Source organism: Vicugna pacos, chromosome 15 (genome assembly GCF_048564905.1).
Source record: "Vicugna pacos chromosome 15, VicPac4, whole genome shotgun sequence".
Classification (NCBI taxonomy): Eukaryota; Metazoa; Chordata; class Mammalia; order Artiodactyla; family Camelidae; genus Vicugna; species Vicugna pacos.
In genome coordinates this window covers 18858344-19146701 of record NC_133001.1, presented here as the reverse complement: position 1 = coordinate 19146701, position 288358 = coordinate 18858344, and the positions used below count along the sequence as shown (strand labels likewise).

Below are 288358 nucleotides of genomic sequence, written 5' to 3'. Positions count from 1 at the left end.
AGTGCATTCACTTAAATGGATTATATCTACTTGTATTCCCATTCCCATTCACATTAGCTACATTTTTTAATTTGTATCATTTCAATTAATTCATATACAAGTATTTTGCTAGGTTCATATCTATGGTCATTAGTGAGAGTTCATGGTGTTCAGGTTCCAGAACAGTGAACTCCTGCGCGGTGGCAGAGCGGATAGATGTTGTCTCCCTTCTGCTGGCTCATTTCCATTTATGATCCAAAGCAAAGTAAATTGAAGTGGAAGAAATAAAATTAAATACAGATTAAATGTGCATAGGATGGTGGTATATTTTATGCCAGGATCCAATTATGATCTTTTAAAAATAACTTATAGCAAATACAACACACACAGAGTAAAAACAATCATATTAGATGAGAGGCGAGGGTCCTGTACTCTTTGCCAATCACCAGTCTTTGTCCTCAGAGTGGCAACATGTTACCACTTCTGTTTTGGAGCTTCTATTGGTACCAGCACGTATTTATTCAACAAGTGCACAATGAACAATTACTATGTGCCAGGCAACTTTTTAGACCTAGGTGGAAGGAGAAAGGAAGGAAGGAAGGAAAGGAGGAAGGGAAAGAGAGAGGGAGGGAGAGAGAGAAAGAAAGAGAGAGACAGAAGAAGGAAGGGAGGGAGGGAGAGAGAGAAGGGAAGAAAGAAAGAAAAGAGAGAAAGAGAAAAGAAGGAAGAAACAGGGACTACACCAAAAGTTTATTTAGTAATGTGGGTAGACAAAAGACAACCAAATAAAAACATGTATGTAATATTTCAGGAAGTGAGTATAAAGAAACTTTGAGCAGGGTAAGAATATAGAGTTGAGTTGTTATCATTATCATTCCTTCTAGCATAGTCAGGGAAGGTTTCTCAAAAAAGTGACATTTGAGGAAAATTTGAAAGAAAAGAGTAGCATTCATGTAGCTATCTGGAGGAAGAGCTGTCCAGACAAAAGCAGCATGTGCAGAGGCCCTGAGGTTGGGGCATGTTGTCCTGACCACAGGTGAACAAGGAGGGCTTTGTAGTTGAAGTAAATTGTACATGGGAGAACAAAGCAGGATGTTAAGTCACAGATAAATTCAGGGCAAGGCCTGACAGGTTTTTCCAAGGGTCACATAGCTAGTAAGTGCAGAGCTGGGATTTGAACACAAGAATCACTGCATGTTTCTTAACACCATGCTATACTGACCCCCACAAACTATAGTTTTGTTTTACACGTGATATGCAGTCATCTGAGCTCTCTCCCTGCTGTACACCCCGCTGTTCTGATTAATCAAGAGTTGACTGTAACTCCAAATTAATAGACGTACTAATGGATCAGCAAAGATGGTCTTATCTCCACCTGAAAACAGACATCAGTGCTTTCCAGTTGCATGTAGAGAGTAGTGACAGTCTTCATCAAGAATTAAATATATATCTTCTAATAAAACTTCCAAAAGGCTTGTTCATAGCAGCACTATTTACAATAGCCAAGACATGGAAACAGCCTAAATCAACAGATGACTGGATAAAGATGATGTGGTATATTTATACAGTGGAATACTATTCAGCCATAAAAATGACAACATAATGCCATTTGCAGCAACATGGATGTTCCTGGAGAATGTCATTCTAAGTGAAGTAAGCCAGAAAGAGAAAGAAAAATACCATATGAGGTAGCTCATGTGTGGAATCTAAAAAAATAAAGAAAGAAAGAAGGAACATAAATACAAAACAGAAACAGACTCATATACATAGAATACAAACTTGTGATTGCCAAGGGAGTGGGGGGTGGGAAGGGATAGACTGGGAGTTCAAAATTTGTAGATACTGACTGGCATATGTAGAATAAATAAACAAGATTATACTATATAGCACAGGGAAATATATACAAGATCTTGGGGGAAAAAAACTCCCAAAAGGCTGAATACTGACCCAGCCCTTGACCAGTGATACTGGAAAGGACCTCAGAGATTAACTAATCAACCCCCTTCATTCTATAGACAAAAAGAAAAAAAGATCTAAGTTGGTTAATAGTTTCCTTTTCAAACTCAGAAAAGTAAACCAGGAAGGAGGTGATCACTGATTTAGGAAAGTCTCCTTTACACCTTCTCTTTCTGACTAACTCTGCGCCAATCCTCCCCTTCAACCTCCATTTCTGATATTATTTTAGTCTCATTATGAATTTTTAAGATTTCTTATGGCAGGATATAAGTAAAAGAGAATAGATGACATCCCTAAACCTTATTTTCATTTCACTGTCATTCTTTTCTTCAAAGTATTTCACTGGTGCGTCTAGCAAACAAAAGGATAATTTACACACATGAACTTCACTTCCTTTCTAAGCCCTTCTGCCATGAAGTTCAACAAAATGGCTGAGCAGTGAGGGGGAGGGAAGGGCAGGCAGTGCAGGGCTGGAGGCATATCACTAGCTCACCAGTCAAGTGACCTATTTGCCGTGTGAAGTGATTTTTGAACAAGTTGCTTACCCAGGCTAAGCCCTAGATTCCTCATGTGCAAATTGAGAGTTTGAATAGATGATCTCGAAGTCTCTGTCAGCATTAAAGGTTTTAAAGTCATGCCATCAAAGGACCAGCACCTAGCTGTCACAACTCGTCCCCAAAAGCCATGTACCATTCCCCTACTGCTGAGATTTCTGTGCATTTCAAACAACCACCATTCAGATCGTGGCATGCACTCCTAATTAGCACTTTATTAAAGCTCAGCTCATGTGTCTGTAGTCCGTTCTTCAAGACAACTTAAAAGGAATCAGAATTTGTGGGCTCTTCATTCCCTCTCAAAAGCGCATTTTCAAGGTGGATTTAGGCAATAGTGCTTTTCCAAACCATAATTGTATCCTAATGTAAAAACTGCAAATACATTTCGTTCTCCATGTTTGGCAAATCCTTAAATGACCTCATATTTTAGCACCATTATATAATACACAAAGGAAGATGCATTTTCTGTGAACTTATACACATAAATAGGATTTTAAAAAATTCTTGACACATTACCGTATGCTGCATGCTTTTTATGGATTACAAAAGAACAGAAGACTAATATACTAACTGAAGTTTAAGAATTTCTCAACATCATCTGAGTTTCTATGGCATCTACTCCATTTCATCACACATTCAAATGTCAGTCCTTTAACAGCGTCCTCAAAGTATTTATATATTGACTGCATTTGAACAAGATTTTTTAATATTTTGTTTTTACAACCAATCAATGCTAATATGTCTGAATTACAAAGATGAGAGAATGTCAGATTTATTGAGAGCTGTTGCATATCCACATTACAGTTACTGCAATGTTTTTATGATCAAACTGGAAGTAACAGAATTAGCAAATACATCTGTTTGTTTAATGACATTCCCAATATAGATTTGTGCTCTAAGAACTATTTAAAGTATGACAATACTATCTAAAATATCACCCATATCTTTCTTCAGTTTTTACCTGGCTTCATTTTTCTTCATAGGCTTACTACTATCTGAAATTGTGCTATAAATATACATCTATACTTGTTAACTGTCACTAGTATGTGAGTTCCATGAATGTGGAAAGCTTGACTCTAATCACTGTATCTCCATATATACAAAAGTGCTCAGCACATAGTAGGTACAAAGTACATATTTGTTGAATAAATAAATAAATTTTGGATAATGTTTATGTTTTTGTAAACACATGTATGTATAACATTAAGTTGATACGTTAGGCATATGCCCAATTATAGGTATATAGTATATTTTTTAAATTAAAATGTCTCTTAAGGCTGATAATTATACCAATATAATAAACACACATAGATGAGATTGAATATTTGCAAAGTCATCTTAAAGAGACAAAAAGTCTGTCTTCAAAGCTATATGTAAGTCCTGGAGATCTTCATTTGCCCAGTCTCGTTCCAAAAATATTTATTGGGGAAATAGCTAAATCTTTCATAATAACACATTCAAGAAAATGGTGTATTAAAAGAACTGGAATAAAAAGAAGTAAAAGTATAGAAAAAAAAGAGTCAGAAATTTCAGAGTTGGTAATGTGCCAGTCAGCCATGCATAGGAACCAGAACAACTGGGACACCAGTAAGTAAGACAGGTGTTTTCCCAAGCCTCACTCACTACCATGGTACTTTTCTCTCATTCCAACCTTACAGAGCAGTCCTTTGACTTCCAATTGGCTTCTTGATGAGGAGCGGGGGCCTTCTCTTTTCAGCAAATACTAGCATTACCCTCTCCAGAAAGGGGATCTCTGATAATAGATTAGTGAACTGTGTTTCTGATTTAGACATGATCTTTATTAGTGTAAGTTCATCATGAGAGAGTACCCCACTCTCAGTATATTATAGGATCCCTTCCATGAGATTCTAAGGCTGAGATCCAGACTCCAGATTAAGGTGGTTAATTTCATATAATCTTATAATCTACCCTCTGTAGCCAAAGTCAGAGGGAAGATGGAATAATTACATATGATAAAAGATATATAAAATGTATATACACACATATGCAAATTATGTTTATATATGTATATGTGTGTATACATGTATACATTTATACCAAAATATGTTAATTACACGACTATATTATGTGTTTCTCTAAAATCAGAATTTTTTGAAATGAATTTTTTCTATTAATATAGGAAACATGATATAGTTGCAAAAGAAGTGTCAAGTAAAAACCACAATGAAAAAATATATACACAGATATTAAAGAATTATTTAATTAAATAGGACCCTGGCTTGAATGCTTTATGAATTAATGTTTTAATCTTCAAGGAATACATTTTTCTTTTAATATAGACATGTCTTTGAGCATAGAGAAAATATGAAGTAGACATAAATTTAACATTAAAAACAGTTGAAATGATAAAAGAGGGAAATTAAAGAAAGTCTCACATATAAACATACAAAAATGCTCAAAATATTAGCAATTTCAAATCTTTAGTTTTTAATTATTATTAAACTTAACTTTAATTAAAATGTTATTATATAATAAATGCCTTAAAATTTTATCATAAAATATGATACATCTATTTAAATACCACTCTGTGCTTTCTTCTACTACCATGACTGAATTACCCTGAAGCCATTCCCAGCATTGGTTTATTTCATCTCTAAATGTTTCACAAGTCTTTTTTAATTAGTAGATGTTTCTCTTCCTCTTTGTTTTTCTTGCAATTTATTTGTTAAAAAGACTCTAGAGCTTTCCACATTCTGTACTCTGCTGATTGTGTCCCTGTGGTATCATTTATATGTTCCTCTATTCCACTTTTCTGTAGGCTGGTGGTAAGGTGTAGAGTCTTTGCGTTGGGGTCCCCAAGACCACCTTCAGATTCAATGATTCACTAGACAAATTCACAGGACTCAGCAAGATCATCACCCTCACAGCTATGATTTATTACAGAAAAAGGATACAAAGAAAAGTCGACAAAGGGAAAAGGTACATGGGGCTAGGTCCAAAGAAATCCAGGTGCAAGCTTACAAGAGCTCTCCCCGTGGAATCATACAGTACTCACACAGCAACAAGTGACAATGCACATAAAATGTCCCACATAGGGAAGCCCACTAGAAACTCAGTGTTTAAGGTTTTTATTGGGGGCTGGTCATATGGGCACCCTCTAAGGTACATAACACAATTCAAGACTCCCAAAAAGAAAGGATGTTAAGCATAAACCACATTGTTCAAACCACATTGTTTAGGGACAGTGAGGCATTCTAATGAGGGAATGGTATTAACTCTCTTGAAATTCAAGTTTCCAGATACTGGTCCAAGGACCAACCTTACAAGGAGGACTTTCCGAGGATAAGGAAACTTGGGCCTCCGAATTTAATTATTCTCTATGCAGTTTTGATATAATTCATATATGTATATATATATTTTTGCAATACTACAGTATAAGTAGAATCTTCCTCCAGAAAGCTCATAATTCCTGCTTCTGTTCATTTTTTATGGTGTTAGCATCCATTTATAATCAATGCTTAAATTCATTATTTCACTTGGTATTGAAAAACTATGACATTCTAATTCTATTCTTTATTTTCTCATTTATTATTTGGAACATTTATGTTAAGAGAAGCCTTTTCCTAAAAAAAGAAAGGCACAGAGTTCATTTCACATAGAAACGGCAAAATGAATGCTTAAATTCGTTCTTTAGCAATCTCAAAGGTGATCAGTGAGATTTTTAAAAAAATTATTATTATATACTTACGTATTTAAACATATTGCATCTGTTCCAACTCATTTCAGTTATTCTTATTGCTGCTTAAATTGAATTGTTTTTGACCAATAAGAGATTCTTCAGGTTGGCTCTTGAGTTCTGCAGTTTATTTTTTATTTTTATTTTTTAAGTTTCCCTTACTTTCTTGTTTAGACACAGTTTTCCAGGATTATTTTTTATTTTTCCTGCCTCAGACGTGAATTCAGCCATTTCTTTAAGGAGCCTTGCTTTGTTTACTGAGAATTGATACTTAGAGACTACACTTTGGGCGTGTGGGTACTTATTACTGTTGGGCTATTTCGTTGCTTCTAGGCTTTTCAGTGGACAAATCTAGAAAATATGCTTTTTTGTTTGCCTTTTTGTTTTGTTTTAAGATAAAAAACATGTAACATAATATCAATATGTAACTCAAATGTAGAATTTGAGTCTTTAATTCCCATAATCTTATGTCTATTTCTCTTCTCTCTTATATCAAAACTTATAGTTCCTATTGACTTTAATGTACTTAATTGTTTTATCCTATTACACACATCCTACCAACTTACTACATACAGAGCAACAACACCATGAGTTCATTACCAAAAACAGTTTAATTTTTTTCTGTTGTGTTGGTTTGTAGGATATAATCCATTAAGAAAGTTCAGTTGATGTACTGTATTTCAAAGTGTCTTGCATTAATTCTTCCCTGGGTGGTTATACCGTCAATTTAATACAGAGGTAGTTTCATTTATTTCAATTTAATTTTGTTTTTAACTGAATTTTTTCATTTTGGTTTCGTTTTGATATTTATGTAAAATACATTTATGATTACAAAGTCAAATCTATAAAAGAAGGTATATAACTTTTTCATCTTCAATATTTATGATCTTATTCCCTTTCTCTGACCTATAGATAGTTATACACAGTTTTCTCCACTTATTTTTCTTTTTTATTTGAAAACATATACTGGGAATTATTCCATTTATATATGTAAAAATATTCCTCATTTCTTTTTACAGCTACATATTTCCATTGTATAAATGCACACTAGTTCACATTCAATCAGGTACCAATTGATGAGTGCTTGGGTTCTTTCAAGTTTTACCTCTATAAATAACTCTAGTGAATAGCCTTGTACATATGTCTTTCATATTTTTCCAGAGTATCTTTGGGATACAATCTTAGAAATGAGCTTTCTAGGTCAAAGCATAAATGCTTATGTAGTTTTGCCAGATACTGACAAATGTTACTCCTCGGGGGCTGTACCATTTTGTACTACCCCAAGCAAATATAAGAATGCCTTTTTTCCCATAGCCTTGCCAACAATTGTCAAACTTTTGGATTTTTGCCAAGACGACAGGGGAAAATTTATAACTCAGTGTAATTTTAGTTGGCATTTCTCCTGCTATTAATAGATTTGAACATCTTTTCATATCTTTAAGGACCAAGCAAATATAAGTGCAAAATATATTTAAAAAATAACATCCTATTAACAAGTAAATTTATCCCACATTAACAAATATTGATTAATAAGAAACAAATTACTATAGTATATAATACAAATGTATCAAATTTAAATGTATTTACTCAAAATAGGTTGAAGAGCATTTGTGCATATGTCATTCAATACCCATTTCCTAAAGGGTTTTTTAGCTTTTAAAATTTGAATTTCCATTTAACAATTCTCCTCACATATCTACTTCTCTTACCTCCTCACTTCTCAATAAAATAAAAGGAAGAGACATACAAAATAATAATTGTCTAGTAGTACTGTAAAACTATAACTAGACCATCAAAGAAGTAGTAAATTTTAGGATTTTCTGGAAGACATCATGCAGATATGATTAATATTTCAAAGGAGCATGTCGGTTCCAAGGGCTAAAATTCCAAAATAAAGTAAGAAAGAATTTAACTCTCAGAGAAGTTCTCATTTCTCGGCAAATACATTTCCCTAAGAGTCACAGAGGATCCTCTATATTCAGACTAGCTGCAGTCAAGAGGTAGTGAAGGGAAAAAAATAATGTCACTATGAAAACTGTTCTTCCTCAAGGAAGAACCCATTTTTAGATCTGATAGGGATTTATGAGGAAGAAATATTTAAGTACCTGAAACTGTATGATGAGAGGGAGCCAGACAAGCAAAGATGCCAAGAAAAAGATATAGAGGTGGAGGGGAGGAGGTGGAGAGGCAATGTAGTCCAGAAAATCAAAGTATCATATGCAAAGGCTCTGAGGAACAAAGTAACTAAGTGTGTTCTACAGAATAAAAGGACACTGGGTAAGGTAAAAGCAACAAGTTTATATTTTATTCAAGTGTGATAAAAAGCCATATAAAAATTTTAAATTTATTTAAAACTATTTTTTTCTACTATGAAGAAAATGGGATCAGAGGAGGAACTGATAGAACTTTGATGATAAAGAAATATTTTATAATACCTTTCTTTCAGAAATTATCAGATCAAATATATACAGAACATTTAATTAATCATAAAATTCTTTTAATTAATTAATATACTGATAATTCTATAACCAACTAACATAGAATAAACATACTTTTCAAATTTCCGTGGGATTTTTTTTTACCAGTTGTCTATAAACTAAGACCTGTAACAAAATACCATTAAAGTGAAGAAAGCAGATGGGCCATATTTCTTATTACATTTAAAAGAACAAGGAATTAAATACAAAATATAAATTGAATCTTTTGGAAATAGAAAAGAATTACTTATAAAAATCACTTAAAAGTACGGACTCTTTAGAACTCAATGAAAAATGACTATCATATCAAATTCTGTGGGATAAAGGCAAAAACCACCTTAGAGAAAATTCATAGCTCTATATTCTTTATTGTCAAATAAGAAACAGTGAAATTTTTAAAGGAAACAGCCACCTATGAAACTAGAAAACAAATAACAAAATGAATGAAAAAGTAGGTAGTTATAGGAATTAATAAAGATAAAGGCAGAAAATAATGAATTGCAATCCACACTGAAAGATATAACAGTAAACCCTTACTTGGTGAACAATGGCACCAAAGAATATAAAGCAAACGCTATTACATGTACCAGAAAAAACTAAGAAATTAAATACTTTTAGTGAAAAAATTGAACATCCATCAGATTTGAGATATCAAAATTAAGACACTGATAAAGAAATTTTAAATAACATAATTTATAAGACTTATTTACCCGAATTACACAAAATGTCATAAATTATAGAGAATGTATGTTATTTATATATTATGTTCCACAAATTATTTGCAAAATATGTTATATTTTAGGCCAAACTGCTAAGATTTTGAAAAGTGGAATTTGTGCAAGCAATAATCTCTAATCACAATAAGAAAAATGCACTGTTATCAAGAAATTAATAATAGCAAAGTTGTATTTTTTAAACCAAGGTATTCTAGATAAGATCAGTAGCTGAGCTGAAGCTTTAGCTCATTCTCAAAATTAACCATGCTCCAAATACATAAAAGTGTTGAGCAAAATCAGTGATAGTACATTTCTTAGAAGCAACAATAAGTGCAGAAAGATAATGAAGCAGTGCCTTTTCGTTCTAAGATTAAAAAAAAAAAGGCCAAGCTAGATTTTTATATGCTCTGTTTATTAGTGTTCTACTGCAGCCATAACAAGTTGCCACCAACTCTGAGGCTTAAATCAACACAAATTTATTACCTTACAGTTCTTGGCTCATAAAGTCCTTCCTGCATCTTTAAGACAGTAGTATTACATCTCTTTAACCTTTCTTTCATATTTGCTTCTTCTAACCACCTTGTAAGGACTCATTTGATTGGATTGAGCCCACATGGATAATCCAGGTACTTTTCCAATCTCAAGATCTTCAGCCTTAATCACATCTGCAAAGTCCCTTTTTCCACATAATATATTCATAAATTCCAGGGATTGGGACATAGCAGTCTTTGGAAAGCCATTTTGCTGACTACCACACACCCTGCCAAGCGATCATATAAGTATAAAGAAATTTAAAAAAAACCCAAAAAACAAAAAACAAAACCACATAGAGGAAAACCTCTAATAATATAGGATTCTAGATTGACAGTATTTGCCCCCCCCTTTAATCCTTTCTGTTTTGGCATTCCTTGCTGCTGCTGTAAAGTTTACTGTCAAGAAGAAAGTAGAACTGGAGAGGAAAGTATATGTAATACTATACAAAATCATGTTGGGCAGTCAGAAAAGTCTTGACTGAAATAATTATTGTGATAATAACCATCATGATGAAAATTTGGAAGGTCAAATGGAGTGACACTATGATAATAATATAAAAGAAGAAAAGGTGAATTTTTAAGAAAAACTATTCTAAAGTTCTGGGTTTGTTTTTTTTTTTTTTTTTGGAATATGTTAAATCCTATATTCCTCCATTAGCTGGTAGTTGACGTGACAATCAGCAGTCCCTTACTTCTCTGATCATAAGGTAATACACAATCAGCCAAAGATAAAGTCATGAGTCTTAATATCATAGCTTAGGTGGAGCTGAATTAGGTCATGGGGAGATGAAGACCGTTAAAACATGGACTAAGGTATGTTTAAAATTTCAAGAGTTTATTTGAGCAAAATTCTATTCAAATGGGGCAGCACTAAGTGAGAAGTTGGTTTGGAGCATTCTGCGAACAGGAGCTGGGCATACAGAGAAGGCGTGGAAGCAGACAGAGGAAATTATTTGATTGGCTACAGCTTAAAGCCTAGGTGGCTGTGATTGGTTGTCCTTAGTGTTTAGGTTTCTTCCTTAACCTTGAGGCAGTTATAGGCTTAGATTCTGGTTTGCTTACAAAACCCTCCACAGCATTAGAGCCATCTCAGTCTAGTGGCCTCCTTGTTTAATTAATTTAACAGGGAACATCAGAAGAGATCACTGGGGTTGCCACGGGACTCCTGCTTGGATGATACTCTAAGGTAGGAGCTGGCTAAATTTTTCTTTAAAATGTGTAAATATTATCCACACAGTCCACACTGTTTTGGTCAAAGCTACTCATTCTGCAGCGATAGCACTAAAGCAGCCGCAGACAAGGTGTCAATGCGTTGTCTAAATGTATTCTTTAGAGCCTTTTATTAAAAGTGTAAATGAACATAATTGTTCCACATGTATCGTTGAAGAATAGGGAGGAGTCTCTAGGCTACATACATATGTACATAAGAGCAAGAACAACTTGATATCACAACCTAACAAAAAGAAAATAAACAAACAAATCTGCATTACAGCCCCATGGATCACTATAAGTACAAAACAAAACAAAACTTTCCTAAATAAAATGTTAACAAAGCGGTTTAAGTGTATTAGGAGAAAATTACTCAGTGACCAAGTATATCATTTCTAGAATATAGCAGTGAGAAATATGACAATATAATTTATCTCTGGTAAAATAATAAAAATCACATAATTGCGTTAAGTGCTAAAAGGCATTATATTAATAGTCAACCACGCCAAGCATTTTTTTAAAGTTTGATTAAACTTTCTTACTAAACTAGAAAAGGAAGGATCCTTGTTTAACATAATAAATTCTATTTAAACCCAGTATACCTCAGGAGTGACACACTGAATTAAATCTCTTTAATGTCAGGGAAGGATACAGATGGCTCCGGACAATATTTAACATTGTCCTTAAAGTCAGTCAGTCCGACTGGATGAGGACGATAATGACACATACATTTTAAAAAAGAGATCTTTTCGTTTTTAGTTAACAGTATTATTTATCATAAAAACTCCAAGGAAAACAACTAAAAGCCATTCATATTATTAAAAGAAATCATTATAAAATAAACATCTAAAATTTAATAGCTTTCCTGCCTGTCAACAAAAGTAAGCTGGAAGATACAATTTAAAGTCAGAAAAAAGGCATAACATTTAGGAACACTTTTAAAAGATAAAAATACATGGGACATATATAAAGAAAACTAAAACATTTTATTACATTTTCTCAAAGTTAATCAAGAAGTCATTTTTAAGTCATTAAAATGTCACATTAAGTCACATGTGTGTTATTTTATGTTCTTACTTTCTGTATATTTGAAGCATATAAAATAAGAAATCTCTGTGGATAGCGAGCTAGCTAGGCAAAGACTGAGCAAAACTCTATCTCTGATAGAGGAAATCACTTAAAAATGATTTTACATCTATCCAATAAAATATTATACAGAAAATCAAATTCACATTATCAAATAACATTTAATAACATAGAAATAATATGGAAAATTAAAGTAATATCTTCTTCTTACTTACATAATCAGGGAAAAAGACAATACATTTTCATTAGGAAATATATCAATGCAAAAAAAGATGATTTAGTCAGCCAGTGGGATTGGAGCAATTGCCTGTTTTCAAAAAGTCAATTTCAAATTTCACTTTATACCTCACTTTAAGATAAATTGTATATTCAGCAAATTATAAAATCTGGGAGGTGAAACTATCATAAAAGTTTTGAAAACATGTAAAATTATCAGAAAGGAAAGGATTATATAAGCTTAAAGGTGAGGGAAAATAATCACAGAAAAGTGAACAAATTGACTATGTAAAATATTTTAAGTATCACATGATTTAACCAAAATAAAAACTGGAAAAACCATGCAGTGAACATAACAAGGGTTAATAACTTTGTAACAGAAAAGAAAAATCATACAGTTGTTAGTTAAACACTAAGACCTGCTTAATCCTTCAGGCAAAGCAAGTAGGTAACACAGTAAGTAGCAAATTCACAAAATTGAGTGAACTATTTAATAAATACATGGAAATGATCAACTTGCTATCAATTAAGCAAATGAAAATTTAAATAGTAAAAATATAGTTTATTAAATTATCAGGTAGTTTTCAAATATGAATATTCTGTCAGGCAATTGTATAATGATATTAATAGCATCCATCATTTGAGATAGATATGTAAATTAGAATTTTTCAGTTAGAAAGCTATTTGAGTGTGCAAATAAAGAGTTTCAAGAATATTCAACACTTAGAGTCAAAAAATCCACTTTTGAGAAGTATCTAAGGCAGTACTCCTAAATGCAGAAAACATATTAAAAAATATGTTTATTTCAGAGTTATTCACAAAACACTAGAAGCAACCCAAAGGTCAACTAAAATCACAATACCGGACAAATTGGCAGAACTGGAAATGTAGGCCCAATTTTTAAAGGAAAAAAAAAAACAGTTGAAAATATATATCAAAACACGGTCAACATAACACTGCTTCTTATCTAAATTCCAACTTAGTAAAGAAGCATATATTAACAATGATTTGTGCTGCAGTGATAGCAAATAGATGTAGCAAATAAGGAAGGGAAACTTAATTACTCTTGGATCTCTCATTTAATCCTGGAAGAATCGGTGGAAAGAGAAATTTCATTGATGCATAACAGACCCCCAAATGGTCACATTTAAGAGTTAAATTTTGATTTGTATTAAAAGATGGATTTCTGCAATTCAGTTATGTAACCCAGAAGTTTCAAGGTTAATAGAATTTTTATTGATATCTATACATAGCAGCCAGGATTCCTTTTTTTATGACATATTTCAAATATCCAGAAAAGGAGAATGAGTACTATTACAAACATGTGTAAACTCAGCACTTGAAATGAATAAACGTATTTTGACACATTGTCTATAGATATTTTTAAAAGAAAATATGACAGACACAGCTGGAATTTCACACTATTCTTCAATTCTGTTCTCCCTCCCCAGAGTCAATGACTATCCTGATGTTGGGTTTTCTTTCCAAATTTGTTGTAATATTTTCCTGCAGATCTAGTATATCAAATAACCATGAACTTCCAAGAGATTTTTAGATTTGACTAATTAAGATCCACAAAATAGGGCTTCAGAGGTTTTATTTAAATTATGTTCAATTTATTGCTTAATTGGAGAAGAATTAACTATTTTTCACATCTTTTCATTCATGAATACAGCTGATTTCATCATTTATTTGTCTCCTTTTGTGTACTTTAAAATAATCTGGTATTCTTTTATAATTTTTACCGTTATAATCATAGATATTTTTATTACATTTGATGTTAGATTACTTTTAGGCTTTCTTCTTGTTATGGAACTGCTTTTTCTTAATATTTTCCTGTGGGCCTATTACTAGTTCATAGAATAATTTTAATGTTTTTGTAATTGGTCTCATAAACAATTACCCTGCTGATCTTTCTTACTAGTTTAACTGATTTGTCTAGATTCTCTTAGATTTTATATCTTTCTAGAAATTATACCAGTTACTTCTTTTTCTTCTATTTCATTGTTTAAAACCTTCAGTAAACCAGTGAACAGAGATTGTAAACATAGGCACATTAGTGAGAATTTAAGTTCAACAAATATAGCAGAGATTGTTTTTAAAATTAGAACAAAATTTGAAATGTAAATAAAATAGAATACCTGCAGGAACTGGTATAGACACTGTGGAGTCAGAGACCAACGTGATTGTGTCTAGTTGCTCTGCCATTTTTAGGATGTTTTTCTCATCCAGATGTTCTGGGATGCTTCACAGCTACGTGTCCAGCTCAGTAGGCAGGAAAGCTTGAGTCAAAAATGAGATGTGCTCACTTCCTTTAAAGACACATCCTAAAAGTTATACACATTACTTCCCAAACACTTCTGACATGGACATACTTATATCATTTACCAGCAAGATTGGGCCATATAGGCAGTCATAAGCCCACTTCAGAAATGAGTGGTTTGCATGAGAACAGATACCAGAGGCATCCTAGTCTTGTGGGCTTCAAAGAAACTGCTTCTAACATTTTACCCTCTTAATTATATTTAAAGAAGTTACGTACTACAACTAGTTATTTTACCTGTTGCTAAGTGCTTCTGATGTACCTATTGAGATGATCACATTTTTATAATTTGCTAATGTGGGAGATTTCATTGATAAATATAATGTTACATATTTCTTGCATTCCTATAATAAGCCATACTTAGCCAAAGTAAATTATTTTAAAAATTCCTGAATTTGACTTGCAAGCATTTTGTTTATGATTTAGCTTCTGTTTTAAGTGTAATGAATCGTTAGTTTTATTTCTGTGTGTTCCCTTTATCTGGTTTTAGTGTCGAACTTATGCTAATATCAAAACTTAGGTTAAGTAGCCTATGTCTCTTAATTTGCTTTCTGAAATTCTGTGAGTTATGCATTACCGATTACTTGAAAATTTAGTAAAATTTACAGAAAAATTTCAACTTGTTTCCTGCGGCACTAGGAGGTAGGAGGGGAGGACATTTTACCAGTTCAGTTTCTTGTTTTCTGTTGTGCCTTAAGAAACGTTGGAATTTATATTTTTTTCTAAAGTAGTCTCCATTTATTTTAGGTTTTAAAATGCATTGGCTGTTAAGTTGTTCCAGTATTTTCATATGCTTTTTTTCCAATTCTGCGGAAACTGTGTTTATGCTGCTCTTTCATTCTATATAATCCATTTGTACCTTCTCTCTCTCTTTTTTTCCTTCATCAGTTTTGTCAGTAGTTTTGAATTATTTTCTAAAATAATCTATTTAACATAATAAATTACCCTCCGGGTATCTCACACAAATTTTAACATGGGGTGCTTTCATTGTTGTTTGCTTCTAAATATTTTATAAGGTAAATTATAAAGCTATGTTTAACCTTTGAATTATTTAGAGGTTTTTTTTTGGTTTTTTTTTTTTTTGGTTTGCTTTTGGATATCTCTTTATATTTGATTTCTAATTATATTGCATTAAGATTAGGCCATGTGATTCATATGGTATCATGTCTTTGAAAGTTATTGAGACTTTTCAGTAGCTTAATATATTGCCAATATTTATACTTTTTAACGTACATGTGAATAGAATGTACATTCTTTGAGGGGGTAGTATCTGTAGATGTCGACAAGATTGAACTTTTAATAATATTTAAAATCTTCTATACAAAAATTATTGTAGATTTTTGGTATCTAACAATTTTTTAGATCGAACTGGCAGAAATATCCTCTGTAACAGTGGAGAAACTGGGCAGACACTATCTTAACCAACTTATCAAAGTTAACATCATTTGTGATGAAACATACCACATCGTATGTCTGCTGAAATGAAGCACTGAGAAGAACACAAGATCACTTCTGTGATATTCTTGCTGAAATACGTTGTAAAAGCTCAATCTAATCATGAGAAAACATCAGACAAATCTAAACTGAGAGGTATTCTACATGTAATTGAACAGTATTCTTTGAAACTGTCAAAGTCATAAAAGACAAAGAAAGACTGAAGAATTATCTCAAATTGGAGGAGACCAAGACATGGGATCTTTGATTGGATCCTGGACCAGAAATGGACAATAGTGGAATAACTGAAAAATTTTACCTAATATATTAGGTAGTAGTATTTATCACTGCTAATTACCAGTTTGATCATTGTACTATGGTTAAATAAGGTGTTAACATTTGAGGAAGATGAATAAAGATTATATAGGAAATCTGAAATATTTTTGTTAATCAAAAATTACTCCAACAAAAAAGGTTAGCAATCTTTTCACTACAATTATGGACTTTTGCATTGTACCTCATAATTATATAGGCCTTTGCTTTATGTATCTTCAGATATAATGGTTAACTAAATATAGGATATTGACCTGTATCTTTCAGGTGGATAATCACTGCATAGTCTCTTTATTTTTATTCTGTCCTCATCTGTCTAGTCAGGATTTCATCAGGAAGGAAAAACCACACTATATAGAGACTATGTTGCACAAATGTTGGAGGGAGGGTTGAAAGAGTTTGAGGTAGCCCAGAGATAATAATTGTGAGAAGCAAGTACTATCTTTAGAACGAGGGTGCAAAAGGGGGGGGGTGATGGGCTTCCTAGGACCTATAAGCTCAGAGAAGCTACTGCATGCAGATGATGCTCTGACCACTAACAAGACTGGTTCTGGGGGCACTGAAAGGAGCTGAAAGCTGAAGCTGATGATGGAGCAAGGACAGAAAAAAGAATAGAAAGTCCCTTATCCTTTTCACGCTCTAGTGCCATTTGTTGGCACAACTTAATGACAATCAGCTGTAAAAACAACTGGGAAATTTAGCTTGTAGAATCCAGGTCCCAGCATCACAGAGCAAAGTATGCAAGAACAGGTTTGGAGTTCAGAGATGATAGACAAATACTTGATACACCCACTAATGCTTTCCTTCAAATCTAGGTTTACCAGTTAAACTTACAACACCAGCTTTCTTTTAATACTTGCCAGATATACCTTTATCTGTAATATTTTTTTTTCATTTTCTACCATCTGAATACATTTCTCTTTTAGAAGGAAAGTTTATTTTATAAACATTTAATGTTATTTCTGATATGTGTCCAATCTTTTTAAAATTTTACTTTTCATCTTTTTATTTACCATATCTTTTACTATAGCTAACTTTTTCTTCCCACCTTCTGTTAGATTTATCAGATTTTATTTATGCCCTCAATATTGCTCCAGGGCTCTGGAAAGTTTACCTTTTGTTTCTGTTAGTCACCTTCTCCACTTCTAAAATGCATACTTATTCTAAGCCTACTCTACCTGTCTATAGTTCTATCCTCTTAAATCACAGAAGAAATTTAGAGTATTCTAGCTCCGTACACTTTTTCCAATAGTCCATATGATCACTATTTTCTCCTTTTTTCAGAAATTCTTTCCTCAAATGAGTCTTTCATTTTTACAAAGTAATACAGTTATCAGTTTCTCTGCTTCTTATTTCCTCATGTCCCCATGACATGTTTCTGTTCTGGATTCAATTTCCGCCTTGTAATTGTTCTTTCTTTGATTTTTATTTGTTATCTTCTCAGTGATTTTTCCCCATATCTCATATCTTCTAATTCACTAAGTTTCTTTTCATCTGTATTTAATTTGTTTAACCTTTTAATTTCAACTATCATATTTTTACTTTCTAGAATTTCTATTTGGCAGATTGTTAAGATTACCCATTTTAAATAAAGGGATACCACTACAAACATTAAACATAGAGTAAGGAGATACTATGAACAACTCTGCCGATAAATTTGGCAACCTAGATCAAATGGACAAATAATTTTAAACATACACATTGCCAAAGCTCACTCAAGAAGAAATGGAAAAGCTACAAGCTGGTATATGTATTAAAGATATTAATTTGTAGCTACAAATCTTCTAAGAAAATTGCAGGCTCAGATGGCTCCACTGACAAATTCTACCAAACAATTAAGAAATAAATAATATCAACTCTGCACAAACTCTTCCATGATACAGAAGAGAACATTTACTCACTTATTTTATGAGGCCAGCCAAGTCATACAAATAGATTACGAGAAAATTACAAACCAGTGTTCCCCATGAACATACATACAAATATCCTCAACAAAATACTAGTGAATTAAATCTAGCAATGTAGAGAAAAGACCAAACATCACAATCAAATGAGACTTATCCCAGGAGTGCAAGTCTGGCTGAATATTATAAATCAATCATTGTAATTCACCATATCAATAGAGTAAAAATGAAAAAAAAAAAAGATACTAACATCTCAGTAGCTGCAGAAAAAGAAATCACTGAAATTCAACATTCAAAGTGATTAAATAACAATAACAACAAAAACAACAAACTCTCTCCAAATTCGTAACTGAAGGGAATTTCCTTATTTCCTTAATCAGATAATGGACACCTACAAAAAAAATCTACACCTAACATCACATGTACTAGTGAAACAATGAATGATTTCCCCCTAAGATCAGAAATAAAGTGAGGATGTTCTACTTCATCCCCCCTATTCAAAGTCATACTGAAGGTATGGGAATCCCTCATTTGTTATTGGTAGGAATGCAAATTATCACAGCCTCTTTGGAAGATGTTTGGAAGTTTCTTACAAAGTTAAACATGCACTTATCATATGTCCCAGCTCTTTTAGATGACCCAACAGCCCAACCTCTAGGTATCTATCCAAGTGAAATGGCAATTTATGTTCACACCAAAACCTATATGTAAATACTTAAAACATCTATATTCATAATTGCAAAACCTGGAAGAAATTCATCTGTCCTTCAGCCGGGGAATGGACAAAAATAATGTGGCATCTCCATAAAATGGAAAAATATTTAGTAATAAAAACGAACTCCTGACATATGCAACAACATGAATGAATCTCAGATGCATCAGGCTGAGCAAAAGAAACTACACTCAAAGGCTATACACACCATATAACTTCATTTACATGACAGTCTGGAAAAACCAAAACTGCTGGGTCAAAAAACAGATCAGTTGTTATCAGGGCCTGGGGTTGAAATGAGGGGCTAACTACAAAGGAGGATCTGGAAAATATTTGGAGGCAAAGGAACTATTTTATATCTTGCTTATGTTAGTGGTGGCTACACAGCTGTACATATTTGCCAAAACTTGTAGAACTGTATGCCAAAAAGAGTGAATTTTACTGCCCGACAACTATAATTTACTTTTTAGAATTCCCACTCTCTTGTCATACTGTCTTACTTAAACTTTATGTTTTCTCTTCTTTCTGTTATGTCCTTTACATTTTTGACATACTTATATTAAAATCTCTTTATGTTATGATTTCTACTTCTTGAGATATTTTATCTTCAGCAGTGGTTCAATTTTTCTTAATGACTTTACCTATGGTTCTACCACCTAATGTAATGTAATGTAGTCAGTGTGAATTTGGACCCCATAGTTATTCAAAACACAGACAGGGGTTGTATTTTCTAGCTCTTGACTTTTCCCACCAAAGGCACTAGAAAATGCTGGTTTATCATTGCTTCTCAGCTAGCAGATTTTTCCTGTGTTCAACTTCCTGAACACAGCAACCCTTTGTAGCTCAGTTTCAGTATCCCAATTTGCACAGATTCAATTTCTCATCACCTTTCCCTATAGATATTAAAACCCAGGTCCTGAGACCTCCCGTGAGATATTCAGTTTCAGTAACCACTTACTATTCTACCTGATTTCAGTCTTTGTTTCTGACAGCTAAGTTTTCCATTTCTTGGATTCACATTGAAATATGCTTTTAAATTATTTTATTTTTTTCCTAACATTGTCTGTGCTTGGAATAGAAAGTGATTGGGTGGTATGTCACATCACTTACGGCTGCCATCTTGACTGAAAGTCTTACAGGAATATTTCCTAACATACAATCCTAGCATCACCTTTTTTTTTCTTTTTCATACACAAAAAAAATGAGTTGGAACACTGAGTTAGTTGTACATTTTGAAAAAGAAATATTCACCTTGATTTTAGATATTTTATATTTTAATTACCTGTTACATGACCTGAATTTTCTACTAAATACTTCATGTTTTAGTAAAAGTTTTATTGTTGTTTACATAGTGAATGTTATATTATCTGTAATATATTAGTAACCCACTCAGGTAGATTCATGAGTTAACCAATAGGGTCACTGGTTTAATCAATAAACAGCTAAGATGGCTTTATAACCCAGCCTCAGAGCTCAAGAAAACCTGAAAGTTGAGATGTATGAAGTATCCACATAATGAATGCATTCTTATTTCTTTCAGAGAGTTCAGATTTGTAAATAAAATTATCCAATTTTAAATAGAAAGCAGTTTAAAACAATGTTTATCTCCTGTTTGTTTTAAGAAAAATGTTATACTTCTGAAATAATTTATAGAGCTGCCAAAGGATAGGTAAGTTAATAATACTGTATAATAGATCACTGGATTTAGAACATCTAACTGGAAAAGCTGGAAATGAGAAGTTTAAAGTTCAAGGAGGTCTGAAATCTAACAAGCTTAATCAAAGGAAAAGATGTGAAATGTTCACAAAAAGGAGTCTGCAAAGCCACACACACAGAAAGACTCTGCCAGTGTGGGAAAAGAATGGCAACTTTTTCCTATTAAGAAAAAATAAAAATAGGTCACATTGTTGACCTTGGCCATCCTCTAGCATAGTCATGTCACAGTCACAACACAGAGCATAACATAAATGGCCAAGGGGCTCTCAACATGTGAGAACAATTTCTGAAAAGGGGGTAGGAAATCAATTCATACTAATTTTAACTCCCTCTTGTTTCTGCAAAGCCTCATCTTGATTTCTTGGTGAACTTTAACACTCTTAGACTCCTTGACACAGTTCAGTTTTCACACAGTTCCCCTTAGACTACAAAAGAGATCACTGGACCATAGACAGTGCAACAGATAAACATGACCTATCTTGTACTAAAGATGAGTATCTCATACTGAGCTGAAAAGAGAGAATTATACAGGGTAAATATGTGCCAGGTGATAGGACTAGAGCACAGGCAGAAGAGCGTTAAGATTTACCTTTCAAAATGGCACAGCAACTCTTTATACTCATCATCAAAATCTTCCATCAGAAGACATCTCTAAGTCTAATATTAAAGTAAACTTCACTCCAATATATCATATATCACTGACTAGTGTTGCACAATAGCTCACACATCAACCACTCAGTCAGTCAAAGAAAAAACACTCATTAAGTATAAAATCTTATCTGTATTTTACTAAGCACTATTGTGAAAATAAGAAATGTATGGAGAATATCTTACATTTCAATAACACTTTGTTATTTATAAAATACTTTGATTGCTGTTAGCATGGGAGAAACTCACAGTATCTAATATCTTCCTCGCATTTTTTCCTCATTGTAATAGATACACGCACACCAGAGTAAACAAAAGAGAAGTGGAGAACACAAACCATATGCTAAGTGTATGAAGAGGGAAGAGTTGGAAAGAGGAATTTTATGAACTTTTCTGTTTGTAGGGATGGATGGAAAGAAAAATACATGCTTGGCTATCCCAAAATCCACTTCCTGAAACAGCATAGCATAGATTACCTGAAAAAAGACTTTACCTCCTATTCTCAGATTCTAACATAAAGACACAGAGCCTGTATTTACCAGTAAACTGGTGAACATTCTTCAACTGTAAGAGGCAAACCTTCTGAGTTCGACAAATTTCACCAGTAACCCTCCCCTTCACCAGTGCCTCTGTTTACACATTCATTTAGGCACTTGAGTTTTTTAATATTCGCTGTATTTCTACATTTTTATTGTAGTGGTAGTTACGTTACTATATGCATTTGCCAAATAAAGAACCATACCTTTTTTTTTAAAGGGTGAATTTTAATCTATGTATATTATATCTTAGTAAAAAAATAAAATATGTACAATATGATAAGGAGTGACGGGAGGTGGGGCACTGATATGTAAAATCTGGATATACTTACCTGAGAAAAAGCACTATAAATAAGTATAGAGACAGATGAATGCTGGGGAGCCAACAAAGTCTACGGAAGTAGACTTTATTCATCCCATAGCATTTACCAAAGTAGTGCCCAAAGAGTGTGAATAGACATATAAAAATAACATATTCCTTGAAAGTAAGTTTAGCAAAGTCTGATTTTAAGAAGAGAGATTAACAAGCTTCTTTGTTACAGAACCTTTCCAGATGCTTCATAGTGCACTTCCAGGCGGAGGAAGTAGTACATTTTTTTTTCCAAAATTATTTAACCTTTGAACACTTTTAACACGTGTGAAATTCTCTGGCAGTCCAATGGCCACCAGAGATTAATTTGACCCTCCAAAATAGTTAAAGGCCCTGAAATTAAAACTGCTCTGGAACAACAGACCGATTTAGAGACTGTAAAATACTGACTTTCAAATCATGGACAGATCTAGGTGCAAATTTTCTCAGAGCTAAAATATCCAGTTAAGAGGACTAAAGATACTGATGTGTGTAGGCGTGCACACCTGTCTAGATGTCCCTGAGTTCAAGGATAGACAACAAATATATATGTAAATATATGTTACATTAAAATACATAAATATTTATATGTATAAAAAATACTGAAACATAAGAAAAAACTTGGAATAAAAGCATATCACTGAAATTGCTTCCTACACAAAACATGAGAATACTTTTTTAAACATTTATTTGATGTTGCAAAAAAAAATCTAAGCTGAGTTCTATGAAGCAGAACCAGGGAGTCATGAGAGGGTGATATTGTGAGGCAGAACTGGGCAAAAGAATGGGCAGGCTACAAAATAAGCAAAGAAACAAATAACTTTAAAAAGTGACAACAGAATAAAAGTTAATGATTGTATCAGGAAAGCCAAGATTGTCATAAGAGAAAACCAAATCAATAAAATGAGGACAAACTCAAAAGGTTCTCTAAGCATTAGGAGGAATGGATAATGAGACGTATTGGCATAGCATCCGAAATTCATTACAAGCTGACCTCTGCCTGACTCCTCCTTTTACCACCATCTCAACCCCTTCACTTACCACAGCCCACACTTTAGCCTTAAATAATTACTTACAACTCCCTGAGTGTGATGCCACCCTTTCATTACCCTAATTTAAGAACTACGGAGTGAAAATGCCAACTCGAATTTCAGTTCTTCTAATTACTAGCCTTATGATCTTGAAAAAATTATTTTTCTATGCCTCAGGTATAGAGTCGGAATAGAAAATTTTCCGACTCTAAAATAGGGATCATTCCTCAGCTTTTAATGTTTGTCCTCTTCTGTTCCAAATAGCTAAATCATACTCTTTCTTTAAATCTCGACTCAGGGTTTACTGTTATTCCCTGGTCTTCAAGTCTGCATTACTAAAAGGCACCTGGTTTTCTAAAACAAGGTCTATGTCGCTACTATTTTATCTTCTAGCATCTAAAAGAGAGTACATGAAAAGCTCCAATAAATATCTATTGAAAGTGCAAATATATGAATAAATGAGATTAACAAAATAGCAGAAGAATGCTAAATTTCAGTCAAAACAACAAGACATTAGTCTAGCTTAAGACAGTAAGAATTACTAGCTAAGGAGAAGTTTATGAAGAAAAGATATTGGACACCCTTTAAGAGCCTGTTTTCAATCAAAAGCTAATGGTCTCAGGGTTGCTCAGTAATTTCTTGGTTTAGATAAAAATTGTACTAGAAATCCTCCGTGTTCCATTCCACCTCTTAAATTTTGGGAGACTCTGGTTTTTAACAGATTTGGTTTTATGGAGAAAATGAAATTTGAAATGAGCATTAGAGAATGGGTTGCATTTGAATAGTAAAAGGAGGAAGGGCCTTCCAGCTTAGGGAACAACACGCACGGAGGCACGACTATGTCAGTTGTCTTACAGTGAAAGGGAGATGAGTCAGTGAAGTTAAATACAAAAAATAGTGAAAATTCCATAGCTGCTGACAGAATTCACTACTGTTTATTTATGATCTGCTATGTTTTGACTACCTGGAGAGACATCACAGTGTGATAGTTAAATTCATATTCTCTGAAGCCAGTCTGCCTGCTTTCTGATCTCACTTCTGACACTTATACAAATAGTCTTGGACAAAGTTTTAAGACTCTTAGTGCCTTAATTTACTCATCTACAAAATGAGTACAGTAAAAGTACTGACCTCACAAAGTGATTCTAATAGTTAATTTAGTACACGCAAGTCACTTGGAACAGTGACTAGCACATTTAGTGCTTGATAAATATTATCATTTAATTTAAGAACATGAGACATTCCCATGAAAGTTAGATACATGTCTTTCAACATTTAGCATAATTAAACTCAATCTTTTCTAATTCAGAATGATAGTGGCTCACTGTCATTTTAAGACAGGTTCCAGCAATAACAACACAATCTTATTTAGGATAGCATGGTGCTTAACATCATAAAAGTCAAAGGAAGACTAATTCCTCTGAGAACACCCCATTTGTTCTCATCGACAGCATTCAGAAATCCCCAAGACCATTGCATTAGAATTAGATTGTGTTAATCAATGGATTATTCCTGAAAGCAATAAATCCCTAGAAAAAGTGAAAAGGAAGGAAGGGAGGGAGGATGCGAGGAAGAGGAAAAAGAAAACAGAAAGAGGAAAAGGAGTTTAGACCCTATCCCTACTCAACCTGGAAATAAACATGAAGCAGGAACTGTTTAAACAGTCTAAAAACTTCTCTCTAAATCACACTGCACATGAGTCATTGCTTTTGTTTGTTGCCTTAGACCAGACTCATTCAGCGAAGTTACTGAAATATTAATCTGATCTGTGATTTGGAAAATGTTTCTCAATAAAAATATTCAAAAGCCTGACTGCTTCTCAGCTCTCAGATGAATTAAGATTTAACTCTGACATGAATTGAACCTCTCTCTGGGGATGCTTCTCTTGACGGGGGCTGAGATCACAGAGTTCATCCTTCCCGCACTGGCGGCTCTTTGATTTTTGTCGGGGAGGCCTGACACCAGAGCGCAATGCATAGCAACGTGAGGGTACGTCTCCCATGTTCCCTAATGAAAAGCTAGCCTGGAGAGTGGGGGTAGGTTGGAGGGTAAATTTCAAAGAGGGGAAAGGTCAGTTCTTGGTCAAAGTCTGAAGAGCTTATGGAAGAAAGAAAACTTCGAAAATAAAGCATTAACATAAATTACTGAGCACAGGCTTTCAAGTTCTATAGAAAGAGATGAAGCAATGCTACCACGATAAAGGCTCTCCGTTTTAAAGGATGTGTCCATCTTTGTCCTCTTCTTATTGCTTCAGAAAATTATCAGGAATGTCGGTAGATGATTCTGTTTGAGTTTCTTAAAGATAACTTTACAGGCATTGAAATTTAAAGAGATCCCACCTCTCTAAATCAGAAAGGTGTTAAGGTCATGGTTAGCTTTCTGGAAAGAAAATAAAATCTAACTTTCCCAGGAGAGTAGCTTTTACTAATTGAGGGGGAAATAGTTAAATTGACATAACGTAAAATGCCTCAGTTCAAAGATACAAGGACAAAAGTCAGTGTCAGTTATCTGGTAAATTTAATAATCTGTAAGTAAACTAGATAATTATTTTCCCAAAATAAATACTGGGGGAGGGGCTGTAGTCTACATAGTTTGAAGGAATGAAATAAATGGCCAGTCTCCATTTTCTACTATTGTCCTACCAGGATGTGTGATAGAAGGCCAAAAATACTCAGAAGGATCAGAAACAAAAACTCAGCTAAGCAGAAAAGATGTGGCAAATACTTCAGATCTTTGCAGGCGAGAAGTCAGGGGTAGTGGCTTTGGTCTCCAGACCCCTTTTGAAGACCCCTTCCAAAGACCATGTATATGGATTACGTATTTCAATATTTGTTCTTTCAGAAATTAAACCTGAAAAATGTCTGTATAGTTATTCATTTAAAAACAATAGCAGTAAACTTATCTATGTTAATATAACATGCATTTTTACCAAAAATCCCTATATTTTCCCACACACAAAAAAAAATTTTGAGAAGAGTGACATTATCTTACACTTCTGCAAATCTCTTTTAATATCTGGCTTAATAAAGACAGCTGAATTCTCTCTGCTTCTGTATTCCATCTGTTGTGATATCTTAATTTTAATTAAAAATATCAAGAAAATCTGGTCTCACACAGAAATGTAGTAGGAAAAGGGTGAAGCATTTTAACAACCTTTTCAGATAAATTTGAGTACTCTTCTCTGATACTAGACTAATATCTGACAAGTCATAGCTTCTCAAAGTTAAGCTGCAATGTAAGATCTGAGACCACATCAATGGACTTTCCACACCCTGCTACACTGATATGCATAGGTCACTATGAAACTTCGAATGGGTCTTTCATCCATGTATGATTTGTAACATCATGCATTTGTCATTTGGAAAATATTAATTTGCTGAGTTATGTAGATCTTCCATTACAAACTACATTTTAACAGTCACATTCATTAATATCACCCCTAATCTCAGCAAAAAAATACTTCAACTATTGAGAAGCTGTCAAGCTCACAGTAGTGGAAAGGAGTTTTCCAAAAACTTAATTTGTGCTTGAAAGTTTAAATTTTATTATTGGCGACAAATACTAGAAGTGGTTTCCTTAAAGAGATACTTTCACTCCATTCATTATCGAGAAAATAATTGCCAAATACCCAAGTCTAAATAATCATGGTTTTTCTGTTAATCATTCTTTCAAATAAAAATGAAGCTCCATGAAAAATAAGTGTCTAGTTCAGCTCATTCAAATACTCACATAAGTTCTTTTGCCCAAGAGAAATCTCAGTATGTAGCAAAAATGCTTTATGCATACTTCCTGGCTTGTCATACAATATTAAAAAGAGGTGTCCTCAAGGGTCAAGATTTAATACTGTAGTAAGTTTTATTTTTCATCAGTAACATGCTATGTGAAATTAGCTTTTTTAAAAACTGTGAGTCTAGCTTGGCACTACTGCCTGGATTCATGCTAAGGTACCAGCAGTTTTATCCACCGTCTTTGCTTTTTCACCCTCAGTGCAAATGCCAGTACGAGGAAACAAGCAAAGTAATGTCTTAGTGTTGTTACAAAATATTTTCTTTTATTATATGTTTCAGGTATAGAGCATTAAAATTCGACATCTGTACACACTACAAAGTGATCATCAGCACAAGTCTAGTTACCATTCATCACCAGACAGCTGACCCCCTTCATCCATTTTGACCAGCCCCCAACTCCTTTCCTCTCTAGTGAACATTAATCTTATTCTCTGAATCTGTGAGTTTGTTTTTGTTTTATTTGTTTGGTTGGTTTATTGGTTTTTTTGGTTCCACATATGGGTGAAATCATAAGGTATTTGTCATTCTCTGACTGATTTATTTCATTTAGCATAATAAACTTCAAGTTCCATGCATGTTGTTGCAAGTGAAGGATTTTATTCTTTTTTATGGCTGGGTAATATTCTATTGCATACACACACACACACACACACACACACACACACACACACACACACACACACATATCATATCTTCTTTATCCATTCATCTATCAATGGATACTTAGGTTGTTTCCATCTCTTGGCTATTACCTCACAAAGCATCTAAAATGTCTTGTGGACTCTAAAAGGTCCAGAAATCATACTTTAAAAACTGATGAAATAAAAGTTGGCTAAAGCCCAGAGAATAAGCAAGTACTATGAGAGGCTGTAATAAGAGCAGGGGGAAAATCTCCTGACTTTCTGCTTTTAATACAGATCAATTAGGGAGGGAAATTGGGGGACGATAGGAGTTTGTCACATCCTACGGGAAGGCAAACATGTGCAGCCAACCTTTTTAAATCTGTGTCTTAAGTGGAAAGAGGAAGAATTGGCTACAACTGATTGGATATAACTATATCCACAAGGTCTAGGAAGAATTTAAGCCCAAATTAGAACAGGAAATCTCTGAACTCTAGGAGGAATGTCTTTTAAAAAAGAGAGAGAAATTTTAAGCAACAGACAGAATGAAAAACAAGCTAGTAATATGATAAAGATGGCTAGCATGTTCTTGACTCAATAAGAAAAGAAAGACAACTCCAGGCTTTAGACAACAAACAAACAAATAAACGATACAGGAAATCCTGATCCAAATAAGATGCAAACAAAGTAAGATATGATTTGAGCAATCGATGGAAGGAAAGGAGAAAGAAGCCATTTTATTGATGCCAGGAAATTCCTCTTTCAAGTTGCTCAGAGATTTTGACTTTGGATTTGTAGAGAAGGAAATATTTGCATAGCTATAATGATATAAATACTGTTTACTCATTATAATATATGTATATAACTATATATAATTTTGTCTTTAGGTTAATTATACATATATATTTCACCTAAATATATAATTATATATATGTTATTTACATACATAAGTGATTATATATATCTATATATGTATGACTGAAAGACAAAACACAGATTTCAATATGGTTGCAGAACAAGATGTAAATGTTATCAATACTATAGAGGGAGGGCAGAAGAATGGTAGAAGCCTTAAGAATATCTTCAATAATGGGGAGTCAAGAGATGCAATTGAACATTAACAGAATGAGAAATACAGGGAAACTTTAAGTATCTAAGTAAAGTATTATTCAACATTATAAAATTAAAGTTAAGAGATTTAGAAAATCATACAACTATCCCAAGTTGGGAAAAGTAGGAGAGACAGGTATTGTCAATGAGCTAAATTTTCTTTGGTAGTGCTGACTCAAGAGATAATGACTGGGACATTGTGCTATAAACCAGAAATTGACATATTGTAATTGACTATACTTCAATAATAAAAAAAGATAATATTTAACTATGACAAATCCAAAAATAGGATATAAATTATATTTAGACAACCTTACTATTAAAAATATTTGATAATTAATATGGCATGGACACATAATGATCAGATCAGAATTCTATATATTCACAGTGGAGGCTGACTAGGACACACTGACTATGTATCGTCTCTGTTTTTAAAAAAGAATTAAGGAAGTAACAACTGGAAGAAATAAAGATAGCAGCAGGCCAGGTAGGAAATTATTGCTTTTTATTAAAAGCCTTTCTGTGCTATTTTAATTTTTACTGTATGCATGTATTACTTTGATGAGAAATAATATTAATATATAAAAAAGATTTTTTCATCCTATTACTAGTTAGGACCATTTAAATATTGTGTTATTCTCTTTAAAGTCTATCAGTAGTTGATATCCAGTAGAAATAAATTTAATAAAACATAATGGTAAACATTTCTGTGGTTTGGTAACGGATTTTTTAATGTATCCTCATATATTTTCTCAAGGATATATAATGGAGTTACTTCAAGTTTTAATTTAGGAGATAATTCATAATTTTATTTCTTTTTCATGATGACGGGGAAGCAATGGCAAGTATCCTAAAACATACAGCTTATCTCTAGGGCACATTCCTTTAAAAGTTATCAATGCTTTTAAACAGTAGGAGATTCCCCTTACCAAAATTAAAGATGATGTTGGGAATTTTACTTTACTTTAATGAATGGGCCTCAAAGAACCATAACTTATATCTATATGGCACAATTAACTACTCTTTCTGTTCTTTAGATCACCACAGAGAACAGGAGGCCTACAATAATTACTAGAAGATGTATTTCGAGGACATTGCTTTACTTGAATTTATGAGTAGTACAATTAGTCACAGATATTGTTGGCTACAAGAAATAAGTCCATGAAAAATAGTCTCCCAAATAACATAGATGCCTGTGCTAAGAATTATTTGCATGTTGGACTAATTCAGTCTTCAGGTATATAAAGTCAGTAAAGGAAATTATGTAGGTAAAAGTTATCAAAAAAAAATTACCTGCAATTTCCATGCTTCAAAACTTAGAATTTTGTAAACTTTTGTGTACATCAAACAATATGAAAGAATGTTTATATTATTGGTCAGTTGTTACATTACAAGGCATGAGAGATGTGGGAAGTGGACAAGTCAGGGTCCCAGAATGCTTGGGTTCATTGGAGGAGAATCTGACACAGAACAGTTTTGAAGTTATAGTCCATTTAACCAACACCTCCATCTTAAATCAACTTCCTCACTGTAATATAGCAATATCTTTATGTAGTATTTTGGATCTCCAGGGTCAAATAAAATAGCATTTCGGGTCACATGGCATTCTCCTTTTGTATGTTTCAAGCATTCAAGTTGTAGTTCCTTCTTTACTTTTGTTTATTATTTAATGTTTATAGATCCTATGCAATATAAATGTAATATTTATCCACAGTTTAGTCATACATATCAGAAATAGTGGAATTTCTGCATGTATGCATGTAATGTAACTCTGTCAGAAATGGAAACGAAGTCTTACTAAAGTGAACAATGTTGAATTATTCAAAACAAATGCTTCCTGTTTGTACACATATGTCTACAACAATCTAATCAACAGCACAGATACAAAGTTAATAATTCAAAGCTTTGGTTATCTTTAATCAAATAGGTGGACTTTGGAGGCTATAAATGTCATATATACGTAAATGTATAAAGTATATAGATATATAAAAAGTCTGAGGGAATATTAGTAGAGGCCTGTATGTTATTTAAAGTACTGATTAAGTACTTGTTGTATGTTAAAACCATGAGTTCTAGCAAGCATCTGGAGGAAGGTACCAAAATTAGTCTTTAAATTTAGTTTAAGTTTATTAGTTAAAGCAACGAGGTTACATGAGTCATCTGTACTGAAGCATTTGTTTCTCTCCTATAGTATTAAAGTATTTGAAGCAGAGTTCTTAATGGTCTTAGGACATAACAAATGAACGTGTATTAAAAACTGTTTTAAGCCGTATTATTTCTACCTAAGAAAGCAAATTTAATGCACTAACTTCTTCCCCATTCATTCAATTATTTATTCATCCTTCATCTTATAAATATTTATTGAGCTCCCTGCTCTTAAACTACTGTAGAGAAGGCAGAGACATAAAACCTACGGCCATAATACTGGGTGGTAAGTGCTCTGGGTTATTTACCAAGTTAGGCCACTCATGAGAACAAATAAGTTAATTACAAAAAGTCCCTCAATAATGTTACTTCCAAAGTAACTGGGTTTGAAAATAAAAAGTTGCCTACATTAGGCTTCATTATACCGTAAAAGAACTGGCGAGTGGAAAACTCTAGAATTATTATATTTACATTAACGAAAATTAGGCAAGATGCCTATCTTCTTAACTTTATATTCTTTTAATGGACACCCATTCTTCATCTTTTCTCTTCAGTTATAGAAATACTTGAAAGGCATTATAACAGGTTCATTTTAATAAGAGAGAGGACAATCATACAGAAAATGACTAAATTATTCTCAGTTTAGGATTTCGCTCTTTATTTATTTATTTATTTATTTATTTTTGCCTCAGGCTTTGGGGACATTAAGGCCATGTTATAAATCCTGGTCACTGCTTTTTCTAAAGAGCAAAAATGAGAGTTTATTAGCATCTCAGTGGTTGCCTCAATAATGACAAAACAGTTGCTCATTACTGCTCATTAGTTTCATATTAGATTCATTTGCAATAGCAATACATCTTCTATTCATAGTCGATTGCAAAACACCCGATATGATTTGACACCTGCTGTACAATAGAATTCATTAGATAGTAATAATACAAATAGAAATTCAGGAGCTGGACTTCTATTGCCTCTCTGATGGCTCTGTACAGGAAAGGGCCTCTGAAATCATCTCGGCTAGAGTAAGATAAATATGCACAGCAGATAATCAAGGTTTTCAAATACTGAATTCTCTGTTTTTCTGCTACAACAACGTTCCATATACACAACGTAATATATTAATGAGTGGCATAATTTCCAAAATAATAAAGCACCTCCTATTATACAGATGAAATGAATTGTTATTCTAAAGAGCCATATTGAATAAGAAACAAGCCTGAAATCTCTGTTTTAAAGCTGCAAGATAAACTAAATTTGTTTTTATATATTTCATATTTTTCATACATTTATGCCTTAATCCATGAAAGGAATCAAGTTTCAAAACGTACCTAATCATTATTTCTGATATTCAATTATATCTGTTTACTTGAACTCCTGTGGCTATTGCTATGTCACTGCATATAGTAAAGGAAGGGACTTTCAAATATTATTCTTTTGTTTAGATACATGTCACCTAAATCACCTGAATGCAGCACACAAATTAGAAATGAAATGACTGCTCCTGCTTACCAAAAGTGCTTCAGGGAAATCTAAAGTGCTTTGCTTCAGGTAAGAAAGTCAATTGTTAATTTTGTTATATTTCCATAGAAAAAAATTTTAAAAAGCTACATTAACCAATTCCTAAAATATGTAAATCATGAGAGATCTTATTCTGTTCCATTTCACAACCATTTTGAGATATCCACAATATTCCAGGGGTTATGAGGCCATGATATGCATACTTTTTTGCAACTAGAATTTAACAATGCTTTGCAAATTTCCATCAGATTATAAACTCCGAAGAATCTCAATAATGGCTGAATTGCTACCACATGGCATAGACCTGGAATGTGGTGGGAACCCAATAAATATTTGTTGAATGAGTTAATAAATGAGTACTGTGAGAAATATAACAGAGGACAAGAATATTTAATTGCCTCTTAGTTGCTTATAATTCTGGTAGAGAACCAAGAGAATTGAGACATTTTTAAGTAAAATAAATCAGTAGTTTACAATGTGTGAGAATGGATTATGGGGACCATACCTACTTAGAGAAGACAAAAAAAATGAGAGATCAACATAGGTCGATATCACAGGGGAATTCTTTTGTTAGTTAATTATAGCTTCCAAGATCTGAAGGATGAGCTGAATTTGGATAGGTGAAAGCTGGGAAGCAAATACTTTAGGGCAGGGAAAAAAATTGGCCTAAGTTTAGAGGTAGAAGTGAGCATAGGAAAAAATATTGATTCTACAATAGCTATTTTACAATCTATTTAAAGTTTGTATTTTTTTCTATTTATAAGGTATTTTGACATATGCGCTGCCTCTTCAGACATCAGAATACAATGGTCCCCCTTATTCAAGGTTTTGCTTTCCATAGTTTTAGTTACCTGCTGATCTGAAAATATTAAGATGGAAAATTTCATAAATAAACAATTCATAGGTTTTAAATTGCATGTCATTCTGTGTAGCATAATGAAATCTCACACTGTCCCACTCCATCCAGCCCAGGCTGTGAATCATACCTCTGTCCAGTGTATCCCACCAGTTAGTCTCTTAGTAACTACCTGGATTAGCAGATTGACTGTCAAGATATCACAGTGCCTGTGTTGAAGTAACCCTTATTTTATTAAATAATGGCCCCAACGTGCAAGATTAGTGATACTGGCAATCCCAATTGCCAAAGAGAAGCCTGTAAAAGTGCTTCCTTTAAGTGAAAACATGAAAGTTCTTGACTTAATGAGGAGAGAAAAATGATTTTATGCTGAGATTGATAAAATCTACAGTAAAAACGAATCTTCTATCTGTTAAATTATAAGAAGAAAAAAGAAATGTGTGCCAGTTTCGCTATAATATCTCAAAATGCAAGTTACAGGCACAGTGCATGATAAGTGCTTGGTAAAGATGGAAAAGGCATGGAATTTCTACAGTAAGATTTCTTGAGAGAGGGAGAGGGAGATGCCACATTCGCATAACTTTTATTACAGTATATTATTATAATTGTTTTCTTTTCTTATTAGTTATTGTGTTAATCTCTTGCTGTGCCTAATTTATGAATTATTTATGTAGGGGTCAGTACTATCCGTGGTTTCAAGGCATCCACAGTGGGTCTTAGAACATATCCCCTGTGGATAAGGGGGTTCTACTGTAAGGTTGTTTCAGTTGTTGAATCCTGAAATGAGTCTACTAGAATCACAAAATAGAAGGTTTTCAAGCATACCTGTAGGAAGAAAGCCAAGTCAAAGAGTCATAATGCAAGTAAACTCACACCACTTAAATACAATAGCCTTAGAGATTAAGTAAATTAGAATGCATAAGATGAGTTAATAATCATAGTTCTTGTAACATGTTTACAATTTTCCATAGCAAATGTATGTAAACAAATTTTATAATAATCAAAGCCTTGAGCATTACTTCTTATAAAAGACAATACAGTTCTTTTACAATAAAGAGCAGTAGATCACGGAAGACCTTGTTTTGTAAAAAGCAAAAACTACTCAGAAATTCACTTTAAAAATGACTAAATACAGACTGTGTATAACTACTAGTTATGTAACCTCACTGTCTAATAACTATTTATACTTTATGTCTTAATTCTAACTGATTAGAAACTATATTTCAACTTTTTCTGATCTGGCCTTCACACGACCTGGCTAATTCTTTTTTTTTTTAATTCATGGATATCTTTCAATATTCTCCATTATTCTTTAAAATATTAGTTATAGAAATATAGAGATTCCAGATTTAGCAAATACAAATATAGGATCCCCACTCTAATTTGAATTTCAGATAAACAACAAATAATTTTAGCATAACTACAATTTGGTGTAAGTATAACAATAATTTTATAGTGTTAAATGTGTTAATAGTGTTAATTTTATAGTGTTGAATATATGTCCCAGATATTGCATGGGACATTCTTATGCTAAAAATTATTTGTTGTTTACCTGAAATTCAAATTTAACTGAATGATAGAGATGCTAGTCTAAATCAGTCTAAATCATCAAAATCAATTGTTTCAACAAACTTCTTTTCTTCTCATCAAATACCATGTTGTCTTGTGGTTTGTGATTTCAGCTATAATTCTAATCCAGGCTAAATCAAGATAATTGGGAATTACACGTTTCTATTTGCACAAAATTATGTTACACAATAAATTGTTAACTTTAACAGGTTAGATCATGTCACTGCCTCCTTTTTTATAGATTGGATTCTTAGGGCTACTTTTATCTTTGCCCTATTTGGACCAGATATTCAACATTCCTAATTCTAGACTGCCATCTTTCATACGTGTGAAAAGACATTTTCTCTTCATGTTACTTCAAAGATTAAAAGCTTTTGTAACCTACTCAGAAGTGTATGTTTAATAGTCAAAAAATTAACTGTCCTCTTTTCTTTCTGTTCATTTTCAGTCTCTCTTTCTGTCTCGCTCGCTCTCTTTTTCTTTCACACACACATGAACACACACATTTCCTGACCCACCACATATCTATGGGAATACAATAAACTTGTGACAATTTCAACCATGTTAGTGTTTGAAGCCACAGAAGTATTAAGTTACTGTGTATATTATCTGAAGATAAGATATGATTTTATAAATTGATTTTAAAAAATTTTATTACTCAGTAGATCAATGGAAAATGAGTGGATCTGTTTTTCAAGATTTGCAAATGAATCCCTTACCAAAGATTTTATTAGGATGGCAATTGACTCTTTTCAAACTTGGAATTGTAATGATTTTGGCCTGTGAAACAAAAGTGAGTGACATTTGAAGTAAAGAAGTTAGAACATGAGTTTCACAAACAACCAGAGAGATATACCCTTGATTGGGCATGTGTCATTTGTACTGAATTTTATTCATAAAAAATATTTTATTCCTTTAATATTCCTCAATAATAGTTGATTGCCTTTAATTTTGTCTTCTATCCAAAAAAAAGTAATATTCAAAGCAAAGAATGTAAATGTTTCTAACTCTTTTATATATGTGATTGTGATAGGCTAAATTTTAATAGGCTACACAAAGTTTCTTTTACCTAAACATTTATCTGGGTGCTTTCACTGAATCAAACAAGTAAAACAAATGTTTTACTTTGGGAAATATCAAAATTTCTGAAGCTGATCAGGGATTGTTGGGACATAGACTAGTTCTTCCAGTCCAGTGGAAGACTGTTTCAAAACCGTGTTAAATAATCGCCTGTCAAGTTCTCAGCAGTTACAGTGAATGTAAAGACTTAAAGACTAGTTAGCTGGTCACTATTCTAATTCTGGAGACCAGTTAGTTGGCCATTTAGTCTCATTTCACAGTTGAAAGGCAAAGAAACGTATAAACATTCAAGCATTAACATTCATTCCGTGAATAAAAGGTTTGCAGTTTTACTGGTCATCTAGAAAATATTCATCAAGAACTGTCTAATATATTGTATTATGTTTGAGATGTCTTTATAATTAGCCAGATCAGTGTATAGGGATTTAGATGCAAAAACTATTTTGACAGAAAATCGGGCTTACATAGGGATTAATTTAATTAGAGAAACAATATCTAAGAAGATAAAGATATTAATGTATTCATAATGGATTGCTTTTCATTAAAATATGGATTTTTTTCCTTACAAAGGTAATAAAAACCCATGGTAGGAAATTTGAAAAACATAGAAAATGTACAGATTAAAATTAAAATAATTTCTTACTCAACATTTTTTTAGAAAGCTTTTACCTTTTGATATATTTGTTACTAGTCTTTGAAACAATTTTTTTGCGAAATTGAGGTCATATTGGATGTTGTTTTTCATAATAGGATAATTAAATGTAAAAATCAATAGGTGAAATTAAAAGCAAATTAACTGAATAAAAGTTAAGATGCAAAATAATCTAGTGAAATGATATAAACATCTAGTAAGAATAAAAAATATAAAACATACAAAAGAGGAACTTAAAAACATGGAAGAACAACTGAAAAGGTCAATAACAACATTCAAAAAGATAGAAGGCAAACATTATTCCAGAGTTGTTGCAAACATCAAAACTCAGTTTAAGAATGCCAGTCAATCTTAAACAGAATTAAAATTCATACTCACAACCCTATATATCATAGGTAAACAAAAGAAAAACATATTTTAAGAGAAGATTTCAAAATTATCTGGGGATGGTACTGAAAAAATTGATTAGGGAGTTCCATTTCCAGTAATTGGGAAGTTGGATTTTTTGACCAGTCTTCCTCTGAGGACAACTAGGAAAGTTGAACAAAAGGAAAAATCTGTTTCAAATCATTAGAAGCTAGCAGGCATTGAAAATTTATGTGACAAAGATAGAAAACTAAAAAGAAATTCAGAGAGCGGAACCAGGCATTTGGGGTTGCTTTCCCCTGAGACGTTTATACTGATTCTAGAAAAACTGATCCAGCTGAGTAACTGAGCAGAGCTTTCATTGGACTTGTGAAGACGTAGAGAAAAATTGGTGCGTGTGGTCTGCAAGAATAGGGAAGCTGGGGAACTGGAAAGTTTATTGGGCCACAAACAAGGAGTAGGATGAGTCAGATCAACCTTCCTTTATAGAAACTGAAGCTCAGTTTTGAATAAGCCTAACATTTGACTGATGTGAGGTAATCCAAGATTGTTACTTATTTCTGTTAGCTTCCTACCAGAAGCAAATATAAATCATCTGCAGAATATAGCAACATTTTGTCCTAGATCTCAAATTATCTTAATATTTGTCACTCAATCAATAACAGGTATATATATGAAGAAATAGGTAGGATTGGACAGAGAAGGGGATTTTCACTTCAGTCGCAGCAAAGCCTCTAGGACTGGTGCAGCGCATGGAAGTTGTGCACACTGAGGCAAAGGGGCCAGGTCTTTGTGTTCCCACATAAGCTGGTTATGTGATGTAGGCTGTCCCCAAAAGGGAGCATGGTCTTAGGTGAGACTGCATCCTTTGACTGAGAAATTCCAGGAGTTGTGAGCCATCATCAACCAAAAGTCCCAGCAACTGGTGAACTGCGTCCCTCTCTCCTAAAGGAAAGATATAGAGAGTCTCCCATAGCATCCATTACACCCAGTCCCTAGACTGTCCTTTGTTGAAACTGACCTAGAATTTTAGCTTTAAAGTTTATATAAAATTGACCTCATATGACCTTTAGCTCACAAGATGGATTGTAATTAGACTAAACCTGTCAGCAGAATCCCAACAAACTTCCTTGCCACTATATTTAGTCATAGGATGGACATATCAGCAAATAGTATTACCTGGCCAAAATAATTTCTTTGAGGTGACCAAAGTCACCACAGATGGTTCAATCAGAGCAAAGACCAAAACTATCTTTCAATCCGTCTCTCTCCTTCTCTCAACATAAACAAGGAAACACGTATCCCTCTGAGCTGCTGGCAGCCATAGAGATAGATAGATAGATAGATAGATAGATAGATAGATAGATAGATAGATAGATAGATTTGGATTAAGAAAACTAGCCATGGGATTGCAGGCACTAAAGTATATAAGCTTTAGTTAGTTAGCAGTAGAGAGCAGGGATCAGGATAAAACTGACACCTCAGAAAGAAACAGAGATGTGGAAAAAGTCAGGTTCTGAGGTGCCGGTGGACTTCTGGATAAAAACAATACTCTCACTGTGAAGACTATTTCTGCACTTAGGTGAGCTAAAAATTTCTCATATTGTTTAAGCCAGTTTGAACTGTTCTTTGATCACTTGGAAAGTAAAGGGTTACTGAGACACCTGACATGGAGACACCTATTCATACTTCTTGATAAAGTTTCTGTTAATGTGCAACTATGTCTTTCTGTAAAAATACTTTTTCAGCTCGTTCTTGTAAACTTCTGTAGAGTCAAATATTTCCTTGTTTTCATTTGTCTTGTCCTCTATTCTAATGCTATCCACACTTACACATTATACTCCTTAGTAAAAAAAAAAAAAAAAAGAGCTAACAGCTTACTGAGTGGATTGAACTGTCAAAGTGGACTCTGGCTAATAATGGATATTAACCAAGTTATAACCAAACTTTACTAATGCTTCAAAGGATACAGGCAAGAGCTGGCACAGAGGTAGCACATCTTTCTAAAAAAGGCCGAATCCTTTAGCTTACAGTTTTCAAAAGTATCACTTTTTCCTGAATTAGCAACATTTGGGTTAAGATAACAAATTCTGAAGAATGCATATGGAAACATCTTTCTCAAAGAAGCCATTTTAATTTTGTTGTTCTCCAGTTTTATACTCAGTTGCACAGATAAAGCGTATCTGTGTTGCCATATCCCATTTTCTGGCAAGCCAAATTACAGGTTGATTATAGTAAATAGTCTGCACAGATATAGCATTTTCCAGATAGGCATTCTCCAGTATCTTTCCCCTAATAAATATCATGAGCAGGTTTTACAAGGAGTTCTGGCCAAAGTGGTCAGAGTAGGTTAGGAGTAGGTCACAGCTGGGCTTGCTTTACATCACAAAATACCTCTATTTATTTATTAAAATCATGTATATGTACTATATCATAAGTGTATGCAAAGGCAAAAAATTAGAAGGCACAAATAAGGATATAATAAACATTTAAAATACTATTTTTACAAATTTAGAGCAAAAGTTTTTATGCCCAGTCTAAAATATTATTTATAAAATTTACAAAAATGAGACATTTTTAGTGCAGCAATATCATTGATTATGTCTCACTGATTTGGAAATTCTTGATTTAGGACTTTCTGATACAGTGTTTCTAAGATCTAAGTTTTGAATACTTGCTGTCAATGGCTAACATAACTAAAAATAATTATATTCAAAGATAGACGATCCAAGTGGGTAAGTGCTGAATTAGCTGTGCTTACTGCTCTGTAATATTCACTTTCAAACTCCCGTCAACTAACAGTTTTTCTTTTGTTAAAATTTGGTTTCGGTTAAAATGTTAACAGATTTCAAAATGCACTGAAACTCCTCAGATGGAAGATTTTTAACTAGGATAGAAAATTTTGTTTCCAAGTTTTTTGAGTATGAAGACATGTGAGTTTTTATCAATAATACGTTTACATCTTTATCAACCACACACAAACACACAACACATCATGATGGAAATATTTCCATATATTCATATTCAAAATCTTTTCTCCTTATCACAAGTTTAAAAAAAAACCTTACTTTTTCACTTGTTGAGAGAAGTCACTTCCATGAAGGAACAAGTTAAGAGGATTATTTTTTCTGGAATATATACCAACTAGCAGTCCTCTGACAGCCATTTGTCTTCATAGAAAATCTGGAATGCTTGTCTTTTTATAAAAGAAAAATCTCTAGCTCGTGTTCAAAACCAACAGTTCTCTTCAGTATTCTGTCAGAAGGTAACCAGTACGAAAGTTTATCATAGCGACTTCTCAAGTCCTGAAAAAAATAGCCTATGATTTAGGAAAATGCAATCTGTGAGTCTATTTAACTGGGCACGTAATACATTGTGTGGGCACATATACACATTGCTATATGCAAAAATAAAAACAAAAACAAAAAACCTGCCAATCTCTCAGGCTGTACATGGAGCTTTCTCTCCTCCTTTCTCTTTGTACCACTTGTACTGAATGTCATCCATGACTGTGTGCTATACTAACAAATAGAAGCCGCCAGTGTCATCTGTACAGTAACTATTGGTAATGATTGATTTATTACTTATTTTTAGTTTAAAAATAACATAATTAATAGATCTACTATGTCTTCTTACACCTCAGTTGATCGTTTTGTTTTCACATCGCCTGTGATGTTCCCACCTTGAGTTATATGCACGTCTTATATAATTGCTAATTTGATTTCCTGCAGGGTCAGTTTTGATCACTGCTGCTCTTTGTATGTCATCTGACAGACTACTCCATTTTCATCTCATTCCTGTAGGCCATAGTTTATTGAAATTGTAAAGACTACAACAGAGATACTTACTGAAATATTTTTCCTTAAGTAAGTAGTGTTTAGATATGCTTTGCCCATTGTGTTTAGGTTCATGTTTTACTTACACTATATGAGAGAGTATGTTCATTGATTCCTCATGTTGATTTTTTTTTCTTTCTGATTCACGCCTCCGTTAATGAGGAGCAACCAGTCTATCCAGGACTACAGGTTGTTGACAATGTGACTACATATAGTAAATTTTCTCCTACTTAGTGTCCACTGGGATGCTGCCAAAATTCTCCTCTCATACCTTAATCTGGAGAACAATAGATATATGCAGAGTACCCTAAAATTTGTGGTTTCTAGCAAATGCTTATCTGGTCCAACTGAGACAGGACTGTTTTGTTTACCTCCACTAGCTTGTTCTTTTACAATAAGGAGGCAACCTGGTGGGTTGTGTAATAGCGGACTGTCTTAAATAATACTGCCTGGGTTCAAATCCAGCTTTACAACCTATCAGAGGTGTGACCTTGGCCAAATCACTTTACTCGTCTCTGCCTTAGTGTCTCTAAAATAGAGATGATAATCTTTACCTCAGTGTTGCAATTCTGTGGCAAATGCGTGAGTGAGTGTTCATTTATGTTTGGATCTACTTTTTTACTAAAAATGCCAGATGAAAATAAAAATCCCTATAGAGTACCAATTCCCTGTTTTTCCTATGTCTGCTCTTACAACTGACTTAATATCCAGGCATTATGGGCCCCACCTATCCCTGTTCATCCCTGGGCTAATTTACATTAGTCTGTAACTTTCAGACACTCAATGCATAATGGAATTTAGAGTGTTGGTCAACTTTGCTTGCCCCAGCAGGGGAATAACGACCACTCTTTGATTGAACATAGACCTGTGTTTCTGATACGGGGATAGGGGACACGGGTAGGAGGCCCTCTCCCATCTCCTACCTGCCTGTCCAAGCAGTCCTTCTGGAGGCCCAGATGTGGTGCCCATCTTTCTCAGTCTGAGACTTTTGCATAATTAATACTTTCAGAGTTTGCCAACTCTATGTATCCCTCCCATTCACACCTTCCAACATACTGTGTTAATTGTGTCCTGTCTGCCTCTGCCCTAGCTAGAATATCTCTAAAAAGGCAGGGCATTTTCTCTGTATGTTTACCTAAACAGTGCCTGGCCCAGAATAGGCCCTCAAGGGGCCTATTTAACACATTAATCACTTTATTTGCAGTATAATGGTGACTCTACAAGTCTTCCTTTGTTTTCAGTGGCTTTTCAGTGGGGAACTCCATCACACAAAGCTTAGCTGACCATCATAACTTGGAAGTCAAGTGCATTATTTTAAGAGCCAATCATGTGGTCTTTCTCCAATGCATATCAGTGTTTTAAAAAAATGTATTTAACAGCCCAGGGCATTTCTTTGGTAATGTCAGAGGAGACAATTGAAGTCACTGAATTTGCTTTAAGAGCGGCAACTTTCTGTCAAACAACAGCTGCCTTAGGGCAAGGGCAAGCCTTCAGCAAATGTTGGCTAGACCGGGATGAAAAACCTGATTGGGCTCAGACCTTGCTCTACGTGTATCATCCAATGAAATTGGCTTTGGTTAGTAGTAGTCAGGGCGTTCCTTTTTTGGATTTCTTCCAACTCCTTTCAGTTCTAAAGTTCTGCCTCTATTTATTGATTCCAACTGCCAGTCAAAAAGCTTCTATCTAAAGCTGCTAGCTGAGAAGATACCTGAGCTTGAATTTCTTTTAATAAGTTTCATAAACAATGATTTAATGTCATTCATCTAATACGTCATATTAAATATGGAAGAAAGGCACAATGTGCTTTTCCCTCTTGATAGATTTTTTTTCCTTCCTAATACTAGCCCTTAAATTGCTAAGATAGTAAGAGAGGTGTTCATGGCATTCATGCCTCCTGATATTTCACTTTTGGGCCTTGTTCCTATACTGGGAGATTAAAACCAGTTCAACAAAATGAAGTTGTAATAGTTGAAATCCAGAGGTTCTCATTGCTATGCCACAGATTCAAATCCACAATGTCATTTGCTGTTACATAAATGCTATTACGTGAACTAAATATTGCTTGCTACATGGAGAAGAATATTTGTCTGTCATTTTCCAACAGCAATTTTCTAATTCTCTGATACCAGCTGGGTGTCATACAATTCAATCCTATTCTGACACTAACTACCCAGAGTTAGCATCAGACTTCATAGGTTTAAGGGCTGCACTCACTGCAGACACCAGTCACAATTCCTGGGTCCCAGGGTTACCTGCACTTCTGTCAGACTTGGCTAAAAATCAAGAGCTCTCACAACCCACCCCCACCCTCATCTTCAATAATTATTAGAACGATTTATAGAACTCAGGAAATCAGTGTTCTTGGGAATACTAGTTTATTCTAAAGGATACAACTCAGCCAGATGGATGAGCTGCACAGGACAAGGTATGAGGAGGCAGAGCTTTCATGCCTTCCCCAGGAGTGCCACCCTCCCAGCACACTGATGCATTTACCAACACGAAGCTCCCTGAATCTCCTGTTTGTGAGTTTTTTAAGGTCTCATTCCTTAGACCTGTTTGATTAAATCATAGGTCATTGGTGATTTAGCTCTATTCTCAGCCACTCTCCCCTCCAACATGGTGGCCAGTCTCTCCCTTAAAACTCTCTATGGGCCACCTTGAGTCACCTCATTAGCATAAACTCATAGTGGAAAGGAACTCATTATTATCAATAAAAAAAGACACTCTAGTCACCTAGAAAATTCAAAGGGTTTTAGGAGGCCTGTACCAGGAACTAGGGATAAAAACCAAATATATTTTCATTATACAATACTGGGTAAGTCATATTTACTGAGAAAGATATTTTGCATATTATCTAAGTAATATGAAGTATTGTAGCTAACATTAGGTATCCAGGTACTTTTAATGAAAAAAATAAGGTTTAAGTCTTCTGGTATGTTTTAAAGGGCAATAACTTTGTTAAACATTCCTGATCTAAAAATTCAAACCGTGAAAGGTTTTCAAATCATTATTAGGAGGACATAGGCTTATGGAGAAGAATAATCTTTCAAAAAAAAAAAGTAAATTTTTTATTTTAGAAAGTGTCTGTTTTCTATTTTTTAAAATAAATTACTTTAATTCCAGTTTTAGATGAGTAAAATTAACACCCCCCCCAAAATCAAGAAGCAAAAAAATTATTTAAAAAAAATTTTTTTTGGTGGTGGAGGTAATTAGGTTTATTTATTCATTTTTAGAGGAAGTACTGGGGATTGAACCTAGGACCTCATGCATGCTAAGCACGTGCTATACTACTGAGCAAAACCCTCCCTTCTCCCCTCAAAATTAGAATCCCTGTTCTTTAAATGTCAACACATTTTAATGGTGAAATATAAAAATAGACATAGTATAAAAAAATCTTTAAATATAATAATCAAAGTTTGATTATCACCACAAGATAACCTGTGTAAATGCACTTGCAGAAGGCATTTATGTAACTTCCAGCCACATTTACTTGTGTCTGTTCTTTGCACATTTACTAAGGCATCAAAGATGCATAATGAGAGAGCAGGGGCAGAATACTTGGTTTGGACAATATATTTACATATTATGGTTGCTAATACACTATGTGATGTGAAATAAACAAATAGGTTAAAATGTTCTTCCAGTCGTAAACTTGTAAAGAATTTAATTCCAATTATCTAAACATTTTTTAATATGTAATTCCCTTCCTATATTCTAAAAATAAGTAATGGTTGCTAAAGAGGTTTTTTTTTTTAATTCTTATTTTGTACGAAAGTGTAGTCCATTTACAATGTTAGTATCAGGTAGACAGCAAAGTGATTCAGTTATATATATACATACATATGTATATATTTTTTCATTTTCTTTTCCATTATGGCTCAGTACAAGAAATTGAACATAGTTCCCTGTGCTACACAGTAGGTCCTTGTTGTTTATCTATTTTATATATAGTAATGTGTATCTGTTAACCCAAACTCCTAACATGTCCCTCCCCTGCCCCTTCTCCCTTGATAATTATAGTTTTTTTTTTCCTATGTCCATGAGTCTATTTCTGGTTTACAGCTAAAATTTGTATCTTTTTTTTTTCAGATTCCACATGTAAGTGACATCATGTGATATTTGTCTTTCTCTGTCTGATTTATTTCACTTGATATGATAATGTCTAGGTCCATCCATGTAACTGAAAATGGCACTATTTCATTCTTTTTTATGGCTGAGTAATATTCCATTGTGTATATATACCCCATCTTCTTTATCCATTCATCTGTCAATGGACATTTAAGTTGTGTCCACATCTTGGCTATTGTAAATAGTGCTGCTGTGAACATTGGGGTGAATGTATTTTTTTGAATTATATGCCCAGAGTGAGATTGCTGGATCCTATGGTAAGTATATTTTTAGTTTTTTTAAAGAACCTCCATACTGTCCTCCATAGTGGCTGCACCAATTTACATTCCCACCAACAGTGTAGGAGAGATCTTTTTTTCCACACCTTCTCCAGCATTTATTATTTGTAGACTTTTAAGTGATGGCCTTTCTGACTGGTGTGAGGTGATACTTCATTTGTAGTTTTGATTTGCATTTCTCTAATACTTAGCAATATTGAACATCTTTTCATGTGCCTTTTGGCCATCTGTATGTCATCTTTGAAGAAATGTCTATTTAGGTCTACCCAATTTTTTATTAGGTTGCTTTTTTTTTGATATTAAGCTGTATGAGCTGTTTGTATATTTTGGATTATTAGTCCCTTGTTGGTTGCATCGTTTGCAAATATTTTCTCCCATTCTGTAGGTTGTCTTTCTGTTTTGTTGATGGTATCCTTAGCTGTGCAAAAGCTTTTAAGTTTAATTAGGTCCCATTTGTTTATTTTTGCTTTTATTCCCGTTACTCTAGAGGCTGGACAACTACATGTAAAAGAATGAAATTAGAACATTCTCTAACACCATACACAAAAATAAACTCAAAATGGATTAAAGACCTAAATATAAGACAGGATACTATAAAGTTCCTAGAGGAAAACACAGGCAGAACATTCTTTGACATAAATCACAGCAATATTTTTTTTTCAAACCAGTACCTAGAATAATGGACACTGTTTTGTAAAAAGAGACAGGAACAATACTTTGCTCAGTACAAACTGATAAAATTTTTCATATTATTTTTATGTTGAACTGCAGTATTTTCTCAAATTACTCAAATTTCGCACATATTATAGGTTAATCCTTTATTAATACTTTCAGAAGTTAGTAGAAATATCATCTAGAAAATAATATCACAATGTTTCTGTTTTCTCATAGCAGGGATTTAATAGCAGCTCTTCTTAGCAGAGATAATTCTTTGCTAATTGGTTCATTTTATCAGTTTTAAAATTGATACATTTACTAAAAATTTGTGAACAAACTTGGGAACATACTACTTTGCAGTTGCTCTAACCAGTGTCCTTTTCTAGCTACTTAAAGAGATAAACCATCAAATCTATACAACATATATTGGACAACAGCCATTCAAATTATCAATACTACATGGTCAAGGATAATTCCAATTAATATGATGTCCTTTCTGCTGTATTTAAATATCTATCTCAATTCCTGTTATGAGATTTTCTTTGATTACTGGTTCTGTTTACTCATTTTTCCTTTTCTAGAATTACTCTGTGGATTCTTGGGTTACATTGCCTAGCTCTCCCATTTACAAATCTTGGATCTTTGGGCAAGTTGCTTAAATGTTTTGTACCTCTGTTTCCTCAGCTGTAAAATGGACAGCATACTGGCATTCATCTTACAGTGTTGTTGTTAGGATACCATCTCTTATTGCATATAAAGGATTAAAACTCTGGCACATAATGAGTTCAACTAACATTAATTATTATTAATAGTATTTTAATCATTGTCCTGTAGAACTTCTTACAGATTCTCCATTGGGTTTTAATTTTGAGTAGAGTTTGCACCTAAATGCAATCTTTTTAAAATTTCTCAATTGCTGCATTTGTAGAGATGCCACGTTTTCTAGACTCTTGTAGGGAGTACAAATTAGAGAGTTTTAAAAATTTGCTCCTGTTTCTTGGAAAAAGTCTGTTTTATTTCCCCCAGAGGACATTTGTTTTATCTCCTCACAATAGTTTTCCTCCCCTGAACTACTAAATATTTCCTTTCACCTGGTGATTTTTTTGTTTGTTCAACTTTATAGAGTGAGACACTTTCAGTTGGGGAAGTTGATATGGGATCAGCCAGCAATCATGTGGGTTTCATTTCTAAGTTTTAATTCTAGTCAAAGGAGAAAAGAAAACCTCTTCATTTCCTGTAGTTTTATTTTGCTGGACCTGAGAGTCCCAAGTGCCTGCTGTGAGCAGTGCAAGAGCTTCTGGGGAGGCAGGCACCTGACAGAAGATTTTCTGGTTTGGTAAGAGGTTTTCTTTTCCAAGGTTGTTGAACGACCCCAAATTAGCTGAGCACCCGTCCCTGCCTTCTCCACCTGGCATAACGGATCTCGCTGGTGGTCTGTTGTGTCAGTGCCAACCCCAGCCAGCTCTGTTGGTGCCCTCTAGTTTTTGCCCTCCGTTCACTACCAGAGGGGACTCAATCCCCAGCTTCTGTTCAGAGATTGGATTTTGCAGAAGAGGCATAAGGCAATCCTGTTTTCCGATTTCACAGGTGGACTTTTTTTTGTCATAAGTGCCTTAGCAGAGACTAGTTTTTCTGGCTCTCTGTTTGCTCCCATCTGCAAGAGATTTGTTGGGTCATTCCTTTAGCATGGGTCTCTTACTGGCCTTCTTTCCTGTTATACAACACTGTTAATGATTTTTTTTAAAAAATTATCCCATCATTTACATTTCTTTGATCAATTCCTTGGAATTTAGGGAAATGTTAAATATATGTGCTCACATTACTGTCCTGAAATGCAAATCTCCTGGTTTTTTTTTTGAAGTATATGATTAAATACGTAATACACCTCCTCGAAAAAAATCAGTTACTTTATTTCTTGTTAATTAAAGTAAAGCCACTCTCTTGGGTTTGTTGTTGAATTTCTGTTAAACAAATAAATAAGCCAGATAACATGAAATTTTAAAGCTGCTACTTGATAATTATATGAAAATATTCATAGAACATGTTTCCTCAGAGTAGATAAGAGACAACAAATATGTAGAAGAAGAAAATCTCCCTTGAATATTAGAAAATATATTTTTAAGACTAAAAGCTTTAAACTCATTAAGTCCAGTTCTTCAATGAGAAAAAAATTTTACTTGGCCCATCTTACCTTGTAAATTCTAAAAGATTCTCATTTTATAAATCATGTATATTAGTGTTTTTCTTCTGTCTAAAATTCATGTTCCATTTTAGAGCAAATATTTGTCAGGATCTTATGTTTCTAAAATTTACATTTCAAAAGGTTTTTTTTCATTTATAAATATAACACAATATTGTAATGTTGAACTATACTTTTTTCCCCCCAAATCATAATACTCCTGCAGAAATTCTGATATGCCCTCCAGGCTACTTAAGTGTATACAACTGACTTCTTTCTAATTCCTCTGAATAAAAATCCTGGTCTATGTGGAGACACTGCATCTAAACCTTTGTTGTGTTTATTTATTTTTATAGCAGAAATATGGTCTGGCTAAGAATCAAACTCTGATATTTCCTTTTAATTCTCCTCTGTGTGATCTAGGCTCGCTGACCACTTCCAGACCTGAGGGTACAGATGAGAGGTCCTCCCTATTCTGCAGGTTTTATTCCACCTGCCTGAAATGTAGGACTTCAGCCCTGCCTAGTCTACACACTCATTCAATCCCAATAACCTCTACTTATCCATAGGTTATGTGCCCCCTTGGGTGGGAAGCTTTCCTGAACCACCAAGCTTGGCTTCTATTACCTGTATATGCTCATATATGCTCGTCACTGTTACAGTCCTTTTCACACAGTATTGAAAATGCCCCTTTAAATGCCTTTCCTACCAAATAAATAAACTCCGAAGACAAGAGCTATGCCTTCCTCAAATTGTATTTAAAATACCAAGCATAACATCCACGCTCAAGAATATTTGTGGAATTAATGACTAGATAATGTTACCGTGTTAAACATGAGGACACTAAAGAGAAAATTTGAACACTGCTATCATAAAGCTGGCAAAATGAAGAATATCACTATTAGTTCTTTAAATGTGGGAGTCATATATGCTTTAAGGCTAATCAGTAAGTATCTCTGAGTTTATTTTCTAAGACTTCAGCAGTCGTCATGTAAATGACAACTTTATGTAATGATGACATGAGTTAAAATTTAGCCATGACTCCTATTCATACCAGGTTTTCACAGCAAATGTGCCAAAGAGAAATGAGACAATTATCCAGGAAATTGAGGTGTGTGATGGGGATGGAAAGCTTTGACCTAAATGACAATGAGTATATGATTTAATCCAGCTTTGATTTTTTCAATTGTGACAGAAAAAAGAAGTAGCATTCTTGTTATTCCAGAATCTTCAGGCTTCCTAGCCTCCCAGTTCTAGTGCAGACTCTCCTTTTAAACAAGTGCTTTGCAGTCTTGGCAGCAGATGAGCATGACCTGTGGGATTCTGTTCATAAGGCCACACCTCTGAAGAGGACCGGGCATCTAACGGCTCCTCAAAAGTACACTAATTCCTGTAATACTTAAAGAGATAGAAAACTGAGTGTATTATACAAAATTATAGTTACAGAGGAATAACCAGAGGAACTGGCAAAACTATATGCCTTCAACTGTTCAAACAGCTCAGACTTTCAGAATGAAAAGACAAATATACATGCAAAACAAAGAAACACAGCTCACTAGGGATGGATTAAAAAGAAACATTAAAAATAAACCAAACAAGCATAAAACAAGGTGACATAACTAAGAGTAAACATGTCAAAACATGTGGAAGGTCTATACACAGAAAATACTAAAACGCTACTTAAGGGCATTGTTTGAAATAGTAAAACACAGAAGGCTAATTAAGTAATGATCAACAAAGACCTGATCAAATTAGGTGAGGTACTTCCATATAACTGAATGCTACATAGCCATTACAAATAGCAAATACACCTTTTTCTTTGTACTGATATGGAGCAATTGCCAGGATATACTGTTAAGTGACAAAGCTAAGGTACAGAGTATTGTGCAAAGTATACTATTATTGGTGTGATAAGCAGAAAAGTTAACGTCCTATGTAAATATATGTTTGTAAAGTACAATATAAATATATTACATATATTATATGCTTAAATTTGAATAGAATATTTTGGGAAACGCTCATAGGAACTGGTGGTTGCTTCTAAGGAGTAGAGTTTGGGGCAAGAGTTAAGAGTGGCTTTCCTTTGTATAATTTGTTGTACACCTGAATAATTTTTTAATGTGCATGTATTATCTTTTCAGTTTTTTTAAATAATAAGGTAAAATCTCTGAAGTAATTCTGCTACTTAAAGTTAAAAACCACTGGTCTAGTATAAACCTTTTAGACCTTAAAAATCCACTGTGTAGCAGAAGTTCTTAACCTTTTCTGTGCCATAGGCCTCTTTGACAGTCCAGAAGAGTTTTGGACCCATTCCTCATAAATTTTTTATATTTTTAAGTAGATAAAATAAAATAAAGCACATAGGATCAGAAAGGAAATAAGATCTATTAAAAGTAGTTATCAAATATTTTTAAACTTAGAGCTCACAGTGGATCAGACTTTTGTAGGCGTGATGAACATAAATGGTATTTTGAGATGTCTATAACTGCTCTATTATGATATGAAAACATCTTAAATTTCTTTTGGTGGAAAAATTGTAAGTAATGCTAATACTACATAGTTTGTTATATAATTACAGGATATGCTAGATTCCAGTGAAAATAAAGATGTGATTTTTTCCCCTCCCTTCCAAGTTCTCGGATTGCTCCTAAGGTCTATCCAGGAATTCACTGAGTGTCTATGGACTCCAAATTAGGAACCTTTTCTTTATAAATATTCCCTGGGCTTACATTCTTTCAGATTCAAAAAAACCTTAATATAGATCTTTGTCATAGGGGTTTCAGATGAGTAGCTAATGTGTTAACTGTAACATTTTTCTTAATTCCAACTTATAAATATGCTTGGAATAGTAATTTTTCCCTAAGATATTGCAGTCAACAAGTTAGAGATATTGCAACAATTTTGAGTTTATGCTAATGTATGAAATGAAAAATACATTGATCAGATACCCAGTGACTCCTTTACATGTAGACATCTGTTAATATTGATTCTAGCCTTTTTTTTTTAAATAATTGAACTTCTTCTCTTTTCTCTAACCTATCCTAAAATTAGTGAGTTAAAGTTTTTAACATTTACTTTACTTTTAAGCACAGGACTCAGCCAGTAACAGCTTGTATACCTCTCCACACCATGACGGATGGCTACTGAAACCTACATTTTCATTTGACTTTATGTAGCGTCACATTTTTCAGCCTGGGGTATGTTATTGAAAGAAATTGCTCGAATTTCAATGCCTGTGCCTTTTAAACGATCGTTGCTTCTTCCTTTTGTCTCGGCTGTCAAAGCTATTAATACTTTGAAGCCTCTTTAAGTTGCAATTGTCCACTTGAAAACCTTAATCAGTCAGAAAGTTGGTAAATTATACCTTCTTGCTATCCATATTGAGTACCCATTACTCCTGGACATAGCACATTAACTGACTCATTAGCTATTGCAAACCATATGGACGTGGGTTTGGGTGGGTCATTTCAATAATATCCTGAGGTGAGTTTCCTAATTATTGCAATTATGTGATCTCAATCATGAGGCCAGGCTCACAAAATAGTGTCAGTGCCTTTAGAATGAGTGTCAGTGCACCCAGACAATGACTGAGAGGAGCAACAAGCTCTTTGGTTGTTATAAGTCCCTTGATACCCAAAAAGTAATTACTTGAAAAGTTCTGAGAAAATGCCAGAAACTGTCTGAGAATCAAGTAAGCATGGAATGTTGCAGTGGGCTTGACAATCATGACTAGATGGGCCACAGCCAGAAGTGGGAAAACTTGAATAGCTTAATGTTGATGCTGTTTAGACATTATGTTCCTAATACAAATCTCAAATAGTATTTTAAGCAATGTAGATTTTTTTTTTTAAAAAAGGAGTGAGAAAAGAGCAAGTGTAAAAATTATGTTGTCCGTGAGAAATTCTGTGATGATATGAGAAACCAAATGTAGGATGTTAGAAGTTCACATACTGGAGGTGGAGGGAGAGAGCAAGAGTTTTTTTTTCAAATAACTGAAAGATTTTTTTGCAAAATATACATGAGTTATTATTTTAAAGTGTACAGTTTTGTGGCACTTAAGTGCATTCACGTTGTTCTGCAACCATCACCACCATCCACCTCCAGAACTTTTCATCTTGCAAAACTGAAACTTTGTACCCATTAAGCAATGACTCCCCATTCCCTCCTCTGGGCCTCTGGCAACTCCCCTTCTACTTTCTGCCTCTGTGAATTTGACTATGCTAGGTACCTCATGTAAGTGTAATCATACAATAATCTTCATTTGTGACTGGCCTATGTCACTTGGCATATCTTCAAGGTTCATTTGTGTCAAAATTTTCATCCTTTTTTAAGGCTGAATAATATTCCTGTATATATATATATGTAATATTCCTGTGATATATATATTATCACAGGAGATATATATATATCACATTGTTTATTCATTCATCTGTTAATGGAAACTTGGATTGCTTCCACCTTTTAGCTATTAAATATGAAACAGAGGAAATCCCCAAAGCTTACCACTTCCTTTCATCTTTTTGGTTTCTTTACATAGCAGCCAAACATTAGAAGTCAGAAGTCTCTGTTCCTAGGGCTCTAAGCTATATATGAAAAAATGAGCACAATCAGAGCTGCTCAGGTGGGTCACCTGGGGACAATACCTCAACACTGCAACAAAATCAGCACAGAAGCTTTGGAGGGGAGTGGTCATGCTCAGGTGGATATAAATAACCAAACTGTTGAAATATGGAGGTTTACTGGCAAAAGGAAAGAAGTCTGTAATCCCACAGTTGAATACAAATGATGAACAGATAACTAGCTAGTAAGAAATATTTTAAATACTTAAAATCTAGAGACACAAGAGCAATTTCTGAAATAAATATACATTTAGGCTGGAAGTGTGGTCAGTGTGAGGAAGGCTTAGATTTGGCAAGCACCACTGATACCTGTGAGTAGTTTAACAATTCTGGACAGATATTTCCAGTTTAGAGGTTGAAATAACAGGCTTAGAAGTCAGAATAAATCAGAGGAGTCAGAGCTGAGTATAGCTCAGTAGCAGAGTGCATGCTTAGCATGAATGAGGTTCTAGGTTCAATCCCCAGGACCTCCATTAAAACAAACAAACCGAATTACCTCTCCCCCCAAAAAAATTAAAAAAAAGAAATTAGAATAAGTCAGGAATTAGTAGTAATTTCTGTGTGTGTGTGTTTCGTTTTTCATTCTGTTAGAAGAATTAAAGCACTTGATAGAGTGTAATATCACTTGGCAATGGGAATCTCAATTCAGTGGATGTATGTTTTCAACAGTTGGTACATGGAGAAGACTCTCCCATTGGCATTAACCATTCTAAGTTTATTTTGGTCAGGAAGATAATCATGGCCTTCTTAATATTTTATTTGGGATTGTTTGTTCTTCTAAAATTACATCTGTCCAACTTTATTCCTAGCTAGCCTATTCATAGATCCCACTGAAGCAATTTATTACCTAAGTAAGGGCCAAATACCCTGAAGACGTTTTATTTCAAGGTTTTGATGCTCTCATAAAGACCTGACTCATAAAATACTAACTAAGCTCTGATGATGTTACACAGTATTTGAGTAATGATGCATGCTGACAGTGCTGAATTTAGTTGCTTAATATGACAGTAATTCCATGAAAAGGATCAATAATTTTTGGAAATATGGGTTATCTAAAGAGCTTCAAATATAAGGGAAAAAACCTTTACTAGGAACTAAATGTAAGGTGATGGACCTTGTTTTATCTACCAAAGAGTTAGTTTGTAGAATAAAAGCAGAAAGACTGGGTAGCCCTCTCTTCTGGACAAAGGTCACCTCATATGGCCACAGTCTAACTGAGCCACCCTTGTCCTTAACCCCATGTTACACAGAACATTGTATGAAGTGTGGTTTTGTAGTGAAGAGTACAGTGCAGCTAGACTGCCTGGGTTTAAATTCTGTCTCTGCTGCTTTCAAGTTCTGTGATCTTAGGCAAGTAACTAAACTGCTCAGATCCTCAGGTCCACTTACTGTAAAATAGGAACAATAATATACATAATCTCATTTTTTAAACTAGTAAATGAGTTAATACCTATAAAGCAATTAGAAGAGGGTCCAGGGCATATTAATAGCTCAGTATGTGGTTAAGCCATTACTATTGCTCTCACTGTGGCTTCCTTCATTCATTTGACTTTCCAACAAGAATTCAAAAACCAGTTTTTAGAGAAAGCCCACACTGAAGAATCAGACAAAGGAAGAAAATCAGAGGCTAATTTTTTAATTAAAATATTTGTATATTTCAATCACTTCTAAATCTTTTATCTAACTTCACGTTCATTGCTCAGGGCTGTTACGTGAATTCTGCTCATGCGTAAGTCATGCTTTTATCTTATTACCTGTCTTAGAGCAGAGGGACAGCCAGGAACAGTGGCATGAGCTTTTCTTCCAGGGACAGAATGAATCCTCTAACTGGACTAAAGATGCCCTTCTACTTTGGAATGCTTTATTGTGGCGTTTTTCGAGGTTGGTTCAGTTTACCAGAGCAGGGATGCCAGTTGGGTGCTTTTATGGAAAAGGTAAGCTTCTGGTGGAGACACTCAAAAATCTTTCACCTGACCTTTGCAGATCACTGGTTCCTGTATTAGCCTTTCCAAGTAGTGCCTTCTTTATCTAGCTTTTGCTCCCATACTCCTAGTCCCTTTTCATCTAATTTATAAGGGGTACAAAGCATTCATCAGTTTGTAATGGTCCCTGTGATTTCAGCATAGATGACTACTTTTCATGCATTAAATAGTGTTCTGTAAAACTATGTGTAAATGAAATAAAATGTGACTCTGCTGGGGGATTTTAATACTTCAGCTATTGCAAGTCTTCCTTCTTTCAATGTACTCTGTCTCACTTGTTCCATTACATCATGGAGATGTGCTTAGCACGTTTTCGCTTCCAAGAGAATAATGGAAAGTCTTTCAATTAATTGCTGAGAGTATTGGAGTGTCTATTACCTAAAAGTGAGTGTTGCCAGTGAGACCAGTGGCATGTATGTGAAAGAGAAAGGGGGTGGGGAGGGGAGGAGGGGGACAGTTTAATATGTAATTTAATATGTAATTAATTTCCGTAGCATGAAAATGTTTTATATATTTAGCTCAGGAAAGTTGATATGACTGCTGAACACTACAGATGATCCACAGCACTCTTTCTATGGATATGAAACCATGAAAAATAGATTTTTAAAGTATTTGAAGGTCATGAATGAAGCTTGTCAGTATTGTCATGTGCTGTATGTAGAAGAGTGAGTATGGTTCTGTTTAATTTGTAGAATGCATTGACCTTAATTGAATAAAAAAGACCACTTAGTAATTTTTTATAGACTTGTGACAAAAGGGAAATATTTCTTTGTTGACTGCTGAAGAAATATAAATATAAAAATTTTAGTGGATTTCAGCTAACCTATGGCTGATAGTTTTAAACTTTTATTTAAATAAAGTTATAATTAGATAATAACATTCTGTTCAGATTAAAGGTGCCTTCCCCTTTTTCATCTTTTCCCTTCCTAACTGTCTAGTACCTCTATCGCATTATATTCCAAAATTAAGGACACCAGTTCAGAATGCCCAGTAAGGCAGCAGAATGAGAAAAACCTACTAGAGGCCAGTGAGAACCCAGGGTATGATATAAAGAAGGACAAATACCTCCCCATCCAGCTCCATGAACGTAAATCAAATCCCACAGGATTTAAATTGCACCCAGGGAAAGACAACAGGAATGGGTAGTGGTGAGACAACTTCTATACAGTGAGAACAGCAGCTATGGTTGATAGTGTCACCTCCAAAATGACAGAATGTAAATCCAAAGGAGTCTTTTAAACAGCAGGAGACTAGGTTTCCCCTACTTAACACACTTACGGTTTTTGTTTGGGTCACGTGTTAGTTATTAGTGGCAGTGATGGAAGGATTGGTAGAGAAGGTACAAAAGGGATCGGTGGATTTGTACATCTGAGTCAATGTGTACAAATATTGATTCTAATATAGACAGAAATATTGACAGAATTTTCTTACCAGTGTTTCAGATTAGAAAAATTATATTGGCTCCACCTACAAAATTGATAGATACAAGTATCCAACATGAGACCAAAAGAGAGGATAGTAGAAATAGTCACCTAAATAAAGAGGGAAAAACCCACGCTGTCTGTCCTCTGAACAAAAAAAATGTGCTTGTATTTCCATGATTTTGGCCAGTATTTTAAGAGAAGTCAGGGGCTGGGGGAGGGTATAGGTCAGTGGTAGAGCACATGCTTAGCATGCATGAGGTCCTGGGTTCAATCCCCAGTACCTCCATTAAAACAAACAAACAAACAAACCTAATTACCCTCTCCTCAAAAAATAAATAAATACAAAGTAAAAGAGAAGTCTTATGAAGAAGAATTTGATTTGGCTAACTGACATAGTTTTAGTAAAATGTGATCAATACTACAGTATTCGTCTGTCTGGAAGAGGAGGGAAATCCCATGGCTGGGGTTTGGTTCAAATGAAGAACTGCCCAGTAAGGAAGACACTGACTGTCTGTTATTAAGCGGAGCTCGAACAGTCTCATAATCTGGGTCTTTAATCTAGGTGCAAAATGTCTCAGTACTGCATCTGGACTCACCAATTATTTTTAAAATTCAGAGCAGAGGAAATTGTTTTTATCTTGGGACTTTTATTGATTTGGGTTTAGTGCTTTGTACTCCAGGGTTCCCAGAAAGAGGGGACTCTTTTAAGAGCAACAACCAGTAACATCATTTCCTGGTCTTGTCTGTAGTTCCTGTTTACCATAGCTCTATAACGAGGATTAGGAATATACAAAAAGAGAAGCAGTTTCTTCCAAATAGTAATCCAATAGAATAGTTTCTGGGTTCTTGAAACTCTTGACAGTTACACTGAAACACTTAGCAATTTGATCTCTTTTGAAAAATACCTGAAGACCTTCTGGAAGATGAAAGCCCTAACTGCAGTTTAGTCATTCAGTAATTCCAAACATGCTAGCTGAGAAGTCTATTCAGTAAATTCCCTTAAAAGCCTAAAGAGCTCTATGGAAACGGATTAACTATTTTTTCTATTTCTTTTACAAACCAAATAGAGGGAAAAAATACAAGGCAAACCTCCAGACATGAAGTGATCTGCGTAATGTGCATCTCCAACTTTCCTCCACCTTCAGTATTTTTTTAACCTGTTTTGCCCACTTCTACCATTATTCTCTGTCTTAGACCAGTTTCCTCACCATTGGACTTAAGCTCTCAGAGGTCTCTGATTTTCCCCTCTGATGTTGCATTTTGTTTTGCATTGATTCAAGTAGAAACTCACTTTTACAAAACAAACTTGTACTAACCCTTAAGGGAAAGTTAAATGATTGTATATTAACCAATGGAGACTTAACCAAGAGCTAGTAGTATGGCGGGCACAACTTGCAAGATCTTCACCTATTTTCTTTTCTTAGCCACAATCTTTTCTCATGACCAGATTTAATTATTCAGATTGCTAGCCTAAGGCAGACATAGGCTGCTTCCCTTGTCATATTGATGTTCTTACGAGGTTTTGTTTGTTTATTTGTTTTTGATTTTGTATCAGAATGGCCACTTTGGCTCTGGGCTCTGTTGATCTCTTGATCTATAGTTATCTTTGACTGTTGACTGTTACCTTTTATAGTCATCTGACTTTTCTTGAGTATCTGGATGAAGAAGTCATCTTCCTATGTGGCCCCTAACAATGCTTCTGATGTTCTGAAAAAAACATCCCACATAGCACTTTTCATTGTTGTTTGCCCTTATTTGAATATTATTTGAGCTGCAGAGTCATTAGTCTGGTCCTCTAGTCCAAACATGTGAGTGATCAGACCTTCAGATGGTTCTAGCCCTCAGGCTGTCAGTCACCCCCAGTCTGCAAATCATCCTAGCAGGGTCAGGCCATCCTCTCTAAGCTCCTGACACACAGAATATATAAGCCTAAATCTTTAGCCATGGTTTTCTGCCCTGACGTTTGGAGTGTTTGTCATTCTAAATGATAACTGAGGCAACTGGGGTTATAAATTTTGTAGTTCACAACACATACATTGCATTTAAAAGTTTGGGACCAGGCGGAATAAAAGATGTCTGCGCCCTGAGTAGAGGCTTAGCTGAGACAGATTAAGCAAAGTAGATTTAGGAGAAATAGCCAGTGGTCTAGAAGAAGCACCAGGAGAGTGTTGGTGTCATGAAAGTCCAAGGAAGAGGACTGAGATTGGAAAGGAAACATTTTTTGGTGATGCAACCAAGAGTATGGTTGTTGATTTGCTCTCTTTCCTCAGAGTGACTGACTTCAGCTGATTTGACTTCAACAATGGACTTCAGTAGGAATGGAGGAAAAAAAAAAACATTGAAATTGAGACATCAAATAAAGAAAAATTTTAAATACATTTTGAAATGATATTTAAAACAATTATTTAGACTTCATATCATTAATGGTTACCACCAGTATCTTCCTAACTGTAATTCCATAATTTACATGCAATCCAAATGGTAACCAGGTGCTTCTGACTCTTTCAAGAAAACAAAAAGAACTCGAGGCCCTTTCCTAAAATTTCTATGGATTTTCAGGGGCTTGTGTTCTCATGGCTGCATCTGGTCTGTTGTTTCTTCATTTGCCATTTCAGATTTGAGTCACATCTACTCAGGTATGGAACATGGACTCTTCAGTTTACATACTCGCTCAAACTAGAAAAAAAATGGGAAGAAGGTAGAAGAGGAGTTGAAATCATAGCAACCCAAGCAACATTGAGTGAAACGGTGGACATTATCATTCTTGAGTGGTCCATGGTCCATCCTACAACCAGTGTCCCACAGTGATCTCTACCCCATCCAACATCTAGCTTCATACCATTTCTCTGGTTGATCTCTTTTCCATATTTTGTCTTGCTTCTCCTCTTTTACTCTTGGAAAACTCCAAGAACTTCACATTTTTCTTAATTCTATAGAGCAATTTTTCCCTTCAAGTTGTCCAGCAAATGAAGTTCTCTTCCAAAGGGGGTGGTATGGTTATGAATAGATGGAAACGAAACTCTGTTGTTACTTTTGACTTATTTTTAATGTTTTTTTTTCCAGGTTTTTAGTTACTTTATTCAAGAAGGTTTGTTGGTGTATGTTCTGACTTTTACGTAGTTGAAGATATCTCTATTCTTGTCATCGTACATAAGAATAACTTGGCTGTGTTTAGCATTCTTAAGTCACAGTCATTTTATTTACAACTCTGTGGTTGACACTCTTTTTTCTTCTTTTATTTAGTGTCTTAGAGAAGAATCTTTGAGGCCCATTTAATTTTTCAGATAAGTAGATTTTTGTCCTGCTATATTAGACTGGTTTCTCCTGTCTTTAAATTTTTTAATGTTTGTTTTGAATTCTAAAATATTTATGTTTATCTTCTACATATCTAATGTCGCCTTTTCTCATGTAACAAATTGGGTTACTTTCATCTTTGGTTTATAACTTAGAATTATGTTATTTATTTCTTTCTCTTTGGTCCAAAATAAAATTTTTCTTTATTCTCAGAATGCTTTGTGGTAATCAGACTAAGGACACACCACCCCCACATCTCACCTAAGATGTTCCCATTCTCATCCCTGGAAACTGGGAATATGTTACTTTATATGCAAAAGGAACTTTGCATATGTGATGATGTTAAGGATCCTGAGAAGGGATCATCTTGGATTGTCTGGGTGAGCTCAGTGTATAACCAAGGGTCTCTATGAAAGTGATAGAAGGGTCAGAGCCAGAGAGAGATACTGGAAGATGCTCCACTACTCGCTTTGAAGATGGAGCATGGGACCACAAGCCAAAGAGTGCAGGCAGCCTGTAGAAGCTAGAAAAGTCAAGAAATGGATTCTCCCCTACAGTGTCTAGAGGAGCACACCCAACTGTCATCTTGATTTTAGGATTCTAATCTCCAGCCCTGTTGGAGAATAAATTTGTATTGTTTAAGTCACAATTTTGTGGTTCTGTATTAAACAGTAACAGGAAATTAATACACACTGTCCTTAGCTTTGTAATTTAAAATGTCCTCTTTAATTTTTATCTTACATATGAATCAAAATTTTTAGAATGGTTTTCTGTTTATTGTAGTAATTTCATTTTTTAAAAAAAGGTAGTTTTGATTTGGCAAAAAAAGGGATATAGTCTAAAGTATAGGCTCTTTCCTTAAGGATGGTAATTTTTCTTAGTTTGTCATCCACAGAGGGCTAGTTTTGTTTTATGGCTAAATCGAAATAAATATGGTTCTGTTAACTGGATAGGATTTTCTTACTAGTATCTCTCCTGTCTAGATCAAGTGATAAATGGAAAAAGTTAAAATCTAATAGTGTAACTCTGATGTCTTCCCAAATCTCAAGATTTTTGAAACAATTCTTACCTGTATCATAGAAATGAAGTAACTCAGGCTCCTATCCAATGCAAGTGAAGATAGTGTAGTTGTTTCCCAAATAATTTCTGATGTCTAGGTAAGTGCTTACAGATTTTAGTAACTGTTTGCCATTTCCCACCAGGAATCATTTAGAGAATGATTACTTAGTATCAAGAGTAATTTTAAAATGTAGATAATATCATGTCATTCCCTTGTTTAAATTCTGCAGTGGCTCCTCATTTCACTTAGGGAAAAGACAAAAATCTTTAAACTCACAAACTTTGGCTTTATCTGTCCTGTGCCTACCTCTCTAGGATCATCTGTTGCTGTCATCTCTCACTGTCCTTTTGGGACCTTAAATACATCAAGTTTTTTTCCTACCTCAGGACTTTGCATAAATCCTTTCCTCCATGAAATGTTTTTTTTTTCCCCACCCCTTCTGCCTACTAACAACGCTTCATCCTTCAGGTCTCATTTAAAGTGTCATTCCCGCAAAGGTTTCCCGTGACCTTGCCTGCCAGTTAAAATTAGCTCCTACTGTTACAGCTTCTAATAGAATCCTATAAATTTTCTCAGTGATTATTTAATGCCTGTCCCTCCAAAAGGCTATAAGTTTGGAGAAGGCAAAGACTATGTCTTTTGTTACAGTCTGTCTCCAGAGCCAAGCCCGAGTCATATTTGAGTAAGTGAATGAATCTGAATTGCTGTTTCTGGCTTCTCCATGGTGATTTCTGGCCATTTCATTTCACTCTCTGTTCTATTCCATTAATCTGTCTTAGCCTCAGAGCATGAACAGCATCTCTCATTCTTGTTTTTCAGTCCCTGAGTCAGTGCTAAAGGAAGGCTGATGGCAGGTTTGTTTTTATTTTTAAACTTCATTTATTCATTCAAAATATTTGTGCTAGGCACTGTTCTAAATGTTTAGCAGTTCTTTCTTGGTGTGGGGAACATGATGCCAGCTCATTGCTCCATGAGGCTTGTGGTACGCTTAATATACTCCAGATTTTTTGGTCCATATACTTGAGGTTATGCTCCTGATGATGTAATGCCTGGGTTTCAAGTTTAACCCTAATACCTCCAAAGTCCAGAGGGTGGTGGTATTCATTGGCCAGTGTTTGCTTTACTGTATCGTGGGTATACTGCCCTTTGCCTTCCTTTAATACAATTCTACCTGTACTACTTTTAACAGAAAGGCATCAATGTTTCTTGCATATGGCCAGTATTCACCTTTGCTTTCTGGTGCTAAAGTGGATTTTTTTTCCTTCTTTCCCATTTAAAAAATATTGCATTGGGCATTGCAGTCAGAATTGGAATGCCAGGAGATAAAAGTCTGCCTTTGTCATTATCTTGTGCAGAAGCTGCCAATGATTTCTTCACCAGACTATGGTCTCCTTACTTTCTATCCTGTCTGTTGTATATTTATCAGTTTATTTTTGTTATGGGTAGGAGCTTCATTCTAGGAAATTATTATGTATATTAAAAACTCAGGAGTATTCATATAGTATGAAATATCCTGTAATAGATTGTCCAGATAGCTTCAGAGGAAGGATTTCATGACTCCACTCACATTTGCATTTCATAGTTGATTGAGTACCTTGTGAAATGAATGAGCACTGTCATGAATACTTCACACTGCTGATTCACTCCAGTATATTGGCATTTGAATGTTCATCACCCCTATCAAATCAATTCAGCATTACTAACTTCACTTCTAAGGAATAGGTTTTTGCAGGCTCCTTCTCTGTAACTTGGGGGAAGAGAAGAGAGAAAGCTCCATGAGGTATGAAAGTGTGCTAGAATCCCTCCATTGTATAAGTGAATTCCAGTGGTATCAGATGAAGCCCAACCGCATACGTGTGCAAATATGAAACACTAAGGTGTGGATAACATTCAGATATAAAATGAGATCACTGTCCTCACACAGAGTTTTTTTGAACTATATCATTGGAGAATAATCTTGGAAAGAAGAACTTCGAACACTAGTTATGGCTGTAATCCATTAGAATGACTTTGTAAGAGTGGCTTATAAATATCCTCTTAAACATACTTGAATAAGAATAATTTTTCTCTTATATGCCTGAGACAGCTATATAAATAAAGCATAGTCTTTCCAGAGCTGAGGCAACACAATATATCATTAATTTTATCCAATTGTTTCCTGAAGAGGCCCCAATTATATGAGTTTTTTTCACCTAATATTTTTATTAACAGAACGTAGAATATAAGCAACATTATAGTTCATCTTCCACCAAGAAAATGGAGTTTATTTTATATAATAGTATTATGTTGGACCCTTTATATTTAAAAAAAGAGAATATATATCCCTTAAAACTATAGTCTCTACATTCAACTGGGTGTCTAATTACCTTCCCTTAGGACTTTTTTTAAAAGAACAAATGTGATCAGGCAATGAATGTATCATTAGTTTCATTTTATAGAAGTAACACTTATGCATTTTTCTTTGTCATAGAAAGTAAAACATTTCAGAGGTCTAAAACAAAATATTAATCTACTCCCACCTTTCTTAGTCTACATCCTGAGATAACCCAGTGTAATCAGTATCAGGGTGATGTCTATCTTTTACATCATTTTCTATGTTTATACAAATAAAATTAATATAACAATATATTGTGATGTGAAAATATCCAAGACAGTATTAAAATAAATTAAATCTATTATAAGATTACTGTAATCAAAAGAATATGGTATTGGCTGAGGAAAAGACCTTTTACATACACACTACCTATATTCTGTGAGGCTATCATACATGGGCAGTTAGTGTTAGCCAGGTCTCCAGTGAGTGTCCACTGTCTATAGCAGTGCTGTCCAACATAAAAACTGTCTATGGTAATGGAAATATTCTGTAACCTGTTCTATCCAATAGCGTAGCTACTAGTTACCTGTAGCTATTGGGCACTTGAAACATGGCTTATGAAACTAAGGGACTGAATTGTTAATTGTACTTAATTTCAATTAATTAAAGTGTAAATGGTCACAAGTGGTTTGTGGCTACCATACGGAACATGCACAGCTCTCTAATGTAAAATCCAAACTCCTTATCAAGCATTTAAGATCCTCCATAATTTTATCTCAGACAACCTGAGATCAAGGCCTCTAGGGCCTTAGAATAAAAACTGGAAGAGTTGGGGCTGGGAATACTTGAAAGGAACGCCTAAAAGCATGGCCCATGCGACACAGGGGAAAACCATTCTTATCTCTGCTTTCAATACGTCATCAGTTCCCTTCTTCCTGAAAGCACAGCTTCTGCTTAAAAATCATTGGACCAGTTCCTCTTCCTCCTTTTCCAGCTCATATTTTTGATTATTGCAGGCATGTCAGTTAGGGAGGAAGAGGATGTAAAATGTGAATATAGTCTTATAATTAATTAACCTTTTATGTTGCTTGTGTTAGGGAACGGACAGGGTAGGACTAACACCACTTTTGGCTAACTAGTATTAGATTTTACCATGCTCAGTTGTTTGGGGGATAATTTGATACATATTTACTGCCAATTGTTTGGCCTCAGGGCCAATTATTATCTCTGGGAAAGATTTTATGGAGCCTGTTGACATACTGACAAATGAAATAAAAAAATTTTTTTTGTATCCTTGTCTTTCATTTATATGGACAATCAAGAATTAGGTCTTTTAGACAAATAAGTTCATACTGGGTAATGGTCTTGTATGTAAAGAATGCAAAGAGCATAGCTATTTCCTCTGATTGTTTATCTGATAGCTTTGAGATTCCATTTATTTGAATACTATTATTTTCAAAATTTCTATGTCAGTAACTGCTTAGCTCTCCAGGGATTGTGCGTTTATGAGTGCAAATGGCCTCCTGATTTTTATAAAACAAAACCAGCTTCTTTGGCAGGGAAAATGTTTCCAATGAAGTGATCTCCCTTTCTCACATTAAATAACAAAGATTGGATTTTTCTGAATGTTTTTTCTATGCAACATCTTTAACACTTTAATTGATTTGAAATGATCTTGGCCTTGCGAAGTATGCTCACTCAATGGTTAGGTTTTTTTCTCTTTCCTTTGAACCAGCATAAGCATTTCTACAGCACCTGTTTCTTTGAAAAGCAGAACCCATACCATACCTACAAGTTGGTACACGGCCAAGAAAGTCCTTTTGTGTGTGTGTGTGTTTGTGGTGTATCATTCATGGTTTGTAAGATCTATCAAAATAGTGTTGTTTGAAAATCTTGTTTTCCCTATTTTTTTTTCTTTTGATGCCTCATACTTCAGTGCTTTCATGTCTAGATTCTCTTTTCTTTCTTGTTTCTTATCCTGTTCATTCAGAAGTTGTTCTTTCACTAGTTCCAAAATTTGTATTTCTATATTCTGTCAGTTTTCATCTTGAAACATACACACAGCAATATGCTCTGAATCATAAAATTCTGCATTAAATCCCAACCCTTAAGAAAACCCATGTATGCTCAATACAGATTTATCTGTACTTCTGTTGCCATTTTTATTTATTACAAATTTATTAACATTTTAAATTCATTAGTGCTTGAAACTTTATCTGTTAGGAACATTTTGGCTGTAAGAAACATAAAAACTGATGCTAAATGGCGTAAACAATAAGGATACCTGACACCCCATGGATGACTATGAAAGGTAAGGTGGCTGAATGAATAGTTCAATAAGGGTCTCAAGGCTCAGGTTCCTATCTTTCTCTTCAGCCATTCTTTTCTTTTAAGTCAGTTTTATTGAGGCATAACTTACAAATAATACAATTCATAAATTTTAAGTGTATAATTAAATGAGTTTTTACAAATGTATAATCATGTAATCACTGCCACAGTTGAAGAATGAAACATTTCTGTCATTCTGAAAAGTTCCATTAATATCTTTGTAGCCAATCCCATCCTCCCAGCCCAGTCCCTGGCAATTTCAATGGAATTATACAGTATGTACTCTTTTGTGTCTTCTTTCCTTCAAGAAGCATCATGCTTTTGAGATTCATCAAGGTTGTTGCTTGTATCAATACTTTGTTCCTTTTTATTGCTGAGTGGTAGTCCATTGCATAGGAGATATGTTGCATACCACAATGTGTACACCCATGTCTACAAGTCCTTATGTAGACATAGGTTTACATTTCTCTTGGGTAAATACTTAGAACATGAATACTGGGTCATATGCTAATTATATGTTCAACATTATAATTATATGCTTAACATTATAAGAAACTGACAGTTTTCCAAAGTAGCTGTACCATTTTGGATCCCCATCAGCAGTGTAAGAGAGTTCCAGTTACTCCACATACTTACTAAAACTTGATATGCAACTGCTTTGTGAAGAGCAAAAAATTTTACTTTTTATGAAATTAATTACCAATTTTTTATTTTGGGCTTTCAGCTCCTCCCCTCCCCCAGGTACATTCTAATTACACAAACTCAAAGATTACCAAGACTTGCCAAATCCAAGATCATAAAGACTTTATTCTAGATTTTCTTCCAAAAATTTTATATTTTAAACTCTTATATTTAGATTTAGGTTTATGATCAATTTTAAGTTAATTTTTATGTGGGTATGAGTTAAGGGTTGAGGTTCTGTTCTTTCTTTCTACATATATATAATAGACAGACAGACAGATAAATAGATTGATAGTCTAAGTGTTCTAACTTTATTTGTTGGATGTTCTGCAGTTTCTGGTGTATTAGATTCGTACTTTGTTCTATATTCATGATCACAAGATGACTGAGGAAATTCTAGGCAGAAGAGACCATCTCTTTATAGAAGTGTACAGGAAACTTTTTTCACCTCTTATTACCTACACTTCATACATGCCTACTTCATACATCTAAACCAATCACTGGAAAAGGGAATGGTACCACCATGATTCATTTATTCTTTTAAAAAGAAAATGGTATGTTTTCTATATGCATTCTAGGGGCTGGGACTACAGTAGTGATTAAAACAGTAAAATATGTTGCCTGCTCTCATGGAGCATACAATTTACTGAGGAATACTGTGTGTCTATTTTCAGAATAAATAAGTAATCTATATAATATGTTGTTTTACAGTATTAAGCACTAGGAGGAAAAAAGGAAAAGGGGCTATGAAATATTGTAGGTATAAAATTTTAGATAGGATAAGGAAAGGTCTCACTGACTTGACTTTTGAATAGAGACCTGAAGAAGGTGATAAAGCAGGCGATACAGATATGGGATTGAAGAGTGGTCCAGGCAGAATGAAAAGTGCTAAAGTCCTGAGAACAGCAAGGAGGCCCCAGTGGTTGGAAAGAATAATAGGAATGGGGGAGGTGAAGAACATTTGGATTATTGTAGGCAAGTCAGTCTCAACCAGCAACGATTTTTAGCAAAATTTACAAATTTTAGTAATGTCTGGGGGACATTTCTGATTGTCATAACTTGGGAGGAGTGGTACTGCAGAGGCCCAGGGTTCTGGTAAATAACCTATAATGCACAGGAGAATCCACCTTTTGACCAACCCTCCCTTCTCAACAAGGAATTATCTGGCCCAAATATTAATAGTGCCAAGGTTGAAAAACACTGTTTTAGGTTATAGTAAAGACTGGCTAACAGTGAGTGAATTAGAATGACACTGAAGTATTTTGAGCAGAGGAGAGATCTAAGCTTTTAAAAAAGGTCATGTGGCTATTTTTTACAGATAGACTGAAGGGGCAGAAGGGTAGGAAATAGGATAGCATTTAGGAGGGTACTATGAGTATCTGGAAAAGATGTGGGTTTTAGACCAGGATGATAGCAGTAGGGGTGGTAGAAAGTGATGGATTCTGGATATATTTTGAAGGTTGACCTAACAGGATTTACCAGATTCCATGGACTAAATATTTGTGGCCTCCTAAAATGTGTATGTTGAAATGTAATCCCCAATGTGACGGTATTTGGAGGTAGGGCCATTGGGAGGTAACTGATTCATGAACTTCCCAGCCTCAGAACTGTGTGAAATACACTTCTGCTGTTGATAAATGACCTGGCCTATGGTATTCTGGTATAGCAGCCAGAAAGGGCTATGACGCTAACATATTGGTATAGGTATGAAAGAGAGGAGCCACATATGACCCTTCAAAAGTAATCTGTTGTGCCTGATGCTGGAGCTGCATCTTCCCAAAGAAAGTAACCTGCGGAGGTGGGTAGAAACCTAAACCAATTTGGTATGGGAGATTTAATGCCCGTATAAATGTTTGGATAGGCAATCAATAGCGTTTATTATACACACACACACACCCTATGGAAATAAGAATGAATGTTGTTAGGTTAGTAAATGACAACCTTAAGGGTGGGATTATTCTATATATAGACTGTTGAGTTTCTTTAAAATGCTTTTATATCCACAGCATAAGTGCTTTTTAAGAAATGTCTTCTCATGCCATCTTTCATTTGGTGACATTTTGATAGATGTAGGAAGTCCTAAAACCTTATTCTGTCAAAGTCATTACAGGATTTTGATTTTCCTCTCAGCGTTTGCATCCCAAGCAATTACTGACTTCCTATATAAGATGTTGATGTATTGTTTAATAATTGCTTTCTGAACATTTGTTTTCTCTACCCTGAAATATTATAAGCTCATTACGAGTCCTTATTATATATTTGAAAACTACTTATTTCTTTCAGTTATCATAGTATTCTTATAACTAATAACTTGATGGAGACGCCTCCCCTTGACCGAACTCTACTTAGGCTCCCCTGAACTCTTTTTAAACAGGCCTTGACTTTTGGACTTCCATGTTCTCTCTACATTGTCCAGTTTTAGCAAATATCCTGCTAAGTTTAGCCAGAGTTCACCATCCTCCATCTCTAATCCAGTTCCTCATCCTCCACCTCCCCTCGTATGACATCTGATTAGCCTGGCCTGCCTTCAACAAGAATTCTGTTAGCTCAATTTAGCCAGAATTCTCTCCTCACCCCTGATATTTCTTCTTAGTAATTTTCCATCTACTGGCCCCCAATCTACTCCTTGAGTATAAACTCCTACTTTTCTTTGTTGTCTTTGGAGTTGAGCATAGCTCTTTTTCCTATTAAGTTTGTAATAAAGTCTTCCCTACCATTTTGAAAAATGTCACAATAATGTTTTTCCTCAACAGAGCTTATAACCTAAATAACTAGGGTTATTTCCGTTTCACAAACAAAAATTTGAAGTTTTGTAAAGTAATTAGCGTTTAGTCAAGATTATCAGACTAATAAATGTGTTTTGAGTCAGTGTGCCTCTGAGAACGTAAACGCTGGGTCACAGGCCTCCCTATTCACACCAGGCTTCTGGCTCTAGAGGTCTGGCTAGATGACTAGTTGCCGGGTAAGTGCTCAGCAAGGGCCGGCCATTGATTTGCAAACTCTAGGTACTGAGATCATGGTACCAGAGACCTGGAATTTCTTCTACGCTAATGCACCCGACACTGATCTGATGGCTCATCCTCCAGGCTCCGGCGGGCCAGGGTGGATGGTAAAAACACAGCTCCCATTCCAGATGTAGACCCGCCGCTGCCTCTCCTCGGCGTCCGCGAGCGCAGACAGCGAGCTGGGAGGAGAGAGCCGGCTGCGGCCTGTGCGAGGCTCCGCGGGCCCCGAGGCCGGCGTCTCCGCCCTCAGCGAGCGGGGCCGGGCGCACCCTGCGCTGCGGGCCCAGGTGCAGACAGTTAGTGTAGCCTCTTCCGAGGGCCGGCTCGGCTCCGGGCCCGCCTCCCCGCGGGATTGGAGGCCCGCCGCCCCGCCCGGCCCAGTGAAGGCCCGGGAGGCAGCGCGCGCGGCCTGGCGGCCGGGACGCCGAGGGTCTGGTCAGCCTTCTCTCGCTCCCGAGCCCCGGGCGTCGCGGCGGGCCTCCGCACTTCCTCGCCCGGCTCTCCGCCTGCCCGGCCCGCGCGGCGCCCCAAGCCCTGGGAGGAGCTGCCGTCGGAGACAGACGCCCGGGCCTCCGGGCAGCGCCCCAGCCCCCCGCCGGCGGGGTCCCGTCTTCCGCGGTTGGTTCTGACTTTTTCCTAACTCGGAGCGAGAGCCCGGCGCCCCTTTGCCTCGCGTTCGCCCGAAGCGCCGGGCGGAGGAGGTAGGCGGGGAAGGGGGTCGGGTTTCTCTCCGCCGGTCCGGGGAGAGTGGGGCGGGAAGTGAGTCCCAGACGCCGGCGGGCTTCTCGGTGTTACGGGCCGGCCTGGCGGGGGTCCCGGGACGCCGAGGGGGATCGGGCGGGCGGTCGGCTGCGCGGTCCCCGCCCCTGCCTCCGCCCTCACGGTCCGTCGCCGCGGCCACTCCAAGCCCGGGCGTGGCTCGTTCAGGCCTCTGGGTACCAGTTTGTTCCCGGAAACTCGAGTTGAGCGGTTTTCATCGTAGCTCTGGGAAGGAACCCCGGAGCGGCAGGGCAGGGACGCTCAAGTCGGGCTGGCGCTTCCTTCTGTGAACTTAAAACTCGGTACCAGTGCCCAGGATGTGCGTTTTATAGTTAGAGTCGCCTTTCAGGGCTCAAGTTCTGATAATGCTATGGACTTGACCCCAAACTAACTTTATCTTCCTTATACTGATTAAGAATTTAGACTCCACTGCGAAGTTGAAGACTTAAGGTTTTAAATCAGCAAATATGTGTTGGATACCAGTTTATATAAAGTACTGGTCAAGGTACCGGTCGGTATATATAAAGTAGTGGTCAAAACTTCCTATTTTAGGCGTCGTTCATCTAAATTCCTGGCCTCCCTTGTGTTCTCATTAGGAGGAGGACAGGTGAATACTGTTGAAGATTTCAGCTGTGTTCCTTTGCTCTATCACGGGTGGTGCTAAGTAAAAACAGGGCGTTGGATTAAAGTAAGTGAAGGAGGGAAAACCTGATAAAGGAACCGAAACCTTCTCATTCAAAATAGGTAGCTTACACAATGAACACTAACTTTCATTTCAAAAGTACTCATCAGTTTTTAAAATGGGACAGGCTATAGAGAAACAGAAAGAAGCTGAAAGAGTAATGTGCCAGCCCTGAAACTGCCCAGTGCTCTGATTAGTTACACATCTGTGAAAATCCTGGGCTAATTTACGAAGTACTTACTGAGTACCTACTCTATGTCAGCTGCTGAGCTTGGTAATGATGTATATTGTTATCATCCATGTTTTGCCAATCCAAAGCTGGATTTTTTCTAGTGACTGAAGACCACACTTTTGACACTTAGCATTCTCAATGAAAGTATTTTCATATACATGAAATTTATTTTCTCTTTGTAATTGGGAATTGTTAACTCATTTCTTAAGGTGTATTCTGCACTGTTAATAGGTATTTTGACCTCCTAATTGAATTTTGCAATGTTAAGTGAGGTTCAACAGGATCATTGTTTTGTTTTTTGACATCAGTGACTCTTAGATTTCAATATTGTATTGTCGGTGAATCTCCAGTTTGAATGTAGTGTGTGAGTTTTCCCAAACCCAGTTGACTTTAGAATTCTAATATCTGGAAACCCGGGAAAGTGCCCCACAGAAGACATTTTGAGAAATGTGTTTTAGCTGGAATTTTCTTTCTTGGTTTGTTTCTAATCACCATCTCATCCCTTCTGCCCGCAGAAGTGATGCCACCAAGAAAAAATGAGAAATACAAGCTTCCTGTTCCACTTCCAGAAGGCCAGGTTCTAGATGATACCGAAGGAAAACGGTGGATACTGGGCAAGATGATTGGCTCTGGAGGATTTGGTTTGATATATTTAGGTAAAGTATAACTATAAATTACCAAATATTCTCATATATGTGTCTGTGATTACTTAATTTAAAAATTAAAACTTTGAAATAAAATAGAATTCATAAATGTATGTTATTAAGTACTGTGAAGATAGTTAGGTAGAATGTCCAGGTTCAAGACATGACTGACCTCAGTCCCTGTTGTTCAGGTCTTTCTTAAGGACTCTTAGAAGTGTTCTCAGAGCATAATTAGTTTCAGCCAGGCAGAATGTTAATGTTCTTTCTTGAGAGTGTATTTTCCTGGAAACACTGCTTTTTACAGCTCAGAGGACACAATTGTATGAATATAAACACTTTCCATTTGTGAATCTTAATCATTAATGTTTAAGTAGTACAGGGTTCTGGTCATTTCTTGACTAGGCACCACTAGAGAATTTAGTCTTGAATACCTCAGTGCATTTATTGCATGGAGTGAATTCACTTCTCTCCTGTACATTTAGAGTGGTACTAGTTATGTATCATCCTTGGGATAATTAAGAAAATAGACACTCAGATTTGTTTTCTGTGTTCTTTGGTTCAGGGAAGGAACCTGACCTGAGTATACTTTCACAGTACATTTAAAAATTTAAAAATTATCCTTCATTTAAAAGGATAATTCAGAGCTACCTTAAAAAATCTGTAGTTTAATGACCAGGGCATATCCATTATAAGACTAGATTTAATAAATAAAATAAGCTAAATATTAGTGATTTTAAAAAAAGTTTCCTCCAGGTTAAGTTCCGCCAAATGTATTGGCTCATTGCATCTGTTAATGTAGCAGTTTAAGAAGTTGGTAAAAGACTTTCATTGGGGGAATCTTGATTTCCTTACTAAACATTTCAAACTGTAGGGGAGGAAAGACTTTCCTTCTACCCTCCTAAATTTCAAAGCTGAGTTTATGAAATAAACTGCCAACAAGCAGATTCACAGGAGAAAAGGTATATAAATTTATTAATTTTTTAATGTTACTTGCACAGTGATATCACAGGGAGAAAAGTGAATGCTCCAAAACATGGTGAGATTTGGGAGCTTATATACCTTCTTAGCAGGGAAAGGGGAAAGCGGATATAGGCCACTTAAGGGACAGTAAATGATTTTTAGGGAAGATGAACGGGCCTTTGGAAGGATAGATGTCGGATGATAGTTTGTGACAGAGTTTGTCTGGGAGTGGTGTCAACCTCTAACGGCTTCTTCTGCGATGACTCAGTCTTTCCTGGTTAATGAAATTCCCCTAGAGGGGATTTATAACAATTGAGGGTTTTTTTTTTTTTTTTTTGGTGGGGGAAGGGCAATCTGTCTTTAGGCAAATAAAGGGATTTCAGAGAAGGCCTGTCCCTGCATTTGCTATTTTTCTAGTGCCTTTAGTTCAAAATAATCCTTATGTCAAAGAGGCATATTTAGGGTGGCATGTTTTGCCACCCTTCTCAAACAAACATGGATCATGGAGGATAAAGCTCCTTTTCTGATACAATTAAGATTGTAGTTTTGAACAAATGGATGAAATTCAGTCAATAAGTGACTTCTTTTTAATCACCTCAGTGTCTAATCTAGTTGGAAAGATAAGACCAACATAAAAAATTTAATGTGTTAAATAAAGAACAACTTCTCTATTTAAAAAGTTTGAAATGCTGTGATTCTGAGGGCTAGTTTGAATGACATAGGCAGCACTTTCAGTAGAAATGTAATGCAAGCCACATGTGTAATTTAAAATTTTCTAGGAGCTGCATTAAGATAAAAAGAAAGGTGAAATTTAAATAATATGTATTATTTAATCCAATATATCTGAAGTATTATAATTCTAACATGTTATCAATATAAAAAAGGGAATATTTCATTTTTTTAGTTTTTAAAATCTGGGTTGTATCTAGTGAGATTTCAGGGGCTCAATAGCTACATATAGGCAGTGGCTACCATATTGGATAATGCAGATAAAGACCTTGAGAGTACTTAGAATCCATAGACAGTAGAATTCTTTGTAGAATAAGTGTTGGTTGAGACTCTGAATTAGTGCTTTCTCTAATATAGCAAAGAGCTGAGATCTGTAGTATATTGTCTTGACTCAAGGTCAGGGAACTGAGGTTGAATAAATTATGTCTGATATGGCTGAGCTACAGCTTTGGATCCCACAGCTTATTAGTTATATTTTAGTTTTCTGATGTTTGAACTATTTGAGTAATGTCAAAGATTATAATGATCTTACTGCTTTTCTCTTTTCAAATGTAAATAGTATATGTGTTAATATGTATTTAAATTTAAGTGCATGTTTAAATGCATGTCTATACACATATACATATATGTATATACACATATATGTGTGCACATACCTACTACTTGTGTGGTTCCTTTTGTGAAAAAGGAATTTATTTGCTTAGGTGTGTGATTTATTTGTGCCTATTCAAATACAGAAAAATCTCCTTTCAGTCTAAGTACTACACATATTTTTTTACTTATTTCTTCTCATTACCAAAATAATATTTATTTTACAACAATTTTCAACATTTCATATATTATGCAGTCCCCCTACTATCTGAATTTTAGCAAGTGTACACCATTGAGGAAGGACTTTAAAAAAATGTTCAGCTGTTTTGAGGAAAAGTCTCCATGCTTCAGAATATATGATAAAGCTGTGTGTTCTAAATGTTGTCATTGTTCCACCGAAAGTGACATTCATAAATCATAAAATCAGCTCTCTAGTGAGATGCCATCAGCAATAACTTCTTTAAACTTGGTTTTTACTTATTATTTTCAAAGCTAAGCAAATCTGTATGAAATTATATCATGTTGTTACATTTTACCATAGTTCTCATCACTTCCTGTATGTAAATGAAGTAGGTAAAGTCAAGTTTCCTTAATACCTTTATATCCAGCCCTTTTAAGCATGATTTTTTCCAGATAGGCTCACTCTTTCAGCAGACACTTGAGCATTTGCTACTTAAGGCTAGGAAGAAACCAGCCGCTGTGTGGAACTCATTGTGCGTGTACAGCTATCTTCTAGCTCTGAGACCTATGGCCAGGGCCTTTCAGTAATCAGCGAAATATAAAGGGGAAGAGGCAGAGACGTTTTGTATTTACTCTTGACCTGGAGAAATAATGTGCCTGTGGCATTAATAGGAATAGTTAGGAGAGGGAAAAGAAAAGGCTGAATACAAAATAAAGTTCTTTCTTTGATTATGAAAAGAGCGGGAAGAAAAGGATGAAAGGAAACTGGTTTAGGGAGTGGAAAAAGTTGCTGTCGTATTAGTATCAATTGAGTGAAAAACTTTCTAAAACTCCAGGAAATGAGAGAGAACTAAGAGTTTGAGTTCTGTGTGCTAGGTGTAACATAGGACCAAGCAAACTAGGGGAGAAATGCATAAATAAAAGCATGGGTTTTGGTGTTAGGCAAATCTGAGTTGAATTCTTACCTAAACCATTTACAAATGGAGTGACTTTCACCTAGTCATGAGTTGCTTCTATTGGTGTAATTGGGACAGTAATTGTGAGGATTAAATGAGATATGTTTTTAAAGAACTTGAAACTTGGTAAGCATTTCAGTGTGATTTATTTATTTAGAGCTCACCATCCTCAGTGTTAGCTGAGTTCAGTGTCTGGTGCTGCAGGGGATTAGGATGGTAACAAGGACATTTATTGGAGGGTTTTTCTGTTTGTCTTGCCGTGGACTGTGATGGATTTAGCTAATGTGGTAAAACTAAGAACAAAGAGAATGTCAGTGGAAGACTATGACATTTTACTTACCAACCTATATTTGTATTTCCCACTAAAATTTGCAATAGTGGCCATGATGACAGTGAAAACTTCTCATTTAAGCAGTATGTATCTTATCTACTACAGACATAAAAGATATCGTGTTTCAGAAATTACTCAAAAATCTAGAAAAACAGAATTATAGGTAATAAACTTCAGCAAAATTCCTTTGAAGGCTTATTATATGAATACAAATATAAATGATTAATCTGTGGAAGTTTTAGTTTTTTGAAGTTGGGCATAGCTATGATCATTTATCATCTTTGAAATATCAAGCACAGACTAGATGTTCCACAGTTATTTGCCTGAGAGATTGAGGCTGAAGTTGGGATTCTTAACCCACACAAGCCAGGTTGCTTTATTCTCTTCCATAATTGTGGATGTTACCCTTAATCCCAGTTTGAAATCTTAGAGATATACTCTTAGTCACAGGAAAAACTGAGACAAATTAACTATTATGATGTCATCTAAAAGCATCCATATATGCTTTATTGACAATAAATCAATAACATTATCTTTTCTAAAGAATAATATGTTGTTTAAGTAAAATGAACTCTGGTGAAGCCTTAAAATCAATCATTTATCCATGGATAAATGTTTAGACTTCATCCAAGCTACTGCCATGCATTTTTTGGATCATGTTCTCAGATTAGCTCAGTTTTGCTCTTTAGAAACTGAAGAACTATGTGTGTGTGTGTATATGTATATATACATATATATACAGAAAAATGTATGTACTTTTTTTTTTTTGGCAAGGGCCAGAGGAAGAGGATAGAATAACTAGGAGTTTTAGAAATCATCAAAGTTTAGCTCACTTATTTCATTAATGAAGGAACAGACTTCTGTTTATGAAGAAATAGAAAAGATTATTTAAACATTTGAGATTTTTACTTATTTTACTTTCTGTTCAGCTGTACTGGATTAATACTTTAAGGTATGCAGAATAATGTTCAGAAGAGCCTAAGGATAATGCTAGCAACAAAGTGGAGTTATTTGAACATTTATTGCTTCATTACCTATTGCTGTGTTAAATGTTGTTTTGACAATGTTTTACAGAGAAGGCTTTGAGATAAGCAGTTACTCTTATCTGACAAAATACACCATTATGGTGCCACCACACTTGTTACTAGTAAAGTTTGCAGATAATACTGTAGGGGTGAAAAGAAGAAGGGAATAAATGTGAAGTAAGAATAACTTGTGCTAGAAACTGTAGCATATAGGATAAGTTAGTTCTCAGTTGAAGATGTTAAAGAGATAATAGATGGTATAAACTCAACAGAGGAAGGGATCACTTGGGATTTTTGTGAATTTGATACACTTGTACCTTTCACAAGAATTAAAAGCCCCTAGAAGTTGTATTTTAATTTTGTATGTGCTGTCCATAGGCTATTAATTTTGAATTTTTAAAGAGAGAGCAGTGTTTATTTACTTATCAGTTAAGAAATCTAAGTATCTACCAAAGTTTGAATTATTTGTATAAAAAAGAAGAGTTCTTCTAAGGCTGACTTAGCCTTTGCTTGTCTTTTTCATTTTTTTAAGTGTCTGATCTTCTTTTCAACATATATTATGATCTTCATTTTCCACATTTTTACTGTCAAACTCTCATGCCTTAAGGGAAGATTTACAAATGGCTCTGTTCTTCAATGATTTATATGTTGTGTCTCTTCTATTGCACCTGTTACTATCTTGTAACTGTTTACGGTGGTCAAGGTTTTTAAATTTGAAACCTATCGCTATAGGGAAATTTCATCTTCATGAAATGAGCTCACCTCTACTGCCACACAATAAAAGAATTCTCAGCTTTGAGAGCTTCTGGCTTCCTTATGAAATATGGATAGACTTTTGCTTCTGAAGTGTCTTTTTTTTCTTTAGATATGGAAGAAGGGGAATAAATAGGAGGAGGTATGGTCCTCCTTTTAAGGAACAGGACTATTTATCTTTGTAAAATAAATGAAATGAAAATTAAGAAACTCTAAAGCTCTAAGTGGGAGAATTCATTAGAAATTAGCTATTTGGATGATGAAAATTTGCCCACCATCCACAATTAACAATGATTCAAAAGTTTGTGGATCTTATGCTGCTTTGGTACTTGGTTTTGCAGTTAGTGCTTCTTCGGAACATTTGTCCTTTGTAACTCCATTACATGAACAGAGTACACTATATAGTATTCTATGCGAAAGTGTATTATAGGAGAAAAGACACAAAACTCAGCAATTATTTGAAGAAAATTGCTGAAGATTTCCATTGTTTGTTTTAAAAGGATGTACTTCAGTAAGTCAGGTAGACTTTTCTTAAGCTTCTCCAATCAAGTAATATTTGGAGAAAAAGATTCTGTAGAAAGACATCCATTGAAGGCCAGAAACATCTACAGATGCAATGTGATCCCAGGCAATGAAGCATGTGGCCCTTCATTGGCATTATATGATAACAGGAGGATCTTCTGGCAGAAGAGCTGACTTTTGCTGCGTTCTGCATGCTGCCCCTCCAAACCCATCTTTGATTGGCACCTATGCCCTATTGAAACTGGCATCACACCTTCTAAATGGGCACTGTGCCAGGCTAGCAGATGGGTATGGGCAAAAGCATGCCAGAAACCCAGTATGTGCATCAAGTTTAAGTATCAGGGGCCCAAACTCCCATCCAGGGATATAAAAATTGCAGTCTGTTGAGAGCTTTTTGTGCTTTAAGGTTAAAGGACATGCCATTTCTACTCCAGCGTAGAGGCTGATTAATTTTGAAAGTCAAACAGGAGCTCCTGTGGCTGTGTCAGGCAAAACTCTATCTTTGGTGAATGAGAATTACTACTTCATGTAGGGAAGAGAAAGTATTGTAATGAAGTTTCCAATGAGAGTTACTCTCCTGCAAGTGCCTCCAGCACTTAAGCAGCATGCATTCAGTGGAGATGAATATTTCTATTCTCCAGCAGAGCCAGGTGCACTCAAAGCCAGATCTTCAACCTGCTGCAGTAAAGAACCCTAAATTTAGAAAGGGCAGGCAAAGTTTGGAAGAACTCCTTGGTGGCAGCACTCACCATGAGCTGATGAGGCTCTACAAAAGTGGATAAAGGAGATGAAGGAAAAACTCCAAACCAAAAACCTTCCAAATACTTCAGCCTAAAACAGAAAGATCTTTAACAAACCAAAGGAAAAGTTTAGTCCTTTCTCGTCACTGCAGAAATTCTTCTGAATTTTATATCAATAAAAAGTTAGTTTACCAAAATGTTAGAACCAACTTAATGCATAAGTAACAAAGCTTCCTATTCTAACATTTATTTCATTGCATGTCTATCATGTATATAAACTTCACTTCTTGAATAATGGATTTTGCATAAAATTGAGTTCTAAATATCATATTCCTTATGATCGTCTCACACCAACTACAGCACTGGCCAAAAAAGAAAAAAACAGAGGGCATCATTCCTTGTGATCACTTTAATCATATCCCCTAAATGCTCTTAAATTTACAGGAATGCCTGTAAGACCAGCTGTGGCCAAGAGAAGCTTTTCGTAATCGCCTTATAGCCATTGCTTTTTCTTTTCCACTGTGTAAACTTTATCTATGGAGCAGATTCCATGAGACCATTGTGAATACTTCAACGTATTCAAAACATATAACTGCCACAAATTAAACTACTAAAACTAAAGCTGGTGCATTGTAACTGCCAAGTAAAACTGGCACGTCCCTCTGTCAGACTGCGGGAGAGTATGCCATGCAGTCCTCAGAAAACACAATTCATCCAGAAGCACTCTTGTCACTTGCTCTGATATTAAACCAGAGAAAGTGACATTAATTAAAGAAGTGACATGAGCCAACAAAGGCAATGAAATTCTAAGCTTTGGCTCATGTGCAGACCTTACTCCAACTTGCTCTGCTTAGGTACTGTGGCCATTTCTGAAGAGCAGTGTGGCTACTTCCACCCCTTCCTCCTCATCTCTCCACTCTGAAACATCATTTTCAAGCAACTAAAATTTCATATGTAGGTTTGGACTAGCCAATTGGTACGCTAGTGGTTGTTGCAAGGTTTCCGAAAATAGTCGTGTGATGGCATGTGATGCATTTACTGCACTTGGTAACTGCAAGACATGGACAACTAGAGGCCGAGGAGTGTGGGTCTTACTGAAAGGCAGGCGACAGCCAGATGGAGCCGAGTACCTAGATTTGGGAGGCTGGGAGCTAGGGTAGTCTCTTGCTAGGATCTCTGGTGGAAACATGGTGGCTGGTAGGCCTTATGAAAATTTGGACATGCTAATGAGGCAAGCGGGGAGTATCCACAACTTTGCTCGCGCTCTCCTTGTTCCTGCCCGTGGTGTGCTCTCAGCAAGCGCTTACCTTGTGCACAATCGGTGTTTGTATCCTACTCACCCCCTACCAACACTAGATTATAAACTCCTTGTGGGCATTCTCTCAGAGGGCTTCAGCAAGGCCTTGCATGTGATAGCTTTTAAAGAAAAAATGATTGGTTAAATTAACTCAGAAACTAGTCTATTAGGGAAAAATAATTTTCCTAGCAACTAGGTTACTGAGATGAAATTTTGTGCCCCATATACTATAACATGTGGTATGTGTGTAAGGCGCTGTCCTTTTAGACTTAGAGACATTATTTTGTATATTTGGGGGAGTTTGGGAGGGGAGAGAAGTATCTGTTCATTCTCTTTTCAAGTACATTTTTAAATACAGGAAGCCCTGAACTTAATCCACAGATGACAGAATTCATGGAAAAAGTCTACTTTGCTAATACATAGTGCAGGGAGGGTTAAAAAATGGACATTATATTAAGACTAACCAGTTTTGTATTTAGAATAAAACATTTCTACTGAGTAGCACTTCATTTAAGTAGGCTTAACAGCAAGTATAAACTTCTGTGGAGGAAATAGATGGGGTTTAACCTTAAGTGGATTGGCTTGTAGGCATGTAACATGCATAGGAAATCTACTTTTTGAAGACTTGTAAACACAACTTTAACAGAAAATAAATTATTGGAATTTCTTTTAATCCAAGTGAATGAGAGGCTTGATTAAGAGTTTTATACTTAGTCTGAAGCTTTTGTTATGGTTTCTAGGCATGAGTATTTTATATTTGAGATCAGGAATTTTCTATCTGTGTAATTAGTCGTGAGGTTTAATGTACATTTTTCATATCGGGCAGAAACAATGGCTTCAAAGAGACAGCAGCACTGCAAAGGAGCAAGAAAAGAAGGCCAAAGTTGACACACACAGAGGCAAAACAGTGTAGGAAAAATCAACACGTTTTGCAAAATCAATCATGGAAAATGTGTCAGTGTTCAGGAGACTGTCTTTAATTTGCAATCCAAGTGAAAAAGAGTATTTAAATATGAGAGGCAGTATTATTGAGCCCAGCATGCCTGCTACCACTTGTTTGACTAGCTCAGAATAGAACACTGAGAGGCAAGGGCTCAAAGTTAAATGAACATTTATACATTTTAAAATCAGATGAAAGATTCAGAGTATATTCATGAATTAAATTTTTTTCCAGAACCCTAAATTTAATCAGCTGGAATTACTTTTAAAGTGTCATTCTATTTAACTTTTGGGAATGATGAATTTGCCTTTTAATAGGGATGCTGTATTTTATCATGAAGATGAAACAAACTGTCTTTTGTTAATTATTCCCCAGAGACACTGGCCATTTTTCTCTCCTATGCTTAGTTTGGAGAAAAGGCAGCTTCCCGCAAATTTGTATCAAGAAAGAGCAATCAGAAGCTACAACATGTGTGAAAGAGGCTCATGGAGGGCATAGCTTCCATTGTAGGTGTTCTGAGTGCCACCTAATGAAATTCTTAGAGGTAATGTTCCCAAAGCCTCACTGTGGAGGCCATGAACATGGGACATAGAAAAGCAAAAAGGAATGAAAGGGAGCCTCTCCGGTAAAGGGTAAGTGTCTATCTGGGGCACACTGCTAGGGACAGTTCTTGAAATGTTTTTTAGGAAATCATCATCAACTACTACTAAAATCTTTCCCTTAGTGTGTGCCAAGCTTCGTGTTAAATGCGTTATATGCATTATTTCATTTAAACCTAGGCCTAGGGATGTTAAGTAATTTGCCTCCATCCCGCAGTTTTAATAATCTTCTCCACCTACATTTCGACTCAGGTCTCTTTGCTCTCCTGATTGATGTCCTTTGTCAAAGAACACTTTGAATTTATTGCTTGCCAGAGAAAATAGTGGCAAATGACATGCTAATGACACGCTCATTTCTAAAATAACAGTGAAATGTCTAATTGATGGTATTGGCAGCTAATTTAAGAAATATGTTAGTGATGATGCTGGTAGTGGTGTCATTTTCATTTAAATTGACAACTCGAGGTGTGGAGCATCCATGATATGTTTTTAATGTTAAGTTCACAAAATCTGTGAAAGAACATCTGATATTTATAGTAAATCTAATGTTAAGAACTGGAAAAAATACATTAAAAATGTACTATACCTAGATTAAACAATATTTTTATGGGAAAAAAGTGAGAATAGTCAGTAGTGCATACAAACTGTTGAGAAAGATTTGGTAGATTTTTCTGCCTTTTAATAAAATGAATAAATCTGCCTCATCTATACGGATTTTATGCATTTGTTTTGAGGCTAATAACCAACAGGAGGATTAAAAGAAGCCTCTTTAAATCCCTATGATACAATTTTGATGAACATCATATAAAAATAAATATTTTTACAAATATTGAATTATTTTTGACCATGTCTTTTTCTCATTGGATAGTAATTTAAAGATGCTCTATTAAGAAAACTAGATCTTTTAAGAATAAAACAAAAATAAATACTTGGGTTAGTAGAATCTTGATAAAGAATATGTTTCCTTAGAGAATTTGTTCAGATACCAAACTATTTTATTAATAATAGAGATACAGTTTTTGAAAAAATTATTCAGGTTTATCAACTTATTATTACATAATAGTCATTATTATGTACCCATAGATGATTTTATGAAAAATAATAACATTTCATATAAAGATAATTCTTTAGGTATTTTTGTTGGAGAAGAGATTTGTCTGACATTGCGTGCTAGTTTTTATGCTATGATACTTTTTTCTTTGGAGTATATACATAGCAAGGAAAAGAGTGAATAAAATATAATAATATATTAGAATACCTGTTTTTGAGCACTTATGGTGATACAAAGTTATTAATTGCAATTTCTGGAGAATGTGAAGAAAAGCTATTATACTATACTTGATCTTGCTTCTATTCAAAGATCATATGTTACAATTCTAACATAGATCTCCAGTGTCAAATGTGAGTATTACAGTTGACAATTGAATATTAGTTATGTAAACCTTCTATGGTACAAAGTGTTAGGAGGGTTGTAGAAGAAAAAGTAATAACATCCACTCAAAAATCCCCACACAATAAAACATTTCAAGAAAAGTGAAAAGAAAGCAAAACAAAATTGCATATATAAAAAACAATTATTCCTGTGTGATGAAAAGGAGAAGAAAACAATTGTAAATCTTCTATAATATCAGAGTTTCTACTCCGGCAGAAAACTTTTGAACAAATACAAATGTTCTGAAATTAACTAGTTTAATGTAAATTGAATGCATTATGAATCAAAACTACAATGAGGTATCACTTCACACCAGTCAGAATGGCTCTTAGACAGTCTACACATAAACGTTGGAGAGAATGTGGAGAAAAGTGAACCCTTCTACATTGTTGGTGGAAATATAAATTGGTGCAGCCACTATGGAGAACATTATGGAGGTATCTTACAGAACTAAAAATAGAGTTACCAGATGACCCAGCAATCCCACTCATGGGTATATATCTGGAGAAAACTCTTAATTCGAAAAGTACATGCAATTCAATGTTCATAGCAGCACTATTTACAATAGCCAAGACATGGAAACAACCTAAGTGTCCATCAACAGGTGAGTAGATAAAGAAGATGTGGTATGTATATGCAATGGACTATCACTCAGCCATAAAAAATAATGAAGTAATGCCATTTGCAGCAATGTGGATGGACCTAGAGATTATCGTGCTAAGTGAAGTAAGGCAGACAAAGAAAAATACCATATGATATCACTTATATGTGGAATCTAAAAAAAATGATACAAATGAACTTATTTACAAAATAGAAACAGACTCACAGACATAGAAAACAAACTTATGGTTACCAAAGGGGGAAGGAGAGTGAGGGATAGATTAGGAATTTAGGATTAACAGATACACACTACTATATATAAAATAGATAAACAAGGTCTTACTGTATAGCAAAGAGAACTGTATTCAATATCTGTAATAACTCATAATGGAAAAGAATCTGAAAAAGAATATATATATATATATATATAAAATAATTATTATATATAATATATATATAAAACTGAATTACTTTCCTGTAAACCAGAAACTAACACAACATTGTAAATCAACTATACTTCAATTAAAAAAAATAAACCGAATGCACTATGGAATCTCTTAAAAATAGAGGCTTTTATTGTGGGAAGCGTTTTTAAGTTCCATCGGACCCTGAAAATCTGTGAGATCCAGACTATGAGAGATAGTGAAACATGGATAGAGGCTTTAAGGAAAGAATTGACCCAGCTGAACAAAGAATTAGTTATATTAGTAATGAGTAAGCAAAACAAGTCTAAATCACAGGAAAATGACATAAAGAGGCCATCAAGAAGAAAAAATAATGGTTCTATTATCTGTTTATATAGTATATTTTTGGATAATAGGAATAGTACGTGAAAAGGTAAAAACTTGCAAAATAGACACCATAATGAAAGATGTAAGAAAGATTTATATTATGTTTTTTATTTTTTAGATTCTTAATATGGTAGATGACACTGATTTTTTTTTTTTATCAATATCATGAGGGGAGCATATTGGTCTTTATCATTCTTTTTTTTTTTTTTTCTCCATACTGTCTTTGTCTGGTTCTGGTTTCAGGGTAATGCTGGCTTCATAAAATGAGTTGCAAGGTATTCCCTCTTTTTCTGCTTTCTTGAAGTGATTACATAGAATTGGTATTTTGTCTTTTCAATATATTTTGTAGAATTCTACAGTGAAGCCATCTGGGCTTAGAGAAACCTTTTTCAGAAGAGTGTGTGTTTGTTTAGAACTTGATTTCACCTTCTTTAGTAGTTATGGGACGTATCTGGTTAGTTGTTTCATCTTAGTTAACTTTCAGTTTGTAGTTTTTAAGGAGTTGGCTGCATTCCATTTGAGTTGTCAAATTTACATGTATAGAGTTGTTAATTGTATTAGTTTATTATATTTTTAGTGTTAGCAGGTTCTATAGTTATATTCCTTTTTCATTCTTGATTTTTTTTATCCTTTTTTTGTCAGTCTTGACATGGGTTTATCAATTTTATTGATAGTTTTGAGGAAATAGCTCTTGGTTTTGCAGATTTACTATATTTTTCTGTTTTCAATTTCACTGATTTCTGCTTTGGGTTTAGTTTGCTCCTTTTCCTTTAGTTTCTTTAGGTGGAGATTTATTTGAACCTTTCTTCTTGGTAGTTTAAGTATTCAATGCTGAAATTTCTAAGATTTTCTTTGGAAGCCTACACATTTTGTTGTAGTTGTCTTATATAGTACATCTATATTAAAGTGTCTCAAAACATGTTGTAATTTTTACTTTCACTATTAAATACATTTTAACTGAAAAAGAAAAGCATAATACATTACATTTTCCCATATATTTACCATTTTTTCTCTCCTTTTATTACTGATAGTTCATATTCCCTTGTATGATTTTTTTCTTTTTGGAATATCTTTCTTTAGCAATTCTTATATAGCAGCTCTGCTGGCTGTGGATTCTCTTAGGTTTGTATTTTTTTTTTTTCCACTTGAGAATGTCTTAATTCAGCTTTAATTCCAGAAGGATATTTTCGCTGGATATTGGATTGATAGTTCTTTTTTTCAGCACTTCAGACATGACTCTTCCCTCTGGTCTTCTTGGTTTCTGTTGAGAAATCCACAGTCATTTGAGTCATGTTCCCTTTTAGTTAATTTATTGTTTTACTCAGGCTCCTTTCAAGATTTTTCTGTGTTTTTAGCCTTCAGCAGTTTATATGTGTCTGGGCATTGAATTCTTTGGGCTTATTCATTGGGGATTCACTGAACTGTAGGCTTATGTGTATATAAAATTTGGGACCTTCTAGCCATTACTTCATCAAATATTTTTTTTTCAGTACCACACTCTTACTTCTCTACTTCTAGAACTCCAACATCATGAGTGTTAAATGTCTCATTATTGCCTACAGGATCCTGAGGCTCTGTTCAGTTTTTTCATATTCTCTTGCTGGTTTTCAGGTTAGATACATTTTTATAGATCCATCATCAAGTTCAGTGACTCTTTCAGATGTCATCTCCCATAATCCTGAGCCCAAGCATGGATTTTTAAGAAAAAATTTTGTCATTGTATTTTTCACTTTCAAAAGTGTCATTTGATTTTTTTTTTGTATCTTCTATGTCTTTGCTGCATTGGTCTATCTGTTTGTTATAAAAGTATTTGTCTTTTCTTGCAGGAGCATTTTTATAATAGTTGGTTTAATGTCTTAATCAGTTTCAAATCTGTATAATTTTGGCACTGGTGTCTTGAATTAGTATGGTGCATTTGTTACAATTTATTATCTGAAGTCCATAGTTTACATTAGTGTTCACTTATATAGTACAGTTTCATGGGTTTTTACAAATGCATGATGTCATGTATCCACCATTATAGCATCATACAGAGTAGTTTCACTGCCCTGAATTTCCCCTGTGTTCCATCTATTTATCTCTCTGCCCTCTGTCCTTAAACCCCTGGCAACTACTGGTCTTTTTACTGTTTCTATAGTTTTACTTTTTCCAGAATGGCATAGAGTTGGCATCATACATTATGTAGCCATTTCAAACTGGCTCCTTTCATTGAGTAACATGCATTTAAGTTTCTTCTATGTCTTTTCATGGCTTAATGTCGTATTTCTTTTTATTGTTGAATAATGTTTTATTGTGTGATTAGACCATGGATTGCTTATTCACTCACCTGTTGAAGGGCATCTGCATTTTTCTAGTTTTTGACAATTATGAATAAAGCTGATATAAACATCCATGTGTAGATTATTGTGTGGACATAGAACCTAGGAGTGTGAATCCTGGGTCATATGGTAAGGCTGTATTTAGCTTTTTAAGAAACTGCTAAACTGTCTTCCAAAGTGGCCGTACCATTTTGCATTTCCACCAGCAATTAATGAGTTTCTATTGCTCCACATCCTTGTCAGCATTTGGTTTTGTCAGGGTTTTGGATTTTAGCCATTGTAATAAATATGTAATTGTATCTTGTTTTAATTTGCAATTCCTTGATGACATATGATGTTGAGCATGTTTTCATATGCTTATTTGCCATCTGTATATCATCTTTGAGGAGGAGTCTGTTTAGATCTTTTGCTTGTTTTTAAGTAGGTTAATTTTCTTACGATTGAATTTTAAGAATTCTTTGTATATTTAGTATACAAGTCTTATTTATCAGGTATGTGTTTTGCAAATATTTTCCCCCAGAGTGGGGGAAAATGACTGGAGTCATTTTTTTCATTCTCTATATGGTATCTTTTGCAAAACAGAAATATTTAATTTTAATGAAGTCCAGTTTTCTTTTTCATAGTTTATGCTTTTGATGTTGTATTTAGAAACACATCACATCTAGGTTACCTAGATTTTCACCTATGTTATATTCTAGAAGTTCTATAATTTTGTGTTTTACATTTAGGTCTGTGAACCATTTTGAATTAATATTTACTAAGCTCAGTGTCAACTTTCATTTTTTGCATATGGATTTTCAATTCCAGTACTGTTTGCTAAGGAGACTATCCTTGTGTTGAATTGCCTTTACTCCTTCGTAAAGATCAGTTGACTGTATTTTTGCAGGTCTGTTTCTGGACTCTATTCTGATCCAGTGATCTACTTATCTATTCTTTTGAAACTGCTACACTTTCTTAATTATTGTATCTTTGTAGAACGTGTTGAACTTGGGTGATGTCAGTCCTCTGAATTTGTTCTCCTTCAGTATTGTGTTGACTGTTTTGGTCTTTTGCCTTTCCACATAAACTTTAGGATCAGTATAGTATGTTGATATCCACAAAATAAACTTACTGGTATTTTGACTAGAATTGTGTTGAGTCTATAGAAGCTGGGAAGAACTGACATCTTAAGAATATGAGTCTTCTTTCCATGAATGGGATATATCTATCAACATATTTAGATCTTTGATTTCTTTCACAAAACTTTTATAGTTTTAGTCATATAGATACTGGACATATTTTGTTATACCTATTTTTTGCTGCTTTTTTCCATCTTTGTTGGTGTACAGTTAACAGAAAATTGTAGTATATAGAAAGTGGAGAATGTAATGATTTGATATAATTTGAAATTGTGAAAGGGTTCCTGCAATTTAGTTAATTAACACAGCCATCACTTCAAATATTTACTTTGTCCTTTTTTGTGTGAGAACACTCAAGTTCAACTCTCTTAATACATTTCAATTATACAGCACGGTATTATCAACCTTAGTCACTATGTTATACATTAGATCCTCAGACCTTATTCATCTTATAACTGAAAGGTTATATCCTTTTACCAACCCATCCCTATTTCTTCTACTTTCTAGCAGCCCCTGGTAACAACCACCATGTTACTTTGTTTCTATGAGTTCAACTTTTTTTTTTTTTTTAAGATTCCATATATCAGTGATACCATGTAGTATTTATCTTACTCTGACTTATTTCACTTAGCATAATGCTCTCCAGGTTCATCCATGTTGTCACAATGGCAGAGTTTCCTTCTTTTTAAAGACTAAATAGTATTCCACAGTGTGTGTGTATCATTCATCCATTTACACTTACGTTGTTTCCATATGTTGGCTATTGTTAAAAATGCTGTAAGAAACATGGAAGTGCAGATGTCTCTTCAGGATAATGATTTTGTTTCTTTGAATATATACCAAGAAGTGGGATTGCTAGATCATTTGGTAGTTCTATTTTTATTTCTTGAGGAACCTCTACATTGTTTTCCATCATGTTTATACCAGTTTACATTCCTACTTGAGAGTGTACAAAGGGTTCCCGTTTGTTACCTCTTGTCTTTTTGATAATAGCCTTGCTAACAGGTGTGAGGTAGTAGGTCATTGTGGCTTAATTTGCATTGCCTGGTGATAGGTGATGGTGAGTGCTGTTTCACGCCCCTTTTGGCCATTTGGATGTCTTTGGAAAAAAAAAATCTCAGATCCTTTGCCCATTTAAAATTTTGGTTATTTATTCTGCTGTTAGGCTGTATGATCCTTGAATATATTGATATTGGATATGTGGTTTGCAAATGTTTTCTCTCATTGCATAGGCTGCCTTCTCAGTTTATTGATGGTGTTCCTTTGCTGTGTAGAAGTTTTTTAGTTTGATATAGTCTCAGTTACGTATTTTTTGCTTTTATTGCCTTTGCTTTTTGGCGTTAAATCCAAAAGAAATTTATGAGGAAAAATATGAAGGATCTTACCTGCTATGTTTTCTGTATGTATTTTATGGTTTTAGGTCTTATCCTCAAGTCTTTAAATCCATTCTGGGTTGATTTTTCTGTACAGTATAATGCAGTGGTCCAATTATACAATACAATTAATTATTTTTTATGTGGCTATCTAGTGTTCCCAGCACCATTTGTTGAAGAGCCTGTCCTTTCCCTATTGTATATTCTTGGCTCCTTTGTCAAAACTTAATTGACCATGAAATGGATGGGTTTGTTTCTGGGCTGTCTATTTTGTACCGTTCATTTATGTGTCTGTTTTTATGCCAATATCACACTATTTTGATTATTATAGCTTTGTAGTACAGTTTGAAATTGGAAAGTATGATGCCTCCAGCTTGGTTCTTCTTTCTCAGTATACTTTGGCTGTTCAGGGTTTTTTGTGGTTCCATACAAACTTTAGGATTTTTTTTTTTTCTGTGAAAGATGCTGTTGGAATTTTGATAGGGATTACATTGAATCCATAGATTGCTTTGGGTAGTATGAACATTTTAACATTGTTAATTTTTCTGATCCACGAGCACATACTATCTTTCTATTTACTGTGTCTTCTTCCATTTCTTTCATCAATGTTTTAAGGTTTCCAGTGTACAGATCTTTCACATCCTTGGTTAAATTAATTCCTAAATAATGAATTTTTGATACTATTGTAAATGATACTGTTTTCTAAATTTTTTTCTAATGCCTCATTGCTATTGTATAGAAACATATTGATTCTTTGTATATTGATTTTGTATCCTGGAGTCTTAAGGGTTTTCTCTATAGAATGTCATTGACAAACAGAGATAATTTTACTTTCTTCCCAATTTGGATGTCTTATTTCTTTTTATTGCCTAATTTTTCTGGCTAGGACTTCAATACTATATTGAATAAAAGTGGCGAGAATGGACATCCTTGTCTTGTTCTTGATCTTAAAGGAAAAGCTTTCCACTTTTCACTACTGGGTATGATGTTGGATGGGGGCTTCTCATAATTAGTCTTTATTATGTTGAGATATGTTCCTTTTATACAGTTTTTTTGAGTCCTTGATCATAGAAGGATTTTTGAATTTTGTTGAATGCTTTTTCTGCATCTATTGAGATGATTTTATGATTTTTATTCACTTTGTTAATGTAGTTTATCATATTGATTGATTTACATATGTTGAACCAGCTTTGCATCCCCAAGATAAATCCCACTTGATCATACTGTATGATCCTTTAATGTGCTGTGGAATTTAATTTGCTAAATAATCTGTTCAGTATGTTTATTATTAGTCTGTAATTTTCTCGTAGTGTCTTTGTCTGGCTTGATCTTTTCTGTTGTCTGTCTAGTCTGTTTCATTTATTTCTGCTCTGATCTTTATTTACTTTTTCTAATAATTTTGAGTTTCCTTTGTTCTTCTTTTTCTTGTTCCTTAAATTGTAAAGTTAGGATATACTGAATTTTTTCTTTTTTCTTAGTGTAGAAGTTTATTATTATGAACTTCCTTCTTGAAACTACTTTTGTTGAAACTCATAAGTATTGATATGTTGTGTTTCCATTTTCATTTGTTTCAAGTTACTTTTTGGCTTTTAAAAATTTTCTTCTTTGAGCCATTGGCTGTTCAGGAGTATGTTCAATCTCTACATACTTGTGAATTTTACAATTTTCTTTTGTAATTGATATTTCATACCATTGTGGTCAGAAAGGATACTTGATATGATTTCAGTTTCTTAAATTTTTTAAGACTTGTCACCTAACATGATCTGTCCTAAAGAATGTTCTATGTGTGGTTGAGAAGAATGTGTATTCTGCTGCTTTTGATGGACTGTTCTGTGTATGTCTGTTTGGTCCCTCTTGTATAACATATAATGTAAATCCAATATTTCCTCATTGATTTTCTATGTGAATGATCTATCCGTTGTTGAAAGTAAGGCATTGAAACCCCCTACTATTATTGTATTGCTGACTATTTCCTCCTTTAGATCTGTTAATATTTACCTTATATATTTAGGTGCACCTATGGATGTATAGATATTTACAATTGTTACATACTCTTAGTGAACTGATCCCTTTATCATTATATAATTATCTTCATTGTCTCTTGTTACAATTTTTGGTGTAAAGTATATTTTGTCTGAGATGAATGTAGCTTCCCCTGCTTTCTTTTGGTTCCCATTTATGTAGAACATCTTTTTCCGCTCCTTCACTTTCAATCTTGTGTGTCCTTGAAGCAGACGCAAATCTCTTGTAGACATCATATGGTTGGGTCTTATTTTTTCATCCATTCAACCGTTCTGTCTTTTGATTGAAGATTTTAATGCATTTACATTTAAAGTAAATTGATAGATATGAAAGTTTTTGGTAATTGTTTTCTGGTTGTTTTGTAGTTCCTTTGTTGCTTTCTTCTCTTGCTATCCTCCCTTGTGATTTGATGATTTTTTCATAGTTATGTGCTTTAATTTCTTTATCTTTTGTGTTTTTGCTTTGGAGTTATCATAGAGCTTACATGAAGCATCTTAATGCTTGTAACAGGCTATTTTAAGCTGATAACTTAATGTTGAAAACAAAGACTCTGCATTTTTACACTTCCCTTCTACACATTTTATGTTTTTGTCAAAATTTACGTGTTTTTGTCTCAGATATTCATTAACAAGTTATGTTATAGTTTTTAATACTTTTGACTTTTAACTTTTATACTAGAGTTATAAGTGATTTATCCAGTGCTATTGCAATATTAGGATATTCTGAATTTAACTATATATTTACCTTTACCTGCTAGTTTTATACTTTTATATATTTCCATTTAATTTTATTTTCATATTTCATTTAATTTATTTTCATATAATTTTCATTTAATAATTAGCATTCTTTTGTTTTTGCTTAAGAACTCCCTACCTTAGCTAGTTTCTGAATCTCTTTCAGAAGGAATTACTCTGTGCGGCTGTACACTTGGTGGATCCTTGAGTGGAGGGGAGTGCAGGAATTTCCTATGTCATCTTGGGTACTCCCTTGGTTTCTTAAAATAAAAATTTTAATACTATAATTTTTTTCATGTACTACTTCATTATTCATTTGTCAAATTTTTAATGACTGCCTACTAGGCCCTATTATAGGTGCTTGGGATATATCTAAATAAAATATTTCTGTCTTTGTGAAGATTACATTCTATCAGAGAAAAATGAGCAATAAATATGCACTTTAACTGCATCCTAACTAATTTAAATACTATATTTTAAATATTTAGTCCTTTGTATTTTCTACTTTCCATTGTGATTTCTTCTTTGACATAGGGACAAGGCATTAAGGTCACAGAATGTAGCCTTAATAACCCTAATTCCTTGATAGTTGATGAAACTTGCTTTCTAGGTAAAACTATGGGTAGTTAAAAAATGTTTTATGTTAGTTTGAAAAGAATGTATATTCTTTCATTGTTATTTTTAATGTGGCCTTTAGATAAAAACTGTATTGTTTCGATTTGTTTTTGTCTGTTTGCCTATACATTATGGAGTTGCATTTAAAGTCTTTCATAATTTTTATTACTCTGCCATTTTTTTCTTGGAATTCTGCTGGTTTGGGACATATATTATGAAGGTACATTATCAGATGCTTTAAAGTTCATAATTTTTGTTTTTCTTTTGAATCATTTCTTTTATGATTGTGCTAGACAAACTATATCTAATTCTTCTTTCTTAGATTTACATAATTTTGAAAATATATATTACAGTCTTCTTTCAGCTAATTTTGGGTAGTTTTAAATTTTTATCTTTTTATTTTGTTTCTTTTCACCACCAAGTTTTAGTTGCCTTATAGTTTACATTTATTTATTTATTTATTTTAACAGCCTTACAGTTTTTTCCTTAGCTGGTGAGCTTAGTCTACTCAAATTTATTATGATTACTGGCATATTTTTTCAAATTTAAGATGCTACTGATTATAAGGTATATCATTTTATATACGTATATTAAGTTTCCATTAGATGCTTGAAAGTTCAAAATTATCTTTCCCTTGAACTATTCCTTTTATGTTTATGTAAGACCTGCTTTATATGTAATACCTAATACTAGCCATTACACTATGACACTATACCTGTAAAATAGTCTTACATATGGAACACCTAGTTTCATCTCATTCATATCTAATGAATATTTTTTCCACTAATAGCTAATTTATACTCCATTCCTCTGTTTTGGGCTGGTTAATTAGTTAATTTTTCTATATATACAAATCATTATATGACAATTAAACTTAACATGTAATACTACCAGCAGTGTACATGGTTCAGTTGAAGTGAAGGAAAATAGACACCTGGAACTGAGTTTGTATCTGCACAGGCAGTGTCAACTGTCGTAACTATTAACAGCAACTGTAAGATGTCTTCAGTTATAAGATGCATTGAAATTTCACAGATATTAAAATATGAAAAAATATAAATAAAATTGATATATTCAAGTATTTTATTTCTATTGTATTTTCTGTTTTCGATTTATTCTGCCTTTTTTTTTGAATCTGTTCTTTCCATTTTCTATTAGATTTTTGGGATTTTCTTTTTTCTTTTTAACATTTTTTATTGATTTATAATCATTTTACAATGTTGTGTCAAATTCCAGTGTTCAGCACAATTTTTCAGTCATTCATGGACATATACACACTCATTGTCACATTTTTTTTCTCTGTGATTTATCATAACATTTTGTGTATATTTCCCTGTGCTATACAGTGTAATCTTGTTTATCTATTCTACAATTTTGAAATCCCAGTCTATCCCTTCCCACCCTCTACGCCCCTGGTAACCACAAGTGTGTATTCTCTATCCATGACTCTATTACTGTCCTGTATTTATGCTTTGTTTTTGTTTGTTTGTTTTTGTTTTTTAGATTCCACATATGAGCGATCTCATATGGTATTTTTATTTCTCTTTCTGGCTTACTTCACTTAGAATGACATTCTCTAGGAGCATCCATGTTGCTGCAAATGGCATTATGTTGTCGGTTTTTATGGCTGAGTAGTATTCCATTGTATAAATATACCACCTCTTCTTTATCCAGTCACCTGTTGATGGACATTTAGGCTTTTTCCATGTTTTGGCTATTGTAAATAGTGCTGCTATGAACATTGGGGTGCAGGTGTCATCCTGAAGTAGATTTCCTTCTGGATACAAGCCCAGGAGTGGGATTCCTGGGTCATATGGTAAGTCTATTCCTAGTCTTTTGAGGAATCTCCACACTGTTTTCCACAGTGGATGCACCAAACTACATTCCCACCAGCAGTGTAGGAGGGTTCCCCTTTCTCCACAGCCTCTCCAGCACTTGTCATTTTTGGATTTTTGAATGACGGCCATTCTGACTGGTGTGAGGTGATACCTCATTGTAGTTTTGATTTGCATTTCTCTGATAATTAGTGATACTGAGCATTTTTTCATGTGCTTTTTGATCATTTGTATGTCTTCCTTGGAGAATTGCTTGTTTAGGTCTTCTGCCCATTTTTGGATTGGGTTGTTTATTTTTTTTCTTATTGAGTTGTATGAGCTGCTTATATATTCTGGAGATCAAGCCTTTGTCGGTTTCACTTGCAAAAATTTTCTCCCATTCCGTAGGTTTTCTTCTTGTTTTACTTCTGGTTTCCTTTGCTGTGCAGAAGCTTGTAAGTTTCATTAGGTCCCATTTGTTTATTCTTGCTTTTATTTCTTCTAGGAGAAAATTTTTGAAATGTATGTCAGATAATGTTTTGCCTATGTTTTCCTCTAGAAGGTTTATTGTATCTTGTCTTATGTTTAAGTCTTTGATCCATTTGGAGTTGATTTTTGTATATGGTGTAAGGGAGTGTTCTAGCTTCATTGTTTTACATGCTGCTGTCCAGTTTTCCCAACACCATTTGCTGAAGAGACTGTCTTCATTCCATTGTATATTCTTGCCTCCTTTGTCAAAGATGAGTTGACCAAAAGTTTGTGGGTTCATTTCTGGGCTCTCTATTCTGTTCCATTGGTCTATATGTCTGTTTTGGTACCAATACCATGCTGTCTTGATGACTGTAGCTCTATAGTATTGTCTGAAGTCTGGGAGAGTTATTCCTCCAGCCTCTTTCTTTCTCTTCAGTAATGCTTTGGCAATTCTAGGTCTTTGATGGTTCCATATAAATTTTATTATGATTTGTTCTAGTTCTGTGAAATATGTCCTGGGTAATTGGATAGGAATTGCATTAAATCTGTAGATTGCCTGGGCAGTGTGACCATTTTAACAATATTGATTCTTCCAATCCAGGAGCATGGAATATCTTTCCATTTTTTAAAGTCTTCTTTAATTTCCTTCATCAGTGGTTTATAGTTTTCTGTGTATAATTCTTTCACCTCCTTGGTTAGATTTATTCCCAGATATTTTATTACTTTGGGTGCTATTTTAAAGGGGATTGTTTCTTTACTTTCTTTTTCTGTTGATTTATCGTTAGTGTAAAGAAATGCAACTGATTTTTGAACGTTAATTTTGTAACCTGCTACCTTGCTGAATTCTTCAATCAGCTCTAGTAGCTTTTGTGTGGACCTTTTAGGGTTTTCTATATATAGTAGCATGTCATCAGCATATAATGACACTTTTACCTCTTCTTTTCCAATTCGGATCCCTTTTATTTCTTTCTCTTGCCTAACTGCTGTGGCTAGGACTTCCAGGACTATGTTGAATAGGAGGGGTGATAGTGGGCATCCTTGTCTTGTCCCAGATTTTAGTGGGAAGCTTTTGAGTTTTTCACCGTTGAGTACTATGCTGGCTGTAGGTTTGTCATATATAGCTTTTATTATGTTGAGATAGGTTCCCTCTATACCCACTTTGGCGAGAGTTTTTATCATAAATGGGTGTTGAATTTTATCAAATGCTTTTTCTGCATCGATTGAGATGATCATGTGGTTTTGGTCCTTTCTCTTGTTGATGTGATGTATTACATTGATTGATTTGCGTTATGTTGAACCAGCCTTGTGTCCCTGGGATGAACCCCACTTGGTCATGATGTATAATCTTTTTTATGTGTTGTTGGATTCTATTTGCTAAAATTTTGGTGAGGATTTTGGCGTCTATGTTCATCAGTGATATTGGCCTATAATTCTCTTTTTTTGTAGTGTCTTTGCCTGGTTTTGGTATCAGGGTGATGGTGGCTTCATAGAATGAGTTTGGGAGTATTCCCTCCTTTTCAATCGTCTGGAAGAGTTTGAGAAGGACTGGTATGAGTTCTTCTTTGTATGGTTGGTTGAATTCCCCGGTGAAGCCATCCGGTCCTGGACTTTTATTTGGAGGGAGGTTTTTAATTGCTGTTTCTATTTCCTTTCTAGTGATCGGATTGTTCAAGTGTTCAGTTTCTTCTTGATTCAGTTTTGGTGGACAGTATGTTTCCAGAAACTTGTCCATCTCCTCTAGGTTATCCAGTTTTTTGGTTCCATATAGTTTTTCATAATATTCTCATATGATATTCTGTATTTCTATTTTGTTTGTTGTAATTTCTCCATTTTCCTTTCTTATTTTGCTAATTTGTGCTCTCTCTTTTTTCTTCTTTGTGAGTTTGGCCAGAGGTTTGTCGATTTTATTTACTTTTTCAAAAAACCAGCTTTTGGTTCGGTTGATTTTTTTCTATGGTCTTGTTAATCTCTATTGTATTTAATTCCTCTCTGATCTTTATTATTTCCTTCCTTCTGCTGCTTTTTGGGGCTTTTTGTTCTTCTTTTTCTAATTCATTCAGGTGGTGGGTTAACTTGTTTATTTGAGATTGTTCTTCTTTTTTGAGGAAGGCCTGTATCGCTATAAACTTCCCTCTTAGCACTGCCATTGCTGTGTCCCATAGGTTTTGAGTGGTTGTGCTTTCATTATCATTTGTCTCAAGGTATTTTTTAATTTCAGCTTTGATTTCCTCATTGATCCATTGTTTTTTCAATAACATATTGTTTAATCTCCATGCTTTCCTTTTTTTCTCCTTTGTTTCTCTGTTGTTGATTTCCAGTTTCATGGCACTGTGGTCAGTAAAGATGCTTGAGATAATTTCTATCTTCTTAAAATTGTTGAGGTTTCTTTTGTGCCCAAGTACATGATCGATCCTGGAAAATGTTCCATGTGCACTTGAAAAGAATGTATATCCTATTTTTGGGGGGTGTAATGCTCTGAAAATATCCACCAAATCTAGTTTTTCTATTGTAGTATTTAATTTCTCTGTTGCCTTGTTTATTTTCTGTCTGGAAGATCTGTCTAGTGATGTTAGTGCAGTGTTAAAATCTCCAACTATGATTGTATTCCCATCAATATTCCCCTTTATCTCTGTTAGTAATTCTTGTATGTACTTAGGTGCTCCTATATTGGGTGCATATATATTAACGAGTGTAATATCGTCATCTTGTATCACTCCTTTAATCATTATAGAATGTCCCTCTTTGTCTTTCTTTATGGCCTTTGTTTTAAAGTCTATTTTGTCTGAAATCAGTACTGCAACACCTGCTTTTTTGGCTTTTCCATTTGCATGGAATATCCTTTTCCATCCTTTCACTCTCAATCTATATGTGTCCTTCTCCCTAAAGTGGGTCTCTTGTATGCAGCATATTGAAGGTTCTTGCTTTATTATCCAGTCTGCCACTCTATGTCTTTTGACTGGAGCATTTAGTCCATTAACATTTACAGTAATTAATGATAGATGTGTGTTTATTGCCATTTTGAACTTATCTTTGCAGTTGAATTGGTATATCCTCTTTGTTCCTTTCTTCGTCCTTTTGTGGTTTGGTAATTTTCCTTTGTATTATCATGGATTTTATTTAATTTTTGTGACTCCCTTGTAAATTTTTGACTTGTGGTTACCCTTTTTTGTAAATCTATTAACCCATTACTATAACTGTTTTTATTAAACTGATAGTAACATGATTTCAAATCCATCCTACTGTTAAAAAAATTGAAAAAAGAAAGAAAAAAATATTCTATATTTCCCTTCCTCCCTCTCCCACTCTCAATGATTTGTATGTTTTCTTTATTTGTAATTCATGAGTTATCACCTTTCCAGTTGTGAGTTTCTCATTTCTGTAGCATCCTGCTGCTTTTCTATTTAGAATAGCCCTTTCAATATTTCTTTTAGCATGGGTTTAGTGTTGCTAAACTCCTGCAGCTTTTTTTTGTCTGTGAAACTCTTTATTTCTCCTTCTATCCTAAAGGATAGCCTTGCTGGATAAAGTATCCTAGGCTGCATCTTTTTTTCATTCAGGGCTTTGAATATATCTTGCCACTCCCTTCTGGCCTGTAGTGTTTGTGTAGAGAAATCAGCTGAGAGCCTTATGGGGGTTCCCTTGTAGTTCACTCTTTGCTTTTCTCTTGCTGCCTTTAGAATCATTTCTTTATCCTTGACTCTGGCCATCTTGATTATGATATGTCTTGGTGTGGGTCTATTTGGGTTCTTCCTGTTTGGGACCCTCTGAGCTTCCTGTACTTGTATATCTGATTCCTTCTTTAAGTTTGGGAAGTTTTCAGTCATGATTCCTTCAAAAACCTTTTCAATTCCCTTTGATTCTTCTTCCCCTTCTGGGACCCCTATTATGCGAAGATTGGGACGCTTTATATTATCCCATAGGTCCCTTATGCTATTATCATTATTTTTTATTTGCTTATCTTGTAGTTCTTCTGAATGGGTGCTTTCTGTTGCCCTGTCTTCTAGATCACTAATTCGTTCCTCTGCATTAACTAGTCGGCTTTGCACAGCTATTAGATTATTCCTTATCTCTGTCAATGAGTTTACCCATTCTACTTGGCTCTTCTTTATAGCTTCAATTTCATTTTTGACAGATTTTATATCTCTAAACACTATCTCTTTTAATTCCTTCAGCAATTTGATCACTCCTTTTTTGAAATCTTGATCTAGTAGGCTATCGATGTCTATTTCATTGATCTTTCTTTCAGGGGATTCCTCTTGTTCTTTTAATTGGGAAAGGTTTCTCTGCTTCTTCATCTTGCTCATACCTCTCTGGCACTGTGGTTTATGGAGTATCAGTTTATTTCGATCTTAAGGATTTTATCTATCTAATGCCTATTTAGGAATAGAACTTAGGAAAAAAAAAGAAAGAAAAAAAGAGAGAGAGAAAGATTTTTAAAAGAAGGGAGAAAGAGGGTTTGAAAACAGTGTATAATGAATAATAGAAGAGCGAGTTGAAGCAGAGTATTAATCGGGTTGAGACGTCCTTTTAAAACCTTTAAAAAAAAAACAGGGGGTGGGGAGATGAATAGATGTATTTGAAACCTGTTGTCTAATCAATAACAGGACATCAAAACCCAAGAGAAATAGAAATGAATTAAGAAGTAAAAATTAAGAGAGTAATTGAAAATAGAACAGGTAAAAACAGATTTAAAAAAAAAAGGGGGGTTGTCGGTGTTCTCCTGGAGTCTGTGTGCTTTTTTAATGTGCAGTCCTTCTGTCTTGTCCTGTTTTGGAAGCTCAGCTTGTTTTCATAGGCCCTCCGTTGGCGCCCTCTTCTGTGCTGCTCCCAGCACCCATTGGCAAGCAGATCGCACTTCCTCCTAACACGGGGTCAGATGCAGCTCTCCTCTGCTGTGGGCGGGCGGGTCACTGCCCCTCTGGATGCAGCAGTCAGATGTTGCAGGCTGGCCAGGCAGGAGGGCGGGTCGTGCCCTCTCCCAGCACCTCGGTCAGGGGCTGTGTTCCTGCCCGACAAGCGGGGGGCCGCTCTCCCTCTGCCTGCGCCGCTGGTAGCTCTGCTGCTCTGTGCGGCTGCGCGCTCCGCCCTGGTGGGCGCTCCGCGGGTGGGCTCCGGGAAGACCGAGGGGCAGCCTCGTCCCTGCTCCGAGCCAAGACCCAGCTCCCTGTTTGTCTTTATGGAGCAAGCTCTCCGAGGAACCAGGATGGAAGGATCCTATCTGCTCCAGGCTGCAGGCCCGTCTCAGTCTGGCCCTTGAGGCTGCTAAGCCCCTCGGTGCAGAGGCAGGTTTCGCCCCCGCCCCCGCCTGGGTGCTCAGCGCCGGAGGATATGGCGGCTGTGCCTGGGCCCCGCCTCTCTTCCCCTGAAAAGTTTCCGCGGGTTTTGAGAGATGGGGGCATGCACCCCTCCCCCGAGAGCACATCAACCTCGCTGTTTTATGGAGGGCCCAGGCTGTTCTGTCCCGTACACCCACAGCCACGGTGCCCAGCCCCTTGCATTCCCCGTAGCTGCCTCCTTGCAGCCGCCCCCGTCCTCCGCCCGGCTTGTGCAGCCTGGCCCTGCCCGCCGCTGCCGGCCCGCGTCTCAGGCTGGGTGTGGGGGGGGGGGGACGCTCTGTGCCCGTTTAACTTAGTTCTGTCAGACAAGGGCTGCTCTGCACAGATCTGAGCCTCGGAGGCTCCCCCTCCGTCCCGCTGGCCTCTCGGTTGGAGAGGGGAGACCCAGCGAGCCAGCGCCAGTCCTCCTTTGCCGCTCCCTCCCCGCGGGACCTGTCCCGCACTGCTTTGCCTTTTGTTCTTTCTTTTTTCCTTTTCTCCTACCAGATTTTTGGCGTCTTTATCTTTTGAAGAGGCCGATGATCTGTTGGAGTTCCGCAGGTGCTCTGGTTGGCTGAGTGGGTCTGTAGATGTGGGTCTTGGTGTATTTGTGGGAGACGGTGACTTAAGAGCGTCCTTCTACTCCGCCATCTTCTCCGTCCTCTTTTTGGATTTTCTTTTTTCTCTACTGATTTTGAATTTTATGTCTATTATTTTAGCAGTTACTTTTAACCTATCAATACACTCTCTTGGTTTAACCAACTGTGAAACTAATTGAGGTCTTTCCTTTTCTCCTGGATAAATACTTGGGCATTGCAACACTTTTAACTCTAGTCGCTGTACTCCTATCTCATACATTATTTTTGTCAGTGTTTTCCATGCACCTTCTAGATTGTTCTAGATTGATAATTGTTTTCTCTCAACATATGAACATAATAGCATTCAATTGTTTTCTGATTCCCTTGTTGCTGTTGAGAAATCTGTTGTCACTTCATCTATCTTTTGTATGTAATCTAATCTTTTCTATTGAGTTCCTTCTTAAAACTTTGTCATTAATGGTCTTTGACTGTGGTGGGCTGAAGTTCAGATTTATTACTTACCTTGTTGGGGGCTTGAAATTCTTAAATCTGAAAATTCATGACTTCCAATTCATGATTTGAAAGTTATCAGACATTTATTCAAAAGTACCTGTACTTCATTCTTTCTGTTCTCTAGCCCTGGAACTTTTGTTAGGAAATTGTTTTTCTGTCACATATTCCCTTCGTGTTTCAGTCTTCATATTTTATGTTTCTTTATTTCTGTGTGCTGAATTCTGGATTATTTCCTCAGGTCTAATCTGGTTCCCTAATTCTCTTTATAGCTTTATCTAATCTCTTTTTTTTTTCTGTTCATTAGGTTTTAAATGTTAATTATTATATATGTATTGCATATATTAATATAAAGAAAAGTGCATATAACATATATGTGTTTGGTCAAAAAGGTATAACTGATAACAAAACACTCAATCCCATCCAGGTCAAACATATAATAAATCATAACATAACCAGCACTCCAGTATTTCCAGTACCTCTTTGCTCCTTTGTGGTAGTAACACACTATCTAGACTATTTATGGTTTTTATTTTATTATTTTTCATTATAGTATATATATGTATCTATAAATGAGTATAATTTGTGAGTTTTAAATTTATATAGATAGAATCGTAAGTATGCCTTCTGTTTTATATGGTTCCTTTCACTCAACAATATGTCTTCAAAATATATTTATGTTACTATAGTGTCTGTAGTTTATTCATTTTCTTTGCTGCAAAGTATTCCATACTGTGACTGTAATACAATTTGTTAAACATTCTGCTGGAGATAGATATTTGGTTAGTTTCCATTATTTGGCTGTTCCAAATTCAAGTTTACTCCCAGATTTGCACTTGAAGTTCTTAACGTATTCCCTGTTCTTGGTCAATATCTCTTAGATCTCTGATGCTTTTTGAATTACAACCAATTTGTTTACTTGTCTTTATACTGCATTTCATATTATTTCTTGTGTTAATTGATCCCTTTCTTTGTGTCTTTTATCACTTTAAGCATACATTCAATCTGTATGGGAGGTTTTAAGTTTCTTGGGGTTTATGCCTTTTGTTTTCTCTCCTGTTTGTAATTTTGGATCATTAACTCATCTTTAGCCATGCTTTATCTCTGATAATCCTGTGGGTCCAGTATGTCCCTTGAAGGAGATTAGTTTTTTGCTTTTGCCAGGTGCTCTGAGTTATTATTGACTTTGAGTTCCTATACCACACTGGTGTAAATTTGAGCCTGAAATTCTTTATTTCTTTTTTTTTTTTTTTTTTTTTTGGCTGTCTCCAACAACATTTTATTTACAAAAACAGACTGTAGGCTAGATGTGTCCATGACCATAGTTCACTGACACTGCCTTAGAGCTAGGGCCACTGCATAAAGCTGAATAATCTGTACACAAAAATGAGTAACCAGGGGGACAAGTGGGGACCGAAATGCAGCCACAATGAGCCTGAAATTCTTGATGGCTGCTTTGGGATGATAAATTATCAGGAGAGACTCTACTTTTTCTTATACTTAGGGTTTATGCTAAGACAAGATTTGTTTGTTTGTTTTCTTTTTCTTTGTGTGGTAGATTTTTTCCATCTCTCTCTCCCCCCCCCTCAACTCTGCACCCCTCTCTCCCTCTCTCCCCCTTTCCCTGTCTCCCTCCTGTCTTTCCTCCCCCTTTCTCCTGCTCCATCTCCCTATTTCTTTCTCTCTTTTTTTTAATACTCCACACCACTAAGGATGTAGCACTTTGAAAATTCTGACTTTGTGTGTCCATCCTAACTTCAAATTTCTGCCTCTTGCAGGTCCAAAGACTTGTCATTTTGCCAAGAGAGTTTTAGCACTCAAATCCTTGGTTACCCAGCCTGGGCAGGCTCCTCCAGGGCTGCAGCATAGCCTTGAACATCAGTGCTCACTTACATTTCCCTCTTGGTTTTAGACTTCTCTGGTCTTTGGCTTCCTTGCCTTTTTGTTTGTTTGTTTTTTTTACAGATTAACTCTGCATTTATAAGAAAGTTTGGTTTATTATATTCAGTATTCTGATTATTTTATAGAGGAAGTTTTTTGGTTTAGCTAGTATGCTAGTCTACTGACATTCTTTTAGACTCCATCATATTATAGTTTTTCCAGTTGTCTTCTGTGAAAGTCTTTGGTTGCCAGTGTTAGAAACTCAAATGAACTTAAACAAAAGGGGAATTTATTAACTCTTGTAACTGAGAAGTGCAGGCCTTTTCTGGCTTTAGATATGGGCAGATCCAGGGCTTCTGCAGTGTCACTAGGGCTCTTTCTCTCTCTCTGCCTTAACCCTACATTCCTCAGTTCTGGATTTTATTTTCAGGCTTTATTTTCCATTTATCTGGGGAAAATTATCTCTGCTATTTCTAGAACTTTGGTATCCTTACAGCTTATGGTCTGTCTTGTGTTACTTAGCACTTAACATCAAATGCTAGGGAAGACTTTTATATGCCTAGTTGGGGCACTTTTCCCTTTGTGAACTGGTTATGGTGGCCAGTGGGCTTGTACATTCCAGTTAGCCAGGCTTGGTCATGTGCCCGACTCTGGAATGTAAGGGAGAGTACACTGTGATAGGCAGGCCTACCAGGTCTGCAGGATAGAGGGAGGTTTGATTCCTCAAAGAAAAACTCAGGTGAGCTTCCCAATGTATAGAAAAGAAATGCTAGGAAGGTAAGTATCATATATGTGTACAGTTCTTTCCTTACCGGATCTTCAGACCTCTAATCAAAAATTTAAATGAAGATGCGAGACTACTGTACTTTGAACACTATCACTGTCTGTGATTGATCATTCTTCTCAACCCCCAGTAGGTAAGTCAGCTGTAACCTACCAGACTAGATCCCTTTCCCTTCACGGTCAAGTCCTATCAGTTTCACTTTCCGAAATCTCTGGAATCTGCTCATTTTCCTTTATGTACCATTGATACTGTAGTCCAATCTATAGTCCTCTCTTCTCTGATCTTTCAAAATTAAATCCTTACTGATATATCTCTGTCTGCTCTGGTTCCCCTTCAGTCTGTTCACACTGTAGTATAACAATCTGCTGAGAATGCACATCTAATTATGTGTTTCTTATCCTCCAACTACACCTCAAGCTTTTAAAACCTTTCATGGACAGAAATTACTAGTCGGATTTGCATCTGGCCCTTCACCATCCCTCTATTCTTGCTCAAGCATTACCTTTCCCAAAGATTAAATTGTACATTCTCATAGTACCATCTACCTCTCCCTTTAACATTTATTATAATTACATTCCTGTATGAGTATTTGATGAATGTCTAATTTTTCTACTAGACTGTGAAAGGAGATACCACATCTGTTTTCTGTCATCATTTAATTTCACTGGCTAGAATGTGATTTGCCTTACAGTAGAAAATAAATATTTGTTTAATTAATTAACTGATTGATTACTGTAAAGAGACCTCCGTGGTAACTAGGGCAATTTATTTGTTCAACATCCATCTCCAAGAGCTTTCTAGTCAATTGATTTTAGATTTAGGCCCTCCAATATAATCTGACTTGAAAGTTTATACAGAATATTGTGTAGCTATCAAATGACAAGTGTGGGGATGTTTCAAGTATATGTCACACATGATTATGTTCATTTGAAATGATATGAAAGGAAGATTCAGATTATAAAGTGGTAAAGATACACTGATTGAAATCAGCAAGCAATAGGACATTGGACTGATTGGATATCTTTTTTCCCATTTGCAACATAGTAAGTTATTTAGCTAGTTGAAACCTCCATTTCCCTTTTGTGCTTTTCTGTTTCTTACGTATCGTTGGGTTTAAAAATTTATTTGCTGCAGTGGCTACTTGCTTTCAGACAAGAAGCAGGGAGTTTGTACCAACTTCTACTTTAGGAAGCGAAGACCATTGCCTAGAGTCAGTACTGACTGAGTTGACCAGAGTTAGGGCAGCACTGTTTCTCTCCAGCCTTGGGTACCATACTGATAAAGATAGTTTGCAAGGGGTGCAAAATAGGGTGCAAGGAGGGGCTTTTCTCTTCCTTTCTTCTATACTAGGATTGGACCTCTTCCTCTTTATATACTTTCTTTGTTTTTCCTTACTTAGACATGGATAATCCACTCTTCCTGAAGTTTCCTTGGGACTACTGCATGGGTGAAAATGAAATGACTTTATATGAATAAAGATGAAAAGAAAATTTTAATTGATATAAATAAGTTGAGTTGCTTTGTTACTGTAAGATGGTCTGGGTTCACGGTTCATATCTAATAGCAACTAAAATTGAAGTGATCTCTTCAACTGGCTAACAGCATTGCTTACATCAGAATTCTGGAGATTGGTTAAGAGAATTGTGCATGAGTTGGCTTAACTGTGAAGCAGAATTTATATACTTTAGGAAATTTGTAATGTATTCTTTATATCTATTAAGAGAATTAACAAGAGAAAATAAAAATTGATAGAGTTAGGAGAAAAAGAAAAATGTTAGAAGTAGTGATAAGGAGACAGCATTTTGATAAGTATACTGAAAATATACCTGGAGAATTTGATCTTCTTAATCTGAGTACTGGTTTTCAATGCTGGTTTGACCCTTTTTTTCCCTTTCACTTTCCTTTAAACATCATTTTAACACTTAACTCAGTGCCTTGCCTATTCTAGCCTCTTGGTAAATAAATACTGGCTAATTGAATGAATAAAGGAATAAATGGATGAAGATTGAATAGAAGAGTGACAAAATTATAGACTTTCACAACACAGTAGACATGTTAACTTCTCTTAATTAAGATTTGAAAATTAATCTTTAATAATTTAGATAATGTAGATGAAAGAATTGATTTAAGAATTTGAACCATGGAATTTTCAGAAGTTGGATTACGGTAGCTAAAATGCAAGTGGTAAATAATATGAAGTATGATAACTTGAAATTTAAATGAGCTGATGTTACGAGATACACAATCTTTAATTTAGGAATAATTGATTTTAATTTAGCAAAATTGAATCAGTGGATTTTTACTATATATTATGTATTGGATTCAAGACAATATATCTAGAAAATATTTTCCCCTACTTTTGGATCTATGTGATTAGTATCATCTATTGGTGTCTATGTTTAAATACGGTTTATGGTAAAATGTATGGGCTGTGGTGTCAGATTTGAGTTTCAAATCCCAATCTGCTACTTCTTAGCAAATTATTCAACTTGTTAAACTTTAGAAGGATCTCGTATAAAATGGATGAGACCTGCTGTAAGAGGTTCTTAGCGCGGGATCTGGGATGTTGTAGACATACAGTACGTGAGAACAGCTATTTTTTTTACTCACCGTCTTTTGTTCTGCAGCTTTCCCCACAAATAAACCAGATGAAGATGCAAGACATGTAATAAAAGTGGTGAGTGTTGCTTTTAAATTTGTGTTTCACATATATTTGACTTTTTTATTTTCTGCTTTATTCATACTACTTTTGTGAAAAAATGTTTTTCACCTTAGTTTTACTTATCAATACACCTAATATTTTCACGTTATTAAAATGTAAAGACTGGAGAATCTTGTTCTTCTGTGTTGACATTTATCATCCTTGTATCTTACCTACCTGGCTTCTCACTCTCCCTCTTATTTCTTCTCTGCTCTAGATGGTGAAGTTCTTAAAGGCAGGGATGAGGTTTTATTTTTGTTTGTATCCCCTCTGCCTAGTACAATGAATGAAATATAGGAGATACTCATTAAAGGTATCATGTATGAATGAACCACCAGGGTAGTTTGCAGTGTACCCACCCTGATGTACATGTTGGTACACATTGGGTGTCTGTCTATGTGTATAATTCACAGTGCTTTTAGGAAGTTCTTTCCATAAGGTTACTTTCATGTGTAAAACTGTATAGAGGTAACTTTATAGTATGTGAAACTTAAAACTGAGTTTCTTCAAGTTCATTTAATACTTCCCTAAGTTTTTTTTAGTGGAAATCTGGTGCCTGTGTTTTGTGATAAATGATTCAAGTACTATTATATATTGCGTATGTATACATATTTTTACAGTTGAAATACCAATTCTGCCTTTAAGATTTTTTTCTAATAAAATTAGTTGTTCTTTTCTTTAATAGGAATATCAAGAAAATGGCCCATTATTTTCAGAACTTAAATTTTATCAAAGAGCTGCAAAAAAAGACTCTAGTAAGTAGAATTAGCAAAGTTAGCTACTTGCATATATATGTTTACTAAAATGGGTGTTAGTATTTTTGTCTTATTCTGGCCTTATGGAAAATTGTTTTCAATTAGAAATTTTTATTGTAAAATGATACAGTTAACTTACATAAAAACAAGACAGATGAAAACTTGAAGTTAGTTGGAGACGGATATCAGATGTAAAAACTACCAGTTAGAGGATTTCAATGTGAAATAAATATAAGCAGAGCTAAGAAGAATAAAAACATTTTATAAATACTGCGTGATACAGGTGGACTAAGTAAAAGTTAAAGGAAGCTGATATGAGTAACGACTATATAGTCAAAGTCCTTTACATTATGTTTAGGAAAAAGAGTGATGAGTCTAGCCTCAATAATTTGTTGTTTTAATAAAACCTTCTAAACATTAAGACTGTAGTCTTTACTAACTGCTTAAACTATGCCAAGGTGACAAGTAGAATGCATTAAACTCATTGTTTATCAGTAGAGCTGTCTTCAACATTAAACATATATAGAAGAAAGGTGAAAAATTAAATAAGCTACTTGATTGTTTAAGTGGATTTGATTTTTTAAAATGAAATTTAATCAAAACAATTTCCGTGTAATGTAATTTCAGAGTAAGATGATTTTTCTGCCCAATTTTTACTTTCTTTTCCACTACTGTAGCTTTAGATTTTTAGTAATAGGGAAGAAAAAGCCACCTTTTTACTGGTCCTTTAGTAGTTAATATATTTTATATTCAAAAATTTAACAAGCATATAAGAGAATGAATTTTTTAATGAATGAAAACATTTGTGTAAATGATAGCAATGCATTTTATGACTATGACTTTTTGTTTTGGTTATAACTGATTTAATTTAAAATTTAAAAATGTTAGAAATCTGTATATGTTTTTATGTTAATTATAGTGATAAATAGAATTTGAAACTATAGGCTAGATATATTTGACTTTTAAATTTTTTAAGAAGGTCTAATTTCTATTTAGTTTAGCTAAGTAAGTTTAAGTGTCTATTCAAAAGTAAGAAATATCTTCCTAAAAATGTGTCTTTTTTTCCTGTTAAATTTGCCTTTGTAGTCAAAAAATGGATAGCACTCAAACAACTTGATTATTTGGGAATTCCTCTGTTTTATGGATCTGGTATTACTGAATTCAAGGGAAGAAGGTAAAATGGAATTGTTATAATTGAGTATTGTATTTAATATTTCTTAAGTGGTCTGTTAGTTATTTGTTGCTATATAACTAATTACCTAAAATGTGATGGCTTATAATGACAAACTGATATTATCTCAGTTTCTGTGGATCGGCTATCCATGTACAACAGGCTTCCCTAGATGGTTCTGGCTTAGGACTTCTCATGAGGATGTAGACAGATGTCTTTGGGGCTGCATTAATCACAAGGCTGGACTGGGGAAGGATCTGCCTTCAAGATCACTTGCGGCTGTTGGCAGGCCTAAGAAGTTCTGCTTCTTAATTCACTCATGTGATTGTTGGCAGGCCTCACTTCCTCACCAGGTAGATCTCTCCATAGGCTGCCTGAGTGTCACAAAGACATGGCAGCTCGCTTCCCATAGAGCAGTTAATTGTGAAAGAGAGGAAGAAAGACAACACACACTAGAGCATGCAACCAGGAAGAACATCACAGTCTTGTTATGATCTGATCTGAGACATGATATCTCATCATTTCTACTCTATTCTCTTTGCTAGAAGCAGGTCACTAAGTCTACCCCATATTCAAGATGGAAACTTAAATTAAGTTCCGTCTCTTGAGAGAAGCAAAGAATTTGTAGAAATATTTTAAAACTCATCAAACATAGCTAATCATCACATATAAATAATTCACTAATAGTAGTTTTTAAAAAGAAAAAATTCTGTCATTTGTTAGGTACCCATTTTTATTCTTTCAATAGCCTTTTAAGACAGGTGGTAATATTTTTTTTTCCTAGCTGGGAAAATAGGCTTAGAGTTCAGTGCTTTGCTCAGATGGTCTTTAAATGCTATAAATAAAAACACAATGAATCTTGAAACAAAGTAAAGGACTACCAATAGGGAACTGAATGTGTCTGAATAAATCATGATACATCTAAACCATGTAATACTATGCAGCATTTTAGAAATCAGTTAGAGCTCTACCAGTTGATCTGGAAGGATTTCAGTGAGATTATTGAAAAAAGTATGATGCAAAAAAGACCATGTAGTAAGGTCACATTTTTGTAAAACAGTCAGAAATTCCCCTATGTCTGTGTTTGTGTGTGTATACATAGATGGATACAGAGTAGGGGCTGATGTGGGTGTGTTAAGTGAAGGGAAGAAAAGAAGGGGAGGAGGTCCTAAACAGACAAGAAAAGGAAGAGCTGCATTTAAAAAAACACGTTTATAAATGTATAGAGAAAGTAAATATGATTTATAAGGTCACGAAACAAATAGAAATAAAATTTCCTGTATGGGCAAATAATTTATTCAAGGCTGTAAGGTGAGAGAGAATGTGATGGAGTCAAAATGAATTAAATTCAGGACTATTTAATTTAGAAAGACTCTTCTCTCTTCATGATCTAAGACAGTGTGGCTAGTTCACAGCATGTTCTTCTTTTAGAAAACTAACTGCAAAGTAAATACTTAGTATGCTTTTGCAAAATAACAAGATTATTCATGTATATTCGTCCTCCTGTGGTTGGGATTGCGTCATTCCTTATTGTTAGGTCAGGGGTGTTTTCACTTGTTTCAAATTCATAAATAGACGGTTTCAGCATTGCTGTCTTAACATCTGTTTTTGACTTCTCCTTCTTACAGTTACAGATTTATGGTAATGGAAAGACTAGGAATAGATTTGCAGAAGATCTCAGACCAGAATGGTACTTTTAAAAAGTCAACTGTCCTGCAGCTAGGTATCCGAATGGTAAGAAGGAATGACTTATTTCCCATGCTCCATTTTCAGATTATTTACTTGTTACAACATACAAATTGTTGCCCTTTGTGGAATTATCAGAGAATGAAGGATTATTGCCCTAGAAATGTCAGTTATTGAGAGTAGCTGCTATTTTGGTGAAATTGATAACCGTGGGCTCTGTAAGTGACAGAATGTGCTGCGTTTGGCACTACAAACTCAATTAGGCTTTGGTTCTACAGTCTGATTTTTTTTTTTTTCTCACAGCTTTGTTTTACACATCAGAACAAGCTTGCATTGCTATAAGAATAACCTCTCTTTTGTCAGTTATATTTATAACAATGCAAACTGTGGCAAAATATATTATTTTCCATACTACACACATGATGATAAGGAGGGTGCTATAAAGTTTTTATTATGAGTTTGGGATGGTGGCAGTAATTAGTGTGGCAATGAATAATATATACTTTGCCAAATAAGAAGCAATGAAATCTTAATAGCACCCATGCACACATTTTGTTTATACCACATATTTGTCTTATCTTGTTTGTGTTTGGTGTGCCTAAGCTCCATTTTATCTTTTTCCATTTTAGATAAAGTGCAACTACTCATGCCAGGTTGGGATGTGGCAAATAGAACTCATTAATTTTCCCATTCATCCTCTAGCCAGCCAGCAAATGTTTATTGAGCGCTAGGTGCAGGTAATATGCAAGTCTCCTGGGCTTCACAGATGAAGCATAGGTGTTTTCTGTTACTCCACAGAGAGAGAATGTGTTTCTCTGTGCTTGTGAACATGGGGTTTTGTTATGGGGTCCCCAGAACTTACTTATAATTATTTCTTGAGTGAGGAGTTGCTGAGTGGGCGTCATGATTACTTCACTTTACTGTGTTTTTCCTCTTTGCACAGTGTGATTTGGCTCCCAGGCTGTCGGGAGCATAGGCATAGGCATTGTTGAAGCTTGGCTTCCTCTTCATCAGAGGTTCAGTTAAAACACTTGATATATGAGGATAATTTTATTCAGCTTTTTCCCAGGATGAGTGACCAGCACATGTGATAATTTTAGAATATGTAAGTGCATAATTGTGAAATACATCACCTTGTTGTTGTTAATATGCAAAAATAGATGTTATTCTCTATTTAAAATGTTCAGGTTGATCATGAATTCCAAATAGACATCAGTATAATCTTATATGTCTCCTTCCACAGTTGGATGTACTGGAATATATACATGAAAATGAATATGTTCATGGTGATATAAAAGCAGCAAACCTACTTTTGGGTTACAGAAATCCAGATCGGGTAAGTACAGTATTAAGCTTTTGCTGCTTTAAAGTACCATACTGAGACATTTGAAAGACAAATTCGTAACCTGGAAGAGTTTGCAGATGAGGATGTAACATGATGAGTGTTGTAATTTATCGTATCTTGCTTATACAATTTAATGCGCTGAACTAATAAGTGATTAGGATAAGGAAACTGAGACTCAGAGAGGTTAAATAATATGTTAATGAATATGTAATTAAGAAGTGCTGAGCAGGAATTTGAACTTCTGAGCAAATATAAACAAAGAATCATCAAAATCCAATGAAAGATGGGATGGATTTATGCAGAGATTTTAAAAAAGCTGTCACATTAGTTCCTTTTCCACTGTATAAACAAGTTTTAAACAGAGCAGCATTTCCAGTAGAACTTTCTGTGATGATGGTAATATCCTATGTGTTACTGTGCAGTATGGTAGTCGTTAGTCACACATGGCTATGAAGCACTGGAAATGTGGGCAGTGTACCACCAAATGCTGATGAGAATGTGGAGCAACAGAAACTTCCATTCATCGCTGGTGGGAATGCAAAATAGTATGGCCACTGTGGAAGACAGTTTGTCAGTTTCTTACAAAACTGAACATATTCTAACATATGATCTTGGCAGTTATATTCCTTGGTATTACCCAGAGGAGTTGAAAACTTACATCCACACAAATACCTACACACAGATGTTTATAGCAATTTTATTCCTAATTGCCAAAACTTGAAGCAGCCAAGATGTCCTTAAATAGGTGAATGGATAAATAAACAGTGGTTCATCCAGACAATGCAGTAGTACTCAGCGTTAAAAAGAAATGAGCGGTTAAGACATGAAAAGACATAAAGAAAACTTAGATGCATATTACTAAGTGAAAATCTGTGTGATTCCAATTATATAACTTTTGGAAAAGACCAAACTATGGAGACACTAAAAAGATCAGCGATTGCCAAGAGTTAGAGGTAAGGGAGGGGTGAACAGGCAGAGTACAGAGAACTTTTAGGGAAGTGAAATAATCAGGGATACATGTCATTATACATTTGTCAAAACCCATAGAATTTTCAACACCAACAGTGAGCCCTATGTAAACTATGGACATTTGATAATAACGATGTATCAGTGTATGTTCATCCATTGTAACAGATGTAATACTGTGTCATGGGATATTGATAGCATGGGAGGCTGCATTTGGGGGCTGGGAACAAAAGGTATATAAAAACTTACAGATTTAGTGCAATTCATATCAAAATTCCAATGGTATTTTTCATAGTAATAGAAAAAAATAAAATTTGTATTGAACCACAAAAGACCCTGAATAGCCAAAGCAATCTTGAGAAAGAACAAAGCTAGAGGTATTACACTTCCTAATTTCCAACTATATCACAACACTATAGTGATCAAAACAGTATAGCATTGGCATAAAAACAAACACAGCCTAGTGGAACAGGATAGAGAGCAGTGCATATGTGATCAGCTAATCTTTGGCAAGGGTGCCAAGGATATTCAGTGTGACAAAGATAGTTTCATCAATACATGGTGATGGGAAAATGGGATATTCACATGCAAAAGAATGAAATTGGACTCTTACAAAAATAAACTCAAGATGGATTAAAGAGTGAAATTTAACACCTGAAACCATACAACTAGAAGAAACCTAGGGGAAAAGCTTAATTTTAATTGATTTAAATTTCAACAACCACACTGTATCAGCAAAGATTCAAAAAGTTAAAAAATTGAATCTATAAAAAATTAAAAAAGATTTAGCTGAATATTTAACTGACCTGTACGTGAGGAAAGAAATTTCTAAATAAAAATACTCCCCCATCTTAGAAAATATAGAGAAATTTCAAATTTTAAGCTGTCTGTATATTTTAAAAAATTGAAAAGTGAAAGGCAGGTGAAAAACTGGAAAATATGTTTATTTTTAATATTTTTATTGAAGTATAGTCAGTTTATAATGTGTCAATTTCTGGTGTATAGCACAATGCTTCAGTCATATATGAAAATACATATATTCATTTTCATCTTTTTAATCATGTTACTACAAAATATTCAATATAGTTACCTGTGCTATATAGTATAAACTTGTTGTTTATCTATTTTATATATATTAGTTAGTATCTGCAAATCTCAAACTCCCAATTTATCCCTTCCCACCCCTTCCCCCTCTAGTAACCATAAGTTTGTTTTCTATGTCTGTGAGTCTGTTTCTGTTTTATAAATAAATTCGTTTGTCTTTTGTTTGTTTGTTTTAGATTCCACACATAAGTGATGTGGTATTTTTCTTTTTCTTTCTGGCTTACTTCACTTAGAATGACATTCTCCACGTCTATCCATATTGCTGCAAATGGCATTATTTTATTACTTTCTATGGATGAGTAGTAGTTCGTTGTATAAATATAGCACAGCTGCTTTATCCAGTCATCTGTGGATGGACATTTAGGTTGTTTCCATGTCTTGGCTATTGTAAAGAGTGCTGGTATGAACATTGGGATGGATGTATCTTTTTGAATTAAGGTTCCCTTTGGATATATGCCGAGGAGTGGGACTGCTGGATCATATGGTAAGTCTATGTTTAGTCTTTTGAGGAATCTCCGTACTGTTTTCCATAGCAGCTGCACCAAACTACATTCCCACCAGCAGCATAGGAAGGTTCCCTTTTCTCCACACCCTCTCCAGCATTTATCGTTTGTGGACATTTGATGATGGCCATTCTGACTGGTGTGAGGTAATACCTCAGTTATAGTTTTGATTTGCATTTCTCTGATAATTAATGATATTGAGCATTTTTTCATGTGCCTATAGGCCATTTGTATGTCTTCATTGAAGAATTGCTTGTTTAGGTGTTCTGCCCATTTTTGGATTGGGTTGTTGGTTTTTTTCTTATTAAGGTGTATGAGCTGTTTATATATTCTGGAAATTAAGCCCTTGTCTCACTTTTTGCAAATATTTTCTCCCATTCTGTAGGTTGTCCTTTTGTTTCATTTATGGTTTCCTTTGCTGTGCAAAAGCTTGTAAGTTTAATTAGGTCTCATTTGTTTATTTTTTGATTTATTTCTATTGCTTGGGTAGACTGCCCTAGGAGAACACTGCTGAGATTTATGTCAGAGAATGTTTTGCCTATTTTTTCTTTTAAGAAGTTTATAGTGTCTTGTCTTATGTTTAAGTCTTTAAGCTACTTTGAGTTTATTTTTGTGTATGGTGTGAGGGAATATTCTAACTTCACTGATTTACATGCAGCTGGCCAGTTAGGAAATCTATTTATGACAAATATTTTAGGATATATAGCAAGCTCTAAAAAATTAGTAAGAAAAACACTTTCTTAAAACAGTGATTAAATAGAATAAATAGAACAGAGAAGAAATATGAGTGTCTGAGAAATAGATGAAAAAAATTCCCCATCACTAGAAACTAAGAGATATGCAGATCAAAACAGTGAAGCAACATTTTAAAAGAACTTATCAAATAGAAAAAGTCTAAAATAATAATCTGACAATATTGAGGCTGATGTGGGTGCAGGCACTTGTAGAATGCCAGTGGGAACGTAAATTTAATGGGAGTAGGAGAAGAAATTAAGTTAATGGCAGGGCAATTTGGCAGTTTATATTAAAAGCCTTTAAAAGTCTGCATACTTTTTTAAGGTTAGGTTTATTGAAGTACAATTTACAAACAGTAAAATTCTTCCTTTTAAATGTATAGTTTGATGTGTTTTGACACGTTTCCTGTAACCACCACTACAATCAAGACAGCATTTCTATCATCCTCAAAATTCTCTCATCACTCTCTCTAGTCAGTCCCCTTCTCTTGCCCCCTGATGATTCTTTCTCTCGTATTTTTTTTGTGTGTGTATGCATTTTTAGGAATGTCATGCAAGTGAAATTATAGATATGTATTCTTTGTATCTGGCTTCCTTCACTTAGCATAATGTTTTGGAGAATTAACTGTGCTGTATTTCATAAGTAGTTCATTTCCCTTTAATGGTAGATAGTGGTCCTTTGAAAACTACTACAGTTTCTTTATTTGTTTACCTTTGGATGGGTATTTGTGTTCCTAGTTTTGGGCAATGAAGAATAAAGTTACTCTAAACATTCATTTACAGGTTTTTGTGTAGGTATGTTTTAACTTCTTCTGGGTAAATTACTAAGAGTAGAGTCGGAAGTGTATGTTTAATTTTAAAAGAGCCAAACTGTTCTCCGGAGTGATTGTACCATTACACATATCCACCAGCAACATGTGATAATTCCAGTTGCTCCACATCATACCATCACTTGGTTTCATTCATTTAAAAAGTTTAGGCCATTATAGTAGATGTTTAGTCATATATAGTAGTGGATTTTTTAAGTTATTTTATTTGTCTAGTTTTCTACAGGCAGTAGGAGCGTAAATCCAGCCATTGTGTTCCCTCATTGCTAAAAGTAAAATAGACCAGTTTTTAAAATTTCTTTATTTAATTTGAATTGTCTGCTCATGTCTTGTGCCCATTTCTCTAGCTTTTTTTTTTTTTTTTGGTTTTTATTCCCTTGATTTTGAAGAGTTCTTTAGCTATGAATTATATTAGCCCTTCACCTATTGCATATTGTGCAAATATTTTCCCCAAATTTGGCTCTTGTTTTTTGATTATACTTATGGTGTTTCATTGCCATGTAGAAGGTGAATTTTTAAATTTTTAATGTGGTCAAATTTATCAATCTTTTATTAACTGTGAATATTGAGTCATGGTTAGTAACCTTGTACTACAGATAGGTTTTATATGAATTTTATTATATAATACTATTTTTTACATTTAAACCTCTTATTCATTTAGAATTCTTTTACAAGAGGTATTGCCCATTTTGTCTTTTTCTTAAACGGTTTTCCAGTTTATAACACTATTTATTAAAAAAAAAACTTTGCGTCAGTGATATTAGATGCCACTTTTATCATATACTTAAATTTCCTTATGTACTTGAGTTTATTTGTGTACTTCCTATTGGACCCTTCTGGTTTAACTGTTTGTGCTTCATTGTCATACTAGTGCATTAATTTCTGAGGCTTTGTAATGTACTCTAACATCTGGTAAGGCTGGTAGTGTCTTGTAGATTTTCTTTTTCAGTATTTTATAGCTATTCAAATTTTTCTATATTCTGTTGTCTGGCTTCATTTTAAAAAGTACTGCTGATATTTCCATTGGAATTTTGTTAATTTTTTTTCATTATTTAGAGAATATTTATGTAATCAAACCTATGTAGATAAGACTTTACATAGTTAATACAGTGCATTACCCCTTTTAAAATTAATTTAGGGACGACCTGACAACTTTATGGTGTGTAGATGTGTTCTATTCAACAACAAGGAATGTTTTTGTTTCCACCAGTTATTACTGTTGTATCTTCTGGAATATTTTAAAGCTTTGCTTATTTTAGTTTTGCACATTTCTTGTTGCACTTAAATATTAAACCATTTTTGTTTGTGTTGTCAGTGTGGTTTTACTCTACCATTTTATCTTCTGAGTGATTGTGTTTGTGTATATGAAAGTTATTTATTTTTAATACATTCATTTTATATCCTGTTAATTTACTGAATTTGTTTGAGGTACTTTTCATAATGATTCTTCAGAGTTTTCTTAGTAAACTGTCATATTTTATGCAAGTAGATACAGTTTTCCTTCTTTTCCAGTTCTTATATTTCTGATTTGTTTTGTCTAAGGTGCATCCAGTACATAGTAAGTAGACGTGAAGATAGTGATCATTCTTGCCTCTTCTTGATCTTAGTGGAAATGTCTGTGGTAGTACCTCTTTAAATGTGATGCTGTCTTTAGGACTAGTGTGTCTGCATATGTGTGAATATGTGTATGTGAGTGTGTATGTCTTTATATTAAGGAAATAGCCATCAATTCCTATGTTCCTGAACTCATGCTTTGTTTTTATGGAATGGATATTGAGTTTTGTCAAGTGATTGTTTAGTACATATGGAAATGATCATGTTTTTCTCAGATCACCTAATATGGTGTAATTATTGCTATGCCTCTAATATTGAACCAACCTTATTTCCTGGAATAAATCTGACTTTGTTATGGTATATTATTTACTTATTATGATACTGAAGTGTGTTCACTACTATTTTATGTAGTATTTTCATACTAGTATTTATAAGTGATGCTGGTCTGTAATTATCTATTTTTGTACAATTTTTATCAGATTCAAGTATCAACATTCTAATTACCTCATAAAAAGAATTTGCAGGTTTCCGTTCATTTTCTGTGTTCCATACCTATTTCTGTTATGTTGGCACCATTTGGTTTTTAAATGTGAAAGTTTTTTGGTTCTGCTGCTTTTCTGTAGGGAAGTTCCTTGTAACTCTTATTTTTTCCTATGGAAATTGGTTACAGCTCTTAAGCTGTATTTGGGTCAGTTTTAGTTGTTATCTCTTGTCTAGTTTTTCAGATTTATTTGTGTGGTGGTCTGAACTATAGTCTTTTATGACTTTTAAATTTCTTCTACTTTAGTGGTTGTTTCCTTCTATAGTTTTCACTTTATTTTTGCTTTTTCCCTTTTTTCTGTTCTGATGAAAGCGGCTAGTTTGTCTATTACGTTAATTTTTCAGCAAACTTGGATTTTGAGTTATTAATGAGATATATTGTTTTTCTTTTTTCTATTTCACTTCTGATTTTGCCTTTATTATATCTTTTCATCTGCTCTTTTAATTTTACCTTTTTGTTCTTTTTCTTGGTCTTCAATTTGGGATCTAATTAATTTATTTTCATTTTTAATCTTTTCTACTTCCATAGGTATTTAAGGCCATGATTTTTCCTCTGGTCACTGTTTTATATTGTACCTTATGGATTTCATTGCACCGTTTTTATTATCTTTATTTTTTAGAAGGTTTGTATTTCTCCTTCACTCAAAAGTAGTGCAGTAGAAGGTTTTAAACTTTTCATGTAGAAGGACCTTTTAAAAATTGTTATTAAAATCTAGACTTGTGACAAGATGGTCAGAGTACTGCTATAATAATTTTACTCTTTGGAATGCACTGAAGCTTTTATTATGACTTAGAATCAATTTTTGTCAGTCTTCCATGTTTTCTTGAGAAAAAGGTAGTCTATATTTTCATAATGTAAAGTTTAAAATATGTCCAAAAGATCTACTTTATTGACTATATTATTTATGTCATCTATACCTTCACTTAGTTTTTGTCCACTTAATCTATTTTGTACCAATTTAAGCCTTCAATGATTAATGTGTTTTTGTTTGTCTCCTTGATTCTCCTGTAGTTTCTGTTTTGTAAAGACCACAGCTGTACTATTTGGTGAATAGTCATAATTATATTGGCTGTCTTTCTTACGTCTTTTCTTTACGCTTATTATATTCACTCAGTTTTTTGGAGGGAGGAGGAGTCTGTTAAAGTTTATATTTTTGTTTGTAGTGATTATCTTGGTATTTACACCTTTTAAAGATGCTTTGAGCCCACTCTTCTGTATTTAACCTTCTAGTATTACTGTAATAGTCTTTTATGGTTTGTTTTTTTTTTTAACCACAACTTTAATCAGTTCACTGTTACTGAACTTAACTTTATTTTCCTTCTTTCCTTACCATTGTCTCATTTTTCAGTCATACTACTGTGTCAGAATATGCATATTTATATATTCTTCATTTATCCCTAGCCTTGTTTTTTAATCTTAGATCATTAAGTATTTTAAATGCTCACCCTTCTGTCCTTTTGCCTGTTACTCATCTTTTGATAGGATGAAACTAATCTTCTAGTAGTTTGCTCAAGAAGTGCCCATGGGTATAGTATTCCTTTGTATGTGTAAAACTTTTTCAATAGCCTTTGATGCTTGAGGGAAAGCTGGGGTGGATTTAAAATACTTAGTTCATAATTTTTTCCATTGAATTTCTTGAAAATGCTAATGTATTTTTGCCTTGTTTTGCAGTTTGCTTTTAAGAAGTTTGCTGCCAGTTTACTCCTCTTACTATTGTATTTTATTTGTCCTTTTTGCCATGCTGTCTTTAGGATTTTTTTCCTTTATTACCTGGATATGTTTTAGAATAGATCATCATGTGTCAGTTTCCCCAGATATCTTGTGGGGCCTTTTGATATATAATCAAGCCTTTTATTTCCAGGAAGTTTTCTTGTTTATAGTTTTAAATATTAGTTCTCCCTTCATGTATGTTTTGAATTAGAACTATGGAGAAAGAAATTTTAGCAGTAAAGTATTTAAGGAGCAGAGAAAAGATCCAAAATTAGAGAAGATGTTGAATGGTTTGGCAAGAGAAAAAAGCAAGAAAAGTTGACATTTATATAGCTTGTATCAAAGGAATAGGGCTGTAAGGATTGAGGTAAAATTGGGAAGTAGTTAAAAAAAGAGGTGCTGGGTAAGAGTAGCTGCTGTGTTAACTAAGGTGGGATGGAAAGGTCCTGGCGGGGATAATAAAGTCATGGCCTGGATGGCCCATTGAGGACACAGTTGATGTTCTGGGTTGCTTTTATTTTATTGGCTTTTTTTGAGAAAAAAAATTTCTCCAAATAATATTTATAGTGGGATCAAACAATGTTTTTCTTTAAAAATAGTCAGATAGCCTCATTGAGAGTTTGAATGGCCGATTATAGATATTGTGAGTCTTCTCATCTCTCTCCCTGTATCTTAACAGTATTTTGGCCATTTCTTACTAATTCATCTCATACTATCCAAATTTAGAATTTTTAAGACTCTCAAAGTGTACACATTTTACCTTCTTTCATGATTTTCAGCATTTTTATTAAAAGAAAAAAATCCCAATTTCACCTGTGGAAAAATCTCATAAAAAAAAATCTGGAATTTCTTGTGTACTTCTTTACATCCTCTGTGTTTTAGTAAGATATTAAAAAAAAAACTTCATTTTAGGCAAAAGTTTAAAGAAAATGCTTTAGTGCTAATATTGTATTTGGTAGGAGAAATAGAAATCAAGTGTACTGGTTTGCTTAAAAAAATTCTTTAAATTAAAATGATGTTACCAGAAATAATACCAAGTAGTGGTTTTGCTAATGAGTACCACCCATTTGGCTGCATCTCCCAGTGTCACTAGTGAAGGAAGTTGAAGCATTTTAACTAAAATCAGGGTTTGTACCCATCTTTTTATTTCAGTGGTGCTGATGCTCTCCTCACGTATGGAGGCCCGGGCCTTTGTTTATCAGAAAGAAGCACATTGTTTTTTCATGCAAAGATAACATTCATACTCTTCCAGAAAGCCTTTCTTGATGATTCTGGTCTGTACTGATCTCCATTTCTAATTTCCTTTAGCTTCTAATGTGTGTTTGAAACACATGAGCTCTCAAGTCTCACTTGTCTTGTATTGTCTTATATTCTGAACTAGAAAGAACTCCCTGAGGCTTACAGGTAGGTATATTCTCTTCCTTCTTTCGTATTCCTCATAGCATCTAGGTTAGTGTTCCTTTTGTAATAAGCGTTCAAAAAATTCTTTGTTGGCTTCTCAGAACATGAGGCTAATACCCCTCACTTAGAACCAGGACCACCTTGATTGTTCTGCCTCTTGACCCCACCATGCTCCCTGTGTTTCTGCCCCAAAGTTGCCTGCTAAGTCAAAGAGGAATGCCCTCGCAGTTAGAGAAGAGCAGTTCATGTCAACATCGGGAGTGATAAGTATACTGTGATTTTTACAAATTCTTGTTTGATTCCTGGGATTGTGTTGGACTGAAAGTCGAGAAACCAGGTTCTAGTCTCAGCTCTGACATTGAGCAGAATTGCAGCTTTCAGCAAATCATTTAACCTGTGTGGACTTTGGCTTTCTGGTCCATAAAACGTGGGACTCTAAGTGATCTCAAAAGTTCCTTCTTGCTGTAAAAGTCTGTGATTCTCTGACAGTATGTTTTCCAAGTACTTAATGCTTATTGCTGAAGGTAATATTTCTTATGTTTCCAAAGTGTCTTGTTTATTGTGCAAAGTTAGAGAAATTTAAATTGAGAAAAAAATTTAATGATCTGGGAGCAGGAATTGTAGTACCTGACCTGTGTCTGGTGGCAAAATACTCACTTTCAGATTCCCTAGGATATCCATAGGGTAGGGTCATAAGCCTCATTAAAGCTGCTTGTTCACTGTTTGCTAGAGGGAATTCTAACATAATCTATTTATCCATCACAGTTACTTGCAAGATGGAGTGACTTTGTGTTTGTAAGAATTTTGCATGGTATGTGCACATAATACGGTTACCATTTAGAGAGAGCATTTCCTTTGTTGAACATATATAGCCCTGGTAACATACTTCTGTATTTTATTAGCTCCAGAGTAGCACTGATGGTCTTAGCTTGAGGATGCCATAATATTATTACATGGTACAGATGACAAGGCTATTTTAAAATACTTTGATATCACATGTACAGCTTATATTGTAGGTTAAGTAACATGGTGCTGTTTATATTCACTTAAAGCATGCAGCAACATACGTGTTATTTTCTTTCTTCCCAGTAAGATTCTGCTATATTTTTTCAATTGAGCAAAGAGACTATGAAAATTGCCCCTATGATTTTTTGTTACTTGAACTTTTAAAATTAGTATTTTATGAGTTTTATATTAATAGAATTATTTTTAAAATATATACTTTCACTGAATTTTTTATCTCAATATAATTATATATCATATGACTTGTTTATGAGATTCAATAGATTGTATGTATCTGATATTCATAGATCAGTTCTATAAACTTACTGTTTTGGGATTCTTTCAGAATGATTTGTCAAGTAAAACTAAAGTCAGTTCCAAATTTTGTTTCCATCTAACATTCTGTAATGTGTTAGTACTATTGTGTTTTACTACACTCCAATTTATTACTTTAAAATTATTATAAGTAATTAAACATATTATTAGCTCTGTATCTGACACTTCATAGTGTTCCTATCATTAAAACTTATTGTTAACATGTATATATTAAGATGTCTGATTTTGAATCAGATTCGGTCCATATAAAAATTCTTATTTCAGAGCACTATGCAAATGACAGCTGTATGAATATGGGCTACTACAGTCTTATTATTGGAGGGTGGTGATGGGAAAATACTGAAGAAAACATCATAATAATTATAATTTGGAAGCCATGCTTTCCATACTTAAAATTAATATTTCATGAAGCTTATTTCCCAATGCACAGACTCTGAGAACCTGTGAAATATGTAATTTTGCCTCTAGGAGGACAACAGTTTTTTTAACTTTTATTAAAAAAATTTCAAACAACAACTTTCAATACTGAAAAACAGAGAACTCTGTATACTTATCACTTTGATTTAAAATTTAACATTTTGGAAATTTATTTTATCTATTTTTTGGCTAAAATGCTTTAAAATGGAGATACGGCATTCTGCCTCAAAATACTTCAGTGTGTATGCAAATAAGGACAGTTCACTATATTATCACAATGCTTTTACCCACTTAACAAAATTAACAGTCATTACTTAGTATCAGGTATAGTTTTAATTCTACTCTCTTCTTTTCCCTAAAATTTAAGAGAAAATGGGAATACAGACATTTTTGAATTCCAGTTATACTTACTGTTTTTTCTTCTTACTGTTTATTGCAGTAGACTTCTCTGCCACAGGCTCCTTTTTCATAAAGTGAGTAGCCTAGATCATATGATCTCTTTGGTCCCTTTTAGTTCTGAGTCTCTTCCTGGATAGAACTGGTTGTTAGCAATGAATCTGATTTAGGAAACTGCTGTTACAGAACCAAGTGAGCATGATTTTTTTCAGTTAAATGTCCATCAGGAGAGCATGTTCGTGGTCTTGTAAATAGGAAAACAGGAATTATGTTTTATTCACTGATGTGTATCCAGCAGCTGGCACAAAGCATGGCATATAAGCACTCAGTAAATAAACGGTGGGTGAACAATGAGTAATCAAATAGGCTAATGCACAAATGAATTAATTAATTAGTCTTTTAATGTTCAGGAGTAACAGGTAAAGCCAACCAATATAGTTGGATATAGTTTAACAAGTACAGCAGCTAAGCTATTTGTACATTTCTTAAATTCCTGTTGGGAGAAGTCTAACCACTGTGTCAAGAGATCTTTACTACTTAATATAGTCATTATGAGTGTTTTCTTACAGACAAGAGTTCTGTCAGCATATTCACAAAAAGAAATGAGAATGGGGACTGTTCCGGGTTGAATTGTATCCCCTTCAAAAGATGTTAAAATCCCAACCCACCTGTAGATGTGACCTTATTTGGAAATAAGATCTTTGCAGATGATCAAGTTAAGATGAGGTCATTAGGGAGGGCCCTAATCCAATATGACTGGTATTCTTATTAAAAAAGGAAATTTGGACATAGAGACAGACATGCATAGGGGAAAGAAGATGTGAAGAGACAGGGAGAATTCCTTCTAGGAGCCAAGGAACACCTGAGACTACCAGAAGCTAGGAGAGAAGCATGAAGCAGATTACCCCTCACAGCCCTCAGGAGGAGCCAGCCCTACCAGTACCTTGATTTCAGACTTCTAGCCTCCAGAACTCTGAGACAATACATTTCTGTTGTTGAAGTCATCCAGGATGTGGTACCTTATTATAGCAGCCACGCATAACTGATTCAGGGACCTAGATGTAAAGCTTTGAATGGAGGTTGAGATAACCAGTTTTCTAAATAATTTTAATAAAAACCCCAGGGTAATGTTCTGTTCCATGTAAGTTGCTAACACTTAACATGGATGCCAGTGTATTTTGGCAATATATGAGCTTTGGGTACTAGGATAAGGAAAGAAAAAGAAAAGGGGGAAAGTAAGAACAGAAAGCACTTTTATTTTACGTAGAGCCGCTCCAGGCAGGGCCAAATTGGTAGTGTGTCTACCATGACTTGTTCTTACACATGGGATCTCCAGGCAGTTAGTTCCTGAACACGTGTGGTGGAATCTCCATTTAGTGATACACACAGTGTGCTTGTTGTCCTCGTTCCGGATCAGAAGAAGGTATTAAAAGAGGGGTGTTTACCGCCTCCTATTCCCAGGCAAAAGTTTGTTAGACGTTTGAGACTATTTGCATAACTTTCAATTATAATGGGGATTCAGTGCAGAATAGTTAAGGTTGTGAGCTCTGAAATTCTCAGGTTTGAGTTCTGGCTCTACCCCCTTGTTAGTTCCGTATTCTTAGCCATATTATTTTATCTCTCTGTGCTTCCATTTTTAAATTTAAAAAAAAAAAAGGATAATAGTACTTGTTTAAAAAGGTACTATAAAGATCAAATGATTTAAACATACGAAAGGTTTAGACCAGTATCAGGCACATAGTAGAGGCTAGAAAATAATTTTTTAGATTGTATTATTTTTAAGCTTATGACAAAAGAACCTTTTTCCATGCTCCCTCGAAACTGTTTAGATTTATGAAGAAAGACATTTGATGTTCTGGTTAGTTGTTAAAAAAATGGTAATGAATTGGATTTAAGAAGAGTAATTCCCCCTGGTGTGCAGGTTGATGATAGATGTCCCTTAAGTTGTAGAGAACAGCATTCAGGGTCTGTTTTCTATATAAGGGAGAAAGATTCCCATTTTAGGAATTTAGATGCTCTGTAAGTATAGGGTGGTCTATTTAACAAATCACCTATCCCCAAGAATATAGTTCCAAAGGAGTTAATGCTGTTGAAAAATTAGTGTTTGACTGTTCATAATCAATACATATTTATTGATGCCTACTGGGTCCCACTGGTCATATTATTTATTTCTAAAGGCCAGGTGCATACACGACTAAAGAACTGTGTATGACAGAAATATTTGAGCATTTTAATTTATAAAGGGCTATGTATTTTTTTTCTAGTTAGTATGGGTAAAATGGTGTTTCTGAATTTAGAATCAACTCACTGAGCTGTATAAATCGGATGGATTAAGAGGTACATATGTTTAGGGGTGCTTAAAAGAACTGTAGATCCCCAAGTGGCTGTGTGTTTAAGAATGGCATGATTGCTGGCAACCTCAAACATTATTTTTGAAATCAAAAGAGTTTGTAGTTAATGTAGAGCAAGGAGACCTTTTTTTTTTTATGTTGGATAACTGTTTTATGTAGAAAAAACTTACATGTGGTGAAACTTCATATATGACAGTCAAATTTTATCAGCTAACGTTTTGTGAGTACCTGTTGCTTCCAGACATACCAAGCTTGGATTAATGCTTATTGACATATTGAAAAGTCTTAAGCTCCGATTTGATTTAGACAAGAAGACCATAAGTTAGATGCAATTCAGATTATCCTCTTCCATTGCCTATTTATTTTGTTGAAGGACAGACACACGTTAGGCCTCTCATACAACATTGGAAAGAATTGTAGGTTCTTTCATGTAATCTTGGAGAACTTTTGTGAAGAGGACAAATGAGAAGTTGACTATAGCTGGAAAGGTTTTTTTCTTTTGTAGGTGAAGGCATTTTTAGTAAAGAAGCAGTTGCTGGCTTGTGAGTTACTGAGGGGCTTTTCCCGCGAAGTCTGGGAAGCATGTTAAGTCGCAGCCACGTTGGGCCACATAGGCTTTCATATACTGCTGAGGGAACCAGGGTGGAACAGAAGAGCAGGTCATGGGGTCAAAATGCTAGCAGCATTTGGAAGACGGCTAAAGATAACTCAGTGTTTGGTTATGATGCTTGAATTTATGGTGCTATTTAAGGGAGTCGTAGACTTGGGCCTGATGGTGTGAAGAGAGATGAGGTGCAGCTTTCTGCTGTTTCTTCATATGATAAGTTCCTGGGTATGTCTTCAAGTCTCACTCCCAATGAGCATTAAATATAAAGGAAATAAAGGATAAAGTTCCAGATTTGAAATGTGAGTAGGTAGTTGTGAGGTCCAGGAGGGAAAAAAAATATCCAACATATAAAGCATGTTTAAAAAAATATAAGACCAAACTATATTTTTGAAAAATACATTTTCATGCTTAGTTGAATAAACATCGTATTTTAAAAGTGACCTGGCACCTTTTAAAAGTTGTATTCTTTTCTCCAGGCTGAAGAGCAGTAATGAACACATAAAATCCTCAGGCACTGTGTCACTGGCAAAAAGAAGGTCGAGAAGTTGAGGAGAAACAAAAAAGTACCGTATAATAAAAGAGTAAAAAGCACAGATTTATATCAGAATGTAGTAGCATCTATGAGGCTACAAGGTTTTAAATAGATATGAATGACTTTTGTGAACATAAACATGCTGCTTATTCACTCCATGCTTCGTTCCTCTTTTGGCAGGTAGTCATTTCCATTAGTCAGTAAGCGTTTAGTTTATTGTGAAGATTTTCACATTACAGTATCTTGTTGAAAGAATAGGAAAATATTATGTGCTATTCAATAAGATAAATGCTGGCTTTTTAAAAATAAGAGCCTTTAAAGTTGCTGAATAAGTCTATATATTTTTCCTAGAGTTTTAAAAGTGTTTTCTAAATTACCATTAAACAAAGTCATGAATAGTGACTGTCTCTCTGTAGTATAATTTCCATCAGTCTCTGATGAGAGTTTAAGACACATTTCTTGCTACAACAGGGTATGCTAATTAAAAGGGTTTAATTGTATAAAATAGTCCAGATGATGATAAGGTGATTAGATTATACAACAGGAACGATTGAAATGCTTAAAAAGTGAATCACATTTTTGGGCTGTATATGCTTCTGTTCTCTAATGTGAATCTGCAAAACAGAGGTAAAGTAGTAATGTCATTTAGTGGGGGATCACATCCTAGTGGGCAATGACATTTGTCCATATTAGCATCTTCTTTCTCTTCCAGCTCCATCATCTCTTGCACCCCTTCTCCAGCTCACATTTTCCTGTCCATCATATCCAGTGTTGAGAAATGCTTCCATCTGAGCCATTCTGGCTGCTCCATACTTAGGGTTCCTGGTTCCTTGAGAAGCAGGAAGGCAGCAGATTTGACTCTTGATGGGAAGGAGGGCCTTTACTTTTTCTGTCACCTTTGAGTCTGTCACTCAGTTCTGTATAAACTGAGAGAAGCAGGAACTGGTTGGGCTAGAGTGTTAGCCATCAATCAACCAGTATGCTTTTGGTACAAAAATGAGTAAGTCATTTTCTTTCCAAATTTCCTCCTCTTTCTTTTTGTCTGTTTATTGACTCCTCACTTACCCAGCCAGCCACACTGTTTTCAGAGTTATCTTTGACTCTTGTCTCTCAACCCTCCTGTCCAATGACTGGTGGCTCTCTTCTTAGTCTCCCCTCTTTTGTTCCCAGTGTCCTAGTCCAGCCTGCCGTTGCTCCTGCCTGGACTATCATCATCTTCTCCTAAGTGGACTCTCCACTTTCATTTCCTCATTGTGATGCTGCCAGAGCTGATATTATTCCTTGCCAAAAACTTTTGGTGACTTCTTTTTGCCTACAGAAGTTATGTCCCTGCTTCTTAGCGTGGTTTTCTATAAACTTACGCTAGCCAGCTTTTCTGGCTTGTGTTGTTTTCACTTACCCCTTCACTCGTGACAGACACTGACCCATGCCCTGGTTTTCCTTGTGTATCTCTTCTTCGCTTTCTCTGTTTGTGGAAATCTCATATTTTTCAAGGCCCAACTCAAATGTCATTTTGTTCTGAGTCCTCCAATTAGAAATAACCTCCCCCTACTCTAAAGTGTTATTAAATTTAAATCTGTATACTTTTGTCAGAGGAGACGTTCCCTCTCCATGTGCTGTGTCATCTCTCCAGCCTCTCTGTGGGACACGTGGAAAAAGCTCAGCCCTCTGGTCAGTCTAAGTTGGGTGGGATCTCAGCTTTGCCAGTTACTATAAGCATATTTGCTTTGCACAGAGCGCCTAACCTCACTCATCGTATTTTCTCATCCTTAGTATATCTTAAAATAGCTTCCTCTTAGGGTCATGAGGGTTAAATGATTTGACTTCTATAAAGCATTTAATGCCTTCACATAACAAGTATTCAGTAATGTGCATTTGTTTTTCTTTTTTTTTTTCCTTTTCAAAATGTATGATTCTTGATATTTTATCATTTTTGGCACTTAAGTGTCTGTTGAAAGGAATTTACTTCAGTTTGTCCAATTACTACCATCAAGTCAAATCAGTAAAATTTTATTTAAGCCTACTGTGCAGAAGGCCTCAGAGTAGGTGCTGTAATGGATACAAAAATGTCCATATATCATCCTAGCCCTTTGTCCCATAGCAGTTTACAGCCTGTAAATGTGAAGCCAAGACGTAAATATAAGCTAAGTAAGTTAGTACATTTTAAAATGGTAAATCCATCTGAACACAAATGAAAACCCGATGAGTTGTCTTGTGGTTAAAGGATCTACTCATGTATGAGTAGTCAGTCTGGGAAGTGTGAAGTGTGAATCCAGGAGGTGTGGTAGGAGGGGGAGAAGAGCATTTGGGGTATCCCTGGAGTGGTGCTGAACCGAAGGCAAAGGCTCTCCTAATGGGATTCAGTGCAAAGCAGAATTATCACAGGGGTGCTCTTTAATCATTCCTTTCACTCATCCATTTGGAAAAACAAAGTGGTGTAAACCTACAAGCATAAGAAAGCAAGGAGAAGGGAAGTAAAAGTTTCATTAAATGCAGAACTTGAGAATGTGGCCTATGTGGTTATAAATCTGGCTAGGTGAAATAGGAAGTTGATTTTTTGAGACAGATCTGTTAGTATAGGAAAGCTGTATTTTCATGATCATCAAAGGCTAATTTGTTTTTCATCTTTATTAGTTTAGTGCTTTTAACCAAGGCTATGATTTACTGACCACCTGTGTCAAATTTGTTTTTCAGAGAGGGAGCTGCTGAGACAGCATTAGGAGTGCAAGGGCTTTACTGGGGGAAGTATATTACCTGTATAACAGAGACATAAAAGGAAAGGAGACAGGTTTGGACAAGGGAAGCTTTCAGTGTGGGATGTTGTAATGATGCTTTTGGAAGAAAAGAGGGCAAAGAAGGATTGAGCAAGGAGAGCTCAAACTATGATGCAGTTCTGAGAAGTCTCAGCCAGTCTGTTAGGAAGCACCAGAGCAAAAGGGTCCCAGTAGAAGAGTCCCCAGTTGGGCAGAAATGGCCACACAGTATTCCTGCCATGATCATTCTTTAGTAGAAGCTGCCCGGGAAGAGTGTTTCCTTGGCTCACATGCTTCAGTGGTTCCTAATGGCCCTGCCCTGGAGACTGTTAGCTTAGTGCACTTCTCACAAGTGAAAGGCTAGTTCTTTCTTCATGGGATTGTACCTCAATGGCTACTACACTGCCTTTTCAGTAATAAAATATTAAAATTCAAAGCCCTTGAAAGCATTAGTTCAAATTAGGTGGGTTTTGGGGGGAGATTGGCGGAGAGCAGGCAGCTGGAAAATTTATTAAAACAATAAATACTTTTGTAAAAGCTGAACTTAGTGTCGGAATAACTTGCATTATTTGGGTATATCATTTTTTTCGTCTATTAAATGTGTATAATGACACATCCTCCCTGCCTACCTTGTGAAGTCATAAAAAAAAAAAAAGAAAACCAAAAAAAAAATCATAGTACATAATTAAGAAAGATAAGAAAAGAATAAGTACCACGTGGAAATGTGAGAGGCATTATAACGTGATTGAAAGATCTATGGGATTGAAGTAAAGAGAAGAGGGCAGGGCTGTTCTATTCATGAAGAAAGGAAATGGTTACTAAATTCAGAAAAATTGCATAAAATTTATTTAAAATGTATTAGCTAAGTATTTAAATTTTCCTGTAACTAGTCTTTTATAATGCAAATAATAACCCTCTACCTGATCTTGGTGTTCTTGAGTTTCCCACTGTAGGCTTGTCTAAAATAGGGATATTATATATATTTATCCTTAAGTGAAAAATATTAATGAGTTGTTATTTTTGATTCCACAGGAAAAAAAGGTTATTGAAAAAAAGTTAATTGAAACTAAGTTTTACTTTAGAGTTCAGTAAACTTTCTCTGTAAAGAGCCAGATAGTAAATACTTAGGTTATGTTGGCCACATATGGATCTCTTTCTTATTCTTCTGTCTTTCTTCTTTTCTTTTTCTCCAATCATATAAAAATCAGTCTTAGCTCAACAAAATTTCAGAAATGGATAGAACCCCAAGTTTGGTACTGTATTAAAAAAAATAGAATGGACACAGTCATATTTGTATAAGTTTGAATCCTGCTTCCATCCTTTGCTAGCTTTGTGACTTGTGCAAGTTATTTAACTACTGGAATGTTCAATTTGCTCACTTGTAAAGTGAGACCAGTGCTACCTGGCTGGGTGATTGCCTGGATTTAATGAAATAATTTCTGAAAGGTACTTTGCCTAGTGATTATCACATAATTTAAACCTCAAATGTCCCAGCTCCCTTTCCTTCCTTCCTTATCTTGTTTGACAACAGTTCCTAGCCATTTTTTTTTCTTTCTTTGAGTTGTCCTGACAAAATTCTAGACTGTGTATTTCTCTTAAGTTACCTTAGTAGAAACTCTGATTTTGACCTAATTTGAGTTGAATTGATTTTTCAGTATTTTAATTACTTGGATAAATTTTGACTTTACTTTCCCTTATATCAAATGTCTACTCACCAAAGGTAATTCCTCCTACATTTCGTCAGTAGTACACACAGTCTGTAATTTTAAAATATATTTATAGATGCTAGTGGTAAAACTTTCATTAGAATTTTGGAGAATGTACCCAATTCTTATAGAATCTATAAGAATATAAATATTTGAACCATTTGCTACACTAGCAGATAAAAATCCAAACTAAAAATAAAAATTTATATAGGTGGGTGGAGATAGATACTTGTTCATTTTTCTATAATGTTCAGTAGCTTTACAATAATATAGGGGGCTTTAACAGCAGATAGGTCATCTAGACAGAAAATAAGGAAACACTGGACTTAAACTATACATTAGATCAGATGGACCTAACAGACATATAGACAGTCCATCAACAGTAGCAGAATACACATTCTTCTCAAGCACACATGGAACATTCTCTAGATCACATGTAAAGTTAGAGAACAGCTCAATAAATGTAAGAAGATTGAAATATTAGGCATCTTTTCTAACCACAGTGTTATGAAACTAGAAATCAATAACAAAAAGGAAACTGGAAAATTCACAAATATGTGGAGATTAAAAGTATGTTCCTGAACAACCAATGGGTCAAGAAGAAATCAAAAGGGAAATAAAAAATATCTTCAGACAAATGAAAATGGAAATACAACACATTAAAACTTATGAGATACAGCAAAAACTTATGAGATACAGCAAAAAGCAGTTCTAAGAGGATAGTATATAGTGATAAACATCTATATTAAGAAACAAAAATCTCAAACAACCTAACTTTACACCTGCAGGAACTAGAAAAAGAACAAACCAAGTGCAAATTAATAGAAGGAAGTAAATGATAAATTTCAGAGTGTAACTACGTGAAATAGAGACTAAAAGGACAATAGAAAAGATCAATGTAATTGAGAGTTGGTTTTTTGAAAATATAAACCATATTGACAAACATTTAACTAAAGTAAGAAAAAGAAAAGACCCAACTAAGTGAAAATAGAAATGAAAGAAGAGACTTTACAACTGATAACACAGATATACTAAGAATCGTAAGAAATTGCTATGAACAATTATATGCCAACAAATTAGATAACCTACAGAAATAAATTCCTACAAATATGCAACCTTCCAAGATTGAATCATTAAGGAATAGGAAATCTAAACAGACCAATTAATTGCTAGTAAGGTAATTTAACCAATAATCAAAAAACCCCTGATAAAGTAAAGTCCAGGACAGGATGGCTCCACTGGTAAATTCTACCAGATATTTAAACCCAGTCCTTTTCAAATTCTTCCAAAAAACAGAAGAGGAAGGAATACTTCCAAACTCATTTTAAGAGTCCAGCATTACTGTGGTACCAAAGCCAAACAAGGACACGAAAGGAAAAAAAAATTACCAATATTCCTGATCACCATAGGTGCAGAAATTCTCAACCAAAAAATTGCAAACCAATGTCAACAGTGCATTCAAGGTGTAATATACCATGTTCAAGTAGGACTTGTTCTTGGAATGCAAGGATGGTTCAAGATACGCATGCCACTCAGTGTGAATCACCATATGAACAAATTGAAGGCCTAGAATCATGATCATGTCAGTAATGTAGAAGAAACTTTTGACAGAATTCAACATTCTTTCATGATTAAAAACTCAAAAAAATTAGGTATGGAAATAAAGTACCTCAACATAACAAAGGCCATTTATGACAAGCCCACAGCCAACATCATAATCAACAGTGAAAAGCTGAAAGCTTTTCATCTGATATCAAGAATAAAACAAGTATACCCACTCACATCACTTTTATCCACTGTAGTACTGAAAGTCCTAGCCAGAGCAATTAGGTAAGAAAGAGAAATAAAAGATATCTAAATTGGAAAGGAATAAGTAAAATGGTCTCTGTGGATGACTCTATATTATATAGAGAAAACCATAAAGACTCCACCAAAAAATTGCTAGAATGAATGAATTCAGTAAAGTTGCAGGATACAAAATCAATATATAAAAATCAGTTGCATTTCTATACCCTAACAATGAGCTATTGGAAGAAAATTAAAACCATTCAATTTACAGTGGCATCAAAAAGAAATGAAATATTTAGGAATAAATTTAACCAAGAATGTGGAAGATATATACACTGAAATCCACAAAACACTGGTGAAAGAAATTCAGGAAGACACAAATAAATGGAAAGATATCCCATGCTCATGGATTAGAAGAATTAATAATGCTAAACTGTCCATACTACCCAAAGCAATCTATGGATTCAGTTTAGTCCCTATCAAAATTCCAGTGGCATTTTTCACAGAAATATTTAAAAAACATATTCTAAAATTTGTATGGAGCCATAAAAGATCCTGAATAGCCAAAGCAATCCTGCAAAGGACAAAACCAAGGCATCACACTTTTTGATTCAAACTATATTACAAAGCTAGAGTAATCAAAACAGTATGGTATTGACATAAAAACAGACACACAGATCACCTGAGCAGATTAGAGAGCCCCAGAAATAAACTCACACATGTACGGTCAATTTTTGACAAAAGAGCCAAGAATATACACGGGGAAATGTTAGTCTCTTAGTCTCTTAAATAAATGGCGTTGGGAAAACTATGCATCCACATGGTAAAAAAATTAATAAATAAAATTGGGTGCCCCCTTATTTGACATAAAAATTAACTCAAAATGGATTAAAACCTTGGACATAAAACTTGAAACCATAAAATTCCTATAGGAAAACATAGGCAGTACACATTTTGACATTAGTCTTAGCATAATCTTTTTAGATATATCTCCTCAGGCAAGGGGGACAAGGCAAAAATAAATAAGTGGGACTACATCAAACTAAAAAGCTTCTGCACAGCAGGGAAACCATCAACAAAACAAAAAGACAACCTACTGAATGGGAGAAGGTATTTTCAAATCACATATCCAATAAGGGGTTAATATCCAAAATATATAAAGAACTCATACTACTCAGCAAAACAAAACAATTTAAAAAATGGGTGAAGGTCCTAAACAGACAGATTTCCAAAGAAGACATCCAGATGGCTGACAGGCACATAAAAGGGTGCTCAGCATCAGTAATCATCAAGGAAGTGCAGATCAAAGCCACAATGAGATATCATCCTAACACCTGTTAGCAAGGCTATTATCAGAAAGGCAAGCGATAACCACTGCTGGTGAGGATGTGGAGAAAAGGGAGCCCTTAGCTACTATGGAAAACTGTATGGAGGTTGCTCGAGTAATTAAAAATAGAACTACTGTATGATCTATCAGTCTAACTTCTCAGTATATATCCAAAGGAAATAAAATCATTATCTCAAAGAGCTCTGTACTCCCATGTTCACTGCGGCATTATTCAAATGAGTTAGTGTATTCTGAGTCAAATGGTTAGTGCATGTTTTCTTTACTATATTATTAATTTCTTGTCTTTATATTAAATGTAGATCCTGCATTGCCCTTCAGAGTTGGACTAACCCAGCACTACCCTGAGTTCCATAGCTCAGTGATGACCAAGAAGGCCTTAAAGTTCTGCTCAGCTTGACTAAGCTTTGGTCAGGTTTCCTCCTAACCATAGCCCCCTGTCCTCCCGTTTCTTACTGCATTTACCCAAGAAAATTTGAAATTGTAATTTCTTTCTCTGCCCCTTTGAGATGTGATTCTTTTAGTGTCTTGCCAGTTTTACAACCCCAGAATGTCTTTCTCAAGGACCTCCAGCACCTGGGAGCCAGGAGTCATCTCTTTAAAATGTAATCTTTAAGAAAGAGTGTGCTCCTTTCTCTTCAGTCTTTGAGGGAGGCTAGAAGCCTAAGCACCAATTATCAAACATAGATGACCTAGTCACGTTGACCAGCCTCCCCTTAATGTTCTCCAGTACTTTTCACTAGCTCAACCTCAGCACTTAAAAACTTTCCCATATTTTGTTTCAGTTGAGTTGGCTTCAGTCACTCTTCTCTATTGCAATAGCTTTGAATAAAGTCTTCCTTATCTATTTAAATCTGATCTAGTGCAATTTCAGTTTGATAGTCATTAAGATGAAGATTCTGAAGTTAGACTCTGGCTCCATTTTACTGCACAAGTCACATAATGTCACTAAGCCTCAGTTTGCTTAAGGGTAAAACGGAGATAATGGTACCTACCTACAGGATTTCTGTTCGTGGGCTGATAAACCTTAAGCTCTTAGCATGCTGTCTGGTGCATGTTAGGCATAACCATATCAGAGCCATAAAATAATCCATAAATTTTAGGGGTTTGTTGTTGTTGTTGTTAGTGACTGCATGAAAAGCTTCTTGATAGCTGTCTTTTAAATAGTGAATTACTGTAATGTATTTAAAATGTTGCTGATTATCAATATGTACATTTTTCGGATACCTGTTTTGCAAAGTGAAATCTATTGAGTACTTGAAATAAAGATAAAAATGCATCATAAATAGTGAAGGCAAGCAACCAGTTATACATATGATCCTGAAGTCTAGTTCCTTTGGGGAGTTACTTCTGAGGCCATGTTGAGAATTGGCATCTGTGAGTGGGAGACAAAACTGAAATATCATGTTTTCAGACACTAGCAAGCTATGTTCTCCAACCAATGAAGAAAACTGTGCTGTTTATATTTTGAAGTTCAAGATATCTCCTACTTAGGCTATCCTGGAACCAAACACTTAAGCTAAAATTTAATTTTTCTTTAATAGATAAATGTTAAAATACAAGTTGTATTGCAACACTTCATTGCCTGAAGCTATATCATGAAACGTTGCCTCAGTCCCTAAATTTTAAGAAATGCATGTGAAACAACACATGCTTAAACGTTGAAACTGCTTTCTTTAGGTGGGGGAGCATGGTAACATACAGCAGGGAACTATGGTAGTGTGGCTACATGTCAGTATAAATGTCCTGTCATAACAGTTCCCTGTTCAGTGTGTGCTCTATCTGTAAAACTGCTTCTCCCCCTTCTTTCTCTCTCCAAAAGTAATCTGAGAAAAATTCACTTGAATTGCTATCTGACTTTTAACAATCTATATTCTGTTTGGAAACCCTGCTTGCAATTCTGACTGACTTACAAAGATAACAGTGATGATATGGATCGGTCTGAAAGGCTAAAAGTCCTGCATTGATATTCCATTCTTAAATACGGACAACGTGATGGTGCGTTTGTTTTGTTTTTGTTTTAAAGAGTGGTTACCTCTTATAGTATGTTCACTGTTTTTGTACTGCCCGTTAAAGGAGACTCCTCTAACATTTGGTTAATATTTTTAGATTGTTTGCTCTCATCTCCCCTCCCCGTTTGAAACAGTTTTGTGTTACAGGAAGGGGTTATAAGAAAAGGCAGAGCTCATCTTATAAGCTGTATGAATACAGATAAAAAGACACATTGTGGTTTATGATGTCTTCATGCCCAACTGGAGGGAAGGGAATTTAAGAGCAAAATAAAAAGACTGGAAATCTAAGTCAACTCAGAAACAAGCTATGCCTGTGATGAAGTTGGAAAGTTATTTGTTATGGCCCCCTAGTTGTATATATTTTATCCTAAGGCACCATTTGGGTTACTAAAATGTAGGTCTTTTGCTTTCTTAACCTATCAGTTTCTTAAGACTTAATTATAAAGGTTATATTTTCAGAGGACAAAAGCATTATTCATTTGTCTGTTCATGTCTTCCAGGTTTATCTTGCAGATTATGGACTTTCCTACAGATACTGTCCCAGTGGGAACCACAAGCAGTATCAGGAAAATCCGAGGAAAGGCCATAATGGGACAATAGAGTTTACCAGCTTGGATGCCCACAAGGGAGTAGGTAGGTCTCTCTTTTTTTCCCTTATTTTTATTTTAGAAGAGTAATTAGAGCAAAGAGTCCTAGGCGCCATGAAGTGACCTTTGCATAGTTAGTTTGAAGAGTGAGAACATTGGTGAGATTTTTATCAAAAGTAGTGAATTCCTGTATGCCAGTGAATATTTCTTCTAATAGAGGGAGGAGATAGAGAATTTGACAAGTGAGAAATGAATAAAAGGGTGTCTAGTAAGCAAAACTTGATACTCATTTGGGACAGGAAAGTACTAGTTTGTTTAGGTTAAACTTGGAGGTCAGCAACTGAATGTTTATGCTATAGTGCGTATGGCAGATTTGGTACAGATACATGTGTGAGGAAACACGTTATTCCCGTTTTTCATGGTGCCCTTGTCAGGGTTTTAGAAGATACCATCTCTCAATAAGGAAATCTTTTCTGAAACTATAAAGTGTTAACTTGTGGAAGTCTCTCCTAGTCGCCTTTCATATATCTTACTTATTTAAACTCGCTTTGATGGTATTGGAAACACATTTGCAGGTAAATTACATACATAGTCCTTTTATTGGATATTGATTGTACTGCCTTGCATTCCAAGGCAGACTTAATTCAACAATTCCCTAATTAGTTAAAGTCATAACCTATGTCTTGTATTCATTTACCATTAATTAAACCTTAGCTGTTTATTACACTGCAGTCCAAATCCAATAGCCGACCCAGGAAGCCATGGAAAAGGAAGTAGGAGGTCAATATTGAAAATATATGGTGCGGCGTCCCACTGATGGTTGCTTTGTTCACAATCAATATGGTCAATGCAACTGTACTTTCTTAGTTGCTCTGTCAGCAAGACAAAAAGTCAATTCTAATGTTATGCTAGTAAAAAAAGTGGTGATTATTGAAAAACTTCGGCTTTCAAAATTATATTTTTTGTAAAGTTTGTTTATAAAAGTATTTTCAAGTATGCTAAACCATAGAAATAATTTTTAAGCAGCTTCGAAAGGACTACATTGTCACTAAAAGGCAATTAGACATTTGCACGTGTTAATGGCTGTTGAACTGTTACCCTAAACTGGTACTTTCTAACGAGTTTTAGTTGGTGCAAACAACTGTATATTATTGCCTTTTCTATTAAAAGGACCATTGACCATGTAATGTAGAGGGTCTTGATCATTTTCCAGAGCAATTAAAACCCACACTAGTTTAAGGTAGGCCAATGAAAGTGAAACAAGTGTGTCAGTTGTATACCTTGTTCCTTTCCGGAAGAAACACACGTTACGTTTTCTGGAATGGAAATTAACTTTTATACTCCTGATCAGAATAAAAGAAATTACTACATTTTTTTTTCAAGGATAGTTTGGTTAGAAAAGTAATGGTCACTCAGAAATTTAGTAATATTGTGTAGTTTTTCACTATTAACATTGTTAATGAATCAATGAGCATTTAAAAAAGATATAAATGGGACATGGCTTTAATTAAATTAAGAAATGTAAGAGTCAAATAGTCACTAATAGTGGGGTTTTTTTCAATGTAAAGTTCTCAATGAATTTTATTCTTTACTTTTGCCAGATTTATTAGTATGAAGGAATTTTTAGAAACCTGCAAGTACTGTTTGATACTGGCATAACTGGAAGCTCATCACACAGATTCTTCAGCATTGGTCCAGCTACGTTCATAATGTTACTAGCTTACGATTGGGCCCCTTAGTTCACCTGGTAGCGCCAATACTGGTCCAGCTAGGTTTTGACTACTAGCATAGCTAGGAACCACCGCGATTGTGGAGTGGGAAGGTAGGCTTGTTACATGTCGGTCTGCTGAATGCTGGCCCTGCGGTAAATCTGATAGTCCTCCTCAGTAATTGCATAGTTTAGGGCAGTATTTTCATTGTGCTGTCTTCATGAAAAATTTGAACAAATTTTTATTCTGTACTGCATTTAAGTTTTTTTCTCCCTAAATAATAATAATTCATGTTGAAGAGTTGGGTAGATCTCACTATGCTGGGTCTCTGGGGAGAAGATTGAACTGAGAATGATGGTAGAAAGATACTATCTCTTTGGAAGGACTCTTCAGGGGAGCGCCTACATATATATTTTTGGTATTTGCTAGAAAGTTATATGCTGGCGTGAATATTTTTATCACAGGTTTCACAAGATTGCTGTAAAAATTAGATTCCCTTAATACATTTGAATATACACTAAACTTCTAGATATATCTATATTTGCATATAGATATACATATATGTATACATGCATATATACACACATACGTAGATAGGTAGATATACACATACTGTCATAAATATGTATGTATGCTGAGAATTTAATATGCAGTTTTAGTCTAGTGTAAAAAGTAAAGTGTTTGGTATCCTCAAATGTTTGAATACTATTCATTCCTAATATTTTACATTTAATTTTCCAAAATAAAACATTTCACTTGAGGATTTTATTAGAAATGAAATAATTGTTTTGTCATATCTAGAAAATAGGATAAACAGGGCCATAAACCCTGTAGGTAAATACAGAAGGTCAGATTCATAAATATTCACGTGTTTGCTTTCAGTACAGTCACTATGTAGTTTAATCTCAGAAAAATCTTTTCTATACCAGTCTAGCCATGAGATCAAATAAATACGGAGGGAGATAATGCAAAGGAAAACATAAAGAGCAAAACAAGGAAGAAGAACCTCTAGCTGTCAAAGCATTTGCTGTGTTTTAGGTTTATCTGTCTGATCAGGCCCAGAAAAATATTCAGCCTTCAGTGTAAAACTGACTGTGAATTACCCACTTAACAGAGGTTGTTAACCCGGTCGGACTGCATGGTCGCTGCTTCCTTTGTCGTGGTTATTCAGAAACTGGGGCTAACTCTCGTGTTTCTGTGAATTAGTTAGGTTTTTGTAGTGAAGGAACTTCTATGAGGGGCCAGGTAGTTTTCACCTAAGCATCTTCCGGTTCAACTTTAAAAAGGAGCGTAGCTTATATTATTACAAACCGAAAAACTATGAATAGAGATAGAGAGAGATGGATGGACGGATCACTGAGTGGGTGGATAACTGTTCCTGGAACTGCTGTACATCTATGTATCTGTACTTTTTTAATTGCAGTTATTCTTCCAAACTCAGTTCTCTTATGTGACCTTTCTGAGTAGCTACGATGCTTTACATAGTGTAAAAGTAGAGTAATATATTGTTGGGCTTATCTTGTCTGTTATTAATTTTTTATTCCTCATAAAAACCAACATGTATAAACATTGACATATTTTGGGCTTGTTGCCTGATAATTAAAGAGAATTATATCTGTGTCAAACACACTAATTTAAAATTTGTTACATTCTTAGTAATGTTAAAAAGCAATATTTGGATCAATGTGTGGTATAGATTTTTGTAGATTTTTCTACTCACTGAGGCATGCAGTCAATACCTAATTTCTCTAGGGATGTACTGCGCTTAACAAATGGAGCTTTTTTAAATACTTCAGACCTGTGCATTGAGTGTATAATACCTGTTTTAATTTGACATCATTGATGACCATAGAATATATCTAAACTGCATTTCAAATGTCTATTTGTTTATATAATATATTCATTGTCAAGGAAAGAAATGTATTACATCCCTTTTTTTTATTTTTGCCAATTGCTACGGTATATGAAATCCAAGTCTTGTGTTATTTCTTGCATGGCTTCATTTCACTCCAATTTAGCGCTCCAACTTACAAAATATTTGTGAAATAAACCGAGAATGTATTTTCATGCTACCAAACTTGGGGGAAATGACTTGGTTTACACAATATTTACCTTCTTAAACAACAATTCATGAAAGGGAACCCGTTTTTCAATTGTAAGATATTAAGGTAAACCATCAAATTATTGATATGCTCTATTGAATCTGTTAGTAGTCAGAAAAACATACTATTGATTTTTATTTTTAGGTAAATTTCACTGCTATAAATGTCTTTGGTTGATGTATAAATAGATAATAATGAAGACATTATTCCTTCTATGTGGCATAAGTCAATTTTGACATTAGACATGATTTTCAAAGTCTTGACACAGATCTTGAGCTGTTTGGTTGGGTTAAGAATCCACATTGGCCAAATGTAAGATACCTTTGCTGTGTTGAATAACTTTTCCTAAGCCTCACACGGTAGTATTTCATAAAAAAAAAAAAAAAAAAAAAAAAAACTAAGGCTTACAATATATAAAGTACTGAAAAAATAAGAGAGACCTATTTGAAATGTGATAAATTGCATTGTAGTTTTCTAGCATCCCTTTTGAAATTGCAATGAATTGCGGCCAACATAAAATTTGGTAGCTCTTTATACATCTGAATTCACAAAATTGCTGAATAACATAGGTTACTAGTTAGAAAAGATAAAAAGAAACTTTAAATTTGTTCTGCAGATAGCCACCACTCACTTCTCAAATGAGCATCTTATTCAGATGTTTTCTGCTTTCTTACTGTCATTTCTAAGTATTTAAACTAGTATTTTGGGCATTTAAACCGTGTCTGCTTGAGGCAAAAGTTTTCAAGTTTATTATTTCCTACCAAATCTTATTTTTCTTCATACTTCATAATGTTACTATATATCAGAAATAAAACTAAACAGAAGACACTTCAGACGGATAAGCAGATCTGTTTGGGGTTTAACACATACACTTTTCTTGTTCTCCCAATTCTACTTTCATTGCATTTGGTGAATCACACCCAGATAATTTTACTGCTCTCTGATTTGAGAATAAGGACCAGTTCTCCAGTGTAACTTCTCTGTTGTTCTCTTACCAGATTGGAAGGACCATTTAACACTTTATGAATTAATGTTTTAACTAGACTAACTCTTCTTTATCAGAATTTGTTTGAAGTAGTTTGAAAGAAACAGCTTCATGAAAGGACAGTTGGATGAAAAATTTTGGTAGTGCTGCAACTAAGACCTCAATATCTGCTGCTTACTTATTCCTTGCCAAAACAGCTGTCTCTGCATCAGTTTGTCTTTGGGCGTTTTAAGTGAAAATGCCTGCTTGAAGTACTTCTCTAACTATAGAAGTAGCATATGTGATGTTGTTTAAATAACAGTAAAACTAACAATGGAGGCAAAGTAATTAGATTGAGTGTTAGCTTTGGATTCTGAAAGACTTGGATTTCAATACAGAGATCTGTGAATTTTTGCTCTGTGATACTGAACAAGTTACTTAACCTCTCTGAGCCTCTATTTTCTTATTGATCAGCAGGGTTAATGATATTTATATTATTGTTAGGATAATTAACTTAGATAATATAAAAGCAGCTAGAGTGTCTGGCACAGTAGCAGCTCCATAAATCATAGCAATTGTTTTTATTTTAATTATGCATTCTAGTGTCAGCTGTTTCTGGAATCTGCTTTCTAGTGTAATAGAATTCAGATCTCACTCTACCTGTGCCTTTTTTTTTTTTCTTACTCTTGGCAATACTTTATCATTTACAGTTGTTGAGCAACTGAGAGCACCACAGGCTTTCAATGGAAAGAGTCATTTACATTGCTCCATATTAATAAGCTAAATAAAAATTAGATGCTAAATTTTATTTAGGAACTAACAAGAGAATGTAGAAGAAAAATATTAGTAATGAAATCTTGCTATATTTCTAAGCAGTAGTACTGTAAATAAAACTGTGATTTTTGTTTTAAGGAAATCTATATGAAAGTGTACTGTTAATAATTATGTTAATTATCAAATACAACTGAAAAACCTTATACATTATAATAAATTAAACAGAAACACAAATTACACAGAAGCAAAATAATCCACAACTTTCCACAAAATATAATCCACAAAATATTTCAACTTTCCAATTAAAAAGAATTATAGATATTAAGTCTTCTTCAACTATGATCAATTCTTATTTTTTATTTTCATCATTTTATTTGTTTTCAAATATACAGGAAATAATAGAATAATATAGTAAATATCCAAATATTCTATCCTTGACTCAACACTTACCATTTTTCATATCATCTATATTTTGATGATGTATTTTAAAGATACACGATCAGTTCATTGTGTTAATTACACACCCACACAGAGATGCTAATATTGTCATCTAGAATATTTATTTTTAATTAATTTAACAGATGTTAAAATTACTCTTCTGTATACAGTAGACAGAAGGAAGACATAATCACTGGGAGAGTCTTAGAGTTAAACTCCGAAACACATCAGACTTTGCACTTTGTTTCTGCAGAAGGGAATTTCAGGGAGAGGTATTTACTTGGAAACATTTTTAATCCTTTCATCTCACTGTTTAATGGCGGGAAAGAGTCACTATAGGATATTTTTTTAACATTACATGTATTTCTTTAGAACTTAGTGGAAACAGTGGTGAAAGGTTTACCTAATCATAGTTATTAATGTACATGTGCAGTGAAAGCAAATAAGTAAAAGGTTGAAAAATGTGATAGTGTATTTTAATTAGGTAAGACCAAACTAGAATAGCAAAGTAAAGTTAACTCTCGAAGGGCTATTTCAAATGAAGACCAGTTTATGAAAAGATGGACTTCAGAAATCTAAATGACTTGTCATTACTTACAGCTTCGTATCAGTTAATCCCTCAGTTGGGGGGTGGAGGGAAGTGGCTGGGAAGGTTCATTCCATTTTAATTCTGATTGTTTTTCCTGAAAGGGCCTCTTGTGTGTAGCTCATGTTGTCCACACAGGTACCAGAATATAATTTTTCTAAAATTAGAGGATATGAATTTTTTTTAAGTGGTGGTAATCAGAAACTGCCATAATGGAAAAGGGACTTGTGAACACATCTGTACAAATGGAACCATTCTGTTATTGATGGGAGATTTACTACTGATGATACGACTCCAGAACAGTGTGGTAGAGATTGTGTTTTTATTTTAATAGGAGAGCCAGGTCTTGCATTAGGACACTGTTGAAGCTTGTGCAGAAATTAGGCGGCACCCACGGGACTGTGGCATCTTACTAGATTGAAGGGCCTGTAATAATCCCATACTTTGATAGCGCTCAAGATGGAGTATGCGCAAGAGCTGGCCTTGTCTCCTGCTTTTACAATAACTTACGTACGATGACCAAAAGTAGTTATGATGTGCTAGCAGCATTGTTCTTAGTAGATGACTTTTTAAATTAAAAATAAGTTTACTGAGTGACTTTTCTGAGTTTATTTAATGAAACATAGTAAAACAAGATACCTGTTTACAGCAGGTTTAACAGCTACATATTGCACTTAGGAGATTTTATATCCCTACACAGATGAACATTCAGCTAATGGTAGAAATGTAAATACCAGCCTATTGTTTTATAACAGTTTGGGAATGGTTATAAAAATGAGTTTATTTTGTGGGATTTTGTTTAGTGTTTTCATCATTATTTCAGTAATATTTGTTATATTTGACATGTTTCTTACATTTCATTGTCCATGTTTTGAAATCAGTTACTTTAAAAAAATACATAAAGTTATGATAAAATTAGTCTTGACATTTAATAGCTTTATATAAATGATATTTATATTGGCCTAAAAATATTCTTTTACTGCATTTTTTTGTGAAAAGCCATGTTATACTAAATTCTGAAAGCCTCTCTTTGACTTTAAAATCGACTTCCCACCACCTCCGCCCCATCCTGTGCACTGTTGCCTCACCTTTATATTTTTTATTCAGGATATTTGACCAGAATTTCAGCTTAGTGTTGCTTAGATCTGAAAAGAGTATTTTTACAATTTTAGATCCGTGTACCCAAAACAGGAGGCGTACTTTATCCTGTACTTTGATCTGTGTTTTAATACTGCACACTAGATGGCAGTTTTGTCATATTCTTCCAATTTCAAGTGCTACTAGTATGCGTGGAGCAGGAAAGGCCATCAGTGTTTAGTCTGCACTCAAAGGGTCTCTGCATGACCAATGCAGACCCCATGGACTTCCTGGAACATATGTTAGCAATTTAGCTGCAGACATTTATTTCTTTGTTTTACTGCTTGGCTCTTTGAGAAAGTGTTGGTGCCAGGTTATGGGTTGTCTGGATCATGTCAGAGGCCATGGAGATCAAGTTCATGTGACAGGCCAGACTAAGGAAGGATGAAGTTGGAGGAGGTGAGGAAACTGACCCTTACTTTCAACAGCAACAAGTCACTGCCTGTCTGTGGACTGGGGCCAAATGCCTGGGCGTTTAAGTTTTACTCCAGCTGAACAAACAAAACACATCGCCCATTTGGCTTTTTCATATTTCATCAGTGGTGGTTCATTCAATGATTTCTCTATTTCTCAAAACTCGCTTATCCCTCCTCTTTCTCTCTTAATGCTTATTCCTATAGCCCTGTCCAGACGAAGTGACCTTGAAATCCTCGGCTACTGCCTGCTGCGGTGGTTATGTGGGAAACTGCCCTGGGAACGGAACCTGAAGGACCCTGTGGCTGTCCAGACTGCTAAAACAAAGTACAGATTTTCAAGTATTCCATCATGTACAGCAGCAGGTCTGAAGGGACACACTAAAGGGAGTTAACCTCCCAGAGAAGACTGCCATTCAACCAAATGATAGCTAAAGCAAATTTCTTAACTTTGAAAAATATTTTTTACAAAACCAAACAGCTTACAGACATAAAACAGCTTACAGACATGAATATAACACCTATGAAATCACACGTACGTGAGTTGTAATACAGAATTTGAAGTGAAATATTTGTTCCTTTACATGGTGTTTTCCAAAGCTTAGATTCTAGGTGGTGGTATTTTCAAGGAGGAGTATTTTCAAATTAGCATTGTACAAGTAGACGGAGGTAGTGTGAGCTTGGTGTGATTGATACTAACCGTGCAGAGCCACAGTGTGAAATGGGACAAATAGGGCTTATATTTTTCAAGTGGAAGAAACATACCTTTTTCTTAATCCTGTGTGTTGGTGGGAGTATGTTTTGTTTCTTAGGGAAGAAACAAACAAAATTTGTTTATGAGGTGTTTATATAAGAGATCATCTTGTAGCCACAAAAAACACTTTCAGTATTCCACATTCAATTTTTATCACCTAAACTCCATTAGCATGAGAATTAGATTAGACTGAGAGCAGAATGGGTTACTATTTCACTGTTTTTCTCACTGATCAGGCCTAAGGAGAAGTCAGTTGCACGCAGCACAGCATAGCCAGTTTTTCATTCTATGCTGAGATATGTCCAACAGTAGTTATCCACAGATACAGTATCACAGTGGGAAAAAGCAGCTATGTTTTAAGTAGGGCGAGTCGCCACAGAAGTTTCCAAAAGAGGTGGCTGATCCATAGAAATGTCTTCAAATTCAGTGTGGCATCAGTTCTTAACAGAAAAGCTAGCTTGCAGATACAGAATAATACAGATTTGTAAATACTGACATATATTATATTGAAATAGTTCTCCACTTGGAATCTTGATCGTCCCAGTCCCTTTCCCAAAATGAACTACATTTACGTGTCAGTTTATCAGAGCTACCTCACCACGTGTTTACTGCAGGGATCGATGTGTCCATACAACCCTCGTGTAACTAACATGTTTCCATATATGGGTCAGATCAAAGCACAGTAATGGGCATATGTAAACAGTCTTGGCATCCAAATTTTCCACCTTAGTTTACCTACTTTGAATACAATACTTTATCTAAAAGACTAGCATTTTAATTCTAATGATCATATGTATGTTTTTCTTTTAATAAGACTAATATTATTTTACTCTTTCATCAATATGAATATGTAGATGCATTCATTGTAGACATCTCTAATGAACAGGCCCACATGGTGTATAGGGTATCATGTAAATAATAAAATGGTAATAAATATAACCCTCATTTTTATTTTGGGGATCTTTACATATATTAATATCTTCATTTTTACTTGACTACTAATATAACCCTATAGATCAGTAAAGCTAATATTGTACCATAAAGTTTATAATTAAGACATACGTATAAGACATATTTTATATGTGTATATAACTGAGGTGTAGACATTTTCAGACTTCTTATATAATACATAATCATAATTTATTCAACTTGCTGAGAAGCCATAACACTGAGACTCCCCATACAGGCATACATGCGTATTCAACCATAATACTGTATCTCTTACGCCCTTTGTTTTCCTGACATGGGGTGATACTAGATCAGCGCATTTATTGTTGCAGTTCTGCCTGTGCCTGAGTTTGTGAATCAGACATTCATATCAGTAACTGTAGTTGAGTGTTTATATATTTGTAGCTGAAGCAACTTAAGAGATTTGTACTTGTTCAGTCTAAAACACTGGAAAGTGTTAGAATAATGGGATTTTTTGTTTTGTTTTGGGGATATTTCTTGTTAACTTGTTAAATCATAGGATGGCATAAAACACTGTCCAATGGAGAACAGTATACATAAATAATTAATTTGCCCACCCCAGTGGTAACGAGGTGAGGAAAAATCCTGAAAGTCTAGATACAATTTTCTATGTATTTTTTTCTTGTTTTTAAGGGGGGGGGGACCATGTGTCTCTACTTGTACATTTCTACATGTACAAACTCTGTTAAAGCATTTATACTGTAATTCTTATTTAGTTTCTAGGCGATGGATATAAAATTGGTCAGTGAGACTTGAGGGATTGCCTCCCTCCACTTACCCTCTTAGCCATTCCAGGTGGGTGAAGAGAAGTATGGCAAGTGACCCACCAACACAGAATTCGAATTTTGTTTTCTAATCAAAACAGCGATTTACAAGATTGCAAACAAATTAATTGTGCCTTACTCTATTTCTTTTTAGTCTGCTGGATGAGCTCCCCGAGTCAGTGCTTAAATGGGCTCCTTCCGGAAGCAGTAAGTCAAATGATAACTTCCACCTTCTGTTTGATTTACAAGCCATCACATGTGTCACTCCTGTTTTGTAGCTTTTGCTGTACCCGTTCCCACAGAGGTGGGAGGAATGTCTTCCGGGTTACGGATAGGTTGTTAGAGAGGAGAACGTTTAGATCCTGTTTTCATCAGGACACAAGAATGCTGCAAGAACAGGCAGAGTTCTCAGCTCTGTTGACTGCATTGTTTTCTTTTAGACACACATTTTGGGAACCATGCACAGATTTAATGGTCAGCCATATCTGGTATTTCTAGAGCTGCCTATTTTGTTTTTGTTCCTCCATATGTTGTTGAAAGAACATAAAGTTTATCTAATAAGAAAAGACTAGAGATAAGATGGTTTGAGTGATAGAAGAAATGATGGGAGGAGTACCAGGTTCCTCTTTTTCAGTACAAGCCATTTGAGTCTATACTATTATTTATAAAATGCAGATTTCTATTTCTAAAGCACAAAATTTCAACTGACAATTTAAAAAACCAAACCATTCAGTGCTATTCTGACCTGGGTTACACTCTGACTGAACAGCCATCAAAAAAACAGGATCGGCAAAGGCATATGTCCTTGGGAATCGGAGGTCTATTTTGTTAAACGGTTTTCTCTTACATGTTAGTATGGACCATTTTGGAATTCTTTAATTGACAGTGTTTTCAGTAAGAATAGTAAGTCAGTTCAGAACTGCCCAAGTGCCGTGTGGCATGTTGTTCAGCACCAATGTAACAGCCGAGTTAGACTGTCTTGCAGAAAGAGCCCGCCTCCGCTGTCAGGCTTGCTTTCTCCTGGAGACAGAGAAGCAGAGTGTCTTGTTCCCTACTTACAGCAGGCATTTTCAGAGTTAGCTTTTAGCTGACTCCTGAGAGTAAATATGTAACTGACCCTCTAGCTAAGGTCAAATAGTGTCAGTTTCTACCTAAGAGTTTCAAAGTAGAGTTAAGTCATCTTAAACATATTTACAGCCCTTCTTTGACAAGAAACCACAATTTTCATTTCCTTAGGAGAAGAAAGAGGAACCACCCCGTTCTGCTTTCCCACCTCCATTTCCCAAGCCCCATAAGTCCGCCCCATAAGTGAGCCTTCTCCTTCCCACTCTCTGTTGTCCCTTTCCTTATGACCGAGCGAGGCAGATGGGAGAGCAGTGTTCTCACCTGGGGGCATGGGTTGCAAGATGAAAGTTTTTCATTTATGTAACTGCACTGAGTAACTCTGTCAATATGCCAGTACCCTTTTTGGCTAACATTCTCATTGGTGTTTTTACCAAGTCATACAGCTTATGCTTCACTCAATAGGACAGCAAAAACGAGAGGAGAGATGTTTAAAAATTTTTTTAATCACGTCTCTCTCTTACTTTTCCTGTCCTTCCTGCACGAAAGGTAACTGTTCAGTTTAGGATTAGAAAAAAAGACCTGAAGCCCTGGATTGTATAAGATAATTGCTCATGGGCCCGTGTATATTCTGGGGCACTGCTGTTGCTAGAGATAAGAAGATTTGAGTGATGGAAGAAATGACGGAAGGAGTACCAGTCTCCTCTTTTTCAGTACAAACCATTTGAGTCTATACTATTATTTATAAAATGCAGATTTCTATTTCTAAAGCACAAAATGCCAAAACTTTATTAACTGAGGGTCTCAAGTTAGTTGGCTGTGCTTAGGAGAGTGGGTACTGTTAACATGAAAATTAATCTGATTTACAAAAGGTCTGTTACTGAGATATTTTATGAAATAGAACAGCTGAGAAGTTTGCAACATACACATCCAACTCAGTGTAGTAAGTTTCGGAAGTTTCTGTCTCTTGAAATGACAGTCAGTGATGATACTTGGCATTTCACTAGCTTAAAAAGCAGGTGATTCAAGAATATCCTAATTTTGTACTACTCAAAGCATTTTGTTTTATAGCTCTGGAAATATGTTAGTAAATTAAAAGGTGTACCTCATTAATAAATCCAGATCTTAAAAGGCTGACATTTAAACCAGTACTTTATCCCGATAGTCCAAGCTTCAGGCTTATAATGATAAATTTATAACAGAGGTGGCTCTTGTCTTTTTCTGCCTCTCCCACCTCACTGGTACCTTGGTTTTTCAAGGCCCAGCCCCGCGAAGGCTTTGCCGCATGGCTGCTGGAGTGCCAGGAGTTTGCCGTTGTCTTCTAACAGGGATCTGTGAAAAGTGTACCCAGCAAATTCAGCTCTCTTCTCCATTTGGGAGATTTGGGTTAATAGAAATGTCATATATGCCAAACTGGGCAAGAGACAGAGAACAACAGAGTATTTATATTAAAATAGTAATGAGTGGAATTTAATCTTTTTTTTGATCGTCTCTTCAGGAATTGGATGCCCCAAAAAGGGCTCCTGGAGTTATAATGTGATGAAGCAGCAGCACTTGCTAGTTAATAGAGATCTGGTTGAGCGAATGCTTGATAACAAATTCATCTTATACCTCAGAGAGGACAAAAGGAGGCTGCAGAATCACACCACCAATCAAAAAACTCTGGAGCCAAGAGTTTTCATTTTAGCCACAACAGCCTTATGTTCCTAGAAGACAGTTGTGGACATTGAAACTGTCACTCTCTCACTTTCCTCGGGGGGAGAGATGATGACTGCTTCCTGTGGGGTTTTTCCCAGAGGGAGTGAAAGCCGGTGAGTCTGCTGTTGCCCACTCGAGTGGAGGTCGGCCTGGAGGGGAAGTGAAGGCTTAGGAAGCCACTGTGCCAGCCCAGGAAGCTTCGCAGGTTTCCCCACCGTAGGACATAAACAACTCAGTGAGACAGAGGAACTTGTGTCTGGGTCAGTAATAAGCTCTTGAAGAGGAAAGTCTTGTAAAAATTAGGTTATGACGTATCTAAACGTCTCTGTGAACAAATGACAACATGCCAGTTTTTAAACAGTGTACAGTATGATCACTTGTATCTCAGATCGAACCTCCACCTGAAAAAAAAACGTAAACTATGTTTTAAGCGGCTATGTTCATAAGTTTTGGTTACTGATTCCACATGTACTGTAAGTTTCTCATTCACAACTTTTTCATGGGGCGAGAGTTAATATATCATTCTAGGGAAAGGATTATGTTAGAGAAAAAAAGGGCAGCTTTTCATCCTTGTGCTCTAAATCAGGAAGACTGGTCATTGCACTGGGCTAGCTATGTATGGAGGATTTGAGTGAGGTTTGGCAAATTCTAAAGTCAGTCACAGCTAAAAATGTAGAATTCAAGGTCATTTCTAAACATACTGTTGTAATCTCAAAATCAAAGCCTTAATTAAAATTTACAATGTTTTTTTTCCTTTAAGGAGGTTTATAATAAGTAACACTTGTTTTTAACTGAATTTTAAAAACTTCAACATGAAAAGAGTTATGAAGCATGATTAGTCTATTATATTATTCATATAGTTCTTAGTTGTTGCACCCCATAAATCAGAATCACTATGATTTTAAATATTTGCTTCCCTTGATAAGATTAATGAATTTGTAAACATATCAACAAAGATACGTGGGGGAAAAAAACAAACCCACCAGTTTCCCCCATCTTATCAAATCTGTAGGTCACTGTATTCCAGTCCTTTGAGGGTATTATTTAAAAAGTGCTTTTCATCGAACTGTTCATTCTTAGTTTCTTCAAGGTGTGTGCGTGGATGTGAGTGCACGCATGTGTAAGAGAAAAAACAACCGAGATTTTGCGGATATTGGAGTCTTGACAATTCTTGCCAATTATGAATGACATACTGAAAAAAATGTGATACTTCACAGGTGAAGTAGCGCAGTATTTGCTGTGTGCTCGTGATTTAGCATATGATGAAAAGCCAAACTATCAAATGCTCAGGAAAATTCTGAATCCAGATGGAATGCCATTAGGACCACTGGAGTTTTCCACTAAAGAAGAGAGCTTAAATATGCCTGCTCCAAACAATCCAAAGGTAAGTAACTGTCCCTGGAATTACCTTCTGTGAAGCTTTTCTACCAAATGAAGTTTTTTAGGTGTCAAAACGAGTCTGACAACCCTGTTTCTTGCTTAGTATATTTAATTTGCATATCCCCTAACTCAGCTTCAAGAAATTTTGTGAAAAGTTCTTTTGACCTATTGTCTCTTAGAAAAGAAAAAGAATCTGTGTCCTCTTGTGCATCTGAAAGAACTAAAGCACTCACTGATGTCAGAGAGGCAGGTCTCGGGTAAGATCAAAGGCCAACCTGACTTCATTCATGAAAGCCTTTTCTTGCTGCTTTTCTTCAGATTTTCTTTAGTCACTCCTCTGTTTTTGCATACTCGTTTGGCCATAATTTGGTGGTAGTGGTAATATTCTTAGATTTAACCAGTTATTTGTATGTGCAGATATTTCAATCTATAGAAACAATTCTTTTTTTTTTTAAAAAGTTACTTTCAATTTACTTCTCCTTTACTCTGTCTTCCAACTGACTCCCTCACAGCAACATTAAGAAAAAAAAGAATTAGAACTTGAAACAATACGAAAGAATTAAAAGGAAACATTTTTTTAGGAGGGTGGGGGAAACCTGAGACTGCTCTCAGCAACATTACTGGACAGGCAGCTAAACATCCAACCCCACCTTGACACTGCTCATATGTTTAAAAAAAAAAAATAGGGCTTTTTTCCCTGATGCTTGTACAATAAGGTAGGGTCAGGATGCCATTCATTTTTAATATTTCTTATGAACTTTGGATCATCACAAGTGTTCATGAGCCAAGAATGCAGGATGCAAACTAATGTGACTGATAGGCTGCTAGATGAATGGTGAGTCAAGTATCAGTGCACAGATGGTTCTGATTTGCTGAATTTTGTAGCTGCTGCAACTGAAGACATAAAATATCCTTCTAGTCATAAATTAGCTCTTTGGAAGCAAAACCTTGGCACCAGAGCTTTACAACCTTCAATTAGTAGGGAAAGAAGTATTTGAATGACTGTGGTATTGACATCTGTAGGCCTGCATAGTAATCATTCCTAATAGAAGAGAATATCTGTTTGAGGAGGTTTTGCATGGCTAATTAACTACCAGTGAGAATATGTAATTTTTTCATGATCTCCTGATTGTCACCTTTCTCTCATGATACAATTACATTTTATTGTAGCAAGTGCCTCACAAACCAATTGTCAGCACTATTTACGTATTGCAGAAGGCAGAACAAAAGTTCATGTTTAATAAAAAGCCACTGGATTTTGATCTTGGTAATTACTGAGACTTATTTTAACAGTTTTATTGACTTTTGTGTTTTTATCACTTTTGCAACAAAACAAAGAGCTATTTCCTTGACGTAGTATTCCCCTTGCAATAATGGTCATCACTTAATCTACGCTAATTTAAGTCGATTTTTCCTTCTTTGTAGTTTTTCAGTTTCATAAACTTAATTGAAATATAAAAGAAGCCATTTTAAAAACCGATAGCTATATCCTCTGATATAAAATTCTAATTATTATCCACCAGAATTTTCAGTTTCATCAAATTCAAAGGATGCTTGTTGTGAAAACATTTTTATATGCAGAGATAGAACGTAAAACATTTTTCCAATGAGATTCAGTCGAAAATATTTTTTTTTCCCCTTTTGATTGGAGCACTTTAACACTAAGAATAATATGCACTCCTAAGACCTTAATATCTGTTAACCATATGATCAACCTCGATATACAGACAGTAAGATGAACTGGGGGTATTTTTCACAGCAGATTGATATTTATTGAATAATGATTTTATTTCTTGAGTATTTTGAGTACACTAATATATTTAATAATTACAGTATAAAATATAGGCTTACCATATGTGAACAAACCTCTTAAATATCTTAATTTTTATTTTAAAAGTTTACAGATTTTGTAATGCTGCAAAAACCAAACTTGAAAATGATCAAAAGCAAAGTATGACGGTATAAACTGTCCTAAATGATACAAGTACAGGATAGTTTCCACAACTGATTACTTCCATAACAAAATCATTTTTAAGTCCAGAATGAGTTTCACTCACATAGCCACACATTTCTCTCTTTTTAGACAGACTCCCTTTGTTAGTAGCTAAAGACGTTTCTAATTACTCTGTACATGGATCTAGTTATTTAAGAGAATAAAGAATGAACTCTGGACTTGTACTTTATGGATAAAGATACTTAAAAAAGTCAGTGGGCCTGAAAACATTTAGCCTCTAATAAAATGTTTCTACAATTGAGTATTCAAAGGAAAGTCTTAAATGTTTAATTTTTTTAGTGTTATTTTCCTAAGTATAAGTGTTTTGTGCCTTTTAAATTTAGCAGTTACAACAAAAATATGTTTTGGTTAGGTATTAGAAAGTAGCATATCACCGTAAGAATCTCAGCAAACAGCATCTTTTCACAAAAGAAAAATGAGGCATTTTTCCAACACCGGGCTTTACTTACTGGGCACCATAAACTTTCCCTATTACTGAGCCTTCTTCTTGAAGTCCTCAAATACGTATTGATGTTAAACTCTCCAGATAGTAGAGACATTGTTTGTTTGTTTTTTTTCTGAAAAGCAAATCTTTGGGGGTATTTGCCTCAATTGAAATGAGCGGTGTGGCTGAGTGTAGCTGCAGTTACTCGCCAGTGGTTCTGACGGCTCCTGAGGTAGCTTTGCCAAATTACAGGAACCTGTCGTCAGGGCCACCACAGTCCAGCTATGCCATCCGCTGGATTTAATGTCCAGAATTCACTGAAGGAAACCATATTCAGTAAGAATGCTTATTGAGGTGAGCCAAAGCTCTAGGATTCCCAGAGGAAAACGCTGAAGCCATGCTGGGAACTAGCATTCCTGGAGGCCCCAGCTGAACCCTTGAATAAGGTCTTTCCTCCACGGTGCTGGATCCCTTTATCAGTTTATCAGTTCTCCCTCCTTGTATTGATACCTGAATCCATAGCATAATGGTATCGACAGCCGCATGATGAGCCATCCTCCCTACATGCTTTACCTGGCAGAGGAGTAGCTGTGGGGTCATGGTTAAAGTGTTCAAGCTGTCCTACGTTTCAGGCGGAAAGTTAGTTCACCCTAGATCTGTGGGTTCACATGGCAAGTCCAGGGGTGAATATATTATTATCGGTAGTAGTAATCTTTGTATTGAACTTAAAAATTTACAGAATTCTTTCTTGAGCTTTAATTCTCAAAATAGTTCTGTTAAACTTGTTTTTATATTTATTTTCTCTGTGTGAGAAAGAGGATATAAATTCTTAATTATAAGCACATTTTTGCTTTAGGAGTCCAAAAGTATTGCTTATTTTGTAGAACAGGGTGGCATGCCAATGGAAAATTAAGTTAAAAGTACTTTATATGAATAGCCACTGTCTTGAAAATGACACAGGTTTGGAGAGTATCTTTCTATTTGATGATGTGGGGTGCCTGGCGTGTTTTCTATATTTACTTTTATATCTTTGAGAACAAGTTTTACTCTGTTCACAATTAAGAGTTAAATTTCATCATCCCACTTCACTTACCATTTTAAAAGTTTCCCTAGAAATAGAAATTTTCCATAAACTGGGTATCATTTTGATTATTAGCTAGAAGTGCTCATGGCAGCACAACTTAACCATCCAGCCAACTGACAGGAGATCCAGGAGGCCTCAAAGAGGATTGAATACATTAGACCAAATTTTGTTTGCACATCAGAAGCTCCTAGGCCAAAAAACTGTTATGCCTCAAGTGCCTCACATATAGGAGGCTCTAAAAACCTCAATTAATATCTCAACGAATCCTTTATATCACAGAACACATTTCATCGTGATTGGCAAGCCAGCATTTTATTAGGGTAGAACCGTGTACTGCAGCCTTGGGAAACCCTCTGTTTCACACTAGCGGTATGATGGGCATTTATTACCAAGATGACTTCAGTGGAAAACTGGCTCAGAAGGTGGTTACACATGGATTTTCCTAGGAGTTGAGAGGTAGAAATGAACTCCTGAGTGATCAGAAAGCAATTCCAATTTTCAGGTTACTGAGAAGCAGTGGCTTTGCTATCCTTTGAGAAGCTTGGATCAAGGAGGAGGGGTGGATAAAGAATGGTGTTGTGACAACTTAGACCTAGCCACAAAACACCAGCATATTTTAAAGGGAAGGAGTGAACACACTTGGCAATAGAAGCTAAAAATTGAGACTACAAATTAAGGCTCTGCTTGCCCCGCCGATGTAATTCATTCTCCAGTTTGGCACTGGCTACTCCATTATTTCCCCTCGTGCTGTTCCTGTCTTCTGCCCCCTATTTAACCCATGAAAAAAGGTGATGGCACTTCCAGCTGCTGTAAGCATGAAGCTGCTGAACAAATGCTTCACATAAGGATCTTCACTGTGGCTTTCAATCTTCCAACTGTATTGTGGGATCTGCCCTCCTATTCCGTGTCTACTTCAAGGTTATTGAGAGTCAGTCATCCCCCAGATAACACCATGGTGTGAAAAAGAAGCCTTAGAGACAGCAAGTCATAGAATTTAACCTCTGATACTGGTACACAGTATTAGATGACATGGACTGTTATCCATCTGCTCAAAGGTTAAATTACCTGTGTAAGAAAGTAAGCAACATCGTAAGCTCCTTTCATATGTTCACATTAATTAGACTCACTGCAGTGATAGAAGACTAAGATTCTAATTAATAAGAATTTAAACTAAAAAGATGTACTGGATCTACTCCCAGCAAAGGTTAATAATGAATTCATGTGCAGTTTTAAAATGTGACAGTTTTCTGTAAAAATGCCGTTTTCAATAAGCAAGTTATCTGTAGAGATAATTTCTAAGGAGTGCACAACAGTGACACTAATTTTAATTGGTCTTGTCCTCCTGAGGAGAAAAGGCTTGGATCTTGCCAACGACTATATTTTTCTCTGACTTCCATTTGTTGGTTTCCTCTTTGCTTCTTCCTTTTTTTTTTTTTTTCCCAAAGCTTGGCAAGTACAGAATTTTCAAGAATCTGGACATGAATGCATTTTTTTTATAAGTGTCAAAAGTTTTCATTATATATTACTACTTACTCTGTATCAACAGGTTGATTCACGAAAGGCTACAACAAAGCAAGTCAATCAGATGCAAAATAGGGTAATAGGAAAACAAGTCCCCAGTGAGAGAAGTGCCGAGTCCTGTGCAGCGCGGAGAAGAGTTCAGGGAGAGGAGGAGCCGACGGGGCTGCCCAGCCGTGACCCGCCGCAGGTGAGAGGTGTGCTGCTGCCGCTGCCGACTTCTCCCTTAGTGTTACATTCGGATATGCCCTTTGGGAGTAAGGACGTTTTATTTTCTCTTGGGGGCCAAGGTTTTGTTAAATGAGAAGGGACAGAAAATATCCTATCCAGTGGATAAAATCAAAGCAGCCAAGTTATCATAGAAACAGAATGACAGTGAGCACATCTGCATACAGATCCGATTTCTTTCTTTAGCCTGAGAATGTAATGTGCACTGAAATTTTTAATGCCTCCTTTGATCCATAAGTGACTCCTCATATTCCATATTTTTGCATTAGACTTTTACATTAGACTGGTTCTTCCAGTCTAACTCATAATCCAATGTGAGAGTGTCTCTGTCAGTGTGGCTATATTTTTAAATGATGTATTTTTTTATATTATTCCATCATTTGTCTAGTGACTCACCTTTAGCAGATGACTCATTCAAGCAACACCAAAAGCCTTTCTTAATCTAACCCTTTTTGACAAGAAAGAGAAGCATGCAAGGTATTTATACCTGCAATGAAAAAAGTGTTTTTCCAAAATGGCCAACATTTTACATATAATTTACACATCATTTGCCCCAAATGATTTGAGGTCATTTACAATATAGAACAAGATAATTCTATCTCCCAAGGCTCTCTAACCACCCCCTGAAAAGAAACTGGTTAATCAAGCAGTTGGGATGTTAATCACTAAACTGAGCGTTGAATTTGGCTCTGAACTTCTGGGCAGCCAAGGCAAAAACTAGAAGCGTACAAGTTAGACATGTCTCCTCTAACCAGCAAGCATACAAGCTTATCTAGAGAGAAATGCTTTTTTAGTACTAATAGGAATCTTGCATTTACTCTGATACAAAACAACAGTAGCATCATTTGTTTTTTGTTTTATTTTTTAAGTTGATATGAAGGAATCTACTTCAAATGGACACTTTTTATAGTTCCCATTTCTAAAATCAAAGACAGATATTGCTTGGTGACAAAATTTAGATTGAGTGCCCTTTTTCAGCCAGTATCACCTGTGTGTGGAGGGAGGCAGGACTATAAAAATACTGATGCCCGGGTTGCAAGCAAAGAAATGGATTCATTTTCATTGGGGTGGCAATGCGATAGGTGTGTGTAGATTTTATTACTCCAGAAAGTTCTTTGTTCCTTTTCTGTCATGTCAGTCCCCTTCTCCCAGAAACAACCACTTTTCTGATATTCTGACTTCACCACTAGATTAGTTTTGCCTCTTCTAGAATTTCACATACACATACTCATACAGTATGTGTCTGGCTTCCTTCTCTGAGCGTGTTATTTTTGAAGTTTACCCATACTCTTGCATTTGTTCTTTTTCTTGTTGAGTAGTACTCCGTAGTATAGCTACATCATAATTTGCATATCCATTCTCCTATTAGTGGACACCTGGGCTGCACCTGGCTGTAGCCATGAATATAGTTGCTATGAATATTCTGATGCAAGTCCGTCTATGGACATGTTTTGTTTGTCCTGAGAAGTGGAATTGCTGGGTCATGGGGCAGATAAATGTTTAACTTCATAAAAAGCTGACAAATACTTCCCATTTTATATTCCCACCAGTAACGTATGTGAGTTCCAGGCACTCCACATCCTCCCCATTATTTGGAGTTTGTCAGTCGTTTTTTTAATTTTAGCCACTCCAGTGTGTGTGTATTAGTGTCTCATGGTGATTCCAATTATCATTTACCTGATGACTAATAATTGTGAGCACCTTTTCCTGCTGACTGCCCATTCATGTATCGTCTTCTGTGAAATGTCTTTTCAAGTATTTTGTCCATTTTTGTTTGGATGATTGTCTTTTTATTAAGCTGTAGAAATTCTCTCTATATTCCACATATAAGTCTCCTGTCCAGTATTTACATTGTGGAAATGTTCTCCTAGTGTGCAGCCTGCCTATTTGTTTATTTAAGTATCTTTGATGAGCAGAAACTTTTTTATTTGAAGTTCAGCTTATCAGTTTTTTTTTTTCTTAGGTTTCTTTACAGAAAAAAAATTAAGAAATCTTTGCCTACCTCAGGGTCACAGAGTTATTTTGCTGTATACTTTTTAGAAGGTTTATAATTTTAGCTTTCATGTCTGGGTCAATGAGCCATCTCAAACCAGCTGGGTATGATGTGAGGTAGGGGTTGAGATTCATTCTTTTGCATAGAAAAAAGCCAGTTACCCCAGCTCGGTTTGTTTAAGATTTTCCTCTTCCTAATTAAATTTCTTTGGGGCCTTTTTGAAAAATCAGCTGTATAAGCATGGAACTATTTCTGGATTCTCTTTTCTATCAATCTATTTTTCCTTAAACCCAAACCGTACTGCACCAATTACTATAGCTTTATAGCAGGTTGTGAAATTAGGTAGTTTAATTAGGTAGTTTAAGTCCTTCAGCCCCTTTCTTTTCTTCAAAGGTGCCATAGCCATTTTAGGTCCTGGTCCCCTCCATAAAAATTTAGGAATCACCTTGTCAATTTCTACTGAGCAGCACAATGAGATCTTAATTGATACTATACCACATGTAAAGATCAGTATCAGGGGAACTGAAATCCCAACAACACTGAATCCTCCAATGCATGAACCTGATACTTTTCCCCATTTATGTAGATCTTCTTTAACTTATTTCAACAATGTTTTGTAGTTTTTAGTGTAGATATCCTACACATTAAAAGTTATCTCCAGGTATTTTGTTTTTTAATCCTATTGTAAATGTCATTTAAAAAAAATTCATATTCCATTTATTTATTGGTATATAGAAATACATTGATTTTGTATGCTGACCTTGTGTCTTGGGATCTCCCTAAAATTCACTTGTTAGTTCTAGTAGTTCTTGTGTATTCTTAGGATTTTCCGCATGGTCAGTCATGTTGTCTGTCAATAGAATCTTACTTCTTCCTTTCCAAGATGTATGCCTTTCATTTACTTCTTTTATCTCTTATTACAGCTGCTGGGACCCCTAATACTACATTCAGTAGAAGTAATGAGAGTGGGCATCCTTGTTATGTTCCTGATCTCAGGGATCTTTCTTCTTTCTTTCACCATTAAGTATGATGTTAGCTGTAGGTTTTTCCTAAATGCTCTTTCTCACACTGAGGAAATTTCAGAGTATTTGTAGTTTGCTGAAGAATAACTTTAAGTCATAAATGGGTAATAAGTTGTTTTCTGTGATCTGTTGAGATGATCATATGATTTTTCTCCTTTACTAGTATAAGGAGTTACATTGATTTTTGAATGTTAACCTTTTATTTTTGGAATAAACCCCACTTAGTCATGATGTGTTGTCATACTGAATTCAATTTGCTATTTTTCTATTATGGATTTTTATATCTATATTGATGAGAGATATTGGTCTGTAGTTTTCTTCTCTCATAGTATCCTTGTATGGTTTTGTTTTCTGGTCTCTAAAAGTTACATGAGAGGGAAGTGTCTTTTCAGAAAATGTTTTTATAGGACTTGTTTTTCATAAGTGACAATATTTAGCAAGAAAACCATCTAGGTCTAGAGTTTTGTTGGAATAAAATTTTAAATTATCAATTTACTCTCTATCACAGATAGTAGTGATAATTAGATTTTCTTGAGTCAGGATTGGCAATTTGATCTTCCAAGAAATTTGTCCATTTCATCTAAGTTGTCAAATTTGTCAGCTCTATACAGTTCATGATATTCTCTTATTATGCATTTAACATCTTCAGTATTCATTCCTGATACTGGTAATTTTTCATTCCTGATAATGGTAACTTGATATTCATGTTGCTTTATAGTGACACCATCTCCCCAGTCCTAAATCCTGGCAAGCATTGGTCTGTTTGCATCACTAATTTTGCCATTTGGGGCACGTCAGTATAAATCAAATTATAGACTGTAGCTTGTTGAGATTGGCTTTCTTTCACCATAACACCCAAATTTTGCATGTACTGATGGATGATTCCATTTTATTGCTAAGTTGCATTCTGAGGTATGGATGTAGTGTTGAAGAACATGTGAGTTGTTTCCAGTTTTTGGCCTCTCATTGTTTAGTGTGATGTTAATTGTAGATTTTTGGTAGATATTCTTTGATAAAGCTGTTGATGAAGCTCCTCTCCATTTCTAGTGTATTAAGAGTTATCATTAATGGGTGCTGAATATTGTCAAATGCATTTTCTGTATCAATTAATACGATCATCTGATGTTTCATCTTTATGGTATTACCATGGTGGATGACACTGATTAGTGTTTGAATATTGAACTAATCTTACACTCCTTGAATCAACCCCACTTGGCTATGGTGTATTATTCTTTTCATACGTCATCGGATTCAGTTTGCTGGTATTTTGTTGAGAACGTTTGCATATCTAATGAAGACTATTGGTCTGTAGTTTTCATTTTATTGTCTTCGTCCAGTTTTGTAACCAGGTATTGCTGGCCTCATAAATTAGTTGAGAGATCTTCTAATTTCTGGAGGAGAATGAATAGAATTTCTTTTTAGATGTTTTAGAGAATTCTCCAGTAAAACCATCTGGACCTGGAGATTTCTTTTCCTTTTTAACTATGAATTCAATATTTTTGCTAAGACTATTCAGATTATCTATTTCAAGAGTGGGCAGACTCTCCTGTAAAGAGCCAGACAGTAAATATTTAGGTTTTACAGATCCCATATGGTCTCTGTTTTATTCAGCTCTGCATTGTAGTGCAAAAGCATCATATACCATAGGTAAACAAATGAGTATGGCTGAGTTTCAAGAAAACTATTTTTTTTTTACATTTTTTATTGATTCATAATCATTTTACAGTGTTGTGTCAAATTCCAGTGTTCAGCACAATTTTTCACTCATTCATGGACATATACACTCATTGTCACATTTTTTCTCTGTGATTTATCATAACATTTTGTGTATATTTCCCTGTGCTATACAGTGTAATCTTGTTTATCTATTCTACAATTTTGAAATCCCAGTCTATCCCTTCCCACCCTCTACCCCCCCCCGTAACCACAAGTCTGTATTCTCTGTCCATGAGTCTATTTCTGTCCTGTATTTATGCTTTGAACAAAACTATTTATGGTATAAAAATTTGAATTCCAAGTAATTTTCAAGTGTCACAAAATTGGCCTGCAGACCACAGTTTACCAACCCCTAATCTATTTCATCTTGAGGTAGTTTTGATAATTTGTGGCTTTCTAAGAATTGGTCGATTTTTGTCTAAGTCATTGTATTGTTATGTGTAGAACTGTTCATAATATTCCTTTATATAAATCCTCTAAATGAGATTGAAGCTTATAGCAATATGTTTACAAATATCAGTACTTTATTATGTTTTCTCTCTTTTTTGACCAGGTTTATCAATTTTATTGGTCTTTTCATAGAACCAGCTTTTGATTTTTTTTTTTTTTTACTATTTTTCTTTTGTCAGTTTCATTGATTTCTGCTCTTGTTTTTATTTCCTTCATTCTGCTATGTACTTATTTTCTCTTTCTAATTGCTTGAGGGGGAAACAAGCCTCAGTTACTGAACTGAGACTCTTCTAATATAAGTACTTAGTATTACAGATTCCCCTTCTAACACTGTGTTAGCCATGTCCCATATATTTTGATATATTATGTTTTCATTTTCATTTAGTTTTAAGTTCCTCTTGGGTTCTTTGACCCAGTCAGAAGAGTTTTTAAATTTTTTTCATATATTTGGAGATTTTCCTTTTCTTTCTTTTAGCTTGATTTGTTTATTTTCCTTTTTCTATTTCAGGTGGAAAGTTTAGACTACTGATGTGAAACTTTTTTTTTCTAATATAATTATTTAACACTATAAAGGGCCTACTAAATTCCATTTTAACTGCATCCCATAAATCATTATATATTGTATTTTAATTTTGTACTCTCCTATGAGACTTCTTTCGATGCTTTGGTTATTAGAAGTGTGCTGCCTAATTTCCAAGTGTTTAAAGGTTTTTCTGTTACTGATTTCTAATTTATATTATTGTCTGAGAACATACTTCGTATAACTTTGTTTTTAATCTGTTAAGGTTTATTTCATAACCCAGGATAAGGTCTATCTTGGTGAATATTCCAATTGCAATTGAAAAGAACATGTATTCTCCTGTTTTTGGGTGGAGTGCTCTATAAATAATGGTTAAATCCCACTGGTTTGTGTGACCTAACCTTGTTGTTCTTCTATCTAGTAGTTCTCCATTAATTACTGACAGCAAGGTTTTCTAATTAGGAGCATGTGGAATGCCACCTCTTTGAAGTCCTTAATGCATGGTAGTGATGGTCAGTAGGGCTCCTCCCCGCAGTATTTGAGGCCAGTGGGAAGCAGAGGTTTACTTTCTCTTTGCTGATGTGTGCTTAATGCAGAGTGGGCACTGCTGGTGTAGGGCTCTGCTGCACAGTACAGAGTCTGGGGTGAGGGATGGAGGCACTGTTTCTGCTTGTGTTAATGCAGGAAGGGTAGTCTACAGGGTGCTGCCCTTCAGTCTCCATAGTACGTGGTAAGGAGGGAAGTGTGCCACCTTAGTAGTACAGTTTTGGAATGGTTGACAGGGCTGTCTCATAATTTCTATAACACCCTGGGGCAGGGTACCACCTTGTTAGTGTGGGGATGGTCTGGTTGACAGGGTTCCACTCTAGTCTCCTTAGTGCTTGGTGGGGAGGAGTAAGTGCACATCCTGATTATTAGCACAGGGTGGTGTACTTGATAGGACTCACCCCAGTTTCCACAGCACCTGGTCAGAAGTGGGAGGGGTGCAGTTTCTTTCATGGTGTTCACCTAGAGTAGAGCAGGTGTAGTCAAGAGTGTTCTGTACTGTAGACCTGGCCTCTCCCTGGTCCATTGTTTGGAGAGAGCAGGCTTTTTTTTTCTTTCTGTCTATGCATGTTGTTTTCAGACTGCAGGCTGCTTTATGGCCCAGGTTTAGATGCACAGGGGGATTAGGGAAGACTCGTGATTAGTTCATTTCCTCAAGTCCTGATGTCCCTATCCAGTCCGCCTTCTGTTAAACAACTTTGAGGATGTTCTATTAGTTCCTTTTTGTCAAAAGTCATTAGTTGTAATTAGCAGAAAGTATAGAGTAGAATATTTCTCTTGTCTGGAACCAGATGCCCCTCACCTTCATTTTGAAGTCTTCGCTGGGTATGGAATTTTTCATTCCGAACTTTAAATAAGTTGTTCTCCTGTCTTCTTGGGTGTGTTTTTTAGAAGTTAGTAGGTATTCTTATCATTAATCCTCTCTCTCTCTTCTGGCTGCTTTTAAAATTTATTTTTTAATCTTTGGATTTTCTAGATCTTTGGTTGTCTTTGTGTTTATCCTGCTTTGAGTTCATTGAGCTTCTTTTATCTGTGGGTTGACATCTGTCATCAAATTGAATATTTCAGCCACAAGTTGTGGCTCATACTTCTGAAATTCCAATACATGCAAGTTAGACTGCTTTACCTTTTCTCACAGGCTCTGAGGTTCTGTTCACTTTTAAGATCAGTCTTTTTTATCTTGCTGTACTCCAGTTTGGATATCTTCTTTTGTCTGGCCTCTACTTGATTGTTGAACTGGTGATTAAGCCTAGCCAGAGATTTTTCATTTCAAATATTGTGTTTTTTTCACTACCAGAAGTGCACTGTTTTTCCATTTCTCTGTTCACTTACTGTGTTTAACTTTTCCTTTAAGTCCTTGAACATATTTATGTAGATACTTCATCCCTGTTTGATAATTCTGCCATCCGGTACATATATATATGTCCATTTCTGTTCTTCTATTCTCCTAGTTATGGGTCACATTTTCCTGCTCCTTATGTGTAGTAAAGTTTTATTGTGTGGTGAACAGTGTAGATGCTAAGTTCTTAAGACTCCAGATTTTATAGTATTCTTTAAAAGAGTGTTGTGTTTTGTCCTGGCAAGCAGTTAACTTATTGGTGGTTCAACTTGATCATGTCCTGATTTCTGTTTAGGCATTTTTGGACTGGTCTAAAATAAGTATCTTAAAAATATGGCCTTTCTGGGGTCTGGGTTGTTTGCCTTTTTGTAAGAATCACAGCCCTGGTTGTTCACTATACCTGAAAAGTTGCTTCATAAATTCTGTGCAGCTATATTGTTTTGTATTCGATTTATAGGCTTTTATAGCAGGAGGGGAGATCTGATACCCATTATTAATGGCCAGAACTAGAAGTTCTGAACTGGAGTGTTGATAATTTCATAGCTTCCTAATTTATTCTAATGTGCATTCAAGGCTAATAACCACTCCCAATTCAGGATTCCTTGACAGCAACACTATTAGCATATTGGTTAAAAACCAATGCTCTGACAGAATAGACTAATGTATGCCTTACGCTGTTGCTACTCAAAATGAGCTGTGCCAGCCAGTCGCACAGGCATCACCTGGAGCTTCTTAGAAACAGAATCTCAGGTCTTAACCTCAGACCTTGTGATGAGATCTGCATTTTAACAAAACCCAAAAATGATTTGTATGCTTTTTCTAATGTTTGTTAAATGATGCCATAGACCAGGGGCCAGCAAACTTTCTCTTAAAAGGTCAGGTAGTAAATATTTTAAGCTTAAGGTCCCATCTTTGTTAGAAAATTCAGTGCTGCCATCATAGTGTAAAAGGAGCCATGGACAGTACATAAACAAATGGGTGTGATTGTGGCTGTGTTCCTGTAAAACTATTCACAAAACAGGTAGCCAGCCAATGAGCCAGTTTTCTAACCCAAGCCGTAGATCTTTCCCAGTCAGAGCTCTCAGTAAACTGAAGACAGCTAAATCCCTTGACGAGTGCCTTCCCATTAGACATCATTTGTTGTTGCTTAGAGACAAGGTGTTCAGATTACATAGGAGATGATTCTATCTTGAAATTTTAGTAGCTTTTCTATTCTCACCTAGATAGGGATTACCAAAGATGATCCACTTCCACTTCCAGTTATATGTAAATGCAGCTTAAGTTAGTTTACCTGTGGCTGGTAATCAGCCTTTAGAATTATAATTTGATGGTTTCTTTCTTTTTTCTTTGTGGGAGAACAATGCTTTATGGGCCTACTAGAATAACCATTAACTCATTTCACCTTTAGTGAATAAAGCCGACAGAATTTTAGGAAAATTGCATTAGTGTGACTTTGTTAGCTCTCAGGCAATAAAGAGAAGTTTATAGTTATCTGACTCTCAATTTCTTTTTAATAGAAAAGCTAAAAAGCCTTTAAGACATCTCTTTTGACATAGTGAAACTAATTTGTATAGACTGCTTGATTTCTTTTTGCCTAGATTAGTGTGAGCATCTTTTCTTGGATCAAATTTGTTTAACTAGAACCCATTTGTTTATTTTTGCTTTTATATACATTACTCCAGCAGCTGGCTTCTTGTACTTGATTTCAAGATTTTTTTTGGCTATTTGGGTTCTTTTGTGTTTCCATACAAATTTTAACATTTTTTGTTCCAACTCTGTGAAGAATGTTGTTGGTAATTTGGATAGGGACTACACTGAATCTGTATGTTTCCTTAGGAAGTATGGCCATTTTAACAATATTGATTCTTCCAATCCAAGAACACGGTGTATCTTTCCCTTTGTTTATGTCGTTTTTAATTTCCTTCATCAGTGTCTCACAGTCTTCAGTGTGAGGGTCTTTTGCCTCCTTGGGTAGGTTTACTCCTAGGTATTTTGTTCTTTTTGGTGCAATGGTAAATAGTATTGTTTCCTTTATTTCCCTTTCTGCTATTTTGTTTAGTGTATAGAAATGCAACTGATTTCTGTATATTAATTTTGTATCCTGCAACTTTACCAAATTCATTGATAAACTCTAGTAGTTTTCTGGTCACTTCTTTAGGGTTTTCTATGTATAGTATATCATGTCCCCTGCAGTAACAGTTTTACTTGTTTCCAGTTTGGATTCCTTTTATTTTTTCCTTCTGATTGCTATAGCTAGGACTTCCAAGACTATGTTGAATAAAAGTGGCAAAGGTGGGCATCCTTGTCTTGCTCCTGATCTCACAGGAAATGCCTTTAGCATTCCCCATTAAGTGTGATGTTAGCTGTGGGTCTGTCATACATGGCCTTTATTATGTTGAGGTATGTTCTGTCTATGCCCACTTTCTAGAGAGTTTATCATAAATGGATGTTGAATTTTGCAAAACCTTTTTCTGCATCTGTTGAGATGATCATATGGTTTTTATTCTTCAATTTGTTAATGTTGAGTATCACACTGATTGATTTGCAGATATTGAAAATCCCTGCATCCCTGGTATAAATCCCACTTGATCATAGTGTATGATCCTTTTAATGCATTGTTGGAGTTTATTTGCCAATATTTTGTTGAGGATTTTTGCATCTTTATTCATAAGTGTTATTGGCCTGTAATTTTCTTTTTGTGTGTGTGCTATCTTTGTATGGTTTTGGTATCAGGGTGATGGTGGCCTCATGGAACAAGTTTGGAAGTGTTCCTTCCTCTGCAATTTTTTGGAATAGTTTCAGAAGCATAGGTGTTAACTCTTCCCTAAATGTTTGGTAGAGTTCACCTGTGAAGCCATCTGGTCCTGGACTTTTGTTTGCTGGGAGGTTTTTAATTTCTGTACTGGTAATTAGTACCTTTCTAAGAAATTGTCCATTTCTTCTATGTTGTCCTTTTTGTTGATGTACAGTTGCTTATAGTAGCCTCTTACAACCCCTTGTATTCCTGTGGTGTGAGTTGTTAACTTCTTTTTTATTTCTGACTGTAGTAATTTGAGCCCTCTTTTTTTTCTTGATCAGCCTGACTAAGGGTTTATCAAATTTTGTTTATCTTTTCAAAGAACCAGCTTTTAGTTTCATTGCTCTTTTTTTTTTTTTGTCTCTATTTCATTTATTTCTGCTCTAATCTTTGCGACTTCTACTAACTTTGGGGTTTGTTCTTTCTCCAGCTGCTTCAGATGTAAGGTTAGGTTGTTTGAGACTTTTCTTGTTTCCTGAGGAAGGCTTGTTTCACTATAATCTTCCCTTTGAGAACAGCTTTTGCTGTGTCCCAGAGGTTTTGGATTATTGTGTTTTTCATTTTCATTTGTCTCAAAGTATTTTTTGATTTCCTCTTTGATTTCTTCAGTGATCCATTGGTTGTTTAGTAGTATATTGTTTAGCCTCCGTGTGTTTGCATTTTTTTTTTCTTGTAGTTGACTTCTAACCTTGTAGCTTTGCGGTCTATTCAGGAGAATGTTCCATGTGCCCTTAAAAAGAATGTGTATTCTGCTGGTTTCAGATGGAGTGCTCTATAGCTATCAATTAAGTCCATCTGGTCTAATGTGTTATTTAGGGCCTGTATTATTGATTTCCTGTCTGGATAATCTGTCCATTGATGTAAGTGGGGTCTTAAGTTCCTCCACTATTGTGACTGTTGATTTCTCCTTTTATGTCTGTTAACAACTGCCTTATATATTGAGGTGCTCCTATGTTGGGTGCATATATATTTACAATTGATATATCCTCTTTTTGGATTGATCCCTTAAGCATTATGTAGTGTCCTTCTTTGGCTCTTACAAGTCTTTTAAGATCTGTTTTGTCTACTCTAGCTTTCCTTTGGTTTCCACTTGCATGGAGTATCTTTTTCCATCTCCTTTCTGCTTGCATGTTCTCTAGCTCTGAAGTGGGTCTCTTGTAAACAGCATATATATGGGTTTGTTTTCACATCCATTCAGTCTGTGTCTTTTGGGTGGAGCATTTAATCCATTTTCACTTATGGTAATTATCAATAGGTATGTTCTTACTGCCATTTTGTTAAATGTTTTGGGTTTGTTTTTGTAGTTTTTTTTTTTTAAGTATATTTTTATTGAAGTATAGTCAGTTTACAATGTGTCAATTTCTGGTGTAAAGCATAATTTTTCAGTTATACATGAACATACATATATTCATCTTCATATTCTTTTTAACCATAAGTTACAAGATATTGAATATAGTTCCCTGTGCTACACAGTATGAACTTATTGTTTATCTATTGTATATAGTAGTTTGTTTTATATAGTAGTTAGTATCTGCAAATCTCCAATTCCCAATTTGTCCCTTCCCACCCCATTCCCTCCCCTGGTAACCGTAAGTTTGTTTTCTACGTCTGTGAGTCTGTTTCTGTTTTGTAAATAAGTTTCTTTTTTTTTTTTTTTAAGATTTCACATATAAGTGATACCATGTATTTTTCTTTCTGGCTTACTTCACTTAGAATGACATTTTCTACGTCTATACATGTCACTGCAAATTGCATTATTTTATTATTTTTCACGGCTGAGTAGTATTCCATTGTATAAAGATACCACAACTTCTTTATCCAGTCATCTGTCAATGGACATTTAGGTCGTTTCCATGTCTTGGCTATTGTACATAGTGCTGCTGTGAACACTGGGGTGCATGTGTCTTTTTGAATTAAGGTTCCCTCTGGATATATGCCCAGGGGTAGGACTGCATATGGTAAGTCTATTTACAAGTCTTTTGAGGAATCTCCATACTGTTTTCCATAATGGCTGCACCAAACTACACTCCTGCCAACAGTGTACGGAGAGTTCCCTTTTCTCCACAGCCTCTCCAACATTTATTGTTTGTAGTTCTGATTTGCATTTCTCTGATAATTAGCAATATTGAGCATTTTTTCATTTGTCTATTGGCCATTTGTATGTCTTCATTGGAGAATTGCTTGTTTAGGTCTGCTTATTTTTAGATTGTTTTTGTTTTTGTTTTTTGTTTTTTTTTTCTTAAGTTGTATGAGTTCTTTGTTCTTTTCTCATGCTTTGATGACTAGAGAAGTTCCTTTAAAATTTACTGTAAAGCTAGTTTGGAGGTGCTGAATTCTTTTTTAGCTTTTCTTTATCTGTGTAGCTTTTGATTTCTCCATCAAAACTGAATGAGAGCCTTGCTGGATAGAGTATTCTTGGTGGTAAGTTTTTCCCTTTCATCACTTTAAATATATCGTTCCACTCCCTTCTGGCCTGAAAGGTTTCTGCTGAAAAATCAGCTGATAACATACAAGGGGAACTCCCATAAGGTTATTTGTTGCTTCTCTCTTACTGATTTTAATATTCTCTCCTTATCTTTAATTTTTGTCAATTTGATTACTATGGGCTTTGGTGTGTTCCTCTTTGAGACTCTGTGCTTCCTGGACTTGGGTAAGTTTTCAGTTATTATGTCTTCAGAAATTTTCTCAGGTCCTTTATCTCTCTCTTTGCTTTCTGGGACCTCTATAATGTGAATATTAGTGCTCTTAATGTTGTCCCAAAGTCCTCTGAAACCATCCTCATTTCTTTTCATTCTTTTTTCTTTTTTTCTGTTCTGCAGTAGTGATTTCCACTAATCTCTCTTCTAGCTCACTAATCCATTCTTCTGCCTCATTTAGTCTATTCTTGGTTCCTTCTAGTGTGATACTTATTTAAGTAATTCTATTCTTTAACTCTATTTGGGTATTCTTTATATTTTCCAACTCTTTGCTAAAAACTTTGCTCTGTGCATCTATACTCCTGAGTTCTCTGATCATCTTCACCATCATTATTCTAAACTCAGGTAAATCTTCTTCTGGGATTTTATCTTGTGCCTTGTTCTGCAAGACATCCCTCTGCCACCTCATCTTGTCTGTCTTTGTATTTTTAGGTAGGTTAGTTACGTTTCTCAACCTTGGAGAAGTGGCCCTCTGGGATATGTCCTATGAGTCCCAGCAGTACGCTCCTCTCTTGTCACTCAAGGGTCAGGGGACTGTTGTTTTCTTATTTCTGGTGGATGAGGCTGCACTAGAGGCTTATGCAGGTTTCCTGGCTGGAGAAGCTTGGTCCTGGACCTCCGGTGAGTAGGGCCATGACTAGAGGTGTTTGTGGCTTAGGAAGTCTGCTCACAGGTGGGGCTGTGTTGTTTGGCCTGAGGCTTCTCCTACAGGCTGTCAGGTGGGGCTAGGTCTTGTTGCTAATGATCCAATCAAGATGTCAGCCTCTAGGAAAGCTCATGTAGGTGAACATTCCTGGAATACCCACCTGGGTGAGCCGCAGCCGTCCCCTACCTCCCCTCCCCGGGAGAACTTCAAAACCAGCAGGCAGGTCTGACCCAGGTTCCTATGAAATCACTGTCTCTGGATCTGGTGCATGTGAGATCCTGTGCACCCCTCCCCAGTCCCATGGGGCTCCTGAAGTTAAGCCCCACTAGTCTTCAAAACCAGATGTCCTGGGGTGTCTTCCTCCCAATGCTGGAACCCTGGACTGTGGAGCCTGGCATGGGGCTCAGAACTCTCACTCCTGTGGGAGCGCCTCTGCAACTTAATTGTTCTTCAGCTTGTGGTTGCCCACCCGAGGGGTATGGGGCCTGATTATATCGTGAGCACACCCCTTCCTACCTTCCTGCTGTGGTTCCCTCTCTGTTTCCAGTTGAAGATCTTTTTTCTTGATGGCTGTTCAATAGTCGGTTGTGGTTCTGTTGTAGTCGCAAGGTGAGGCAAGCTCATGGTCCTAATACTCCGCCATCTTCTTGGATTCAGCTTTCTGTACAAATAGTTTTACTGGGTCACTGGTTGGCGCCACTCTGTGGGCACAGGATACTTGCACCAGTACCTCTAGCATTATTCATTATTACTGACCAAAAAGCCTTCTAACTGTATGACAGTCTTATCCCTAAGCCTGGTTTTATTTTTGTCTTCCAAAAAATTCATTTTTTAATATTCTGTCCTATTTTTAGATTGTAAATTATTTAAGAAATGGGCCTACTTACATTAACCAGATTTGGTTGTTTGATATTGGTAAGTACTTTTATATATACACTTGAACATAATAACTTCAGGAAAAATAAAAAGCACACAAAAACTTAATCTTGTACAATTTGATCTTGTATAACAAGTTTTACTTAGCATTCTTACAGAGTACACAAAATAAATACTTTGATAACTCAAACCTTACACAGCTCAAATTTAACACACAATGTATGTATCTGCCCATAGGAAAGCACAAGGAGAAGACAAAAATACTGTGAGTCTCAAGAATGTCTGAATGCAGTAAAAACTTCTCCACAAATATCCAGCTGTGTGCAACTCCCAAATTCATTTGATGAACCCCATCAAGATTTTACCAGTCCAGATATGTTCAGTAAGTCAAGATCTCCATCTTGGTACACAGACGCTTCTACAACTGGTATGGAGGTCACAGAATTAGAAAGTTCTACAGGATTCTGGCATACTCTTAGTGAAGAGACAAAATCAGATGTATATTATTATGGCATCACCATTGTTTTTCTTTTCATATTAGTATGTCTTGCTTTATACTTTCTCTGAAGATATCAAATAAAATCCTTTTTAAGGTTTCCAGTTTTTCACAGAAATGTTGCATTCTTACTTCAGGGTTTTCTCCCAGACATTTTCAAGGTAATTGGCTTATAAAAAGAGAATGTTTTATATTAGAAATGGTGTAATGATACAGTTCAGAAAATACTTTTTAAGTTTCATATCACCTAAGAAATCTAGATAAGGGGTTAACCTTTTTTTGATCAAAGGAGAAATCTGAAAATTAAAATGTTGATAGGGACAATTAGACATTTTCTGTTTTTTAAAAATACATAGATTAACAAATGTTTCAAGAAATTTTATATAAGCTGACATACTATATAGATGTCATCTAAAACACATTACTAAAAGCTAGGCACATTTTATGAAATGTAATAATTTGCTTACCTTACTACAGTATGGACATTCACCAAATATGATGTTAAAACTCTGTCTACTAGTCAGCAGTCCTCTTAACCACTGAAGATTTTTAAAAAAGATAAAGGGAGCAGTGTCAGCATGATTACAAAATTACAGAAATTCCAAATATCATTTCCTTTCTGAGCACATTATATTTTTATGCCAGATTTGCCTTCTTTATTCTTTTACAAGAAGTAAGGGAGACACTTCCTGAGCCAATACCTAACTACTAAAATTCTGAATAAAAAGGGAAAACCAGTATGGATTTCAAGGTCTATGCCACTATTTATAGGCCCCTTTAAGAATCTGATGAAAATAAAGCCATCTTCTCTACCTCAAAACAGATATACACAAAAATAATGCATTTAATTAAGTCCATGGGGTTCACAGACCCTACTCAAATCCATTAATCACAAATTAAGAACTCCTGCTGTAAAATATAACATAGGCTCTTGAAAATTCAGGTCTTAATTCTCGTCTTAATCACCAATAGTGGGTTAATTCTCAATTCATTAATTATAAGCATGAGACAGTCCATTTTTAAAAATTAAATGAATATTCATTATTACAAAAGAAAGCACATGCTCCCTTAAGAGTATCTCTATAATTAGACTTGGTATTTTATGATTTTGTATAAAGTAAATTGACATCTCTACCTAAGTTCTCCATTGTTACACTGCAGATAGCACTGGCTGCTATCTTCAATCACAAAAATCAAGAGGTGATATTAAGGAAGTCTCTGAAAACTGAAAGCACTATATATAACTGCAAGGTGTTTTGTACATAGATGCACATACAGTTAATCATAAGTCAACTCTGACCTAAGATGAGTACGACAGAGAGCAAATGACTGTAGACAGGAATGAAAGCAGATTTTATGGATAATCAATAGTAAATAAAATGTCACTGACTTAGTGTTGTCAGATATTCAGATCACAAAATGCTTTCTTCTCAATACCAAAAGTAGGACTATTACATTTATTCTATACATACATAGAGCCTGAAAATTAGTAAGTACTCCATAGTGCTAGCTCCCTTTACCTTACTGCCACCGTTAATCTCACCTGGATGAATATACAGCGCTTACATGAGACACTTACTGAAAGACTCCAATTACCATCAATTTAATTTTCTATGCATCAATAAACAGTCCATGAATATATTCTAGATACATTTTCCCCCTTCTTGGATACTTTAGGACATTTCAAAACTCATTAGTAACCATGATGAAGAAATGAAGCACATGGCATTTGGAATAAACCGGTAAAGGAGCTAAATCACTACTGACAACATGATTTAGATTCTGTATATTTCAAATACGCATACTTCCTACGCCACGTTAGTCTTGCTGGTATTTTTAGTTTTACCTCATATAAGCATATTTGATGGAAAGACTGTCCACACTGTGAATTATCACACACGTGATCAGGAATGGCACCATCAAGTTGATAGGCATAACAAATTCCGCAATCCATAGAAAAATCCTTCAAAAGAAATACTTATAAGCATATGTGTTCAAAATTTACAAGGTGAAATTTAAAAAAAAAAACGAATATGGTATTAGATATTACATTTTTATAAAATATTTATAAAGGTTAACTATATTGCTAAATTATAGAAAATACAGTCTATTAAACACCTTAGAAAAGCTACTTGTAGAAGAGTGCTTCCTTTTTCCAGTAAATAATACAGATGTACTAAAAAAGTCTATTTTTGGCTGACAAGATGCTTGGGCTTAAGTAACGTTCCCAATTCGTACATCAATATAATGCCACTACAGTACGTAAAGACAGGAAATGACATTCCCTAGTGACTAGTTACAGAATTTTGAAGTTTGGTATAAAGGCAAAGGAAAAAAACATCCCCACCACTTCAGTAGTCTACATCCTCAGCAGCTTTGTCAAAAATCAGTTCTAAGTTTGTTTTTGCTGTGTAGTGGTGTCTATTCAATTTTTAAAAACTGTACTGCCATCCTTCACAAACACTTCTATCAAGCTAATTAAAACTTTATTTCAGTCACCCATAAGCTGACAGTATAGAAAATCCAAACATCTCATTAGCTACATTGGACCTATCCCCTTTTTTTAATACAGATGTCTGTCATTAATCACTTTACTGCTACGAAGACCATGAAAAAATATACTTATAACCACCAATGAAGGTTAAGAAGTTCTTCGATGCAACTGTTGCTTACAGTTCAGAAGTCTGTAATATTCTTCCAGTTCCTTTCCTTTCAGCCCCATTTTTCTTCTAGTGTTTAAAAGAACACTTAACTTTCATTACGCAACACTGGAATATCAAAGCACTGATAAAACTTACAGATTTTTCCAGGATAGCACGAGCTGGAAAATCAATTTCTAAAACATCTTTCAAATTTTGTAACAGACTATTTTCTGGATCCCTAAAAGCATGAAAAAAATTGTTACTAATTTGTAAAATCATTAAAAAGTAAGAATTATATGGCAAAGATACCTACCACAAATGTATGTTTCTGCTCAGCTTAATTCCCAGGGGTTTTATCACTTAAAATATTAAAGAAAAAAGTTTAATAATTTAAGGTTTGCTGCTCATTTTGTAAGTCACATTTGGCACAGAATTTCTTTTTATTGAGCTTAACTGACAATACTGTATTACAGTTTTAGGTGTACAGCAGAATGATTTGGCATATGTGTACACTGCAAAATGATTACCACACATTCACATCTATCACCATGCAGTTAAATTTTTTACATGGGTAACTTTTAAGATCTATTCTCTCAGCAACTTTGAAATACATGTAATATTGTTAATTACAGGATTTGTTTCCTAACCACCTCAATAAAATACCTAAATCATATATATTATATATTCTAAAAACACAGAAATACATAGTTCAAAATTAGACATTTTCATTTAAAATAACTACCATTAATACGTTAATAGAACACTATTTAATTACAGTGGTAGACAAAGATTTTGTGATCTGTTAAAAACGTTTAAGCCTGAGGTCTCATACCATGGTCAGCTCCAAGAAAGCAGCACTCAGGAAGCATAGTAGGATGTCTGGGGTCTACCTCTATATTTATCGAAGCATTATTCCCTAGAATAAAAGAAAATTAAAGCTTTTAGGAGTAGTATAGTGATGTCATAAAACAAAAACTAAAGGAGTATCTGGGTACTTATTTCACTGAATACCCAAGGAAAGATTAACCAGTTGTTTAATGTACAGTTTTTTATAAAGGTAAATAAAATATATTAGTAATTCAATTTAACTAAAAGAAGTAAATTTTAAAATTTTGATCATGATTAAAGACTTGGGAATCCTAAGTTTCAAAAAACAGCCAATCCATAAGTTAATATAGACTGAAATTCTGGGCAGAATTCTATTGAAGTTTAAATTAAAAATTTCTATAGAGTGACAGAAGGTCTTTAATATAAAAATTCCAAATCACAAGTTTAAGAAATAAAGATCTAAATGACATCATGACTTTCTTGAAAAGTAACAGAAGAAACATAAAAGACTAAAAATAGAACTAATGGTAAAAATAAATGTTTAGGATTTGAGTTTTATGAAGTTTTATGAAAACATTTTCTGAATTTTTTTTAATCACCATGTGAAGCTTTCCTATATAAGTTCAGAGTTCAATTCATGTTAATTTTTTTGGAAACTATTCTTTTAATAACAAAAACAACTTAGTTTGCAGAATCTAAGAAAAAGGTATTTCTACTTGGCACTAAATTCTTCCATAAATTTTAACTGTAGTATAGTACAAATTTCATAAATTTACTGCTGTTTTTTGAAGGCACATCGTATAAGGTTAGTACATGTAGTTTAAGGTTAATCTGGATTTCATTTTTATGGTAAAAATGTCTTAATAAGTTCTGTAAACCACAGCGTAAGCCTTTGGCCAAAGTTGGCAACAATATAAATAGAATTATTACAGATCTAGCAAGAAGGTAATCAAAGTAAAATAGAAAATGAGTACAAGTAATTCAATGAGAAAAACAAAATTACAAAAAGTTAACTTATGATCTCATTGGTTAATGCATTTTTTACCATAAATATAAATTCCACGTTAGCCTTCGGCAATGTCATCTTCTAATGGCTCCAGAAAGTACTTTCACTTAACAACAATAACTGTATTAACTAATTTTTTGATTAATTTGCTGAAAACTTGGTCCTAAAAAGGCTAATCAATGCCTGAAGGAAAAGAGGTAAATATTGAAAGAGTGACTAAAAACCAGGTTGTTTATGCTGAAGGATGAGAAATATAGTAAAAAGTATATTTAATCATAACCTGATAAAAGTAATTAGTTTAACGGGACCATTAAGATAATAAATTACACTTCTCTGAAGAAAATGTTTTCATTTTAGTATCTACTTGTTCACAAATATCCTGTAATTTGGTTAATTATTCCAAATTAAATACTGTTAAGACTTCCTCAAACTGGGTGAGTAACAGCACTATCTGTAGAACTGCTGCAAAATTATACTTTACTCTTCTCGTAAGAACATGCCACACTTTTCCCCGGATAATCTATCATGCCTGAGTAGAAACTATAAAAACTGCTAATTTGGATATGACTGACATCAGAATTCCAAAATATCCTTCATAACTATGGTATTTACTGTGAACTCAAATATAGTCTAAGACATCTAAAATCTGGAGAGGCTAAATTCTAAAACTGACTTCATGTACTGCCTGCTCATAATGAGAATACATAGAACAAGCATTTCATAGTAAAGAGTATGGTAATACTGCAAGGAATGTATTTATGGTTATTCCACATCTTACTGCTTTCATGTATTTAAAGAAAATACTTAAAACATATTCACTTATTTTTTGCAGTTTTCTGTTTACTCTTCGGTGTGTGCACGGCCCACTTCAGGTTCTTTTACACTCCTCTATATTTTTGTCAGAAAATATCACCAGACTTGTTCATACTAATCTTAACTAGTTTCACAGGTAAGACTTAAGTATTTCTAACATAGTTTTCTTCCCTAAGTAATCAAAGTTTTGAAAAACCTGTCCAACTATTTCCGTGCTAATTAAAAGCTAATTAAACACTATCTCTGAATGCTACTTGCATTGATTGGATCATCACCTTTTATAATGAAACACCTCAGTACTTGCCCTTTCTACCTGAAATATTTACATTTAAATGCATGGTAATAAAAGAAATCACAGTTCATCCCCAAAAGTTTTAATACTTGACTTCATACAAAAAAAATTTCACCGAGAGTCCAATGTCATCTTATATTCATTTTCATAAGTCATACAAAATATAATCAAACAGCTAAATAAAAAAAAAAACTCTCCTTAATCTTTTTTTCCCCTACCTAATGCAATTCTGCGTGCAGTCGCACCCCGCGTAGGTCTTTCTGGCTCAAGTACCCAAGTCTTCTCATCAATTTCATCCATAACATCCCAGAATGCCTTCAGTGATTCTAATGCTGCCAAAAACTGACTATGAATGCTTATTAAGGAGCTCTGTGAAAAGACAGGTGAGGGCTGAGTGAGTTGTTTGACACTCCATCAACAGCAGATAATCTTTCACTTAAAATACAACTCAATTTAGAAGTTTTAAGCTCTATTTCAGTTAAAACTAGACTCTAGAACACAACCGTCAACTCTCCCGACTTCATCTCTCTTCACCACTACCAATATTAACAGTATTCTTTTTGATTATCACTGGACTGTGCACTTATCAAGAAAGAACTTTTTTAAAAACTATATTTTTATTCTGATGTATTTTGTACCATTATGTATGGAAAAATAACACAAGAAGGTATGTATATACAACTTTCTTAACATATATAATATATATTTAGCATAGTGTCCATAAATTTTATTATGAAAATAGTTTTATTTTTGCCCAGTTATCAAGTTAAATGCAGTGCTAGTTGTAATTTCATTAAATTACTTTTAAACATTATTACTAAATGCAGACTTAACTAGGCAAAGAGTATGAAAAGGTTTTACACATTTTTTTAAAGAATTCAAACAAATTACAAACAAGACTTGTTCGCACGTTAAACTTTTAGCCAATCTCTGAATTTAGCATTTCAGACATTAATCCTTTACGGGAGTTAAATACATTTTCACTAAATGGTAAGAACTAAAGCCATCACCGATTTTAAAAATCAATTCATAATTACTTTCAAAGTAAACAGCTTCTCATAAAATAATGTAATACAGTTAAAAGATACAACTAAATATATAAAAAGCAAGCAAAACTTTAACAGTTTAGAAAAGAATTAAGGAATTTATTTATTGTTTCAAATAAGCAAAATATATTTAAAAAGTCACTGAAAATACTACAAATATATTCATCCAAAAGAACTGATACAAACCAACAATGCAAGAATATGATACACCCTGAGTAAGATGAAAATAGTGAACTCACTTCCTTACTGTATTTTGTACTTAAATTCTTAAAACCCAGTCAGGGTTTATATGTAGATGGATTCATTGCTCAGTTTCACAAAGCTAGTTTCAACTCTTCTAACCTTCTATACACAGAAAAAAGTTGAGTAGGAACTAGAGCTTAATGTCTGAAAATAACCTTTTAGGACACTGAGGGTAGAAGATTCTCTTCTGATATACCATCCTTCTCTACAAGTTTAGATGCCAGAATCCAGAAATCAGAAAACTAAATTTCCAAGTATTTTTTTAAACTATGAGCTGCACTTTATTTCCTCTTTCACTGAATGCACCACCATTCTCTAGATACCTAAATAAGAAACAAGTTTTGATCCCTGTAGATTTCCTCTTATACCTAATAAATTCAGTAAGTTAACATAAGACCTAAGTCTATATTTAACATATTTCTTAATAACTGTTTATTCTAGTATTATTACATGTTATTAAAATAATCCCCTATTCTTATTTCCATATTCACACTTTCCATCCTTGAGTTCAACTACCTTACTGCAGAGTATTCTATCTAAAATATAAAACCAAACATAACAGTTGCCCTCTTAGAACCATTCAAACCAACACTGGAACTGGATTTTTTCCCCTGTAGTCATAGGCCCCTGAGGCCTGTTATTTACATTGTGATTACATTGATTTTTTTGTATTCCGCAAACCTTATCATAATTTCCTGGTTTACAATAAACAGTTGAAGTGCAGTTGTTCTCAAAGCCGTATTTTCTTTTTTGTGATGCTACCACGTAATGAAAACAACACAAGTACCAGAGGCTATTCAATAAATTTAAGTAAACTGAGCTATTTGACATAAAAAAATAATCACTGATGACCTGCATCATTCTATTTATTAAGGCCACCATTATTTACAAGTAGCTTGCAAATTATGTTTTGTTATTAGTGATTAAAACCACAGTTCTCTATCATGGCTTGCAATTAATATTGTTTAATATGTAGGCATAGATATGTTTACATAAAGTAAATTGAAATACTTTCTGTGGGTACATCTACTAGTCCAAGGTTCAGTAAACATCTATGACCATTCCCAAATTTGTTTAGGCCAGATGGAGAAGTCCAGAACTACTCAGCCATCTCTATACAGATGATAACTCTATGGCTGTCTAACCCACACAGCATACTCGGATTGCTCCAAGCTGATCTCATCATCTTCCCAGAGAAATAACCCCTTCCTGCTGGTTTTTTTCTTAGTGAAAGGGGATGCTACTTGCCCTATTACTCAAACAAGGAATCTAAGCACAGTTTCAAGTAGATTACTAAGTTAACTTTCTGACTGAATTTCCTTCCTTTCATCATAGCTCTCTAAAATTATTATTTACATTGTAATTAAATTGACTTTTGTATTCTGTAAATCTAATACTACAATTTATTTGCTTATAATAAAATAGTCATTATTAGATGCAAACATAATCATCAAATTTCTGGGCAGTATGTTGGGATTTTTTTTAGTAGCTTTATTCAGATATAATTGATAAAGAAAAGCACATATTTAATGTGTACAAGTTGACAGATAGAAAAGAGGTATAAATGGAAAGGTAAGTGTTAAAGCAAGTATGGTAAATGTTAACTGTAGAATCTGGGTGGTGTATATATGAATATTCACCATAAACATTTTTAATGTTTCTGTATGTTTGAAACTTAAAATATTGGGGGGAATTATATAACTCATGTGAGTTATTATAACCAAGAAAGTTAATTAAAATTATTTTTTCTGAATTAGGTTATGGACTTTTCTTTTCAAATATTCAATAACTGATCTCTTTACATAAATCTTTAAATCTCTATATATTTAAAGCCATCTCCAAAACAAAACACAAATATATCTTCTGGGAAAAGCAGCTCACTGTATAAGGCAAGTTATAATCTTTGCAATGTCTGTGATAGGCATTCTTAGCCAGAGAATAATAAGGTTGGGTTAAAAAATGCATCTTTATATTCTCTAAGTAAAATTTAGTATTTCCTTCAACTATGGATATAGATACCAAACTACAGAAATGGTATCAGTACCTGTAACTTTCTCTACAATTAAAAATCATATTGCATTCACTTTAACTTAGAGAACTTAAACACTAATATTGAGATTTGATTCTCAGCCATTCCTTTTTTTCTTTCTGGTGGTGTTTTTTTGTTTCTCTCTTTTTTTTTAATTGGCATATAGTCAGTTTACAATGTTTTGTCAATTTTTGATGTGCAGCATAATGTTTCAGCCATACATATACATACACAAATTCCTTTTTAATTGATCTTGTTTCAATGCAGCATTGGCATTGGGAATTTTAAAAGCTCCCCAAGTGATTCTAACGTGCCGACAAAGTTAAGAACCACAAGTGGAACAATGAAGAACAGCCATCCTTATTACAGTCTAAATGTTACCAGAGTCACATTTCTAAGATTCAAGCTAATGAGGGAAAATAAAGGTATCCTTAAGAATGTTTACATCATAATGTTAATTTCAGTGTTTTTTCACTATTAACATTTAAAATATTTTATTTTTGCAACCAGTTTTGAAATTTTGAGGGAGTATACAATAAATCTGTAAAAATGGAATGTATTTTATAAAGTTAGACCTATGGAAAAAGTTTTATTTTGTTGTACATGGTTTTAAGTGGAAGATGTCTGGGTCAAGAATCAAAGAATGCTTGTCCTCATTTACATATACTAAGTTACACAAAATCTAATTAAGTAAATACTACAAAAATGAATTATGTCTTAATTCAATCCAGCAAATATAAAGTGTCTAGTAAGTGTTATGCTCTATAGGAGATACTTTTTCTAATCTAAGAAAATATAAGATGCAATACAGTATGTTAATTAAGATCACAGACTTGTAGTCAAATCTTGAATCTCATTCCTAGATTCACTACTTCAAACTAGTTGCATCTTTCTCAGTAAATTAATCTCATTTGGCATCTGTAATATATAAATACTGTTAATCCTTTTAAGATTTGAGTGAGATAATGTATATGAAATGCTAAATGCTCAGCGTACTGTGTATGTTTAAAAATTGACAGCATTATTAAAAGACGTATGATCCCCACGTAGAGAAATTCACAGCCCATGAAAACTGTATCATATTAGACAAAGGATTAACACCCTTAATATAAAAGGGTTAGTGAAAATCAATAAAAAATTCATATATATTTAAAAATGGAGGACAGAGTTTCCTAGAGAAAAAATTCACATAATAAAAAAATACTCAGCCTAAGTTCAGACATTATACCTCTAATGCAAAATTTCAGGGTAAGAGAAAGAGAAAAGGTGAGCAAAGCCTCAAAGCTGCAGGATGGTGAGAAAAATGAGGTCTACTGGACGGGAGTCTGCTTTCCGACAGTAGCTTTTCCTTTAATACCTGACGTAGCTCAGTTCCACCGTACAGCTTCTCTCTTATAGCACTCCCGTTCCTAGTCACTGCTCTATCACTAACGAGGTGAGCATTCAGTAGGTCATACAGGACCATGATACATGCCCTTAACCCATCCCAGAATAATCAAAAGTGGGTTTGTTCTGATTCAGGCCCAATGATTTTGTTCCAAGACTTCACTGATTCCTGGGCAGTATGGTTTTAAAACAACCCTTTTTATGACAACTTTTATTTTCTTCTTTGTACTTTTCCATACTTCCAACAATAACACAATTATCTGTATAATCATAAAAGTATATGTAGAAATAGGAATAAATGGTCTGTTAGTCATCCTTTCATTTCATGCCATGTACAGTATAGTGAAAAATACACTAAACTTAACTCAATGAAACTAGTATTTCAGCTGTCTATCAGGACTGTGTTAGGATCTCTCATACAAAGACAGAAGAATCCAGTTCACCAAAAGGTCACCATTCTAATCCTGATGGGTAACAAAGTATTTGATCAAGACATACTGCCTCTTGAAGCTTTAACACTGTATAAATGGGAGTGTGAGGAAGATTAAGTTCTAAGGTGACCACCAGCTCTAAAAGTTGATAACTCTGACTTTGAAAATCCATAAAGTAGGTGATTCCGTCCACTTAAAAATATGTATTTCCTCTCAAGATGCCAAGTACTGTAACATACTCCCATGTATTTCTAAATCAAGTTTATAAACATATTTCTCATTCAAATTATATAAATATAAATAATTTATGATTCACTGTAGAGCAATCATTTCCTCTTGAATCAAAAGAACTTTCATACCAGACTCAAAATATTTGGATTACATTACACTTTATATTCCCATGTATTTAAGGGGAGAAGCCAAAGATGCATTACACAACTACTATTATTTTCTAAAATATAGGGGAAAAATTTCAGTCTTCCAAAACTTTTGGAATAGGTTTGAAACCACAGATTTCTAGTAGGAATAGCAAGGTAATTATATAGCTTGAATAAGATGAAAATCTAAAAAGTAGATCCAGAATACTGCAACTGGTTAATTCATTAATCAAAGGAAAATGCCATTCTTTTTTGCATATACACATAATACCATGATTAAAAGAAATAAAATGGAGAAAAAAAGATGTAAGAAAGAAAAGAAACTGCAACTGCAGAATGAAAACAATCAGCAGCAAAACAAAACAAAAATTAACTAATTTAAAAAAATAACACACAGAAAAGGTTTAGTGCTCCAAAAGCAATGAACTGTCTTGCAGAGAAGAAAAGTACCCCCGTAACCAAGATAATAATGCAGAAGCCTCTCATCTAAGCTGTGCTGTGGTGAGAAGGGGTAGGATGGAATGCCAACCCCTTATCCTTAAAGCATCAAAAAAAAAAAAAAAAAAGAGACATTCTGAGAAAGGTAGAAAACATAAACAAGGTGAAAAGAGTACATGCCATTCTACCTACTCCAAAGATTTGCCACACACTATGTTGAAGGCATACTAATCACAACATTATTTTATCTATGTTTCTTTCAGTCCAGCTGACTATTTTTATATGGGGTAGGGCAGTGACAGGAAAAAAAGCACAGACTAACCACTAGACATTGGAAAACTACATCTATAACATTACATGCACTGGGAGCACGAGAGCTAAGTTTAACGGGAGATGTTCACTAAATAAAATGATGTACAATCTTCCTCTGTGAAATACAAAGGTCAGAAGAATAAAAAGAATGTATTTATCTCAAAGAAAAAAATTGGCATCTCGACATGATTTGAAAACAGGAGGCATAAAGATATGAAGAGATCAATTTAATGTTAGGTTCACCTAAGGCATTTAATGAAATTCTCGGCACTGAAATCAGGATACCTGGGCTGTTCTGTATATAGGCTTCTCAGTCAGCAGACCTGATGAGATCTGGTGAGATCCCTGCATTGGTTCACTGAAAATTTCTGAACACAACTGAAGAGATTTCTGAACAGTCTGCTCAGTGTGACAGACTTGGCATTTAAACCCTGAGATCTTGAACCATTAGAAAGTTATCCACTCAAATGTCACCAAATCATGACCTTACCAAAAAATTAAAAGGCATATTCTATTTCCTAACTAGTTTTAAAATGCAGAAATACAGTCTGTTTTGGAAATGCTTGCCAATTTTCATTGCTGTAAAGTGTGATGAATGAAGTATCCCAATATTTGAGCAGGAGAAGAGCAAGTTGGTTATTGTTCATGCTTAATAAACAATCAGAAAACTATGTTATATCAGCATTCTACAAAAATCTCGAAGGGTATCACATTTTCTTATGAAACATAGCCAATAGGGAAGCAGATGAAAATGTTCTTACTAGCTCCATGGCTGAGAGGGTGTATATTAAGTGAAAGAAATGAGTGGTCTGGTTTCCACTGTCACCACCCACTGATGAATTTTTTATACGCTTAAGCCTAAAAACTCTTTTCAACTCATTCAGTACATTACTGAAGTGCATTACTGAAATGTTAAAAAAAATTGATATTTGACAAAGAAACTAGGTAAATAAGTACAAGCTAAGAAGTTAGTGGCTATAGTCCACTGTTACATAGAAGCTGCATAAAATTGTTCAAATGGTGGTGCTAAGTCAAAGGAAGCTGATGGCAACTCTTTGTTTTATAAATTGAGTTCTAAAAGGGCCTGCCAAGTTATAATGCTTTTAGATCACATATAGCTTGCACAAGGTTTGTTCAATCTTGAAAAAAACAAATCAAGCAAAAGGCAACTATCAGGATTTTTTTTTAAGGAGGTAAATTTCAATTAGAAGCACAAAGTCTACACAGGAACACATCCTTTTTAAAAATAAAGTGTGTCAATCTACACATGGCAAGGGTCCCAGAGGGAGAAGAAAGAGCAAAGGGGAATGAAAAGGTATTTGAAGAAATCATGACCGAAAACTTCCCCAAACTAACGTTTCATTGTTTAGATTTTATGTTAAGTTTATGATTCATTTTGAGTTGATTTTTATAATGAGCTGAATTTCATCATTTTTTGCATACAGCAAATTACTTCAGTCCTATTTACTAAAAAGACTGTCTTTCCTCCACTGAACTGTTTTTACACCTTCACTGAAAACAGTTATATGTATATACAGTTCTATAGGTGTATTTCTAAATTCTCTATTCCAGTGATCTATTTGTCATATTTTATATTAATACTACATTGTCTTGATAGATAGGTTAGTCTTAAAGGTAAATTTGTAAGTCTTGAAATCAGGTGTTATTAGTTCTCCAATTTTCTCCTTTTTCAGTTTTTTGGATTATTTAAGCTCTTTGCATTTCCAAATTAATTTCAGAATCATTTTTTCAATTAAAAAAAATCCGCTGGGATTTTGATTGGGATTGCACTGAATCCATAGATCAATATAGAGAGAAGTGACTGACAACAATGTGGTCTTCTAATCCATGAATATGGTTTATCTCTCCATTAACTCAGGTCTTTATTCAAAAGATTTGCAGACACTTCACGAAGATACATGGATGACAAGCATTTAATATGTTCAACGTCACTGGTCATTAAAGAAATACAAATTAAAATCATAATGAGCTACCCATTATAATGGCTAAGATGAAAATGATAGGACATACCACATGCCAGCAAGGATGCAGAAAAACAGGAACCCTCAAGCACTATTCCGGAGAATGTTAAAGGGCACAACCACTTTGGAAAACTGTTCAGCAGTTTCTCAAAAAGTTAAATACACCCTTCCTATGTGACCTAGCCATTCCACCCCTAGGTATTTGCCAAAGAGAAATGGAAGCCTATGTTCATATAATGGCATTCACACAATGTTCACAGTAGCTTTATTTGTAACAGTCAAATCCTGAAAACAAGTCATGTGTCCATCAACAGGTAAATGAACAATACCTGGCACATTCATACAAAGGAGTACTACTCAGCATAAAACAATGAACTATGACTGCATGCTACAACACTGACAAATCTCTAAGTATGCTGAGGAAAGAAGCCTCAAATAGAAAGATTCATAGAATTATGTAAAATTCCAGAAGACATCGGTGGTTGCCTAGGAATCAAGGGGCACAAGAGGGCCAGAATGGTGGGACAAAAAAGGGGAAGGGGGAAACCTCGTTGATGTGGAAATGTTTATTATCTTGATTGTGGGATTGATTTCATGGGGGTAAACATTTGTCAAAGCTCATCAGATTGTGCACTTTAAATATGTTCAGTTTATCGTATATCAATTATACCTCAATAAAGCTGTTTAAAAAAAACACTCATTCTGATTTCTGGACAGTAATGGATCTACATAGCAGTACCTTCTCTGAAGTAGATTTCTCAACATTTAGAAGCTAAAAAAATTACTAAATAGCAGTATTCCTAATAGAAAGGACTAAGGCAGAAGAGTAACTTCATAAACCCACCACTTAGAGAATAAAATTTTATCACTTTTACATGTATATATAGATATATAAAATGTGTATATATTGGAGAAGGAAGGAGGAAGGATATATCTGGGAACTAAGATGTTAGCTATTCCCCCATAACTGTTATTAAATTATGTTAAACTAGGAAAGCACTTAAGCAGAGAAGTGTGAACACTGCCAATCTCAAAATGTAACGCTTATTATCTTTAAAAGCATTTTGTTACTTTTATAATACCTGAAGTGATATAATAATGTCAGTCACTTAACCAGATCTTAGAGCATAATATCTTCATCTTAAGTACTATTATTTCCAGTATTTTAATAATTTTCTTGCAGTCCTGGAATGTGATCTTTTGTGCTCTGATGACACTTAAATTAATAGCATAATTTTCTGGTACTTGCAACAGTTGCTTTCCATTCTGATTTTTTTATACTTTCCTATAATATGTGCAGATAAATCCTCTAATAATCATTTTTGTCTTTATCTCAGAGGAATTCAAAAGGCTTCAATAGAATAAGGGAATATCAAGAGATTAAACTTTTAAAGAAATGTAATTTTAATATTAATTGCAATATTCCCAATCAGATATCTTTAAAGAGATATATCTCTTAAATACAGTTCATTTCATCTTATTTGCAAGCTTCATTAATGTTCTCAACTCTTTCTATAGGTATCTCAATAAATAAATCTATTTAATCAAACGTTATTCTGTCACACAATCCATAAAGAATGCATCACCTCTTCTTTTTTTTTTGTACTATAACTGACTACTGATGATTTAAAAGATTTGCTACTATTTTTAAGTCATGTGGAGAGTATATCTGCCCACAAAGTTAAATGAAATATATTCAATGTGTAGCCATCACAGAATGACTATAGCAATTCTATTAACAAAAAAGATAAGGGATGGAGGGAAAGAGAATGGAAGGGAGGGAGAGAGGAAAGAAAGGAGGGAGGAATAAATACCTGTCAAGTTTATGTTGAAAATGAGTAGGCACTTCCAGTCCAGTCCTAAACTAGCCTATATTGTAGACGATTATTAAAAAAAAAAATCAAGCCAATCAGTAGAGGATTCTGGGTAGATGCCTGAGTAGAAAGCACCAAGGACCTATATCCCAATGTAGACAACAAATGTGCTGACAGAAATCTGTCCGATGTAACTACTGTGGAACTCTGGAGTCTACGGAAGGCTTGCAACTTTGGTCAATTTCAGCTCTGAGCTTCCCAGGGGCTACCCATCACCCAGCTCCCAGCCCCATGACAGGCAGCCCTGCACACACACACAGCTTATAGGAGCCGGAGTGCGCAAAAAGGACCTGTCTTTCAAATATCTGGGATCTGTGCTCTGATGGCAGAATACTGCTTCTAATCTCAGAGAAATGAACAAAACCGCAGTTGGACATTGTTGCTGAACCTCCTCCCACCACTGCAAGTCCCTCCCTCTCCTGCAGAAATGTCTGGCAGAGTATTTAGGAAGACGGGGCTCTTTTTTTTCTTTTCTACCCTCGTCTTCATTTTCCCCTTTTGAGTGTCAGACATTAAAGACTATAATAACATTCAAAAGCAGCTCAACTGGGATGAGTGAAATGGATGAGGAATGTTAAGAAGTACAAACGTCCAGTTACAAAATAAATGAGTCATGAGGATAAAATGTACAGTGCGGAGAATATAGTCAATAATATTGTAATATCTTTGTATGGTGATAAGACAGTGACTAAACTTAGTGATCATTTTGCAATGCACAGAAATGCTGAATGACTATGTTGTGTATAATAGTGTTGTAGGTCAATTACACTTCAAACAAACAAACTCATAGAAAAAGAGATCATATTTGTGGTTACTAGAGGGGAGGGGTGGGTGGAGGAGGAAATAGACGAAGGTGGTCAAAAGGTATATACTTCTAGTGATAAGAAAAGTAAGTATTAGAGATGTAATGTACATGATTGATACAGTTAACACTGCTGTATGTTATATGTGAAAATTGTTAAGAAAGTAAATCCAGGAGTTATCATCATAAGAAGAAAATATTTTTTACTTTCTTTCATTCTGTAAATATATGAGATGATGGATATTCACCAAATTTAACTGTGATAACCATTTGATAACACATACAACTCAAATCATTACGCTGCACAGCTTACACGTACCCAATGCTGTATGTCAACTCAATATCTCAATAAAACTGGAAGAAAAAAAAAAAGCAACTGCCTATACAAGAAAAATCTGGAAGTCACTCTGCATGCCCAGGGAAAGGTACGGGCTCAAAAAGGCCAGAAGACCCAAAGCTTACACCTTAGACTGATTCTGGACACAGAGAAAGCCTACAACAACAACAAAACACACACACACACACACACACAATAGGAGATCCCGATCTTTCCTCACTGGGGAGAGGGGAGAATCCAATTTCTAGAGTTACCGCATTATATAATTAAAATGCCCAGTTTTCAACAATAGCAAAAAAAAAAATTACAGGGCATTAAAAACAAAACAAAACTAATTATTATGTCTAAGAAACAAAGGAAAAAAACTGAAGAAAAGTACACAGAGCCTAAGGGAACTGTGGGACACATCAAGTTGACTAATATATGGACTGTGGAGGTCCCAGAATAAGAGAGGGAAAATGGTAGAGAGAATATCTGGAAGCATGGCTGAAAAACTCCCAAATTTGCTGAAATATACAAATATATACATGCAAGAGGCTCAAAGAACTCCAAGTAAGATGAACTCAAAGGGACACACACTACAACACTATAATCAAGTTTTCAAAAGACAAGGAGAATCTTGAAAGAAGTGAGAAGATCACATACAAGGGATCTTCAAAGACTATTAGCAGATTTTTCATCAGAAACTTTGATGACCAGAAGACAGTGGGTTAATATTAATATTCACAAGTTCTAAAAGAAAAAAAAAAGTCAACCAAAAATCCCATCACTGGCAAAATTACCGTTCATCTGTGTTGGAGAAATAAAGACATCTTTATACAAACAAAAGGAGTCTATTACCATTAGATCTGCCCCACAAAAAATGTTAAAGGAAGTTTAGCAAGTTGAAATGCAAGGACACTAGACAGTAGCATATAGCCCTATGAAAAATAAAGATCTCAGTAAAGGTAAATACATGTGCAGTTATAAAAGTTAGTATTATTATAAAAATGTTTTTACTACACTTGTTTTCTACATGATTTAAGAGACTAAAACATTTTTTAAAACTAAGAATTACTTATCTCAAAGCTGGTTTGACTAACTTTGGTTTGTAACTTCACACTTTGGCTTCCACATAATTTAAAAGACAAATGCATTTAAAATACATCAGTTTGTGAATCTGAGCACATACTATAAAAATAAAATTTAGTGACATCAACAACTGAGGAGAGTGGGTATAGAGCTGTAAAGGACCACAGCTTGTGTATCTTACTGAAGTTAAGCTGGTATAAATTAGAGGGTTATAACTACAGGATGTTAAATGTAATCCTGATGGTAACTACAGAGAAAATAGCTACAGAATATACACAAAAATAATTAACATATGAATTGAAATGTTTCACTCCAAAAAACCAACTGGAACACTAAATAAAATAGTAATACAGGAAATAAGCATCAAAATAACTGTAAGATATACAGAAACAGTAGCAAAATGACAGATTAAGTCCCTCCTTATCAGTAATAACTATAAATGGACTAAACTGTAATTAAAAGACAGAGATTGGTATTGAAAGGGCTATTCTAAACAGAAAAGATGTTAACCAAAAAAAAAAAAAAAAAGGACAGAGATTGGCAGGATAGATTAAAAACACATGATCCAACTATATGCTGTCTACAAAAGACTCACTTTAGATCCACAGACACAAAGAGGTTGAAAGTGAAAGACTGGAAAAAAGACATTCCATGCAGATAATAACCAAAGAAAGTAGGAGTGGCTATGCTAAAGTCAGACAAAATAGACTTTAAATCAAGATAGGTTATAAGAGACAAAGGACATTATATATTAATAAAAGGTCCAATCCAGCAAGAAGATATAACAACTCAATCTTTCATGCAGGTAATAACAGATCAGCAAAACATGAAACAAAAATTAACAGAACTGAAGAGAAACAGCTGTACAGTAACAGTTAGGAGACACTAATACCCTACTCTCAATAACAGAATAAGCAGACAGAAGTAAAGAAATAAAGGACCTGAACAACACAACAAGTCAACAAGATCTAACAGACATAAATAGAACTCTCCACCCAATAACAGAATATACATGTTTCTCAAATGCACATGGAATGTTTTCCAGGACACACCACGTTTTAGGCTACAAAATATTTATCAATAAATTTGAAAAGATAGACATCATATAAAGTATCTTTTCTAACCACAAAAAGATGTAGTTAGAAATCAATAAAAGAAAGAAAATTAGAAAAGTCACAAATATGTGAAAATTAAATAACATACTCTTAAACAAGCAATGGATCAAAGAAGAAATCACAGGAAAATTAGAAAATACTTAAGAGACAAAGGTGAAAACATTCTCTAGAATGTAGAAAAAGCAGTACTAAAAAGAAAATTTATAACTAAATGCACACACTAACAAACAAGAAAGATCTCACATCAACAACCTAACTTAACAACTAAAGGACCAAACTAAGCTTAAACTTAGCAGAAGGAAGGAAAGAAATAATAAAGATTACAGAAGAGATAAGTAAAATAGAGAATAGAAAGACAATAAAGAAAAATCAAGAAAACCAAAAGTCAGTTAGTTATAAAGGTCAACAAGTTGACAAATTTTTAGATGATGGCCTAAGAAAAAAAGAAAGAATTCAAATTACTAGAATCAGATATCAAAGTGGGGATATTACTACCATTCTACAGAAATAAGAATTGTAAGAGAGAACTATGAAAACCTGTATGGTCAACAAACTGGGTAACCTAGATGAAATGAACAAATCCTGAGAAACACAAAACTTTCCAAGACTAAATCACAAAGAACCAGAAAATTTGAATAGAGTAGGGAGATTGAATCATTAATCAAAATATCTTAAAAGAGAAAGCCCTGGACCTGATAGTGTCACTGGTGAATTATATCAAACGTGAAAAAGAACACCAATCCTTCTTAAACTTTCCCAAAAAGCTAAAGAGGGGAAAATACTTTCTAACTCATTTTATAAGATTTACCCTGATACTAAAGCCCCAGGAAAACTGAAAAAACATGATCCCTTATGAATACTGATATAAAAATCCTCAACAAAATACCAGCAAACCAAATTTAGCAGCATATTAAGAAGATTATACACAGAGATCAAGTGGGATTCATTCTCATAATGCAAGGATGGCTCCCTATATGCAAATCAATAGAATGTAATATACTATACTAACAGAATAAGGAAAAAAATCCCCACAATCATCTCACTTGATGCAGAAAAAGCATCTGACAATGTTTAACACCCTCTCTTGATAAAACTCAACAAACTAGGATTGAAGAAAATTACTGCAACATAATAAAAGCCACATTATGAAAAACTGCAGCAAACACCATACTCAATGTTCATAGACTGAAAGTTTTTCCTCTAAGATCAGGAACAAGACAAGGATACCTACTTTTACTACTTCTGTTCAACACAGTTCTAGCCAGATCAGGTAGCCAAGAAAAATAAATTAGAAGTATTCAAACTTTTTGGAAAGGAATAAGTAAAATTATCCTTGCTGGCAGAAGATGTAATCTTACAGGTAAAAAACTCAAATATTCCTCCCCAAATTGTTAAAACTAAGAAACTAATTCAGCAAAGTAGCAGGATACCACTTTGACCACCAGTAAAGTCAAAACACAAAAATGAGTTGCGTTTCTGAAGAACAATAATGAACAATCCAAAAAAGAAATTAAGTATTCCATTTACAATAGCATCAAAAAGAGTAAAATACTTAGTAGTTAAGTTAACCAAGGAGGGTAAGAACTTATAAAATGAAAACTAAAAAAAATTTGTGAAAAAAATTAAAGAAGACATCAATAAATGGAATCTCAATCCACTCATGAACTGGAAGACAGTGCAATCCTTATCAAAATCCAATGACATTTTTGAGCAGAAATAGAAAATCCTATCTTAAAATTTATATAGAATCTTAAGAGACCCTGTATAGTCATACAATCTTGAAAAATAACAAAGCTGGAGGAAAAAAGTGGAAAGGAAAAGTGGTAATCACATTTCCTGATTTCAAAACTTACTACGAAGCTCAGTTATCAAAACAGTGTGGTACTAGCATACAGAATGACTTGCTATTTTAAAAGCTCACCAATTCATAAATTGTGTTACCTCCCTATACACTTTATACATTTGTATAGCACTTTACAATTCAAAAGGACTATCATAAACAGTATCTCAATTTACTCTTACATGCAATTCATGACTTAAGTATTACTTCCTCTCTTTTTTACAGATTAAGTTAAATGATTCGCCCAAGGTCATGCACTCTAAGGATAAAGCCAGAATTTGACCCAGATTTTAAGATTCTATGTTCTCTTTTCACTGTGTTACAGTGGTCCAGCAGAATTAACTCTGAAGCCTATCATGAAGGTCTACAACAAAGTCAGATTTATTAATATCAACAGGTAAATTATTTAATGTACCTTAGACTGGTATTGAAGACATCTGATTAAAAAACCCTGGTTTGTTTTTGGTTTTGTTTTTTTGAGGACTTTTCTTCCTTTGGTTGGTTGGTTTTTGTTTGTTTTTTACTGTTTACCACTAGTCTCATTAATAAGTGTTTAAGTTCATGGAAGAATTTTACCATTCCATAAAAAGTATCTCATATGCTCACAATGCACGTATCTCAAAATTTCTGCAAAGCTTAAATTAACCTTGATAAACTTAGAAATCAACTGAAATTATGATATATCTTCTTCCTTAATTTGGCAAGTAACTGACTGTATGAGATGCAAAGTCATATATCCAACTGCCCACTAAACACATTTATTTTGACATACCATAGACATACCAAACTCATCAAATTCCCAACTGAATATGCCTCTAATAGGCCTTTTCTTACTGCATTCTCCGCCTCACTTGGTAGTACAACCATCTATCTAATCTAATCACCCACACCAGAAGCAGTGGGAGTACTCCATGAGATCTCATGCCCAATCCATCACCAAGTTCTACCAACATAACCTGTGGAATTTTCCCAATCTACTTTCCTCTTTCCCTGCAATCATTAATCTCGAACAGACCCTAATCGTTGCCTACGTGGGTAAGTACATAGTAGTCTCTCAGTTTTCTTCACTGTAGTCTTGCCATCCTCACTTAGAACCCTCCTCTACAATGACAGAGTGACCTACTAAAAAACAAGTTTTGCTGAAAACTGATCTATAAAGGCATTCTGAGAGGAAGAAAAAAAAAAGAGTAATGCTAGAGATTTATAATACATCTTGGTGTACCAAGAAAGGTGAGAAGTCCTAAAGAAATAGCAGAAATTAAATCTAGGATTTCATAAATTTATTAGATCAGAGTCCTTTCTCCACCTTAATCCTATTAATAGCCAAAAACAAAACAAAACAAAAAACCACTCTGAGAAATGCTATCATAAAACAAAATTCTGGCCATGTTGTGCTTTTTCCTTATAATCCCATCACTTTGGGGATAAAGTCCAAGATTATCAGAATTATTAGTACAGGAGACCCCGCCTAACTCTAAGCAAAAGCTCAGTCCTATCACTGACTAGAGAGTACAAAATGATGTATGATTTACGTGTTGTCTCCCACAATGTCATGCCTTTGTTCTCTGGCTAAGGTAGTTCTCTCCTGAAGTATCATGTATCCTCCCAAGCCTCATCTCTCATTCCTCAAGATTCACTGAGCTCAAGTAACATCTTATCCAGAAAACTTGCTTGACCACATCAGGTTAAATTATGTGCCTCTTCTCTACATTATCAAAATGGCTCTTCATATCACTTAATACATTTTACTGAAATTATCTTTTTAAATGCCTGTCTCCTGATGAGATAGAAAGTTACACCTGAAACCCAAACATCCTAGGATGTTAGAACCTGGTTAATTCACCTCAAATTCCTTAGGATCCAGCTCAGTGCTCCATATATAGTACAATTCTTACTCAATTTATGATGGGGCTATATCCAGATAAACAGTTAGAAGTACATTTAATACACCGAATCTACTGAACATCATCACAGCTTAGCCAAGCCTACCTTAAAACATGCTCAGAACAGTTACATTAACCTACAGTTGGGCAAAGTCATCCAACACAAAGCCTGGTGTATAGTAAGTGTTGAATATCTCATATAACTTATTCAATACTGTGAAAGTGAAAAACAGAATGGCTGTCTGGGTGCAGGATGGTTGTACATGGTTGTTTCCCCTTATGCTCACGTGGCTGACTGGGAGCTGCGGCTGCTGCTGTTGTCCAGAAACATGGACAGTACCATTCAGCATATCACTAACCCAGGAAAAGATCAAAATTCAAAATGAGGTTTCTACTGAATGTGTACCGCTTTTGGACCACTGTAAAGTTGAAAAATCGTAAGTCAAATTAAGTCAGGGACCATCTGTAGATATTAAATGTCTGTTGCATTTAAATTGTTTCCCACTGAAAAATCCTGCTTTTTGCTTTTCTGTTCATGTACTTTTTCAAGGTAAATATAAAAAGACTTGACCGTGACAAATACACCATTTCATCTAACAAAGCACTAAAATAGGATATAACTTCCGTAGTAGATCTTGTGGGTCAGTTCTCTTCCGTATCGTACCTAAGTTTTATGACTGTCCAAAGAACTCCGACCTATCCACACGAAACTCCACCCCCAAATTATTCAAGTGGGCAGGAAAATAAGTCAGAGAATTTATTTCCTCACTTGCCTCTAGCTGGAAAGGCGGAACCCCATCATATTTAGTATACTTATTTAAAACTTTCAATACTTCATTTTAACTAGCATCCCAGTAAGTGAAAGCAATGAAAAAATTTTCAGCATTACATTCACAACTAGTTTATACATCAGAATTCAAATAAAGTAAAAACCACACATTTAATATTATATAAAAAGAGGGTTATAGCTACTAGATAAAGAAGGTGGATTAAATACATAGATCTAATTTCACTCCCTCCCCCAAACTTACTATGTTGTTGTTTTTTTAGGAAATCAAACAATATAATTCACCACAATAACAGATTAAAGGAAAAAAAATTTGATTATCTTAATATAAAGAAAGGATATGTTTGAAAAAAATTTGACTTTCACTCATAATGAAACACTTAGCAAACTGGAAATAGAAGTAAATTCCATTAATTATTGATAAAGGATTTTAGTACAAGAACTATGAGCATAAATCTACCTAATGATGAAAACGAAGTTTTTCCTTTGAGATTAGGAAAAAGACAAGAATGCTTCTGTCTACTATTTATATTTCAGAGTTTATTAGATATCCTAGCCAGAACAGTAAGGGAAAAAAAGAGAGAGAGAGAGAGAAAAGTAAAGGAAAAGAAAGGGGAGGGGAGAGAAAAGGGGAGGGGATTTTATATTTTCTTAATTTTGCTTATTTTTATTTCCTTTTTTTTTTTTTTAGAATCAGCATAGGGTACTTTTAAAATAAATGATGTTACTGAAAGAGAAAAGAGAAACAAAGAAAGGCAGTTAATAAGTTACTGAGTCCAACAGATCACACCACATCTCATGGGTCTACCATATCACCTACTCTCAATAATGAATTAGTTTCCTTTGTTTTGATCCCTCTGATGTCTTTTTACCCATACCACTGTGGCAACAATGAGACTGCCAAGAAGGCAAGAGCATAAACAATTTAAGAGTGAACAAAAATCCAGTACTATGAGTTTTCCAACACAGACAGCAGAGAGAAAAATGGAAAGAAAGATAATCCAGAGATCAAAAAGAACTTCCACAGGATCCATACAATGGATATTGACGGTTTTTCCCCCAACGTGGTTTTAAATCAAATTTGTTTTCCTTAAGATCGCTGTGAAAGAGAGTTCACTATTTCCATATACATATGAACTGAGGCAAAGGGCACTCATGTGACTTGTCTGAAATTATACAATTAAGGCAATGGCTGAACTGTAAACAGAACCTAGGATACCCAACTGCTAGTCTGCTGCTCTAACTAATGGATCATGCTCCCTGCTATGCAATAGGACTGTTTCCTTTAATTACAATTTCTTCATTCACCATCAGATTATCAGCCAGAGGCTTTATCATTAGTTTTGCTCTTCTTGCATTCATGGCATTACTCCAAGAATATGAGATTTACATGATAAAAAATATAAAGACCACTGCTTACTGTATCATACCAAATGTGAAATTCTAACCAGTGTGGCGAGGACAGTTCACTAAACCTGCACATAATGGCAGAGCTGCAATTTTAGCATCCATTTTGGGTTGGTCAGAGACCTGGAGAAAATTAATTTTGTTTTTATAGAATCACGAATGTCGGCACACTTAAAAGTTTTACATTAGAGCATTCTATGGTTTCGTGAGTCAACAATATTCACATATATGACCTGTATGTAAAAGCCCAAAGGGTAGCAGAGTAGATACATTTTAGAGCATCTGTGATGTTGGGAAGTGGAATAAGATAAAAACCATGACATGCTCTTACATTCTATGCTGAAATCTATGTAAGAAAATTCACTGGGTAAACAAAGTATCTGTAAAGAGGTGTGCAGTCACTTGTCTTTGAGAAGCACTTTGTGTTTCTTTGGCACATATCACGGCAGCAGTAGTAGCAGCAGCCTTGCCCTTGGTGCTGATTTCTTACTACTCTAAATGTCTCCTCTGAGCCAGAATACACTGGCTGTTGCTGATCATGCTGTGAGACACCTGCACTGGCTACTAGGCTTGTCATGACGCACAAAACCCTACCATCTTCAGCTTGACATTGTGCAAGTTATAATTATTCATCCAAATGAATATGTCAGAGCAGCAGCAGCAGACCTCTCATCAGAGCAAAAGAAAAATACATCAAAACATTATCAACCCAGCAGGAAGACAGGGACCATAAGGAAAATTACCCATTTTTAATATGGATGCCACAAAGCCATGCTATTATTTTACGAAAAGAAAGGAAAATAAAGATCTTCCAAGTTTAAAGTCCAGAAACACTGTTTCCAAAGAGGAAATGTACAAAAGCAGGCAAGGAATATTAAAAATCAGTTATCTGGAACCTATTTACAGTCTCTCATATGTAAGTTTCCTATTAGACTACAACAGTAACATTTATTTTGCTTAAGAACTACAACTGTTTAAAAATTGTTAAAAAGAAAAAAGAAAAAACATAGTAAATCCCATAAGCAGAACTGTTTCCAACAGGTCAACTGAAAAGAGACCATACACAGCAAAGAAATCTGATGTTGCTTCATACTTTCAAACCATAAATACTGCCAACACTTTAACCACGTCTAAAAGACTCAAGAGTTCATACTGCTAGCAGTATAACCAAAGTGCTTACAATGTCAACTAGACTCTAAAACAATAGGTGAATAATATATTTTGAAAAATTCCTAAATTTTAATGGTATTTGTGAAAAAAAAAAAAAACTGAAATCACCCCAGACCTCTACAAATGAAGACACATTCAAATTCAATGAGGATATATAAAACAGGCAAGTGTAAATACAGATTCTTACTTCATACTGAAATACTTAAGGAAATAGGGAAAAAATGTGTAACTAGAGCAAACTGTAGAATATCTTTTCAGAACAAGATAATGGAAGATTTTCTCATTCAAGACACAGAAAGCAAAACTCACAAAGAAGACTGATAAATATGACCACACTGAAAGTGAAACCTCTGACGAAGTATATCATATATAAGTTAAAAAAACATGCCTCAGAGAGTAGATACTTATATCCCATGTAACCAACACATATACATCCAAAATATGTAAGAAATGCTTGTAACAAAAAAAAAAAAATCTAAGGTAAAGATTATAAACAATAATGATTATCAGTTCTTGATAAGAATTAAGGTCAGATTAAAATCAGACTAAGACGGAAAGGGAATTACTATGCATTGCAGGGCAGGAGTATAAACTTACACAACCAATTTGGGAAGGCAATTTGGCGATGTTTAGTAATCTCCTAGAGGTGCATTTCCTATAATCCAGCATTTTCACTTCTAGGCATAAACCACACTAAGTCTCACGTGTGTACAAGGAAACAAAGAAGATGTTCTGTTTAAGTAAGAAATTGTGAACAACTGTATCACTAGGGCAATGGATAAATTAACTGGTAGATTCATACAATGGAATGATACAAACCATTTAAAATAAACATATTACATATGCATAGATCAAGGGTAAACCTCAGAAACATTATATAAAAAAGTCAGACTCTGTATGTTACAAAATATGGCATAAACAAATGCATGAATAGCATACACATCAATTCCAGGCAAGTGGTTTACTTCTAGAAAGGGAAAGAAAGCAAAGGAGAGAAGGAAAAGGGAGGTAAAGTTTTAGGTCCTGGAACATTTTATTCCTAAGAGAGAGACAGAAGGAGAGTTATCTAAAGAAAATGACAAAATATTAACATGTCAAATTTGAGTTGTGGATAAAAAGGTGTCCAAATTTTTATTTGTACTATGCTAAAATTTTTCAGTATGTTCTTTAATTTAAAAAAAGAATTTATGACATTCCAGTTACTACTAATTAATTTTCTATTCTTGGAACTAATACAAAATAGAAAACTTGCTGTATGACCCAATTAAATCTAAACCTGAATTTGAACTAATATTATAAGCACTTATCCCATGCTTATGTGTGCAAGAAACTGAGCTAGTGTTAAGCAGGGATACAAAATTTAAAAGAAATTGTCCTCCAAGATTTTTTACTGTTAAGAGTCACAAACTAATTTAGCTAAATAGCAAGATAAGGAAAGTGCTAAATAGTCTTTTGGTGGAGATGCAAATATTTTCACAGATTAAAGTCTGGGGAAAACTTATATGGTTATATACATTAAAAACACTAAGAAACTCATTAAAAACATATTCTTCAATCTTGGGATTTTGATAAATACTGAATTATAATTTAGAGACAGCATATTGGGAAAGAGTAATACAACTATGTACAATTATCTCATGATCTCACATAAAACAAAGGTGAAACTTACGGAGCCAAACAAAATGTATATTTAAAAAACAAGAAAGGTTTGTAGTAGCTTATTAGGTAAAGATGTTTACTTTTATTCCTATTTCATTAAGTATTTGTATCATGAATAAGTATTGAGTTAAATGTTTAATAAATTTGCTTTAAGGAGGAAAAAACACAAAGGTACACAATTTATATGTAATTCCAATTCTTTCCATACAAGTTAACAGTATTTCTTACACATTTATAACACACAGAATACCAAAAGCAAATCAAAGCGTTTTTCCTCCCCTTTATTTTGCTGTCTTTTCTTGATTTCTAATGGAAGGAGGAAGACTTTTTTGTTGTTGTTTTTAAAGAATAAAATGAGAAAAATATTTTATATATATGCATGATTAAAGTAATATTTGAAACTTCATGAGACTATTTAAATCCCATTAGGTCTTTTTTTTTCTCCCCCAAACTAACTTCATATACAAGATGATTACTTTATATATTATAATTTAAAATGAAAGCATAAATTTTCACTTGAGCCTATCAAAATTTCATAACAAAAATAAGAGTAGCCTCTTTTTAGTGAGTATCTGTAAAATGTCACCAGGAAGTTTTTCTCCTCACATAACAAGAGAAGTTGTTCACTCCATTTTGGAATCAACTGCCACAATTCACTTAGTGAAAGATGGACTATGCCTGTCATCATTAGACTGTTCTTTGACTCTAACCACCATTCTGCCAGATCTTTAAAAATCACACATATAAATGTTGATGATGGAACTACTGATAACCATAACCAATTTTATCTATATAATGTTATAATTTACAATGCACATCTGAATACAGTAACTTATCAGATACCACCAATGTATAGAGAAATTAAATTGACAGGAGCAGAAGAAAGACTCTTCTATATTCTTTACTCAGTCTGAATGTTCCAAAGCACATACAAAAAGAATATCATCTAAATTCAAGGATAAACTAAGGATAAACACTTTAAAACAATAAAAACTGAATAAAAATGGCAGGGTTTATATTTTCAGTCATAACTCATTCTCTTGATATTATGTCTGAAAAATTCCACCCAATTTTTAACCTGCTGCTCACTGCTTTATAAAGAGTTTCTTAGGATTTAAATTTAAAGGAAAATTTCTGTCAATAGAGCTTCCTCATATTTACTTAAAATGAAGCATAAAGATTTAAAGGCTGGAGAGTGTGTTTGTGTGGGGTGGGGGTGGGGAGTAAGAGAGAGGAAAAGAGAATGGATTAACGACTAGGAAACATGAAAGCAGCACTCAGAAGTGTGTTTATAAATAAATGCTTAAAGAAAACTGAAAAAATCACTTTGTAACCTATAATGGGCACTTATGAGTAAACAGAATATGTTTTTAGCTACTTAAAATAAATTTAAGAATTTACCTGTGGTGTCCACGAAACAGAAAATGAAACAGGAAAATCCACAATACAATCTGGTGATTCTGCAGGGTACTAGGAAAAGGCATAAAATTTGGTCATTTTGCTTCTGTGTGACAATTTCACAGAAAGTATTTCAAAACAACTGAATATATTAGGAAAAGTAGTATTATAAATGCAAATGTACTATATACAAACATTTTGATTCTACTATTACAGAGATGTCAAGAGTGGATTAACAGTCAAGCTATGCTCAGGAGGTACAAAGTTTGGTGATTTGTGGGTGCCAAACCAATTAGTTTTAAACAAAGACTAATGACTTAAGTCAGTGTCAGGTCAGCTGCTAATGTGATCTGAGGGGTGAACCACATCAAATCTCAGTGTCTTTACTTTTAAAATAAGAGTTCAAACTGGTTGATATTTAATTTCCTTTCAGTCTAAAATTTAATCTCAACCTCAGTCGCTATTTAAAGAGGCAATGCTTGTTAAAAGAATCAAGAAATGCATAAAAATGAATTCATATAATTATCAACAAAAAAGTATTTTCCACAATAAAGCAATTAATTTTAGCAAGATAAATAAAAGAAATAATGGTGTGCCTTCTGGCTTATTAAAGGAAAACAAAGTAACAGTTTTAAGAAAAACCTTTACATAGTTGATAAACAGAAATTTAACTTCTCAATACTTTTATACAAAAACTGATAGTCATAGGACTAATCAGGTTTCTAAGTTAAAGAAGACAAAAGGTAGTTTTTCTTCAATTTCGTTATTAGAGAATTGTACCACACGATTTCTCTAAAATTCAATTCTGGACTCTTGAAAGTCATATATAATTTTTAAAATGCTCATTTCATTCCATTAAAAAGCTAAATATACTAAAAGAAAATTAGTTTTAGGAAAACTCCTTTCTCTCATTGGACAAAATGTTTATAAGTTTTAGATTTTCACTTTTTTCAACTTCCTATTTTTAACTACTTGGTTGCATAGCAAAAGAGGACAAAAATTACCACTACAGTATCTAACAAACATCAGCCACTTGAAATCAATACTTTGAAAAGAATTAACATTTAGTTATAGGGGAAGGGTACAGCTCAAGTGGTAGGGCACATACTTAGCGTACACAAGGTCCTGGGTTCAATCCCCAGTACCTCCTCTAAAAAAAATAAATAAGCCTAATTACCTCACCCCACCAAAAAAACACAAAACAAAACAAAAACCCAACATTTAGTTACAACGACTGGCTGGCTAAAAATAAACTTATCAATGTATACTCCTATGGTATCAGTTCTCTAGAACTGATAACACAAAGGCAAATATACAGGAAACCACATGAAAATGTAACAGTGCTCCAATTTGGAGGAAAAAAAGAAAAGTCAGGCTGAGATTAAGGAGGGAGCCCTATTTCAGACAATTCAAACTAGAAGATGACATACTTTAGATTATAACTGCTGCAATCACTGGAAAACAATTTGTACACCATTTTTCTAAGTCATGTGATTATCTCAAAGTAAATGCAGGCAGAGATCTTAGCTTTCTCTGGTTCTGCTAACTGTGACTTTGGACAAGTCATTTAACTTCTCTCGCTGTTTTATATGTAAAAATGATGGAATTCAACTAAAAGCATTAAAAAGAACTCTTCCCTCTAAAATGTTGATATTCTGTAAAAATAATAATGCACACTTAAAACCTCCATGGGTCAAAAATGGAGTATTTAGTTCACTTTGAGTTGCTGCTATCTGTCTCCTACTGATGCTAACAATGAACATATACCAACTCTCTAACTTAAACAAATCATTCTAGGTAAGAATATGAACTTAACAAAATGACTACTGTATACAGAGTACATAAACCAAGTAAAGTACCTGTGACTTTGTAAGTCTCTATGCACACAGAACACGTGATTGTTAAAAGAGATTATGATCCTACATTCAAATGCAGGGTAGTAAACGATACGTATGTACTGATATAGAAAGAGATCCACAAAGAGTTTAAGGAAAAGCAGGTTATAATAAACATAATATAGTCCCACATATATAAATGAGACTTCCACAGAGTTTCTGAGATGATAATGTTCAAACATATATTTTAGGTGTAATTTTGCAAATATAAAAATATGTACATAATAAATTAGACTGATCTATATGTGGGTGGCGTCACTGTGTATCTATTGAGTTAAATGCATATAGACTGTGTTAATTATATTCACATTCAAGATCAATTCTGTTTATATAATAAACTTTACATAACTGTACTGAGCCTAAAAAGTACAAATTTACACACTTCTGGATGATTAACATGAATTATGAAGTAGCATCCTAGATATTCATTTTCAGAACTGTTTGTACTGTAGTACTAACTATAGCATAGATGACTAAATACAGTATTATAAAATGACTATCAAAATTCAGACAGTTTTCAATAGTAAGTTGGAGTTATATATAAAACCACCAGAGACTAACTGCCAGAAGTTTTACTTTAGAAGTCTAATTGACAACAAAAGCTCCACATAAAACAATATTGAGAAATAGGTACAGTAATTATTTTTAATTAAAATATCATTTTTCAAATCTCATAACAAATCAAATCAATAACTATAAGGGGAATACAATTATTATATAATATTCAGTATGTATTTTGTCACAATTTTTTTTAGACTCCATAGTATACTTTTCCAAGAAAAAATTTAACCCAACGTGTTTATAAATCGGACCATCTAAGCAGTAAGGCCCCCTAGCAACTGAATACATGCAAATTGCAGCAATTACAAAAACAGGCATCAGACAGAGCGCCCAGCCTCTGAAACACATCTGTGATTTGTTTTTCAAGTAGTTTTGATCTTGGCCAAAGCGACGGAGGCCCTACTTCTTTTTTAAGAAGGTAAAGAAAAGATAATAATTTAATCTCATGGTTTAGGATGAACTGTTAATACTGCATAAAAATACTTACAAAAATGACAAAATTCAACTGTTTCCCTTATTATATTTCTTTTTGACTTATATATTTACTTTTATTATGAGATGTCTAAACAAAATTGGTATTGTTTTCTTTGTGGGTTTTGGGGGACAGTGAGGTAAAGTTGAGAGAAAGGCAGAATTGGGAGAGTATATATTCAAGCAGAAAAATAAAACAAATGTATTTCTTTACTATGTATCAAAAAATATCAAAAGAAATAGAAATTTGAGTATTTACATAAATAAGGCTAATGTAAGGTTATTTTTTAAGAAATCAGCTTGATCCTTAAAAATTTAGTTTAGACTACGATTTTTGCATTATGTACTCTTAATGTGTAAGTTTTAGCTTTCACTGTTTTTAACTGACAATCCCAAATATTCAAAAGAAAGAAATTACCACATCTAAAAGACAACTCTGGCCTCTATGAAAATTGAACTAAATGGATAATTCACGACTTGAACAAATCACACCAGCATAAGATTCATTCAGGTCTAGTCTGTCTTGTTTTGTTTTTTGCTTTTTGGTAAGATTTTTTTCTTTCTAATTTCTTCCTAACTCAAATAGATCTTTCTCTTCTCTCTTGCAAAGGCATCCATAATAGTGCTTCACAGCTATTGACGCTGCAAAAACTTGACACTTGAAAATATTCTCTAGAGAAATATTCAAAGTGTCACCTTATGTACCTTGAAAAGTTACAAGAAAAAGCAAATGGAATGGACTATACTAGTGGCTACACATCCTCCCTCTCAATACTACCAATGATGTCATTAACCAGAATTAATAATAAAATCTTATAGGTGCAATTACAGGCAGCACAGACAATAAATCATTATCTCTTAGTAAAGCAGAAAAGGTTGTAAACACAAGGCTATTAAACAGAATCAGGACAGGATATATATTTTTTTCCATTTTAGTATTCACACCAAAACAACTTTTATCAATGTATAAAATACAAACAAATAAATTTTGAAGGAAATGACAGAACCCTTGCCACTGGCAGCATATGACTTTTGGAAGGGTAAAGGCAGATTTCTCCTTGATCCTAAAAAAATACATCTTTAAAAACTAAAAAGGAAAACAAATTTTTTTCATTTTCATTTAATAAATATATCCACGTAATTTATTTTACAAATAAGATTGTTAGCCCAATTTTTTTCAACACTTATCCCATATGAATCTTAAAATTATACCTAAAACATTCTCTGTGTAGGAGAGTCATTTCTCAACTTGTCTGATATAGAGGCACTATAAGATAAGCAACTTTTCTGTGTCACCCAGTACAACTTTATGTATTAACGTTCTCTCATGAAAAGCTTAAATGCCAGACATTTTTAAAAAGGACAAACACAATTGATCTTTTCATCACTACAATCTTCTGAAATAGAGTTGATTGATGACTCCTAGGGATCAGGAAAAAAGTCAGGTGTCCTGGTTTTCTCAAATTCTAATGTTTGCCTAGTGATTACTAAGTAAATGATGAATACCCTGAACTGGCTTATTCTACTTATGTCTCAAAATTTACAATCCCTAATTAAAAAATAAAGATGAAACAGCTATGTTTTGTGCCAATAAAATTAGTCAGTAGTTATAGATCACTAGCCTGTAAGGCTATAAATAGAGGTACAAACAGCCTTTGCAAATTTTTAAAATACAGAAGTAAAAAAATTTCAGCCAAAACAATGAAAAGCATGCATATTTCTGTGTCTGTGTTTGGGGGTTGGGGCAGAAATAAGAACAAAGGTAATTCATAGTAAGACTGAAGACAAAAGACTTCTGCAGTAGAACTTTACTTGGGATAATAGAAACTTTCAAATCTTTTCCACACAGGATGTTACAAAAATAACATGATGGTACTTTGAGGCTGACAAACCTAATTTGTAATATTTCTTTACTATAAAGTCTGTATTTTGATCAAATCTGAACTAAAATAGTGACATGAAATTGTATGCAGGCTTTGGGAAACTTAGTGAATAAATTCTTTGAGGTGTTCTAAAATAAAAATTTTTATAGTATCATATATATTTGTTAGAAGCAACTAGCACTTGTTTACATTGAAAACATTCACAGAGTTCATTTCACACAGTACTTCCTGACCACAGTAACAGTTTAATGAAGCACGTACCTTTGCCTTCAACTTGACAGTGATTAGATGCTCTCTACCAGAAGCATCTTCGGCTTTTAACTTGATGGTACTAAAGCCAGTATCCACATATACCAGCCTGGTGAGTAGAAGGGAATAAAAAACGATCACAATGGGGAGGGTAGGGCTAGGGAGAGAGGGTGGTTGGAGGACGTCAGGATTCAAGATGAAAATATTTGCTATATTCCTATTAATCCATTACAAAAATTAATCAGAGGAATTTCTGCATGCCATCCCATTATGCTGCTATAGATTTACTGCCGTTAATACACCAGCCCAGCGCTTAATGCAGTCATAGATCTCTGGATTATTTACAATGTGTGTCAAGGCTCATGCTGTGGTCAGTGAGCACTATGTTTCGGTTTTCCATCACCGGAACCTTTGGCACACACAGCATGTTCCTGTCAGACTCTACTTATGTACACATTAAACTTCCTGTCAAACTCTTTGATCCATTTCTGTAGTTTCATACAGTATGAGACTTTTATGCTTCCTTTATTTGTTTTTCTCCTCAATGAACTTCTGCTTTATTATCAATAATGTTACTGTACAAAAATCAGACTGATATTAGTTCATATACTCAAATTGATCCTCGAAGGAACAGGCTGTATAAGCACAGGTACTGCTGGTCTCCTAACAATAAATTTTCTTTTTGTGCAATATATAGCTTCTGACACTTAACCTGGGCATGTATTCAAGATGACTAATATTTTAAACATATAGCACAAGTGCAATTGTTTTGGTTTAAAGTTGCTCTAAATGCATGAATTTTCTACAATGGAAACCAATACACTTTGAAATACATCATTCTGTAAAAATATGGTCCCTTGAGTAGCATAAACTACTGCCAAAAAGGTTCAAATTTAGCAGTATATTTACTAGTGAACTGGGCATGTGGGTATTTTTTTTGACATTTTTACAATACCATTCTCTTGTAAAGATAAAAAGTAGCCTAAGAGTATTGTACAGCTTATCACCCAGACTGACGGTAAGACCTATTAAAGTTCAAGACTAACATTAGCCTTCCAACCTAGGAAACTTTTTTTTTTTAAACATCACTATATGCTCTTTAGTCACTGGCCAGATATAATGGTAAAATGGGTCAATTTCAAGAAATGCTGGGCAATACATTTGTGAAGATACATAAATTCAATAGAATAAAAAGTAAAACACAACAATCTTTATCAAAAGAAAAAAATTATAAAATTATCATAATCTATAAAAAGTTGAATCTTAGAAAACAAAAGTAAAACTATTCTAGAAATAATGTTTATTTACATAAAAATATCAGACTTTATACAGTTAAACATTATTTTCTTTTCGCTGTATCTGTAAACATCTCAAACCCCCCTCCCTCCAAAAATTAGAACATGAGATTTAATCAAATGTGACTCAAAGGTTTAGATACATGGGCATCTGATTCTTTGAAAATATCAACACTTCAGATTCAAGATGCTGAAATGAGTACACCCGTTTATATCCTCTCTCTCTACACACACATACATACACAGAGAAAGGAATTTTTAAAAAGATATAAATAAACCCACAGTTATAAAAGGCACAAGGAATAGAATCAACCAAAGCAAATTTTCAACAAATTTTATAAAAAGGTAAAGTGGTTAGAAGAACACTGGCTGACAAAACAGATTAGAAGACAGAAAGAAGGCTTCAGGAGGGAGACAATGGCAAAAAAAACCGAATGTTTTTTAGAGTACGACTTATATGTGGGAAGAAATTAATTAAAGAATTTTTTTAAAAAATACAGGAAACCAAAATGGAAAGAGGAAATTTTTTAACTAAATTATAAACAATAAAGCTATGTTAAAATTGTAATTGTTCGATCACTAGCTTTTCAGTGGAAAATATTTATGTAGTCATAAAAAAACCAAACTGCTTACTAATAACAATTTTTAGAATTCAGCAACAGACAAAACTAGAAGGCTTAATTATAGTTACAGAAACTAATGTAAGTGTATTTGATCAATGAAATTTAAAAGAAACAACAAAAACTGAGTAGTAGAAAAGGGAAAGATACGAGGAAGGAAGATTAGAAACATTAAAAATTGTAATTGCTAATTTGAGAGTAAGAGATGCCATCTTTAATTGAACAGACATGAAAGAAGTTTAAGAAATATTAAAGCTAATAGAAGAAAAATAGTGATGAAGGAAGAGAGAAGGTAGTATATGAGCTAAATCTATTTTCATTAATAGTAGTTAATGTTATTCCAGATAAATCAAGCCATGTTGAACATAGGCATATTTTTTAGAAATATGGAGGTTGTAAACATGAAAATTTCAGAGTGTTTGTTTCAAAGAGTAAGACCAGGGATGGGAAATGGTGTGGAAAAAGCCTGCTGCTTTTCATTATAAGCCCTAAATAGTTTAGAACCATGATAAATATATACAGAGAGCAAGAAGGAATAGGGAGAGAGAAGGAACAACTAAATCACCAACTAGTACTTTTCATACTTCACACTGCTGCTCAGCATCAACATGTTCAAAATCATCACAGAACATCTATAAAATAAGACAGAAAGAAACTCAAGTTCTAGTCCTTTGTTTGCAGGCACACAAACAAAAGAATATCTTTTCACAAAGTTTAAGACATAAAACTAATGTACTAGAGAAAAACAGGCTCGTGCTCGAAATACTGCCTTGCAGTCAAAATGATTACAAGATTAATTTTGTTAAACCTTAAGACATAATTCAAATTTTTTAAAAAATTATAATTTCAGGTTAATCTCCACATGGTCATTTAAAATTAAATATCTTACCCTGTTGATTCCTGTCTACTTTGGGGATTAGGGAGAAACCTAATTGTGATTATTAACATGTTGAGTACTTGTGACCCAGATTGGCAAATGTCCTCTAATATATACTCTCACCTTCTCCATTTTGGTAATTGGATCCCTGCCTCCACAGCACTCCTGGCTAAACTGAGTTTTAGCTGGGTCCACTCCATCCAGACAGCAACTCTTACAATTGCCCTTGGGTGTTAGCATATCACCAAGTTTTGGCCAATGTACTGTAAGCAGAAGTGATATATGCATCCTTTGGATCATTTATAACAAAACTGTGGCTGCCCCTCTCCCTGACCCTCCCATGTTTCCCTTCCTGTAGACTAGAACTTAGGCCAATTTGAGCCAGCAAAGACTGTGCAGACAACAACAACTCTCTTAGTGCAGATCTGACTAACAGAACTTGCTGCAGTGATGTGGGTATTCTACATCTGCACTGTCCAAAACAGTAGTCACCAGCCAGGTATAGCTATGGAGGACTTTAACTACAATGAACGTTAAATTTCTAATTTAAGTTAATTTAAATATAAATGTCAATAGTTACACGTGGCTACTATGCTGAACAATGCAGCCACGGTGGACGGTTGAAAAGCAAATAAAAGAAACCCAGGCTTTTGGATGACCTTGTGAAACAAAGCCACCAACTCACTCTTGACCACCTGCCTACCTCTGAGCTGTTGAATGATGAATAAAATTCTATCTTGTTTAAAACATTGAGAATTTGGTGTTCTCTTTGTTAACAACAGCTCAGCCTGTACCTTAACTAATAAGCATATTTCTATCTATTTATGATAGAAAATAATACCTTTACGTAGAAAAGAATACCTTAATGTTTGGTCGATGGAGGAGCTATTAAAGGGGAAAAACAGTAATAAGCTCTCACAAGTAATATCAAAATCAATTTTTCTTAAAAAAAGGCTATTTCAAATGTTCTATTTTATTGTTAAGTTGGATATCTCAATTCAGACAATATGAAATAATTTCTATTCATTTAAATAATACATTTAGAAAAATTTTATCATTGGAAAGTTTAAATTTTTGAAAAATCACATTTTAAATTTATATTTAGAAGGAATTTAGGTATTATTACTTAGCTAGATATATTCTAAATTTGTCTAAGAAAATATAAAACTATAAATAAAAAATCTGAAGAAATAAAATAGAATACTTTTTGTACTTTACTTCACATTTATCATTTGCTGCATTTCTTTACTGCCTACAATAACTAAAATGGCACTAAACTTCAACAGCTATTTTTTTAAACATCTGAAAAGGGTATTAATACTTAAGCTTCAGAGAGGGTTTTGTTGTTCCTGTTAATAGGTGAATGTTATCAGTACAGAAGAACAGAATGAATGTGCTTTATATCTCTTGAGATACTGTACTTATTTTGACCAAAAGCTTAAGTTACACAGCTTTTCTTCTCTTTAAATATCTAGATGCATTTATGTAGTAATAATGTCAAAAGGCAGACTGAAGACTTTCATGTTTTATTAAAGTATCAAAGTTTCCATTTCTACTCTCAAGTTTGAAGCATTAACTACTTCAAAAAACCTGACATGGGGGGGAGGGTATAGCTCAAGCAGTAGAGCGCATGCTTAGCATGCACGAGGACCTGGGTTCAATCCCCAATACCTCCCCTAAAAATAAACAAAATCTAATTACCTCCTCCCCACCCCCTACCAAATTAAAAGAGTTAATAAAAATTTAAAAAACAAAAACAAAACCTGACATTTTTACTTCCTGTCTCTTCTGTATACTAACCTATCCTGCTTTCTATTAACTAATCTTCCTAGGCATATTTTTAATCATATCAACCTCTTGTTCAAAAATATTCAGTGAGTCCCCATCACCTGCATATAAAGAATCCCTAGTATACCAGTCAAGACCTTCCAGTCTGGCTCTGATACTTATCCTCTTATGAGAGCAACTGATCCACTCCAAAGTCCAAGAATGAATTGCACGTTTCCATCACTACAGTCCTGTCCCCACCAGTCCCTTTAAGGCTTTCCACATTCCTTCCAAGCTTTCCCAATATCCACCTCCTCTAAGAACCTTACTAAATTATCTTTAGCCTAAAAGGACCATCTTTCTCAAAATTCTCATACTGCCTTTTTTTTTATGGAAGTTTCTGCCTCCCAATCAAATAAGTTTAAAGGAAAATGAAAGTTTTATGTATCTATGAAAGTGTTAATGCTCTATATATATTATATGAACATAGACAAGCTGCTGGCAGACTGGTTCATTTACTGATTCACATGTTAAGTTTTAAATAACTATATGCAAATTCTGTTTAGATACTATAAACATTACCAATTTAGAAAGACAATTTTTCCACTATTAGATAATCTGCATTCAATGATTTGGATATATGCATGAGGAAAAAGCACTCTATTTATAAAGGTAATTTAGAATGAAAATCATACTTTTATTATCTATGTTCTTACGCATTTATACAACAAAAATTATCATTACTGGTTATAATGAAATCATAACACTAAGTGCTGTAAAACTCACATATAGTCCGACATTTTTTGGTGAACTAATGTCTTAATAACTTTATACTTACTTTACACAAGGAATTGTCTGAGTCACATAACTCATGTTTCTTTTCAACCCTCATTACTAAGTATCTGAAAAATGAAGAAAATGTGGCCCTGAGAGGTTACGTTACTTACTCCAGGTCACACAGCTGAAAAGCCATCATTAAAAACCCTTGTCTAGTTACTGGAATTAATTTATTAACAAGTATCTCCATTTCTCCCAATATGCTATATAGTTTCTTGAAATGCATTGAGAATTACTTCATTGATGGTGACATTTTCTCTAAATCCAATACCAAAATAATGGACTTAATTAAAAATCTAATTTAATAAATACTGACAATCTTTCAGCAACACAACAAATTTAGTAAAACTCAGCCCTTTCTCTCACAAATTTGAAAGACCAAATAGCTTAATTCTACTCACTCTAACTGATAAATATGCTATCTAAAAAGGACAAAACCATCAGATTACTACCCTCTATTAGAACCATTTAATCGCTGAATTATCTTAGGCCATGTGACTATTAAAATAAACAGAAGATATCCTACAAGTGGCTACGCATTTCTTTCAAACTGGGACACTTTTGAGGCTGAAAGGGGCCAGAATAAGGCACAAGACAGGACTATCCTAGTTAAAGCGGGATATAGATCAGCCATTCTATAAAGCAAACACTACTTTCAACCTCAGGATATTATTAATACCAAACAGAAAATCCTGTTAAACCTCAAGGAGTCTGTTTAATTCTTATTGTTTTAATGAGCCATTCTGTAAAACACCACAAACAGAAATTAACAGAAATCCATCTAGACACTTTTTGGCATCACTCACCTTTGTGAGCCAGTGTAACACGAAAATCATCAACAACTTCATCTTACTCTCAGGACAACTTGTTTTTACAGAAGTTGAAACAAGTATAGAAATTACAATAATACTAATCAAACTTAAGGTCAGCTACTAATTCATTTCTGTTTTTAAAAAAAGTAATTTGTTTTTTTACAAGAAGTATGTGAGTATAGGGGAAAATGCAAAGATTTCAATCATACTTTACATATTTCTTTTTTCTAACTTAATTTTTGATAATGCCTGATCCTATAGAGTTAATTAGATGTGTCAAGTATGTAATTTAAAAACACAGCAAGGTCTTCCTTATCTTAGAGATTTTTCTCTTATTATCAGATTTTTACTATTACACTATCAAACCTACAAGATTACTATTTAGAGTGTAAGTAAAATATAGACATATTGACATGGTCTAGGAATTATGAAGATTCTGAAAATCCATTTATATCAATTTGTCACACAAATCATAATGTGTGTCATTTTAAAAGATAATTTAAATTAAGAAGCTAGGCGGCTGCTCAGGCAGGGCCTCAAAAGGTAGCAATTCTAATATTGGGACAGCAGAGTTCAGGTCTCATTTTCAGCTTTGATGGTCCTGAAACCTAGTATCAGTGTATCAGTATACCAGACCTGATTTAAGAATTAAGTCAAAAATAAAATTGAAAGATTTTCTTAACTTTTCCAGTGTTGGATAAATACTAACATAATCTTATTTGGCTTCTCACAATCCATGTAGACAACTTTTCTGCTAACATAATATTTATTTGTAAAAACTACGAACAAATAATTAGGTAACAGCAAGTATATTCTAATTTGATTATGCAGTCTATCACTATAATTAAACTATGATCTTCCACAAATCTAAGCAACAGATTCTGAAGGTATCATTTTGCATTTGGCCAATTTTATCCATAATGATATTTGGTTACCCCTCGAAGTGTGACTATGTCCGAGTACTTGAGGGAACTTTATAAAGAGTCCATATCAGAGTTATCCTGATAGCACAACTCCAGGGAGCATCATTCACACCAAATGCATGAGCACTGGTACACAGCCAGCTTGGTAATATACACTCATCTCATACACAAAGTTGGGAATAAACATATTTATCTTGAAACTTATTCTAATAAGAATTCTATAAAGTGGCTAGCAGTCAGTGGTATACAACAGAAACTTATACATGGAAGTTCCTACATATAATAATCTGAGTCTAAGAGGCAGACAAACATTTATATTGTGGCGAAATCTACAGCAGAGGTGTTTATACCCTTACCTTTGGCTTTCATCTATTACCTAAGTTAGAGATGCGTTCCTTTTTCTCCCATATCAGAACAATGTGTACAAAGCAAAAGTCAATACGCTGTATCTATAAAAGCATTTATTCCATAAAATATTCCATAAAATATTTCATACACTTGCACTATTTCTCTTATAACTTTGTTACTAACAGTTCTCAAAAAATCCAATGAGTATATTCCATAGTACTTATCACAGAAGTAAGTACTACTGGGACCATCTACTTAAATTCTGACTCGACTACTTAAGTTTCTTGAGGAATCTTGTCTTGTTTCTGTATCTTCAATATCTTACACTGCAGGCATTCAGTAAGTAATAGGTGAAAAAAAATAAATGATTTAAAAATCTGGTATCTGCATACTCAATGCTTCAATTAATTTTCATTACTGGAGTTCTCCGAATCATGTCACATCTACTTAGAAAACTGCCTCAAACTCATTATATCAAAATAACAGAAATAAAACTAGAAGAACACTTCTTCCCTTCTCAAACCTTTCCTACATTCTTAACTATCCTCTAAACACCAAAATCTTAACATTTAACCATTTGAAAATAAGACAAAATAACCTTTCTCTTTTCTATCATTTTAAAATCCAAAGAATGACCAGGTCCATGACATCACTGCCTCAAAACAAATGTTAATAACCTCAGCAGAACTGTGACTTGGGCATCTCAATTCATTACTTGTCTTCTGTCTCTCCCCTCCAGGGTTTTGCTAAATTTTATTAAAAAGATTTCATCCATCTCAAATCCTATTCAGGAATGATGCCTTATCAAATAAAGCATAAGCTCATGAATAAACATTAACCAGTCCTCAATAAAATCTTAAATAGCACATTTAAAACTATATGCATCATCCATTTCTGGCTAAAATGGAGTACCTTACTACAGAACAAAACTCCCACTGAGAACAACTAGAGTGGTCTGATAAAAGGGAAAAGGAAGAAAAAAAGTTTGAAGGCATCAAAGAACTGCTAAGGCAACCAGGAATTGAAGTACCAAGGTCCTGAAGAAGGGGGAACAAAGAAGAGGTAAGCCACATTTCAGCCATTTTTCCCTCAGGGTATTTACCAATTCTGGGCACAGGGCAAGGCAAGGAGGATCTGGGCAAACAGTGCAGACAGAGAGCTATGAGCTAAGTAGCAAAAAAAAACCCAAAACACATAAAAAACCAAATCTAACAGCATTTCTGACAATCTCTTGAAGACAGAGAAATAAAAATAACAGACTTAAAAGGCCAGAATCTAGTGGAAAAATAACAGACTTTAAGGACCAGAATCTTGTGAAAAGGTAGGGTCACAGACCTTGGCCTAAAAATATTCTGGCAATTCTCCATCAAAACTTTTGATAAATCCTTAAACTGCAAAGGATAAGAGGATAAAAAGTCAAGCAGAAAGCCAATGAAAAACAAAGGATAATATTTAGAAATCTCATAATACTGAGGAGAAAATAATTAGAATTTAGAGCCCACCAGTGGAAAAAAGTCCCTGTGAAAACAAAGAAAAACCCTTTACTGTTTACTGTTAAAAAAAAGAAAAGTCCAGGCGTTGGTATTTATTCAACAGAGTTGAAAAATTACATCCACAGGAAAAACCTGTACAGAGATGTTTACAGCAGCTTTATTCATAACTGCCAAAACTTGGAAGCAACCAAGATGTTCTTCAGCAGGTGAATGGATAAACCGGGGATAATCTAGACAGTGGAATATTACTCAGTGCTAAAAACAAATGAGCTAATGAGCCATGAAAAGACTGAGAGGAAATTTAAATACATATCATTAAGTAAAATGAGTCAATCTGAAAAAGGCTTCATAATGTGTGATTCCAACCACATGATATTCTGGAAAAGGCAAAACTTTCGAGACACTTAAAAAGAGCAGCGGTTGCCAGGGGTTAGAGGAGAGAGAGGGATGAACAGGTGGAACATAAAGGACTTTCAGGGCAGTGAAACTGCTGTGTATGACACTATAATGGCAGATACATGCCATGTCCAAACCCAAAAAAGTACATCGTCAAGAGTAAATCCTAATGCAAACTTTGGTTCTGGGGTGATAACAGCGTGTCAGTGTAGGTACAGCCATTGCAACAAATGTACCACTCAGACAGGGGATACCGATAAGGAGAGTCTATGCGTGTATTTGGGGGCACAAAGTATATGGAAAATCTAGGTACCTCCTCTCAATTTTGCTGTGAACTTAAAACCACTCTAAAAAACATTAAATCTATTTTTAAAAAATTAATAAAACTCCTAGGAATGCCAAGATCCATGGCTATATGACAGAAAACCACAAGAAAAAAAAAAAAAAAACAAGACTTCAGGGGATCTAGACTACAAGAGTAGGTAGAAAACTATCCTAAGATAATTACAAAAAAATAGAGAAAACAATGGAGAATTTCAACACATCATTAAAATTTAGCAAAGTTATACCAATATCTCACAAAGTAGACATCAAGGCAAGACATACTACTAGACACAAAAAGAAACATTTAATTGTAAGAGAAAAAATCCAGAAGGAAGATGCAAATCTGTATGCAGGCTAAAACTAAAACTGGAACTTCCATATATCCAGTAATTCTACTTCTAGGTATATGACCGAAGGAAACAAAATCACAATGTCACAGAGGTATCTGCATACCTATGTTTACTGTAGCATGATTTACAATACCCAAAACATGGGAACAACCTAACTGTCCACTGATAGAAAAATGGATAAAGAAAACACAGACACATTTATATACACAATGGAATACTTTTCACCCATTAAAAAAGAAAACAACATGGATAGATCTTGAGGGCATTAAGCTAAGAGAAATAAGTCAGACAGAAAAACACAAATACTGGGTGATCTCACTTATATGTGACATCTTTGAAAAAAAAAAAACTGAATTCATAGATACAGAGACAGCCTGGTGGTTGGCATAGGTGGTGGGTGAAATGACTGAAGGTCAAAAGGTATGGACTTCCAGTTAGAAAATAAATAATTAATACAGATGTCATGTACAGCATAGTGACTTAGTTAATAATATTGAACAGTTGATTCTTGAACAATTTGGGGGTTAGGGGCACCGACTCCCCCCACAACAGAGTCAGAAACCTACCTATAACTTTACAGCTAGTGCAGTTCCACACTCACAGATTCAACTGACTGCATACTGTATAGCACTGTAGTACATATTCATTGAAAAAGAAAAAAAAAACCCACATATAAGGACCTGTGTTGTTCAAAGGTCAGTGCTATTGTATATTTGAAAGTTGCTAAAGAGCAATAAATTTTCAAAGTTACCATCACAAGAAAAAAAAAATATAACTATGTGTGGTTATGGATGTTAACTATTAATTAGACTTGTTGTGGTGATGCTTTCATAATACATACATATCTAATAATTACGTTCTACACCTGAAACTAATATAATGTTATACGTCAATTATACCTCCATAAAAAATACTAAAAAGAATTCTTTATCCAGGAGGAAAATTATTCTAGACAGAAGGATAGAAATGCAGGAGGGAAGGAATGAAGAACCCTGGGAATAATAATTATTTCTGTATGTATAAAAATACTGCTTTAAGAATAACAAAAAAGTTTGTCACATTTAAATATAGAGTTAAAGTGCATTATAACAATAACACAGCCAAGTGAAAGGGAAGAAAATGCATTAAAGAGTTTTAGATCCTCACAATATAAGAAATTGGTAAAGGTAACAACATAGGTTTTGCCATATGTATGGCAAATGTATTACAACATTGTAATCTCTAAAAGAATAGTAAAAAAAAAAGTATACCTAATAAATCAAGAGAAAGAAAAATATAGTAAAACTGTGTGACTAATTCTAATAAAGGCATATGAAAAGAAAAAATACAAAATTAGTGAAATAAATAGAAAACATATAGCAAGATGGTAGGTATAAAACTAAATATACTGGGTCATGTCAATGAAAATGGCAATCAGAAGTCCCTAAAATTCTCCCCTCCATAACAGCAACAAGAAAACTGACCCCAAAAAAGTCAGGCAGTTGCACTTTTTTATACTAACAACAGCAGGAAAAGAAAGTAAAGAAACAATCCCTTTAAAAATTGCATCCAAAACAATAAATACTGAGGAATAAATCGGACCAAAGACGTGAAAGACTTATACAAGGAGAACTATGAAATACTGATTAAGGAAATTAAAGATGACTTAGAGAACTGAAAAAAAATATCATATGTTCTTGGACTGGAAGAATCAATATCGTTAAAATGGTGATCGTGCCCAAGGCAATCTACAGATTTAATGTGATCCCTATCAAATTACCCAGGACATTTTTCAAGGAACCTAGAACAAATAATCCTAAAATTTACATAGAATCACAAAAGAGCCAGAACTGCTAAAGCGATATTGAAGAAAAGGAAAAAAGCTGGAGGATTAACCCTCCTAGACTTCAGACAATAGTACAGAGCTACAGAAATCAAAACAGTGTAGTACTGACATAAAAGCAGACAGACAGATCAATGGAACAGAACAGAGCCCAGAAATAAACCCACAGACCTATGATCAATTAATCTTTGACAAAGGGGGCAAGAATATACAATGGAGTGAAAACAGTCTCTTCAGCAAGTGGTGTTGGAAAAGCTGTATAGTTGCATGTAAGTCAACGAAGTCAGAACACTTCACACCACACACAAAAATAAACTCAAAATGGCTTAAAGACTTCAACATATAAGAAAAGACACAATAAACCTCCTAGAAGAAAACATAGGCAAACATTCTCTGGTTTAAATCTTAGCTGTGTTCTCCTAGGGCAGTCTATTCAGGCAATAGAAATAAGAGCAAAAATAAACAAATTGGACCTAATTACACTTACAAGCTTTTGCATAGAAAGGAAACTGTTTAAGTAAAACAAAACCACCACCTACGGAATGGGAGAAAATGCTTGCAAATGATGCAACTGACAAAGGTTTAATTTCCAGAACATATAAACAGCTCATACAACAACAACAACAAAAACCCAATCCGAAAATGGGCAGAAGACCTAAACAAGCAATTCTCCAATGAACACATACAAATGGCCAATAGGCACATGAAAAAATGCTCAATATCACTATCAGAATAATGAAAATCAAAACTACAATAAGGTATCACCTAACACCAGTCAGAATGGCCATCATTCAAAAATCCACAAATGATAAATGCTGGAGAGGCTATAGAGAAGAAAACCCTCCTACACTGTTGGTGGCAATGTAGTTTGGAGCAGCTGTTACGGAAAACAGTATGAGGAGTCCTCAAAAAACTAAAAATAGACTTACTATATGATCCAGCAATCTCACTCCTGGGCATGTATCTGTAGGGAACTCTAATTCAAAAAGATAGAGCACCCCAATGTTCATAGAAGCACTATATACAATAGCCAAGACATGGAAGCAACCTAAATGTCCATCGACAGATGACTAGATAAAGAAGTTCTGGTATATTTATACAATGGAATACTACTCAGTCACAAAAAAGAATAAAATAATGACACTTACAGCAACACAGATGGACCTACAGATCGTCATTCTAAGTGAAGCCAGAAAGAGAAAGAAAAATACCTTATGATATCACTCATATGTGGAATATAAAAAAAAAGAAAAAAAGAGGGCACTAATGAACTCATCTACAAAACAGGAACAGACTCGCAGACAGATAGTAAACAATCTTATGTTTACCGGAGGAAAGGGGGTGGGAAGGATAAATTTGAGTGATATTTGCAAATGTTAACCACTGTATATAAAAATAGATATAAAAAAATCAAATTTCTTCCGTATAGCATAGGGAACTATATTCAATACTTTGTAATAATCTTTTACAAAAAAAGAGTATGAAAACAAATATATGTATGTATATGCATGACTGGGACATTGTGCAGTACACCAGAAATTGACACATTGTAACTTACTGTACTTCAATAAAAAAAATTTTTTAATTCTGTAAAGTTAAAACAAAAAGGGCAAAAAAAGGCAAATAATGAGATGTTGGATATACTGATTACTGCAATTGTAGGAATCCTTTCACAACGTATAGGTATATCAAATCTTCACATTGTACACTTTAGATATGATATCATTTGGTCAATTATATATCACTAAAAGTAAAAAAGAAAATGTTACATGTTCAGTGAAAATATGGTAATATCTTACTGTGTATATAAAAACATTACTTTTTCTAAGTTACCTTTAGTAGTTTACCTTGTAGGTCAATTTTTTTTAAGATGATACACCTTAATTCATAGCCATAATAAGGATCAGATACTCTAATTACAATAAAACACTTTGCCTAAATATAGGTACAAAATAAATTGCTAAAACTATAAATATACTAAATTATAACGTGTAAGAGAAAAGCTTTTCTAAATCATATTTTAAAATAGACGTACTTATCCCAACCAAGAGCTCCTATCTCTTCAATGAGGCTTGAGTAGTACTGGGGAGGAGGAGGTAGGACAGGTAGCTCTTGTTTATTCTTTAAAGCAACCTCCTATTTAAAAGAAAAAACCTGAATCAGTTCTGGAATGCTAGCCAATGAATTATTAGTACCTGATTACAAAACACAATTTTATAATCGTTGTGCCTAAATAAAGTGGCCATTATTTTTATAGAAAATCCAGCTAAATCATTTCCTTCCTTATAAAAAAAGAGACATGAAAAAGTTAAAGGACTGCACTAAAGGTCATGTAAAAATGTCAATTATTATACCATATAAACTTAAGGCTTTAATATTCTCCTAGATTACTATGCCTATCAGAGATGAGAAAAGTTCAAAAAGAAAAAACTCATCCTCAAGGCTTCACTATTTTTCTACCCCTGTAGATATAGCGTTTGATAGAACAAAACACATACTGTTAAAGAATTAAAGCCTGAACTCTATGTATACTGCCTAGACTGATATATTTGTACACAGTTATGAATCACTTTCTTACAAACAAAACCTCTTCATTATCACAGTAAGTACTTACCTGTTAATTTTCTTTTACTGACTTACATTCTGTATTGCTCCCAGATGAGCTAAGTGTTTTGCCATCTATCTGGCTAGATCACAGTTCATTCCCTGCTAAGCCCACCTATGATATCTTTAAGATGGTTTATGTTCCCCCAAACAAAACTAAAATTTAATTTTTTTTAATAAGCAATACAAACTTCACTAGAATTGCCGAGGCTAAAAATTACCGATTACTTCAAAGGTGCTAACCTAGACAAATATCTTATTTGGGAAGTAAAAATAAATGTATCTATGAATTACACAGATGTTCATATGGTCTGGATTATCAAACGGTGTTGTAAAAAGTAAAGAAATAAAATTTTTAAAAATCAGATATAACAAAACCATATGCGAACAAGTATAAAAAGCTTTAAATATTTCTGGCAACCCTAATAAAAAGTATAGATTTTTATTCATTTGAGTATATGTTTAATCTATTAGTCCTTATCCTTTTCTTAAACAAGGACTGGACACTATTAAATTAAGATAACACTAGAAAGAATACATTTTTATAAAACAGCATTTCAAAATCAGAACTATTTACTGAAACTACTTTACTACAGTTCTAAATCTGCTTTAGGTTAAAAATAAACAAAATTGTGACGCAGGTTTGTGAAGCTCAGAATGTCAGCTTGAATTAGAAGGGAAGTCCCTACAAGACAAGGATATACGGCCCTTTTTTATAAACTTAAATACCTAATGCTATATGTAAATACCCTGATGGTCTTTAAAAATAAATTTGTACCTAAAATTATCCTGTTACTAAAAATGACAGTAATAGTCAGTCTAGTTCCTGTACTTATACTTGTAAGAGCTACATGGTACTTCATTTGAAAATTTTTTCAATTCAAAAATATTAATTACAGCTATCCACATATAATGAAGGTAAAAGTAAATTTAGATAATAGTAAAAATGTATTTTAATCTGGTTTATGACACTTGTAAACTCTGCCTTCAACCTTGGGTCAGACAAGTTATTCCTATTCTATAACCGTAAGAGAGACGGGCAAAGGAGAAGCAAAGTCTTCTTTGTGGAGAGGTAAGCAAAGGAACACAGAAGAAAGAACACAGGCTTTACAAACAGGTTTTAAATCCTAACTTTAAACACTTCCTAGTTTTAAGGCCTTAAGCACTCAGTGACTCAGCTCCAAAAAAATTAAATAATCTACCTCACAGAGTTTTTTTTTAAATACAATTGTTCATTTATTAAATGTATACCAAGCTCCTACTATATGCCTACTTATTACTAGAAAACTCCATGCAAGATTAACAGTTTCCTAAATTCAGCAGTTACTGATTTCATTTGGGCAACATTCTCAATACTTGCACCAGTGATTATATTGAATGAACCTATTACTGACAACACAATCTAATAAACTAATAATTCTTATATTTTTAGGTACAGTCATAAATGTGCAATAACATCATTAACTCTGTCCATAATTTCTAAGAAAGCTAAAAACACAGGATCTCATTTTATTCAGAAATGCAATAACAAATGTACTAATCAGAACACTGTGAATCAGACATCAATCTCAATATTTTATTTTAGTTTTAAATTAAGGAGTATTTCTTCAAAATTAAATGGCCAATAGAGCCATGCTTGCAACCTAATGAAGCTAGCTTCAGTAACAAAGCTTGATGGGTCACAGAATATGTAGTTTTACTCTGGTTCCCTTAGTCCTTCTATTTGTATAGCTTATTAAATTTATAATAAAAAGATACAAGAAACTTTTCAAACTTTTGTCCAATGTCAAGGGGATATAAACCAAAATAACTTCACTTCATCGTATCTTCTGTAAGTAAGGTTATCGTATTTTCGCCTTTGACAAAATTTATAATCAGTTTTGATAATCCTTATTAATTAGGGTTTACAAATTTATAAGTCAAAATTAAGCTTCAGAAGTTGACTTCATACTCTTTATTTTGATCCCAAACATTTTACCAAAGTCCCACCTTAGAGGGTTGTTCTGAGGATTAAGAAGAGGACTCAAATCTAGCAGCTCAATACGTGGCAGCTGCTGCTAACAATAAAAAGTCTTCAAAAAGAACCACAAAAAAAAAATCAAACTGCTTTCAGTTGTTAGTTCAATATATTGCTAGTAGGAATTACTGGTATTGTAATTTTGTATAACAAATATAAAGAAGTATTTTATAGATACAAGAAAAGTGTAAGTAAAACATAACAAGTAAAAACGTAATAAAATGTTAATATTAGAAATGAAGATTTTCAGATTTAAGAGAAAAGAGATACAAGCATAAAATCAAAGTAAAATCCCTATAATGCCATATTTGAACTGAAAATACTGAAACAAACTCATAATTATTTTATTAAACAGTACTTTTTTCTAGCTTTGTCTGCTGAAAAGGCCTAGAAGTAATAGCAATGAACACTCCAGTTTCAGACTGTGGGATCCAAATACCATTTTCTACAAAGAAACTATGGGTCTTTGGAAGAGTGACTGATCACAGTTCTGCAATAGGATGAGTTAATGAAACTGGGGCAACCAGTGTCATAAAGCAAAGCTTGGGTTGTGTTAAAAGAACTCAGGAGCCAACATGAAGGCGCTTACACTGACCAAAAATGGTACAATTTAAGCACTGAAAAGAATAATGATTGCAATGGATTAAAGTTAGTCAAGTATATAAAAACCCATGAGTTCATAATAATACTAAAAAAAGAAAATCACTAGTTCCCTTTGACAGTTGCTAAGCACTAACTCATTATTCTAAAAATTGACTTTAAAGAAAGGGAGGGGACAAGAAACAAGCACTATTCTCTCTCTCCAGTGAAAGCTACACCTCAAATTAACCAAATAACTGATGAGAGTAAGTTGTTCTCTGTAAAAGATTTTCAGCTAATAAACGTAGGCAACAGATTTTATAAAACCACCACTTCCAGCCCTAATGAAATATTGGATATAGGCAATGACCATCATTGGATGCTAAAATCATCAGGTGACAGGTTGATGGGAAACTTTGTACTGGATGCACCTAAACCTATTGATCAATCTTAACCCTACTACAAGAGGAGCTATCAGACACTATATGCCTCCTGATGCAAGGTTAGAAATACAGCACACAAAGTAGTCTTGCCAGAACAAATAAATTCAACTCTGTTGAGACTCTCTAGATCTAACTGCCAGATTATGAAAAAAGGTAGACAAATAAGTTAAAAGGTACCATGAATATCTAGTATATCAAATCTAGAATGTAGGAAATTTTATAAGACACAAAATCTGGTTTACTCAGTAAGTAGGTGGCATGGGAAAAAAAAGGGATAAGGAGAAAAGGAGGTGCTGCTATACAGGAGGTACATAGAGACTTAAGAGACGTATCAACTGAATATAACGTGTGCACCTTGTTTGTATGCTGATACAAACAAAGCAGTTATAAGGAATTAACACTAATTTTGCTGGGGTTATAACAGCATTTTTTTAATTGAAACTTTACTTGTTTAAAATTTTACTTTGTTTTGTTTTGTTTTTTTTAATGGATCAGGTCCTGGGGATTGAACTCAGGACACTGTGCACGCATAACACGAGTTCTACCACTGAGCTACCCACCTCCCTTCATGACAGCGTATTTTAAAACAGACAAAAAGCACTTAGGTGTTAAAGTATACGCTGACGTATTTATGGAGGTATGGATACAAAATCCAGAGTTTCCTTTAAAATACTCCACTCTCTTTGTCCTAAGAGTAGGGGAAGAAGTATGACTGGCAAAATTTTGAAGTTAGGTCATAGGCCCATGAATAGTCACTAAAGTCTTCCCTCTTCTGTTTATGTTGAAAACTTGCATAATAAAATTCTGTTCTAAATAATAAAATGTCCATAGGATAAACTAAATAATCCAGTATTTTATGCATAATTAATCAAATGATTATGATATGTAACATATGTATGTAATTAAGCCTAACAAACTTTTCAGAAATCTTCAGTTGTATACAAAAGTTATATATCATAACAGGGTTAGAAAACAAATCCTTACCAAAACCATCTTCAACTCCATCATAAAGCTCATTAGATCAGGAGAGTGCTGCATTCTCTAGATCAAAACAACATTTCCAATTAATTTTCATATGTACAATGAATATTCCATGCACTGAAGTTGAAATAAAATCCTAGTCCATGTGAATATGAAAAAAACTAGCTATATCTATGTCTTAAAACGATAAGAACCGAAGCATTGATCATTATCCCTACTATTCCTACCAATTTCATTCTTAAAGAGAATTAAAGCCCTCAAATCTGTTTTGGTGAGATATACTGAATTATATAAGAATGTCACTTAAAATCTCACACACTCATTTCTTCAGCACTAATTATTGCCAAGTTTAATAAATCTAGCAAACCACATCACTATTAAGGGGGAAAAAAGACGGTATGAATGAAAGGAGTGTCAAGAGGAGCATAAAACATAAAAATCAGGCAAGTCTATACAATTAAAAAATCTAGTTAGAGCAATGAATTAGCAATCAAAATATTGTCTATTTTAATGTTTTCCTTGACCTTAAAGACTACCTATAATTGTTAATTTTGTCCTTTTACAACTAGCCCATATTAATTCAAAAGGAATCAATCTTTCAATAAGGTAAAATCATTATAATAAAATGGTAAAAAGGAAGTAATTTCTGAAGTAGAATGAATATTCAAGTCATGGTTCCATTTCCTAGAAATCTGATTCTTCAAAGAAAATAACTATAGAATAAAAGAAAGCAAAAATAAATCTCATTTAAAATTGCTTTCTTAGATAAATCTCTACATCATTCCTCTACTTGAAATCAAAATAATGTATTTGTTACTTTTTCTGAGGCCCTGGACTACCACCATGGTTCTGAACAAAGCTGATATGTAAATTCACTATTTTTAGATGAGAAAAATAGTAATCTCAGATATTTCAACAATACATGAAATATATGATTCACATCTTAACACAGCTTTGGGTGGGCACACGTTTGTAGAACCAATCTTTGACTTTTCCTTCTTCTATACAGTATTTTCCCCATAGTTTACTAGAGATGGTAATACATCATATCAAAGATGTGCAAACTACAGCCCAGAGGCTGAGTCCAGACCAAGAGCTGTTTCTGTAAATAGAGTTGTAATGAAATGCAACCACGTCTACTCATTTACCTCTTGTCAAGGCTGCTTTGGTGCTACAAGGGCAGAGTTGAGTGATTATGACAGAACGTAGGACCCACAAAACCTGACAAATTTACTACTTGGCCCATCAAAGAAAAAGGCTGTTGACCTCCCCCCACCCATAATTACTAAAGTTAAAAATGATACCAGGAAAGAATAGTAATATTCACCAGGACTTTGGAATAAAACAAAGACTCAAACTAACACTGGGTTCTATGTGACCAACTGGAAGACAGGGAGGAAATAAGTAACTGCAACTTTTTCTAGGAACCCTCTTGGTGAACTGGTGGAGAAAAACTGTTATATAGAGCTGATTATTATTCTTAATCTTTATTAACAAGTTTTCTTCAAGCTATTCAGATATCTCATTAGATTCATTTCTTAAACTTTAGTATTTGATACAGTCACAGTGGATGCGGTGGGGGCAGTGGAGAGAAAACAGAAATAATTTAAACATTCCCTTAAAAATCTGCTGTAATTATACTGCCAGCAAAGACAGCCTACATTCTACAAATCAAATAGTTTATCTCCTGTATTTCTTTGTGGTTCAGTAAAGCTTTAAGTGAGTATGACTGTCACTGTCAGTTACCAAAGATAATAACCTGCTTTAAGATAAGAAAATAAAGGAAATCAGGAAAAACATACAAATGAATAAAGCATCAAAAGAAAGGCAGTTCTACTTACATTTATTTTTCTACAAGAGGCATTTCATTATTTTCAGTTGTTCAGTAACTACTTTTTGTTTGTTTCTCTAATCTTTAAAGGTATTTTCGGGTAGAGGAAACAAAACGTTAAGAATTTTAACAAATTTTGAATTGGAGTGGGCAGGTGGGTGGAGTGTGTGAAGGATGATAAAAGTACAAACTTAGTTACAAAATTTTAAAAAATAAAGAATAACTAAATTAATCCTGACTATTTCACCAATCCTGCCTTTACATCTACTCTCATAACGTAGGCATACATGATCCTAAGTGATTTCCACCCCACCTTTCTGTTGCCAATCTTGAATTACAATCAAATTTTTGCCACTCCTACCCTACAACTCCTAAATGGGTCCTGGGATTTTTAGGTACCATCTCTACTCAGTTGCAACAGAAAAATCACTCAAAAAGTGATGGATATGGATAGGGTATATGCATTTGAAGACCCTAAAATCTCAAGGATGGAAATCAGTTTCGACACAAATGCTGCCTGGAGACGTGATCAGGAGTCTGAGACAGGAAACATTTTATATAAAACATGGATCCTTAAAATATTTGGTAGAGATGACACTTACAGAATTCAGCAATTACGAAACTAGTTTATTACAACAGTCCGCAAAATAGGTCTTTTAAAAAGAGATTTAGTAATTTCTTACCCTCGCTTAAAACATAAATCTTTTAAAGGACTTACCTGTTGTACTACTTGGTGATATCCATTTAGTATTGTTCTCAGCTGCCAACTACATAGTAATCTAAAATTTTAATGGAACAAAATGGTTTGTTCACTGTTCAGAATTAAGAGAAAAAAACATTTATACACTAACACAAACATGTACATTACATAGAAAAGAATGACATAAACGTAATTCTGACAAGTTAGTAAAATTTTTACCACTGGTACTGTTGAAAATCATGTCTTCAAACTGTCAGTACTAATTTTATTTCAAAATATAACTGCAGTCAGCAAACGACATGTAAACAAAACAGTACTTTTTTTTTTAAACTTTACCATACCCAAAGCAAGGTTTTCTACTGAACTGAATTCTTCTCCAAGGTAGGTTAAATAAAACCAACAGTTTTGATCATAATATACAGAACCGTATTTGAGAAAGCGTATGTAGCAATATAGTCTTCAAATTCCATATTAAGGATACACACTTTAATTGTATAGTGATAAATTAAAGTTCATTTATTCACCTCAGCTGTGCACCCAATATTGTTAGGTAAGGAACTCTTCTAGGAATTGCTTCTACTTATCTAGAAGGAGAAAGTCTGAGTTTTCCCAAGCAAGACCATTTCAAACATCCCACGACCCTCTCTGCTCTTGGTGTGCTAACCCCTACTGCCATACTATCTACTCTCAAGAGTGGCAGAGTAGCTCATTCACTTGCTCTTGGGAAATCCCCTCACCAAATGTACTTTCCACCCCTTGCCACCAACAGTCACACCAATTCACTATGATTATTCCTTCACTGTGGTAGCCTTATTTTCTGCTAGTTTTTTCCTCCATAGTATTAACTTACTCAAGCAAATCTCATTAAAAATAACCACAACAACACATAATAACTCTTGTTGACTACACACCCTCCACTAAAGCCACTCCTGTTCTTCAAAGTAGTTTATACTATTTACATTTCCTATTCCAAAAACCCAACCAAGCTGGCTTCCACCACTACATGAAGCCTATTCAATCTAAACTGATCCCTTTGCAGCACTCAGCACTGTTAACCATCCTGCCTTTAAGCTTCTCTTTATCTGGCTTCAGAGACAATTGTCCAGGTTTTCCTGTTACTTCTCTTGTCAATCTTTAGATTTCTTCCAAGGTCCTCTTTATTTACCAGTCCTTTAAATGTTGGCATGCCCTCGAGATGTTGTCACTGGCTTTCTCTTCTCACTCCATACGTGCAGGCACTGGAAAGTCTACCCATATTTATGGTTGCAAATCCCATGCCTACTGTGATTTCCTCAAATATCTCCACTCCAAGTCTTATGCTCAAGTTCCACACCAAAACACCACTACCTACGGAAAGTCTCCTCTTGGTATTTCACATCTGACATGTCTTAAAACAATTCCTCTTCTACTTCTTCCATCTGTGACCTCTTCTCCAGCTTAGTGACAGGAGTTAAGAACCTGGAAAACATGCCTTCCCTGCTCTTTCCCTCTTACTTCCCACTGCTGATCAGTCACAAAATCCTATCAGTTTTACTCCTAACTCTCTGGATTCTCCCTCCTCTTTTAGGATCAGAAATGAGATTTCAGCACTACCTAAGTTTCTAGTCTCTTGACATTCCTTGAAGGGCTGTCCATCCCAACAGCCCATGTTGATACTTAATTTCTCAACATGTCCTGTTGGATAGAACTGATAATGAGGGTTGTCCCACAGACTGCATATTCACAAAGTGACATCAGTCAAAAGAGAAACAAAGTTTTCCAATTCCTTTGAATTCTCCAAATATTCTCACTTGTTAGTGAAGTTTACACAATTGCCTTTTACTGTTTTAAATTAAAAAAAAATTAGAGAATGTTACCTTTGCAAAGCACTTCAGCACTAGGGAATACCATTTACAAAGCACATTGATTTAGAAAAACCAGAAATGTTTCCGTTGATTGATTAATAAGCACTTTACCCAAAACTCTAATGACTACAATCAGTTCATATCAGATAGATGACTGCCCGACCCAACCCGCCAAGATCCATGTACAGTAAATAACAACACCCCACATCACCTTGCATTCCTCAGTTGTAAATCTTTAGGCAACAATATTCTAAGGTGGAAATCTCTTCCCTGTGGAGAACAGTAAAAAACAGTTCACTGAAATTTTCATCTTTCACTTAATGTTAAGTTAAAGAGAATCACGTAGAAAAGGCAATGTTTTCATTTACTTTCTAAAAGGTATCAACTTTACCCAAATATTTGATAAAATATAAGCAGCAGAATATTGCATTTAGGGGAAAATAACTCAAAAATGTCAGAAACTTTGTAATTATTGGGTAATCAAAACACGAAGACAGGACTGTTTTTAAAGAGAAATTCATTCACATAAACACAAGAAATACTAAGAAATGGTTAATGTAGATGTAAAGGAGAAATTTAAATGTTATTTCTTAGGAAATAAATTTATGAAAAAGGTAACTCCATCAAACTGCTTTGATATGGAAAAAATAATGTAAAATGAGAATATACAATACATTATAGGCTTCATATCTAATTTTCCAGATTTTAATAAAATGTAAATATATTTAAATAATCTAAATACAGACATGAGAGAAATATTTTCATAAATCAATGTATTTAATTCTCCCACATTCAGACCTTTAATAAATAAAATCACTAAAATATTGTTACTTAAATTACTTATTTTAACTTAAATATTTACTAGCTATAAGTTTGAAAATACCAAGTTTTACTCAAGAGTCTTTCTAAGGAGAAAAGGACAGTTCTCTGAGAAATATTTTCAATTTTACTTCCTTGAGAAAGTGAATGGGTAAGCAGCTTAAACTTTGTAACTTAAATAGGATAATACACATGAAATCTGAGCAAAGGTAAGCAGAAAAAGACAAACAGAAATATAATCTTTTACTCCAACAGTATAAAATGAAAAAGAGTAATAAAATTCTTGAAAAACAATTACCACGAGAATTTTAGCAGACTCCCTCAAAGCAGTTTCAAAAATAGAGGAACACAATTAAATGTACCCCATAACCTTTACTTTCATGGTAATATTGCAGTTTTGACTTTCATTACATTTAAATGTCCTTTAAAAAAATGAAACAAAATGTACTACTGACCTTTTCAAAAGGTCAAGTAACAATAATTCACTATTTCATTAAAGCACCAAAAGGTATGATGTAGTAACTTTAACCTAACTTTACAGACATCCCACACATAGGTGTAAGAACAATCTGGAATTCAAAATTTACATGAAAAATAGTAAAACGACTCTGCTGATCTGTTACGTGAAAGAATAAAATTCGAAAGCCCCTTATTTGCAAAATCCAGCCATTTTAAAAGGTCAAATGCCATGTCATGTGCCATAATACTTTTCTGATTCAAGAAAATGTCCAAAATTATCTTTTTTAGTTAAAGCATAGAAAAAATGTTAATTGCTCTCATGAAGCAGATTTTCCAGGCTTACAGAGAACAAAAGTACTGACAGTTGCCTAAACCTGAACCTCTCTACATATCGTCCCAGAAAACGATATACATCAAAATTAAGAACAAATTTCACCACAAAAATCCCATGTCTTAGGCAGAATGAAAAGAAAGAATACTATAAAACTTCAAAATTACCTGTAAGAAGAAAAATATAAACCACTTTTCAGTGATTTCCACTCTCGGGCTCCCACATCAAGTCCTTTTAGAGAGCTACGTGATTCAGAAAAAAATGCACAGAAGACAGAAGAGGGGATTGGACTATGTGCAAAAAGTAATAATAAACACTTCTGGCAGATCAGAGCACTGACTACAGGGAGAGAACTTAATATGAACACAAAAGTCAAGGAGCTCATTTTGGAAAAGAAATGCAGTAGAAGATGGTAAAAGGCAGGTAGAGATAGTCTTTGGAAACTGGATGTTAGGAAAAAGAGTGGGAAATTTAGATCTTATATAAGAAAATTAAAAGACTCAAGCTTTCCTTCAGCACTACCAAAAAATTTATCCACTAAATAAACTGCACTTTGCTTCAGTGACAAAAGAGGGTATTCTTGAAAGAGGAATTTAATAAACTATTGCAAAAAGCCACTGTTCACAAACACAAAGATAGTGTCTTCATCAATACCAAGCTTCTATCAGACAAAAACAGTACAAATAAGAGAATCAAAACATTTCAGGTGATGATAATCTCCCATGCAAACAAAAACCACAAGATATAAAAAAACTACAATTCTGAATTATATATTATTTGGTGAGTATTTGCATTGAGATTCAGAAATTTTAAAACTAAGAACAGAAATTAAATAAAAAGAAAAAGAAAAAGAAAAAATATTAAAATATAAAGATAAGTTAAAATAGGCACTCAGAGAATGTAAAATAAAAACTTCCTAAGAGATAAAAAGGGCAAGTAAATCACCAAATGAGAAAAAAAAAAGGCAATCTAAGAAAAGCAACTGAAGTGGAAACCAAGTCCCCCAAAATCCAATATACAAATAACTGGAGACCTTGAAAAAGAAAATGAAATAGTAGGAAATACTTTAAATTATAATCCAAGTATACTTTCTGGAAATTCACATACTAAAAATGACAACTGGACACATGAGAAAAGTGACTCATAATTACCCACTCTTGAGAAAAAGAACAAATAATATACGGGAAAAGGAAAAATACTGGCATTATACATCTTAAAGAGTTTTTTAAAAAAGCAACCATGGACTAGAACTTTCAAGAATCTGAGTGCAAATACTCACTAAGTAATATATAATTCAGTATTCCTTCTAAGAAACTGAAAGGTAACTACTGCTTTTAGCCATGATGGAACAACAGGCAAGGATTTACCTTCCCACATTAACTAAAAAATTGGACAAAATATATAAAACGATTTTCAGACATCAAACAACAGGCAGCATAGGACAGTGATCCTTGAAAGAAGGGAAACAAATGAGAAAAATCTCTGTAATTGAGAATCTCTGTAATTGAGAATAGAGAATTTTTAGGCTGTATAGCAAAGATGGAGAACCAAATAGAGCCTAACATTTTCTCTGATTTGAGAAGACTGGGGTGGGTTAGGGCAGGCCAAAGTTTACAGAATTCAATTAACTGACTCAAGTATTAACTGACTCAAACAAGAGGGGGGGGGGCAGTGTATGTGTGTGAAAGTCTGATGCCTCAGAGTAGCTCCCTGAAAGTACTTAACAATTACAAGAGGAAAATCTGGCAGATGCCACCTTAAGTAGGTGATCAGAGGTACATCACCAATAATGAGACCCACTGAAATTATGTTGTGTCCTGAAAAGGACACAACATTCTTTCTGCAGTATCTCTGCCAAAAATTGCATAATTTGAATTCAATGATGAGGAAACATCAGTCAAATCTAAATTAAGGGGCAGTCTACCTAATGTACCCAAAAAATATCAGGTTTATGGAAAAAAAAAAACTATCCACGTTAAAGAGACAACAAAAATATAATGTTGTAGCAGATGGTAGGGGGCTTGGAAGGGGTATAAAACACGTAATTACAACATTAACAAAAGTTGAATTTGGACTCCAGATTAGGCAATGGTATTGTATCACGATTAAATTTCTTGATTTTCTTAATTGTAGTGTGATTATGCATGAGTGTGCCCTGTTCTCATAAAACATACACTGAAGTATTTAGGAATAAAGGCACACTGTCTATAATTTAATCTGGAACTGTTCAGGGCAATAATGTGGGTACACACCCACTCACATACACACACTCAGAATAGAAATCAAATGGGGCAAATGTAAAATGGTGTATCTTGTTGAAGAGTACATTCAAATTCTTCCTACATCCTTGCTATTTTTGTTAGTTTGAAATTACACACACGCAAACATTTTTTGAAAGCTAGCTCCACCAAACAAAACAACGTTAAATCAAGTGTTTAGTTTAAGATTTCAATAAGCCACTTAGCAGGTACAAATTAGAATTGTAGCAAAGCAAGGGTCATAAGAAAATGTCACCTAATCTCAATTCTGATGGCTACGTATGTTTTCTAAGAGGCTTTAGCAGATACTGACACATATAATACAAAATACTTTCTTAAAACGCCTGTAAGTAGGTAAAAATGCTGGACAAAAATGTAATTTAGTAATCTCTCTTCAATTTTTCTAAATGTTGTTAAAGTTTTCAAGTATGTAGCTTAAGACCAATACTTCCAATTGGGGAAGGAAATGGTGGATTAACTTTTCTCCAGAAAGTAACAATAAATTATAACGTATACTTTCTGTGATGGTCACAATGAATTTGAAGGCAAATGAATCTCTAAAATATGGCCCCTCATCCTCATAAGCCTGAGTTTAGGGGAGTCTGTTGCGATCATGGACAAGAAATCTAATCTCTCCTCTTTCTCGTGTCTTGATTTACTCAACTATAAAGTGAGAATACGGACTTAAATTTCTTTTTCTGCCTCAAAGGCCTGAGGATTAAGCGAGATACTGTACTCGGAAAGCAGTTTGTACATTTCAAAGCCACAGTTTACCGTGTGTAATATACTCCACAAGAGAGGCCACTTGGAATCAGCAAACGTAATTAACCCGGTTGTCAAGATTTCCTACAAAATATCGCAACTGGATGTGCTCGGGTACCAACGACTCGGTACAGCCAAAATGAGGTTTTCCTCCAAAATGTCCTTTCTACAGGACACACGAATATAACGGGCAGAGATTCCCCCGTGAACGGTCTCCAAACTTCACGGGGGTGGGGAACGTTAGAACAGAGGAAACCAAAAGATTGACTTAGGGGAAAAAAAGTTTAAATCTGGGACAGACGCGGAATTAGGAGGGAGGCAAACTCTGAGAGGCGGGAACGAGGGGGCGTGGCTCTCCACCACCTCCTCAGGCCGCGCGCGCGGGTCTCCCAGCGCCCCAGCCCGGGCGGCGACCCCGGCCCAGGCGCGGAGGTGGCGGCGAGGATCGGCTTTCCAGCCGCCGCCGCGGTTCTCAAACCTCCAGTCTCCCAGGAGCCCTGACGGGCTGCCCCTCTTCACCCCCACAAGTCCGAGCCCCTAACCCCTCCGGTCAGACTTGCAGGAGTGGGGCTGCCCCGCCAGAGGGAGGCTCTCCCAGCGAGAGAGCCCACCCGGGCGAGTACCTGAGCCGAAATGAATCCTTCATACACGGTTTTCGCCCGGTTCTGGGGCAGAAGCAGCGGGCACTGGCGCAACAGGCTGGCTTCCGTCTCCGCCATGGCTCGCCGGCCGTGGTTCGCCCGCCGTGCGAGCGCCGGGAACTTACGGCCGCCGAGCCCGCACATGCGCAGTCCCGCCTGCGTCTCGGGCGCCGAGGCGGAAACCGGCGCGTGGGCGGAAAAAGCCTCGAGGATTCCGCAGGAGAACACGAAGGTCTGGTGCTAGTGGGGACACCTGGACTCAGGGCCCGCCCAAGAAACGCGGCTCGGCAGGAGGCGGCATCGGGAGGCAGGAGAGAAGATTGCTCTCAGGTTCAGGGGCCTGACCAAGCAAAAGCAATCTAGCCTTGATTGCCCCAAGAACACTTGGAAACATGTTAATCCAGACTCAAATCAACACCAGATTCAGGTCTGGTGCGCTGCACTCACAAATATCTAAGGATAAACAGGAGGAGAAATTGCTGATGGACATGATGAACCAAAGTTAACTGTCCTTTAACAACCCTTTCTATACATTTTTTTTAATTCAAGAAGGGGAGGGGGAGGTAGTGCTTAGCACGCACAAGATGCCAGGTTCAATTCCCCAGTACCTTCATTAAAACAAACAAGAGTCAATCTAATTCAAGAACGATAATTTTACATTCCCTTTTACAAACGGTTAGGGAATTTACTAATATTTACTGGACTACATTTTATTCCTATCTGTATTCAACCCATTACATTTTTGAGTCCTAGAATTTGCAAAACATTGTAATATACTGCAGGCTCTGCAAAAAAATGAATAAGATATACACTCTCCCATCTTTATTGCCCTCAAAATGAGATTAAACTTCTTGAAGATTCTTAAAGTTTGACGAGAATTATCAGAGTATTCTGGGTGTGTAGGGGAAAACAAGATTGTTGCAGCAGTGGTAAATTACACCAAAGCAGTGGTTCTCCAAATGTAATCCTGGAACCATCAACATCACCTGGGAACTTTATAGAAAGTTAGATTTTTCACCCCTCTACCTCAGACCTAATCATCAGGCTGCATAGCACTATTATAGACTTCATGGGATTTATTTAAGTTATAAAACAGCTAGCATGTGTAAAGCACTTTCACATTTTATTTTATTTAGTTTTGATGGCAGTGTTCTTTAGGTAGGTATTTTTTAGAATGTCTATTCTGTGTACAAGGAAACTGAGATTCAGAGACATTAAATAAATTGTTCAAGATAGTGACTTAGTGACCTGTACAATGAAGATTAAACTCAAATCTTTTAAATTCTAGATTCAATAACCTTTCCATTAAAGCATGGTAGAGATGAACTTCCCATGAAACTCAGGGGAAGTTTATCTAAAGTTGTTACTGACTCATGCTAACAGTGGGGTTTCAAGAATTTAATTTGAAAGTTTGATAACAGATTTACCAACATAATAAACTTCTTAATATAATCCTAGCATGTTCTACCTAAGATCCACGTATTATGAGGAAAGAGCCTAAGAACATTTTACCCAATAGATTCCTCAGGAACTAGAGGTTTCCCATGACAGTAACTGTAGAGCACCCTCATTACATAGATTGGGGGAATGAAATCCAGAAAAGAAAGTAATTTTCTCAAAGTGCTAGGGTTGTGTATGGGTGTGGGTGTACATACATATATGAACATACAGAAAGGCCAAACTAATACAGTTCTGGGGACACTTAGAAGCTTCTGGAAACTTCCTAAATATCAGTTTAGTCTTCTATGAACAGATATGCACCCCTGTCCAGACAAGCCATCTTCATCACACTCATACCCACTACCACTGGTATACTGGACTATGTAACTTAAAGCCAAACTAACAGCCAGCCTCTGAATCCTCATAACTAACTTATTAGATGTAGAGATTGTCACAAAACATATTGCCAGGTATCACCTTAGCCCCTAAGGGGAAGATATCCAAATCACCATTCATAGAAGCTGAATTTGCAAATGAGCATTCATTATGGATAAAGTGTGTAATCTAAGGAATCCAACCATCAGAGAACAAAGGGAGATACCATATAAAGACTTTTTAATTCAATGATTCAACCATTCTCCTTAGGTTTCCAAGACTGAGTGATGGATCTCACTGCCATCATCAACTCATATGTGATAAGCTGGGGCCATTGTTCACATCTAGCCCAGTCAAAGACAGCCACCGTCAGATTCACAGAGAATATTCAATGTGTTTAAAAGTCAGAAAGCCAATGAGCTATTACCACCACCAGCATTATTTTAATTTTGGAATCACTCTGACAAACTACATGCATATCTGCACCAAAGTTCAAAGTCTTCAAGGAATCCTAGGCATGACTTCTTTTATATATCCTATGGTAAATGCTATTTCTTGAGGAAGAACTATGTGTTCTAAAATGGAAGAATCTCAAAACATTTTCATGAAAGAAAAACACAAGTTCCAGAATAGTATGTTTACTACTATACCATTTATGTTAAAATAAATAAATAAACAAACTCACAGGATTTTACTAGTAGTGGTTACTTTTGAGGAGCAAGATAGGGGACAAGAAATGGGAGGAATAGTCAGAGGAGACTTTCACCTTATCTGTTATATTTAAAATTTTTAAAAGGAGACTATTAGTCTTAAGAGTTTAAAATTATAAGAAGTAATACCATTCCAGTTAGCATCTATCACTATTTTATTGCCTACATTTTCAGCTTTGTCTCAGGTGTTTCTTCTCCCAGTTCCCATCAGTAATGGAAGAAGATAGGATGTCAGCCATTAACATGAATGAGAATAATAAGGGAGAGACTGCTTGGGAGTACTGAAAGATATGGGAACAATGTTGGAAAATGCCAACATTAAGGAAAAATGGAGAGAGAACAGCCTGTTAAGGGTCTTCTAGGTTTATGGCAAAGATGGTGGAGTAGGAAGACCCTGAGCTCATATCCTCCCAGTAGCATACAAAAGCTACAATTTACAGAACAATTATCTATGAGAACAACCTGAAGACTAGCAGAAAAGATTTTCTACAAGAAAAAATATAGAGAAGGAACCACAGCGAGACAAGTAGGAGGGATACATCCATGTGGTATAGTCAATACACACACCCCTGGGTAGAGGGTAGTTATCACACACAAATGGGAAGATGATCACAATGGCAGAGGTTCTCTGCAAAGATCAAGGGGTCTGAGTCCCACATTGAGCTCCCCAGCCCAGGGATCCTGCACTGGGAAGATGAAACCCCAGAACATCTGGCATTGAAGACCAATGAAGCATGTGTTCCAAAGTGCTAGAGGACTGTAGAAAACAGAGACTCTGCTCTTAAAGGGTGCACACAAAATCTTGTATGTTTTGAGTTCTGGCTCAGAGGAAGTAAGGATCCTGAATCAGACCCATTGCTGATCTTGGAGAGCCTCCCAGAGAGGCAGGAGGCAATTGGAACTCACCCTGGAGACAAGGATGGTGGAGGTAGCCATTCTGGGAGCTCATTCTATCTAAGGATGCTGCTGCTGGTAAGCACCATTTTGAAGTCCTCCCTCTAGCCTATTAGTGCCAGGACTTAAGTGCCCACCAGTAGGCCAGCACCAGTCCTGGGACACCCTTAGCCGAGAAGTCACCATGCAGGGACCCAGCACTGCCCATTAGTGGGTCAGCAGCCACTGCACAAGGCAGGCCTGGGTGCTGGGTGATGACAATCGTGCCCAGAATAGTTGGCCCCATCACAAAGAGGGGCCCACGCAGCCCACATAGGGGGTGCCATAGAGCATGTAGCTCTAGTAACCAGAGGGAAGTGAGCTGCTGGGCCCTATGAAGTGGCTTCAAAAGAAATGTTAAAGAGACTTCTCTAAGCAGAAAGAAAAGAGCACAACTAGAATTATAAAAGGAAAAATCTCATTGGTAAAGGCAAACATAGAGTAAAGGTAGTAGCTCAACCATTTACAAAACTAGTAGGGAGTTTAAAAGACAAGTAGTAAGACCATCTATCCACAATAAGTAGTTAATCGATGCATAAAACAAGAAGGCATAACACATGCCGTCAAAAACATTAAACTTGGAGGAAGAGATAACAAAAAGCAGAGTTGATAGAATGCAGCTGAACTTAAGAGAATATTCATCAACTTAACCCTTACTCACTGTTGGCGCAGCCATTATGGAAAACAGAATGGAGGGTCCTCAAAACATTAAAAATGGAACTACCATACAATTTAGCAATTCCACTACTGGATATTTTTCCCCAGAAAAACAAAAACATTAATTCAAAAAGATAAATGTACCATTTTGTTCATTACATCACTATTTATAAGTTAAGATATGGAAGCCACTTAAGTGTCCGTTGGTAGATGAATGGATAAAGATGTAGTATATATACACAATGGAATATTACTCAACCATAAAAAAGAATGAAATCTCGCCATTTGTAACAACACAAATAGACCTTGAGGGTATTATGCTAAGTGACATAAGTTAGAGAGAGAATGACAAATACCATATGATTTCTCTCATGTGTGAAATCTAAAAACCAATAACATAACAAAACAAAGAAATTCACAGATACAGAGAAGAATTGGTGGTTGCAGAGGAGAAAGGAGTGGGGTAATTGTCAAAATTAAGTGAAGGGGATTAAGAGGTACAGATTGTCAGTCATGAAATAGTCATGGGGATGTAGTGTACAGCATAGAGAATACAGTGAACAATATTTTAACAACTTTGTATGGTAACAGATGGTTACCAGTCTTATTGTGGTGACCATTTCAAGGTGTATAAATGTCCAGCCACTATGTTACGCACTTGAAACTAATATAATGTTGAACGTCAACTATATTTTAAAAAATGAAACTGATAAAAGATGAACTTCAACTTACCAAATTACAAAAAAAAAAAAAGATTAAGGCATGGTCAGTAGTGTGGAATGTTACATAAAGTTTGAAAAAGTTAAGAATTACATGGGGACCTTTGGATTGGTAAAAGTATTGATTAACTTTAAAGAGCGGCTTGCTCTTGCTCATTTTTTTCTATCCAAACAGAAAAATGCAGTTCATAAATGGTGATGTAGTAATTTTGGCATTACTTGCAAGTGTAAAGCCTTGAGAAGCATATGTTCATGATAAATAGTCCATAAAGACTTAGTTATGTGGCCACAGTTTGGTAGGTGATATAAGGAGGAATCCTAGTTCTTACAACCCTATCTAAACTCCCCGGGAGAAACCCCCTTATTAGGTTGATTTGACCAATAAAGAGCCTAGATCCAGGGCAGGTTCAGAATAATAATTTCCGCCTCAATCCAGGCAATAAACTCAAGGAACAATGAGGCCCACAATCCAACCTCTCAGGTCAACAAAAGAGCATTTAAAGGTTAAGTCTGCTGTAAGTGTTAGTGGGTTAGAGGGGTGGACTGGAATCCAGAGAATATGAGGTCATCACCTAAAGTAACATAGGAAGTAAATGGATTGTTCAAAAAGTCTCTGAAGACTCGAATCCTGGAGAAAAGGAGAATCTAGGTTATTAGACAATCTTCTTCTTCAGCAAAGCACAATGAGACCCTCTTCCCTGGAAACATCACCCCACCCCAAAACCACTGATAGAGAGATTAATAACTCCTATTTTTTGGTGAGCAACTGGAAGAAATGTACTCAAATAGCTCACACGTAACAAAGATTACAACTCAGGTAATGAGTGCTGCAGTTAAGCCTAGGAGCATAGACGAGAACTATTCACAGCAGGTGCAGAGTTAGAAAGGACACACAGAAGAGGTTGTGGGAGGAAGAGCCAAATAAGTACTTAGGGATAAGAAAGACTAGTTGTTAAGAGAAGGATGAAGGATGCAGAAAGAAAAATTGAAGGGAAAAATGATTTTATTTTGAAATTTTGCCTTAAGCTAGTCAACAACACTTACCCCAAGACACTAAAAGGAAAGCAAGAGAAAAGTGCATACAAAGAGAAGATGCACAAAGCCCTCACTTATATTCTGGAAAACTGAAGCTGGGAAATAAAGAGCTTAGAGGGAACAGCTGTAATCTTACCAGTTCTCAATTACAGGTTTCCGATACTGCCTTCAACCTTTATACTCATGTTAAGGTATTTTAATACCTGGGTGTCCAGGTTGTTCCCTTGACCAGTGTTTCTCAAAGTGTGGACCTTGGACCTGCAGCATCAGCATCACCTGGGAACAGGTCACTCCAGACCTGTTGAATCTCTTAATTCTGGAAGACGAGCTCAACAATCCATGTTTTACCAAGCATCTCGTTACCAAATCTGTGTTTTAAGAAGGGATTCTGATGCGAGCTAAAGTTTGAAAACCATTATCTTCAATTTAGTAAATCTACATTTTTGTATCTGATTCTTTTGTGTAGCCAGGTGAAGTCATTGCACTAATCAAATGAATAATTGTTCAAATAGTTCCAAGTTCAGAGTTAGCTGGCCACATAGGTAAGGCTTAGAGGATCCTAGCTAAAGGAATAAACATAGTTGATTAGTGGCAAACCAGTATTTAGATGATTCTCAATACAGAGATCATTTTACTTATAAAAAAAGAAACATATGTATTTTTTAAGCTGAAAGATTAATCTCAATATTAGGTACCTGAAATTTTTCTGGCTTTTCTGTCATGGCCCCAAGATTACTGCTGGGGCTGTAGCCATCATTAGATGGAAGAGCAACGACAGCTTTCCCAGAGGCCCGTTTGAACAAGTCTTATATCACATGAGGCATCCTATATACAAAAGGTCTGGGAAATGCAGTTTTTCAGCTAAATATGTTGCCTAGAACGGAAAGGATGGTTGAGATGAGCCATTCCCCATTCCTGCAACACTGTGAACTCTTCTCCCCCAACAACAGAAAAGATTTGAACTTAATTGGCATAGCATTATTAATAAAATGCATACTTTATATGACAAATTTTCAGACTAAAGATCCATTGTAAATACATGTACTTCCAAAGATATAATAGTATGTTTTCCTCTATTTTCTATTTTTTCAAGATGATTTTTCCTTTCAAAAGAATAGTAAAATTAATTTATATTTTATTGACTAACTGAATATCATCTCTAAAAGTATTAAGACTTAGAAATCAGATGGATAGGTAACATTTTAAGAGGCAATAAAGAACCAATTTCACATTTTGGAAATTTATGTGTGATCTATATAGTAATGAAATATGCTACAAATAGAATGAGGAAGCTATGAAATTATATTTTCCACCTGAAAATGTCCTTCAGCTATGAAAAATAAATAAGATATGGTGTGGTTTATGCCATTCTTTTAAAGAATCCTTTGCTGATAAGATTGGATTTACTAAAATAGTAATTTGGTTTCTATTTAATGTTGCTTGTTTTATCAATAGACAAATAGAGCAAGTAAAGTAATGAATTATCTGCAATGTGAAAATAGCTAAACTTACAAAATGTTGAGAAATAACTAAATTTAACAAAAATAAAAATTCACTCAAATTCAGAAGAGACTTTATACACAAAATAAAGTCATTTCAAATATCTTAGTAAAAAATGAGTAACTGTATTTTTATTCTTCAAAACCTTAAATACATAAAGTCAAAGTTAACAGGTCTATGGGGAAACAGATACAATCATACATTGCTGATAGTTATGTGTAATTCACAAAACGCTTCTAAAAATCAATCTACTTATACATAGCAGGAACCATAAAAATTATTTTCTTTTGAGCAAATACTACTTATGACAGTATATCCAAGAAAATAATCCAAAAAAGTTTATAAAACTAGGAGACAACCTAACATCCAATTTGGTGGAAATGGTCAAGCTATATAACATGACAGAATGTCTAAAAGCCATTAAAGTTACATAGATATGTATGTGTGCACTCAATATTGGGACATAAAATGTGTATAAAATCCCAATATTTGAAAAGAGCAAGTCAATGTTAAGAGAAAGAAAAGGAACTTATATAATTAGTTGATATTTATTTAAGAGAAGGAACTTATATAATTAGTTGGTGATGGATTTTGTATTTTTCTTTGTAAAGCAAGGTACTTAACAGTACCATGAATGTTTTAAACTAAGGCATTAGCAAAGATTTTTATAAATGTAAATGATGTCAGACTTAAAATCATCTATTGAGTTGAAGGAAATGCAACATAATGAAGAGAGTCAAGAATCTTCAGTTAAGGGTGGTGGGTATAGCTCAATGGCAGAGCACTTGCTTAGCATGCACGAGATCCTGGGTTCAATCCCCATTACCTCCATTAAAAAAAAGAAAAAGAAATTTTAGTTCAAACACTTGACTTTATATAAATCACATAATGATCTCTGAGGTCCTTTGCAATTCTAAAAATGGATTCATAAGAAATGAATGGGTTCAAAAATAAAAACTGTAGTTAAATATAGATTATCCGAATAATAAATCTAAAAAAAAACTAACTTTGAAAATCTTATTCATATTGTCAGTTATCTGCCTAATAAGAAATGTGTTTGTGAAATCTAAAGTGGAACAGTTATTTCGGATATTTTTACTATTTGGTCAACAATTAGGAAGATAGTTTTGTACACTTTTAGTGAGACAATAAATGCTTTCAGGAAACATTATGAACTAATTACTGCAGCAGGAGGTGAATTTCATGTTCAGTATAGAGTGAGCAGCAACAAAGAATTGAAGCAGAACACCTTTATATAAGGTTTTAGTATTTTATCTGATGAATTAAGAATTCCCAAAATCCTGAAGATGCTCATGTGCAAATTATGAGCTATAAACCCTATCAACCCAGATATAGATAATTTCCCTACTGTAGGTGCCTATCATAAGAGATAATTACATATCATCATTCCAAATCTCAAGGTAATTTTATATATACACATATATAGACATTTCAAAATGACAAAAACATTTTAAGTAACTATCGAAAGTTAGCAGAACTTTTAAAATATAGTCTCAAAATCTTCTTAAGTATATAAAATTTTTTCTTGTAAAATAGTTATAATCTTCAAATAGTCCATTCGAGGAGGATTCATTTTAATCTCATTTTCCTTTATAGCTTAACAAAGGCACAAAGGAAAAGACTTTGTGAAAGGAAAAAGGCACAAAGGAAAGAATATCACATGTCGGGGTTGGCTAGTCAGTTTCATAGCTGGGACTTCATATGAAAACCTGACTGACAAAGATAAAAGATGAAATCATGCAAGTTTGCAGGCCTCTTTAGTGTATTATTCACTATACATTAATATAAATATGTTTATAGTTTTGTCCTAGTACATTTCATATAAGTTGTAATAGTGTGAAAGTATTTTCTATATATATAATTTGTTCAGTTCTCCTGAAAAACAGTATCTTACCTTAGTGTGCATAAGTTTGTAGAAGTCACAACCTAAATTATACTCTCTTCCTCAGCTGTCCCGAGACTTGGAAAAACAGTTGTAAACTCAGGAGAATATGAAAACTGAATAGTCTCACTGGATAAGCAAACAGGTTCATCCAACAAAGGTAAAACCCCACGGTTAACTCCTCTGCCAGAATAGTCTTTAGTTAATTGTCAACTAACCTAATTTCAGTCAAATACAACTTTACATACTGTACAGAATATATTGAGCTAAAAGCCATAGTCTTTAGACCATCTAAAGGAAGCCATACCCATGTCAGAGGTGACTATGGGTGAACATCCTCTAAGGAGCCCCATCTTCTAACAACACCCATCCAAGGTGGAAATTCCATCATGTTGAGCTGGAAAGCTGGGACAGAGAGAGAGCAAGGGTTTCATGGCTCAAGTAGATTGTTTTGAATAACTTCTTTTGCTATATTCCCTTAGGACAATTTCCAGAGACATTAAATGTTTTTATTTTTTTATAATTTTCACAAGTTGTGATTGTTTAACTGGGGAATGGTCTCCACTGGGTCATTTTGCCTCTTTTCCAGAAGTGGAACTCTCGCTTGATTACATTTTCAATGTAAGTAGTTAAGAGCAAGGGGTCTTAGGTGTCAGTCAAACAGAATAGATTGAAGTCCAGACTTTAAAAATTACCAGTGCACAGTAAAACTTTGGGCAAGTTACATAATTCCTCTTGTGCCCCTATTTCCTTAACTATAAAGTATGGAATTAAAAAATCTATCTTTACAATTATTGTGAGGATTAATGAGATATATGTAACACAACTTAGCACATAGCTCTCAATAGATGTTAGCAATTATTAGTAATGATAATGTTGATAACAACTGTTGACATTAGGATGTTCCACCAAGAATTAAACTTGTAAGGTTTTTTTCCTCTCACTGTTTTAGTGACAGAGATTTCCATAGAGGACAAGTTACTCTGATGGCACTGAAGTTAGTTCCCCTTCCCAAAGGGAAGTGTGTCTCTGGAGTACCATCAGGTTAGCTGGGCCAAAAGGGGCTTGTTCAATCCATTGTCCTGGAAAGGGTATGTATAAATTATACACACACACCCACACACACACATATATGTACATACATACATACATACATATACATATACACACACATACTTATATCTATGTATTTTTTTTCAGGATCAAAAAGTGATAGCTACCTCATCTCTGATGGCACTGACATCCAAGGATAGCAGATCCAAGATCACAAGAAACAGACATCTGAACCAGCTATGCTTCTGGGGTTGCCAGAGGGAGGTGTTTTGAGCCCTGTGGCTTTGGAAGAGTCAAAATGTAAAAGCCATGACTCTGGGAACCCATCAAAGGCACACTGGCAGAATTCAGCTCTGACAGAGTGACATTTCTGCCTCAAAGCTATAGCAGCCTAAGTAAAGAGTTGCATCAAAAGCAGATATGTGTTGCCTAAAGCAGTGGTTTTCCATTGGGAGCAATGTTGACCTCCAGGGGATATTTGGCAATGCTTGGTACATTTTGGTTGTTAAAACAACTTGGGGTGGAGGGTACTACTGGCATCTAGCAGGTAGAAGCCAGGGATGTTACTAACCATCCTACAATACATACGATGACCTCCTTCAACAAAGATTTTTTTCAGACCAAAATATCAAACATGCCAAGGTTGAGAAACTCTCTTCTGTAGGGATGTGCAAGAAGACTGCTCAGCAGCCAGGCTTGGTTGCCACCTTACTTACTAGCATCATCGGATTCTACACTCTCTCCCCACTTAGTGTATATGTCAGCCTGAATTGGCTATATTATTCTGTGGAAAAATAATTTCAAAATCTCAGTGGCTGAATACAGAAAAAAAAGGTTATTTCTTGTTCCTGCTACATTCCAACACAGGTTGAGATGCTCATCACACCAGGGATCCAGGCTGTAAAGACTCCATCTCAACACATGCTTCCACAACCCACTGCCACAGAGGGAAGGGAAGGACAAACCAAATACCAAGCCTTAAAGGCTTCCACAAGGAGTGAAATGTGTCATTTCTACTTACATTTCATTGGTTCAAGCAAATAACATGGACAATTCTTCCAAGGGAGCAGAAAAATATATATCCACTATATGTTTAGAAGGAGAACCAGGACTTTTTGGACCAATTCTAATGACTATCACACAGTGAATATCCTTCTGATTATTCTCTTTGGATTATGTAAGCCTCTAGAACCTTGGAAAATTTTAGAAAGAAGCAAAGAGGGAAATTTTTTTTGTCCTCTAGTATGGCAATTAAGTTCTACTCTATGTAATTAACTGGAAATAAAATAAGTTATCATATTTGTACTCATTTTGTGGAACGGTGCATTAAGGTCACATTTTGAGATACACACACACACACACACACACACACACACACACACACTACAGTAGGGGCAGAATAATGGTGGTCAGTTCCACCTCACTGGAGTCAAGAAAGGTTTAATAAGTGAGTTGACTTTAGCTCAGTCCTAAACTATGATGTAGGTGTTCACCAAGTGAAATAAATTATCCCACAAAGAAGCTGAATAAAAGTTACAGAAACATTAAGCAGCTTAGAATGTTTGAGGAAACTGCCATAAGGTACTTACAGGTAAGGGATGGGGATATGCAAGATGTGAGGCTGAGCAGGTAGGAAAGAAATACATCAGAAAAAGTCTCATATGACAGAAGACATTTGGGTTTTATCCTAAAGACAATGCACAACTATTTAAGGGTTTTAATCTGGGAACTGATCTCATGGATTTAACTTTTAGAAAAACTTATCAGGAGATCTCTGTGAGCATGAATTAGAAGAGGCAAAACTAGGTAAGATCCATTAAGAGGTGATTATCATAGTCCAGGGAAGATGCTGGGGAAAAGGCTATGAGAACTGATATTAATGAGGTAGAGTCTGCCTCGTAGCGCTCTTTCTTAGCTCTTTCTCTTCATCCAGTTGTAATGGTTGGGGTGACTTATTGCTCAATACTGGACCCTCTTCCATCTACTTTCTCCCCTTAGTGATCTCATCCTGTCTATAGATATTAAATGTCATTCCATGTACTGATAACTTCTAAATTTATCTTTCTCACACCAGCTTTCAGAGCTGATACCTAACTACTACATTATATATCCACTTTAGATGTCTAATTATCACCTCAAATTATTGTGCCAAAAATAGACCTCCAGAAAATGACCATTTATAACTCTTAAATAAATACCTGACTTAGTGAGATCAGTAGATACTTAAACCATTATCGGAAAAGTTATAGTGAAATAGATATTCACCTGATGCAAAAATTATCAACTCTACAATGGTGGAATGAGGCCGTCACCACCTGATACCTCTTTAGCTAAAAGCCATACATGCATACATTGTGTTAACTGATGTACTGCAACATGAAGTACAGGACCAAAAACGTTTGATACAAATCAAACAGGGATAGAGGACCAAGCTGAATGAGGTCAGAAGTAAACAATCAGGCAAACCCAGAACGTCAAGTATACTATAGGACAATAGAACCAATTTCTTCACCCAGACAAAGGCACGGGGAAAGAAAAGGCAAGAGGGGAAATATTGGTTCTACTTTAAAAGAGACTTAGAAACATAACACTTGAGAGCATTTAAAATTTTGGTTGAATACTGATTTCAATGACCCAATTAGGCAAGCTTACGCAGTGGCCCTGAGAGAGAGAGCTTTCTGAATTGGTAAAGTCTTGATAATGTTACGAATATCCAAGACTAGAAACAACGAAAAGAAAATTAGTAGATTTAGTATATAAATGTTAAAATGTAAGTTCTTGTGAAACTTTTATGTACAGATCATCACAATGGTTTTCAACCAAGAGCAATTTTGACCCATAGGTGACATTTGGCAATATCTGGAGACATTTTTGGTTGTCTCATGGTGGAGGGTGTAGGACAGTACTGGAATCTAGTGGGTAGAGGCTGAGAATGCTCCTGAACAGCCTACCATGCACAAGACAGTTGCCCACAACAAAGAAGGATTCACCTCAAAATGCCAAAAGAGCTGAGATTATGAAACTTTGTAATAGGCAATCAAATGTCTACACAAAGAAGGTAGGGACCAGGGTTGATTTGTTTACTTTGATCTTTGCACAACTCCTGGCATATGGTAAGCTCTAATTTTGGTAATCCCTTTTATATTGTATAAGCCTCCAGGTTCTCGGAAAATTGGGGAGAGAGGCAAAGAGAGAAATATTGTTTTGGATGGGCTAAAGCTTAAATCACAGGTCTTAGGAAAGGATTTATAAATTTATATGAGTGTATATAGGTAGTGTTAGAAATCTTGGGAATGAATGATAACTTCTACAGCAGTGGTCCTTGAACCTCACTGTGAATCAAAATCACTTAGGCAATTTTGCGCAGACGCTTGGTCTAAACCAGAGATTCTGATTTAAAAGTCTGGGAGTCGGGGAGCAGTGATAAGCACCATATTTTTAAAAAATTCTTCATATTATTTTATTTTAATGTTTAGCTACTACTGGAAATCTAAGATTTTTTTCCTGAACACAAATGAACTCATTACAATCGGTTTATTCATAAGACATATTGCATCAGTGTGGTAGCTCAAGCAGTTAGCTGTAGTTTTAACAGGTTTTCAGGGTTTGCTAAAGCAAATAGGAACCCACTGTTGGTCTCTTTTGGTAAAATAAAAGGCCAGAAAGTCACTGGCACAACATAGAGGAAAGAACATAAAGACTTTGGGAGATAAGAGAGTAGATTAAATGGATCATGTGTCTCACCCCTATATCTTGACAGGGCCCAGAAGACTTCTCTTCCTTGCCAATAAAAATACCCAAATATTTAAAAGTGCTTTGCTGGCTTTTTTTTTTCCCCCTGGGCTGGGAATGCTCGTGGAAGGAGCTACAATAGAAATGGTATTCCTGATCTCAATGGGGATGTGAGAAGCCCCTGAGGCCTGGCCCAGGTGATGACTGTTAACAGTCTGAAGCAAAGTGGGTATTGTTTTAATAGCCAGATGCTACACTCAGGGATCAGGGAATGACTTCAACAGCAGAAATCTCTGGCTGTGGTTAATTAATCATGGGGTCCCCAGGAATGAAATAGACAGACAGTCAATTAAGGTGTGTCTTGATTTATTTAACCAAAGCTATTCTAGGTCTGGTGAACAGAGGCCTCACTGGAGCCAACGTGCTAGAGGATTTTGGGTTCACAGACCCAGCATCACTTGATGACAGGGAAGCTGGTACCTATGAGGAAAGATCTGCTGTAACCCTACACTGGCATCCTGTGACCCTCCGGCCTTGTCTTTCCTAATGGGGCTGGCAGTCATTAACCTGAGTACTTGTACACTGAGGAAAAGGAAATCCTGAAACTGGGGAAATACTGGATGTTGGCTCAAGGTTATTGCTGGTTTCAGGGGACTTGTAATCCCACTGTAGTCAGCTGATTAGAGTTGGGGGATCATTATGGAGCCCAGGTGATAAATGGAGATCTGACCTGAGTTTATTCCACAGTAGGCCAAGTAGGACTCCCAAAACTATCTTGGGGTTGTTTTCTCAGATCCTGAGTGAATTGTGGGAGTGGATATTTTAGGACCATGCCAGACCCTACACAGTTTCTCACTTACACCCATAAAGTAAGGGCTATTATTTTAGGAAGGGCCAAGCGGAGGCCACTTGGCACTTTCTTTTCCTGCAAAAATAAGTTATGAACAGAACCTCTACAACCTTTCCTGGAAGATGTAGATTTGATGATTAATTTCATAGGTAGATTTGGCTTTTGCAATCTCATAGGTCTTAAGAGAGTGACAGTGGATTATTGGAAACAAAATCAGTTGAGGCCCCAGTTGTAGCTCTGCTATGGCAGTTTTTCTCTCCTTACTAGAACAAACTAATGAGTCTATTAGCGTTTATGGTGCAGTTGCTCATCTTGTCAAAACACTTTTTATGTATTTTGATTATAGGCACCACCAGAAATTTGTCTTCATTGACATAAATACCACTAAATCTCTACTGTCTTGCCTCAGGGATACATCAGTTTTCTGGTTTTATCTAGTCTGATTTGCCGGGACCTTGATCACGTTACCATTTTGATCCGATGCCGACAAGGCATCACGGCGACAGGGTATGAAGATCAGAAAGTAGAAGTGCTTCCAGATGCTTTTGTAAGTCATAAGTATGACTGTGAATTGTGTAAGAATAAAGAGCTCTGACATGACAGTAAAGGGCCTGGGTGTTTGAGGATGCGTGACATTCCAGGCTACTCCTTTCAAAGCGGGTAACTAAACTTTAGAGGCAGCATATTTTTATGCCTTGCTCTGACCATTAACAAAATGATCCACATCTTATCCATCTGTAATTAGAATCCATAATGAAAGAAAACTTAGCACCTGGTCCAGAGTTTCAGTGCAGGTAACTGTCAACTGGTCCTTTGGATCTAGAAGTTCCCATGGCACTTGAACTTTCTCTAGCCAAGATACTGAATGGTCTTGCTAACTCTAGATAAACGATACACAGAGAAGGATCCTCAAGTTTGGACAAAGGCCATGCCATCTTTAGTAACTACATTTTGTGGGAAAGTTTCTGACTTAATGTTAGTTCTGGAGGAGACTGACTAGGGGGATTCCATTTGGCTCAAGCTGCCAGTAATAAACTGTATACTATTCAGTCAATACGGCCATGAAGTTTGCGGTATCTAATAATTTAATGATGGAACAGGTCCTATATTCTTATGCCTCTTGCAAATTGCCACACTTATTTCAACTTACATGTGTAGCCCAGAGGGAGTTTCCTTTAAGCAATTGACTGATGATGTAAAAGTAAATTTTACATCCTGATTTAGGTAAAGGAGGTAGTGGAATGTCTTGGTTTAAGAATGGCTCCATACAATATTTCCATACCAGATGTAGGAAGATTATTAGCTCTTAGGACAATGGAGAATAGAAAATAGAATAGAATAGAAATCTCTTTAGTAGGCAAAACTTGTGTTTCTGTGTTAGACTCTTCTCATGGAAGAAGACCTGGCCTGAGGTCAAGATATATGTTGATCCTGGGCAGGGGCTAATGGTATGAATCTTCTAGGACTTTGAAGGAACAAGATCAAAGGAAAAGCAAGTTTATGGAATGGGTTTACGTTTGGGATGAATCTCTTAAAATAATCCCAGAGCCTGGAAATGTTTGTGCCTTAAGCAAATATTCAGCAGAAGGCTCATAATGAAAGAGAGGCTCCTTAATAATCAAGTGGACAGGATGATCTTCTGGCTCAGTAGTTGGTCAATGATCTCATCAACAGAGTGCTGTTGCGGTAGGAGATCTGAGGAGAGTAGTTAGAAGGGGGAGAATGGAAAATGGGAAAGGACACTGCAAAAGACAGGAGACGTAGAATTTTTGCTATATGGTTCTGAAAGCCCAGATGGCTCTGAAAGCCCATGAGCAGGCCTGAGTTTTTCTTCAACATCTTAGATTTGAGAACAGAAAAGCTAAATTGATCCAAATTTGGAGGTTTACTAGTGGTTATAACTGGAAGTACAGCTTGTAGGGGGTGTTGGATAGGGAAAAGGAGAACTGTTGCTCTTCCTGAGAAAATTCTATGCTTTCAACCTTGGTAACTTTTCCAATTTTTTTTTTTAACAGAGGTAACAGTTTGACATGAAAGTTGTTAAGATTATGGTGAAAAGACAGAAGAGGAAGCAGTGTGAGAACATGACTGTGAGTCACATTAGAAAGATAACCCAAATTTGACCACCCATGTTCAATTCACTAGCAACCACTACGCAGGCGTGGCTACCAAGCTTATTCCTGGGATTTCTGAAACTAACCGTGCCAGGGTGGGTAATGGAACAAAACAGGATCTAAACATTTGAGTGTTCTGGCCACTGAGTGGTTGTAGTGATGTACTGGAGGGTCAATACTGAATAGGCAAAGAAGTGGTAAGTGATGGACTGAAAGAGAAGGGATTAAAAGATGAAAGGGGGCATGGGTCTATAGTGGTACATTCTTGCATCCCTCCTTGGCTCTGACCATTAGTATTTTTTTGACCCACCTCATAGTCATTCTTTCCATGTCTTTGCCCTTCTTATCTCACTGGAAATCACTGTCCCCACCTGCCAATTCAAAACTTATCTCTGAAAAGTATCTTTTGAATCACCCTAATTACACCTTAATTTTAATCCACTATTAATCCACACCTCAATTTTGTGCCATATGAAGACCCTGCATTATAGTAATTTGCCATTGTTAATGTTTCCCTGAAAGTGTTTTCACTTATTTCAAGTGCATTTGTTCACTTCCCTACCCAAGCTAAAAAAATGCTAGCAAGTACTCTATCTTTTCTTTTGTACTTTGACATGGTGGTTTTACCAGTAAGCCCACCAATGTAAAGAGAGTTAGAAAGAGTTAAAAATGTTTAATTTTATTTCACTCATATGGATAGGTTATGAATTGTTAAATCCAAGACTTTACTAATAAATCTAAATTTTATATTTTAATATATTTTATACATTTATATTTTCAACTGGATACAAAAAGTAAAAGTTTGAATTTCAATTTTGTATTTCTGTTTTTTTAAAAACATAAACTAAATCATATTGCAGAGGCATTTTTGCCAGGATCCAAAGACAGTGAACTTTAAAACCCAGAAGAATCAGCAGCCATAAAATACACTTTTAGAATGCTTTATTTTAATGTGGAATTCAGCAGAGGAGCATGAGAAATACACAATTAAGATTATAGTGGAGAAGAAGTAATAATAATCATGTTTTTAGAGAAAATTTCATCCACAATTGAAAATTATATGGAAAAAATGCTGAAATTGTCACTAAAGAGGAAGTGTAAATTAATCTATGTGTTGATGGGATAGTTCTTGTACCATAAATTATTTTATTCTTTTAATAACAACACTGTTAATTTACTATTAGCATTTTTTCCATGGGGTTCTCTTACAAACTGAACTTTGTGTTCAAATGGATTTCATTTTGACAAATGCTGCTTTATAATGTCACAGAAAATATTTCCCTTAGAAAAAAAACCATTTTGTTTGCTCCATTCATAAAAGATTTTGGCAGGGTTTGATGCACTCTATTTTTTTCAAACCACCCTCAAAATAACATGCTGTTTGCTCTAGGCTTATATGTCTCATAAGCTGCGTCATAGATTCCGAGCCTCACAAGTCTTACTTGTCCACCGAAAACACATATGAATCTGAAAATGATCTGGCATTGAAAAAACTGGTCCATTTTAACCTGTGCCAAGTAAGATCATTTAAGTCTGGTCTAGAATAACAGTTAAAATTTTTTTTTTATTTAATATAGTTTCAATGGCCACTTAGAGATGGTGGAGGGATTACTCATTTGCGCTGAGTTATACAGAGGGAACTCTCCATTAAGGGCAAGATCGACAATTCTCCTGATCCCTTTGTTCTCTGAGTCTATAAATGAGTGAGACAAAGCATCAGGAAAGGGATCATGAGACCCAGGTTAAGCTATGATCTTTCACATGTAAATAAGTATATATTTTATATATACAAATATATACATGTATATGTGTGGCACATGCATTGATTTTTATGACACGGTGTGGTGCTTATTATGAAATTTTTTTATCATGACAAATTCTAAAACTAAGATTAACAAGTCACTATAATAATAGACCACTGACCAAAGCTTAGAAATTTTCATTATTTGGCATCTATTAAAATTGACTTTTATATCAAATTTTAACTATTTTAAGTTATTTTAGGACTTCAGTTTTAAATCTGGAAATTCAGGATAAATTGCTTCATGTTGTTAGTAGAGATGCTGTTTGTTTTTTATTTAACCTTTAAGAAAATATCCCAAAGAGCATTTCTAATCTCACCTACTAGCAACAGACACTCCTTAACTGCTGTGTCTTTTACTTTGCAAGAGCAATCTCTATATTGAAGGTCAATTTCTGTTGCTACATATAATGACTAATTAGGCATGAAATCTGGTTAAATTATTTCTTGAAACAATCTGATTATAGTAACTTAAATATAAAATTTTAGGAAACAGGACTACATGAGAACATAAATATGTAGTATGTTATAAGTTAGGTAGTAAGTTTTATTCTCTATATAAAACTATACTTATTCCATTATAATCTTACCTCATGAGATTAACTACATTATAAATAAATTCCTTAAGGCTAGGACCATGTATATTACTTTTTATCTCCTAAATCAACTGATTATGCATTAGCTATGTTGTGCAATATTAGGAATTAAGGAAATAACTGTGTAATTAATTTATGAATGAGTAGCACATGTTTCCAGATTATCTGAAGCCCAGAGTAAGAAAAGTGCAGAGAGACTTTCTGCACTCTGAAAACACGACTAGGTACTTTTGTACCCAGCAGTACCCTATATCTATCTGCCAAGGAACTTCCCTTAACATGTCTCAGGTTCCCCAAGGAAACTCTACCACTTTTAGAAAGGGAAGAGTAGTTATGTTGAGCCTACTTTATTTTTAATGCATCTCCACCAGGTCCATCACTGTATGAAAACTAAGGCTTAAAATTCATAACCTTTACACAGCTTAAAATACATAACCTTTAGCCTAGTTAGGATGTGTACAAAACTAGTCCTCCAACTAGTCTCCTAACTGATCCCTGCTTTCACCCTTGGCCCTCTATTACCAACACAGAAACCTTTAAGATCCTTTTTAAATGGAAATCGTATCATGCTCTTGTAAGGCTCAAATCCCTCCAGCAGCTTCCCATTTCAATCAAGTAACAACCAAAGTCCTCACAATGGTTTATAAGGCCATATAGGATCTCTCCTGCCAACTCATTTTCCTCTCTGATCCCATCCCCTACTATTCTCCTTGCTCACTGCTCCAGGCTCATTAATCTTCTTGCTTTCCTTGAACACATCAGGCATGCTCCTGTCTCAGAGTCTTGGACTGGTATTCCTGCTGCCTGGAATGTTTATTTCCCACATGGCTTCTCCCCTTCTCCCCATCTTCAGGTCTTTGCCCAAATGTCATCTTTTCAGTAAAACTACTTGGTCAATTCTATTTAAAATTGTAGCCTACAACCGTCACATCCTGTATCCCTAAGCATTTTTTCCCTTAAACTTTTATCTTCTAGCAACTACAAATTTAACTTGTGTATTTTGCTTATTGTCTGTCTCTCCCCTCAAGAGTGTTTATAGTCCCCAAGGAAAAGGATTTTTTTTTCTGTCTTATTTTCTGTCATAGCTACAGCATCTAGACTAGTCCCTTGAACATAATGGAAACTCAAGCAATTATTTCTTGAAAGAACTATTACATATACAGATTTTGCCTGAATTTGATCAGTTTTCAGTCATGTTAGAGCCATAAAGTTATTAATGAAAAGATGAATAAATAAGCTACATAATTTGAAATCTGAAAATGATCCAATACAAATGTCATACTTTACAAATGATACACATTTACCAACGAAATACACATGACAAAAGTGAGGATCACATTTTTCTATAAATTATAATTATTGAGACCTTAAACATATTTGAGGACTATATTCAACAGAATGAACCCCATAAGCAAACACCCATTCCGAGCAGGACCTAGGGCCCTGTGGTGATACAAGAAAGCCAGATCTATCCCCACACTGCCCCATAATACAGCTGAAGTGGAAGCTGTTCTGACTATAGGATGAACCATCAGAGTCAGACCAATGTGAATTTAAGAAGCCTAAGTTAGTTTGATAGATCAGATAGGTCTAATGGTTACTACCTGAACCCAGGCCATCAATCCTGGGGAAGAGTGCTATATGAAGGTGACCACTACTGAGGAGTTCATCTCTTGTAGGCCTAGTCTTGCCTTTCTTGAGTCATGGGTGAGAGGTTGGAGCAATAGGCATTCGCCAGTCAGATATAATTAGGTATGACGTATTCTTAGGGAATACTGGCAATTGGCTTTACTGTACTAACTTGATAAAGTACTAACTTTAGGTAGTGGGGTGACAAAGGTCAAAGCAATCTCGCTCTGTCAGATTCTTCTGCATTCCCAGCACCTGGCATCCTCATTCATTCCGTCCATACTCTATTTCTTTGTTAAGAAATATTCATTGAAAACCTACCTGTATAAGGCACTGTTAGAGCTAAAGTGAATAAGGACCAACACAGTCCTTGCAAGGATGGAGCTTATATCTAATTGGAGAGGCAGATAGCATAAAAAATTATATTACCTGTTACACAGGAGAAATAGAAGTTGATAAGAGGCATATAAACTAGGTCTGACCTAGTTTGAGGTATAAGATATGAAGTCTCATAGAAAGTGATTAATCTGAGAACTGAAGGATGGATGGGAGTTTTTCAGGCAAAACAGAGGAGGACAATATGAACTGAGGTGCCAGTTTCAAGGTAGAAAAATGCCTGGTACTTTCAAGAAACTGGAGCATAAAGAGTAGGAATGTGGAGAGGACTAAAATGACGTGTGGGGCAAGACATAGTTCTTAGAATGCCTTAAAGTCAATGTAAGGAATTGTATATTTTATCATAAAAGTGTTAGGAAGAGTTTGTGGGATTTTTAAGCAAGAGATTGACATGATTAGACTTAGTTAAAACCTAGTTTTTAGGGAAAAAAATTACTCTGAGTATCACACATAACATTGCATGGTATATAAAATCTTAGTGGCTATAGTTCTGTTGATAATAGAAGGGTGAAGGCAGGGATCAGTTAAGAGACTAGTTGGATAACTGCTTTTGCTAACTTCTAACTAGGGCTGTTGGCTGTCTCTAGTGAGATTTCCTAGGATCATCTTTAAATCATGCTTTCCATACATTAGAGTTGATAGGGAAAGACCAGTGGAGAGACTATTGAAGTAACCTGGGTAAGCTATAACGATGCTTGGACCAGAGTGGTGGTGATAGAAAGGGGAAGAAGAGAAGAATTCTAAACACAGAAAATAAAATCAGTAAGGCCTGACGATTAATTGGCTATGACGTAAAATGACTTAACTGGAAGCACATCTGAGTTACTTACTAAGCTCAGGAACAGAGAAAGAACTGATTAGTTGTGGAAAATGGTAGGTTCAGTATTGAACATATTGAGATTGAGATGCCTGTGGGATATCCAAGTGACATGCAGAATGGGCACTAGATACATAGGTTGGAAGCACAGAGGAGAGAGCGGGACTAGAGATATAAATGGGAGTAGTTTACACACAGATGGTAATTGAAGCCACTGGAATGGACAGAGAATGGAGTCTAGACAGTAGATACTGAGTGAGAAAAGACGAGGTTGTCTCAAGGAGCTCAAACATTTCAAGGTTAGACAGAAGGAAAAGGGCCATCAAGAGATACTGAAAATAAGTTATAGAGAGGTGGAATGAAAGCCAGTAAGGATAAGCCTACATGCTTATGGAATGGATAAATGTAGGGGAGTTCTGAGTGGATGATGCTAGCTTCCTTGTCATCAGCAGAATGCAGTGGTCCTTGGCAGCGTACCTGGATATCACAGATGACACAGAGGTAACTATGCTGGCTGGGAGCATCCATCCTGGGCTGCAGGAAACAGAAGTAAACTACCCCAGGTCCCAAATACATGTCCTCACGGCCCTCGTGCTTGGTCTTGGGTGTGGCTGGCTCATGCTGGTCTCTTATCTAGGAGGCAGGCGCTCACGGGTGACCAGTTGGCTCCTAGTTGACAAACCATCATTGCCACCTAAGTCTGGCCACAGGCTTTAGGCATTCCATCTAGCTGGCTTATCAGGAAGGGACCCTGGCCATGGGAAATGACATCCTAGGCTAGGTCCTATGCTGACAAGGCTTGAAAGCCAATCCCTTCCATTCTTACCTTAGACATTATACATTCATCACTCATGGGTTGGGGTGGAAGGGGTGCAGAGGGACAAAGAAGGAGCAGTCACACATGCAGAGTGCTCACAGGTGATTACTTCAAAGAGGACCTCTTAACTTTAATGTGCACGTGAATGACCGGAGGTTCTTGTTAAGACAAGGTTCTGATTCAGGACATCTAATTTGCTCCCTGAGATTCTGTATTTTCAACAAGCTCCCAGGCTATGGGAATGCTGCTGCCCATTCTTTAAGTAGTTTACTTATGTATGCAGGCTAGCAAGCTGGAAAATAAAATAGTCACCTAAGCAGCTGGAGCAGAAACAGATCAAGAGAGGGCTAGGATCTGCGTAAAGCCCAGATCTGACCTCTCGGTTTAGGAGCAAGTCCTACACAAAGCGTATGGATGGTGGGGCTTGATTAGTGTGTAGTAAATCTGGTTACTTAAATAAAGGGTCACCATTATGAGCTTCATGCTCTTTGGGTGCTTTTTTATTTCCTGCATCCCCAAACACTTATTCCAGGAGAGTTTGAAGCATAATATAGTTGTAAAGGGGAGATATGAAGCAACATTTCCAAAGATTGGCAGCATCTTTAGCCGTGATTTCACTTGGCAATATAAAGAATACTCCTGGTGGTAAAAGCAATGAAGAAATAGTTCTGGTAAGAAAACTGAATCCACTTAATTTTTGAAAGTGTAATTTTACAAGGTATATTTTATGTAACAAGTCATTATTCCTTTGTGTGTGAGGCAGCCTCAAAGAGTTGTATTTGGATCAGCAGTTAAGTTCAGAAATAAAATAATACAACCTCTATACCTATACAACTTTTGCCTTCTGTGAAGTATGTTCAAAATAAAAGAAAAAGCTGAAAGAATATGGCACAAAGAGAGGCAGAGAAAAAAGAACTAGAGAATATACGATATAAAAAGAAGCAGATAAGGAAAATTAAAAGGAGGATTTTTACAGGGGAAAAACAATTTTATTTTATTGTGAAGACCTAAATGAATAAAAGAAGACTTTGAATGTGAAGATGATTAAAAAGACAAAATCATTAGCTGAAGATTTTTCCAAGTTTAGACTCTTTCATGGTGATTGTAATTTTAATTAGCTGGACACTGGGGGGGAAGAAAATGAAAGCCTACATCATCTACTTACTTTTTAAATTGCATTCCACCTTAATTTTCTGCTTTTCAGCTCTTAATTTTCCCTATTTTTGTTCTAAGTAATCCGGTTATCAGGCTAAAGTGACTTTTCCCTCAGCCAGGTTTAGCGTTCAGTATTTGTGTCTGTGAACCAAAAGTTCACCCATTGCTTTAGTTTTTATTCTTTCAACAGCAAAAACTCTCTGCAGGTAACTTTGTTCTAGTCCTTTGTCTCTGCAGCGGGATGCTTTGTATACTTATGACAGTTAGATGACTAATAACAAAGGCTTCTATTTTTAAAATAATTATGATCTATTTACATAGTTTTCCACAAAATTTACTCATAAAGTTTCGAAGGCAGCAAAGCTTGAAAAAAATCTAGTTACACTGTTCATTAAAAACATTTTTTCCTGTGTGCAAGCAAGTTGCTTGTTTCCATTTTTCTGATAAAATAGAAATCAACAAAAATCAGTATTAATCATGTCTGGGATTTATGTCTGTGTGAAGAAAATTTTTAAAAATAACATTGATATGAAACAAAGCACATCTGTTTAGCATAACCTACTTTAGAAAGGGTTTGTCTTCAAGATACTATCTGGCTGTTTAGTAGGCTATTTATTTTGCATTTGTTAAAGGAAACAGAATTAGCATAGCTAACCATGTATTATGAGTCCCTCAATTTGCCCTGTCTTCCAAAAGAAATTCACTCAAATAATGTGAAGTAACAATGTTGGAGTGCCTTGAGGTCCCAGGATGAAAGGCACGATTTAAGTGGTGCCAATTATTATTATTATTCTGCCACAGATAAAAAGTAACAATTGGCTTTTAAAACCATTGTGGATAATTTCATTTTGCTCCCCCATACCTCAGAGCATAGAGTTCTCAGCACAGGTTATACACTCAAACTAGGACAACACATATACAGTGTCGGGGAGTAGAAAAGTAATTATCCCAGTAATTAAACACTCCACATAAACATTCATTATAATCATTAGAAAGTGTTATCTTGGAATGCTACAGAATCCTCTTACCTGAAAGTCTTCTACAATAAGGTACTCAATTCTTTCTGGCCTGGTTTATGAGTACTACTGAACAGAAGGTGATGACATTGATTAATTGTCCTGTCTAGGATAAATATGTCTTTGAAATGCATCATACCTGAAAGATCTTCTTTAATGCACTATTTGAATGATATACCAGTTTGTTTACAATTTGGATATACTGCAGCAGCACTGGGATTTTATTCCAGGATTTCTTGCCTGGCCTCTTTTGCCTGAGACTTATTGCAAAGCGTCTTCGGACTCTTGCATCAAAATCAGTTGGAGTGCTTTCTAACTACCTAGGCCCCCAAGGCCCTGTTCTTTTTTGGGGTCAGATAAATCCAATTTGTGAATCTGCAGACACCTATTTAGGCGAGGAAGTGATGTTTTAGGACTTAGAGAGTGGCAAGGCATGGCATTCTCCAATGCGCTGGGGCTCCCCACCAGGCGCTTTCCCAACCTGGGTTGGGTGTACACCTTTGGCTCCATACACCCCCACCCCAGCACTGCTACTATCATAATAGCATTATGCTGTAATTGCTTGTTTAATTGGGAAGCCCCTTCTTGACTCTCAAGTCTGAAAATAGGGCTTTGTGTTTCTTGTTTACTCTTAAGGTCCCAGAATCTAGTACAGTTTCTGGAATATGGCAAGTACTCAAAAAATACTTGCTGAAGAAAAGAACGAATTAATGAATAAACTACCTAAAGGAGAGCAGCTTGGGTGCATTAAGTACTTATTTTTTTTAAGAAGAAGAAATTTACCTTTCCAGCAAAATGAAACAGGGGAACAATAATAGTATTACTGATGCAGGAAAATAGATGTGTGGCGTGAAGAGGGCTGTATCCCAGGTCTCGGCTGAGCCCCTGGGACGTGCCCTGCCAAGTGTGGGTCCTTGGCTTCACGCAGGAAAGAATTTAAGAGTGAGCCACAGTTGAGTGAATGTAGATTTATTCAGAGAGATACACTGAAAGGCAAGAGAAAGGCCACAAGGTGTGGGTGTTGAGTGCTCAGATTAAAAGTAGGTACACATTCCATAGACACTCTCTGTCTTCAAAGAGGGAGAGAGAGAGGCAGCCACGAGGCGCCCTGTTGCTGGTTTTTATGGGCTTGGTGGCTTCATATGCTAGTAAGTGGAAGGACCAGTCTAAGTAGCCTGGGGAAGGGGCTGGGATTCCCAGGAAGTTGGCCATTTCCCACTCTTTGACCTTTTGTGGCTAGCCGTGGGACTGCCATGCTGCCGCTGGGCGTGTTATTCACCATGTTAATACATTACAATGGGTGTATAATGAAGCTCAAGATCTGCTAGGAGTTAAAATCTCTCAGCATCTTGAGCCTCAAGGCCTACTGGGGGTTGAATCTTTCACCATTTTGATGTTAATTGCTGTAGCATTCCTTGAATGGCTGTGCCCTGCCCCCTTCCTGTCTCACTACTAACAAAGATTAAATTCTTACCATGTGTTAGAAATAGTTCTAAATGCCTTAACTGTAGCATTTATTTCATATAACCCGGTAGGTAAAATACTACTAGTAGTAGTTTTATATTTCAAGATAAAGGAAGGTCCAGTAACTTGTCCAAAGTCACATAAGACCTGGACAGGACTGAAATCAAGGCATCTGGACTCCAGAACCCATGCTCTAAGCTATTGCTCTGCATAGTGTAAGCAATGATAAAGGCATTGTGTTGGGGGCGGTGGGGAGGGGTCTGCTAAAAATGGGCTCTAGCTTTCAAGGGAGCTTATCTGAATAACTTGCTAACCTCTTTTTCTCTGACTTTTAAGAGAAGAGGGAAATAGAGAAGGAAAGGTCAAGGGTAGGGGGGTGGTAGGTGGGAAACTGCCTAGCTCTTCATCAACAGGCTTACGACCGTTTGTATAAAATGGTTTGATTCTGTTCCAGACAAGAAACAATGAGTGAAATACTCTCAAACTAGCACTTCATCCAAAAACATTTTCTTAACCATTCTTTGAGCATTAAAGAATATGATAATTATTCTTTATTAGAAAAAGAAATCTTTCCTTTGAAAGTAACTTGACATTTTTTTCTGCTGTCAAACTAACCAACCCATTCTTTACAGATATGTAGGTCTCCCTATAAATTTATATATATATGTACTTTTTTCTTAGACCTTTAATCTCATGCTACCAATTTCGATACTACCACCATAGCATTTATGTGTTTTCTAAAACTAGCCAATGATGTGGTAAAATAGCTAATTTATTTGTACTGATGATCATGAAACCTTAGAAGGATTTAGGCTTATGTCTCTAAACAAAAAGTGCAGAAATAATACAAGGCAGCAAGAGAGAAATGTCTTTTGATTTGTTGGGGAACAGGGTTCAGGTACAAGATGAAGCATAGCAAAGTCATATGAAATGGCATTCCTTTGAAAAGAAATGAAAGAATAACAAGTTTAGAAAATTAACTATCAGATTACATTTTTTTTAAGAGGGGCAGTTAAAATGTTGATGAACAAATATAAGATGATGACTCAGGGGCACTAAAAATACGAAATGCGTGGGTTCTACTAGATAATACAATAAGTACTGGGAGTTCCACTTTATAACCCATTGTGATTAAACAGCATATTGCTGAAAATGCAGATGTGATACTACCACAGTAAAACCAGCCTTTTAAAAGATGTTTCTAATTAAATCATGAAAAATCAAAAAGAAAATGTTGAGAGAAGCCATTTTGAAGATTTTATTAATGATGCATTCATGGAGAAGGCTTTATTAGATTTGAACTAGTAAATGATAATGTTTGTGCACAAAATGATAGATAAGCAAAAAAAGTTCTTTCAGGGCAAAACGTTTTTTGTAATACAAACACCTTTAGGTTCAGTTTAAGTTCTAGTTTTGAGAGACTTTGATATTCGAGTTAATAATGCTTTAATTCATCCATATCTGTCTGTGACAGATTTTGATTTCTGCCATTTCTCACACAACGTTCTGCCTTTAAACAGAGGATTCCATTTAATATTCAAATACTTTTTCTCAGGAGGTCCAGATGATATTGACTTTACTTGGAAATTGATATCAAAATATCAAGTGTAAGTTGTTCTACTGCAGAAGCTCTTGTTAAATGTTTTCTGAGGAAACCTGGGGAAGGCTCAATTAGGATTACTCTGTGAAATGTACTCATAATTTCTAAAGGTGATAAGCACATTTCTTGTTATTTTAAACACTATTACCTCCTCATTCACTGGCTAATTGCTCACTATCTTTTAAAACTCAGCTCAAGATTTATCTTAACTGAGAAAGTTTTCCTAATTTTTCCCTTTCTTTGTGGGCTCTTAGGTGATCCCCTATTAACCTGTGGACAGCTTGCTCCTTACACAGTAATCTCTTTCTGCAATTATAAATCTAAAAAGCTTGGAAAAACAAAGTCCTTTTGTGTCTGCTGCAAATTCATCGGAGGGCAAAGCCTGACGAAGTTCTCTGCAAAAATAGTACTGTTTGTTGATGATGGCTGTGCATCCGCAGACCAGACTAGGGGGTTGGCATGATTTATGGCACACATACCATACTGATTCTTTAGAATCTGAGGAATATTTTGAAACACATCTGGCCCCAGGAGGAGGATGCTCCTGATTTTCCTGGGACTAAAGGGCTTCCTGAGATGCATGATTTTCGGTGTGAAAACTGAATGAGTCCCGGGCTCACAGGAACCTTTGATTCTCAGGCCCTAGCAATATCGAGAATATTCTAGACATTCAAAAACATGCTTGAAGAGTGAATGAACAAAGGAACGAACAAATGAATGAATAAACTGCCTCATGTACTCTCTAGTCAGTAACAAAAAGTCTGAAAACATCCCATGTATGAGGAAAAAAATCACCAAAGTCAATTTAGATGGCTCCCTACCCAATGATGCCAGTAATGTGTTATTTTAAATGTTCTAACATATACTTTTAAATTAATTCTTATAATTTTTCCTATTCATTTAGTTAAAACCAAAAACACACAGCCCAAGGTGAACCAAAAGTCCTTATTGGTGTGTGCTGAAAATTACTCATATTCACTTTGATACTTACAGTAACTCTATCACCTAGGTGGAAATATGTGATTATTAAAATGAATTTGTTGGAAAGCTTTTTTTTTTTTTTTTGGTCTGAGGCAAATAATAAAGTGGTACATATTTCATGAACATCAGAAAGTTGTTTCTCTATATCATGAATTGTTATTCTCTGTTTAATACTAGTTTATCTTTTTAGTATAACCTGAAAATGGTATGTTTTAATCCTAGCATGCTGTGTAAATATAAGGTACTTCTATACTTAAAAAAACTCTGCAAATAATTTTCTTATAATAGTGATACAAATCTACTGCAGATAAAGGCTCACTTTAATGCTTTTTGACTTGATAAAAGTCCTTTGTCTGATGAATTTTTCCCTGATTTATTAGCCCCTCTCTGGCCTAAGCTACATGGTTTGGCTCCTGAACTATTTTCTCTCCAAGCTCTTCAGCCGCCATTCTAGCACATCCACTCAGCAACATCTCACCCTGGTCAATTGGACAGACAGCTTTCCCTGCTACACTTGGGATTCTGAGAATAACTAAAGAAAAACCTCAGGACCATACACACTGGCACTGTCACACACTTCTGGCTTCCAATCTTGGGGCTCACTGCCATTCCACAATCCTTAAATTATCCCCTGTCAGCTCCCTCTCCCATTTGGACTCAGTGATGCTCCAATCTTACCATATTCTTCCATTTCTTTACCCAGCTGAGCTTGTCTCCTACTTCACAAAAAAATTAAGTCTATGAGGTGTGAGACCTCAGCTTATTTCCTGTTCTCCCCACCTTGACACTACCCCCCCCAACTCTAAAACACACACTCTGGTTGTTCCTATACACACATTTACATTTACTTGCTTTTCGCAAGACTCAACGGTTACGGTCCACATCTTCCTGGTAAGACCCTCGCTTTCTGTGCTTTAGATTTCAGTGCTTGCAGTCTACTCCAAGATTGCACCCTCTTCTTTTATTTTCATGTTTTATTTTCTCTTGCTTGTTTTTCTTATCCAAGAAATATATTCACGGGTCTCCCAGTTTTAAATGAACAAAGCAGTAACAAAAGCCCCCCCAACATCCCCCCCCACATACATCCCCTATATTCTTTTCTACACTCTTTTACTCTCTTGGTTTGCTCAATCAGTTGCCTTTGAAGAGGAGGTGACTCTTGCTTCCTATAACTCACTAATAATCAAATTTCCTATCATGAGGCTCTGCAGAGACTTGTTGGGGAAAAAAATTATCAACGACTTTCAGGTAACCAAGTCTAATGGCTGTGTTTTGCTCCTTAGCCTAATAAATCTCCCTATTCCATTGAACACTATTGACATTTTTTTTTTGCAACCCTCCACCCCAGTGTTGTTTCATTCTCCTCTCCCACCTCTGTTCATTTGTTTTTAATTTTTTTGTAGACTCTTTCTCCTTGCCTGACTCTTTTATATTGGTGCCACATAGGGTTCCATTTTTTACTCACTGTTACTTTTTCTTCTTTTACACACTCTTACACAATCTCATCATTGCCATGGTTTTAACTCCCACTTATAATGCTAATGACTTCAAAAAACGTTGTCTTCAGCCCTAACCTATTCCTTCTCCTCTGTTTATATATCCAACTTCCTACTAGACATAGCCCTTTAGATGTCTTATAATAACCATATAAGTAACATACCCTAAAACAAACCCAGCATCTCCCACCACTCCCTCTACGCCCCACTTATTTTTTACCATTTTTCTAGTGTAATACTGTGACTTAGGTGGATGAAAAATACTGCAAACCATATCAGTAAACAAAGAATGCTGAATCCTTCAAGTCATTAGTGGCTGCTGCCATCCCCCAGGGAAGACAAGCCTGCAGCCCAGCCTCTGCAGCTACTCACAATGGTGCACTCTGAGGGGACTCAGAATAAGAAAGGACAGGATTGCTGGCCCTAGATAGCTAGGTGCTTGTCAAAGGAATGAATTCAATGAGCCCACATGTTTGCTTCCTCCCATACATAGAAAAGTGCTAAATTCTTTAACTTGAGATGTCTGGTTTTCTTTAGTTAACAAGTGATTTTTTAATGTTCCAACTATCTGGTCTTTGTTGTGAAGCTCTTATATATCCTGGCTCCTCCCCTACCTCTTCGGTGGAGCAGTCCCTCAGAGCGATCTGAGAGGCTGTCATCCTGGGCTCAAGTTCTCAGAATTGTCCACAGAGTAAAACATAACTCTGCTTTTAGGTTGTGCAGTTATTTCAGTTGACACTTATAATAAGAAATACATATTTGGTCTGGTAGAGCTCCTAAAACCATTGGAATTTCCTAAGCCATAAGAGCAAAGAAAGCCTTTTGTCATTCATAACAAACCCCTTTCTGCCACACCTGAGTTTATGTTAATGAGGTGACCTTTGAAAATTCCCTAAGAATGGGCATCTGGTTGCCAAGGGAACCAACCACATGATTAGCCTGGTGATGTAGTAAGTAAACTGAGTTTTCCTGAGTTCTTTGAGCCATTCTTGCAAATTATTGAACTTGAGGAGTGGAGATGGGAACCTCCAATTCATAGCCCAATTCATTCATTTATGTTAGAAGCATAAATGACAACCTGGGCTTACAATGGGTGTCTGAGGTGGGGGGAAGGCAGTCTTGTGGGACTGAGCCCTCAATCTGTGAGATATGATGCTATCTCCAGGTAGATGGTGTCCGAATAAGATACCCAGTCAGTTTCCACTGGAGAGTTAAATTGTTTGGTGTGGGAAAAATCCCCACACATTTGGTATTGGAGAGTATTGAGTACAGAGAGAGGAAATACTGTTTTTCCTTTCAGATAGCAATGGTGATACATCAAAACACAATCTGAAGCTGTCACTCCTCTGCTTAAACCCTTTCATGGCTCTTCATTACCTAAGGTCAAAACTTCTTAGTCTGGAATATGATGAGGCCATCCTTGACCTGGCACTCCCCTTCTACCTCCCTGGCCCCATCTCTCGCCACGCCCAGCTTAATGGTGTAAGCAATAGGAACTCCAAGCTACTTAGAGATTTTCATGCACTTTATATCATTTTATGCTCTGCACACTTGCTCATGCTTTTTCTGTGGTCTGAAATGCTATTTTTTTTGTACTCTGTTTAGCTCTTATTTATCTTTCAAAACCTATCCCAGGCATTATTTTGTCTAGCAACAACTTTTATTAACCAGTAATTGTGAGAAGAGAAGACAGAACAATTCACTTCCAAAAGTAGACTCTGCAAGAGGACTGTTGGGTGAGATTTTTAAACACCCTCAGTGCTCGTGGATATTCTGAAAGTGCCTGCTGAACAGAGGGCTCACTCAGGAACAGCTATTCTGAGAGAAGGATTTTACTTTTCTAAATACCACTGTGGTAATACATTGGGGCACCTCATTGTTTCTATATTTTGTTTAAATTTCCTTATATCTTCCATCCAGATGGAAACAAAACAAAACTACTAGGCCAAAAGTGAGTTATGTCTCTTTTTATATACATATTGCCAAATTATTTTCAAAGAGTTTTACAAATATATCATACCATAAGCAGAGATTTATGACATCTTCCCAAGCATCGAGTATTTCTATATTAAAACTTTTATTTGCGTTTGTTAATAATGAAACAAAAAAGGCATTTTGGTGTCAATTTGTATAATTTGCATCTTGTGATGCTGTTTATTTTCCCATATATTTGTGTACTAGTGATAGTTCTTTGTTTAGCCATCCTATTTTTATTTCAATGAGTTTTTCTTATTCTCTGCTTGACCCCTCCTTTTAATAGCAACCTGTTCATACTTTATGGATACAGTATTTTATGAAATATTCATGAAGTATTATTAGACATTACTTTTCTTAATTTATTTTTGTTAGCCTTAATTCTGTCTTTCTTTGATGGACATTTCTGTTTCGACTTCATGATCATTCTCCTTCATGTTACAGGCTTCCCTCAATGCCAAGTGATCCCTTTTTACCTATTTATATTTAAGACTGTGACAACAGAATTAAATGACTGTGCTTTGTGTACAGGAGCAGAGTATATCCACCAACATGCTCTGCCTTGGGGTGAGTAGGGTGGGAGGCAGCCATCATGCCAGAGAGGCCCTAAAGCAAGGAAAGAAAGCTTTGCTCTGGGGCAGCTTTCTCACACTCTTGAATTCTCCCTCAGAGAAGTGGTTCATTTTCTTTGGAAAAGGCAGCTCTGATCTTGTTCACTTTTGTAACTTGGGTAATAAATGCTTGACTTCTGGGGATTCTGCCTGTGTGTACGGGTGCAGGTGTGTGTGCGAGGGAATGAGACAGGGTAGAGAGAGACAGCAGTGACTGAATTTTGTGTCCAAACTGCCGATAAACCTTTTCTTTCTGGCTCCCGGTCTCACTCCCGGATGTTTCAGAGTCCAACTGTGGGGCTCTGTAGGGCAGATCAGTCAGCGCCCCTGTCCCCTTCCACTTTGCTCAGTCAACACTCCTTTACCCACCTTCCATTTTGCAAAAATTGGTTGAAACTTCTCACCCTCTCTTTATTGTTGTGGTATTTATCTGGGTTTTCCCTTTTGGACATTGCTGTCCAAACAAATTTTTTTTCTGAACTTTGAGATCTTTGTATTTTTAATTCATCTATACAAAAGCTTTCTAAAATTAAATTAATTTTCTAAAATTAATAACACTTAAAATTCACTTATAATAGAAATATTTTCTTACTATCTTTTTTTTACTTTGGTTTAGTTTGATGTAAAGAAAGTTTCACATTTTTATCTAGTCATCTCAGCCCTTCCTATGTTTTTATTCTATTGCATCTATATTTGGAAAGTTCTACTCATTTTAGATGTTTACTATAATGAGTTATATGTTCCCTTAGATTTTCAGTGTTTTGTTCTCAATAACATTTCATTCCTCTAAATGCCGTTTGGTGTATGGTAAATTTTCAAACTTTCATTTTCTTTTTTGGTGAAAAACTCTTTCTTAAACAAAATCTGATATGGAAATTTGATTTATAAAAGTGAGAAAACAGAATGGTTTGGGTGACTTGGTGTTGGGCAGTTGAAAGGGTGGGGGTCAGTTCACTCTGTCCCATCTCCCTTTCCTGCTTTCATCCTTGGTACTATAGTTGGGGATATCCTTCTTTTTCGAGAAGTAAGTTAAAAAGCACTGGTATATGGTGTAAAGTGGAAGGCAAAACTGATCCTTCCTAAGTTGCCAACCAATTATCTAAAAACTGTCATTGGCAAGTCTTTTTTTTTTTTTGCTATTGGCTTATAAAACCTTTATGATATATTAACTTATTACATATAATACACTATTTGAAGGCTCTCTTTCCATTCCATTGACCTATTTTTACACCAGAACTCTACTATTCTAACTAATATAGGAATGATTTGATTTGTAGTAAGTCTGAAATCTATCCATTACACTTCTCCCCAGAATTAAAAAAAAAAAATACTTTCATCAATGTACTATTCTAGAGTATCCTGAGAAAAAATTATATTGCCCTTGAGAGGGGGTATGATTCTCAATACACCGAAATTCTAAGTTATTAGTTTTTGTCTTGATTCTCTAAGACCTTATTTATTTTAGCCAAGTTGCCTTGTCTTAGACTGATAGCACTACGTTAAAATACCTTCAAATAATTTTGTTTCCGTTAATGTCTCTTTGGTTTGGCAACGGTTTTTTCCCTTAGGTATTTTGTCATCCTGGCTCTGTTATTTGGCACTTAACATCAGTCCCCAAGCGATGGCTGGCCTCAGGTAGGTCCAAACCCATCTGTGCGGCCAGTCCACAGGGAGCTCAGAAAGAATACAATCAGCAGCTGAAGACCAGGAAGAAGATCTTCTGATGAGGAAAGAATGACACTGCCAACGGCCCTGGTAGACGCCCAGGCTATTAGAACAAAAGGAGCTCAGTGCCGGACAGCCAAAGAGGAAGGCAGGGATAAAGTAGCGGGTCGGAGTGGGTGACTGGTGGGTACAAAAGAATAAACAGCCTTGTACGAGAGCTGGGTACATGTGGTGAGAGAAAATATGAGGATAGGAAGGTTGAGTAGCTTCAGAAGTATGTATCTTGTCCTACTGATCTCAGGAGAATAGCTTGGGGTGCACTGGACAACAAGGCAAGGGCGAAAGTTTAGGCTCTCCACTTGGCCTTTGCTGGATAGGATGAGGGGTTTTTTTTCTGTGGTGTTTGCTATTACAAAGCAGTCAATGTCTAAAAATTTCTGTCCTGCTAAGCTATCTCCTTCTGTTCCTGCAAGACAGAACAGGCTTTTGCTGGGGCTTTAGCTCTGCACCCACTGGTGTTTTCTGACATTTCTCTTGCATCCAGTCTGGAATGTATGAGGCATCAAGAAAACCCACAGAACTCACCACTGGGTTGTTCCTTTGGTTCCTAGCTCCATACCTAGGCTGCTTTCTTTTCCACCTTTCAGAGCCTTCTTATGTTTGTTTTATATGTAATGTCCAGAGCTTTTAGTTGTACTTAGTGGGAGAAATAGGGAAAAGGCCATTGAGTCCATATTTCAGGAAGCAGAAGTCTTTAGCTGAAAATTTAAAGATAAATAGGGACTAATGGGGAGGCAATGAATTATATGCACTTTTCCCATTCTTCAGCCAAATCATTGTAATTTATATTTTCAAAAGAATGCCTTAGTATTCTGGTTTGCTCTCCTTGAACTAGTCAGACACACTGGGAAAGCCAGGTCACCTCCACAAATGTAGTGAAGCCCCATACATTCTTAGAACAGTTGATATTTTAATTCTACAGTTAATTTCAGAATCATTTCTACTGCTTTCCCTACATTATAGCATTTGACTCATTTGTCTTTCAAAGGACTAGTAAACCTTAATTTGCTTTAGCAGCTTTGAATGGATTTTTATTGTTTCTTGCCATTGCCTTTCAACTCATGTAATTTGAAAACTAAATGCAAACTGTAAAACTCAATCAATCTGCTACTATTCTTTTAATATCAATTTTTATATAATTAGCCCCCAAACTGTGTTCAATTACTAACAATTAATCTTACGCACTTTGAGGGACAACACTAATTTCACACTTAGTAGCATTTGAAAGGAAGGTGGTGCAAATACTACGGGGAAAAATCCCTCCCTAAGGAGATATGCTTTATTATCACCGGCTAGAGAATTAAAGTTCTATTTTCATTGCAATCCACTGTAGGGTCCCATGTTTCTTTAACTCTAGACTAGTAGAACTGTGTAACAAACACACAAGCAAAATCACTTACACTTTAATTACAGTTTCCAGTGAGACTACCAGCCTTTTCAAAAAAAGATCTTGAATTTCCTGTTCTTTTGACAATTTTCTGAACTTTCTATCCTTATCAATGCTATATGGTTAATTGTTCCATTGATAACTGACTGTGAGATGCCAAACAACAAAGTCGTAACAGGGCAAAGAATGAGAACAGCAGCTGAAAGTAGAAAATTGTGGACATTTTTTTATTATAGAGGAAATGCCCATAGAAATCAAGAAATTCCCAAACCAGAATGTATTATGTCAGTGCTTAATACATGTTATACTGCTATATGACTCTTTTTATATATTACTGGCTTTTTAAAAAACTGTACTGATTTTCAGTAGACAGATTACATTATATCTTATTAGTGACTGGTATGTTCAGAAGTATTTTCCCCTAATACTTTGTATTTAAAGATGATATCATTAATCTTAATCATATTAGAATAATTTTAATTTCATCTAATAATTCATGTTCAACTACTATGAATAAGCCAAGGTTTGAACTATTTCCTAGTGTCAAAAAAAAAAAAATAAGGAAATACCAAAATCAGATGAAGACACTACTAAAAAAAAAATTATAGCCCAATATCATCGATGAACATAGATGTAAAGAAAGTAAAGAAACAATCCCTTTTAAAATCACATCCAAAACAATAAAATACCTAGGAATAAATCTGACCAAGGAGATGATAGACTTAACACGGAGAATTACAAAAATTTCCTGATTAAGGAAATTAAAGATGACTTGGAACAAATGGGAAAATATCCCATGCTCTTGGATTGGAAGAATCAATACCGTTAAAATGGTCATTGTGCCCAAGGCAATTTATAGGTTTAATGTGATCCCTATCAAATTACCCAGGACATTTTTCACAGAACTAGAACAAATAATCCTAAAATTTATGTGGAATCATAAGACCCAGAACTTGCCAAAGCAATACTGAAGAAAAAGAACAAAGCTGGAGGAATAACCCTCTCACACTTCAGACAATACTACAGAGCTACAGTAATCAAAACAGTGTGGTATTGGCATAAAAACAGACCTATGGATCAAGGGAACAGAATAGACAGCCCAGAAATAAACCCACAGACCTATGAGCAATTAATCTTTAATAAAGGAGGCAAGAACATACAATGAAGAAGACAGTCTCTTCAGCAAGTGGTGTTGGGAAAACTGGACAGCAACATGTAAATCAATGAAGTTAGAACAGTTTCTCATAACATACACAAAAATAAACTCAAAATGGCTAAATATTTAAACATAAGACAAGACCCTCTAAACTTCCTAGAAGAAAACATAGTCAAAACATTCTCTGACATAAATCTTAGCAACGTTCTCCTAGGGCAGTCTACCTAGGCAATAGAAATAAAAGCAAAAATAAAAAAAATGGGACCTAATTAAACTCACAAGCTTTTGCATAGCAAAGGAAACTGTAAGTAAAACAAAACAACAACATACGACATGGGAGAAAATATTTGCAAATGATGCAACTGACAAAGATTTAATTTCCCTAATATATAAACAGCTCATAAAACTTAATAACAAAAACAAATGAACAAACAAACAACACAATTTGAAAATGGGCAGAAGATCTAAGATAAGCAATTCTCCAGTAAAGACGTACAAATGGCCAAAAGGCAAATGAAAAAATGCTCAATATTGCTAATTACCAGAGAAATGCAAATCAAAATTACAATGAGGTTATCACCTCACACCAGTCAGAATAGCCATCATTCAAAGGTCCACAAATGATAAATGCTGGAGAGGCAGTGGAGAAAAGGGAACTTTCCTACACTGTTGGTGGGAATGTAGTTTGGTGCAGCCATTATGTAAAACAGTATGGAGATTCCTCAAAAAACTAAAAATAGGCTTACCATATGATCCAGCAATCCCACTCCTGGGCATATATCTAGAGGGAACTCTAATTTGAACAGATATGTGCACCCCAATGTTTATAAGCACTGTATACAATAGCCAAGACATGGAAGCAACCTAAATGTCCATCGACAGATGACTGGATAAAGAAGTTGTGGTATATTTATACACTGGAATAATACTCAGCCATAAAAAAGAATACAATAATGCCATTTGCAGCAACATGGATGGACCTGGAGATGGCCATTCTAAGTGAAGTAAACCAGAAAGAGAAAGAAAAATACCATATGGTATCGCTCATGTGGAATCTTAAAAATAAAAAGAAAAAAGAGGACACTAATGAACTCATCTACAAAACAGAAACAGATTCGTAGACATAGTAAATTTATGGTTACCAGGGGACAGTGGGTGGGAAGGGATAAATTTGAGACTTTGAGATTTTCAAATGTTAATCACTATATATGAAATAGATAAAAAACAAATTTCTTCCATATAACACAGGGAACTATATTCAATATCTTGTAATAATCTTTAATGAAAAAGAATATGAAAAAAATATGTGTATATATATGCATGACTTGGACATTATGCTGTATACCAGAAAGTGACACATTGTAACTGACTATACTTCAATTAAAAAAAAAATAAGGAGTACATGTTGCATGATATGTAAGGTGTTTAGCAAAAGGTGCACACATATCATTTACTTTGGTCTCTCATGACTTTGACCTTTCAGGTGCTTCTTGTTAGTAGTTGGGTGATGAGGAATTGTAGCCAATTTTAATGTTTGTAATTCATACTCACATATGCAAATTGATGAGCACATTATAAATTTTTTAAATTATAAGGACAATTTATAGTGCAAAGTGGCATTGCTCCAGGGGCTGAGCAGTGCCCTGGGAACTCAGAGCTGTACATTTTAATTTTAATTAATTTTCAGTGTGACCACAGGCACAATATCTTAATCTCCCTGTATCTTGGATTAAGCATCTATAATATGTGTGTAACAATTTTCTTCCTGTAGCTGAGGTGAAGAGTAACTATAAAACAGAAAGTGGCTTAAAATAACAACAATCACAACAACAAGAAAAATACATATATCTCTCACCTAAAAGAACAATATGAGGCTGAAGATTTTATGGGTTTAATAAACATTGGGTTGTATCACTCGCACAAAGGTAAGACAAATGGCCCATTGTAATGAGAAGAGTGGAAATCGCCATAACCCAATTTAGGAATTTTATTCACGTGCATGTAACATAAGAAATAAAAATTTTGTAATAGCATTCCAATACTTAAGTGGACATTCATTATTCAATTAGCCTTTTTCCTTATTTCGTGTTTCCTTCAATGCTATATACATCTTTCAAATGTACAATAATGCATTTTTAAATACTCTTTAAAGGAAGCCCTTTTCCCCCCGCCTTCTCCCTAACAATGCCTAGGCTTTCATTAGGCACTTAAACTTCACACCAGGAAAACAAAAATCACACAAAGGAATTCAAGCGAAAAATAGGACAAATCAAAATACCACTCAAATTCACGGTCATTTACAGCCAAGAGTAAATCTGTACGTTTAAATTCACCTGGTTGTCCTACCCGTTAAATGATATACTGTATCCTGAGAGTCACACAGTACACAGGCGCAACTGGTGAGTGGATGTTGGAATTTGAGTCTCTTTAATTTCCATATATTGAGATCTCCATCTTTTTAGCTTAATAAATTGCTCTGCAACACTGAACTTCAGCAGGGAGGCCACTCTCCAGTTGTGGAGCAATACAGTTTTGAGTCCTTGGGTCTTCCAAAGCCTCCCCTGCATTGTGAAGCTGATATTTAGAAAGCTGTAGCAAAGTAACACCTGCTAAACATAAATCACACACAGAAATCTACAACAGGACAAGCTCAGGAAGATATAATAGATTATATCTATGAAGAACCTCACAGTGAATTAAGAAAACCTTAAACTTAATCCTATTACCTGACAGGCAGTCAGCAGACTGACTTATGGAGAACTGTAATATGGGAATTAGACTGAATACCAGATGGCTTCTAGAAGTCAAATTTAAAAAAAAAAAAGAGAGAGAGAGAATAAACTGCAGTCGATGATAAGCACAGGTAGGGAGCCTGACAAGGAAAACACAGTAACTACATTTTGAAATAACACACAAGGATGAGCTAATGTTTTACACTATGTTCTCTTTCTTTTGTTTCTCCCAGCCAGCTTGACAGAAAGTAGTAATGTTTGACTAGTTACAAGTGTAATACCAGGTGCCAGTTTGAACAGGTGCAAAAACAAAGAACAGAACACTTCCATTTGGAACATCACCAGCTTTCCCTCTTTATGGACTCCCTGATACGCTTTGTGGGAGCTCACCTATTAGGTTTCTTACTGTTATTCCCCTGCTTGGGAGAAGGTCTATTTGATGCATACATAGCATGTTCACTTGGTCAATGGAAAGAGTTAAATAGAGGAAGGACTCGTCAATTCACCTGGTACCCAGGCTGATTCCAACAGGTCACCATGGTGAGAGGACACAGTGCTGGAATTCTGAGCTCACCCTCAGTGGAAATGTGCCTATTACCAGTTACCATCACCCCATAATTGGAAAGTACTATGACCTACTTCTACCAGTGAAAGACAGTGGCAACTGGCGCTGCCCATTACAGACATTAAATGTATGGTCAGGCAGCACCGGGGCCTCAAACAAACAGGCAGCTTGCTCTCTACAGCCGGTTGGTAAATTGGATGCAGGCAGACAGAGGAACACAATATCCCTCCTCCATAGGTGGTCTCTGTTTCATTAGGTTTCCAATTGATGTTGCTGCACGGTAATCCCAAAACGTGTGATGGGGACATCACTCTCATTTTTCATTAACGCTCCTTCACAAATGTGTTGGAGGCAGGGAGTGAAACAAAGATTTTTGCCAGGCTTACTTTTATCCTTTTGGAGACTGCTGCATATCCATCACAGCTGCTAGGTGCTTAGTTTCTCCTCTTTTAGAGTCTCTGTTTGATATAAGGAACTTCCTGAAGGATGATGTGGAAATAGGGGAAGGCTGCTAATCTTTAAAAGACAAGTGATTTAGGAAAATCAGCTTCTATATAATAATGAATAGTAACATGGCTACTGAAGTTAGGTGGGACAAGAGAAAAAAAAGTAGAGATGACACCTATTGTCTCAGGAAATCTATCAGACATGTGTAAACCACGAAATGTATTCGAGAAATCTTAGAGATCATCCCGGTTGATTGCCTCATTTTCATTTTATAAGTGAGGAAATGGAGCCTTCCACTGGTTCTGACTTCCCCAGCAATGCAGTTATTGGCAACAGCTCAGACTAAAAAACTTGTGTTCTACTCAATATACCATGTTCAGTCTGTACTATGTGGGTAAAGATAACTACTAAGAACTACATAATTCATATCTCCTGCTTCCATGAGTCTGCATCATGGATTCTACTTACAAAGTTATATCAAGACATCTTCTAAAATAGTCCCTAGTCTGTAGCTTTTGGAGAAATCTTTCAGGATGATGCTGTGAGTAGCAGTGCTAATTTCCTGGTGTAAAATGTTACACATTTCCTGTACCTTTCCTGGGACAATAGAGACCATCTCTGTTTTCCCTTGTATCACCCAACCTCAGTTCCCGTGATACTATTGGTTGGAAAGCCTGCCCTGAATCCCCTCCAGTGATGCAGATGGAGCCACCCTGCCTGGCTTATATCCAGAAGCCTCATTCCAAGGATGAGAGTGGATATCTCTCAGATGACCAACTGCTTCATCTAACTCCAGAAAAATGGCAGCTTCCTGCTTTCCTGGCAACCATGCTTTGTCTATGTGATCAGACTCTGGTTGCAGAGCTTTCTGAAGTAATGAAGGAGACCTAGTGCACAGGGCTTAAACCACCTGGCACAATCTAAGAGCCAAGTCTGGCTACGTGGTTCTCATGTTTTTCTCTTCTGCTCTCATTGAACCATATCTATATTCCCTGTGCTCCTGGGAATTGCTTGCTTCAGTAAGTGGGGAATCACCATCCCTTAGTCATAGGCTTTGCCATATACCCAGAATGGTTATTTATATTTGCTGAGGATTATTCAGCCAGGTAAAGACTAATGTAATCATTCCAGAGCATGAATGTCAAGGAAAAGGATGACTGATTTCAAACTTTGAATTTCTTTGATTTGAAGTTCTTCAGAATACTCCATGCGTGTAAATACAGAATACTTTCTATGTATCACAGAGTTTGCTCCAGTTTTCCAGGATGTGCTGTATTCACTTCTTTGCCACAAATGTTAGGAGTGAATTCATACTACCCACTGTGGTTCATCTTTGTTCTATTTTCAGAGCATCCAATCCTTGTCACCAAAGAGAGTGTTATATAGGTAAAAGTATGAGATAAAAGAAAAATAGATTTTAGATTTTAGTTACATTATTTTATTGTAATTAAAAGTCATGTAGTTAACCATACCCTATTTCTTACAGTACGAGTAAGTAAGAACATGCTAATCACATAATTAAACAAATGGTAAGTATACCAAGTGCATCACAGTGCCTCCAGACATACATTAATTTCATTTGTAAAATTCAGCTGTCTTAAAGTCTCTTGCAAATTTATCAGCAAAAACAAACAAAAATGATTTGTAAACTGAGAAACTAAAAAATATATGTAATAGCCACCCAGGTTTTTTGGAAAACTATTTCCTTGATTCATATCAATATAAATATTATCTGTCTGGTACAGTTCAATGGAAGTATTTAATCATGGTTATTTGTTATTATGACATTTTGTTTAATGTCAGGTAATGTAGAGTTTTAAATTCACCTTAATGAGGTTATATTAAAAGCATAGTTTCATGATAATGTTCAAATAATGTTATTTTGCTCATGCTTTTTGCTTAAGTGAAAAAGATCTGTTGGGTTTCACCAGTGTGTGCACGGTATGGATGAAACCCTCTGTTTCCGTTAGTGGGTTTCTCTATCTGTTTTTATTCATGAAACTTTCATATCCCCAGGTTGGAGTCACTCAGGAGGTAGTCAGGCCCACCCAACTTTAAAATTTGATTTCTAGATTGAATATAAGTTAGAAATAATGAAAACTCCATTGAGAAAATGAATTAGAAATTGAAATACCCAAACAATAGAATTTGGAGCATGGCTATGTTGTCACAAGGAAACCACATCATTTGCCACAAATGAGCTACGTTCCTTGTGGCAAGGACACAGTGGGAAAGGAAATATACCAAAAATGGAAAGTTAGAATATCAGTTAGGACCTGTAATGCTACAAATAACAGAAAACCCAGCTCGAGATAGCCTAAATGATAGAGGAGACTGATTGCTCAAGCAAGAAAAATCAAGAGCAGGGCAGACTTCAGGGCTACTTGGTCCAGAGGCTGTCAAGGACTCAGTGTCTTTTTGCCTCCCTGGTCATTCTCTGTGGATTACAGTAAGGGCCTCATCCCAAGCCTTCTCCTTGTGGTGGGGTGAAGGGGCCCGGCCTCAGTGGAGTTCAGGCTTTCTTCACAGTTCATGGGAGAAATGTTTTTAAGCAAGTTGATAAGATTTTCCTGGAGCTGGGAGGCTGGGAATAGGCTCAACTTTCCCTCGAAAGATGAATGATGTAAGGAAGAAGTAAATACATAGCCCCTCTCCTGCCCCTCACAATTCTAGTGTCTGAAAGGATGGGGAATGTGGGTGGGAAAAGAATATTTCTGCATTATAAAGTCAGACAGAATTTTCAAATTAGACATGACATGTGTCAATGAAATACACCAGTTCAATGCCCAGGATTTTACTTAGGGAAAATATCCGGGAATTTTAAACCTTAAATGTTAGCATATGGTAGGACCTTCTATTACAAGAGATAATGTAAATTGAACCTTACAAAACACTAGGTTTGGGGGAAAAGTAGAGCATTTTATTAACAATAATATTGAGGAAAGCTACATGAAATACTTTGTATTTCTTGCTGGTATCACTCTAAATTTTCACATTCAATAACTCTCACTGCTTTTGTCTTTTTTATTTTTTCTTGTTAGACCACAAAATAAAAAAAAGGACACTCTCAAAAACTAACAATCAGCATTGCCTGGTTGACAAGGGAGGCTTGGGTTGCAAGAAGACCCTGAAGCAAGGATTCTAAATCAAAGATTCAGGGGCAATTTGAGTTTGTATTTAAGATCCTTCTCCCTATAGCAGTTGCTTATGTGTTATGTTCAATTGATGTAGTGCTGTGAAGAAATACTCTATTACAATCTCTGATGACATTAGTATTGTGTATTTCATAATGTAACTGTAGCTAGAAATTTGGTTTACTTCATTCAAATTATGGCTGTTCCTTAAAAAGCAGACCTTGAAGATTATTAAGTTTATCTACATAACTGATCAACGTAAGTATTTATTATGTATACTGTTCTACACCTAGCAGTCAGCAAGGTGTGATAAAATAAAACATATCAAAAACTCAGTCCCTTTTCATAGCCTAATTAGTTCCGATTTCAAGGGAGAAATGTGATTGGATGCCCTGAATAGCTGTTTGATTTATACGGCAAATTTTATTACTTGGATTAGGTGATTTTTACCAATATAGAAGGAAGCTGTGGGGAACTGTTATTAAAAAACAAACAACAAAAAAAGAAACTAAACTGAGTGTAATCCTCCCATCTCAGAATAGGAGAATTGATTTGTCTTAACCTGTGGAAAAGAAATCCTTTGGAGTCTGCAGTCCTGAGGAATTGCAGTTGGCTTTGCTCGTAGTTGGTTACTCCCCTTTTTAAAATGAACTTGTTTATTCGAATCAGTGCCTAGGGAAAAGCAAATTTCTCCTTCAGTCAAACAAAAGTTCAATGATAGGAAAGAAAGTTGAAGGAATTGGTGAGTATCCTTTCTTTCTTGTGCTGAGGGAATGCATGTGCATTTCTGTAGCAAAGGAAAAAATTCTCCTTAAGAATATTTCTTTGAATTTCCTGTGCAGACTTAGAAACCAGTATTGCTAGCATTGTTTACTCTGAATAATACTTTTCATTATGTGGAAGCTGTTTTATTTGGGGAAGAGCTGTTAATTTTGATAAAGCTTTAAAAAGAAAAAACAATGATTATACTGACACATACTTCTGAACTAATTTTTTTGTTTGTATGATCAGATACTATATGGATGGAATTTTTTTTCTCCAATCTCCATTTTTCCTTTGTATATGTCTTTGCAAAACCAGTACAGTTTGTGAAAAGATCTTTTATTTATCAATCTAACTAGACACAACTCAAGTTCTAATCTGTGTCTATCTCAGCCTTTTAATTTCTATTCGTTTCATATTTGATGATACACAGGCATTCTTGTTTAATTAGTGGTATGAGTGGTAGAATCTGAGGTCTCAAATTATTTGCCAAAGTCACTGGGTTATCTCCTTAAAGCTGATCAGATAGGCTTCCTTTCAACCATCCTATTATAGGAGGTTTTTGTAAACTAGTGTTATAAACGATTATTTTTAGTTAAGAGAAGCCCCAGGAAAGATTAAAAAAAATGGGTATAAAGACATTCCAGTTCTTGATCTTATCTTTTTCTCATCTCAACCTTTAGAGAGTCTTGCTGGAAGAACACAAGGAAAGGCAGGAAGGCTTCTTACAGATCTTTGAGACCTCCTTCCACTCAAATCCCAGGGGAGCTAGAACGCTATACCTCTGTGGTTCAAAAAGTCTTTGGACCAGAAAAGGGGCCTTTATCTGCCAACATTTCAAACATATTCAATCAAATATTGATCTAGAAAATCAGCTACTTTTTCCTCTAGCAAAGAAATTAAATTAGTACTACCTACTGAAGGCCTATACATGGTCCTCGGGAAGATAATGATGGTACCCTAGGCTATTCCGAGGATCAAAAGTTGATATGGACACCAAACTGATTTAACATTTTCTGTAATGCATGGAGACAAAAGGGTGAAAGATCTGCTTGCCAATAGTAATGTGCTGGAGATTATCTCATGTGGCGAGTCCTTGCATCAAGAAGCCAGGTTATGGTTTTCAAATCCATCTCATCTCTGAAAATAAAAGGAATGGAACGTGGCCTGTTTCACCTCACTGAACGGTTTTCATCACCAGAAATATCTGATGGCTCTTATTCAAGTTGACAGTAGCACATGTTTCTCTGACTCATAAACACTCCCTCTCTCTATTGTGTCCTGTTTCCAAGAAGTACCTGATGTTAGGTTATTAAAGAGAAGGAGGTTTGTCTGCCTATTCTTCCATAAATATGAGAACACCCACAAAAAAACAAAAACAAAAAAACCCAAAACGATAAAAAGCTTCCCAAATTCTAACATCTTCGGGAATTTTAAGCGTAATTTATGAAATAATGTGGTCAAGTTGGTGTGTAATATAAAAGAGAATCTTTAGCCTCCATATACTGTAAAAAAGTGACAGCCTAATTTTAATTAGAAATCTTAGGTTGCTTGTCTTTTCCAATAGTATCTACAATTTATTTAGAAATTCCATTTACTTATACTCTGAAACCGTTCTTTGTCTTGAGATGTCTTTGAATTTTTTCTTTACTTTTTCAAGGAAACAAAAATGGATTATATACCTTACAAACTGTACATGCTCAAATCAAAAATTTCATGAGTTAGTAAAACTAGGAAAATGAACTCTCCTTGAACCTGACACGCAGTAGCTGAGGCCATCAGCCTTGTGAACCTACTAATTACAAGGCAGTGTTGTAGAGACTAAGTACATGGACAGCCGCTGTGCTCAGTAAATTAATGCTTTTCAGGCTGCGGGATTGTTAGTCTTTGACACAAAGACTAGATTCTTCAGTAAGATGAGGCATATTTTGGAAAGCCGGCACTAACTTTGGGTTTTTAATGGTACTGACCCTATATTGGGAAGGTCGTTCCAAATACTGTCACCATGAGGTCACTCAGTTAACTGTTTTGACCGAACTGACTGATGATGCAACCAAACTATTTATCTGAATTGACTTGTTTTAGGCCACGTGGCAATGCAGTCAAAGAATTATGGAAAGAAATAGTGTTCGAGAGTGACTGCTCTGTCAGTCACTGTGCTAAGTGATGAGGATACAGTGCTGATCAAAACTTCACATGGGTCCAGCCCTCAAATGACTGCATAGTAAATAGAACATTACTTCTGTGATAAGAGATGTGAAAGAGAGGTACAGACATTTGTTAAGCACCTAGTTTGTGTAGAGCATTTTGTTTATTCGTAAATCACTATGGTCTTGTGTGAAGGTTAACAAGATGGACTGCTAGTGTAAGGACGAAGGAGATCGACTTAACAGGATTCATATAGAAAAAATATGTAAGAAGAGTTCAGTTTATGACAAGCTTATTAGTAGGAGACTGTGGCGTGATGTGACTTGCAAAATAACTCAAGCAGTTTTAGAAGGATTAACAGAAGCCCTGGGTACAGATTAAGGAAGGAAAAAGGCATCTGTATATTTGACACTGATCACTTGATTTAGGCTTCTTTTCTGGGAAGCACAACTTAACTGGGATATTGAAAATCTGGTGGTGTCCCAAGGAGTTGACCCCATACAGTGAAAGGTCCAGAAACCAGGTCTATGAGAAACATTTGAATAAAGTGGGAAGCTTGGCAAAGAGAAGACAAGGGAGATTATGATAGTGTCTTTAAATAATTAATATGCTGTCATGGAAGATGAATTAGATAATGTTGTACAGCCATACGTGACAGATCTTAGACCAACCAAAGGGTGAAAGTTACAAGATTAGGTTTAACATTAATGATGAACCTTTCAACAATAAAAGCTACTTAAAAATGTAATAAGCCCCTTGTGAGGTACAGATTCTGCGGCATTAGAAATGTTCAAATAGTGGCTTGAATAAAGCATTTTTCAGGAATGCTATGGAAAGATTCATTAACATCTATTGAGACATTAGACCAAATCTTTTCTAAGGCCTCAACTCTGAATTTCTATGGTTTTTGTACTATATTTGATAGAAAAACCTGTCTTTTGGAATGCCCAAATGTAAAAAAATCATTCCCTCTGCAGAAATTAGGTGGGAGAATAAATCACACATAGTCTCTGACCTCCAGGTGCCGCAGCCTAGTAGGCATAAGAAGCATTCGAAACAAAGTGACTTGGGATGAAATCAGTGCTGGGACACAGTTACATATGCAAGTTTCTCTGAGAAGACACGATAGTATTCAATTCTGATGGAGGTGGTAATAAAGGAGAAGTAGAAAAGCTTAACAGAGAAGGCAGGAGATAATTCTTCCAATTTTTGTTTTCTTTTAAAGGTATGCGTAAAACGTAAAAAGTCACCGACCCAAAGCACAGCGTACTTTGTATCACTTTCTGCCAAGGTACTTCCATCTGCCCTGTGATACACTCATGCAGGATTAGTCAACTATGGTTCTGTGTCTGTCCAATATTGAGTCTGTTGTTTAACTACTTGGAGATACACAATTTCCTTTCTCTATAGCAGCTTTAAGGAAAAAACAGCTTTATTGACATTTAATGCAAATACCGTACATTTATACCCACTCAAAGTACCTAATTCAGTTGTTTTTAGTACATTCACAGATACATGTCACTAGGACCACAGTTAGTTTTAGAATAATTTCATCACCTCAAACCCCATTCACTTTAGTTACGACTCCCTACCCTTCTAACCCCCTCAGCTCTAAGCAACCATTAGTCTACTTTCTGTCTATGTTTGTTTATTCTGGACATTGCATGTAGATTCATATAATATGTTGTATTTTATGATTGGCCTTTTTCACTTAGCACAAAGTTTTCAAGGTTTGTGCATGTATCAGTACTTCTTTCTTTTTGTGGCCAAATAATATTTCATTGGATGGATATACCACATTTTGTTTATTTACCCATTCATCAGCTGATGGGCATTTGGGCTGTTTCTACCTTTTGGTTACTATGAATAATGCTGCTATGAACATTTGTGTGCAAGCTTTTGTGTAGAAATATGTTTTCATTTATCCCAAGCATGTAACTAGGAGTAGAATTGCTGGATCATATGGTATATCAATGCTTAACTGTTTGAGAAACTTCCAGACTGTTTTCCAAAGAGGGTGCACTGTACACTGCCATCAGGGGTGATGAGGGTTCCAATCTCTCCACATCTTTGTCAACCATTGTTGTTACCTGAGTTTTTGATTCTTGTTGTCCTAGTGGGTGTGATGTGGTGCCTCATAGTGGTTTTTTTTTTCTCATTGTGGTTTTGACTTAATTTCGCTGATGACAAATGAAGTCAAACATCTTTCCATGTGATTATTGACTATTTGCTTATATTCTTTGCAGAAATGTCTATTCAGATACTCTGTCCATTTTAAAACTTGGCTATTTGTCTTTATATTATTACTTGTTAGAGTTCTTTACATATTCTAGATGAAAGGCACTTATCATATATATGATTTGTAAATAATTTCTTCCATTCTGTGGGTTGTCTGCATTCTTTCAATATTGTCTTTTGAAGCACAAAACTTCTAATTTTAGTGAAGTTCAGTCTATTTTTCCTTATGTTGCTTGTGCTTTTGTGTCATATGTAAGAATCTAGTGCCAGATCTGAAGTCATGAAGATTTACCCCTCTGTTTTCTTCTAAAAAATTTATGGTGTTAGTTCTTACATTTAGGTGTTTGATCCATTTTGCATTAATGTCTGTATATGGTAGGAAGTAAGCATTCAACTTCATTCTTCTGCATTTATTCAATTCAGTTGTCCCAGCATCATTTGTTGAAAAGGCTGCTATTTTCCCATTAAATGGTCTTGGAACTCTTGTCAAAAACCAGTTGACTGTAGATACATGAGTTTATTTCTGAACTCTTAATTCTAATCCATTGATTTACATGTTTATTTCTGTACCAATACACACACTGATCACTGCTTGCTTTGTAGTAAGTTTTGAAAACTAGAAATGTAAGTTTTCCAATTATGTTATTTTTCAAGATTTTTTTGGTTACACTGGGTCCCATGCAATTCCCTAATAATTTTAGAAGCAGCTTGCTAATTTCTACCAAAAAAAACCCACCCCACTGGGATTTTCATAGGGATTGTATTGAATCTGTAGATCAATACTGGGGGTGTTGCCATCTTAGCAATATTAAGTCTTCTAATCCATAAATATGGGATATTTTCTCATGTATTTAGATCTTTTTTAATCTCAACAATGTTTTGTAATTTTCAGAGTATACACTTTGCACGTCTTTTGTTAAATTTATTTGCAGATTTTTTTGATACTATCTTAACTAGAGTTGTTTTCTTAATCTCATTTTCAGATAGGTTATTGCAAGTGTATAGCAACACAACTGATTTTTGTTTATCGGCTTCGTATTCTCCAACCTTGCTAAACTCATTTATTAGTTCTAATAGTTTTTTAGTAAGAGTCTTAAGATTTTCTATATACAAGATAATGTCATCTGCAAACAGAAATAGTTTTACTTTCTCCTTTCCCATCTGGATGCCTCTATTGTAGCTTATTTTTTAAAAAAACTACAATAGAGAGGAAAAACAAGTGGAGTAAATAGGCAGATACCATCCTGAAACATGTATATTTAAGTTGCTACGAATTCACAGTGGAAGAATAATATTCCAGCCAAAAATAGGTAACAGTTTTATAATACTTGCTTTGCACCAGTCACTTTACACTTGCTAACTTACTGAATAATAACAGCTCTCTGAGGTTGTTGTTTTTCATTTTACAGATGAGGATGCTGAGGGACACAAATGAAAATGTTCCCACAGCTCATAAGTGGCCAAGCTGGAACGAAGGAGTTAATAACAATCGCTAACAGTTGGATTATACATCACAACTTACAAGGGATTTTCGAATAATTTATATTTCAATTAATGCTCAACATAACTAAGCAGGAAATGTGTCTCCATTTTACAAATGACAAAACTGATGTTCAGAGATATTAAATGATTTGAAAAAGGTCCAGAATTAATAAGGCAAAATCAGAACTGAAGTTCTTTGACTGAGGCTTTATTTATTATATCACAGGTATACTTCTGAAAGTCTTTCTTCATATTAGAAATGGGAAATTTTCTGGAGCAGCCCAATGGCTTGTGCACAGGATAGAAAATACTGCTAACTATTTCAGCTAGAGCTCTTTGGATGCATGAGACAAAGCTATCCTGGCTAATCCAAACAAAAAGACAAAAAAGGAATTTGTTGAACGTGATTAGGGTAGCTCACGGAGCTGGAGGAAAAGAATGGCTATCAAGCCTTGGAAAGTCAGACCTCAGGGCAGATGCTTGGATCTGGTTTACAGAGTTAGTGAACAATTTTTCCAGAGCTTTGTGACCCAGAAGAGTCAGATCCAGCTATTGCCTATTCCGGTGACATTGCTCAAGATTCTAATTCCAAGAAAAGTCTGACTTGATTGACTTAGCTTGATCTAATCTCCTGCTCATTGGCTTCCAAGTCCCCTGAAGACTAAGTTCAATGGAGGATGGCAAAGAGCGGGGATGTTGTTTTCAAGAGAAAATGGATATTGTAACAGCTGGGCTCTTCTACCTACTACGCTAATATGTGTAAACTACATTTTCTTTCTCTAGCACAGGTCACAAATCTCTAAAATAAGGAAAGTAAAAAGTGATCAGAGGGCATGTTTTGTAGATTAACCTGTCAAAGGATTTCTTGAGATTCATGTAGGGAAAGTATTCCATTATTCCAAGAATACGAACCCTATGCTTATGGCATCTTCTCTTAGAATCTCCCCCAAGGTACTATATGTATATATGTGTATACATACACATATATACATAAATATATAGTGTGTGTAATGTATGTATATTTCATATGTATAATATAAAGTATATAATGTAAAAGACATAATATATTATATAAATTATGTATGTATGCATATATACATGCATATATGTGAGTATATACATATATACATGGACACATGTACACACAATATATGTATGCATATAAACACACAATAAAGAAGTAAAATGACAATTTTTTTTAGTGTCCAAAAAGGATATAAATTCTCCACTTTTCAGTTGGAGAAAAGTATTAAAAGTATTATCAATTTACTTTGATTTTTATTTTTCACTTTTAGCCTCACTTCAGGACATAGAATATAGTTATATTGTGGGAAAACCATTATGAGGGCACTCTAGGTTCCATAGTTTATCAGAATAAAAATGTGCCTTAGCACAACAAAAGCTTTTCCTACAGGTAGGACTAACGTTGGACATTGCCTCCATTGCTTCATGCAGAAATGTGCCGTGGACTGCTTAATTATCATTTTCCCCCATTAGTTTTGTTTTTCTTCACTATTGTGACCTCACAGTAAGGTTCTATAATGCAGCTTACAAAAGAAAAGCCACAATATGCTGGGGATAAAATGAGAAAAATCAAGAAGAGGTAAAGAGACAGGCAAATGAAATTATTATTATGAATGGTGCATTGCAAGATTTCTGCCCTGTACTTTTATGCATAAAGGAACAGAGCAATTTTTAAAGGGTGCATTTTAACTGTGGTGAAAGAGCAGTTTAATTGGTTATAAGTAAGTATACATGACACAGTACAGTTGGATTGCTCCGGGTGAAATCAATTTGTATTCCAGCATTCCTTAAGAAAGACCTTTGTTTTTCTGGATGGGCACTTTTATTGGTTAATCCATGAAAATATTTGTGAATCTGGCTGCAGAAGATGTATAGCGACCAGTGAGCAAGGTGCAAAGAATGTGGACTTTAATAAATAGGAATTCCAAAGGATTTTGCAGGTTTGGCTGAGTGGTGACACCTGCTCTCTTCCCTGCTGCCGGAGTGTGGAATGTGATTTTTGTGCTGCCATGTCACATTGGCCCATGATAAACAAAGCTATTTATTTTATAAGAAACAATAGCAACATGATATGACAACTTGAGCTGGCCCAGTGCAATTCAATTGTGTTATTTTCTGATAACAGGAGTATAGCTTGTGTCATCGCTGTATATCACTTTCTCTGTGTAAATTTGGTGGGGTTTTTTTTTCAAGCCTAAAAGACAAATCCAGCTTTTATTGCTTTTATTATCTTTGATAAGTTATGTAGCAAGAGCTGCTGCTCCTTGCATTAAACTTACATTAAAAAATGATATAAAGAGACTTCAATTAAGAATTAATATGACTGCAGTTTATAATAATTAGACTGCTTTCAGATGATAAAATTGTCTACCACTTGGCTTCTTTTGTTTTTGGAGGACAGGGCATGGGCCTACATCCAAAGAAACAATAGTTTCCAGTTGTATCCTTTCTTTCAAAGCTCTTACCAGTTGAGATGCTCCTGTTTTAGATAATCTAGAATAATAGTTTACTTATACAGAAAGCACAGAAAGCTTTTGTATTGTCATAAATATCACAAATAAGCACACCCAGACTTTCAAATAAAACGGGATGCATTTGAATTTCATGCAACAAATTTAAAAATAATTTTTACTGGGACATTTCCATGATAGAAAAGTAGAATCACCAGTAAAAAACTCGTTTCAATCTTTCTTCCCCCCACCTGCAGAAAAGACAAGCATGTATACTAAACTTTGAAAATATTACAGCATGCTTATTTCATTTTCAAATTCTGCTATCAATTCTCCTCACCCCTGTACTGAGAAAATCCAGGTGCTCCTAAAAATTAGGAAATATGTGTCTTTGATACGAACAGACATTGTAAAGTGCACAGAACAGCTGCAGAAACTTGAAAAGTGGAAATGAAACAAAGCAAACCCATATTTTTGCTGAGTGTTTAACAATGAATAATTCTTTACAATTATCGTAACCTAGTCATGAGTGGTAATGAACTTTGCAATTGAGTTGTGATATTGCCCTTTCATTTACAGTTGTCTTATTTAGTAATACACATTTACACTTCAGGGCTTCAGTTCTGGGTATTCTTTTCTCTCTGACATTACTTATATCCTCTCATGATCATTTGCATGGATTTATGCTGGGTTAAAAGTTTTGACTCTGATTTTGACAGGGGTTGCACTGGATCTGTAGATTGTTTTGGGTAGTGTGGCCATTTTGATAATGTTGATTCTTCCAATCCAAGAGAACAAGATATCTTTCCATTTCTTTGTATCATCTTCAGTTTCCTTCATCGGTGTTTTACAGTTTTCAGAGTATAGGTAACCTCGTTGGTGATGTTTATTTCTGGGTATTTTGTTGTTTTTGATGCAATGGAAATATTTATGCCAGTTATAAAATTCTGGTTTTTGAAGTGAAAAAAAAAAGTGAATGAAGGGCTGCAAATGGCAAAATATCCTTTCTTAGGGGTGAGCTGTATTCTATTACATATATACGCTGCATCTTCTTTATCCATTCATCTATTGGTGTGCACTTATGATGCTTTCGTATCTTGGCAATTATAAGGAATGTTGCTGTTAATAGCAGGGTGTATATATCTTTTTAAATTAATTCTTATTTTGTGGCTTGCTTTATCCCTTTGATAACTAAGTTTAAAAAGCTAAAGCTCTAAATGTTCTTAGAGACAATG

General features: G+C 35.0%; 2 protein-coding genes across 4 annotated transcripts; one reads left to right on the top strand and one right to left on the bottom strand.

Annotated features, from left to right (window-relative positions):
• The first annotated feature begins 69257 nt into the window (after positions 1-69257).
• VRK2 (VRK serine/threonine kinase 2) lies at positions 69258-171239 on the top strand. Of its 2 annotated transcripts, none has more exons than XM_072937711.1 (13): positions 69258-69599; positions 71087-71227; positions 105822-105871; positions 106581-106650; positions 107737-107824; positions 109450-109555; positions 110751-110843; positions 135938-136070; positions 144355-144475; positions 146789-146841; positions 150612-150778; positions 155843-156011; positions 170881-171018. In XM_072937711.1, the coding sequence occupies exons 2-13, from the start codon at positions 71092-71094 to the stop codon at positions 170910-170912; spliced, it is 1218 nt and encodes a 405-aa protein (XP_072793812.1). In that variant the 5' UTR covers positions 69258-69599; positions 71087-71091; the 3' UTR covers positions 170913-171018. The 2 variants fall into 2 exon arrangements, with proteins under 2 accessions (XP_072793812.1, XP_072793811.1); XM_072937710.1 differs by having other exon boundaries at positions 69264-69599; positions 155843-156004; positions 170881-171239.
• On the bottom strand, positions 170752-233633 carry FANCL (FA complementation group L). Of its 2 annotated transcripts, none has more exons than XM_006201475.3 (14): positions 233482-233633; positions 228441-228499; positions 226404-226464; positions 223858-223914; positions 219266-219366; positions 205379-205475; positions 200311-200379; positions 176939-177089; positions 174614-174697; positions 174095-174140; positions 173938-174019; positions 172986-173102; positions 171607-171678; positions 170752-171308 (listed from the first exon to the last, which is right to left on the bottom strand). In XM_006201475.3, exons 1-14 carry the CDS (start codon positions 233575-233577, stop codon positions 171273-171275), a joined length of 1128 nt encoding a protein of 375 aa, XP_006201537.3. In that variant the 5' UTR covers positions 233578-233633; the 3' UTR covers positions 170752-171272. The 2 variants fall into 2 exon arrangements, with proteins under 2 accessions (XP_006201537.3, XP_072793813.1); XM_072937712.1 differs by lacking the exon at positions 233482-233633 and adding an exon at positions 230006-230028.
• Positions 233634-288358: the final 54725 nt, after the last annotated feature.

What these genes read in the sequence shown, in the direction of transcription:
- FANCL (XM_006201475.3), bottom strand. Translation starts at nt 233,577, where the DNA reads ATGGCGGAGACGGAAGCCAGCCTGTTGCGCCAGTGCCCGCTGCTTCTG. An exon ending in TGCACGCAGAATTGCATTAG is followed by an intron (nt 174,698 to 176,938) that starts GTAGGGGAAAAA and finishes CTTTTATTCTAG; the next exon opens with GGAATAATGCTTCGATAAAT. An exon ending in ATCAAATATGCTTATATGAG is followed by an intron (nt 171,679 to 172,985) that starts GTAAAACTAAAA and finishes AAAAATCTTCAG; the next exon opens with TGGTTAAGAGGACTGCTGAC.
- VRK2 (XM_072937710.1), top strand. Translation starts at nt 71,092, where the DNA reads ATGCCACCAAGAAAAAATGAGAAATACAAGCTTCCTGTTCCACTTCCA. An exon ending in GGATGCCCACAAGGGAGTAG is followed by an intron (nt 136,071 to 144,354) that starts GTAGGTCTCTCT and finishes TTATTCCTATAG; the next exon opens with CCCTGTCCAGACGAAGTGAC. An exon ending in ATGGGCTCCTTCCGGAAGCA is followed by an intron (nt 146,842 to 150,611) that starts GTAAGTCAAATG and finishes GATACTTCACAG; the next exon opens with GTGAAGTAGCGCAGTATTTG.